The sequence below is a fragment of the Gobius niger genome (assembly GCF_951799975.1).
Source record: "Gobius niger genome assembly, chromosome: 14".
NCBI classification, from domain to species: Eukaryota; Metazoa; Chordata; class Actinopteri; order Gobiiformes; family Gobiidae; genus Gobius; species Gobius niger.
In genome coordinates, this window is record NC_136865.1 from 22,345,556 (window position 1) to 22,633,913 (window position 288,358).

The following is a 288,358-nucleotide window of genomic DNA, read 5'->3' on the forward strand; positions in this document are numbered from 1 at the left end:
GACACTACAGGCAAAACTCAATTTTTTCCAGGTTTTGGGCCAAATAGGTCTCTGAACGTACAAGCTTTCACCCGGAAACAGAAAATATGACTAATCTTCACAATAACATGTTTAAATATTGCGCTGATTCAGTGTCAAAACACATTTTTCTGTCATTGTGGCAACACTATGTTCACGTCAGTCGGACCTAAAGACTTCACATTTTCCAGCCTTGGACTGAACAATATTTGGAAGATTTTTTCAGAGGGATTTTTTATTATTTAATCCCTAGCCCCATGTATTGAGTTTTGAATGTCAAAAAATAAGGCAAAAATTACATTTTTTACAAATTTTTTCACTAAAAAACAGCTTATTTTAGAACTAAACAAGAAATCCAAAATCCCCTGTGAAAAAGTCTTGGCAACTCATTCATCAATAAAATGAAACCATAAATTTGATTTCGTCGCCGAAAAGATGGGAAATTTGGGGCATTTTTGGGCATAAGACACTTGGTTCTTATATGAAAAGATAAAATGACAGAAAACTTGCAATGTATTTTTTCCTCACATTTATGCCAGTGATCTACAGCAACAGTTTCAAATTAATATCTGTAAATATACATTTTTTCCCTATTCACCTGCAGTGTCTCGCCTTCCGTTGAAAAATAAGTCTATGATACAATGTGGCACACACTTCCTTCACTTGAATAAACTAGATAAACCGTTTAATGTAGAGTCCGGCATCAGCCCACGCCCACCCTGCGTCAGATCCCTCTCTCTGCTCCTCAGGCTTTACATTCACATGCACTGAGGCGTCTACGCTGCGATGGGACTGTGGGTCATGTGTGTAAACCCGAGCCGTGGGTGTGGGGCTCTGATGGCACCGGTCCAGGCTTGAACATGGCTGTAACGCTGCGGTCAGAGAGCCACAGCTGCAGGTGGAGCACAGGACTCGGCCTCATTAATCTTCCGTCCGAGCGCGTCTTACTTGGGGCATGTGTGGGACTTGGAGGTGCAGGGGGCAGCAGAGCAGGGAGGCGATGTGCTGAGGCGGGCAGAAAAACTGAATGTAATGCGCACTTTGGTAAACAGTGGCTTCAGAATATTTTCAGACCCCTTTTAATTATTTGTGTGACACCAATAAAACACCTACAAAAGCCTGAGTGCAGGTTTATTAAAGAATGGGTAATACTCATTATGCACTGCCTTATCACTATCTTACACAATAACCAGCTTCACTTCCTGATTTCTAAGCAATCTCACCTTAAGTGCCATCTCCTCTTGTTCGTTGTCGCCAAGCAGCTGTTGAAAAACTAATAAAGTCAGTGTTGCCGGCGTGAAGTCTTTTTTCTGTGAGATGAAAGGTTTAAGCTTAGCACGAGCTCGAGGAGTGAGGGAAACGGCTCCTGGTGCGAACGCAGAAACAGAGAAGATTCAAAGATTACTCAAAGATGTGCGAGTGCCACCAAACCAGCTCCGGGTCTGTTTTTGATGAGAAAAGAACATTGTAACATGGTACACAGAACAAAACAGTCTATTTTACATGATACCCACCACCCCTCCCTTTAAGGAATGAAATATTTACATTTTTACATTTAACCTCTTCACCCCCACTTTCTACAGTTTGGCTTTTGTGTGTGTGTGTTTTTTGGTGTTTATGATTTTTTTTTGCTGCATTTTCATCTTTGTTTATTTTTGTCGCTCTTTTGATGTCCTTTTTAAGAAGCTTTTAGATTTGGGTAATGCCTGATACCTGTATAATAACTGGAGGAAATGTGCTCAGTTAAGGTGGAACGTTAAGTAGTAAACAGATAATTAAACAAGGTAAATCCTACAGCCACATAATCAGAATTTGATGACCTGGGCTTTAAAAAAGAAAAAAAAGAAAAGGCAAATCCCTTCTTCAAAGCCAAAGTTTGTGACAGGATTCCCACCGGGTTACAGGTGCAGTGACACTCAACAGTGCACAGGTGTTTAAAATGTAAACAAAGCCCAAATTCTGATTTGACTAAACACTCAAACATCCAGCCACAATCAGTGAGGCACAATCATAGTTGGTGTTGTTTCATTAGCCTATATATAAACTGTATGAGGCTCTCGGTTGTTCAGGGATTATTCATCAGAGAACATTTTTTTAAAAATATCGTCGACTATACTGGGCTGGTTGAGTCGAAGCCAGTCTTTCATTTTGACTAAAAGGGCAAAAATAATAATAATAATGCAATGGTTTTATACAGCGCTTTTCTGGACACTCAAAGACGCTTTGCATTGCACTATTCATTCACTCCATACTTGGTGGTGGTAAGCTAGTATTGTAGCCACAGCTGCCCTGGGGTAGACTGACTCGTCCAGTCACCGACCACCACCAACCACTCACTCACACACTACATTCGCTAGGCTTCCTGGTGTTTCCCAAACGGTCTCCCATCCCAGAACCGACCAGGCCCTTCCCTGCTTAGCTTCCCAGGTCTGACGGGATCGGGCAGAGCAAAGGATTTGTGGCCACAAGAAGAAGAAGCTTCTGAAGATAGAAGAGAAACATCTCCAATTGACGATCTCCATGATGATGGGACAAGACAGGGGTAGGCAACGTCAGGCCTGAGAGCCAAATCTGGCCCTCCAGCGTGTATCCTCTGGCCCCTCTTTTTGTTTAGAGAAATATAAACCTACTAAGTTACTCCTTTTTGGGTCAGCATGGAGGAGCAAGCCTGTCTTGTGACCTGACAGAAAATAGGCCTGTAGTTCGGTTTCCTACCCCTGATCTAAGGTGCTCAATGAGAAACAAGTTAGAAGTGGTAGGATAATAATAGAAGGCAAAACACATTTTGTTCGGCTCACGTCAGACATTGAGTGAAAGTGGGATCGTCGGTTCTCCATGTTCTATCTGTGTTCTGAGTGTTGAGCGTGACCCGTGGCCGGAGCAGCAGCCTGCACTTTCAAAAGCCGGTTAATCAACAAAGCACCGTGAAGTTACACGTTGTCTGTTCATAAGTGCGGGACGTTACAAAACTCTCAAAAATGCAAACATTGCAAGTTAAAGCCTGACGATCGTACTTACACCTCCTGTTTTGTGGCTTATGACAAATGCAGAGCTGTGTGGGAGAAAGGCTACATATTTTTAACCCACCAAAGTGTATTATATGCTACTAAACCAAAAAGTTAACTCGAAACTTCTGCCATGTTTCCACGGCAACAGGCAGTGTCAGCTGGTGCCGAGGGGAACTGAAGAGAAAAAAAAGTTTTCCCTCACTGCGAAACTTTCATAAACCTACAGGGAGAGAAATCACCAAGAGATGCAATCCTCTATATGAATTATAACAATTTACAAATGACTCTTCTCCTGGTGGTAAGCACTGCTGCCTCACAGTGAGACGGGGTTGGATTTTAGGAGAATGCATCATTGTTCTTGAGTGTCTTCCCCCTCTGCGGTTTTCTAGTGTTAGCAACGTGTCAGCGCAAAATGCCAGCGGTGAATAAAACGCACTGGACCCATTTTTTCTCTGGAGGAAATGACACATCGCTTCAGATCCTGCAGAGGGGCTGACACTCCGCTGTTTGTTTTAGTGCTTCTCACAAGACACTAGTCACTCTTACAGCTTCACAAGGGAACATTTTTCTTTCGCTCCAGGGTCGGTGGTGAGAAGATGCAGCCCACTGTTTGGAGCCATTGGAGCAGAGTGACAGAAGCGCCAATTCGCTCACTGGCTACAAGATCTGAGCAAGTTCTTAACTGCCTTCTTATCCCCCCTGATCAGGAGGGATTTCTGGTATTTACACTTACTCGCGATGTGTTATATATCATTATCACCTTCATCTTCACAAAACTGCTATTGAGATCATTTTATGCCTATGTCTTACCCAAAATGTGAATATTCTAAAGTGTTAAAAACAGACTGAAAACCGTCTTAATAAGAGCTTTTTTGTTCCCTTCAAGGCTGGTTGTGGAGTGTGTCTAATTCTCGTACAACCCAGAAGTGCTTGTTCTCTTTCCATTTGTTATAATATTTTGAATAGAAAAATCAAATCTGTTTCCTTTTATTCCTATATAAAAAAAAATGTGTTGCAAAAATAATCAAAAAAATCCATGTTCGTTTTCAGGACTAAATACATACATCAAATAAATATAAGCCATTGCACATCACTTCATCAACATCTCTTTCTCTTCAGTTGTATATATATACTGTATATATACTGTATATATATGATGTGGGATGTATTTGTCTTCCCATGCTTCAAGCATTCAGAATAAAACCATCCCAGGCCCTCCAGTGCCATGGTTATGGAGTTACAGCCATTCAAAGAAAACAAAGGTGCCATTTTGCACAGAAATGGATCACATGTGCCAAATTGTCCTTTTTTGCATAAAAGGGCCCCAGAATCCAAAATATTATTCCCATAGCTATAAAAATGTACACAGTTTGTGTTGTCAATACAATTAGTAACTACACAGCGTTTCAAATGAAAACTATGAAGTATGTCTTAGGAATCTTTTTGTAAAGTAGCATCGACGTTTCGAGACAAAAAAAACCCTATTTTTTTGGCAAATATGAACAAGTGTAATATAAGTTGTGTTTCACTATCAGATTTTTTAGAAACTAGAAGATCTTAGCTTTCAAATGAGGTGTCACACTGGCATGCAGGCTCCAAGCTCTCCAGTCAATTAGCTTGGAGATTTGGGTGTGCATAATTGGAAAAATCCGCCTGGTGGAGGTGGCTGTGCAACCCTTTCTGGAACACATACTACCTCTTGATTTATATTTATATATCTGTATTATTTAGAAAGTGGTGTTCAAACTGAAGCCACATTTACAGCATTATTTATTTCACTGCAAGATACCAGTTTACATTCTCCTTTGAAACAAATATCAAAAACTATTCCATTTCACCATCATTACTAATATGGAATATCTTTGATTCAAATATTTATCTCAACGCTTCACTCAGTTGTCCGATTATTTAACACATTTCTAACTGCTTCACTTTCAGACACTTTCTCACACAGCTCCCTCTCTCAGACACATGCACTTTCAGACAACACCACGCAAACATACTTGGGCCAATACTTTTGATGGTTTTCAAATGTCTGAATGGTTTGGCTTCACCCGATCTTTCAGAGCCTCGATCGATCCGTGATCCAGGTCAAACCTATGATCCAGTGAAATGACTCTGGAGGGGCTGAAATCATGTCTGAAAACCAGAGCAGACCGGGCTTTGCCACGGCGGCGCTGAGGCTCTGGAACGGCCTTCTCTTACATGTTTAAAGGGCCCGGTCTATTCATGTTTTTCAGTGCTTGTTGAAACCCCATGTTTTTGCACTGGCCTTCAACACAAGCAGAGCAGGTCTTTCATATTATTATAATTTCATGTTGAATATTGTGTTACTGATTGTACTCAATAATTGCACTTGATAATGCTTGTTGTACAGCACTTTGGGCAGATGTAGCTGGTTTAAATGTGCTATGTAAATGAATTTGACATTGACTTTGTCACTTTCAGTATAGTAAACATTACTGCAAAAGTCCCAAATCCATGAGCTCCCAGCAGCTGTGGCAGTGGATTGATTCTTGTTTGTTTTTACACATTAATCAAAAGTAGCAATAACAATATTCAGTGCAAACATGCATGTGTGTTTACAGTATTACGTATTCAATCCATTCTGGCTCGGCTCCCAAATATCCCGAATCTAAAATTTATGCTGTAAATGATAAAATCCTTTGACATTTTGTACGATCATAAATGATTCATATCAATATGTAAGCACAGACTCATGCATCGGTTTCTTGTATGAGTATAGCGGAAAGTTTATGTGATGATAACCCTTGATTACATTGTGGTCATATCGCCTTTGTGATGCCCAATCCCGTCAGACCTTGGAAGCTAAGCAGGGAAGGGAATGGTCGGTACTTGGATGGGAGACCGTTTAGTAACACCAGGAAGTCTAGCGAATGTAGTGAGTGAGTGAGTGAGTGGGTGGTGGGGGTTGGAGGGGCCGATGGCGCAGACTGGTAGCCTCGCTTCCGTCAGTCTACCCCAGGGCAGCTGTGGCTAGAATAGTTGCTTATCACCACCGGGTATGGAGTGAATGAATAATACAATGTAAAGCGTCTTTGAGTGTCCAGAAAAGCACTATATAAAACCGATGCATTATTATTATTATTATATTACCCGAATGAGAGATAAGGGGTAGGTTTACTATAAATTCTTTGAACTTCTTCCTACTCCTTTTGAGCACAAAGGCTTGTTTTTGTGTTTTTCTTTCTGTAAAATGAAATACTTTTCTGCTCAAATGAATAAATGAATGAAAAAAGAAATGCCTGTTCCAATATGGGCCTAAAGTAAGGTATGAATTTTTAGAGGTTGAAATGTTTTTTTCTCCATCCTTCAGAGATGTTAAGTGTGAACTCTAATGCTCACAGAGAGTCACTGAGCGCTGGACTCAGAGGAGATCATCCATATAGACAGGTGTGCAAGCTGGAAAATATATTATAGCATTTTGTGGACATGTTGCACCAAATTTACCATTTGCCTCTAATCTAATCTAATCAGGGCCACTTTTCTGATATTTAAAGGAGAGAAGGCAATGTGAGTTAAAAACAGAAATGTGAAAAATGTTTCTGCTGCTGATCCACTTTTACTCGTCCTACTTGTTTTGCACATGAGCAAACACTAAACGACCCCCAGAGTTTTTCCTGCTGTGTCGAATGAGTTTGGAGGTTTGGTGCAAAAACTAAGAAGGATTCAAGCATTTTGGATGTAAACCCGAGGCCAGATCTGGTTCTGCAATTAGGAATCTGTGTGAGCTGTTTTACGAAAGCGATGTACTGGTTGAAAACAATGCAGATTTATATAAAAAGAGAGCGATAAAGAGATAGTATGAGGGTGGAGGCAGGAGAATGATGAAGATGTGCAGACTCGAGGCGCAGCATTATTAGTTGTGTGTGCAGCTCTTAAGCCCAGTTTAGAAAGATAAACACTTCTCTCTGTCTTTACGAGATCAGTGGAGACGGGGAAAGTCGTCCTCAAGTCTCGGACTCGCATTGGTGACTCGTTTTCGAAGTCATTTCCTCTCACAGTGAAGATATCTTTTATAACTCAATAAATACTTGTATGTTAAGGTGAAATACTACGCAATATGGCTTTAAATTATAGTCTATCGAATACTATGCAGCTGAAGCAGAATCCAATCATTTTATAGACTCCACAGACAAACTACTCATATAAATGATCCGTGTTTTCCTGTTTCTATTGAGTGTGTTTTGTTTATTGTCAAAGTTAAAATGATCTGGGGATTTTTAAAGCTTTACATTAATGAGCCATCACCCGACTGAGCTCCAGCACCGACTCTGCAGTTCCACCGCGGCGAGTCATTTCCAAACCAGAGCATAATCAGAGTCATTACTAGCTTATAGCGCCACAGAGATTTCGGGGACTGCACAGTTTCAGACTTATTTCGCTGAGTGAAGCACTTCAGTTTAGAATCCAGGCCAAATTTTCCCTTCTGCAAAGTAATATAAGAGGCTGACGTTAGTGAGGAGCGAGGGGGCCATAAAAGCAGGGCAATGAGCCAGATCACACCAGCGCCTTCCCCAGCTGTAAAACGAAGGCAAATACAAAAGGTTTTTAATTCAAGTAATAGTTCTAATGACTAATCCTGTGTGTGTTTTATCTGCCATAAAGAAGAGTTTGTCGCCTGCTCCATTGTTGAGCTGATTCTTGAGTTAATTTGGGAGGGAAGCTGAAAAAACGAGCCGGCTCTTGAGATCTGGTTCAAACCGTTCACTTTAAAGAGCCGTTCAACAGAGCCGGTCGAAGCAAAACGTCCTCAACTCTATTAAACCCAGTCCAGTCGACAATTTCGCCTCACTACGCTGTGATGAAACAGCACAGGTAAATTAACTGAGAATAAAAATGTAATTCTTGGGTTGTTTTTTTTGTGTGACTTTTTGCTTGAAATTTTTACTTTCAACAATATAGGCTTACGAAGAGTCAGAACTTTGTTGAAGCAAAGTAATGAATGGGCTTGATAACTTCAATAAACTAAATAAATATCAAAAGTTTGGAAACACTGGTAATAAGCATTAGGAATCATTTTAGGGTTAGGTGATGGGTTGGCTATGAATAAGCATATTATTAATGACCTACTATATGTTAACAGAAAACAGTAAAATAAGCAGTGTGTTAATACTTTACAAGCATATTATTAATGCTTATTAGTACCTAAATAAATACTTAAATACTTAACAAGCGCACCTTAAAGGGGCTAGATGCAAGTTGGCCATTTTGTACTCACTACTGCCACCTCAGGTCATACGTGTAACTGCACCTTCTATATTAAAGGTCCTATATCATGCAAAATCGACTTTTTAGAGCTTTTAGCCATGATGTTATGCTATTTCCTTATCAAAAACACCCCCAGAGTGGTTTGCGGCTTCATTCACGCAGCTCTCAGCAATCCTCCTGAATCCTGCTCTCTGAGCAGCAGCTCCTCCCTCTCCTGGTGAACGACTGACCTGTTCAGTTGTGTCGTAACAGCGGAACGGAAGTGCTCGACGTCTGTAATGCAATGTCTTACAGCCTGATTTTTTTAATTTGTAAAACAGCTTTTTCATTATTTCTGTCGTAAGAGAGATAAAAGAGGAAAAAAAAAAAAAAAAAAAAAGGATGTGCCCGAGGTGCTTCCAGGTCAGCTGTGGCCAAAACAAACACATCGCCTGAGCGTCTGAACAGATCAGTCATGTTTGCGCTGCAGCTGTGAAGATGGAGCTCGATATTACCTATTCTGGACATCTGTTCTTTATTCTTACCTAACGATAATGTCACGGAGAAAAAGAAGCGCGTTTGGCTACGAGGACGGGAGTTTATTCAACCTTTTTCAAGAAGAGGCCAATCGAAGTTGTTTTTTTCTCTTGGATTCAGCGACTATCACCAAAATATTGTTTTTCTGTGACTGTCACTGATGGATGTTTGGGGAACCTTCGCCAGAACCAAAGTGGATTAACTTTTATAACCAACGCAAGTCCCATAATGTAAACAGTGATGGACCAGAGTAGTGAGTCAGTCCAAACGCGTGCTAGCTTGTGTGTTAGCATATTAGCATGTGTGTTTGCCATTTATCAAGCTGTGTTGCAGATGTCACCTCCGTATAACTGCATCGTGAAGTAACTTCACTTATTGTTGTTTATTTATATTATGGTAAAGTTGTATGTGCGGAGAGAGGGGGCGGAGTTAACTGAATCGAAGCGTTTTGTCTTCCGGGTTTGAAAAATACCTCCAGAAAACACTTATATTTATCACAAAAATGAGTGCTCCATAGTGGTAGAGGTACAATACATCATATACATGCCTATACTTAACTTTGGAATGGCTAAAATAGCATGATATAGATCCTTTAAGCTTGTGCATGACGGCACTTCGGTCCCGAAGTAACAACTATTTCAGTGACAGTGCAGGATTTTAGAGGCAGTTGTGGTGAACAGGTCTGGGCTCATTCTACACATTAGGACATGACTGGAACATGTAAGGGGAGGAAAATACTTAATTTTAACATTTTTAAACTCTGTATAGTCCCTTTAATATAAAGTGTTGCCAAAAAGCTTTTTCATGTATTTGTTTGACTCTGATTTCAAGACCTTTTACATTGTAGATTCTGACCATAGGCATTCATTAAAACAGATGAACCAGAATACAGTAAAATGTAATACTTTTGTTGAGTTTTATTTTTTTGAGCAGTTTACTTTCTTTTTACAGCATTCACATTATTCAGTTATAGAAGCTAAAAAAAAAAGGCTGGAAAGCTTATATACGCCTCCCCCGTAATCTATGTAGTAACATTTGCATTTCCTGGTGATACCGCCCAGTCCGGTCTGTATCCAAAATAAGAATTCAGAAAATATTTGATTCCAGAGGCGGGTAGTACTCGATTACATTTACTCAAGTACATGAATGTGTGCTACCTTTAGAAGCCATTGTACCTCTCAGAGCAGTTTATCCACACAGTACTTTTTACTTTTTACAGTACTCTTACGTGATGTAGCTCATCATGTGCACCTTTTTCTTTACAATTATTAGCTTTTCTGTATTTTCTGCCATTTTTCTGTGACTTGAGTCTTGGTCCAACTCTGTTCGATTTTGAAGAAAAGCTTCCAAACAGAACACTATACTACTCATCTTCTTTGAGTCTGAAAATAGACATAAGACAAAATTTCATCCTCAGTTTCCCATTTACAAAATATTGTTGAAAGAAAATCAATGCAGGATACTTCAATAACCTCCTGTATGGGATACTTTCTCAATGCCGTGTGAACCTGGGCATTTGTCAGTATAAAACTCCAGTCTATTCACAATAAAGAGACTAAAATAATGTATCTGACAGCGTCTCTCGTGTACAGCCCAGAGCGGCCTAAATTACCTGAAAACAAACAGAAAAGCCGACGATTCCTGCCATGTGCGCACTAAACATTGATTTACTCTCCTATCGCTGCGCTCAGTTTCAGAAACCACCGGGAAATGGCAACATAGCTCAAAGCAATTGATTTGTTTTATGGTCCACACGCAACATATACCGTGATATAGGAGAACATTGTGCAAAATGTCACCAAGATAGTGCCCTTGTGATTTGCGAACGCCGTATATTTCCTCATGTTTATGGTTTAGTGAAGTCGGCTTGGAGGTGTTTTTGATACACCAGCGTCTCGTTGTTGGTAATGGGGCGCTAAATTGTCCCCTGAAGTTAAAATCCCCAAATCTATGGCCAGGATGACGCTGAAGCCATGACCACAGTGAAATACCTGGCAAACTTCTTTACAGTAAAATGTAATACTTGTTCATTGCATTTTGAGCTCATTTTGAGGACTTTGAATCCAATTTACTTCAAGAAATACTTAAAAAACCTATTGCCTGTATTCTACACTTCCTGGTTTTATTGACCTTTTTTTTTCCCTCTTACAAGTTTTCACATTAAAGGAATAGGCCACCGTTTTTACATACTAAGATATTTTCTTACCTCACTTTAGACGAGTTAATATATCCCCGTCTGGTCTTTGTCCGTGCGCTCTGTCACGCAAACGGAGCACATACGCAGCCTCTCCCACATGTCACATAGCTCCGAAAAAGCTCACGATAGAAGCTACCAAGCTCTTCCACGTGTTCCCTATTTAAATAAAGTTACGTGAAGTGTTTTCATGCGAAGTATATTTACACAGAAATGTAACATGTCGATTGTATAAGCAAATAAAAAGGGGGACTATATTGTGAGGCGTAATGATACGAGGAGCACAGCGTCCGCGTAGTAACTCCTAAAGACTTCCCCCGCTCACTTCCGTCAATAACCTTTAGGAGTTACTGCGCGGACGTTTTACACAATAACGAGTGCATTTTCCCCAGTTCGGCTTTTTATTATTATTTTTTTGATTGGTGTCATCAGCAAAAAGAACGGGAAAGGTGGTCGTAGAAACAGAAGTAAAATCATTCATATAAATAATAAATAATATTGGTGCCAAAATTGAACCTTGTGGTACACCATACTCCACGGAATTCCTTTTAGATTCATGTTTTTTTTATACTGGGCTTTACCCAAATCTAAAAGCTTCTCGACTGGAGATCAACAATGTAACGCCTCATTTGAAAGCTAAGACCTACAAAAGTGACGGAAACTTTTTGTCACGTCGCCACATTTTTGTCATATTTTTGTTGTTTTTTTAATTATTTTTTTCCATCATTTTTTGGTGTGTTTTTTTTGTCCGTGTTTTTCTCACGTTTTTGTTTTGTTTTCATCCTCATTTTCTCGCTATTTTGATGCTTTTCTTTTTAGCTTTTAGATTTGGGTAAAGCTTGGTTGAGGCGGGACCGGTGGCCCCAGAGCCAGTGGCCCTTCTGTGCTCTTCCAGAATGAACATATGGCCAGTCCGCCCCTGCAGACAGGCACGCATCAACTCGTCTAAGCTCTGGTAAGAACATATCTCAGTATGAAAAAAAACGGTGGCCTGTTCCTCTAAAACACCAACAACAAAAACAACAAAAACGCCATCAATAACAACGGGGTACAAGCAGCCCCCCTCATTGTGACAACCTTTTCCTGTCTTCGTTGGTTAATAACTATTTCACATAGACTGTATTTCATAACGACTGAAAAAGGAAAAGGTGCGACTTCAAGCCAAGAGTCGACGCCTTTATTTAATGTACGTGGTTCTTCTGGGATGTTGTGTTGATGAGCGGTGGACTCTACAATAAAAAGTGAAAGAATCAGCCCCGGTCTCCCCTACACTATTACAAATGGGATTCACAGCCGCTCCATGTTGTGGCCACAGTAAATCTTTAGCCTCACAAGCGAGCCATTAAAACTCCCGCATTTCAAGACATTATATACTTGGTGAAATGTTAATTTAATATTCTGGTTTGGGTTAATATAGCTACTGCAGCGGCTCGTGCTTCCTCAGTTTTGCACTAAACAGGAATAGAAAAGTGGTAAAAACACGCCATGAACTGAATAAGCTCTTCAAAACGAAACTGCTCTAATTACTGACAGTGTCTCTGGGGCGTTTTTACACAAATTCACTTTTTAATTGGACGCCGCTGTTCCGGTCTCAGCCGCAGCGCCATGTTATGACAACCCCCGTGTGTTATTCAGCCCATCACAGAGCCTACAGGGAAATAACCATCACTATTAGGAAGACAAACTCATTAAAAGGAGATTTGAAATAGATGATATTGGCGTTGCTGCAGGAGGCGTAATGGCAGGGTTTGTCCAGTAGATGGCAATAAAGTGCTTTGATCGGTTTTAAAAGGTTCTGCAGCTGAGAATGACTTCCCTTTTTGTATCATGTTTGACCAGAGGTGGGCAGATTGGCTGAAATATTTACTCAAGTAAGAGTAACTTTACTTTGAAATCATTTTACTCAAAAAGAAGTCAAAAGTCAAAATGAATTACTAAAGTAAGAGTAAAAAAGTTCAAAGTTCAAATTTCTTCTTCTGAAACACTGAAGAGGCACCAAGAGCCCCCACACCTGCAGCTCAGTGGAGGCGTCACAAGAGGAGCTACAGGTAACAAGGAAGGCACAAACAAGGAGGTATCCGGGCAAGACTCACAGCTAAGCCACACATGCCTTCTGTTGTTCTGGCTAATGGACGTTCACTGGAGAATTAAACAGATTAACTGCTAAGCTGCGCAGGAGGAAGAGGAAGGAGGAGGTGGGACTGACCAGTGCAGGACACTACGCTCTGAAATAGGGACAAACCCAGGTCCGTTTCAGAGGATCAGAGGAGACTGAAGGCAGCTAGTCAGGTTTCCTCCTGGTGCTACGGTTTCCCCGACCTCCAGAAACATGCTGGTCAGGTTGACCCTCAGTGACAGCACGGCTCAGTCGCAGCGGCTCAGGACTAACACCTGAACACTATTTCGTTGTGCGATTGTACAATGACAAATAAAGCACTTTCTTACTTACTAGAGCAGTGTTTCTCAACCTTTTGGAGCCGCGACCCCCATTATGACAGTTTAAGGGGAACATTAGCCTATATAATTCTTAAAAAACAAAGAAAAAAAACAAATGGCTAAAATAAAATTAATCAAAATACGAACATATAATGGTAAAATAGCACACACTTGCGACAATAAAATATTATAATAAACGCTAATAAAAATATGTATATTTTCTCTACATGATCTGGTTGATCTGCTTGAGCGTAAAAGTCTTATTTCCGACTCAGGAGAGACATAAGTTATGAGAAACAAAACATGAAATGATGTAAAAATTCTCATATTTCCAAAGGAAATGCCAGAAGAAGATGGAGGGCATCTGACTCTATCTCCAAAAAGAAAGATGACAAATGTTGTACCATATTTGGTAGTAACTGGATTCACAAACCCGCCATGTTTTTATGGCAGAAAGTCCAGATGATTTATCACAGTTTTTGGACAAAAAGTACATGAGTTGAACTTTATGATTGTGTGTTTATTCATGATTCTAGGTCAAGATCAAGGTCAGCTTTATTTCTATAGCACATTGAAAGGTGCCCAAAGTGCTTCACATAGAATAGAAAACAATAAAATCTAGAATACAATCCCTCTTGGTCGTCCTTCAGTGTTATTTTCCCCACAAATCACAACTTTTACAACATAGTCTTATGGGGCAAAAAGGTTTAGGGCCTTTAATGTGCCTTGGCTCCAAAGCGATGAAATAATACCGTTGTTACTGTAGATAAAATAATAGATTTCTAGAGTAAACTATAGGAAGGGTATGCAAGAAGCAAAAGGGCTCATTTGTTTTTAAGAGCGTCAACATGAAGTCATGTTTGTAGTTTTGGGTGATGTGCACTCAGAATGGCTCACACTGATCATTGTTGCGTAAGGATCCCTGTCCACCTGTTACTGACGCCTGACGGACGGACGGACGGACGCAGAAAACACAAAGACTGAAATAGTGTGGCTTTGGCTCGCAGTGAGAGCCTCGCGATGTGCACAGTTGGTGTGGAGGAGCCTTCCCACCTCCACACTGAAACAAACTGGTTTTCTCACGCTTTTCAAACTGGACTGGGGACTGGCTTCATACCCGACATTATGTAAGAATATGCAAAAAGAATGTGTTGGTCTCATGTACGCTGACAAAACCTGAGTGCATCATCGTAGGTATGACAAATTTCTTTTCTTTTTCTTTTACCACAACAGTGCCCTCAAGAAATATTGGCTCCTCTGGTAGATATACAAAACAGATTTTATTCAGATTTTATTTAAACAGATTTTATTGCCATTTGCACAAGTACAAAACAAGCACATTGGAATTCTTGTGTGTTTATCTGGAGTAAAAAATAACAAGACATTAAACAGTATAATAAATGACATATCTAAAGGCGCAGTAGGTGCAGCATAAAGTGTCGCCTGCTGAATAATTGAATGGTTCATTATCTATCATTTTTAGTGAGCCATAACGTATTTCCCTCTTTAATTAATCCTGTGCCACCACTTGGACTGGCCCCCGCGAGCTGCAGTTAGTAGAGTCCACAGAGGGTTGCCATAGAGAGGCTTGAGATAGTGACCCTCTCGGCTGCCTTGATGATTAGCTGAAGTGCATCTCTATCAACCAGCGCGGTGCTGCTGTACCACAGAGAGATGGCACTGCTGAGAACACTTCACACCAGTGCCCTACAGGCCTGGAACAAACGGCACCAACACAGTGGAGATCCGAGCCCACACTCCAGTTCAAATGACTCAAAGTGAGCATAATATTTCAAATTAAGTTAAGATTTAGTCAGGCTATTGACCTAGACTTCTTGTTCTGAGGTGTTTTTGACTCGATTCAGTTGTACTTTCTTATTTCAAGCGAGATTACCCTAAAACCAGTCTGAAATGATCTCAAACAACCAAAGTGTTTTTGATCCGGGGGGGGGGGGGGGGGGGGGGGGGTTGATTAAGGAAGAAAGAAAGGGCAGTTTTGTGGGGCATGAGTCATGATTGGGGCTCAGACCCTGGCAGAAGATTGAATTAACAATATGAAATATATGGTAATGATGATTGCTTGACAAAGTCTTCCTCCCAGAGTTTAGACACTGGTGGTGGGGGGGCGGAGGAGTCACAGCACAGCTGGGAAACGGCCGAGCGATGGACGAGGATGCTTAAGAAGGGGATCCTGGGCGATGAATGGCTGAAGCAGGAATGTGCAGCTGCGGAGACTTGCTGTCGCAAAGGTGCGGCTCGAGATGGGGCTATGATTGGATGATTGGTTGATTGGTGAAGAGCTGCCGGCGATGAGGCAATGAATTCCAGGCTACATTTGTGCAGAAGAAATCTAAACCCATTCTTGAAATCCATTTTTTGTTGTGCAGCTGAGGTCCTGGGAGATGTATAGACCCAAGAGCCCTCTGTTCTCTCCCGGCAGAGCCTTTGAAGATGAGTGGCTTCAGAGAAGGAGCCCGTCTACCAAAGTCAATTAGAAAAATGTCTTCACTCTTTCAACTCAACAACTCAAAACAAGAAATATAACCACAAAGAATTGAGAAATAGATTTTTATTTTTGGAAATAATGTTACAATGCCACAATTATTGGCACCCAGTGAAAATAAACTGCATGAAATGTTTTCTCTCATATTCCTCTGGGTGCAAGGCTAGAACAAGATAAATGATCACTCCTGAAACACTTCTTGTTACCTGCTGCAGATGAGATCACACACTGGCTATATTCTCTATGAAATGTCACCCTCAAGCCGCAGCATAGTCAGGAAAGTTAGAAATGAGTTAGGCCCTCCATCTTTAACAGTTCGTAAAATTAGAAATTAGGTTTATCTTTAGAGCTGACCCACCTTATTATCACCCATGTTTGACGCTATTATTACAGGTGTGGACAATTTACCCATAAAATAGACAGTTATCTGCTTAGATGGCTCTTCTTTTCTTTTTTTTTAAGTAATGAAAGTATTTTATTTGCATTCTTCTCTTTTCATGTAATTTAGAAGTTATTATATGTTTAATGGGTTGATTTAGTCTGCTTTCTTGCCACTCTGTTGGAAAGGTTTGGGATTCTGGCCCAGTCGCTACAATCACTCACTCTGAGGTCCAACATTACGATGCTGTTGCTTCAGAAATGTTTCCTTTTTAGTTTAATTCATTGCAGACAATTATCCTTCCAGCAGTAGCTTTCATCACTTTCTTTTGAAGTCAAATCATCAAGAGCCGAGAACATTTTGATTCTCTTTATTTCACGTTTTCACTCGATCTGCCACAACTTCACATCAGCGTCTTTGATACATCCGCCTTGACAGTAAACAGATAACTGCCCATTGATGATTGTACAGTATATTCTCTAGCTTTGCTGTAAATTAGCACAGGTTTAGCTCATGAAACCCTCATACTGAAAGGCGGCAGCTGCGTCTGTGCCTCTGTGTTCACGTCAATGGTGTTAATGATGTGCCCGTGATGTTCCCAGCTCGATATCCACTGGGCCTTGTATGACAGCTCCATTCATTTGTCATTAAGGACTTTTGTGAAGGTCTCAATGCACGGAGATGTACAGACACTGCGCTCTATTATGTATGACAAAGGATTAAAGAGGAATTATTGATTTTACTCGAGGTGTGGGCTCAAAAAGTCTCTCAGATCAAAGTTCAAAGGATGACAGTTCTGTTTCTCTATGAGGGCTTAATGTAGCACTTACATGATGTGGCCTATTTACTATTATGTACTGTCCTGTCACGATAGCTGTGGCATAATCAATTTTATTTTAATGAATGTAATGGAAAGCCGAAAAATGTTTAAAAACCCACTAGTGCATTTTTTTTAGTGTAAAACAAATACTTAAAGGGGCTAGATGCAAGTTGGCCATTTTATACTCACTGCTGCCACCTCAGGTCATGCGTGTAACTGCACCTTCTATATTAAGCTCGCACATGAGGCAATTGGAAACTTTTTAAGTGACAGTGCAGGATTTTAGAGGCAGTTGTGGTGAACAGATCTGGGCTCATTCTACACATTAGGACATGGCTGGAACATAGGGGGAGGAAAATACATGATTTTAACATGTTTAAGCTCCATGTAGTCCCTTTAAAACAAACTTTTTATATATTAACTTGGTTTAAAAAACAAACAAACTCTGCCCTAAATTAGAAGATGCAACAACTTTATACTTTTGTTTATTAAAGTTTGATATATTAAGGCAGGAAAATATCGCTATAAATGATTGATTCTAAAGATATGATATTTTTTAAGATACTTGACAAAGAGGTTTCGTAAAGATGTTTGTTGGTTTAAACATTTTTTCAGTGTGTGTGTGTCATATGATCATTTCGATGTGGAAGAAAGTCCAACTTATTACCATTGTCGGATTTAGATTTAGTCATACAAAAAACAGGAAATAAACTACATTCAAATGCGTCACGGGCTGCTATACGCATCACCAGCGTCTCCAAGGGCACGGTATAATCGTAAACCCTTTGTGCAGGGATCAAGCCACAAAAGAAGAACGCCTCTCGAGACATAGTTATAAAAACACCGGCTGAGAAGGAAGCTTCGTGGTAGCAGTTCATATTTGGTGATTGACGGGTCTTATGAGTGGACTGACGGGGGGTCTGTGGGTCGGAAATGTCAGGATGGGCTTTATCCGTCCGCATGCGTAATGAGCGCTCTGTGCCAAAAGCGGGGCTCAAAACCGACGCGCCATCTGTCCATCGGCCACTCTGACCGCGCTCCGCTCTTTACGCGCATCACCACGGCCAAAGCAACAGGCGCATCACCGGGACACGGACACTTTTCTTCAATGGGGACAGTGTGATTGTTAAGCTAGATTTGAGATCGTAGAGAAGTCCCCCCGCGCGCGCGTAAAGATGGAAAACTCATCCACAGAAGTGAACCAGACTTTGGGCAAATGGACCGACTACAGCATTCAGTACAAAGTGGTCAGCACTTTTCTCCTCTTCCTCATCTGCGCTCTGGGGATGGTCGGGAACGTGATGGTGATCCTGGTTGTGTTGACCACGAAGCACATGCGGACCCCCACGAACTGTTACCTGGTCAGTTTGGCCGTGGCCGATCTCATGGTGCTCATAGCGGCCGGTCTGCCCACCATCGCCGACAGCATCTTCACCTCGTGGGTCTTCGGACACTACGGCTGCCTGTGCATCACTTACTTCCAGTACCTTGGCATCAACGCGTCCTCGTGCTCCATCACCGCGTTCACGATAGAGAGATACATCGCCATCTGTCACCCGATCAAAGCCCAGTTTTTGTGCACGCTCTCCCGGGCTAAAAAGATTATTGTGTCCGTGTGGGTTTTCACGTCCCTCTACTGCGTAATGTGGTTCTACCTGTCAGACGTGCAGGAGCTGGTCTACGACAACACCATCATTAAAATGTGCGGCTACCGAGTGCACAGGAAGTTTTATTTGCCGATTTACTTCTTCGACTTCGGCGTCTTCTTCGTGCTGCCTTTGATGCTCTCCGCGGTGCTGTACGGCCTCATCGCCAGGATCCTGTTCCTGAACCCCCTGCCGTCGGACCCCAAAGACAAGAAGAAGAAGAAAAAGAAGAACGACCACAGCAGCAGCAGCAGCAACAACAACCACGCGGCCAAAAACAACACGAGCTGCAAGAACTCGCGCCACTCCAGCTCCACCGCAACCTCCCGCAGACAGGTGGGTGGCACCGGGCCAGAGCTGCGCGGCGCACTGCGGTCTGTGCCAAACGGACCACTGCGGTAAAGCGCTTCTCTGGGCACAAAGGGTAGCATTGTGACCCTTTGCTGCTGTAGTTTCATTCAATAGGAACGGCTCGGTTTGATGAGAAAACAAACAAAGGCTAAAAGTAGGTGGTTTACAGTTTGAGGAGTAGATTTTTCCATTTGCATCAACTTGTTGCTTTACACATGCTCGGACTTCAGCTAAGTTATGAAAGATTGAAGTCTATCATTTGTTTTTTGACACAGTTCGGAACTTAAGGGTTTTGTTTAGAATGAAAATGATGTAAATGCCTCTTTAAGACGGATCGTAGAAGATGCGTAACAGCTACAAAAACTGTCTTTCATTCACACTTAAATGAAGTACAATCAAAGCCATAGAGGCATTATCAAAGGAACTCAGCCCATAAGTTTGGCTAAAGCTAAATGTTTTGCAGTGGTGGAAAAGTATCGATTATTCGTTTCATGTATTCATTGATTTGAATTTGAATGCATGTTAATGAACAGACAATACTGCTGTAAATATGCCGGATTTAGAGCTAATTACTGCTCCACATAAGATCACAAGATAGATGATATGACTCACAGAAAGTGAACACTTGATTGTGTATATGAACAGCCATCACACAATGAAGAGCATATTTATGCAGGCCTATAGTGGAAATCTTCCTATAGACTCATCTCGTCGTAACCATTGGAAACAAAACTTATCTCCACAGAGACCAGATTTGACAGTGACAATATGGCCGCCTTTGATTTATGTAACTTCCACCCTCTGTTGTTCGGTTGCAGCTGTTTCCAAGAGCAGCCTCATCTCATTCTTTATTTATTTATTTCATTTTTTGGTCGCCACAAGATACTTCAGATGGTTCCCGGACAAGAGACATCATTGTTCTCTCAGATAAGCCTCGTCTGAACGCTGTGCCTGGCTGGACTGATAGCTCTTTGCACGCCATTAAAACCCATCATTAAATGTTGATATCGGGAGTTGAAAGGGTGCAGTTTGTGAAAAAAAAAAACTCTGGCATTAACAGATCAAGGTGGTCTTATGCTTTTTTTATTAGCTCGCTTATTACCAGCAATTCATTCAGCGTCTGGAATAGGGGTCAAAACCTCAATATATTACACACGAGGAATTAACATTAAAAAGTAATTGGGTCAGAGAGGGTAACGAGATGGTAGACTTCGTGCCGATCCCAAAGAAGAGAGTTGTGTCTTTGGGGGTGTGCATGACGGCAAAGCAGTATCACTGAAGAGAGGAAAAAACAACCCCATTCGGGCAGGGTTCAAATGTGAAATACTGTGTAAATCAGTGGTTTACAGTCTTTTTCATGTTGCGTAACCCAAACTCTGAAATGAATAACTTATCTGCAAAGTATCTACCTCCCTGCTGAGTGTAAGTGTACCCCCAGAGGTCCCCATACCCCTGGTTGGGAAACACAGGTGTAACCGATCGAGTCACTACCATGATGTTAGAATAGAGGTGGACCATGGCTTTCACTTCACTATTTGCAACACCATGGTTCACCCTGTGGCACCTATTCACCTTATTCTGCCCCGCCCACTTTTGCCTCTTTTTGCACTTCCATTGTATTGACACTTCCGGTAGAACACGAAGTCCATTCATTAAGTTAAGTGGATTTATTTGTGTAAAATGTCCAATGTTCATTTGCACCAACAAGTCAACGCTGCACTGTTTCTCTGCGCAGCCTAAAAACAGCTTTGTGTTCATGTAGTAACTGATTTTCTCTTGACGTCTCCGGCCCTATGTAAACTAATATGAGTGAAGGAGTGGGCACAATAGACTCTGCGCATCACTTCAAATAATAACAACGCCGCCCAAGAAGTGACTTCCTGTTTCGGTCCAGCACGCCAAAATAAAAGCACCATCTTATTCTTTAGTTCAGCAGTTCATCAGTTCAACTTTCTTTCTCCCTAACTATTAACAAAACAATTAAATGTGTGTATTTAATTATATTCTCGTAATGTTACAAGTACCTGCTGAACTAATCAATGAGACGAGCTGTGTGCTTTTATTTTGGCGAGCTGGATCGAAACAGGAAGTCACTTTTTGGGTGGCGTTGTTATGATTTGAAGTTATGCACAAAGTCCGCCCCAGGGTAGCAAAACAATAGTAGCTCACTACAACGGAGTGTAGAGTGAATGAGTAAGGACTTGGCAAGTGTGTTTGTACAGCATTATGTCCAAAACAACTCAAGCGACACTCAGAAAATACAATAAAGACACCAGAGATACAATAAAAAGCAGTAAAATCAAATCAATGGATACAAACAATTTCATAAAACAGTGGTTCTACAAGAAATTAGTCGATACAGGCTTGCAAAGCACAATAAGCCATTAATGGATCAGGCTACTCTTGCTTTAGACACAAAAATGAAGTTTGTGCTCTACAAACTTGAAAACAGCTCGTCTAGAATCAGAATCAGATTATTGTTTTTGTTGCCGTTGTTGGTGAACAACGATGGAACATGAAACATAAAACATATCACTTAGATAAACAATAAACTATAAAAACTTTAAAAGGTTACAGATGTAGGAGGAGGAGACTATCCATCCACTCAATATGGCCTCATTCATATATGAACTTTATACACATTTGAGAATCAAATTACCCCATTAAGGCGAGACACTGCAGGTGAATATTGCATTTTTTTTAATTTACAGACATCAATTTCAAACTTTTTCTGTAAATTACTGGCATAAATGTGAGGAAAAAAATATTATATTATATTTTCATATAAAAACAAGGTGTTTTATATCTGAAGATGCCCAAAATGTACCATCTTTTCGGCGACCAAATCTGAATAACGGATTGAGCTACATTCAAATTTATGGTTTAATTTTAATGATAAATGAGTTGCCAAGACTTTTTCAGAGGGGATTTCGGATATCTTGTTTTTTAGTGGAAAACTCTGTAAAATTTTAATTTCACTTCATTTTTTGACAATAAATCAGGCTAGGAACTAGATATTACAAAATCCCTCTGAAAAAATCTTCAAAATATAATATAATATATAAAATGTGTAACACTTTAGGACTATACTGACGTGGAGAGAGTGTCGCCACAATGAGAGAAAAATGCATTTTGAGGAAAAGGCTCTTGAAATGACGTTTTCTTATATAAATCTATGGTTAAACATTGAATAAGTGCAATATTTAAACATGTTATTGTGATGATGAAGTATTTTTTGTTTCCAGGTCAAAGCTTTTAGGGTCAGAGACCAATTTGGCCCAAAACCTGAATGCTGAAAAAAATTAGTAGAGTGTCCCTTTTAATTTGGCTCCTTTGCTGTATTCAGTGTTTGTGCTACATTTTATGGGATGAAAGAGGCGCATCTGTAGCATATTATGAGCGCTCGTAAACCCGGAATCAGCACCAAAAGCAAATAGCAAGGTGCAGGTTTATATAGAAACATTATCAGACCTTTTTGCCCACTGAAAGCTGTGAAACGTGCTCATGAATCATCACAACACGCTTCATTTTTGGTTGGGTTTGGAAGTGGGAAAAATGTAACCACAATCTTCTCTGACCCCCCTTCTGTAGGTGACCAAGATGCTGGCGGTGGTGGTCATCTTATTCGCGTTGCTCTGGATGCCCTACCGCACCCTGGTGGTGGTCAACTCCTTCCTGGACCAGGCCTATCTGGACAACTGGTTCCTGCTCTTCTGCCGCATCTGCATCTACCTCAACAGCGCCATCAACCCGGTCATCTACAACGCCATGTCGCAGAAGTTTCGCGCCGCTTTCCGGAAGATCTGCGGCTGCGGGCAGAAGGGCTCGGACAAACCGGCCGCCTACAGCGTCGCCCTCACCTACAGCGCCGTCAAGGACACGTCGATGGTGGAGAGCACGGATCCCTACACGACGGAACTGGAGGAGATCACGGTGACCGACGAACTGCTCGCCGATCAGAAAATCATGTTCCCAGACACTTGTATTTACGGTAGGGACGACTTCGATAACGCCTAGGAGTCGATTGAGGCCTTGAGAGAGGTTTTAAACAGAAATACGCCCGCACTGATTGCCGATTGACATTTTGCCCGGACAACCACAAGTAAACAGTTATTGTCATCGATGTGGAAAGGCAAACATGGAGCTCAACCCTAAAGATCTCAGCCAATATTGGTCAAGCAATCAGAGGGAATGTGACTGGCTGGATTTGATGGCTTAACCTTTATAAATAGAGGGGAAATGGACAGCTTTAAGTGGCTGGAGCAAACAGCCAGGCCATAAGCTGCTTTGTGGGGTCAACTTGACAAACGCGCCTGAACCTTTGCATTACATTGTGTGAAGAGTCATTGTATTTGAAGCACAGACCTTTCGACGGTAAACATAGAGCGACCAGAGCTGAACTCATCCTCCTGTTCAGGGGAAAATGCTCTACATGTAGAGTCCAATTAATCAAACCAACTGGATTGTCTTGAGTTGACATGCAAGACAGATCGACCTTTTTGAGCTCTTACCCCTGTTGAAACATTGTTCTCTCATAAAAAGCTTACCTGGAGTAGTGTTGCACTTCATGCTGCTTGATCCTGTTGAGTCATAGAAAGAATCCAAGTGTTTTCCACCTTTTCATAGTGGACACATCCTGCATATGGGGCTTCAAATAGACTTAAGTACATTATTACAGGTGCCTCAGCATTGGTATGTTATGTAAGAACGCTGTAAGAATGAAGTAATAACAATGAAATACATGCAGTAAAGCTGGTGAAGACTTTGACTGGGGCTTCTCCTACTGGCAGCTGTTGGAATAATTTCAAATTAACCTTTTTTTTGGATTTATGGTGTGGTTTACAGCTTCAGCAAACCACACAATGAATCTCTTTGAGCAGAACTTCCGAGAACTGATATAATGTTGGATTATGGGCTTTAAAAATGTGAAGTACAGAACTAAGTGCCGACACCGTAGAAGAAGAAACAGCTAAATGAAACAGGATTAACCCGAGGATTACTCAAAACTGCGTGAATGTTGTGAAATACTACTCCAGGTGTGAGGGAACAATGTTAGAACATGGTTTAAAGCTTTTTAAAAAAAAAGAGGCGATTTTGCATGATGTCTCTTTTAAAACCCATTAGTAAATGAATGCTAATGGAGTAATGGGCACCATGTTTTGTTTGCACACAACAGAGTGAAAATGAAACCTCACACACTGTTTTTAGCATGTTTAGTTCCCCCTTGCTGCCAGCAGAGGGGCTCCAACCAAACTCTGAGACCAACACAGCCTTGGATCATAAAGTTTAGCTTATAGGATCTAAAATATCACTCCTGAAGTGCCCAAAAGCAGGTAGTTCACTTTAATGCAGTTTGTCCATCTGAGTTTGGAACTGGCAACACAAACACACATTAGTAGCCGCTGATCCCCTGCAGCTAGAGGAGGCGTGTTCTGCCATTTCACTATTTATGCAGTGGCTCAAAATACAGTCAAGGATCTGGGATTGAAAGCCTAATTCAGATGCATTTCAGAACAAGTCTTACAGCAGGAATTATAATATCACATGGACTGTTTTGTTGATTCCAAAGCGATTACTATTGCGTCCCATTGTAAAAAAAGAAAAAAGAAAAGATGAACAGACTTGCACCAGAAATACGACTTCTTGAAATATACTTTATCACAGGTTTATGACTTCAGATGACAAAGTGGTGCTCACAGCTTTGCCCGTATAGCGCGGGCTATTACATATACTGACGTCTTGAATGTACATAGTTAAATCTAAGGGTGCAATCTTTAAGCTTTTGGAGCCTGCATGTATAAATGAACTGCAGTCTGTGGCTTTGAGTGTCTTAAAGTGACTCACCGTTTGAACCTTCAGTGATAAATGAAAGAGAAAAAAAAACTATATTTTTACTGAACGACTACACCTCCAGCGAGAGCGAGATGGACTCGGCCAGAGCAAGAAAATTAATTAGAAACACATCTTGGCAACAGCGAAAGCACCTGTAAAAGAAAGCCGGTCGTTTGGGTGACCTGCAGACGGCGCCATTTGGGAAAAGAGGTTGATTTACTGAGGCACTCTTTGAATTGATGTTGTAGCCAATGCTTTATGCCATCTAGTTAACAAAATTGACATGCAACAAGTGTCACAGAGTCAAAACAGATAAAAGCACACAATGCAGGTCAGTGAATTATGGAAGTAAATCAACATCAACCACCAAATGAGGGAATATGACTAATGGTGAAACATACGATGAATAGAGCATTAGTTACTCTCGTCTGTACAGTATCTTTGATCTCGTTGTACATAGGGCCACAGGGTCGGTGTTTCCAACTCTCTCTCCGTGCTGTGCTGAGTAAATGTAACCTGCCGTGGCTTTACCTTCTTTAGTGGAAAAGTTTGTTTACAACGTTGTTTACACTGGAGACCGTATGATTAGCCCGTCACATCCGTTAATTTTTACGAAGGATAGATACAGTCGGCGTCTCTGGAATCGCCCATATATGGTCATGTTTGAAAACAGTTAAGGGGGAAAACAAATCGGAGAAAAACTAAACTTTCTCTAATTATTCAAAAAACATGTTAACAAATGCTGAATTATGAATATAGTTTTCTACTACATAAAGATACAAAGACATGGGGAGGAGCAAAGTGGTTCAACAGCCCATAAATACATGAATAACGGAGAATGCTAACACGATGCTTCATGTTAGCATCGTGCTAATGCTAATGGTTAGCTAGCGCTTGCTACGACTGCCTTTTTTTCACTTCTACTGACAATCTGCTGTGAAAAAATATCCATCCGATTTACACTTTACCAATGATTCTGTTTTCCCCCTTGACGAAGCCCCGCCCCCTTCTATGACAAGATGCCGTCTGTATCTATACATTATGAAGCCTAAATGGATTATTTAATGCTATGTTTAAAGTTGTACAAATTGCTCGTCTTGTAAGTGTTGTAAAAGCTCATATTTATTGCCTTCGTTCGGGAATCATTTTTAAACAGATCTTGACTGTGCATTAGCTTGTTTTGCATTGGTTCTATTTTTAATTGTGTGTTGTCTGTGCAAATCTGGTTTAAATAAAGTTATTTCTTCAGACGTTTGTTTGTTTTATTGTGCCAATTAAAAGCAAGAGTCATTGAGATTAAAGCCACATGTCAGAGTTTGAGCCTCACTTTATTCTCCAAGATGCACTTTTAAAGCATTTCCCCCAAAAATATATCTGTAAATTTCAAGTAAAGCAATGTTAAGGTTTGTTTAATAAAAGCAGACTGTAACTTCAAGGTGAGTGAAGTGTCTGGCTGTTCAAGCTGTTTTCTGAGCTGTGTTTTCACCCTCCTGATCCTGTGAGGCGGGACAACTGTTACCAACTAAAATAAACTAAAAATGTAAGCCATCGCTGACCTGATAAGTGAAGCTCACCCACTCCTGTTGTTTGCTGCGACCTCAGTGACCAACAAACCCTCAGCAAACTCTGATAATTGCTGCTCATTAAACCCTGACGAACAATAGAAGTGATAGAACAGAATGAAAAGGCACAAACTCACTTTCGCACACTTCACTTCTACTTGTTTTGCAAAACTAATTTATTATTATTGTCTTTTTTTTGTTTGTTATCTATTTATTTTACATACTGGGTGCAAAATAATGTTTGGTTAAAGAGACGACACATTTTTACCGTCATGGCCGTTCTTCAGAGTCCAAAGGATTATTTTATCTTATCTTATCTTATGTGATGAAAAATGTAAACTTTTGTCACATGTTGACTACCTGGGTTGATCACACAACATCCACACACAATGAAAACATCACGACTTTTTACAAGTTACTACTTTTACAATATACTTTCATGGGGTATAAAGAATGTTGTCCTACAAAAATGAAAATAAAATGTCAAGTATAGATCCTTTAAGTAGAGTAGTAGTAGTAGTAGTAGTAGTAGTAGTAGTAGCAGTAGCAGTAGTAGTAGTAGTAGTAGTAGTAGTAGTAGTAGTAGTAGCAGTAGTAGTAGTAGTAGTGAGCCAATTAATTGCTCAAGACAGATACAAAAGTACTTGTAATAAATTCTGCTAGAGTATGTGTGAGCACTGAGTAACTGTTCAAATGTAAAAGTCTGATTTGTGGTTCAATAGTGACATGAATTATAAGAAACTGAAATTGAAATTATGTGAAAATCCAAAGAAAATGCCATAAAATATACATGTACAGTACATTTCTAAAAAAAATCCAAGACTATTCACATCATATTCTCACTGAAGGAATTAATTTATGAATTAATACATTGAACACACGTGAAAACATTGTTTAAACAAAAAGGGATAGATAGAAAAACCCGTTAAAAAAACGGGGCTAGATGCAAGTTAGCCATTTTCTTTACTCACTACTGCCACCTCAGGTCATGCATATAACTGCAGCTTCTCTATTAAGCTTGTGCATGACAGCAATTCGGACCCGAATTAACACCTTTTTGAGTGACTCTGTGTATAGTCCCTTTAAAGAAACAGGCCACCATTTTTACCTATGGAGATATGTTCTTGCCTGTGCCTAGACGAGTTGATGTGTACCTGTCTGGTCTTTGTGCGTGCCCTCAGTCACGCAAAACGACCAAAGATGTTGATAGCATTTGGCCTCTTCCAGTATATTCCTATAGCTCCAAACGGGGTGAAGCTAGAAGCGACCACGCTCTTCCACGGGCACAAAGACCAGACAGGTACGTATCAACTCAAGCTCAGGTAAGAACATATCTCAGAATGTAAAAACGGTGGCCTGTTCCTTTAAGACGTAAAAATCTCGTAGAAAAAGGTGCTTTACGTGGGTTACAATGACAGACAGACAGAAAAAAAGTAACACATGGTTGTTGTGTCCATTACACTTCACTGACCTCACCTGTCTGTGTATGAGGGTGTGGTGGTCATCACTAACTTACCACCACCAAGTATGGAGTGAATGAATAAGGATTACAGTGTAGAGCAGGGGTCCTCAGACTTTTTTCTCTGGGAGCCACATTATTGTTCCTGACTTTGATGGGGGGCCGGACCGGGTTGGCTATAACATAGGATTGCATGACTCAGATCAAAATGCCTCTTTGTGAAGTAGAGATGACTCGCCTGCACAGTCGTCCCCACGACTAAATCCACAAGATCAACACTTGATTCAGGCACATATTTGCTTCACTGTAGTGGTTTGCAAAAATAGTAATCAAGTCTTCACACTTTGTTTTAATTTCCATTTATTTGTATTTTCAAATAAAACATCATTATGTAATGTGACAAAAGTAATAACTTCTTACACTTGTGCTTTACAAGCCTGTGTCACAAGTTTCTCAAAGTACTGTCGTCGTTATTCATTCTCTCCACACTCTGTGGTGGTAAGCTTCATTTACCACATGGCTATAATGTGTTTATATTCTGATCTCTTATGTCAGTGCCCTCTGCTGGACACCTGTGGAATTATTTTTTATCTATTCAAATTGCCCCCTAGTGGCTGGAATGAGTAAACTGGTTATTTAGTTAAAATATCCTAACTCCGCACAGGAATGGGCTAGAGACTTACTTTTTTTTTTTTGCATACTCAGGGATTTGTGCTCTACAAGTCGGGATTAAATCACCTCGCGGGCCGGATCTGGCCCGCGGGCCGTAGTTTGAGGACCCCTAGTGTAGAGCTTTGAGAGTCAACAAAGGCTTGGAAACAGTGCTTAATTTGTAAATTAGTAGTTTCAGGAACACTTTTGTTCTGATGTGATGGATTCGAGGACCAGGCCAAAACAGTTGCCGGAACACTCTTATTAAACGCCAATATATCAGATCAAATACTTGCCGCATCCTCCTAAATAGTTCCCGCGATCCTTAACCCTGAAAAACTGAAAGGTGGGGGAACAAATTAATCACTGCTTGTAAACTTCCGTTACACCGGTAATTACTTTAAAAAGTTACTCAAGAGTGAATGTTTGCAAGTCATAGGAGAATTTTAACATCAAAGTTGTATCAATCATAACATTTTATTTTCTCTTTGGTTTCGTCTGGACACAAATCTCTCTGAACATTAAAGCTGACACATATTGATTACTAGACTTTCTTTTTGTATTGGTTGTTCAAGTTCAAACATGCTCCAGTTGTTGCAGAACATTTGAACTCACTCAGGCAGAAAAATATTGACTGGCTCACACACAGCGTCGTAAAATAGTGCCATTACGAACATGAAGCCCAGGGACGGTACATTTAAAATCATTAAACGCACATTTCCACATCTGCTCCGGCTCCGCAGCCCGGACACGGAACACGATCAATAGTTTCGTATTTACGTTTCAAGACACAGTTTCCTTAATATAGCCCTGCGGTGTTCAGTCATTCGTGGATATGGTCATTGTGCTATAGTAGCCCCGAGATCATAACAGTCAGTTAAATCCAGGCGGCGACTTGTTTCAGCTCAGGCACGAATGAACAGGTGCCGCATATTATTACATCCATCTTCAAAATCTATTACTGCTCCAAGGCTGATGAGGGAATGTTATAGCCAAAGCCTCAAGTGCTTGTTATTTCAATGGAGGCTTTGAGAGCGGCCTCTGTTCAGAAGAGTGTAATCACACGTGCTCGAGATCAGGGTCAACGTGAAGGATTTGGTCGTGACGAGAAAAAAATGTTCTAAAGTTTTCTGAAGGATTCTCTTTATGGACAATCGATTGGTTGTTTTCAGGTTCTACAGTGGGAGGAAACAGTATGAACCCTTTGGAATTTCTCACATTTCTGCATAAATTGGTCCCAAAATGTGGTCTGATCTTTATTTAAATGTGTCTGCTTAAACTACTTCCACCCAAATAATTACATGTTCTCTTATTTTTATTGGCCATAACATGTAAACATTCACAGGACAGCGTGGAATAAGTAAGTACACCTTCTGGCTGAGGATAGTCCAAGAACTAATAAGACAAATTTATGCTGACACTTAGAGTCAGGTGTGAGCCAACCTGAAGTACAGTCACTGAGGTGTAGCTAAAAGCTGCCCTTGCCTACAAAAAAAACACACCAGTTAAGAATTGTCTGTTGTTGAGAAGCATTGTCTCTAAAGAGCTCTCTGAAGACCCACGATCAAGAATTATTGATTTGTATAAAGCTGGAAAAGGTTATATTCATCAATCCATCCACGGTTAGAAAAACTGTTGTTGGAGGGTTTAAAAAAAAGAGAGATTAAACAAGACTGTGCTTCTTGTAATATAATTGAAGTGTAAGTTGACACTGTTGTAGTGTTTGCATATATGTTTACTGAGTACATCTCGCGGTGTCGTCAAGCATATAAAGGAGCATGTACCTCATTGTAATTTCTACAATAGGTCTCAATAAAAATATTTAAAAAAAAAAAGAAAAGAAGAACTGTCAATAAATGGAGACAGCCTTCACGGTTGCTTCCAAGGAGTGGCCGTCCTGTAAAGATAATCGACGGCACATTAAGTTAAGAAAGAACCCTAGAGTGTCAGCTATGAGAAAATGTGAGAAATTCCAAAGGGTTCACATACTTTTTTCCTCAATCAATGAAAGTTTATTTATATAGCACTTTACAACAACACCGGGAAGACCAAAGAGTAAATTGTTACATCCTAAACACAAATCATTGCGTTGAAGAGATGAATCTGGATTTAAAAAGGGGCAGGTCTGACTGAGGGGCAGCTATTCCACAGTTTAGGCACTGAAACCCTAAAGAAACAATCACAACACAGTTTGTACCGGGACCTGGGCACATCCAGAACCATTTGATTGGAGGACCGGGGAGCTCGGCTGGGGCGATGTACGGTCAAAATCTCAGTGGAGCGAGACCATGAAGTGCTTCAAAAACATCCAAATCAATCTGGAAACGAGTGCAGGGAGGAGAGGACGGGACTGATGTGTCTGGATGAACAGGTGAAAAGACATCTTGAACTAACTGTAACCGGTGGAGTGAAGGCTGTGGGAGGCCAGAGAAGAGAGCGTTGTAGTAGCCCAACCGAAAACTAAACACATGAGTCGCCTTCTCCAGGTCTTGGCGCGAGAGAAAGGCCTTCACCTTGGTCAAAAGGCACAGCTGGAAAAAGCTGGCTTTGACAACAGCATTTATTTGTTGTTTGGTCAAAGACAACTCCTGGGTTCCTGAATGCATCAAGGACCGGGCCCTTGACCCTGGACTGAATCTGAGGGACATCCCTGGAGTCAAAAATAACAAACTCAGATTTTGATGTATTTTAATGTCCAAAAGGCAGCTCTGGAGGGAGTCAAGAGTAGAGGCTAGGGAAAACCGGTAAATAGACATTATTTTGAGATGTGGTACAGGTTTGGACACAGAGGAAAGCATATTAAGACTATTTAACACAATAACACCATATTTGTTGATTAGTAGCCATCATCCACTTTCAGTTTCAAAAAGATAGAGATGATCCAAACATATCATCCTCAAAACATCGGAGAGCTGATCGGTTATTAGCTGCTTTGGATTATTATAATCATTTCTCCCACTTTGGTCATTAAACATCTCGTATACGGAGCGACCTGTAACAAGGCTGTCCGTTAGCGTATGACCAAGCACTATATAAATAAAGCCCTTTCCATTATGTTGACAAAAGAGACTGAAGAGACACCAAGACATGAGCCCTTATTACAAAAGCACAGTTTGGCACAGTTTAGTTTGTAACTGTCTAAACCAGGGTTGCCGAAAGCCACCCTCAGATCAATTTTTGGTGGCCCTCAGGCTTCTTGCTGAATATACACATCGCCAGAGATGGTACATTTTACAAGAAATTTCATAATTCTACACAATTATAAACTAAAAAAAACATAGATTTTATTGGGAAAGAGCTGGTTTTAAGGTTCCAAGCATAAATAAGGTTGACATCTGTGGCCCTCCACACCATATACACAATGTGGCCCTCAGTGAAAATGTTTGGACACAGGTCTAGACCAGGGCGAGGGCTTTTCGTGTTACTGCTCCTGAGATTGTAGCAGAGAAGTAAATATCTTTGACTTAGTTGAAGATATTTCGCTTCAGAAGCTTCTTCTCGCTCTTGCTGACATTTGACAATTAAATCTCTACTTTGACAGATATTCCCGGAAGACCGAGAGCCTACACAAACAAAGATGAGATTGCGGTTTCGATTTAATTTTGATCCATTTTACCGTCCGAACCAGCGGGTCAACGGGAGAGGATTATCTCCCTGTCTGCTTCATAAATATCATCTTATTCTTGTAGAGCCCTTTGAGAAAATAATCTCACAGAAAATGTCACATATAGTTTACAGGCTGAGGGATAATGAGCAGATGAGCTGTGTTTGTTGGAGGTTTATGAAGAAAACAGAGTGAATCATCGCCGGTTCAAACAGAGGAGCCTTCTGCTGTTTATCTGAACAACTGCCCAACAAACGGGTCCAGTCTAAATAACATCACTGTGCTCAGCCTGTCCAGTCCCAGATCCCACACTCTGCAGCTCTCAAGACAAACACCTGAGCCTTGGAATTTTATAAATGAACTAACCTTGTGGGGAAAAGTTAAACAAATACTTAAACAGAAGGTGTTTTTCAGATTCAGCACTAAAAATCTTGTAAGGAGCTAAAATGACTTGAGTAGGAATTTTTACTTTTGCTTTTTGCATGTATTTGGTAATAATCTCAAACACATCTTTATCACTGTCTCACTCATTGTTGGTTTAGAAAATTGATTCTCGTGCGATTTCCCCTGAACAAATAAATAATAGGCCGTGCGGCTCGTGTGGCTGTAGTGAAGCCTTGGCGAGTGTTTTACTCTGCGTTGAGAGGATTAAGCTGAGCAAGAGATCGAGAGGTAAGAAAAGAATTTCCTGGACCTGATGAGAAGCTTTTTAGGAGCTGTTGCCGCGCAGCCAAGAACAGACACTAGTGAAGGTTCAAAGATTACTCAAAGATGTGTGAGTGGGTCGAAACACAGCTCCAGTTATGTTTTAATGAAAGAACAACATTGTACCAGGATAAAAAGCCCTAAGAAGTCGATTTTGTCCCCCTTTTTTTACCCCCTTTTAACAAGGCGAGGATGATAATAACGGCCTACACTTGTATTGTGCTTTACAACCTTGAGTTGACAAGTTTCTCACAGTGCTACTCATTATTTAATGATGCTGTGAAATAATTTGACTTAAGTAAAAAGTAGTGAGCCAAATACTCAAGTAAAAGTTGAAAAATAATAATAATGATGCTTCAGTTCTGTGAGTACTCAGTAAACAGTTTGAGCGTAAAAGTCAGATTTATGTTTCAGCTGTGACAAAATTAATGAGAAGCAAAACTTGAAATTATATATTTTTATGATGATAAAAATATGTTAAAGGGACTATACTGTTCACCACAACTGCCTTTACAATCCTGCACTGTCACTCAAAAAGGTGTTAATTGATATAGAGACTGCATATATAAGACCAGAGGTGGCAGTAGTGAGCATAAAATGACTTGAATCTAGCCCCTTTAAATATATATTTCTGAAGAAAATGAAGAACTTTATTTGTATAGCGCCTTTCACAAACATAGTCACAAAACGCTTTACATGAGACAATTATACACGAAACACAAACTTAATATATTCAAGGTCGACATGAAGATTTTGTAACTTTAAAATGTACTCACAGTGGCACAAGTAACATTTAAACTGCAAAACATTGTCAAAATCTGCTTTAAAATCATTGTAGTTTAACACAAAGACCTACAGTCTCTATGGAGGAGCAGACACTAAAGAAGATAAATGTATCTTGGGTCCGCCTCTCCATGCTCTGTCCTCAGAGTTTTCGCTTACGTCTTCGGGGGTTGTTTTTATGGACTTTTTCAGAAAAGTAGTCGTTTCTACAACTCTTTTGTCCCATCTGCCACTGAACTGTTAAATTCTGAAGGGAGCGAGTTTATTAAGTAACATAGACCTTTTTGAAACGTGTCCTATTTCTATTGTTATGGACGATTGCTCACATGAACTGTCTGAACTGTAGGAAGTGACTGTTTGTGATGTGTTGTAAAGTAAGAGTAAAGATACTTCATTACATAAAGTAGAAGCAAAAAGTACTACTCTAATAAGTACAGTTTCTTCACATGAGCAGCAAAATTACCCGCCTCCGTTATTCACTCCAAACTCGTAGCAATCCAGCCACAAGTGCCTACTCTCACACTCACATGAGCCATTAACGAAAACTACCTAAACTTTTTGAGACCCAATTTCTGTGCACAATGAAACACTTGGCAGGCCCAGAGTGAAGTGAAGCCGTTCAACATTAAAGCTAAAAGAAGCATCTGCCGATGTTTCCGTTTATAATGTAGCCTGTGCTTATAAAAAAAAGTGAAGGCGGTATTTAAAACAATATGGCCACTCAACATACATGTTTAAAGTGTCAAATCAAACAGATAAATATAACTTCACTTTCCAAACTCTCCCATGGGCAACAAAGCCTCGTCAGCCAAAGTTGGGTGACTGACAGCTGATGAGAGCGACGGGCAGTTTCCATGGAGATAAATCTTTAATGACTGATTGAAAACACAAAACGCCTCTGTGAGCGTGTCTATGCGCTGATGCGACAGGCTGTAATTAAGAGCGGCCCAGTGGGAGGTCGAGACGAGGGAAGTGATTGACATTTTTTAACTTTAGTGAGTGTTTATTATTTATTATGGCTTAGGAACTGTCAGTGTCGTCCTCCTTTAAAGCAGGGGAGCAGGAGGTGCAGCTAATATCAGTCAGTGTCAGTTACTACAGACAATCCTGTGGCTGCAACAAACTACTCTATTTGTTTATCTAACTTTTATTTAGATATGACATTTCAGAATCTCTTTCTCAGGGGAGTCCAGGCCCCAGGGAGAAGCCCATTGTGCATGTTTTAGTGTCTTTAGTGGAGCATCTTGGAGGAAACATTTGCAGAAACAGAACTTGCAAACACCTTATTGCTTTAAGGCGAGAGCACCAAACTCTAAACACAAACATGCCCCTCAAAAGGGAATGGATAGTTTTATTTGAGCTCGATCAATAGACGGATGGGTTCTCTCAGAGCTCGTGGTGGCAGGACATTTGAATGGCAGAGAATTGTTTTTATACACACATGCCTGAGCAAAAAAAAAAGTGTTCACATTGATTTACAGAAACTTACATGATCTGGGCCCCTCCTGGAGCCGCCACCTTAACGTGGTGGAGGGGTTTGAGCGCCCGAATGATCCTGGATGGATGGATAGGTCGGTAGGTTGATGGATGGATGGATGGATGGATGGATGGATGGACATGATCTGGGGCTGCTGCAGAAGGTCAGGTCTAGGTTCAGCAACACTATGACCCCCACCTTAACTGAGCACATTTTTCCTGTTCGGCATTACCCAAATCAAAAAAGCATCTTGAGAGAAAGAGTCAAGATAGCGGCGAAAATGAGACGTAAACAAGGATGAAAAGGCATCACAAAAAAGACAAAAAAGCAACAAAAAGAGTGATGAAAAATCAACAAAAACGTGACATAAAAGCAACAAAAAAGCTTCAAAGCAGTGATGAAAAACCTACAGAATCAGCAACAAAAAAGTTACCAAAATGTGACAAAAAAGCAACGAAAAAGCGTCAAAGAAGTCGAAATCTTTGCTCAGTTTTGTAGGTCTTGTTGTGTTACACTGGCTTGTAGATTTGGGAAAAGCTGAACTGGAGAAAATGTGTTTGGTTAAAGTGGGAGTTAACAAGTTCAAGAACGAGATCATCTGAACCTGGACATCCTGAATGACCAGGTTATTCCATATGTGGATTTCTTCTTCCCTGATGGCACGGGCATATTCCAAGATGACAAAGCTTTGATTCATCGGGCTCACATTGTGAAAGAGTGGTTCAGGGAGACTTTATTTTCACACATGGATCAGCCATAGACTCCAGATCTTAACCCCAGTGAGAATCTTTAGGATGTGCTGGAGAAGGCTTTGCGCAGTGGTCAATCTCTCCCATCATCAATACAAGATCTTTTAACATTACAGAAGCTTCTTGTGTGCTGTGCTCAAAGCTAAAGGTCCAACCAAATATAACAGCGTGTGAGACCTTTTTTCTTTTTGGTCACCAGTGTATTTGAAAGTTGCTGCTCACACTCGTCACACACAGACTTTCAGAAAGGTAGAGAGACTGGATCCCCGAGAGGACGTTTGTTTACCCGCTCATTTCTCTTAAATAACAGAATGAAGCGTGCCTTCTGGGTATTTTAATCTAGCCTATAAAAAAACAAGAAGCAGAAAAGTTTTCAGCATTAAGTGTTTTGAATAATTAACAGTAAACAAATAATACTTTTGAACAATTGGCCTTGAAGTAAATGAAAACTTTCTTGTTTACTTCCACACAGTGAAATAAGTTTTGTCATGTTTTTCTCCCTGAAACAGCTCAAGGTCTCGATACAGCAGTGTTTAACCTTTTCTTCTCTCCACGCAACAATATCTAATTACTCTTCCGTGGTTCGGTCGCTCGGCAGCGGAGCCAAGTTCATTACCAAATAATGTGCAATCAAAGCCGCATCAATTTACCATGACCAGGAGAAAATGTACCTTAGTTTTCTATAATTGTTTAATCATGTAAAAGGCTTCGGTGTCACCTGCTGAGGAGAGCGCTCTCCACGGGAGTCAGAGTGATTATACACATATTGTTTTAGCAAAGAGGTTTGTTGTGGACGTTAGCGTCACACAAAGAAGTGTCTGAGAACTAATACAATGCAAAGAATTTGTTTTTGGCCCCACTAACCTGTCGCTTCCATAGGTGTGCAGATGTTTTTTTTCAGTCGGATGAAAAGGAAGAAAAATCTTTTGACAAATATAATATTGAAGGTTTGGAGCAAGAAAAAGAATCGAAACAATGATCAAAGTTTGAGATAAAACTGCATTTCTTTTTCTCTCTCAAAACATTTTTTTTAAAATTGATTTCTGTAAAAGGTAAAATGTTTTCTCTTACTTGCCGGCATTGGGTTGTGAAAAATAGGGAGATTATTTTTCATCGGTGTATCGGCCCAAGGAACAGCGCTTCTTTGCCTGCCGTGCATGTAAGTGTTGAAGTAATTTCATGTATTTACCTGATGAAGGAAACTTGTTCTGAAAATATTGCGTCTTTGATATTTCATAAATTATTCTGTTCACCACTGAGGACAATGGAAGAGCACCAGAAGTAGGGAGACCAGTTCTGTAAGACTGAAGAGAGCTCAAAAGTGAGGACAAAGGTTAAAAAAAACCCTATGGAAAATAGGTTTTATTTAAAAGAGATTAAATTAAAACATACAAAGCATAATTTTTCATAATAGGAACAGAAACATTATAAGAATTTACATGTTATCATCTAATGAGTGTAAGGCATAGATAAAGACGGCATCTCTGGAATTGCCCATATATGGTCATGTTTGAAAACAGTTAAGGGGGAAAACAATTTGGAGAAATATCTAAACTTTATCTAATTTGTTAATTTCACAAATGCTGAATTATGAATATAGTTTTCTACTAAATAAAGATACAAAGACATGGAGAGGAGCAAAGTGGTTCAACAGCCCAAATATACATAAAAAAGGAGAATGCTAACATGATGCTACATGTTAGCATTGTGCTAATGCTAGCGCTAGCTAGCACTTGCTACGACTGCCGTTTTTTCACTTCTACAGAACAATCTGTTGTGAGAAAATATCCATATGGACCCAATTTACACTTGACTTTATTTATGTGATAAATAAGTTCATATTCCACAAGAAAATGGCTAAAAAGAGTGTGTTTCCCAAAATATTCTATTTTCCCCCTCAGCAAAGCCACGCCCCCTTCTATGACAAGATGCCGTCTGTATCTATAGACGGGGAGGAAGGGGAAACCTGTCTGGCTGCCTTCAGTGCTCCTCCTGGGTTTGTCCCTATTTCAGAGCGTGGTGTCCTGCACTGGCCATCTCCTCCACCTCCTCCTTCCTCTTCGTCCCTTTTTTCCCCTGTTGCTCCTCTTGTGAGGCCTCCATTGTACTGCAGGTGTGGGGGACTCTTGGTGCCTCTTCAGTGTGTCAGAAGAAGAAATATGTAGGTCTCAAAAGTGCTCAAAGACACCCAACAACAGCAACACAAACAAACAATTACAACAACTGCACAAATGCACCTTCTATCCATCTTTCTGCCCTGAGAAAAGCACGCACACAAGTATCCTCCCTATAGCTACACTGGAATGTAAACTCATAACCTACAGACACTACGCCAGGCCTATATTAAGAAATAACTCTTTGCTTCAGATAAAACTGCTATAGCACAGTGTGATAAGTGCAAGTGTTAAGTCCTCACATGCCATAGTTGCGGCTGCAGCTCTGCATCACGAAGACCTTCAGTCTCACAGACATGAGTCACTCTCCAAATGGACCGACACTTTTAAACTGGATTTTTGCAGAGCTCGATACGAAAGGCCTTATAATGTTCGCAACAATTTATTTATAGATTTGTTTTTATTCTTAGAGACAAAAGAAAGATGGAAAGCACATGGAGCTCATACGGCCTTAACCCACTTTAAAGTAAACCATTTATGTCACAGCCACCATTTTTAGTGCAGAAATAAACATTTTAGCTCATTCAATCTAGAAATCCATGAAGGTATAAGACGTTGGCACAAAAGGTCAACTCAAACGTGTCACTATTTTTATTATTTCTATTCATTTTTCAAGCCTGTGCTGAAGTTTTCCATTTCAGTCTGACTTTTGTTCGTTCCCCCTCACCGGCATCAGAGCCCATTTATATCACAGAGCCGTGCACAAATAAATCCGCCTTGAGCAGAAAAAATATCATTAATCTAACCTAATTTAATCACGGTAATTAGAATTATAGCTGCATGACTCTGAATATGAGAGGACTGTGCAACATGAGGAATTATCGCGGCTTCAGGAATGATAAACTGAGATAATGTTACCCTTTGTGCGGAAGATGGAATTTAAATGACGTAATAAGCATTTTAACGACAGACCTGAGGCTACATTTGGATATAAATGTTAACTACTTTGTCAGTCAGTGGTTTTCACACGCCGACACGCTCAACGTGAATTGTATTTGAAGTGTCTTGTCCAAGGACACGTATGCAGTATGGGCTGAAATTGAACCGTAACCTTCAGGTTAGTGGAATCACCAGAAGGAAAGGCTGAGCACCATCAGAGAGTAGGACAGCTGCACTGCACCTCCATGTTGTTTATCATACCAGAACTGAACTTTTGTCTTGCATTAATCATTCTCAAAACAGAGAAAACAGAAAGATGAAAAACCTGATCTTTACATACACTATAGTCAAAAGATTGGAAACGCTTTTTTATGCATTGCTTTATCTTTTACACATAAACACTCGTCTCATTACTCTATGAAACAAACTTGACTTCTGAGGTAATTATTTTGTGTAGTATTTTGTGTAATATAGGCCTTCAGATGTAAACTGGTTCAAACATGTTCTGTGTTGTACACTATTCTTTTTACTTTTGAGTCTGGGGGTAACTATTAGGGCTTGGACGATCCACTTTTGTCATGATCCGATACATATCACGATACCCAGGGGCTGATACGTATTGCAATACAGTACGTAATTATAAGAAGTGATATGTTTACCTTTAAATGTGTAAAAAGTCATTTGTCCAAAGTCTTTAAACCAAATGCCGGCTGACTTTTACTGAAGTGTTTAGATTGAAAAGTGCATTAACACAAAATGCAGCAAAGTGCTGTAACTGTTGCTGGAAAAAGAAAGAGTGCATGATAAAAAAGTCAGATCCGATATTTTGTCCCAGCCCTGGTAACTATGGTGCCTTAGACGAACCATTATGAACGTAATCTGGTAAAAATAGTTTTACATGAACTCTGCCACAGGGATGTGAGGATTGTGCTTTTTGATGCAGATGTTTCATTGTTTCAGGGTTTTTGTTTTACTTATGGAGAAATTTGGCAGGTTCGTTGCGCATTCGTTCCTTTGTTCCGAACTAACTAACTAAAGACAATTTATATTGTAAATTCTCACTTAAGGCATTCATTTCTGATGAATCGGGGCGACGGTGGTGCAGTTGGTAGAGCGGGTCGTCTTGTGATCGGAAGGTCGTGGGTTTGAATCCCAGCTCCCGCAAATGCACACTGTCCTTGGGCAAGAGTGTCTGCGTACATTGGAGTATGAATGAGAGAGGGAATGGGTGACTGGTTCCTTTCTGTAAAGTGCGTTGGGCCTGATAAAGGTAGAAAAGCGCTGTATAAGTTGAGTCCATTTACCATTTATGAATGAGCACATATGGAATTCTTCAAAAAAGCCGCCTTTTGCTTTGATTACAGCTTTGCACTTTTGACATTTTCTCAATGAGCTTCACAATGTCGTCACCAGGTTTCGACTTCACGGACAGTTGAAAGCCATTTAAGGTGACTTTCCTTATGAAGCTCATTAAATGGGTGACAATTTTGAAGAATTTTAAATATAAAACATGCTTTGAGTGATTTGAGTTTCCTACATAAATTACACAATGTAAACAGTGAACAAACTAAAAAGCGTTTCCAAACGTTTGACCGGTGCTGTATGTGTTTTTGTGTGTCCTCAGTAACTGTATGGAGAGAATTTCACCTTCCTCTTGCTTCATTGTTCACATTAATAGAGCATTTAATCCGGGGCGCCTGAACTTTCCCTGTGTAGGTGTAAGGTGCAAGTCTTAACCACTTTGCCGCCGTGCTGCCTGTCAAAGCGAGTGCATTTCAACACAAAGCCATCTTTAATCATGTCTGCTCCTCTGGTGCGGCAGATTGTGCCCACGTTTCTCAGTGTTTGTCACAGTGAACAGATCGGGTCCTGGGAGACATTACCTCCTCTCTCTCTCATTTAACCCGAACCTCTGCTGCGTTTAACAACAAACACCGCGCTCCCATTCAATTTAACACACCCCAAAATCCAATCACAGAGAAACGATTGTCCCGAGCCAGACGGACCATTACCCACGAGCACTAGGGGCGTCTCAGCAGTGGAGACATAGACACTAGTGTTATAAAACAGATGGGTAACGATACAGATTTCATTATACATTCAACAGCAGTAAAGTCAATATGCCAAAGAAATATTCACTGCAGAGTTATTGGAATAAAAGTCTTTTTATGAAGCTGCGTCCTGTGGGTTTCAGGCAGAGATTTCCTTTATCTGTATATTATTGTTGGATAGGAATTTATATTAAACGCAGTCACAGGTGAAAGAATAGAATACGGCTTTAAAAGGAAATGTGTGAGAAAAAAGTTGATCCATCGCAAGACTGAACTTAGTGTTTATATTCTCCAGCAAATGCATTGCTTCATAATGAGGTGTTTAATTAGTGCAATAATTCCATGTTTCCCCACAGATTTATATATGAAATTGTAACTTCAAGGGTAATTTTCCCACATACCAACTTTTTCCTGAAGTCTGGAAGCTTGCAAAGTGAGGAGAGAGAGAGAACAAACTTTGGTAACGCTTCATATTAAGGTGGGTTTGTTAAGTGTTAATATGGTATTAATGAGCATTAACAACATGCTTGTAAAATAGTAATAAGCTGCTTTTTATTTCTTCCATCTGTTAAAGGGGCTAGATGCAAGTTGGCCATTTTATGCTCACTACTGCCATCTCAGGTCATATGTGTAACTGCACCTTCTATATTAAGCTCGTGCATGACAGCACTTCGGACCTGAAGTAAAACTTTTTCAGTGAAAGTGCAGGCTTTTGAGGCAGTTGTGGTGAACAGGTCTGGGCTCATTCTACACATAAGGACATGGCTGGAACATATAGGGGGAGGAAAATACTGAATTGTAACATTTTTAAACTCCGTATAGTCCCTACAACATACAGGTAGGCCATTAATTGCAGTGATATGCATTAGAGTGCTGCAACCCGTCCGACGTCCAACGGGCTCAGTCGGACTCTCAGAGGTCTGTTCAGAGACTATTGGGGAGCAGAAGCATCATGAAGTATAAAGCTGGGTTCGGTTATAAAAAGATTTCCAAAGCTTTGAACATCTCCAAGTCCAGTTAAATACACCATCCAGGAATGGGAAGAGCATGACATCACGGCAAACCTACCGAGACCCAGCCGTCCCCGTCCTCCTTAATCTAAAGTGAAACCCACACTTGGAAACGCACACGATCAAGCTCCTCCCCTTCTCTCCTGGCTCACAGGAGAGGAGTCTGAGAGTCTGCATCGACTTGCAGACCCAGTCGGTCAATCATATGCAATCCGTTAAATTTGTCAAACATTTAAACTTACAGACTATCACTTTAAACCCTCCAAATAAGCCAAAATGTGGAAATAGTAGAAATTAGTAGATTTGTATCAGTTCAATTTATTGTATTTTATTAAAAGACTAAACAAGATGTCCAAAATCCTCTCCAATTTTAATAACGTCAACAAAAATAAGCTTTAAACCTCCTTTTATCCAATATACAAATGTTGACGCCACAAATATTGGTAATTTTAGCCTTTTTATTCATGAAGCACCTATTTTTCATATGAAAACAATAAAAGACTTGTAGGACAATTTTTCTTAAATTTATTCATAGATAATAAACAGCCTTACATACACTTGAGCATTCATTCATCATGTGTAACTGAGCGGCTGGTACTTTCGCCTCTTAGCTGAAAGGTCCTGAGTTCAATTCCCAGAGTGTCTGGTCATTCTGTGAGGAGGCCTGGGAGGGTTTTCCTCTGGGTTCAATCTAAAACATGCTCAAGAGCGTCCAATGTCCCGACACACTCTGGCTCAAACTCTAAAGATGGTCAGTTTGTGAGGTTTCTTTTTCAGTCAAAGCCCGAAAATTACCAATTCAGCTCAGATTTTTTCCATTTTTGTTTATTTCTCTCCTGCAGCAGAGGAGCGGAAATGACAGAACGCGGTGTGAAGCGCCAAACACGTTTCATGGAGATTTATGGAAAACAATACGTTCTTTATTAAAGTGTTACCCTCCTCCTGACACCTCTGAGGCTCAAGACTCCAGGAGAATTAAGCTGTGGAAATTCTCGATGGCTCATTGTGAAAACCACTGCTACAAGCGGAGACCAAAGCAATATAGTATAACAAATACTGGTGCTGTCCCACAATGGTGACGATAGGAAACAAAACTAGAAGTTCAAAGCTCCATCCCTGCAACCCTGGACCATAAAACGTGTGAGCATGTGTGTGCTTCTTACATTTAAGTCGTTTTGAATATGATTTACTAGGTTTCCAGATTATTCTCTGTACAATTAACAAGATATCACAGAATTTAGAGTCTCCAACCTGTTAGGAAGGGCATCCATCTTACAATCAAGATTTTGACTGGTGACATTTTCTTATGGCTTAAGTTTCTTTCCAGTATTTTTGCATCCCAGGCCGACAAAAGCTCATTTCAGGTCCTTTTAATGATCAGCATGACAGTTTTTTAGGTTAATAAAATATTCATACAGTCGCAATAAGACACAACATGTTGACATTTTTAAACACAGCAACTAAAGCCACAGCTCACGGTCGGATTGGGAAAGAAGAAAGAAATTCATTGTCCATTGGTCCGTTCATTGATGAATGGGAGCAACACTGAGGTTACCGCCCCCTTCAGGTGAAAAAGAAGCTCTCATCCAGTGAAATGAATGGGCAGAGATTGGTTAACCTCTTAGTCCCCCAAGCTCATTATCTTCTGTTCAGCTTTACCCAAATCTAAAAGCTTCTCAACTGGAGAGTAACAGTGTAATTCCTGCAAGCTTAGACCTACAAAAGTGATCCGAACTTTTTCATCACATTGTCACGGCGATCTTGAAGTGTTTTTGTCGTGTTTTCGTTTTCATCGTCGTTTTCGTGGCTATTTTGGTGCTTTTTTCCCCCCAGCTTGGTTCAGGTGGGGGTTAAGAAGTTCAGAACTTCTCATTTGTTTTATTTATTGGTCAAACAATTCATAAAGACTACTGTTAGTGCTTTTAAACTGAGCAGCTGAACCCCACTGTGATCATTACACGCCAGAAAAATCACATTTCTGCAGCCAACAATGTAGTTTTCCAGACTGTGAGAGCAAAATATAAATGGTTCATTCGGCGGCTAATCTACTGCTGCTATTGCCAACGTTAATGTCTGTTTTAAGACCCAGAGTATCATTAATTAGGCCTAATTCTGAGCACCTTTAATAGGCCTGAAAATTTGCTGATTAAAGAAGTCACAAAGGCTATGACTCACAGAGCTGTTTGTACAAAAATTAATACAATCATATATTTTCCATTCAAAACAAAATGGCTCCCAATCGTCTTCTGACAGTGAACTGATGAGATCCAATATTTTGTACCGGCTGTCATACAAAATCTCCCTCTGTTTTCACCCGGATGGGGCTTGGACTCAAAAAGATACTGCTCCCATCTGTAAGTGATCATTCAAACATCAGCTTTCACCACTAGTTGTTGACCTTCAGCATGTGCAGGTGGCTGGAGGTGAGGATGTAGAGCCTCTCGTTGGTGGCTCTGAATCCCAGGATGGGCCGGTCCGAGTCCAGACTGGAGACCTGCTGTTTGGCCACCTGCCCCACCTGCCGCCCCTGCCGCCTGTTGAAGAGCACGGTCTCCACGGGGGCGGGCTGTCTGTAGATGAACGCCCGGCGGAGGCACTCGCACAGAGAGGCGTAGGAGAAGTTGGGAGGACACGTGGCGAACTTCTTATCCCTTTTGGACGCTTGGACGTAGCCTGGAGGAGAGACATGAAGGCGGGGATTTCAGATTTGACTGGGAACTAATGTTTTGATGAAGTAAACTTTGCCAAAAGAACACGCTGTACAGACGAGGCGCATTTGAGACGTTTTTAATGAAAGTATTTCAGTGATAAAAATACGCAGGGATCACATTCAAAAACTATCTCTAATGTCTGAGCAATATCCATGCAAAAATCCTCATTTAGGATTACACTATAAAAATAAGCATGGATTTAAATTAGAGATGCACCAATCCAGCTTTTTTGCTAGTGATACTGATACTGAGGGTTTGAGTATCTGCCAATATCCGATATGAATCGATACCATACGTCTTTCTTGGTATCGTAAAACAAGAATGGTCCTCTTTTCTCCCTTGTGAGATCAATAAAGTACTACTTGAAGAGTTTAGTGGTGCTAGGCTAGTGCTAGGCTAGTGCTAGGCTAGTGCATGTCTATGGCAACTAGTAGCCTGCATAAAAAAACACTTCAAAATCATCAGGTAGCCCTCCAAACGTAGCCATATCTGATTTGTAGAAAGCTTCTTGCGGCTCCAGCAGTGGCCGATTTTATGTTATTAGGCTACTTTAGGTATTTAGATCATCGTTTTTGACCCAGCCTTGATTCGTTGCCGCAAGCATTAGCATGTTGCTAACCGCAGCATTTTGGGCTGTGATCAAAATACGTTTGTGGAGGTTAAAACCAACTCATTTAGTTGGTGAAAGTTTTGTTTTCAAAGTGGTGAGAGCCAAAACAGGTATCAGTTCAGTTTTCTACAGTATTGGCTCCGATATCGGATACCAATATCGGATCGGTGCATCCCTAGTCTAAATTGAGAATATTAATCTTGTTTTGAGCGGTTTTCACTCATTTACACTTTTTTACTGATCAGATCATTCACTTTGCTCAGTTCACTGGTTCTAAGGTAATCTCGCTTGAAATAATAAAGTAAAACTGCCAATGGGCCAAGTGCAATTTTCGCAGCCCATTAGCAAATAGCCTGAAACAAAGACAAGATGTATTGAAACGATAACATCTCAGAACAAGTGAAATAATTTAACCTTGTCAGGCCAATGCCAAATACAGATTCACAGGTCGAAGAAAATGAGTGCTAAAAAGAGCTTGAATAAATGTCTTTGTTGAGCCGGAGCCAGAGCTGAGGTAATTCGCCGCTCTCCAAATTGGATGACTGTCTGAGGAGCCGGAGCAGATTGGCCGAAAGCATTGTGTTAAAACAGATAAATGAAGACGTCAGAGCTGTCACAAACAGGAGACTGGAACCTAGTTACTTTTAATAGAACTGACGCTGCACTCTGTAGCCTATTAGAGCTGAGATATTCAATCACATTAAGGTGTCACTGAAATCCACATTGTGTGAGGTACAGCTGTATCAGAGCCATTTATAATGAACACTCATCTGCTCAGCACTAATGCCTGGGCAGATTAGTGTCTGTCAGGAGATACGTTAGCCTTCGTAATGTAAAAATACCCTGTAGAAACAAAAGAACTGGAATGGCAGGAGGAACATCTGGTAAAAAACAAAACAAAGTGTGAGCATCCTGAACACAAGCAGCTCTTTATAAACATACAAAACTGTACCACAGGTCACGGGATGATAGAGTTTCAAGGTTTTCCACAGTATCGATACGTTAGTAAGGCCTGTCTGACAGTAGCCTGGTCTCTGCATCTATCACCCTTCACTACAGTGTTCATTCTTGTTCTAGTTTACTCCATGTTCGTTCGCCACTTATTTCTTCCCTATCCAAAGAAAAAGCAGCCCTCTTCCACACAGCCACTTCACACTGAGCCACACTGAGCCACACTTCATTTCAGTTCATTTCAGTTCAGCTGAAAGGAGCGCGGCTGATGTGAGGCCAGAGTCACCGCTCTCACAAACGACACAAGTCACCCAAAGCACTTCACATGAGACACTTTTTACTGACTCCATATTTCTCCTATTTGACATTTATCTAACCAGGTTTAAAAACTTGTTGAGATTTATAAGAGCGACCCGGCCAAAAGGCAGCAGCACATAAGCAATTCACAATAACATAACAGCAGCACACATCTGAGATGAAGCCGCCACAGTCAATCAATGTAGATTTAAATGAGTCTGGAGAGGCCAGCTCCTGAACACTCAGCTCATTTTGTAGATGATTCCAGTCAAAGGAAACCCGGAGCTGAAAGGCCTTTTCCCTTCTCAGTCCCCGCTCTGAGAACTGACAGAACAATGTATGTAGCCACAAATGCTCTGGGACAGACCGACAGAAGTGTGGCTGCACACAACTGCATCAACAGACCAGCACCAACTCACACAGGTCGTATTCCCACACGGTCGCCCATCCAGATTTTAGTGGTATGGCTAAATAAATAAACAATTTTGATCAACAACGACAGCAGATAAAATATCAGAAAGAAGAATACTTTTCTTATGTCAGTCTTCCTGCTGGGGATGCTTGTGATTTTACGATTATTTGCGATTACTGAAATTGAAAATGCCAGAAATTTCTCAAATCCTTTATAGTACGGTCTAAGTGTTCACAGAAAAGATGGATACATGTTCATTTTCTATATTTATCGAAGGGTTGTTTCAATTGAAATCTTATTGAACATTAAGGCTGTGTCATCTTTTATCTTTGGGCTTTATTCACTATAATAAGAATAAGAAGAATAACAATAAAGAGAAGAAGAATTCAATGGGTATGAATGGGTACTTTCGGTCTTCTCTTTTTATATGATGTTATCAAATATGTCACTGGTAAAAAGGCACAGTCACAATCTCATGAAATGTGCTTCTCTCTAGCCTCATTGTGTTGTGAAGAATGCAAATGTTTGTATCTTTTTTGATTTGAGCTTTGAGTGTAGGAGTTAGTGTTGTGTTACCGAGAGCGTTGAAGGTGGCCACGTGCTCCCACATGTGGTCTGGCTGCTCGGGCCGAGGCTGCCACACCAGAGCGTCCACGTCGTGGCGGAGGCAGAGGCAGGGCATCAGGGCCGGGTCGGACTGCACCGTGAACAGGTACTGATGACCGCCCAAGTTCACCTGGATCAAACACACAGGACAGGAATTCTCTTTTTAATCACTTCAATTCGAAAACTGGCCTCTCTAGCACAAATGAGTTCATGCTAAAAGAGGGCAACTGTTTGTAGCTTTACCTGAACAGCTTCTCTTCCCTCCCTTTAGCAAATGACATTTAAAGATACACCTTTTCAGCCCCAATAATGAGATGGTGTTTTAGTTTAGTTTTAATTAGCTAATTGATCAACAAACAATTAAAGTTGGTAACTTAAAGGCAGAGAGGAAAGTGGGCTGAAACTAGACCTACATATAATGAAGGAGAATGAGAGAAGATTTTAGTGGTGGGAAGCATAAGATGAAGGAAAATATTACTTTGAAAACAACTCTCCCAATAGCACGTGATTAATGGGATTTTGTGCATTGTAACTCTTTGTGCAGCTACCTTACCGCACACCAAAAAGAAAACATTTTTAGCAAATTTCGCCCTCTTCACATCGATCACCCTCCAGTTCTAACAACACCTCGAAACACTCTGCAGTTTGAGCCAATTCTAGACGAGCCATTTTCTCTTCAAACAAAACACCTCTGTTATTCTGCTGCAAAATATTACGGCCTCTTTTAAGTTTGAGTCAGGTAAAGCTTTGAAGTGTGGACAGGAGGGATATTTCTCCAATCAGCAACAAAAAAACAAGACTGTTTTTGAGGGAAAATACAGACGAGATCCAGTCGATGCAGCTCAATAATTATCTCATTGCAATGTGAACACTGCCCCGCCTTCACAGCTGTGTTGTTCTTAACATCCTTATGTTGTTTAGCTTCTCAGGAGAAAGAACCATTTAGAGAGACAGCACTATGTGAAAACATTTACATTCAAATATTAATGTTTGAATGCTAGACGTACAGGATGAAGTAAGTGCTTTACTTGTCATTGAACAACAGTTCAATGAAATTGTGTTCAGGTGTTAGTCCTGAGCCGCGGGGACTGAGCCATGATATGATATGTCATAGACAAAGGGCGCTGCACGGCGGCGACTTGGGCGCGAGAAGCTGTTTTAATGAGATTTTATGAGATTTTAGGCCAACCTCTCCCCAACTCTCCCCAAGATCTTGGCAGTTGATTCTTCTTTTTCTCCAGTGAAAAAGGTTTGAGTCGTACTTTTGCGAGCGCAGTCATGGGTCAGCAGAGTGAACAGGAGGGGGCTCAGCACACAGCCTTGGGGAGCTCCCGTGTTCAGTGTGATGGTTCTGGAGGACTTGCCACCAACACGTACAGCCTGAGACATTTATGAGACATTTATACCACAGATGGATTGGCTGCAACAGATCTCAACCCCATTAATAAACCTTGATCAATACAAGATTGTGGTGAAAATTTAATTTAATTTCAGACGCTTTTTGAAACAATTGTGTCCTTTTTTATTTTTTTGGAAAGGTAGTGTAAAAATGGACTCATATGGAGAAAAACAGCATCAGGAAGCAAAGCGAATGAAGAGTCTTGGCCAAGGACACCACAGCAGTGTGGATAGGGACTGTACCACTAACCTTCTCCTAGTAGGCATCAAACACTGATAAACCAAATCCCATTTTCACCCAATTTTCGTTTACAGCTTCAGAGCACGTACGGTTGCCCTTCAAGGACATACAACACGCACCCTCAGGTTAAAAACCCTCAAATATTGTCCTTGAAAGCCTTATACCTTCAAGACAGACAACATCCTCGGGCCTCTGCCTCCCCTCCACTCCTCTGTACGGTTCTGGTTGGACGCCATTATACGGCCAAGCATTTCTCCATTTTCTCACCAACCTCAGCAGCCTCTTCGTGCTGTCGAAAACCTGCCGTTTAAAACTCTCGCCTTGATTTCTGATGGTTTCGTGATGACAGCCTTTTAGCAACTCATCGCTCCCCCTCTACTCCAAATCCCATTTACTGAACACTCGAGCTGGGACTTCATTCAGACGCGCCTCGAAAACAACTGCCGCGAGAAGGCAGAGCGCGAGACGAACAGGTAATGGGTCCATGATTTAAAAGAGGCAAAGCACAACCTACGGAGTGGCATCAGAAATAACTAGCTTTCAGGTTACAACTTTGTAGAACAGCTTCCGAGTGTCGGCCGATATCCGATGCCAGTATCTTTCCGTAAAAATGGTCAATAATTTGTTGTCATTGTAAGTAAAACTGCAGAAAGTCTTTCCCAGCTGATCCTTTCGGCTTTGTCTGTTAATCAAAGTCAAACCCTTAGCCGAAATACCCGTGATAAAACTCTTCACACTATCATGAGATCACATTCTGACTATTGTAACACCCTGTACATCAGATTAAAGTAGACATTTCCTAAAGGTTTAGTAAAACATTACGCCATATTGTCATTGCAATATCGCAAGGAATCACTGTATCGAAGTGTTGGACAGTTAATACAATTTTAATCTAACAGCAATTTTAATAAAGGTCGATCTCGATAATGGCGTGGAGTGTTTTAATCGACAAAGTTTATTGGCCAATCCTGTCACAGAAAAGACACTAGGGCATTAACAGAAAAGTCTCTGGCACTAGTCGACATCACTTTAGATGAGTCTTAATTATTGGATTATCGACTAGTCTCTCTCTCTCTCTATACTGATGTGCTGATAATTGTAGCTTGCCATTTTTTTATTCTGCGCTTCACTATACATTGTTCATGTTACAGCAAACTTTAAAACAAGCTTACAGAACATTGTTAAACGGCCATGTATCTGTGTTATTTCTATCTCTAGTCGACTCTACTTGAACTTTGTTTGTTTGCTTGTTGCTTTATTTGTCATTGTACATGAACTGTACAACAAAATTTGTCCTCTGCATTTAATCCATCCCTCGATGCCACTGGACGACCCGTAGGGACCGGGGACCCATCCTCCATGATGTGGAGTCAGGCTCTACACAAGGACTTTACATTGAAATGAGAAAACGTTATTTTTTGTTTCTTCAGAAAGCAAAAGAATGAAGACGTCTTTTTTGTTATTAATTTACTCATCCTTTTGTCCAAATGATATATTCATAAATGTAAATATTCTAAGCAGAAACCCAACTTTACACATTTTCATAGTGATACTCTCTCATATGTAAAGATTTTGGAAGGTTCTGATAACAAAAAGGCTCAGTATTTGCTCAAAATACAATATATTTGTAACTGAATAATTGTATTGTACGATTCTGTTACCCCCTGGCATACTTTGTACTCTGTATATGTTTGTATATTCATATACTTTTCATTGCAATAAAAACAAAAAAAAAGATGTGAAGTCAGGCTAGTGGTCAGAAACACCTGGTTGGAGGATTCACCTTTTGCACGGGGGACAAACTCTATACAGAAAGGCTCTGTCCAGGGGTGGGAATCGAACCTGGGACCTTCTTGCTGTGAAGCACGAACGCTAACCGCACCCACAACTTATCCGTCTTTATTGACAGATACGCTGATCTGAAAAAATCTGAAGTCGTTAATGCCCGACAACAAACTTATTTATCATCTCAAGAGCCATAACTCCTCTGAACACAAAGAAAGCCATCTGTGGATAGAGAAGCAGCGCTAGAACTATAGTGCAAAGGTTAAACATCAAACCATGACCTGGTCTTTTGCTGCTATTATGCCGTATGGGAAGAGGAATTCAAGTCCAATTGAACCGGAAGGACCGATGGCTTTATGGCTCATACTAACTCCGCTGCCTGCTTCTGACATTCTTCAACCTTTGCAGATGTTCACGTGGTGCAGGGACAGGTGAGAGAGAGATGGGGATGTTTTGTACTGTGAGACTTGCAGGAGTTGTGTAGTCTGGCCACACTATCTTTTTACTTACTGGTAAAAGCACATTTATTGATTTTTTGTCACTTAAAACAAAAAATCCAGATTCGGCAATATGAAGAAAGTGATTGCAATTATTTTTCTACAAAATTGTCCAGCCCTAAACCATATCACCATTTTTTTTCTTATATCATTCAGGTTTATACATTTATTAATATATATATCCAACCAACAAAACATGTTCCATGATCTGTGTTGATCCTGTTCATAATGTTTTGGCTAATCTTTGCAAATGACTCCAGAGTCTCGAGAGACACGGGAAGTATTTCATTACAGCTAAAAGCCAGCATCCATTGATCTAGTTTATTAGTTTCCCTGCACCAAGGAAACAAGAATGAATCAAAGTTATGACGCAAAATATGAGGCAAAGCTCTGACGATTTACTGATGCCACGCGGTACAATCCTTTAATTCAAGATCTTAAAAAAAAAAAAAAAAAAAAAAAACGTTCAAGAGATTTTTTGTGCTTAATAGCTTTTCACTGTTTGTCACGCAATTTCCATAAAAGCCCCGGTGTCCTTGAGAACGAGAAGCGCTTTGAAAATACAACTTCAAAAACCTGCTTTTATCATAAGAAAAAAACACGAAACACCAGAGTGGAGTCTGAGGCACTGATTTACAGTTGTTTTGTCAAATAAAATTCAACTGTTTGTTAAAACTGGGCTGTACTTTCGATATACAAAACAGATCAACAGCACAACATGTTCTGGAAGTCTGCAAAGAAGGAAATATAGTAATTAAAGTGATTTTTGACATAGGGCGTCATTTCCTAGTTATCCAGTGTGTTGCTGATTTCTGGAGATATCTTTTTTTGTAATTCATGCAGTTCTTATATTTGAAGAGCTTAGTGGCGCTAAGCTAGTGCAAGGCTAGTGCATTTCTATGGTATCAGCTAGCCTGCATTAAAACAGTCTGACCCGCTCCACAGTGCACCTGAGGCAAATCACTTATAACGCCAGACTAACAATATAAATGTCTGTGTCGATAGAATCATTTTTGGAATATAACTGACCTTGCATCACATGAATGATCGCATATTGAGGGACTATTTTCTAGCAGATCACTCCGCCGCTGCGTAGCTTATGCAACCACGAAGCTGATGCTGCTCAAATATAAGTTATTTTAAATGCAAAATGGTTAAAATTACTCTATCTATCTATATTTATATGGTTAGTCTGGTGTTGTAAGTGATTTGCCTCAGGTGCTCTGTGGAGCGGGTCAGACTGTTGTTAACGCAGGCTAGCTGATACCATAGAAATGCACTAGCCTTGCACTAGCCTAGCGCCAGGTAACTCTTCAAATATAAGAACTGCTTGAATTACAAAAAAAATATCTCCAGAAATCAGCAACACTCTGGATAACTAGAAATGAGGCCCTATGTCAAAAATCCTGAAATATCCCTTTAAGGTGTTACAAACGAGAATTTGTAATTCTCATGCCAGGGTTAATACCATGGACAAATGAGATTACTGGCTGTGATTTTGCCCAGTTTCTTTAACAAATTGTTGGATAGGTGATGTTTATAGCCCTAAAAAGAAAAGTCCTGCGTATAAGAGTGAACAAAATGGAAGGTTTTTCTGTTCTGATCAAAGCTTTTGTAATCTGTACAAAAGCTCCTTATTTACACAAAGACTGTCTAATCTCACTGGGCACAAACACATGAAAAAAGATTAAAAACAAAAAACAACAAATTAGGATTTATAATCTGGAGAGAGCGCAGGTTAAAAGCTAAAAGTGTGAAGCTACACAAACTCTTTCCAGGCTGAGGAGGGTCTTGATCTCAGTCTGTTTGAAAGCTTGTTAATTTCCTGATCAAGCCAAATGTCAACATCCTGTGATACGTGTCCTGTGCATGTCGTATTTTCTCCTCATTATTGTCAAACACTGGAATAACACGACTATTTTGACAGTGACACCTGGATCATCAAAGTCTCAGTACAAACATACCGTTGCCAAGAGTGTTAGACTAAACATAATAAACATAATAAAACAAAGGCATGAAATATACTGTAGTGTTGTGTAAAATAAATATAGAAATGGTACACTGAGAAAAGGCCATCTTATCTTAAACAAAACTGACTTAAAAGTGCTTGATTTATCAGAATTTGTGCTGATATTCAGTACATTTGGGGCCCGACCTTGTGTTTATAAACGCAGACTGTACCTGTACATTTTGCACTAAGTAAGAGCGCACTTTGAGATCTCACAGGTCCTACACTTTATTTAAGTGGGAAGTACTTGGGGTGTTTCTTTGTTTCTTTGTTTATTTGGGCATCAAAGACTCTGCTCAAAAGGCCGAAGCAAGAGCTTCTAAACGCCCACCCCCAAAAATCAATACAATTAAAATTATAATTTCACAAGAACATAGTGGAACAACAAAGGAACAAACAACAAGAGCAAATAGACCATACACAACCGCAGCATGGAGAAATTGTGTATTTATTTATTTATTTGATAGGGACAAAGCATATTAATGAACAGTTGCACATGAGCACTGTAAATATGCCAGATTATAGCAGGGATGCTAGTTTCCATCTGTAGTCCCTAGGCAGGCAACACATACACAATTTTCAATTTACAAAATGTGACAAATCACTACAAATGCAGTAACAACTAAAAGTGTTCACAGGCCTGGTTTTCCTTTAGCCACTGTTTAAAACGTGCTTTAAAAGTGGCCATAGTTGGAGTCTCTCTTACTGATAAAGGAAGACTATTCCAGTACTTGGTGCCTTTTATAGAGAGCACAGTCAGTCCAAAGGAGGTTTGCCTGTATGGAACCTCACAGTCTCCTCGAGCCATTTACAAGATGGTATTTACATCATGGCTTTACATGACTGAAACTAATGCACTGTATATATTCCCCTAAAGGGAGCAATACTGATTACAAAACAACTATGATAAAGCTACATACTAACAAACTATTTACAAATTTACAAAGTACTGCAACAGAGTCGTTTCATGCACGTGGATGGTGGAGAAACACTCATGGCCAATGTTCTGAGCAACAGCCTTTTTCCTCCAACCAGACTCCGCGGCCAGGAAGGAGAGGGGTGTGGGGGGTGAAAGTGTTCTTTTGTTTTGATCATGTTACTACGGCCGAGTGAGTGCCGTCCCGCACCACAGCGGGACCAGCTGTTGGCTACATCTCTTTCTCTCAAAGCATTGTTTATCTCCCAATGGGATAAATAAACATTTTTGTTGAGAGCCTTAAAAAAGAACACAAGGCAGCGTGATGTAAGCGAGGAAATCAATGAGAGGCTGCCATCAGAGACCGCTCTCAGTGCTGCTTGTAATAAACACGCCTCAGTCGACCACTTCTCTTTTTATAAGTGATGCTCTCTCGTCGGTGGCGCAGGCACATAGCTCCATCTTCCATTAGCGCAGCAGCTACACTAATGGAAGATGGAGCTATGTGTGAGACCCGTGTGAGTGAAACACAACGTACATCACATTTGTCATTCCTAACCCTAATCATAATCCAAGCCTCTTAACCGTCCAAACATACTTAAAACCAGCATAATGTCTAATGTCAGACACTTTTCAGACCGTTTATATAAGATGGCTCTTACCCCCAGAGGTTTTATGGTCTCAGTGACAAAGGACTGAATTTGTAATGTTTTTATAACTTTACACCTACAACCAAAACCAAAAATATTGCATAATTTGCCCAAGAGCGAAAGTGTTTAAAAAGTCCAGATCGACCAGAGCCAGTGTGTAAGAGCCTTAGAAAAATAGTGAAAGCTTGGTCTCTATGCCCCTCTAATTACCCATGAATACTCTCCTATGGTCATTCAAGATTTAAAACATGATTTATATCACATGTCCAGGTGCTTCTACTACATCCAATTTTACCTGTTTATTTTGTGAAGCTCCCCGCGCTCACAGGATAAGGCCACCTTTCATAAAAGTGTTGACAATGGCAGGTTTATTAATACTTTTCTTTTGAGCCATTAGCAATACTTTTCACCGGTCTCCCTTTCTCACACCGGAGATGGACTCACTCATCCCTTTAGACGCCGCACCGCCGGATGTTCGCCACACAAAAGCAGATGTAACAGATGTCTGCGCTGAAATTTCCAGCTCGCCCTTGTCTGTTTGCGTCACCCACAGCTTCCTCCAGCTCCCGAGTCTCATTCACAAAGAGGAAACACAACGCTCTTCCGCCACAATTCAGACGCTCCATACAAAGCCCCAATGACAGTTTCAGAATGAGAGGGTTATGAAACTCATGAAGAACCCAACACAACAAGTTGCAAGTATCCTATTTTAAAAAGTACAATCACCAGTGTTGGAATATAACTGACCTTGCTGATGCTGCTCAAATATAGGGTATTTTAAATGCAAAAGAGTTAAAAATTAATCGACAGACATTTATATGGTTAGTCTGGCTTTATAAGTGATTTGCCTCAGGTGCACTGTGGAGCGGGTCAGACTGTTTTTAATGCAGGCTAGCTGATACCATAGAAATGCGCTAGCCTAGCACTAGCCTAGCGCCACGTAACTCTTCAAACATAAGAACTGCATGGATTACAAAAAAATATCTCCAGAAATCAGCAACACTCTGGATAACTAGGAAATGAGGCCCTATGTCAAAAATCCTGAAATATCCCTTTAAGCTCGTGCATGACGGCACTTCAGACCCGAATTAACAACTTTTTGAGCGACAGAGCAGGATTTTAGAGGCAGTTGTGGTAAACAGGTCTGGCCTCATTTTACACATTAGGACATTGTTGGAGCAAGTAGGGGGTATAAAATACATAATTTTAACATTTTTAAACTTCGTCTAGTCCCTTTAACTTGAAGAATAAAGAAAACCCCCTGCACGCTGTCTCACTTTTCTTTGGCTTTCATTGCAACCTTCATCAGGCTTGAAGACAGACCCTTCCTATTGGCATAAATGCCTAATCAGTGTCCCCCCCCCCAAAAAAAAATCCCAATACCACCTTCACAGCACATATAATTATGCAACACATCTCCAGATGTGAGCTTATAAAAGACCAAGAGGACGGGGGTGTCTTGAAGCCTGATGAAGGTCAGTGTCACCCAAATGTTGCAATAAAAGCCAAAAAGAGTAAGTGTATGAGAGTTTTTCTTCATTTTTCAAGGAAAAAGAAAACCTGAATACAAATGTGCTAAGGTTTGCAATTTCAAAACGAAGCTTCAGTTCTGAGTGTGCATTACAAAAGACTTTAGAAATATTAACACCTGAGAGAAAATGTAAATATAAACTGCTGACCAATACATACGCAGATCTCAGAACATTGCTGACATCTAACCTACAGCTTTTATAAATCCAAATGAAGACAGATTTTGCCTAATACTTAGAGTCATTGCAATTTGCTTAATGCGACTTTAAACATTTTGATTGCAAGTAATAACGCAGCCCGAACATGCCAAATGTTTCTTACTCGAGGATATTGATACTGTGACCTGTAAGAGCAACTACTGTATATGAACAAAAAAGTCACACACCCTTGAAAATTGCAGGCTAAACAACAAGCTTCACAGAATGAGCCAAACATCAATCGAACACTTCCCTCTGGGGGAAAATCTAATTTTTAAGAGAATATAGGGTTTGTATTGACCTCACACACTTGGCAAAGCAGCAGCTCTCATTGGTGTCTTTTGTGTTTGAATAATTGACCTTGATGATGCATAATTAAAGGTATTCAATCCAATTAGTCACAGTGTTTCATTTTAATTTTCCTTCAGGGGTCAACTCAGCAAATAATCTGCCGTCAGCTTCTTCTATTCACCACCTTCATAAACACCCACTATAGCCTCAACATCTTTCTACTCCTCCGTCTGTCCAAACCCTCTCAGTCCAAACTCTCTGGGTTCAGCTCTAAAATCCCTCGGCTGGACTCGTTCATATAACCCAGTCCATCAAAGAACAGAAACATCTTCAACTTAAAAACAACAATATAGTGCTTTGTTTCTCGCTACAAACCACTTACAGAGGAGCTCCAACACTACATGAAGAAATCGAAATAGTCCTCATTAGAAGTGAATGGTTGGTTAGAAAGAGATTCAGCTCCTTCAGCAAACACAAAGCTTGCACTGAAATGAACTATCGTGTCTTTGTTCTACTGCGACAGATCGTTTTCACTCTCAGATATTTTCACATTGCCCTGATATTGAGCTGCAGTAACGGCAGATACAGCAGATCCACAGAGAACATTGTGAAACAGAACACACAGTTCCTGGGTCTGAGTCACAAACTCTTGTCCGACTCTTCAGCAGAGACCAACGGTGACGAGCAGCGCAGACTCTCAGTGAACATCACTGTTATGAAAGAGACGCAGACGAGAGCGGCATAATTAAATAACAACAGATTAAGTTAAATAAAGAGCAATTTAACAGGATAATGTTGGAGCAGAGAGACCTCACAGCTTTTTCAGTCCTGCGTAAGGAGAACACTGCGGAGTCTCGATCAGTGACAGGTGCAACTGACTGACGGACAGCTTCATCAACCAGGCTGGCAAGAAGCTGAACTCTCCCCTTCCCTCCCTCTGCTGCTCCTCTGCTGTGTGCATATGAATTTCATAATGCTTTGTTAACTATTGTCTGTTGTCATCAATTGCTGAGAGAAACAAACATTTAGATTCTCTGCATTTACATGTTGTTAAAGCTGATTGAATTGAATTAGCAGAATTACAATTAGGTTGTAATTATTAAGGCATTACCAGCTGGTCGGCAAGAAGAGAATTATCTTTGTGAGACAATTTGTTGGTGAGTAAAACCTGCAAAAAAAATATACAAAAAGAGGAATCTTCTACACAACAACATGTCCACCACAAACAAACAGTAAAAAAAAGCAGGTCTGGCCAAAGGTCACGCTTTGAACCTCCGTCCCGTCACGTTAAGTTTCATTGTAAGAGCCCAAACCACAGAATTGTTAAAGTTTATTACTTGTGGTACAAATGCTGGGCATCAGTATCTCTGACCAGCTCAAACTCTCCTCTCTCTCCATGCCAGTATTTCTTGTTTCATCCAGAGCATAAATGTCCTGCAGTTGAGAGGAAAGCCTTGGGCTTTGCTGGCAGTGGAAATTATATTTCTGAGTCAGTTCTTTGCTCTGCGGGTGCAGTGGAACCCCCAGTGCCAACAGATAATACAAAAGGTCAGAACACTCTCCTCAAAAGCACAGCACAAAGTTTACAACATTGTTTTGTTCACCTGAAAGGACAGCCTTGTTAGTTTCTGTCGACTCCGTTATGTCGTCTTTTTGTACCACTTTGAACTCGGGCCACACACATGCACAAACACACGCACACGCACATACACACACACACACACACACACACACGCACACACACACACACACACACACACACACACACACACACACACACGCACATACACACACACACACACACACACACACACACACACACACACGCACACACACACACACGCACATACACACACACACGCACATACACATGCACACGTACGCGCACGCACGCGCCATTTCCTCTGGAAACAAGAACAACAACACATCTCTATCGTTTATGTATAAAACCTGCACAGACCTCGGTCAGATTCTTGAATGAATTCACCAGTTCATAGAGTTTAGTTCATATTTAACAGGGACCATGTGCAGCAACATAAATAAAAGATGCTTTACAACAGATTTAGCCGTTTCCAGCTGGGTTACTACAACACGAGTTTTCCAACACCATCCAAACACAATCCAGTACTTCAGTCTTCTCTCAAATATAAATGTTTATTTGAAAACAGGGAAATCTAAATCGCAATCACAACACTTAAATATAAGGATACAATTAGGGTTTACACATGTAAAAGCAAGTGAAAATAATGCTTTTTAATGCCAATTTACCCAAATACTATATTTTATTGCCACAAAAACAGAAAAAAGTTGCATATTTTATTTCTTGCTGGATTTTTCCTGTTCAAAAAATGTAATGTTTAGTTTTGGCCCAAACTCATTTCTAGCTGTAAAAATCCCTCCTGCACACCTGAATTGTTCAAGCAAATTAAAGAGAAGCTTCCATTGCTCAATAATCCTTTGGGTGGAGACAAAGCCACAATATCAGTTTTTGTTGTGTTTACAACACACTCTGTGACAGGTACCCCAGCTTAAAGATTTGCAAACAACAGAGGAAACAGAGGAAAGAATTGGACAAAACGGGCAATTTTGAGCAAAAGCAATGTGGTCAATTTCAGCTAAAACTGCAACTGCATGTCTTATAGACCAGTGTTTCCCAACCGGGGGTACAGGGACCCTGGGGCACTTGAGGACCTTGAGCTATTTCAGATAGGAAAAGCTATATTTTGCAGTAAAATGTGTAGTTGTGGGAGAATTTTAGATTTATTTTGAAAGCAACATTGTCATTTTACTTACAGATAGCACTTTTAAGGGATTGCTTTCAAAATAAACTACAACACCCTTAAGGTCGGGAGGACATGGACGACACTGAAAGACCCGCAAGACAAAAAAGGTTAGGAACAACTGTTATAAAACTACAACTTTGGTATTTGGGATGAACTTAAACAGTAAAAAATGTTGAGCAATGTCAGAATTTCCCCCCAAAAAATACATTTAATGCCAGTTTGAATCCAATGTAATTATTTTTTTAATTATTGATTTTGGCACAATGAATCTAATGGCTTTTAATGCTTTCTTAAAGGAGCTATACCTGATTGCACAAGAAACAGGGTCACTCAAAATTCAAATTGCTATTTTCTGGTCCAAACTCATCTCAAACTTACCTAATTTACAACATCAAAATCCGTCACAGGGACTGAGTTTAAACCAGGTTTCACAACTTTCAGGAAGGAAAACTGTCACTTCACTGTAAAAAAAAAAAAGCCTACTAGCCTGACATTTTATGACTGTTTAAAAGGTTTTAAAGCCAGTGTTTTTTGGATAAACATCTGCTTTTACCATATACTAAAGGACAAAACGAATCATATTCCAATAACAGAAAATTAAAAAATCAAGGATGGCTCCTTTAATGCCCGCGGAAACCCTAAAAATATGCACAGTAACCTGAACTGCACCCTTTTTCCCAAATCATATCAGGTAGGGCATCTGGTGATAAATATGCGATTAGGTGCACACCAGCAGATGGGAAGCAAAATACAAAGGAGCAAAGATTACCATATAAATGTTAATGGGAGTCGAGTTGTATATGAGCAAATAGCAAGAACAGAAAACCGTACACATAACCTTCTCCGTGTGAAACACAATATAGACGTATATCACATGGACGAACACGCGGAGAGCAGCGAGTCCAGCAGCGACTTGCATTATCCACGGACAAACATTAAAGCCCCTTTCACCGCGATTCAGTGGAAAAAAATATGGTTTCCTACACAGAACAGTCATTATAGCCTTTCATTAAAATCAAAGGGCGACTGCGTATTGACGAGGACTAATTCCGGGGCGTAGAAACAGATTGTTTAGTGTCGGACATGAAACGGACACAGGCGGAAAGCAGCGGTAATGGATCTGAACTGTGTGTCGCCAAATGAATGGGCTCCTGCACTCTCTCATAGCGCATTAACAATTAGGCCGGCCATTTCTAAAGGCAGATGTTTGAAAATCCGTAAATATGGACTAAAAGGTTTACTGCTAACAGAAATTGGGTGATCAGAGATTTCATTTTACGGGGCAAAGCATATGCCAAAATGAGTTTAAGTGCAACTTAAGCAACTTTGGAATTGCCCATATACTAAAAACAACTTTCTCCCTTTTCTCCACCATTACTTTAAAGCAAAACTAAGTAACTTCTAAGTAACTTGTTTACCTTAATAAATTATTTTCGTAGTCCCTCTGGGGGTAATACAAGTGTTAATGGGATGATTCGAGGGTCTTTCATCTCCCCCTGGTGTCTCTGGCCAGAAAACCACAATTGCAACTTGACTGCCACCGGACCGGAGCCACCAATACACACTAATAGCATCACAAAGAAGAAGCTAACAGGCTAACGGGCAAAGCTAACTGCGGGCTAGTGCCACATAAACAGTATTTACAGCCAAGTTTTGATTGGATGTACAATATCTCTCTCTCCCTTTGTCTTTTCTATCAGTGTAGTATTTACTCTCACGGACAATTAATACGTTGAAAATAATTGCAACTTGCTACAACACCTGCAGTTGTGCTTATGGGCAAGAGTTACTTAGTACTCTAAACCCCCGCCTGAACCGAGCGCATTTTCTCCAGTACGGCTTTACCCAAATCAAAAAGGTCACAGACTATAGGCCAGTCTAAAGGCCTATTCATAATCCACAAGACGCGAGATCTTTGTTCTCGCACCCAGAGCTGCGAGAACAAAATGACGTCATTTTGTTCTCGCAGCTCCTGTTCGGCAGCTCTTGCTGACACCTCGGCCCAGCAGAGCTTTGTTCGGCAGGGCTGCGAGAACTCTCGCTGTGATTGGCTATATGTTTAGTGGGGTCATTTGGCGGAAGCAGGAAGCGAGAATCCAATGTTTGGATGGATAGTTTTGAGGCACCACTCGCGGCAGTAAAATACTTCGCGGAAGGATTACAAGGACACACAAATGTCGTTCTTTTTGCTTCAAGAACAAGAACGTGGTTCTCGCCTCTTGTGGAGTATGAACAGGCCTAACGCCTCACTTGAAAGACCAAGTGAAGTGATAGTAACTTTTTTGTCACGTTGTCGCGTATATTTACTTATTGTTTATTTGTATCAGGACAATGCATTAACCCCAATGCAAACCAGAGGGAAATGTGGTTTTCCTTTTGGAAAAAGCGTCAAAACAGGGACAAAAACGAGAAAACGAGGCTGAAAACACAACATAAAAGCGTAAGAAAAGTGGCAAAAATGTGAGAAAAACATAATAATAAAGCCACAAAAAAGCAATAAAAAAGAGAAACAGGAATGTAACAAAAATGCAATGAAAATTAATGTCAAAAAAGTCTTTTTGTCACTTTATCGATCTTTTGTTGCTTTTTCATCACTTCTTTTGTTGCTTTTTTGTCGTGTTCTCGTCACATTTTAGCTACCTTTTCATTCTTGTTATTTTGACACCTTTTTCAAGAAGCTTTTAGATTTGAGTAAAGCCAAACTGGAGAAAATGTCCTCGGTTCAAGTGGAGGTTAAGAGGTTAAAGAGCCTATAATCCACTACAACCCAAATCTTTTTCTTCGCACAGGATTTGACATAAGAATAGTCAATAAATGTCAAACTAATTGCTGAGGTGACCCCGGAAAGCCAAGAGAAGCACTTTGAACTTAAAATGAACAGCATTTAAGAACCACGTAAAACAAAGGCTTTAATATTTGTCGACCGGGGGCTTTGAAGAAAAAGGCGGTGACTCATTTTCTCATATTAAACGCAATCCTTTTGTTAAACACGGATTAGAGACTGAAATTAGCTCATCTAATTACGCAGAAAGGTCAGGCCTCCTCAGCTGCCCTTTAACAAATGTTTTAACAACGCTTGTCCAATAACGTTTGAAATTTTATTCACGCACCGGATGCATATCTTGAATGGCGTTGTTTGTAAATCCGCGTTGACCTATTTCCTGAGACGGTAAAGTTAATTCCAGCCGCAACCGGGAGTTAACACGTCGAACAAGGTCATTTCGATTTGCAACCCCAGATATTCATGATAAGAACCGCTCTCACGTAGTGCCATTCACAAGCAGGATATTTCACAGGAATCTATACATGCTTGTTTTGTAATCGGAAATGGTTGAATACCAAGATTTATGCTCTGAAATAGAAATACCACTTAAATATTCATTGCAATCCCCACTTTTTCATCCCATACTTTTAACGCAAACAAACACTTACAGTATGAACAGCAAGATTGCACCTCTCACTGCTGCTTATTGTGGTTTCAATTTAAAATCTTGGTGGTAGCTTTTTCAGCCCTAAATGGACAGCACCTAGTACAACGCTGACTTACCCCCCCCCATGTGGCAGCAAGTCAAATTTAAAGGGACAATACAGAGTTTAAAAATGTTAAAACTATGTATTTTCCTCCCCCTACATCTTCCAGCAATGTCTTAATGTGTAGAATGAGCCCAGATATATTCACCACAACTGCCTCTAAAATCCTACACTGTCACTCAAAAAGTTGTTAATTTGGGGCCAAAATACCGTCATGCACGAGTTTAATATAGAGACTTCAGTGACACGTTAGACCTGAGGTGGCAGTAGTGAGTGTAATATTAACAACTTGCATCTACTCCCTTTAATTTTGGCATAATACATTAAATTACTTTTTAAATACTTTTTAATGTCCCGCGGAAACCCTGTTAAAGCTCTACAGCTCGGCTCGGGGTCCGAGGTCATCTGAACTGAACCTGTTTTGAAACCGTTTTGAACCATTTTGCAAAGCTGTCGTGCCCCAACTTTGGATCAAGCTTCCTTTCGACTATGCTCTCTCCGGTCCACACTGACCCAACGCTGCTTCTGATTTTGCACTTCTTACTTAAAGAATTAGTATTGGTTTTGATATAGACATAGTTTTGCTTTTAGATGATTGGCTCCGGTTAGATTGATTTAGTTTCCAGTCTTAGTCCTAATGTATGATGGGGTAACTTAAACATGACATCATAATGAAGAGGGACTAAAGCTAATGTTTAGGCGACGTACAAGTCAAAATACAAATGTTGACCCTTAAAAAGATCTTTGTCCACCGAGTCAACCTCCACCTGGAATTCAGAAATCGTGATCAAACTGTTGAAAGTCATGAACTCCGCCTCCTTTGTATTTTAATGTGGATTAGTTCTTCAGAAAACCTTTGTTGCATCTGAAAGCTGTTCAGAATGCACAGTCAGAGGCACAAACTTCTCTGCAGAGCCATGTAACAACACAGCATTCATGTTCTTTAGAACATTTCGAAGGGAGTGTGGGCTGAATTTTTCTGAATGAAAAAATATTGAATTGAAACCCTGAGACCTCCAACGTGCGGCTCCCAGAACCTGGATGTGCTGTTTCTCCGTCAATGCACGACGAGGACAAGAGTGCACTTTCATAAAACGCTTACAAGGACACACAGCGTGTTCGGACGGCTCCAAAACCACTATTGAAATTGAAGCAGAAAACTGTTCATTCCCTCCACAAAACATTATTGATTCTGACAGAAAACAAAGAAAAGAAACACAATGTTTTCAATCATTGTTGAATGGGTCTTTTATGAAAGCGGCCTAATTCTCAGCCTTAAAGGAACAGGCCACCGATTTACCATACTGAGATATGTTCTTTCCTGAGCTAAGACGAGTTGATACGTACCTGTCTGGTCTTTGTGCCCGTGGAAGAGCTTGGTCGCTTCTAACTTCACTCCCGTTTGGAGCTATACATGCGTTTCCAGTGACGTCACGCATTGCTGTAGCCGCCATTTTGAATACCGAAGTCCCGAACACCGCTGTTAGCCATCCACCTGTTGCGCTGTGGGATGTACAATACCCTGTCTCAAAAAAGGGACTCGCTTTCTACAAGTTTCCTAAAGACCCAGTTCGTCGACAAAAATGGATAATTGCCATCAGGAGAGACCACTGGACTCACACAGTCGACTCCAGTGCAGTTTGGTTCAGGTAAGTGAAGCAACACGGAAACATTGTACCGCACACGAGGCTAGGCTACAAACAAACGCTAGGTCATCTGTTTACCTACGTGAGTATACTCTGGCCTAGGCTGTAAGCTCCAGTCGAAAAGCTTTGGGTAATGCCAAACTGGAGGAAATGTGCTGGGTTAAGGCGGGGGTAAGAGGTTGAAATGTAGCCGACTGACCCGTGTGAGCTGCCCGTTGGGGAGAGCAACGTAAACACACTTCTCTTGTTAACGTTGCCCTTATACACAGCTGATAAAACCATAAACTATTGGTTAACCATAACCCTAAAATAACAACCCTCATAGCTTTACTGAGAGAGATGAGTGCCGACACATGCTAACGTTCGCAAAAGGCAACCAGACACGTTTATTTGTTTATTACTTACCCTTCCTGTCACCGAGAATATTTTGCACTTCTTCACCTGATGTATTTTGGCATCCATAACCCATTCTGAGATAAAGCAGTGATAATCTGGCTTCACCAGTGTATGGAGAGGGATTATGGACCACATAAATGCAGACAGAACTGTCATTGGTTTCAAGTGGCGTTAAAAAAATCTCCAGACTGTTGATTAGGATAAAGTCGCAAGGTTTCGATCTTCATTGTGTATCTGTTCAGCTCATCTGCTGTCAAGTGTGCAATTGTTTGAAGTAGCATCTTGAATTCAACTAGACACAGATAGATACTGTTGCATTAGCCAGCGGTGTTCAAAAGGCTAGAACTACAGAAGTCACATAACTGAAATGCGTGTATAAGAATACATTGGGAGAGGCTAAATGTCAAAAGCATCTCTAGTCGTTAGTAAAATATATGATTACATTAACAGAATGTTCAGATAAGAAGCTTGGTCTGTCAAGCCACACAAACCTTTTGGATAAAAACCGTCACAGAGCACTTCATTACACCTAATTGTAATAGAGCATCAACAAATCAATATTTCTGCTTGAATATCTAGAGAAATCCAACTATATGACTGAGGGCACGCACAAAGACCAGACAGTTATGCATCAACTCCTCTAAACTCTGGTAAGGAGATATCTCAGTATAGAAAAATGGCCTGTTCCTTTAATAAGGTGATTTATTTCATTTTCAGCATGAGCATGGCCATTTCTCAAGTATTGTTCGAAAGCCACAGATTCTCGCTTGCTAAATAAGGTGATTGTTTATTTTGCATATTTTATTTTGAAACATTTGCATAGAGGTAAATTGAACCAGCAAATACAGTTACAGTATTCCTCCACAACGTAGTCGTGCAGGTGAAGTGTGAGTACATCACACTTGAGCAATTCTCCATGAATAAAGTGCCACCATTAAACACCAGATCCCACAGGTGAAGAAGAGAGGTCTTACTCACCACCCGAGTGGGCTTCAGCGTCTCCCCGTCGAATCGAACCAGACTGAAGCTGTCATCGGGGAAACCGTCGCAGTCCTCCAGCTCCTGGGAGTTACACGCCGGCTTGTCGAGGTCCGGGGTCGCGTTCTGCCAAAGTGACGACAACAAAACACCACATGCGATTTGATTTGCATAGATTATCATGCGAGAGAGGTTTGTTTGTCTAAAGTGGGAGCGGATGATTTTAATTGGCGAGGTAGAGGCTAAAAATACAAACGGGCGGTTTAAGGAGCCGAGAACCCATTGTGGCCCAGAGGAAGAGCGACGTGACGAAATAGAGAGATTTTAAAGGAGGCCTAAGGGAGAACTTATGAGTAAACAATGAGCTGAAGCATAGTCTGACAGTGCACACATAATACGGAATTATTTAGTTTAGCAGGTTAATGAAACACTGAGCACTTCTAAAGCTAAAAGAAAAAGACGTCAGATCAATATTTACTCTCAATGTGTTTCAACATGAATAAAAAGCTCTGGCCATAAAAAAGACTTTTTTCTGTTCGTCAGAAGTCAATATTGTACATTTATGAACAGGATCAAAAATACATCTAAAGAAGAGCTTTGACTGTGAGATTAATCTGGCATCAATACATTTCAACAATGATAGCTGTAGGTCAAAAAGGCTTGATATTTTCACTATAGGATTAAAAAACTCGCTCGCAATAGCATTAAAGGCATTCCTGTCCCACAGTAATAAGGTCACAGGTTTAATTCCAGTTCGTTTGACAGTAGCTACCATTATCTGTCGCTTGTGTCTAAAATAGGGGTGGGAACGTCTGGGTACCTTGTGATTCGATACAGTACATCACAAGCTCACAATAATAACTTCACAATACGCCGGTAACACGATAAATCGCACAAAAATAACCTCAGGTTAATCACTATTTATTTAAAGAAACAAATGCACTTTTAACCTTTTTTTGAACATGCTATATAATTGTCATGATTGCTTTTCATTAGTAGTAATACATTTGTGTGACAGTCTTTGGTCCAAGTGCTGCCCTCTAGTGTTCGGACTAAATGTTTGATTATTGTCCTCACTGCTGCCTCATTAATATGCATGGCGTTCATTAATATACATAACAACTTTCATTAATATGCATGACGATCATTAATACCGTCTCAGAAAATATCGCGATTCATTGCAAAGTCGATATATTGCCACACCTCTCGTCTGAAATGTCTTTTTCTATTGTACAACGTCATCAGATGTTTTTGGAGTAAGTAACTTTAAGTATGGCGTTCAAAGTAATTTATAGAGTCTAAAGTTTTCCTGTCAGCTTACCTTAACCGTTCAGTCCACAATCTAGTAGTGAGCAGCTATTATTCACCTTGATACTGGCTCTAAAGCAGGGATCTCCAACCAGTAGCGCGGGAGCTACCAGTGGCTCGCCAGGCTTTTCTAGGTAGCTCGCCAAAGACTTTCTACAAACGCATGAAAATTCAACTTTAAGATGCATTTTCTGTTTGTTCTGAACATGCTGAACAGTTGGGTCAATATTGTAAAGTACAAGCACTAAACTCAAGTCATTTTCTTAGAAATACTATCCTGGCTACTAATTCTCCAGGGTGAAGTCCACCTAAGTCGCATTTTACAGTGTGTAAGTGTTTTTGAAGCATAAGTAGCTCTCCGACATTCTGATTGTGTAAAAGTAGCCCGCCGGGTAAAAAAGGTTGGAGACCCCTGCTCTAAAGTATGTTTGGTACTGTACTTTGAAACAGTGTCTCACCATGTCCTCTGATGTGAGGTGGGTGAGTCTCTCGTGAATCTGTGCCATCTGTTCGTCACTCATCACCAACTCTCCTCTTCGATCGCCCATCACCAGCTCCGGCCACAGCGCCCCCTCGCTGCGCTTCTGCAACGTCACCTCCAGACTGCAACCACAAAGCAAAAGACGGCTTTGACTTAGGGGAAAACCAGGGGACACATGGGGCCCGATCTTTTGTCTCAGAATGCAGACGATAGCGTGACATTTTGCGCTCAGTAGGAGCGCACTTTGTGATCTTGCCACTCCAGACTTAGTGCATTCAAGTGGGTAGAGACACACATTTTCCTCCAACCGGATCGACTCCACGGCCAGGAGAGGGGTCATGGGGGAGTGAGGGGTGAACAAGTGCATTTGTTTTGTTCCGCATTCACGCCAAGCGCGGACCGATCTGCGCAACAGCGGAGGATGTAGCTCTTTTTCTCTCTCTGAACATTGTTTAGCTCACGATGGGGTAAATGAAGATTTTAGTTTGACCTGTGAGACCCTAAGGCTTAAGAAAGAACGCAAGGCAGTGCAATGTAAATGAATGTCAGCGGTGTTCCCATCAGTGCAGTCACCTCCTCTTGTGATGCAGAGGTGAATGGTGCATAGCTCCGCCACTTGGAAAATATTTCGCCAAGAGCCTGCGTCCCTTGTGCACCACCACAAGATCTGGCCCATGGTCTTAAACCGGACAAATTCTGCATAATTGGGCTCACACACGTGCTTTTGGGTACCTCATTATTGACATTTTAATCTTTGTAAATTTAAATAATGTATGGAAAAGGCAGTGTATGTGTCAGGATGCGTGTGGTTCTCAAATTGGCTGTCAGTGCCCTTTGCAGGCAGCAGTGGGAATGAGAAACAAAAACAGAAAATACTGTGTCCGTATATCAACACTATTCCCTATATCATGGTCATGCATGTTGTTATAAAGTTCATTGATCCTTGGCGCATTGACTGGTTGATCCACAGCACACATTAATATTAAGGGGATAAAGCATCTTAGCAGAGGCTTCCTCTGAATTTGTGACCTTCTGATTGTCCCGGCAGTATTGAACCAAGGTAAAACAACAATGGGGGCGATGAGGTCTTTAAAATAACCACTGTCTATCAAATAAACCAGCAATGGGGAGACAGCTCTATTCAATCAGGAATGCATGAATTTACTGAATTACAGCCACTGAAATATCCATATTTTCATCTTTAACCTCCAAGTTCTTTGATGCAAAATGGAAAGAGCTTTGACGCCCACTTCAGAAGTGGTTAGACAATCAGCAAACACATCCAATTGGCAGCAGAGGATGTGAAATGGATGGAAAAATGATGATCCATATCCTTTCACTCAGATGCAACTTGTTGGAGGCACAAAAAAGGTAGGAATACATTAGAGACAATACTACGAGAAGCAACCGCTAAATGTTTCTCTTGTGTCAAGTGCAGATTTGTCTGTAGTGTCACGACTCCCACGCATTTGTAAGTAGTCGTCTTGATTTTGTATTCTCGCCCAAAAGTAAGGAAATCTGAGGCTTAAAATGCTACCAATCAAACACCAGTTGAACTCGCGAGTGAGGGCAACCTCTTTTCTTCACGCTGAAAACTTTAAAAAAGGATAAGAAAAATAGAAAAAGATGCTTGTTTTGTGGGTTAAAATGAAACAACACTTTAAAAGGGATTAATATTCACACACAAGTGGAAATCAGAATATAACACTCTCAAGGTGTTCAAAAGCAGAATGAAGAAGTACAACTAAACATGGTCCTTTCTTCTAATCCAGAAATCGTTTATTAGCACTAAGTAGGACTTTGTAATGATGAAAACAATTAAAAACATCCTCAATGGATTCAATAGATTTTACTATTTTAGAGCCCACAGAAATGGAATATGGAAATATCTATCATCGTCCATGTTAGGAACTTTCTTTTCCTTCTTTTTGCTTGAATTTGTGATTTAAATATCTGTACAATATGCTCCACCTCTGTATCAGCCCATAGTCATATATGAATGCATTTTTCCCTTTCTGTTCTCAATACTACATGAGGTCTAACCAATACACGGCTTCATCTACTTCCTCGCTGCTTCCACAAATTATCCTGATGAACGAAATACCCAGGCATTTGAGGAACATGCACAGATAGTGCTCATGCATACATTAGTACAATATCTCCGAGGCATTTCAAATGTACGACGAAACATGTACATTGTCTCAAGCGAACAACTGGCCTGAGGCGAGACATTCAATCTTACAGGCAATATCAATTACTGCCACGCGAAACTCCATTTTCATTTGCGGCATAAACATGATAACGCATATGTATTAGAGATTTATAATACAAAAAAGGAGGCAAATAAAAGAGGAATTTAAAGTACATGAGAGATATCCAAGTTGTAGACGAGGAACGATTTAAAGGCATATTTCAGGATTTTTGACACAGGGCCTCATTTCCTAGTTATCCAGAGTTGCTGATTTCTGGAGACATCTTTTTTTTTTTTAATTCATGCAGTTCTTATATTTGAAGAGTTTCGTGGCGCTAGGCTAGTGCAAGGCTAGCACATTTCTATGGTATCAGCTAACCTGCATTAAAAACAGTCTGACCCGCTCCACAGTGCACCTGAGGCAAATCACTTATAACGCCAGACTAACCATATAAATGTCTGTGTCAATAGAATATCTTTTGGAATATAACTGACCTTGCATCACATGAATGATCACATTTTGAGGGACTATTTTCTAGCAGATCACTCCGCTGCTGCGTAGCTTATACAACCACAAAGCTGATGCTGCTCAATTATAAGTGGTTTTAAATGCAAAATGGTTAAAATTATTCGACACAGATATATATTGTTAGTCTGGCTTTATAAGTGATTTGCCTCAGGTGCACTGTGGAGCGGGTCAGACTGTTTTTAATGCAGGCTAGCTGATGCCATAGAAATGCGCTAGCCTTGCACTAGCCTAGCACCACGAAACTCTTCAAATATAAGAACTACATGAATTACAAAAAAAATATCTCCAGAAATCAGCAACACTCTGGATAACTAGGAAATCAGGCCCTATGTCAAAAATACTGAAATATCCCTTTAAGTCACCCTCTTGTCCGAGTCAAGTCCAAGTCAAATGTTTGAATGTGCAAGTCGAGTCAGCATCACCTAAAACCTTGTCCAAATCTAAGCCACAAGGTCCAGTCCAATAGATAAAAGTCACCTTCCTATCATTTCCACTCAATGGTTCCTCCTATGATTTCTGATTATGATTTCCACCTTTGAACTTAAAGGAACAGGCCACCATTTTTACATACTGAGATATGTTCCTGAGCTTAGACGAGTTGATGTGTACCTGTCTGGTCTTTGTGCGTGCGCTCAGTCAGGCAAAAAGACCAAAGATGTTGTTAGCATTTAGCCTCTCCTCTATGGGGCCAAACAGGGGTGAAGGTGTTATTACAATGTAACCGTATTAAAATAAGGAAAACGTGGAAGAGCTTGGTCACTTCTAACTTCCTAGAGGAGAGGAGGAGACAGGTACAAATCAGCTAGTCTAAGCTCCGTTAAGAAAATATCTCAGTATGGAAAAACAGTGCCATGTTCCTTTAAAAAAAATCATTTAATCGCTTAAGAAATTGTACATGTAGAGTTTGGTCGTGCCAAGGAGCATAATCAGTCAAGTCCAAATCTAAGTCCGAGTCGTCTCTCGTCTAAACCTCAAGTTGAGTCACTGACAAGTCCAGACCCAAGTCCTCAGAGTCAAGTCATGAATCCTGGAATGACTCACAAGTTTGAGTCCATTGTTCAACAAATTGTTAAAAAAATGATATAGAAGATAATGCAGCTACTTAAAAAAAAAACAAAAAAAAACCTGTTTTGGTGGGTTGATGTTTTTTTTTGTTTTTTTGATTCCCCGGGCTAGAATGCGACATAAGAAAAGGTAAACATTCTGTGACTGAACATCTAACCTCTTATATGTCACTTTCTAGGTTTAATAAACACTGTTGGCTAGGGCTGAGTGATATAGGCAAAAATGAATATCTCAATATTTTTGGGGGACTTTCACACTAACGATGATGAAGCGATATTCATGCAAACCATCAGAGATATGTAAAAATGTACATGCAAACATCTTCATTTCTATTGCTTTGTCTCTAAAAAAGTGCAATATCCCCCCAATTTTTGCCCCTTTTCTTCCACATTTGTTCCGCATCTCTAGACATTGGAGATGTACTCGATATTGGACATTTGCATATCTTCCAAAAAGCAATTTTAATATTATGTTGTTGACGATATAAAGCACTGCACTTTACATTATCGCTAGATGCCAAGGATCACAATGGGCTTGAAGGAAAGGGTCGATATCTTTCTGAAGTAATTGTTCCCATTGTGCATTCTGTCTCTTGATTTCTGATCCGTTTCAAGGACATGCGGGTTCTGCAGTTCCGGTTTGACTAATCCAGTGTGTCATGGCCATTTCGAATGTTGCACGTAACACGGGCAGAGCTGATTTCTTATGGGATACAACGCACTGGCACACACACAGAACATGCATAATATTGATCTATGGATAGAATCCTGTTCTTTTTGTGATGCTGGTCAATGCTTTGGGATAAACACTATAACATTCTCACAATGGCCAAGGTCTGAACATAGAGCGATGGAAGGAAGATATAGGTATTGTATGCTGGTCACACTTTGAGTGGGTTTGGGCTTAACCTCATTATGCCTTTAATAACTTATAGATACAACTTCATGGTAAGAATCTACAACTTTAGGTCAATTGAGCTCGTGTTTGTGTTGGGGAAGAAACTGTTTGTACACATTTTACAAGACACATCTTTTTATTCAAAAACATAAGAAAATATTGAGATCAATGATGATTGAGATACATTTTTGCCAAAGTTTGGCAAGTTTTGCCTGGTGACTTGCAATCTACAACACCTGTTGTGCTGTTGTATGCCATCACCCAATCTAACATCCGATGGGACTTTTAAACACCGGGCAGCACGGTGGCGCAATGGTTGGAGCTCTTGCTTCGCAGCTAGAAGGTCCCAGGCTCGATTGCCTTTCTGTGTGGAGTTTGTATGTTCTCCCTGTGTCTGCATAGGTTCTTCTGGGTGCTCCGGTTTCCCCTACCACTGAAAGCATGTACAATAGTACATGAAAGATGAATAAGAGTGTGTTTGAGAGTGCGCATGGGGGATGATGAATGGAAAATTAGCCCAGGGCTATAATCCGGTGTGGCGTGTTTACATGCATGAGACCCATGTATGTTCATTAACATGCACTGTCCCGACCAAATAAACCAATAAAATAAATAGAGAAATGGATGATTCTCCAAACGTCGGCAACTATGTATAAAAATGTCCAGTTGAATTTAGCCTTCTGTGTTTTATCTACCTGGATGATTGAGATAAATTTTGTTGTAACATGTAATTGGGAAAATAAGTCTTTGAAAACATAATGGCCACAGTTAATCATATAGGGCTGGGTGCTTAAACGATACCGGCATGGCATTGAATAAAGGTTTAGGTACTACTGACATCAGAAAAATAGAAGTATAGAAAGCAGGTACTGGAAAAATGTTAGACTAAGTTTTGATGTTGTTGGTCCAGGGACAGCATTAAACAAAGTTACTTGGTTATTTCATCTCAAATAAATGATACAAAAAAAAAAGTATTTTATGGAAATAATTAACATTATTGTCCTGTTTTCCTCGTTCTAGGCGACAAATACTGTGGTATAGATATTGAAACAAGTATCATTTAGGTATCTGTATCTAAAACCAAGTAACCAGCCCTATTCATAAACCTCAAACTCATTTTATATGATTTAAAAATGTTCCCAATTCTGTTGCATACAGCACTGAAGGTGTATCATCACTTCCAGTAAAGGCCAGAGCGACGCTTATTACATTGACCTCCGGGATGTTACAACACTGCTACGTTTGGAGAGAGCTGAAAAGCTCACAAAAAGAGGGGCTTAATTCATTGAAGGCGAAGGACGGAGAGATGGTGCTCAGCTGTCCATCTGTGAGCGCAATGAGATGGAAAAATATGCCCATTGCAAACTATAAAGAGCCAAATGCAAGATTCTACAAAGACACGCCCAGAGAATGAGTGAAGGTTTATGGCTTTGGACAAAACATGAGCGATGAAGATACTTGTGTTTCAATGTACTATTACTATGTTGAAATGGGTTTATAATAATATGCATAATCAAGCTTTTAGAGTTTTTCTGTTGCGGCGCAGTAAAAAAAGTACTAAAACAAACACACCCACAGAGTCATGTTTTGTTTCCTTCATGTCTGGCTGAGAGAACTATACTCCTTCAGCAGCAACTATAGATACAGACGGTATCTCGTCAGAGAAGGGCCGTGGCCTCAGCGAGGGGGAAAATAGAATCTATTGGGAAACACCATTTTCCACTCTTTTTTGCCATTTTCTGGTGGAATATGAACTTATTCATCACACATAAATATAGTCAAGTGCATTGGGGCCCATATGGATATTTTCTCACAGCAGATTGTTTAGTAGAGGTGGAAAAAAAAACGGCAGTTGTAGCTAGCGCTAGCTAACCATTAGCATTAGCACGATGCTAACATGAAGCATCATGTTAGCATTCTCCGTTATTTATACTGCTGAACCTCTTTGCTCCTCCCCATGTCTTTGTATCTTTATTTAGTAGAAAACTATATTCATAATTCAGCATTTGTTAAAGTAGTTTTTGAATAATTAGAGAAAGTTCAGATTTTTCTCCAAATTGTTTTCCTCCTTAACTTCTTTCAAACATGACCATATATGGATACAGACGGCATCTCTGGAATCGCCCATATATGGTCATGTCTGAAAACAGTTAAGGGGGAAAACAATTTTGAAATAATCTAAACTTTCTCTAATTATTCAAAAACTACTTTAACAAATGCTGAATTATGAACATAGTTTCTACTAAATAAAGATACAAAGACATGGAGAGGAGCAAAGTGGTTCAACAGCCCATAAATACATAAATAACGGAGAATCCTAACATGATGCTACATGTTAGCATCGGGCTAATGCTAACAGTTAGCTAGCGCGAGCTACAAGTGCCGTTTTTTCGCTTCTACTGAACAATCTGCTGTGAGAAAATATCCATATGGGCCTGATTTACACTTGACTTTATTTGTATGTGATACATAAGTTCATATTCCACCAGAAAATGTCTAAAAAGAGTGGAAACTGTGTTTCCCAAAAGATTCTATTTTCCCCCTTGGCGAGGCCACGCCCCCTTCTATGACGAGATGCCGTCTGTATCTATGGCCGATTACAGAGATGACGTCCGTTTCTATTCCTCAAAATGAAATTAAAGCCTTGTATTTTCAAGTCATTTCAGATAGTATCATTTCATAATTAGAGAAATCGATCTCAAAATTTGGAGGTCAGTTTTAAAAGAGTCAAATTTGGTTTTGAGGTGAACCGGCTCTGATGACCTACTGTGCATAATAGTCACTGGTAATGGCTTGACTTTTTACAGCCTCTTGCATCTTCGTAGCTTATTTACTTATTTATTTACTTCTTAAATGTACTTTTTTTCTTTTTTTTTTAATAAAGAAGCTGCTCAAGGTTTCAATGAATGGAGCAAAGCCTTTACAAAAATGTGCCACAGTTACTGTAGCCGGGGGCTTTTGAGAACTATCTTGGTTACTATTAGCAACCGTGCTAAAGCTATAAGGCGAAACAAAGACAACTCACTAAAGTCTCTTTGTCCTTGAGATATTCCTGTTATCCTAATGAGCTGGTCAGTTTTTATGAGACTAATGGTTTTACTCAGTTTCAACACAATGAGAGGCCTCTTGGAATGACATACATTTTCAGAGCCTTTTAATGGTTTGAAGGTTTAACACGTAATGAAACCCCATGGACAAAAAAAAAGTGTTACCTTGTCTATTTATAACCCGAAAGTCAACATATTTCTCAGTACTGCTGATAGTAATATTGCATTAGTCATGATCCTAGATTCGCCAGTCTGATTCTATGGCCTCATCACACAGTCACAAACCCATATATGTTCAGTATTTTGTCCAATGCGGAATCAGATATTAATGTTACCATAATACTACAAAAACAACAAATCACACAAAAGTAAACCAAAACTGTTCCTACACTTCAAAAGAAAAAAGTAAATATAGTAAATGCATTTTAAGGCAAAACGTCCACATGTAATAGAGCGACAGATTAGGGAAGAAACAATTCTCTACATTATATGGAATCATTCAATGCGCCCTTTTCAATTTAATACTCAAATACAGTATGTTTGATATGTAAGGGACAAAACTACAATTGTAACTTGACTGCCACCGGACCGGAGCCACCAAAACACACTAATAGAATCAAGAAGAAGAAGAAGCTAACAGGCTAACAGGCTAACAGGCAAAGCTAACTGCGGGCTAGCGCCACTTAAACAGTATTTACAGCCAAGTTTGAGTGAAAAAAACTATTTCCATTATGTAATTTCATGTACAATATCCATCTCTCCTTTTGCCGTTTCTGTCAGCGTAGTATTTACTCTCACGGACAATTAATAAGTTTAATAATCACAACATGCTACGCTACCTGCAGTTGTGCTTATGGCCTCTAGGGGCATGAGTTACTTATAACTGCTTTAATGTATTGAACCGACTCAACATCATGACCTTTATATCGAAATACGCATCGAAACGAGACTAAAGTGAAGCCTGACATCCTTAGCTCAGGCGGTAGAGCGGGTCGTCCTGTAACCCAGAGGTTGGAGGTTCGAAACCTCATAGGTGCACGCTGCCATTGTGTCCATGGGCAAGACACTTCTGCGTACACTGGTGTGTGAATGAGTGTGTGAATGGGTAAAAGGTTCCTTGATGCACAGTACGAGAGCCTAATGTAGGTGAAAAAGCACAGTATAAATAGAGAGATCCATGAAATGAACGAAAAAGGCCCTCAGCCCGCCACCTATAGAAACCTTTTACCATTCATTAGGCAATCAACCTTTAAGAATGAGCCCTGCACCTACCCAAGCAAGGAAGTCGAAGTGTCTACCCAGTAAGCTCTATTCTCGACCAAATGCTCAGTTATTTATGACTTTTATTCATGTCATTAACTCTGTTTGTATATAATGCTTTAGTTGTTAAATCTTGTGAAATCGCTACGGTTCAGTCAAGCATCAGAAAATATATTTGTCTTAACAACGGGCCTGTGCAGGGAATACAGCGTGAATATAAATTGTTGCATTAAAAATGTGGAAAATGCTAATTCAATAGAGCGTTTGGAGATGAATAGAGATTGTGGGAGTTACTGCAGCTTTTGTTGTGGCTACAGGCATTAGACAATCAATCAACCTGCCCTTTTCCAATGGCATTTATGTTTAAGAGGATCACAATGTCAACTTTCTTCCAAGTTTTCGTTATATAATTACTGTAAAACCACCCAAATATTTACAAGCATTATCCTACCAAACTCAATGAAGCAAAGAAGTCAAAGTTTTTAAAGTTGGAAACGATTGTGGGAAATTTCAAATACAGACCAGCCAGAAATGTCTTACAAACTAGTCAGGACATAGTTTCCTTGTTCAAATTCCAGTTTATAATGTTCTATATTTTCTGGCTCGAGTCTGACGGCAGAATTTGGTTTTGGGCGATACATTTTGTTCGAAAAGTTTCTTGTTTTGATTTTAGAGGGATTGTGGTGACCCTGGACACAGCTGAGAGCCCTCCTCTTTTACAAATCTCTGAAATGGGTTCACACGAATACTTTCCTGAGGTGACACGCAGGAAATTAATGTTGTACTTTTTCTTATGAGAGAAAACATTCTGGCTTGAAGCAGAAATTAATCCTTTCAAATACCATATATCAACCAGCATTTTTCAGACAGCTCAAAAAACTAATTTCCACACTTTTTTGAAGGCTTTGGCATGTGCATTGAAGCTGTTTTCTTCTTGTCAGAACTGCTTTAGACAGACTACTCTTTAAAGCCTTATTTTGACAACTCAAAAACTAATTTTCAAAACAAATATTGCTTTTGAAACTTGAGGCAGTGTGACGTTGCCATTCCCTGTTTCCATGGCACTTAAAGCTTTAATAACTAGTGTCATTTTGTTGCTTGCTGATTGTACAGTTTCTCCAGGCAGTATAGTTATAAATGTTTCTCCAGGCAGTATAGTTATAAATGTTTCTCCAGGCAGTATAGCTATAAATGTAAGCTAAAACTTTAAACATGTACCACCAGAACGCTGCTGTGATCGAGATGAATATGTTTATTGATGCAAAAACAATCAATCAATGTAGGGCACCCGGCACGAAAGCAGTGTTTCCCCTCGGGGTACACAGCCACTGAGCAGGAGGTACATAGAAAGATTTCAGATTTAAAAAGAAGGTGAAAGGTGTTAGCTCAAAATGTGATACGGATATAGCGTGGCCTAATATGGCGATGATGTTAATTTGGCGATATGTGATGCATCCCTAGTTTTATGATTATAAGATGTCCTCACAACCCAAAATCCTGCACTGTTATTCTCATATTGGCCCTCATTTATCAACATTGCGCAGAAAGCTTGTGTATATCCATCCATCCATCCATCCATCCATCCATCCATCCTCTTCCACTTGTCCGTTGCCGGGTCGTGGGTTCAGCTGTTGGAGCTGCCCAAATCACATTGCACCAGCCCCTAATGGCTCCTCCTGCAGGTGGTGGGTCCACAGAAGGACGGCCTCATGGTTCTAACCGGGCCTGTTGGTCTCTCATAAGGAGCTTCTGAAGCGCTCTTTGTCCGACCAGGGGAACGAAGCCCTCGACAATAGAGGTCCAGGATCATTCAGGTGCTCAAACCCCTTCACCACGTTAATGTGGCGGTTCCAGGAGGGGAGAAAATGTATAAATAAATAAAAATACCTGATAAAAAGCAGTAAATATATAGGCTATATGTAGAAATATATACAAATAGACAACATGAAGAAAATTGCTGGGTAAAAAGACAAAAGTGTGGATATAATGCTGCAAGTCTGGACCCTGATCTGAACCAGCGAAAAGCAGCTGTGGTCAGCTCCGCAGACTCAGTGCAGGGCAAGACTACGCGTCTTTCGGCCTGAGCAGAGCTTTCCTCCAGAAGGGAACAGGTGCACGCAGAGCTGGCAGCCGACCAGAACCAAACGAACCCATCCGGACCGAAGACAGCCCTGCCCCGGGACGAGCTTCTGACGAGAGGAGAGTGTGCGGTCAGCAGACCCTGTGCACACAACTCAAAGCGGAGTAACAAACCCCTCCGGACAGAAGAAAGCGGTGGTGCTGTCAAAGGATTTGTTTGATGCTCGGACCACAAGCGAGAGCAGAATACGGTCTACACACTCAGCGCTCAAAACAGCCTGAACACAGACCAGAGCCTCGCTCAGACCCAGTGCCGATACACGGCAGCGGGGCTCGTGTGAGGCGGGGAAGCCATCCACATGTTTGCACTACGGCTACAGTGGCCTCAGAGCCTCACCAGCCCAGTCTCGGGTACGGGCTGGTACAGCCTCTGCGCTCGGGCCCGTGGCATGGAGCATGTTGATGCAGCGCATAATGAAAGTCTGTCCATAAATATTAACGCTGCATCCTTGTTTCATGCTTAAATCAACAATGAGGATTATATGCAAAGTGGCAATGCAATTCATGCTGTTAAAATAGTTAAAATTTACATATTGTGCACACCACCTCACGACCCAGCGTAGGATTTGAGCACACTGGGCATTCACGTCCAGACTGATAACAACAGGTGGTGATTTTTCATGCATCTCACATACGCTCTGATTTTACTGTATGCAATTTTGATAAATGAGGGCCATTATGCTCCCCAAAATTGTGTGATTGTTTAGTGGATGGCTTGTTCTTGGCTGAATGTGGCTCGCACTCCCTCGAAAATGAGACTTGTAATCTCAATGGGACATTCCCTGTTAAAATAACAATAGGACTTCTTGGCTTCTAGGCTCGTGGAGCAGTGAGTGATTTGGATGAACACAGTCTAGTCTCTGCAGTTGTTTGGAGACCTCATTTTGAACCAGTGCATGAGAAAACTGCTTCAAACAAAAGGGACTTCAAAGTGTCTGAGAGCCACAGTAGTGGGTCCAAACCTCTTGTTGTCTTTGATGATCCAGGCGCTGGCCTCGGTGTCCACAGCAGCGTACAGTGTGCCCTGCAGCAGAGGAGAGAAGCCCCGCACGCCGATGCTGATGCTGTCTGCTTTGAGCCCAAACTGCACCTCGTCTTTGGTCACGCCCTGGGGCAGCCGCACGCACACTGTCAGGTCCTCCGCTGACTGCTGCCACACGTAAATGGGATCTGAATTCAAATGAAATGCAAAGTTTGTGAGAAGACGCCGACGCCAGATGGGAGAAGTCATACATAAAACATCTGTATATAGGGTCTGTCTGAGTGAAAGCATTACTGTTGAATATTCACAGACAATGAAGATGTGAAGAGAGAGGCAGAAGAGAGTGGATACTAATCAAATGGTAATGACAGCAGCAATAAAGTTACTTATAGAGGTTTTTAATCAGAAACCTTGGTTTCAAAGGTTTTCAAAAAAGAAATCTGTTCCAGAGCTCCAGAGACAGTATTTTGGGTTGGTTACGTGGAGCAGGACATACTTTAAGTGCATCACTTTAGAAATTCTTCAAAAGTCATCCTAAAAACAGGGTTCAATACCAATATGCTGTTTACTCACTAATTAATCTTCTATAACATTCACATAATAATAACATAAATCATTTGACAATTGACCTGTATCATTTTTAGGCAACTACTCTACATTATATACAACATTTGTACTTTAAAGAAAAGTATCTGACACAGATCACCTAAAAACATTTGAGTCTTTTTTTTTTTTACTTTTTTTAGGTACACAGGGAAGTTGACACACTGATTTCTGACTAGAGCTGTTCATAACATTCAAATACTTTTTAAAATTATTATAATTAAAGCACTGCAGGTGTTGTAACATGTTGCGTTTTTTTTTAACTTATTAATTGTCCGAGAGAGTAAATACTAGGCTGAGCAAGAGAGGGATTTTGTACAGTCAATTACCCAATGGAGGTTATTTTTTTTCACTCAAACTAGGCTGTAAATACTGTTTAAGTTGCGCTAGCCCGCGGTTAGCTTTGCCCATTAGCCTGTTAGCTTCTTTTTTGTGATTCCATTAGTGTGTATTGCGCCGCCGACCCAGTGGCAGCAAAGTCGAAATTGTGGTTTTCTGGCCAGAGACACCAGGAGATGAAAGACCCCCCAATCATCCCATTGACACTTGTATTACCCCCAGAGGGACTACGAAAAGGATTTATTAAGGTAAACAAGTTAGTACTGCTTTAACATGTCTGGACATAGTATATATAATCATACAAATGTCGATCAAACAAACAATAATAGAAGCTTATTTGTGTAGCTCTTTTCAGACCGCTGCGCCACCGTTCCACCCAATAACAACGGAAAAGTCGTATAATCCATTAATTAATTGTCGATGCAGTGGAAGTTTAGTAATGATTATTTTATTGGGTAGACTGATGGAAGTGTAGCGGTCAATTAGCAACCCACAGCTTTCAGAAAACCCCTGAACATCCACGCCAAATTCACAGACAAAGTGGTGAAGTGTCCTGCTCAAGAACACAATGCAGAGCTGGGATGAACCACTGAGTCACTGTAGAGAGCAGTATTTTTGTTTCTTCTTAGCAGCAGGAGCCCTTGCAGTGGCAGTAGTGCTGTAAATGGAGGGTCAGGTTATCCTTCATTTCACTCACAGCAGGATGAAGCGTTCAATAGAAAAAAATACAACATTCCTGAGCCTTTGAAGTAGAAGTGGTTGTATCTACATCACATCAATGCCACAAAAGTTCGCAATTTAAGAGCTAAGAAATGGTGAAATAACTCTCCTCCTTTGAGACTTTCTTACACTTTATTTATCATCCATGTTAACCCGTCTATCAATGCACATTCACACTATTCAACACACGTCAATGCCCTGCGTGTTCACCTCCGCCTCTGGAACAGACAGAAAGCATCAGGGATGGAATTTAAACTGAGTCGCAAATTGATTTTCCTGCGCGGTGTGAGTAAACGAGCGTCATCGCCGTATATCCCCACCGGTCATTAGTTTGGACAAGATTGTGCAGTCGATTTCCCGTGGCTGTTGGTCCCTTTACATAGACAGTGTTCGAGATGAGGTGGACCCCAAATTCAACAAAGGCAAACAAAATACTGTAATCTGTAAAATATATGCTAAATTTTATAAAAGAGTGTAAAACAGATGACACAATCCCAAATATTTAAGAGCAACAATTGATTTCAACAATGAGGCCATGTAGGAAACTATAGTCCCATAAGCTAAGTGGTCCTCATACATTTACAGAGGATAATTAGCTGTAGAGATCAAATAGTTTAGTCGATCCTTAGCACCTTAATATACTTGATTGATTGAAGCTAAATACAATAAATTCATAATTGTGCCATTTCAGTATTTTTGATTCTTTACAGTTACCATCGTCAATAAAAGAATACTAACCAATTTATCAGTGGTCTTTCTCCAGCTTTATAAAAAGTGAAATAGGATTCATTTATTTATTTTATTGTATTACTCAGGTGAATAAAATCTGACAATTTTGAAAAAGCCCATTAGCTGACTAAAAAATTAAATATGCGTCCCATATTCGAAGAAGGTTTCCAGTGAAAGTGGTACACCATTACTAGACCAGGTGTCTGTGACAAAGATATTTTTGTTTCCCTTGCTAGCTATTCATTAGAGTTGGTCCAAGGACTCAAAAAACTCTCTTTTCAGATCAGCTTCATTCTAAAGTCTATGACACACACGTTTGTGATTCTATCTTAGTGAGGACACTCATAGACATAATGTATTACCCAGACCCTAACCCTGAACCCTAACCTTAATCCTAACCCTAAAACCACATTTTGACCCTCAAACGGTCCTTCAAATAAGCTAGGACCACCCAAAATGTCCTCACTTTTCAAAATTGTCCACACAATGTCGGAATTACAAGAACACACACGCACACACTCACTTGTTGACAGGGCTGATGAGGATATTACAAATTATGGATTTTCTGAATGGTAAGTCCCAAAGAACTCAGGACAAATTTGGAGCATGGATCACAATGAGAATAACATTTTGCCTGATCTGCCTTACAGCTGAACTGAATGAGGACAGCTGAATTTCTGGTCGCTTTCTTTTTCTGGACAGAAATCTGTTCACACTCTCCCACATTGTTCACAGTCTCCTCATGCTCCAACTCAGCAGCTCGAGCACCGAGTTCTGCCGACAAACCACTTAACACCATTACTAACTACGGTCATTAGCATTGTGTCTATTAGGCATTTTTACAGAAAATGCATAATTATAAAATAAATAAAAACTTGGGTCTTGAAAAAAAAAATAGTTAAAACAATGTCACATGTATCCTGTTATTGGATGCAGATCATTGGACATGATCCAATCTGCTTTGGTTGGCACACTTTACCTCTTACCCCCCACTTTAATTTTTCTCCAGCTCACCTTCACCTAAATCTAAAAGCTTCTCGATTGGAGAGTTTACAGCTTATAGCCCAGAGAAACAGCTCATTTGAAAGCTTATGTCATTTTTTTTTAAGCGTTTGTCGTCTTTTCCTCTTTTTTGTCACGTTTCTTTTTAAGGTTTAAGGTAATTTTTCTTCTCGACTTTTCGTCTCTTTTTTATGCTTTTTTGTTGTGTGTCGATTTTTTAATTGTATTATTCTTGCTTTTCCGGCACATTTTGTCGCTCTTTTGTTGCATTTTTGTCACTATTTTGTCCGTCTATTGTGACTTTTTCGTCACATTTTCCTCGTGTTTTTGTCTGTTAGATTTGGGTAATGCCATTAAATTGGACAAAACATGCTTGGTTCAAGTTGGGTTTAAGAGATTAAAATCACCATTTGTCATACATCACATCTTAAATAACAGCTTTCAATAGAACAGCTTCAGATTGTGACAAAAAGGTGAATGAAGTGAATCATTGGGTTTTAAGGTCTAGTCGGGACACAGAGGCTTCATAACTTAGTTATCTTGAAAAAATAATAGAGGATGAGGTCATTGAGGGATGATTATTTATCCACTTTAATCCACACTTTTGTATTGGTAAGCCTCTTTAGCCCCAGATGCCCTTTTCCATTATTGACACCATTCAACCACCAGGGATATTTCAGGTTTCAGATTTCTAGAGATGTATTTTCTTTTAATTCATGCGTCCTTATTCAGTATTTGAAGAGTTTAGTGGCGCTAGGCTAGTGCTAGGCTAGCACATATCTACAGTGCACCTGAGGCAAATCACTTATAATGCCAGATTACCAATATAAATGCCTGATAGAATCATTGTTTAAATATAACTGACCTTGCACGTTTTGCCCTATTTTCTATCAGATCACTCTGCCGCTGCGTAACTTACAACCTCGAAGCCGATGCTGCTCAAATATAAGTTATTTTAAGTGCAAAATGGTTACAATTATTCTATCAACACAGACATTTAAATGGGTAGTCTGGGGTTATAAATGATTTGCCTCAGGTACACTGTGCTTGGATCAGACTGTTTTTAATGCAGGCTACTAGTTACCATAGACATGCATTAGCCTAGCGTTAGCCTAGCGCTAGCCTAGCACCACTAAAGTCTTCAAATATAAGGACTACATGAATGAAAAAAAATATCTCCAGAAATCAACAACACTCTGGATAACTAGGAAATGAGTCCCTATGTCAAAAATCCTGAAAAAAATGCTGGTAGGATTTAAAAAATAAAAAGTGGACATCTCAAATCCGGCTGTCACAATAATTTAAACTTCAACTTATTGTTTTCATGTCATACAAATTGTTCATTCACAAATGGTACTTTCTTTGGGAGGTGCCAACTTTACATCTGAACTTTATAGCAACTCGTTTGCGTTCATGACTTTAGATTTAAGCTTAGATATAATAGAAAAATCATCTGTCTTTTGTAAAAGTCGTCTTTAATACTGAAGATTATTGCCATTTTTTCAGCAACAAGGTGAAATCTTTCTCTCTCAAAAAATTGCCAGGCCAACACGCATCCCAAATGAAAGATCTTCAAACTTTGTTTTAAATTTGACTTGGTTGACGCTCTTCTCCATCCAGTGATGTGACATTATGTGATATTTTCCAGCTAAGTTTCTTGTACTTTTCCCTGCATCATTCACGGTGCTCTTTGAAGCCTCACCTCATCTCCGGCCCGTCTCTAAAAAAGACTCGGAGCTTAAAAGGTTTGAGCAATAACACGACATTACTTCCCGCATCGCACACGCACACCTTTGCCCCAGCGAGGGTCGGGGCAGGCTGATAAAATCTCTTTTCAAAACGAGTTTCCACTTCCCCGCTCGCTTTTGAAAAGAGAATAAAAAACAGGTCGGATTCGGTTCACGTCTAATGGTGTTGCAGTGGTGAGAAAACGTATGTAGTGTGAGTAATGTGGATAACGTTGATCAAACCTGACAATTCCAAATGACACACGAGAAGCACACAAGACAATAATGAAGGAAGAAATAACTCGGAGCAGGCCTTCAATTAGAGCATAATGAGGTTCCTCAGCACGATGCACAATGTGGTTTAAAACAGGGCTGCAAGATAAAATGCAATTGAAATCTCAATATGGAAAAAGTATGGAATCGCAAAGGCTTCCATATAGTTTACATCCAATAATGCACTCTGCAGACACCAAAACATCTTATTATGCATCAGTATTGCCACTTTAGCCTAGACCTCAGTGTTCCTCTGAAATGTGTCCTGTGTTCTCTTGGTTAAAATATAAGCTCCTGACAACTCATGATCTTAATTAACACTAAGATAGAAAAGAACACTAAGGAGCACTTCGATGTCTGCGAATTGACATCGGACGCTTAGAAATGTTTAATTTTATGTAACTATACTTGGATCTTGTAACAACTCATGTAGCCGTATTTAAATAGGGAAAACATGGAAGAGCTTGGTCCTTCTAACTTCACCCCCGTATTTATATCTTGAGTAAAACTGTTGATATGTTGTAAGTGATTATCCACCACCTGCACATTTTCTGTCTCATTATTTAAATATTCATTTCACCGAGAAATAAAATACCTCCCAAAGTTCAGCCATGCCCCTGTGATTTCTCACTGGACGATACTCGAAATCTATTAAGATCATGGTGCAACTGGATTGGAAAAAAGAAAGATGCAAATAAGACAGACCGGACACAGCATCATGTTGCTGTGCTACGTTCTGTGAGCCATGCGTAAAGTATTTTCATGACATGTGGACCTATCACTAACTGTGGAGTAGTGGTAGAGTAATGGTTAGGCCAAATGATAATAATGTTTTTTAACAAACTACCAAAAACTGAGAATCCAGCAAACATTAAAACTGTAAAAAAAAAAAAAGAATCCATTGAATAAACTGTCACATCACTATAAAATAAAAGAACGTTTGCTCAAATGTGAGAAAGCAGTTTTTCACACTTTGATGCAGTCATTAAAAGTGAAACGAGGAAAACCTTTGGGTTCAGAAAGTCGCATTAGCGACACTGGTAATTTACACTTGAATGGTTTTCTATTAATCTATTCAAGCCTGTAATTCCAGTGATTACGAAGGTGTGCGCTAATTACTGGCAGCGAGAAGAAAAGTTTTATCTTTTCATTTAGAGCCGGAGACGAACAGGAAGGAGTGTTGTGATGAGTCTCCGCGATAACAGCCCACTCGTGTGTTTCTATGGCGACCACATACAGTTTCAGCCTCGGTCTTTAACAAGCAGCAGAGGACGAACCATGAAATGATATGGGTTTAATGGAAATATAGAATAACAAGCAAAACGCTTATCAGAGGGATGCGAATTGTGTCAGTTACTTACAATTGTAACACAATCAGTCGAATCGGAACTTTGAGGGTTCTGGATCAAAACGATGCAAATACTGCATTGAACTTCAGATTTTTTTAACTTCATGGCCAACATAAACCTGCATAATAAAAAATAGGACACTCCCCTCAAAGTTGTCACAGGAGAAAGCACAATTTTTGGGGAAAAATAGAAGTCGTAGCAGTGAAGTGAAGATTACTGCGCAGTAAAGTGAAGATTACTGCGCGGATTTCGAACTACTCCTGGTATTATTACCCCTTACAATATAGTTCCCCCTTTTATCCGCTTAGAAAATCCACATTGTTTAATTTTGTGTAATTATACTTTGTAGTGCAACACTTCACGTAACCATATTTAAATAGGGAAAACGTGGAAGAGCTTGGTAGCTTCTATCTTGACCTGTTTTGGAGCTATAGTGGAGAGGGGGAGAGGCTAAATGCTAACGCCGTCTGCGCTGTGTTTACGTGATTGAAGGCACGGGTGAAGATCAGACAGGTCCTAAAGAACTCGTCAAAGCTAAGGTAAGAACATATCTCAGTATGTAAAAACGGTGGCCTATTCCTTTAAGTACGAGATTTCTAAGATTCTTCTTACGAAAACCAGCCTGGTTTCATAAATTGTGATTAACCCAGCGTTATCTCAGGAGCAATATCTAGCCTAGTCTAGTGTTGAAAAAATTGAAACCAGGCGTTCAAGTTGTTTTTAAGGTGTCTAAACTCCAATGCTTTTCAATGGGGGCCTAGTGGCGATAAGGAGGTACTACAGCAATGGCAGAGCAATGGCGGCCCCCAGTGTCGTGGTCATAAAGCAGAGCAGCCAGCGCCCATTGGGTAGGTGTCATATCTTTAACCACACTGTTTTTTGTTTGTAAATATATTATAAATAATAATACATATAATAATAATTATCATTATTAATAAACTTTATTCAATTTAATAACACATCATGTGAGTTATGTTGTAGGAATGCATTTAAGTGGTTTCCTGGTTTCCGCATGATTTACACACAACTTTAGGTCTTTTCTTGACCATTTTTTTCCTGATTTGTTTTTGATATTGGCCACGTGGTACCTTGAGTGAAAAGTTTGAGAACCACTGCTTTAGTAAAGTACCACAATATTGTTGTTGCAATCAAATAGCACAATGTTCTCGTTTTATCACACATCTCTAAGGCAAAGGCGAAATATCTTAAAGGAAACTGCTGTAAATCAGTGTTTGTCCCTCATGTATTTCAATTTATCACAGGCCACAAACACACTGAACACATTCTCACAGCTGGTTACTCTGCCCCCTTCATTGTGCTGTCTCCATCCATGTTCTCACAGACTAGATTACCCATGAGGCTTTGCAGTGACCCACCTGTCTTCTCTTCCTCCATGGGCTCGGGCTCTGGTTGTACCACAGGCTGTCCATCTATGTGTGTGCAGGTGAAGGGTTTCTCTGAGGCCAGCATCAGCCCGGTCCCGTGGGGCTCCAGTGCAGCGTAGTTGGGCACAGTCCTCCCCCGCAGCTGCTTCCTCCTCTTCAGCTCGTACGACTTCTCCTGACCTGAAGATACAGATACACCAATGCACCGGGGAGTGAGAGGGGAAAGTCATTTTCCACTGAAGAAACTCAGAGGAATAAAACCTACATCCACGAGGGAACAAACACTGTGGCACAAAATGTTTTTCACCATTTTTCCTCATTCTCCTTTATACGACACTGTACCTTTATTCGGATATGGGCTGGGATGGTAAAGCCATTAGATTATTTTGATATCTTGTTATTTAACAAATTAAGTCAAATACAGAAATTACGCTATTTCTATTAGGCAAGGGCTGAACAATTTTCCTCATATTGATCAATCTCATTCCTCGCTCTCTTTTCTTTTCTTTTTTTTCATATTAAAAGCAAATGCATTTAGCTCAGTTCATGAACATAGGCGAGATACAGTATACCTCTTATAAAGAAAAATGCTAAAAAATAAATACTTTTCACTCCAGAATCATTAAAGGGACTATACACAGTTTAAAAATGTTAAAATTAAGTATTTCCTCCCCCTACATGTTCCAACAATGTCCTAAGGTGTAGAGTGAGCCCAGACCTGTTCACCACAACTGCCTCTAAAATCCTGCACTGTCACTCAAAAAGGTATTAATTCGGGTCTGAAGTGCCGTCATGCACGAGTTTTAATATAGAAGATGCAGTAACACGTATGGCCTGAGGTGGCAGTAGTGAGTATAAAATGGCTAACTGGCATCTAGCCCCTTTAAACAAACAAAAATCTTCTATCGTCTTGTCCAAACTCCAAAACTAGGAGCCAAAGAACTGGCTGTAAACCTGACGACTCTAGTTCCATGACGATTATCGAGATTGATCTTTTTATCTGCGTATTTCAAACAAGTTTTGGGGTAAACAGACTAAATCTTTATGCATGAAGCGGCTCTGAACTAATACAGTTGTTGTTGTTGTTGTTTTGTTGCTTACATTGACTATTTCATGTTAAAACGCACTAGAAGTCATTACAATAATTACAATAAATCATGGTGGAATGGCTTATTTTGAAAGCATTGCAATGATAGCAGTTGTCCAGATGGTTTTATGGAACAAAGCTAAAAGACATAAAATCAAACATAGGTTCAAAGCAACTGGATGGTACAAATATATCAAAAGGCCACTATGTTTAAATGTATGTTTGCATCACTATTGTCCGGACATGATAGAAGAAAGCAATTTTTGATCATCTACTCCTATCTATGATAAAAGCCACAGTCATTAGTCGCATTGGTTTTAAATTGCACTCTTTGAAGGCACGCATTAAGTATAAATATTTATATATAAATCCTATGTTGGAAAACGGAACCAAGTAGAAAATGTGGCTAATTAGCTTTAACAGCATGTCCGTTTCTCAAAGAAATCAGAACAAAACCGTGAACGTCTAGTAATTTGTGTCCCTTCTGTGCATCATTAGTTCCTTTTCTTTGGACTGAGAGCCAGATGAATGAAGTCCTCCAGAGTCCGCGGCGGCGTTAATCTCATTAGTGACACAATAATGAAACTCATTTAGTGGCGAAGCGTGACAATTCTTTATCTCCCCGTGTGGTTAATCGAAAAACAGAAATCCAAACATGCTTGAAGGAATTTCAAGGTAGTAAATTGTTCATCTTATTGCACAGGGCTGTAGATGCGTTGATGATTATTCGCAAAACTAGAGGCAAGTTAAATGTCTTGCCCAAGGACACAATGTCAGCATGCATGGCTGACCTCCCCTTATTACCTTTGTCTGCCTTGTTGGAGACAGTGAGCCACTCCAAAGCCACGCAGAAGCCGCTGCCCTTGGTCTCCTCTGGGTCTCTCTGGACCCTCAGCACCAGGATGTCCAGGCTGTGGACTCCAGCCTCCACATGAGACACACTGTGGAGGATCACAAAGGGCTCGCCGATCGATTCACTGAACATGGGCTGTGGAAAGGAGGGGAAATCTATGTTAAGTTTGAGGAAAAGAGGGGAAAAACCGCAATAACAAGGCTGAACATTGAGAAAATGAAACTCAATTAAATTTTTATACTCACTACTGCCACCTCAGGCCTAATGCGTAACTGCAATTTCTACATTAAGCTCGTGCATGATGGCACTTTGGACTGAATTAACAACTTTTTTTAAACTCTGTCTAGTCCCTTTAAGTAAAAAGACTGAGTTAGTCACGGGGAAGCCTATAAGGTGTATGAGGGCATTATACTGAATAAGAAAGTAGACCCCTGAGACTTTTCCAACTTCATTTTCAAGAGTAATTGCATCAACATCGGCTTGTTTCACCGTGAGCTTTTTTCCATGCTTTGACTTTAAATTACGGCAGGGAAGTTCCAGGTCTTGGGGGTGTTCAGGCCTCATTGCAGCTTTCTGAACTGAACTCTGCAGGTAAAGTGCAGTGAGTGAGTCAGCCACAGTCAGCCACAGGGTGAGGTCTTATTTGCAGAGCTTCCATCTGCAGCAGATTGTGTTAACAGCTTCAAGAGTCCAGAGACCAATCTTTTTGAAGGGTTCAGTCTGAGCTACTGCAGGCTAATCTCCTCGGCCTTAAAACACAGCTTTTTTCAGTGTGGATTTGCATAAGAGCTAATGAAACACAGAATTTGCTAATCACCGTTTACGTACTTGCCAACAGAACTTGGAGCACAATTGCAAGGTTGAAATCTGGGGTCTGTTCTAAAATCTGCAATCAACACATCTCAATAAGAGAAAATGACACAAAAATAGGTCCCAGAATCATTTCACAGAGGATCACAGGAAAACTCGTCTCATTGGTTAAAGTGATGGCACTGGGGATTCTGACTAGTTGCTATAATCAGCAAAGTGAAGGACTTTAGAAAAAATATATTACATTACATCAAATGTCAGGCCATGGAGGTCAATTACTCGGAGTCTGTGGGAGGGGATAAAGACCCTCACAGCCTATAGGCCTCCTCCACAAACCTTAACTATAAACAAATTATTTTCTTGCTTCGAGGCACTTAACAGAACCCAAAAGTCAACACCCAAAAATCACCCCCTTCAGAAGACCGGGTGCTGAAGCTCCACTCCAGGGCTGGGCTGGCCATCGGAAGTCCGGGAGTTTTCCCGGTGGGCCGACGTACTTTTGGGCCGGTCAGGCCAGTCAGATCGAGAAATAAGCCTTGTAATACAGGCCCACAATTAGCAGCAAGAGCCATTGGAATCTCTATCATTACATAGATACAATTACACAATTCCTCCACTAGAGGGATGTGAGTGACGCCTTTTATACCCTTCTGGTTGCGCTTTCTTGAGTTAACTTATGGTTCCCAGATAATCTCGTAAAATGAGCAATGGGCCTCTCGGACATAACACTCATGCCCCTCACATCATATTTTCCAATATAAGGAAATAGATCTCCATTTTTTATATGAATCATTTTGTAATTAGGCCAATTGGCCTGGGTGGCCAAATATTTGAGCATGGAGAAACTCTAAACAGGTCCTTTGTTCTTCATCGGTGTGAAGTGGATGATGCCTTGGTCTAAGAACCACACGCAAAGTTTCTCTGATGGGTTGACTCCATGGGAATTCCTGGTTTGGTGCGTGGTGCGTCTCTGCACCTCCGCTTTGTTTCCCTACGTTGACCTGATCGTTACATCGATCTGTCACACTGGTGTTGACCCAAAAGTCCGATTTTTTCTGCCACAGGCTGTATGTGTTGGCAGAAAGTCCTCCAGAACCAAAACACTGAACACGGGTGCTCCCCAGGGCTGTGTGCTGAGCCCCCTCCTGTTCACTCTGCTGACCCATGATGACTGCACTCCAAAGTACGACTCAAACCTCTTCATCAAGTTTACAGACACACACATTCACAATAAAATCTTTTAATCTTTGAATTGAATCTTATACGCCTTTAACGAAAGGTTCTTCCCTTTGCAATAGAACTACTGACAACAACATCAATATGTCGCATAGCCCACGCCTGGATGAGCCAGAACCTTATCTCTTTATGGCCTTTAACGTCTTAACTACAGTAACAGAGTTCACTGAGGCATCGTCAGTGGCATTTACTGACTCAGACAGAGATTATGTGACCAGATACAGAGCTGTTTATTCTTCTGGTTCAAAAAAGAAAAAAGACATTACACACATTCAAAATTGGTGTCATTTTATCATTGAGCGCTAAATGTCACATGTTCACGTCATCTTCATCTGGGACAAAATAATTGCGTGTAAAGGAAACAGAACCATTTTGATTTATTTGAGGTGAAAATGATAAAAGCATATTAAAAAGATGAACTAATTTCAGATTGGTAAGGCATAGTAGTGTGCATTGGTAAGTCTAGGGCAGTGGTTCATCATCAGGATCATCAGAATTTTTAATCCCTGTAGAGAAATTCGTTGACCCATCCTCAGTGCCTCAATATGTTGATGCAGTTGCAGGAAACTACCAACAGAGGTCAAAAGAGGTCACACATTGGCTTCTACCCTTACAATTCTCTAGAGCTGCAACATTCATACCAATCAAACAAAAAACAATATTTTAATGAACGGATTATTTCAATTCCTATGCAAACAACCAAATACCCTGTGTATATGGTCGGAGTAGTAGTGCATGTTAATGAGCACACATGAGACTCATGCATGTAAACACGCCACATCATGATCAAATAATAATAATAATCCATCGGTTTTATATAGCGCTTTTCTGGACACAAGACGCTTTACATTGCATTATTTATTCACACCGTACTTGGTGGTGGTAAGCTACTATTGTAGCCACAGCTGCCAATCTGCGCCATCGGCCCCTTCGACCACCACCACTCACCCAGGCTGGTGGACCCAAACGTTCTCCCACCCAAGCACCAGCCAAACCCTTCCCTGCTTAGCTTCCGAGAACTGACGGGATCAGGCAGAGCAAAGGCGGCAGGGCCTAATTTCCATCCGCCCACTTGCACTCTCAAACACACTTGCATTCATCCTGGCCTATTGTGCATGTTTTTAGTGGTGGGGAAACCAGAGTACTCGTAGGAAACCTACACGGGGAGAATGTAGAAAACCACACAGAAACGCCCTATCCAGGTGGGAATTGAACCCGGGACCTTCTTGCTGGGATGCACAAGCACTAACCGTTGCATCACTACAGTTTTTTTTTTTTTTTCATATTTCTTCTTTGTGACACATTATGTTTCAACGCGTTTTTTGTATTTCATATTTATTGCAACCTGTGATGTTTAAAGATATTATTTCTTATTAAGGATTACAGTCATTTTGATGCTTTAGAGCAGGCATGTCCAAAGTGCGGTCCAGGGGCCAATTGCGGCCCTCAGACCAATTTTTGGTGGCCCTGAGTCTTCTTGTTTTATTGGCACACATTACCAGAAATGGTTCTTTATAATAGCGTGTACGCCCATGTTTGAATGCACTGATCTCTGATCTGTGGCCCTCCATTCTGTATACAGTACATGTCAATATCGAGCCCTCAAAAAATGTTTTGACACCTCTGCTTTAGTTAGTTTCTGTGGCATTTTATTGTTTATTGCTAAATTTTTCTGCCTTAATATATCGAATTTTGAAAGTTTTTATCTTGACAGGCCTATTCCACACCCACCTCCCACTTGTGTGAGCCGTCGCCCCTCTTGCCGGTGCGGAGCAGGTGCAGGCGGCCCGTCCCGTCCGACAGAGCGGCCCACGTCGAGGAGGTGAGGCTCAGAGAGGAGCAGAGCCGGTCCTCACAGGGGTTGGAATCCGGGTCCAAACGAAACACCTCCCGAGGCTTCCCCAATGCTGTGTCCTGAAAATATTTACACACATTCTATAACAAGGTATCACAATGATATGTTCCTATTTGAGAAAGGGAGTGGGTTGTGGGTGTGGCACAATGTATTTTCCACAAATGTCCACTTTAACATTATACAGAAGAACAAAACTAATTCTATTCCACTGCTAGAAAAATATCAGTATGCTTTTCTTTGAACCTATGAGGGTTTTCCAACTCTACTACATCTGCATACTAAACTGGTAATTTAAGCTGAAGTACATGGCTGTTTAAATCTTCATCAGTCTCAAAAGCACGGCCATAATAGCATTACCCTTTGAACTACAGAAAAGCCGGTGGTCATGTTGTGTTGTAGCTCACTGACTATAAAGTACTGGGGACTGCAGCTGAATAAAAATAAGATGTTCCTTTGAAGGACGGACAAAGTGAACAGCTGAACACAGCTGAACACAGCTGAACACAGCTGAACATCCATGTGACAGCCTTCAAAACACGTGCAGCACTGGATCACACACTTTATTCACTTAATAATAACCAAACATTATAAAACACAACAGTAAGTAGGTTTTTGTTGTTGTTGTTTCTTTGAATTTAAACAGGGACGATACAATCAACATACTGTAGTTACACAACACAAGTTTGCAGTTAGACAAAAAGCTTATAGCTAGCACTCATTATCAACGTGTGTCCCTAGTTGGGCCTTTCTACACAATTTAAATAGTAAAATACAGTAATAGAAAATCCCTATAAAATAAGTAAGTAGTTGTTATTTTTTCCACTTGAATAAAACATAAAACTAAACATGATGCTTGAAAGGTATCTTAAAAATGAATTATATCATACATTATATTCCTAACCTTGGGGTCTTTTTTCCCAGAGCCTCTCAAAAAGAAGTCCTAACTAACTAGACAGACATACAATGAATGGGTGGCATTCTTATGTACGTCATAATTCATGAATGGCTTTCATTTTACTTCAGAGACAGAGCCATGTACAGTATTTGTTCAGACCATGTGAATATAAAAAAGTTGCCCCTTCAAAAGGACAAACTGGCTCATTGGCCGCCCCCATTATGGCTTTTTCATGCCACTCAGACACCTCAACGCATTGCTCACAGAAAGATACGCAACACACGCCACAACATGAGCATCTATTACTATTGGACAGTGTTTTAAAGTATTTTATCTGCACTCTCGCCTTTTACTGTAATTGATTAATTTTATGTTGATGTTTTTATTGATTCTATTTGTTTTCAACTGTGAAGCACTTTGAATTGCCTTGTGTATGAATTGTGCTCTACAAATAAACTTGCCTTGCCTTGCCTTGCCTTTTTGAAAAGCCAGATTCAGCAGTGGCCTGAAGCCGCCACGGCGCATGACACCACAAATCATATCTGTGGTTAATGTACTCATGACACAGGGGCACCTTTTCAGATTGCCTGCTTTACTTTCACATTGCTAATGCCCCAAACAGTGTGAAGTGCTAAGGTACTATGCGCAGCCAGCAAATGTATACAAAAGCTTCATCAGAGGAGGGTAATTATCTTGTGATGATTGTAATTAGGATCTGACCGACACATCTCCACTCACATCTGAGAGACTGAAAGTGTATTTTTCAAAAGATGAGACAGTGTGAGATTCATCCTCCTGGGCACAAACTCTCCTGCAGCAGTAATTATGTGCAATCATCGTCACGGACATAAAAGAAGTCAGGAAAGGTCGCCCAGCTCATGTAACTCATCGTACTTGCACATGTTTTTGGTGCAATAAGCGGCAGATGGAGCCCAACGTGGTAAGAACTCAGATTCCACTTTGTTTTTGAAGTTCTGCTGCGTCACATAAGACAATGCGCAAAATTACTTTGAATTTGAATGAAGGGAATTATAATAAAAAGAACAACTTCATGAGTCATGTTCAATGAACAGATTGTTAAATATTGTAGGGGGCGAGGCTTTTTCCTGGAGAAGACTCTGCTGTGTGGTCTCAAGTGCTGGAGAAGTGTTTGGTCACCACCTACTGGCTAGTCAGAGAAATTAAAGAGACAGTTTGCGATAACCACAAAGTAAAAATAAATTAGACAAAATTAATGACCTCCACGATGGAGATGGAGCCAGGTCATATCGGAGGTATATTTTTTTTTTATGTGGTTTGAAGGAAAAATGTGACGAGTGGGGGACACAAATGCCAGCGGTTATTATACTTTTTGTTTGCTTGCTTTTTACTTTATTTAACCTCTTCACCCCCTCCTGAACCGAGCATATTTTCTCCAGTTCGGCTTTACCCAAATCTGAAAAAAATCCTAAGCCTACAAAAAAAAAACGAGGATGAAAACACAACAAAAATGTGACAAAATAAGCGACAAAAACACGACAAAAAAGTGACAAAACCAGGACGAAAAAAGCCACAAAAAGCCACAAAACAATGTTAAAAACGAGATGGAAGCCAGCCTAAAAAGCAATGAAAAACAAACAAAAAAGCCACTAAAACAAGACAAAAACACGACAATAACTTGACAAAAACGTTACGATCACTTTTGTATGAGGCGTTACACTGTTGCCCTCCAGTCAAGAAGAGTTTCGATTTGGATAAAGTCGAACTGAAGGGGAAACTGGGTGGCACGGTAGCACAGTGGTTAGTGCTTGTGCTTCACAGCTAGAAGGTCCGGGTTCAATTCCCACCAAGGACGGGGCCTTTCTGTGTGGAGTTTGCATGTTCTCCCCGTGTCTGCGTAGGGTACTCTGGTTTTCCTACCACTAAAAACATGTACAATAGGCCAGTATGAATGAGAGTGGGGGACGACGGATGGAAACTAAGACTACAATCCGGTGTGACTTGTTCAATAACTTGCACTGTCCCGACCATATAACATATAAACTGAAGTACACAGAGCAAACCTACGCAGGCACTTAGAGAACATGCAAACTCCACACAGAAAGCCCCCATCCAGTCTGGGAGGCACAAGCGCTACACAAATATCTCTGTATATGGGCAGTCATAAACATTTGAGACATTTTGCAGTGGTCATAACTAATAACTGTCAATTGGTATGAATAAGTAAGTGGACCAGTGATTAATAAAAATATTCAAAAACTGAGCAAACACAATTCAGGGCAAGATTTCACATTTGGTTAAGCGTTGGTTGGGCGTCATGATGAACAAGAATAATAGAAAGAGGTCAAAGAGGGCTTACCAAAGTTACAGTGAGACTAAGCACTCGTCCTTTAGAGTCCACGAACAGAACACTGTCTTCGTACCAGGGATCTAAATGCAGGTAGTTGAACATCCCAAACGCCTGCATGTGTTCCAGAGTGTACTGAGTGTCTTTCAACTTCAGCTCCTCCACAGCTGCAACATAGACACACACAAACAACATGAAAATAAAATAAAATCTAAAAAACCTAGTCTATTTTACTAATAACAACATTGTGGCACATGACAATCAATAATGCATGCAAACATACGATCACTCTTGGCATAATAAACAAATCTGAGTCTGTATCACACTATTCTGCAGCTGCAACTTGCAACCATACAGTGAGTGAAGGACCAGTTTGTAAACATTATCATTGCCAAATCATATCAGTGATGATCTAAAATGACTGCTCTTTAACATAGCACAGATATCAGGCTTCTGATCTTAAGTTGTAGTCAAACTTCAGCTATGTGCTAACTGCTGTGCTCCTCACCGGCATCCAGCTCCACGGTGTACGTGGGGATAGCGTCCAAAGACAGTCTGTAACTTTCAAAGTTCGGGTCCAGGAGCTCTCTGTTCACCTTCAGGGAATAGTTAGACGCTGCCATGGCTTGGTTTGAGAAAACAAGACAGTAGTCAGAAGAAAAAGAAGATGCTTCAAGTCAAATGACACACGTTTCCCTGTTTGAGTCCCACACGGAAGGTTTTGATGGCGGACCACACAGCCGCGGGTGTTCATGGGAAAGGTAGTTTTTGTTTTTCTTTTGTAGCATCAGGATTATATCAGATTCTCATCCAATGTCTATTTCACTCTGTATACATATTTTTTGCAATATGTTTGTTTATTATAGTAACAAATTAGGTTTATAGTTACATATTAATCCGTATACGGCTATCACCCGGAACGTTTGCGTGTTTCATTTGGGCACACGGAAACATTTACGAAACGGACCGAGTGCTCCCCAGCTGATCCGCTTCGACAAAGGTAATGGTTTAAGCTTGTGTGTGTGATTGAATTTTCGCATCTGATCTATTCTTAGGTCCGCCTGTCTTCGTTCTCAGGCAGACCATGAGCAAAGACTCCCAGATGAGGGCTGCCATCAACCAGAAGTTAATAGAAATGGGCGAGCGTGAGAGGTGAGTGCTATTTCTTCATTTTTTTTTATTATTTTTTTTTGCGGCAAAGCGATTATAGCTTTTCATCAAGGCATACATTTAATAGGGAAATACTCTTAAGATAACAAGCTGTGAATTTCGACTGTGGTTGCGATTGCAGGTTGAAAGAGCTGCTGCGGGCGAAGCTGGTGGAGTGTGGGTGGAAGGATCAGCTAAAGGCACATTGCAAAGGTTGGTCACTGACTGTATGTTATTATTTGCAAGGGCATCACGTGCTGCATTTTAACACATTTTGTTTCTCAGATGTGATAAGAGAAAAGGGTCTAGAGCACGTTACAGTTGAAGATTTGGTTACAGAAGTCACACCAAAAGGAAGAGGTAATATTCAGTGACTGATTTGTATGACTTAAACAGACAGCAGACCAACAATAAATAAGCAGTAAGGTAAAGTATTATATAACATTGTCCATGTCCAAATGTTGTCAGCATTATGCCTAAAACTATATAATTAATAATAACTTTATGCCCAAAAAGCAGAAAACATGAGAGGCTTTTCACTAACCCTAATCTTCCAGTACTATGAGAAACACCTTTTTTGCTTCAGTTTGATAACAGTTTTTTATTATTCTATGACAATATTGCACTTTCCTTGTCTTTTTCTCTTCCAGCACTGGTTCCCGATAGTGTGAAGAAAGAGCTCCTTCAGAGGATCAGGGCGTTTTTAGCTCAACACGCCACCTTGTGAAGAGGCGGACTCTGTGTAGACATTTTTGTATTCACTGTAAAATCAAGATTTTACAACCCAAGCCTATTGTTTATCTCCACTGTGAGCCACGTCAAAGTGTTTTTTTGTTGTTTTTTTGTACGGAGTGTTTTCATAATTACTTGAGTTTATTATGTTGCATTTTTGGAATAAGTATTGAATAAAATCATGACTTTTTTTGGTGACCTGTGCTTTTGTATATGAAGATGAAACAAGTGCTGTACTTGCAAAGGCGCTCGACCAACTACCTAATATTTGTTTGAATGAAAATCTTTTCATTCTTATACCAACCACTGCCCCATAGTCATAATTCTGTTAACTCAGGTTTTCAGTGGGGCATTAAAAAGGTAATTACATGAATTTTGCCAAAATCAAGGTCATTCAATTGCCTTAAATTAGATTGGAAAGGTATGACATTGCTCAAAAAGCTTTACTGTATAAGTTAATGGAAAACACCAAATTATTTTCTATAATATTCAGTTTCCTTTTTGGCTGAAATTGAACGCATTGTTTTGCTCAAAAGTTGCCCATTTTGTCTAATTCTCTTTCCTCTGTTTAATCTGCAAATCTAAAGAAATTAAATATGTGCAGATTTCTTTCGGAGTTTGTGGCATTAAAATATAGTATTTGGGAAAAACCCTGTATAATGACACTGGCTCTATTAAATGTTTACGCAACTGTCCAATGGAAATTCATTGTCAGCATTAATTTGAAAATATCAATTGAAATCTTAAATTGGGCAATGTAAAAATGCATTACTCGTAAGATGCAAAAGATTTTGATGGTTGCGTTTCCCAAAAATGATGAAAGTCTTGTGATTGTTTTTCACCCATTGTTAACCTCTCAAGTGTGTCAAAGGATTGTCACGAAATGAACCTGTTTGTCCCTTTGAAATTAGAAGTTCATTCTTTAAGCAACATGAGAACGAAATGTTTTTTGGCTGTCACGCAAGCAGTCCAGATTGGTGTGTGTGATTGTGATTTGTTCGTCAATATGACAACTTTATCTATTATAATTGTAGGGTAGCACTGAGCTGTGTGTTATTCCTTAAATGTAGCATAATTATGTGGGATGAGCGCTGTCAGATGTGTTAAAATATTGAACTTGTCTTGCTCATAATAATCTTGTCACAACACAGACATTTTCTCATGTACTCCACTGACTCAAAGAATACCTAAAGAGTTATTAAAAGTACTATTGTCGTTTTGACATTCACAGACATAGGAACAATGGCATTCCTTTTTTCTGTCCCTGGAGTAGGCCTATTTGAACTAAAAATATAGCCTTCATTGTTAAAATATGAAACATGAAAATACTGTGAACACGAAAAACCTGATGCTCACATGCAACTAGTATGTAAGAACCATATTTTAGTTTCCACCCAGAGGCACTAAACAAACACTGACGTAGTTTCCATCTTAAACTTATCTCCACACACCCCCAACTCATATGTAACATGCTATAAAGACTGACCTTAAAAGTACACACGAGAGAGCAGCTGTTTACAAACCACAAAGCTGAAACTAGCTTTGCAAAAATACATTGACATTCTTATACATTCATACATTCTTTTGCAAAAAATACATAAATAAATCGATGATGTGTTTATTATTACATTTACTAATCAACTGACTCTAAAACAGGAGGACCCGAGCTGAAAAGGCGAATTCTATAAAGGTCCACGCTGTGTGGGAATCAAACCCAGGACCCCTCCTGGTTGTGTGAGCACTGACCTCTCAGTCACCATGTTGACCTTGATCAGAGAAACCCTTCCACATGTGCAATTGAGCTAATAAAAAAACTATGTGCTCAAGTTAATTTTCGAATAGGTCGATCAATAAACAGTAGACTTTTTGTTTTGGACATTTCAAAACAAGTGCTGTCAACTGAATGAAAGACACTGTGTGCTTAAGCATTTGGGCTTTTTTTTTTTTTTTTTTTTTTTTTTACCTAATTGAAAATCCAACTGGTTTAAATGTTTGTGTTTCATCCAAATCTGTGTGTAAATCTTCAGGGAAATGAATAAAGAATAAGTTTAGGGGTGGGGACAGTTGGCCCTTTATGGCTGCTTGCGTGCACAATTTGGCACAGTTAGATTCCGCCTGGACTTTTTTTTTTTATAAAGCATGTATAACTTTAGTGTTTTGACCTACTGGTATTTTGTTGACTACAAGGAGCACACATTATATTGATTTTTTCCATTTCTGTTCTTATTTGCTACAGCACAGACAGAGAAGAAAGGGTTAGTTAGTAAGTTGAATGCCTCTATCTTCTTTATGTTTGCTGATGGATAAACAGGTTAACGAACAAAAACGACATTAGGCTAACGTTAGCAACGCATGCTAAACAATTTGGGGCTATGAAGTTTAGCTTTTACATGTTTATCTCATAAGCTCTTCGTTCCTGTCCAGACTGGGATCAGGCGCCATCCGAGTGTGGGCGTGTCCGGTCCCTCCTCCCTCAGCCTCAGGTGCGCGTGGACGGCCGTATATAAAGCCAGAGCACCTGCTGCACTGAGGCAGTGTGGGCAGTGACTTCAGTGACTGCAGTAACAAGGCGGTCAGTCTTTACAGGTAAAACACTTCTCATCATCCTCTTTGTGGGTAGCCAGGGTTTGAGTTTTATATAGTTTTAATTCAGATGAACAATGATGGTTCTTTATTTTTAAACTTGCAGAGAGACATTTAAGACATGTAGAAGAGGCACTTTTATCACCCCATTTAGCTTGCAAGAGAGTATTATTTTGCAGTAGCATGACAACACTAAAATAAAGAAGCTTTATGTTGTTGATCTATATTCTTAGATAGCAAATCATTTAGTCTGGTTATGTTTTGAATACTCTTGAAAGTTATTGGCCTTATGAACTTGTTTTTGTAAACTTATTCTAATCTTTGATTATGAAACAATGAATCTACTTCTGAAAGACTTCAGTGATAGTGCTAAGGAGTTTGCTGTATTGTTGGATATTTATGTAAAATTTGTAGTGTCCTGGGTTTGATCCCGCCAGCTCTGATCATTTGTTGCTCTTCACCTCCTTTTCAGCCGTCCTGTCCAGTAAGGCCTGTGGGACAAAAACCTTGAGAGAAAAATTCGCAAATAACCCCACAGATTTTAATTGTTGTCGACATTGAATTCTGAATTATCTCCAAAATAGGTTAAATTTGAATTCAACATTATAGCTATTTGCCCAAACTTTATGAGTACTGTGCATATACCAAGTCTTTTTTACTGAACACAAACTTATGCTCCAGTTACCAGTATCTAAGGCGGACGGCGGGGGCTCCCGTGACGCCTGCAGGATGCTGTCTCCTCTTTCGCTTGTGGCCCTGCTCTCTGCACTTTTGAGCTCCTGCTGTAAGTCAATAAGAAAACAACTGAAACAATAGCGATTTTGGCACAGTGCATTTTCAAACACCTTGTATTTCTTTATAGATTCACAGAAAATCACAGGAATTAGTCCAGGCAGAGGAAGCTTAGGTGGCGCCACACGGCTGACCATTTCAGGCTCAGGTATAAAAGCATTATTTCTTTTTTAAGCAAACCCTCGACAAGCGTCTGAAACAAAAAAAATCTGTAGATTTTGCTCAGGGTTCCCAGTTTCAGCTCAACCCAGATGATGAGAACTTTGGGAACCGCGTGTGGCTGGTGTCAAGCGACTTCACAAAGTCGTTCCCGTGTCCCGTGGAGAGAGACTCCACACATGGAGACCAGATCATGTGCTACACCCAGTAAGATCACGCACATTCAAATACTCCATGAACAAATAAACAAATACTGGTCAATGTGCCCACACAGACGGGCATTTACGTTTCTATGTTTCTATAATGGCTTTTTTCTTTTTCACTCAGACCCATGCCTTATGGAGGGTATTACCTCAGAGTCACCGTTGATGGCAAACTTATTCCCAATGAAAACATCTGTAACGGCAGATATTGGACTGACCCCTGTCTTTACATTGTAAGTTTGTGTTTACGTTCTACTCTTCATTTACTTTTTTATTCCCTAAACTAAAAGAACTGTATGTAGGTTCTCTTACTCTGCCTGGGTTATATGCAAATGCAAGGAAACATTTAGCTTGGAAACTCCAGGAATCAGGGACTTGGCCACACTAACTCTAAATGGGACTTGATTGGGGACTGGCCTTGGGAATTTGGTGGCGAGTGTTTTAGATTTGTGAGCCTTTGACCAAAGACTGTAGCCATAGGATCGAAGACACATTGCAGGGCTCATTCTGTCGGACAATAGACTAAATATAAGGAAAATATAAACATACTCTGAGCAAATTACATATTAAGTGTTATCCTTTTTATTGTTGTAACCAGTACAACAACAATTACCTTCATTGATGCTTGTCTTTAGGTGTGGTGGAGACGCAGTCCCGACATAAGATCTATCGATGTCATCAGTGGTTTGCCAGGTAAGTACAATACAGCGGTTAAAATAGATGGACGCATGCTTTCCATTTAACTTAAAGGTAAATATAATAATTCAACAATCGTTCCTTCTTCTCCAGGGACTGTGGTGACCCTGAGAGGACTGCTGTTCACTGATGCTTTCGGGAACAGTGATGTGAGGAGCACGAACGAAATCGATGTCAAAGTTGTGAGGTATGATCACAGAGAATATGGCAATGTTTGATACTAGATAGAATATATTATTTTACTTCAGCTAATCATCCCTACGCCTAAAACAATACACTGTCACCCTTGAATACTTTTGCAGAGCCTATGCGGGAGGAATGCCTTTTGAGCTGCTTAAACCTGATTCAGATGAACCGTAAGTCATTTAAGATGTGGAAGAGAAACATTTTAAGGGAGTTATCACAATGTTATGGTAATCATTCTTAAGGTACCTCTTGAAACTGGATAATGAAAACTCCTGGTGGGGTTACATGGCCGGCAGAATCACAGGAACCTACATCGGTAACTATAGTTTATGTCACATTTTGGAATATCAACTTAATAATAAGCATAAGTCAATAATAAATAATGTTTTTTTTTGTCCATTGAATAGGACATCTTAACATAAGTTACATTGTGGACGGTAGCTATGGAAGGTAAAGTCTATTCTTCATGTGATTTGAAAATGGAAATGAGTGCCCAGCTTATGAATTTTCCGTTTTAGGAGCACACCAAAGAAAGATTTGTACATCACATCTGCGTCAGACGGGACAAAGCTGAGCATGTTCCAGACGTTTGCTGGTATGTCGCTGCCCATGGTATTTCTTTGCTCAATAAGGGACTCAAGCGTCACTTTGGGAGGACAGAGAGTAGAGCGGGTCGCCTTGTGATCGGAGGGTCGGCGGTTCGAATCCCGCAGGTGCACACTGTTGTTGTGTGTATAGCGATGTAATGTGACCATTTTCTTGATTCAGAGGTGACCGGAGTTTCGCCGTCCCAGGGCAGCATCAAAGGGGGCACCACTCTGACCGTTCATGGACGACATTTGGGCGACCAGACTGACCACCCTGCGCAGATCTTTGTCGGAGGTAGAATTTAGCTTATTCAATTTTGTTTTATTTGTATCTCTTGTCTCTTAACTTCTCTGGATTTCTGGATGCAGCGTCTCCCACAAATGTATACTGAGATTATGTGGGCATTGGCTGATTTACTATTTCTTTTTTGCAATTCTTTTTAAAGGAACAGGCCACCGTTTTTACATACTGGGATGTGTTCTTACCTGAGCTTAGACGAGTTTATAAGCACCTGTCTGGCCCGTGGAAGAGCGTGGTAGCTTCTAACTTCTTTAGGAATATGCTGGGAGAAGCCAAATGCTAGCAACATCTTTTGTCATTTTGCGTGACTGAGGGCACACAGTTCTTCCACACTGTGATATGTTCTTACCTGAGCTTACATGAGTTTACCTGTCTGGTCTTTGTGCCCGTGGAAGAGAGTGACAGCTTCCAACTTCACCCCCGTTTGGAGCTATAGGAATACATTGGGATAGGCCAAAAGTTAACAACATCTTTGGTTGCTTTGCGTGACTGAGGGCTCGCAAAAAGACCAGACAGGTACGTACTCGTCCAAGCTCAGGCAAGAACATATCTCAGTATGTAAAAAATGGTGGCCTGTCCCTTTAAGTAAAATGTCAATTCTCGCCTCACTTCATTGTTTTATGTGTAAAAAGTCTCATTTGTCATATAGATTTATTTTCAAACTCTTCATTTTAGGGGAGAAAGTTTGACGGTGGGCGGCCTTTACAGAGTTTGGGATGCCGTGTTATTTTGAACATAAGAGCTTGCAAACATTGTCCATAGTCTAATATTAGCTGATCACAATGTAAAAAGAAGGGAAAAGAGATGCAACCAACTCTACTGTGTGGTAGATTTACACACTCGACTATACAAAGTCCCAATGTGATCTATAAAGAGGGAGCACATCTACCATTTTATACGGCAACATTGAAAAAGTGAGGTGTCTTTTTGGTTTCACGCTACGTGTTTTCCAACATGTTATCTTCATGCACACCGTCATTGTGCACAGTGCATTGTTCTGCTGTCCCAAGTGAAGTCACGGAACAGCGATTATCCTTGTCAGTCAGGCAGAATACGTGCTCTCCACTTCTAAACAAAGGACATCCACTCGTGTTGTTTTACCTCGCACACATGAGAATGAGCAGAGACAGTGAACACAAAGGCGATGACAATGACACAATTACACCGGTCTGTTGAACCTGAAGTCACAGTACATTTGATATCTGTGAATGATCTAATCTACACAATGTTGCTTATTGTGGTTCGGTCAGTTTAGGCATCTTATCATTTGCACGTAATTACAGTGATTATGCACATTCAAGCATCTTTAACAAACAGGCATTTTAAAGACCTGTACTTACATGTTGATTAAATAGTGTTCACTGTGGTTAACAACACAACATCAATAAAGGGAATTATGCTCAACTAAACTATTTTTAAAGCGAAATATCTTGCCTTTGCATTTCTTTTCATTAAAGGAGCAAGGTGCAAGTTCGTCATTTTATACTCACTACTGCCACCTCAGGTCTTATGCGTAACTGCAGCTTCTATATTAAAGGGATATTTCAGTATTTTTGACATAGGGCCTCATTTCCTAGTTATCCAGAGTTCGGCTGGTGTTGTAAATGATTTGCCTCAGGTGCTCTGTGGAGTGTGTCAGACTCCAGGCTAGCTGATACCATAGAAATGTGCAAGCCTTGCATTAGCCTAGCACCATGAAACTCTTCAAACATAAGAACTGCATGAATTACAAAGAAAATGTCTCCAGAAATCAGCAACACTCTGGATATTATAACTAGGAAATGAGGCCCTGTGTCAAAAATCCTGAAATATCCCTTTAAGCTCATGCACAACAGCACTTTCGGACCCGAATTAACACCGTTTTGAGTGACAGTGCAGGATTTTAGAGGCAGTTGTGGTGAACAGGTCTGAGCTCATTCTACACATTAGGACATGGCTAGAACATGTAAGGAGAGGAAAATACTTAATTTTTAACATTTTTAAACTCTGTATTGTCCCTTCAACAACTAAAACAGCTGTGGTGGTGTTTTCTAGGTTTGCCTTGTGAGATCCTTCATGTTGCAGATGACAAAATCAAAATCAAAACACCAGAGTGGCAGCCAAACGAACACGCGGAGAGTGGAGTCGGTGAGAAAAATCTTCTTTTGCTTTTGATCGCTGGGTTTTAGACACAGTGACCACATTGTACAGAAATCGATCTGCTTTTAAATGGAGCAAATGTAGTGAGTTAAGGAGCTTTTGTTTTTTTCTTTGTATATTCCTTGTGAAAATACATACCATATATGATCAGGATTAGAGTTTGCAAACATATTAGGCAATAACGTTCTTTGCCCAAACCTATTGTGAAGAATATTCAAGTAGTCTGGATTTTTCAAAATGTCCATTATTTTGTCACATTTCCGTCCACACTGAAAACCGGCTCCTCTTTGTCACATGTCAATGAACACAATGTCAGTGTTTCTCAACACATTTCTTAGTCATTATCCCGCTACGTGATCAACAGTGAGGAATTTTAAACACTCTTGTTGTTGTGTTGTCATAAAAGCATTGATCTGGTGCGATCACGCTGTCACTGAGCATGAAGGCTCTGGGCTTTGATGTGCAGTGTACTGTGACAGGATAATACTGAGTTGTCTTTGAATGTAACACTGCAGGAGTTCAGAGGGAGGATCACGCACCGGACAGGTATGACGTCCATCACACGGATGCTTTGATACAGGCGGCCGAAAGTCTGATAAGATTAGACATTAATTAAATCAAACAGAAGATCGTGCCAGCATGACTACGACTTTAATAATGAAGTATTCTTTGGAGATACAGGTCTGGTCAAGTCCAAGACAATTAACCTCTTACCTCACACCTTAACCAAGTGCATTTTCTACAGTTCAGCTTTACCTGAATCTAAAAGCTTCTTGTAACACCTCATTTAAAGGCTAAGATCTACAAAACTAATCTTTTTCATTGCATTGTTGTCACTTTTCTGTTTTCATCCTTGTTTTCTTCTTGCCTTTGTTGCTATTTTGACACGCTTTTGTCAAGAAGCTTTTAGATGTGGGTAATGTCAAAACTGGGGAAAATGTGCTTGGATTACAGGTTAAATCTGGAATAAACACAGCTATAGTACCTATTTATTTCAGATGTAGATTTGAGTTGTAGTTGGTGCTGTTTGTGGGTTTTCCCATCGTAGATAAAAGTTGTTATCTATTTTTTGTTGTTTCACTTAAAGACTATTCCAATCCAGTAGAAGGAGTAATGAAACCACCCACTTCAACTTGTTCTAAAACTGTCTATTGTTTTGTGGGTGCCAGATTGTATCATTAGTTGCTGCTTCATGAATGCGAGGCAAAAACGTCTACAACAAGATTACTGCCAAGTAACAAGATTTTGAAATTCTCTGATGACACTATCATTATAAGCCTACTGAAGGCTGGAGACTGTCCATAAGAGCACTTTAAAGAGGTTGACATTTTCAAGTCTTGGTCTGAGGACCATCATCTTTCTCTAAATGTGGTCAAAACCAAAGAAATGTTGTTTGGTCATGAACTCATGAACCAGTGCAGATAAATGGCAGGGCGATCGAACAGGTGGAGACTTGTTGACAGTTGTATGAAATGGAACACTCATCTGGACTACTTGTGCTCCAAGCTCTCTCAGAGACTACACTTTTTAAGATGGCTCAGACTGTTCGGAGTGAGCACTAAAATCATGTTATGTTTTTACAATTCTGTGCTGGAGAGTGTCATCAGGTATGGGATGGCAGTCTGGTTTGGGTCTCTCACTGTTCAAAGCAAAGCTAAACTTGAAAGACTTATGAAAAATGCAATGAAAGTGATTGGAAAAACCGAAAACCCATCTTTAAAGAACATTTGCGACAGATTAGCCCTAAACCCAGGCCACGTACTGAATGGGGAATGTGAGGTTCTCCCCTCTGGCAGGCGGTTCAGGGCGTTTATATATAAGAACAACCGCTTTAAGCTTTCTTTTTCCCTACATCGGTGAGTCTTTTGAACAAGTCGGACATTACTGACTGTCATTAATGTCTTTTATACTAAATTGTTTTTAAGCTGTCTCCACACGTGTATTGTGGTTTTGGCTGTACTTTCTCCAGTGTAATGCCAGCCACACTACTTTGAAGTCTGTTAGATGCATAGGGCTGCATGTGCTGTAGTGTACTGTATGTATCCATGTTTGTATGTAATGTTGTCCAATTCAGCAAGCAGCGGTGAGCCCAAGACAAATTTCCCGCAAGGGACAACAAAGTTTAATCTAATCTAATCTAAACTTTAACTCACAAAGTGCCCTGGCGTTATGATGTCGTTGTTCCCTCATGTCTCTTATTTTAACGCCACTCAGGGAGCAGAGGTCTGATTATGGAGCTGTGGAACAAATCCAGACCTGACTCCCTCGAGGACATCTGGACGTACAACGAGAACACCACGGGATACTGGAGGCAGTGGGTGGACTCCATGCCTTTCAGAGTCCCCAATGAATACGACCTGTTCACCACCAGGACCCGGGGCTTCCTGGTGCCTCCGGACACCGGGACCTACATCCTGCACCTGCACTGTGACGACCGCTGTAACCTGTACATGAGCAACTCCAGCCGGCCCGAACATAAGGTACAAACGCCACACCGTGTTTAGAATTATGTACGAACAATGAACATGTATGGTTTTATAATTTAATCAGGCTTTTGGACAGTGCTCTTAGTATTGGGATTTCCTTTTTAGAATTTAGAATAAAGTTAAAGTAATTCAGTTCCAACTTTTGAGCATTCAGAACACATGGGCAACTCCAAATCCACAATAGGTTGAACTCTCACCTCCCGCCTTAACTGAGAGCTTTGTCTCCTGTTCGGCTTTACCCAAATCTAAAAGCTCCTAGACTGGAGAGCAACAGTGTAACGCCGCACGGTAGCGCAGCGGTTAGTGCTCCCGCTTCACAGCTAGAAGCTCCGGGTTCGATTCCCACCTGGACGGGGCCTTTCTGTGTGGAGTTTGCATGTTCTCCCCGTGTCTGCGTAGGTTTCCTCCGGGTACTCCGGTTTCCCCTACCACTAAAAACATGCACAATAGGCCAGGATGAATGATGTGTGTGAGTGTGTGGCGTGTGCAGTCGCGAAAGCGCTTCTGACAGTCTCCCCCAGGGGAAACTGAAGCTACAAACGTAGTTTACCACCACCGAGTATGGAGTGAATGTACAATTGTCTCATGTAAAGCGCTTTGTGACTATATGTCTGTGAAAGGCGCTATATAAATAAATATCTTCTTCTTCTGCCTCATTTGAAAGAAAACTGATTGTAACTCAGTTGTTATGTTGTTGGCGCGGTTTCGTCACTTTTTTGAAGCGTTTTTCCCTTTTGTTGTTATGTTATTGTTGCTTTTTTTTTTTTTTTTTTTTGGCTTTTTTATAGTGTTTTTGTCTCGTTTTCGTCACTCTTTACTCTTGCGTTTTTGTCAATCCAGTGAATGTTGGTGTTGTTTCTGGAGTTATATAAGGCCTTTACCTGGTCTGATTCAGTTTATTATTTTCTATTTTGTTGTGTTGAAATGTTTTTTGTATGTCTAACTTCTGTCTGTTCTTTGCAGAAGAAAATTGCTTTCCAGGAGAGATATATTAAACCTTTTACAGAGGATTCTCAACAGTCTGAAAGTCTGTTTCTGGAGAAAGGAAAACCGTAAGTTCAGCTGACTGTGTGGCAACAAAAAAAAAAACACAAACATTGGTATAATTTTAACAACATTTTATCATTTTTAGCTACTACATTGAAATTCTCCAGCAAGAATATTACGGTGTAGCTTCTTTTAACTTGGCCATGCTCATGGAGAACAGCTTCTTTAACGAGGCTCAGACGTCCAACGCAGTCAATGAAGTTCAGACGCTCGTTGCTGAATACGACGTTGAAGACGAACAAGTGGTCAGTGGCATTTTCACACAAGCTTAGTTTTACTTAAAGGAACAGGCCACCGTTTTTCCATACTGAGATAATGTTCTTACCTGAGCTTAGACGAGTTGAAGTGTACCTGTCTGGTCTTTGTGCGTGCGCTCAGTCCCGCAAAAAGACCAAAGATGTTGTTAGCATTTAGCCTCTCGTAGCATATTCCTATGGACTCAAACGGGGGTGAAGTTAGAAGTGACCAAGCTCTTCCACGTTTCCCTTATTTAAATACGGTTACATGAGTAGTTACACAATCCAAGTCTAGTTACACAAAATTAATCTTTACTGCGTGGACGTTGACGAGCTCCTAATGTGCTATTACGCCTTACAATATAGTTCCCCTTTTAGCTCCCAGCTGAATGAATGAAGGTACAGGTGGGTTTTCCTTTACACGTTTCCTTTTCTTTCCATAATCACCACCGTAAGAGCAATATAAAAATATCAGTGAATTAATCATATACCGTATCACAAAGAATCAACCGTACAATAAAAACATGCCTTATTTCCCCAGTCAGTTAGGGCCAAGACCATTGTGAGGACGTCTGGCGAACCCACCCACCCTATTCTATTTGAACATTTCCTACTTCCTCCAAAACAGGAAGCGCTCCATACCGGAAAACAAAACTTCGGCTGCGTCTCAAACCATCAAATTATAGCCTCTAAGCAGGTCAACTGTTAGACCTCTATGCAGTTAGTGAACTAGAGCTTCAGCAGCATTTTGAACAATCCATCTGTACTTAAACAGGGGAAAGGGAAGTGACATCACCAACAGCTGTTTTTCTTCTTCTTTAAAGTTATTGGTGGAGTGCAGGTCAAACAAAAGTGCATGTCGCCCCCTACTGTACAACGTCCAACAACAACGTAGTGTCCAAACAAAGACATTTAAGACGAAAAAAAAATCCAAATGATCCATACATTTCCCTTTAGTGTTATTTTATTTCAACAGCTGTTTCATAAAGCTACAGTAGCAAATTAACCATGCAGTTTAAGTTTCTACTAAATGAAAACAAAAGCATTTAATCCGTTTGCTGAGTTTACTCTTTAACACTGACATGTGACTGAGCTGTGGTGACGACAACATGGATTTTGTCACTTTTATAAAGTTTGGCTTGTGCAGAATCATATTTTTTTTAATTATTATTATTTTTATTATTAAACGTGCACCTGTCAATCAACAGTGGTTGTGCATGAATCACTTGAGGGTGGGGCCGAGGGGGGTGGGGGGATTGGCTCAGTGGCTTATGGGATGGCACATAGCTCCTAATCACTGGTTAGTTAGCATCAGAGGTCCCTATGCTAAAGTGGCTATGATAGTTAGCATCAAGGCTCCTTTTCCTAACTCCTTCCTACCTGACAGACCAATTCGGAAGCATCTTGCCATGGCGCACGCTGACGCACATCGGGTTTGGCGTTAGAGCTCTTACCAATCTGCTCGTTTCGGACGCAGCCTTCAAAATAATCTGTCCAATGCACCCCATTTTATCCGCTTAAAAAATCAACATGTTTAATTTTGTGTTACTCACCTTTACTCACCTACTCACCATTCATCTCCAACTATGAGGCTGGATGAAATAAATATGACTTCAAATCGTCCAAACAGATGTAGCATCGTGAGTTGCTAATCGTAGCATTTAGCTGTTTGGCTAGTGCTAATGTCGAGCCACAGCACTTATAAACTTTGATAAGAAAAATAATTTGTATTGTTCATTTGATGTAAATGAAGTCTTCTTACCTTCATCATTGTGAGATGTGAGATGACTCGTCCAACCCAGTGTAAAGCGAGCACGGAGTCCAGTGAGGGAGAAAGTCTGACAGTTTTTAACCAAACTATCCTAAAACTTCAGCAAATACAGCGCACAGTGAGCTCCGAAAAGGTGTCCTACTTCCAACGAAAACTGACTTTGACATTAATTACCAGAAACCGAAGCTGCATCGACAGAAAACAACGCAGATGCTAAAGTTTTTGCTCTGCGTGCAATACGATCATATGGTGCCCTCACTTATTACTGACGTCCGTCCATAGATGGCGCTGTGAAACCACGTGGCCCACACAATGGGTCAATACTTGGATCGTGTACGCCGTATTTAAATAGGGAAAACGTGGAAGAGCTTGGACGCTTCTAACTTCACCCCCGTTTGGGTCCATGAGGAGAGGAGGAGATGCTAAATGCTAACAACATCTATGGTCTTTTTGCGTGACTGAGCACACACGCAAAGACCAGACAGGTACGCATCAACTCGTCTAAACTCTGGTAGGAACATATCTCAGGATGGAAAAACGATGGCCTGTTCCTTTAATCTTTAGATAGACATGAGATGACTTTTTATACCAAAGGAAAGTTAGGGTTTTCTTTAATCTTCTCTCTTTGCATGTATAGACTGTAGCTTTTGAACAGTGGGCCCCTAAGGCTGCGGTTAAAGAGGTCCAAAAGATCACCATTGTCAGCAGCAATCCCAACTTCTACTTCACCCTGGGATATTTGGCTGCGCGGACCGGTACGAACCCTTTAAAAACAATGAAATATCAGATTCAAGTCATTGTTCAAATCCTCTAAGCGCTGTATTTGTCCAATGTTTAGGACCGATTTCCGCCAGTGCTTCTGCAGCTGTGGTGCAGACAGCTTTGAACGAGCTTTGGTCAATTAAACCCGATTCAGTCAAAGTGTCCAAGAGTGAAGACAGCGACGGCACCCACTTTACTGTCACCTTCAGCTCCGCCAGAGGTAACTGGACAAGGCTGCATTCAGTTTCAGCAGGTTTTGGATCATTTTTAGCTACTGCAAAAAATAATACGTGGTCTATTTTATTTTCACAGGCGATTTTGCTCCTCTTTCTTTTAATAATTTTGGTTCTGACATCAACATTACGGTGGCGGAGGTGACTAAAGGGCAGAGCAACATGGAGACTTTTACACTGCTGTGGGAGGGGATCCCCACCAAACCCATCGACTACAACGCAACAGCGGAGGAGGTCAGTGGAAACACCTGCAGTATCGATTATTACATATGTGAAATTCAAATTCGTGCAATAGATTGTTTTGTCCATGTGAGTGTAAGCAAACATGTGACACACGCACAATAACACTCAAGACTGTCACAAATTTGAGATGATGTTGACCTTGACCTCATAGTTAACTTCGCTGGCTAAAATATGCTTTCAAAGTTATATTTTTTATGACTACAACGCTGAGATTTGTTTGTCAATGAGAAGAATGACAATAGAAAGGAATGGACTAAAATCATCTGAATTCTCTGTAACAGTTTGAAAGTTAACATATCATATAAATTATCTCTTAAAGGGACTATACGGAATTTAAAAATGTTAAAATTCTGTATTTTCCTTCCCCTACATGTTCCAGCAATGTCCTAATGTGTAGAATGAGCCCAGACCTGTTCACCACAACTGCCTCTAAAATCCTGCACTGTCACTCAATAACGTGCTAGGGTAATATACAGTATATAAGCGTAATATAGAAGGTGCAGTTACGCATATGACCTGAGGTGGCAATAGTGAGTCTAAAATGGCCCCTTTAAAGTAACAGGTCTGTGCTTTTTTCATATTGCCCCATGAAACAGTGAACATTGAATAAATATGTTGATATTAAATAACATGAATGTTGTAAGTCTACATTTCGACTAAAGCTAAATTAAAAGACCGAATGTTGTCAAAATTAACACTGCTGCGCTCACAAACACACTCATCTGCAAGGCTGGGTACGGCTAAACGATACCAGTCTGGTATCGGAAAAATGTAAGTATCGAAAGCAGGAACAGAAAAGAAAAGAAAAAAAATTGATCAAAGTTTTGGTGTTGTTGATCCAGGGACAGCATAAAGGAAGTGCCTTGATTGTTTCAGCTTAAATAAATATTTTTCTTTTTTCCCCTCAATGTTTGCCCCATGATAATCCCAATTTTACCAATATTTCCCCTATATATATATATTATTTTTTTTACAATCCCCCCCCCCCCAATTTATTTCGAATTTTCCCCTGATTTTGCCCCATTACCCCCCCTCCTCAAAAATATGACCTTATTTTTTGCCACAATTTCTCCCACTTTTCCCCCTTTTTATTCCACATTTTTCACACCCATTGGAGATGAACCCCATATTGTACATTTGCAGATCTTCCACACATTATTGTTCTGTTTTCTGGTCCAAGACGACAAATATCTCAGTATAGGTATCGGAAAAGGTATCGTTAAAGTGCTGGTGTCCGTTCCCAGCCCTGCTCATCAGCCAGTGTAAGACAGTGTTGGCTGGAGCTGGGGTCAAACCACCAAGTGTTGAGCCACTGCTGCATATTTGCGTTGTATTTCAGACACGCCTTATGTTGCTAAGACGTTAATGCTTAAATTGTCTGTGAACAGGTGCAGGCAGCTCTGGAGGAGTTGGTAACAGCCAAATGTCCCGGAGAGATCGTGACTTTCGAGGGCACCGAGGTGATGTTCTTCACAGACTTTGAACATGACGACTCTCAGGTCAGTGCAGGCAGACGTGGATCATGTTGCTGTAGTAACAATAAACACTTTAACGGTTGAAATACTTTTTTTTTTTTTTTTTTTACATTAGTTCGATGGCACTGCTGTCAAAAATGTGACCTTTTGTGGGTCATGGTCAATGATGAACTTTAAGGTAATATTCGATGACGAGTACATTAAAGAATCTGGAGGAAAATACGGACCCATTCTACTCGACACATTTCCTTCGGTAAAATATCAAATTATGTGGTTTAATTGCTATTTTGATGCTTTTTCCCCATAAATTTGACATTTATTTCAATGTATTTTGTCTAGCTGTGCCTCGCCTACAAGGGGATTTTGAGTGACAAAGTCGAGCTTGAGTTTACTTACCGTAACTCAGCGGGCAGAGCTGTTTCGGAGACCGCCACCATTACCGTCTCTTTTAATCAAGGCCCCAAGTCAGTAGCAATTTGATATTATTGAAAATCCAGTGACTGCACCATGTTGTCCAAAGCAGTGTTCATTTGGTCGACAAACGTAGTTTTCATCGGCCTAATATTTTGCTTGGAATTAAAGGGGCTAGATGCAAGTTAGCCATGTTATACTCACTAATGCCACCTCAGGTCATACGTGTAACTGCACCTTCTGTATTAAGCTCGGGCATGACGGCAACACCTTTTTGAGTGATTCTGTATAGTCTTCCTTATCAATCAAAAAGCCTTAAACAAAGCAAATTTGACATCTTAGGGAAGAGTCTGATCCTTAGTGAATTTGCCAAAAGGTTATAGGAAAGGAAACTCATTTTCTAATCTTCTAAATTGCAATTTGTCTTTGAATCTATCTTTAGTATCACACGGTTAAATCCGCCTGTCACTGGAGCCGACTAATGAGAAAAGCAATTGTGGAAAATTGTCTGCATTAACCAGTTTCGCTCAGCCCTACTCAATGTATTACAGTTTAAGTAAACCATAACTACATTTGGATGATGTTTTATGACAGCAACGTTTTTTTCGCCCCGAAATAACAAAATAACCAAAATAAAAGTCCTCAGAATTGTCACTGGTCTAACGCTGTTTGCTTCTTTGCAGCTGGAGCTACAAATGCGTTGACCTTCTCAGCTCGTTGAAGAGTCAGTTCTCTGGAAGTCAATTCAAAATGGAGAAACTTACTTTGGCCTCTGATGGGGAGTTCTATGTTGACGTCGTTCACATTGGAAGGTCGCCCACTACAGATGATGAAAATGGTATATTGGGGGGGACAAAAACATTGATTTTGATAATGGAAGTTATAAAATGTATAATTTAAATGTGTTCTCCAAAGCTGTCCCATTCAGGAGGAGACCCGCACCTTTTGAGATTTCCCGTCGCCTCTTTGATGCAATTTCTGTGAGCAAAGGTTCCTCAGGAGTGTCCTACGATGCGAGTTTTACACCAACAGACTGCGCTTTTGGATTCCCCATGATTGAAATGGGGTTCATGGAGGTAAGATCAAACTCGTCTTTATTTTCTGCTTTGTTATTTACCGTTACAGCTTAACAAACTCGTATTATAGTATTTTAACTTGTCAAAAACATTCACTGTGCTGTATTAAAGGCCCTGTACCGGATTTGTGTGAATGACGGATGGTGTATGAGAAAAACATCAACAATCTTATTTCAATTTAATTAATATTTTTTATTTTATTTTTATTTATCCCCCGGCGCGGCACTGCCGTCACCCACTACTCCTTGCGAGTTGCCCCAGCAGCATCGAAGCGGCACCTTAAAGAGGCTAGATGCAAGTTAGCCATTTTATACTCACTACTGCCACCTCAGGTTATATGTGTAACTGCACCTTCTATATTAAGTTCGTGCATGACGGCAATTCGGACCCGAAGTAACACCTTTTTGAGTGACAGTGCAGGATTTTAGAGGCAGTTGTGGTGAACAGGTCTGGGCTCATTCTACACATTAGGACATTGTTGAAACATGTAGGGGGAGGAAAATACATAATTTTTTACATGTTTAAACTCTGTATAGTCCCTTTAACCATAATAATTATAACAATATTATCATAACTTACCAAAACCACGATATCTTTTATTACATAGAACTCATTCCTAAATCTGTCTCTCAGACATTGTGGCAGGTGCAGGAGTCAGGCTTTGTATATTTGCTTTGTTAAAAAGTATTTGGTCTGTTCCCCATAGACTTCCTATTTCAGCCAATACTTTTTTGCCCCACTGTATCTGCTGCTGTAAAAAATATGCAAAAATATATATATGAATATTTACAAGTCGAGGAAAATGATCAAGATTCCCCAAGCGATTGACCCAAAATGATTTTCTGGGTTAATTCTGGTTTAGTCCTAGACCTGGTTCCGATAATATGGTTGCTCGTGTGAAGCACACTCCTGTCTGCTGAAACTTTCAGAATGATGCTTTAATGGATGTTTTGTATTGGAGTTTATACAAACATCGCACATTTCATCTTTGAAAATCTCTTCTCCTTTGTGCTTTCAAAGGCGACACGGAGCAGCGAAGACGTGGGAGAATATAACGAAGGAGCAGCTTCTGTCACCGTCACCCGCACACACAGAGCCACCGCACCCCTGGACGGCACCTTTGACATAGAGATATATGGAGAACTGGTGGAAGGTACAGCAAGATAAATGAAACGTGACAATGAGATGACAAGATTGACTACATTGTAATTTTGTGACAGAGGGAAAGCACACAGAGTGCATACTGCACATATATTAAAGCAGATGATTAAGTGTACAAGATATGCAACTAGAATGACTAGTTTTATGGCGCTGAAAAGTAGAAACACTTTTAAAACAAACAGAATGTACAAACCAGCTATATTATCTCATTCTCAGGAAAATAAAGATGCATTTTAGCCTAAGAATGAAGAAGTGAACGATCATGTTCTTTCTGTCAGGTATAGATAATGTCAGAGATCTCCATCATTTTCCCATGTGCACTGCTATTATACTGTAGATAAACAACAGAAAGAAACAATGGCTTTGAGGTCACTGGTTCAAAGCGATTAGGTAGGACTTCAATCACTATGTATTATTTGATATTTTAGTATGTTTTTGTAATACAGCTGATCAAGATCTTATTTTTTTATATTAAAAGGAAAGTTGCTCACTTTGCCGTCATAGCCCTTGTCATGTCCCTTTGATCAACATTGTTTTAGTGCTTGTGCTCAAAGAAGGATTTGTGTTTTATTTTAGGTCTTCCCATTGACATCAGCCCGGAGGACCTGAAGTTCTACCTGGAGGGCATCTCTGAGATGGGTGAAGTGGAAGTCAGTTCTGAGGGAACGTGCCGCAAGCCCAAATGGAGGGTCGAGTTTATCTCAAATCCAGGAAGTCAGCCAGTGATACAAGTAAGTTACATGTGTTTTTAGATTATCACAATCAAATCACAATTTAAACAGCTACAGTTAACAAATTGCCAAGATTGCAAGTATTTAGATAGTAATATATACCTGTATTTGTAAACAACATATTCTCCTGACGCCACTGGGTCGTGTTTAAGACCTGCTCATTCTAGACTGCTGCAAACATGTTGTGAAATGCATTAGGTATTTGTATTAGTTTAACAGATCTGTCTTTTCTCATGAGTAAAAAAACACAAACTGCAAAATAAGCTACAAATGTACTTGCTGTTTTAAATTTGCCATCTTTCCAAAATGTGCGACTCTACATGTTTTAAGCGCATTAAAATACATTTGCTTCCTTTATCTTTCTCTCAAACAATAATGCATTTTTTCTCTTTAGTTTCCTCCCAGGAATGAGTAATGTTTCAATGTACTTGCTTTACAGGTTGACAGCTCGAACGTTACTGGCCCAAATGTCAATTTCTTTTCGAAGATAAATAAAAAAGGAGGAATGTTGCATCCCAGACTGAATGGGGATTTTTTCCGTGTGATTGAGGAAAATCCGCAGGTAAAGCTCAGACACACCTGCTCATCTTTCTGTTGTTCCATTGTATTCCAGTGTATTTTATTTATGCTTTTGTATTTGTCTAATTCACTGCCTCCACTACTCATTTGCTGCTAATTGATAACGTGGTGAGACAAACACAGCCCTCTGCTGCTCTGTTGACAGACACAGGATTAACTTGACGAGATAATTAATGTTCCACAACAGTGAGTCATTTTTAGAGACTGTGAACAAAGGTTTTCTGATGCTCTCTGCAGGTCATGGGTTACGTCAACAACATCCCCACGCGGTGCTCCGGTGACTGCAGCTTCCAGTGGACCGTGGAGAAAACCCCCGTCACAACTGGGATCAGCCCGACTCAAGGTCTGCGTCAAACTAATATTAAACTGTATTCATGTATTTGTTAACACCGTAGATTTGCGTTGAACCAAAGTATTTATGTTGTGTTGCCTATCAATCAAACTTAAAAATAAAAACTACTAATATACTTTATCCGCAGTGTATTTTTGTATCCAAACAAACAATTTGGGGCGATCATATAAACACAATGCAACTTGGGACACCAACTAGGTTCAATACAGGCTTCCCAACTTCCGCTGAGACAATCTGTTCATTTATGGTTTAAAGTGAGCTTTCTTCAAGAGCTGTCGTTCTCAGAGCAACATAACTGCAAAAGGCAAATAAACATGATAGTCTATAGAGCCAAGAGACAAGTGTTTAGCTTTTGAGAAGAATCAAATTAATTTGTTCTGTTAAAGGGACTCTACGGAGTTTAAAAATGTAAAAAAAAATATGTATTTTCCTCCCCCGACATGTTCCAGCCATGTCCTAATGTGTAGAATGAGCTCAGACCTGTTCACCACAACTGCCTCTAAAATCCTGCACTGTCACTCAGAAAGGTGTTGATTCGGGTCCGAAGTGCCGTCATGCACGAGCTTAATATAGAAGGTGCAGGTACACATATAACCTGAGGTGGCAGTAGTGAGTATAAAATAGCGAACTTGCATCTAGCCCCTTTAAAGAGACTAGATGCAAGTTTGTCATTTTATGCTCACTACTGCCACCTCAGGTCTTACGTGTAACTGCAGTCTCTCCACCTACATTTTTAAACTCCGTAGAGTCCCTTTGAAGGTGACAGAAGGTAGTTTTTATTTGGTGACATCCAAACTTTTCAACATAAAAAGCACATAAACACAAAAGAGTATGAGTATTTCTAAAAAGTATGATTTGTAAAGACGTGTTAAATCTTCACATTCATTATTATTCAAATGTTACAAGACGCTTTATTTAAAGAATGTAGTTTCAGTACAAAGTAAGGGCACCTTAACTAAGAACAAACAACTGAAGAGATTGTTTTATTTCCAGGGTCTGACGGTCTCGGGACTCTCTTGACGGTCACTGGAACAGGATTTGCGAATGAGCACGCCACGATCATGGTTGGGAAATCCAGGTGCAATGTTACAACAACCACAGGTACTGTCTGTTATAACTCGGCACAGGGTAAATACATACTGCTGTGGTTCTCAAACTTTTCACACCAAGTATCACCTCATCAAATATTTAAGATATAAGATCAAACTGGGCCTTAATAGAGTTAAAAAAAAAAAAAGTCTGGAATGAATGTAAACCACTAAAGCACTGTACTTAAATGTGGTACTAAATAATTTGTGAATTAAATGATCTCTATTTAATATTAATGAATAAAGTCTGAAATTGCAGATGAGCCTGAGAACCATTTAAAAAAGCCCAACGCCCACTAGTGTTGCTTGTGCCACAGTTTGAGAACCACTAACATAGTCCATTATACGTAACACATACAATTTATTATTATTGTCAGTAAAAGCAGCTCACTGGTCTGGCAACATGTCATCATAAATACCAAGTCAGTCACTCAACAGCAACACTCTAAAGAATAGTTGAGCTCAACAAATGGTTTTTAAAAAAAGTAGCCATTTAGACAAAGTTATCTTTGAGCTGAAGTCACGACACCTCACATGCTGGAGGCTTTGTCGAGTCTGTATGTGCGGGTGCATTCTTTGGTAACGGGTGAGAACAGAGATGGAGTGATGGATTAGCAGCAATAGTAAAGTTTAGTAGTAGCATTGGTTACCTTAAAAAAGTAAAACTATTCAATATTAAATCAGTACGAAGTAACTCATGCCCCTAGAGGTCATAAGCGTCATAGCATGTTGCGTTTTTTATACTCATTAATTGAATAATAATAGTAAATACTACGCTGACAGAAAAGACAAAGGGAGAGAGGGATATTGTACGTCCAGTTACACAATGGAGATCATTTTTTTCACTCAAACTTGGCTGTAAATACTGTGTAAGAGGCGCTAACCCACAGTTAGCTTTGCCCGTTAGCTTGTTAGCTTCTTCTTCGTGATTCTATTAGTGTGTATTGGGGCCTCCGACCCAGAGGCAGGTAAAGTTGCAAGGGTGGTTTTCTGGCCAGAGACACCAGGGGGAGATGAAAGACCCTCCAATCATCCCATTAACACTTGTATTACCCCCAGAGGAACTACGAAAATGATTTATTAAGGTACACAAATGACTTAGTACTGCTTTAAGTGTTTATTATTCCTTGCAGCCACCACTCAGGTGTGCAGCCTGAGCCGGTCCGTCGCTGGCACTTTTCCTGTGACTGTGACCTTCCCGTCCCTCGGAAACTGCCAATATGCTGGAGACAATGTCCTTTACTTCACCTACCAGCTCATCATCTCATCCTTCTCTCCTCTGTCTGGAAGTCTGGCTGGTAAATCACAACCACGTTTTTACTTTCTGGGCTGCACGATGGGAAAGAAACTGATCTTATCTGAGCGATAGCAAAGCAGCGCTCACAATATGTATATTTTTGCCCATTCAGGAGCCACGCTGTTGACAATTCAAGGCTTTGGTTTTGGCCCGAACACGACTGTGACGGTTGGAAACAAGACTTGTGTGATAGTAGCGGCCACTGAAACTGAACTGAAATGCAGGACGCCTCCAGTAAGTCGGCATCAATGTGACTTTAAGTGAACGTGAACTGTCGATATATTCAAGTGTTTTCTTTTATCGCAGGGAGTTGCTGGGTCTGCTGCCGTCGCTGTGACTGAAGGATCCATGACTGAGACGGCGGCTCAGTCGTTCTCATACGACAACAACCTCACGCCTCAAATCTCCTCCACCAGTCCAAAAACCACCAGTGTGAGCGGTGAGGGCAGCCATTTCACTTTTTTACTCGGCATTGTTTCACCTTCAAAACAACATACACTATAACTCCTTAACCTCTTCACCCCAACCTTAACCGAGTGCATTTTCTCCAGTTCAGCTTTATCCACTTTTAGCACTTCTCGACTGGAGCTTACAGCCTCTAGGCCAGTGTGACGTCTCATTTGAAAGCTAAGACCTACGAAACCGATAACTGTACCTTATTTTGTTGTCACCGCTTATATGCGCATTTTTTAAGTGTTTTTGTCGTGTTTCTTGTAGTTTTTTTTGCCACTTTTCTGTCGCTCTTTCGTGGTTTTCTTGTTGATTTTTCATCTAATTTTTGTCACTTTTTTGTTGCACTTTCCTCACGTTTTTGACATTTTTCAAGTCACTTTTTGTTGCTTTTTTATTGTGTTATTGTTGCTTTTTCTGCACGTTTTTGTCACTCTTTTGCCACATTTTTGCTTTGAGATTTGGGTAATGCTAAACAGGAGAAATGTGCTCAGTTCAGGAGGTTATTTTCCATCCACGCATACAAAGACCCGTTAGGTGGGTCACACATACTTTACTCATTCAAAATTCTTCCTGCATGTTTTTTTTCACACCTTTGCTATTGTTATATGTAATAATAGCTGTGCTTTGAGTGTTTCCTTCGGCTTCTTTTTTTAGCCTGTGTGTGACATGACAGTAACAGATCATCTATTCATGTAATTAAGTGTGTCTGTCAACGAGGACTTCCATATTGTTGCAAAAAGGTGGTAATTGGGATGTTCTCGACTTATGCGGTCTTGCAATGTTGCTCTACAGCTTTTCTATGGGCAGCTTGGTTACAGGGGAAGAAAACACACACACAAAGAATCGCTGTCATGCAACAAAACACTGAGACAATAAGCGGCTCTTCTGCTATGATTAGCCCGGAGACTCCAACGAACCCAAGCGTTAATTATTTTTGACACTTGACTGACAGCTTTTTCTCTAACACACGTCTGGGTGTTTTGTTTTGTTTTGTTTTGTTTGCTACAGGTCGCAGAGTTCTCGCCATTGTGGGGTCAAACTTTGGAGCGCGCGACAGCAGCAGTGGCGTGGAGATCGGCGGAGAAGAGTGTGTGCTGCTGGAGTGGACAGACACAAACGTCACCTGCCTCCTCCCGGTGCTGCCCCCGGGCCTGTACGCCGTGGACGTGCGGGTCCAGGACAACGGGAATGCCCTGATAAGGTACAGGAGCACAACCGTTACAGTGTTACTATGACAACAGCCACCTCAAACAGACAAATCTTATTCCTGCATACTTTATCCAATTCAAGCAACAAAAATACCAAATAAATGATCCACATCTTTATGTTTGCACAACCACATTTTCAGTCTGCCCTCCCTCATTACGAGTCAGTTTTACATTTTATTTTCAACTGAGCATCACCAAATGTATTACAAAATGTGAAAAAGTGCATAGGTTTCCCCTGGATGTTGTTTTGGCAATCTGGTGCCGGTGTAACGTCGAGCTGCACTACTTTGTCAAGCTGCACTGACAGTATCAATGCGCATGAATGAGTGAATGAATGAATAGTTTATTATTATTGTGTCTTGCATATGCCCAACCCTAATAGGCTTAAAGGACACCAATAACAACAGCAAAAGGACCAGATGCCAGACAGTAGGCACAACATACGATACATAAACTTTTTGAATAAACAAGTCTGCCGACTCATCCAGGCTTTACCAACAAAAGAAGCCAAAATAAACACATTAGAATTAAATCACCATTTCATCTTGTCGTCATCACTGATCCAGAACATTTCAGGCTTATGAACAGTTCACCAAACAATACATTTCTAACATCATCGTACCGTGGACAATACTGTAGAGCACAAAATGAGTTTCACTTTCAACCTGAGCAAATGTCTTTGTTTCTCGTAAAAACGAGCTATTAACAGCTGGTAAACTTTGTCTTGCATAATATTACATAATTAAAGAGCAGAAGAGTCTTTCATTAACAGCTTTTACTACAATTAAACGACTTCTGCTTATGATTATTGACAAAACTTGTACTTTTTTTTGGTTTTTAAAGCCTATATTTTCAACCTACAAATATTTAGAGGTAAATTGTTTTAGCAGCTGCTACGTCATTTATTAATCATATCCAGGATAGACAGCCTAATTCGACAGTTAAATGTATGAAACTCGATGGCTGAATGTAAAACGACTCGATAGTTCTGCACATGCACAATAACAAGAAGTAGTGCCAATCGACAAGTGTTTTGATGGTACACAAGGACTCCCCTGAACAAGAGTCTTTCTTGGTTGAACAGTGCCAATGCTCATGCCATGTAAATAATCATACAGAAGACTTCTTTATTAACTCCTTAAAGGGACTATACAGAGTTTAAAAATGTTAAAATTATTATTTTCCTCCCCCTACATGTTCCAGCCATGTCCTAATGTGTAGAATGAGCCCAGACCTGTTCACCACAGCTGCCTCTAAAATCATGAACTGTCACTCAAAAAGGTGTTACTTCGGGTCTGAAGTGCCGTCATGCACAAACTTAATATAGAAGCTGCAGTTACACGTATGACCTGAGGTGGCAGTAGTGAGTATAAAATGGCAAACTTGCATCTAGCCCCTTTAATGTTTAATGGTGCGCTGCTGTTTGACATTGTTTGGCATTTCATTTTACTGTGTCTTAACTGGGTTTCTTATACACTGCTTCACTGCACTGACATTGTTTTTATTATTATTCTGACAGCAATGGTGTGAACGCCAGTATCGAGTACATCCTAGAGATTCACAGTATTTCTCCTCTGGTCGGCTCCTTGATGGGAGGAACAAAACTCACTATTACTGGCACTGGATTTGGACAAAACATCTATGACATTAAGGTTTCTATTGGTAAGTCTGTCCGTTTGTAGCTATAGGAATATACAGGGAGAGGCCAAATGCTAACAACATCTTTGGTTGTTTTGCGTGACCGAGGGCATGCACAAATACCAGACTCAACTTGTCTAAGTATGTAAAAACAGTGGCCTGTTCCTTTAACCCCCACCTGAACCGAGCACATTTTCTCGAGTTTGGCATTGCCCAAATCTAAAAGAATCTTGAATATACTATAGCAGCAAAAGCGAGAAGACAATGAGGGTGAAAACGCAACAAAAAAAAGCTTTAAAAAATGACCAAAAAAGCAACAAAAAAAACGATGAAAGTGACATAAGACGCTTAGGGTTAAGGTTGGGGTTAGGGTCTTATTTCAATATGACTCTCATTATTCTATTGTGTATGTAACCCAAAAGTTATTACACACTATTAGTAATAGTATCACATCTCTCTATTGATTATTATTATTATGTGTTTTTATGTCGAAGTCTGGATGTTCAAATTATATTTTATTATAAAATAAAAAACTACACTTCAACTTAACCTCTTACCCACAGCCTGAACCGAGCGCATTTTCTCCAGTTCAGCTTTATCCAAATGTAAAAGCTTCTCGACTGGAGAGCAACAGTGTAATGACTCATTCGAAAGCAAAGACCTACAAAAGTGATAACTTGTAACTTGTTTTTTTTGTTGTTGCTTTTTCATTGTTTTTTTGTCGTGCTATCGCCAGGTTTTTGGCACTTTTTGCATTTTTGTTGCTTTTCTGGCACTTTTTTGTCACATTTCTTTCGCTATTTTGATGCTTCTTTATAAGCTCTCAGACTTGGGTAAAGCCAAACTGGAAAAAATGTGCTCGATTCAGGTGGAGATTAAGAGGTTGAAGAGGTTGTATCTTTCTTTTTCATGGCAATGAATGGAAACATCCATAGAACTTACTTTTTTTATATAAATGTCTAAAAACAGCACGACTGTGACTGAGATGGAATGACTCTGCAGTGTTGATATCGGGTTAAATACCTAAGACACTATGATTTTCCTTTGTATTACGGTATTTCAAGAAAACATAACAGCTGCTGCATAACAAAATAGAAATAATTGAAAGAGTTTTGAAACCTTGTGCAGCTCTGTTCCCACAGGTCACAGGTGTACAGGCCGTTTCCCCTGTGGTGTTGAAGCCCAGGTTGCATGACCTCACCGTGTGTTTTTGTAACAGGGGGAGCAGAGTGTGAGCTGACGACCGCCTCAGAGGACGAACTGGAGTGTGTTTTACAATCGAGGCAGAAAACCATCTCTGTCACCAACCAAGGGATTCACCCGAGTGAGTTTAACGTTTCCTTCTGTCTTTTGTTCAAATGTCAAGTTAAATCCCCAAGAGTTTAAACTGTACACAGGAGACATCGGATTAACTTGCAAACAAACGCCGCGAGCGTTGGAGCTGTCGCCTTCAGCTCAAATCTGACACCACCTGAAACAGACACAATGAAAGAGACAAAACCGGATCAACACCGGGGTTTCTAAAATTAGTGATATGTAAAGAACGTGGTTTGTGTCATGCAAGAAAATATATACATTTGTATAATTATAATGTTTTCATTCTCCATCTGAGTTTACCTGATAAGAGTCGTAAATGAAAACAGGAAATCTTTTTAGGAACACTTTAACCTCTTAACCCCCGCCTTAACCCAAGTGCATTTTCTCCTGTTCAACTTTACCCAAATCTAAAAGGTCACAGCTTATAGGCCAGTGTAACACCTCATTTGAAAGCTAAGACCTACAAACTCATTTAAACAGATCTTTGCCCTTGCATTTTTGTTGTGTTATTGTCACTTTTTTGACCTGTCTTTTCATTGCTTTTTCGTCATTTTTTGTTACTTTTTTGTCACATTTTAGTCAATTTTTTGTCACATTTTTGACACTTTTATGTCACTTTTTCGTCACATTTTTGTCACTTTTTCGTCACATTTTTTGTCTCATTTTTGTCACATTTTTGTCACTTTTTCGTCACTTTTTCGTCACTTTTTTGTCTCATTTTTGTCACATTTTTGTCACTTTTTCGTCACTTTTTCGTCACTTTTTTGTCACTTTTTTGTCACTTTTTCGTCACATTTTTGTCACTTTTTTGTCACTTTTTTTATCACTATTTTTGTCACATTTTTGTCACTATTTTTGTCACGTTTTTGTCACTTCACTGTTCATTCTCGTGTTTTTTTTTTTTTTTTAAGAAGCTTTTAGATTTGGGTAAAGCCAAACTGGAGAAAATGTGCTAAGTTCAGGTGGGGGTTAATCGGTTAAATGTTTTATGAATGTTTTGTTTTGTTTTGGGCCATTTAAAAGTAAATCTCGGTCCACTAGACCTGTGTGATTTTGCGATATATTGTTTCTTCTTGCAAAAACAATAAATTGCCGACATGTCATGCATCACATTGACTAACGTGATGTCCTCTTTCTGGCAGAGTTTGGACAGGGCTTTGCCTGGGAGCCCCCCTCGTTCAGGGCCCATGTTGGAGACAAAGTGATTTGGCGGTGGACCTCGCCCCGTCTCGTGGACCTCAAGTATTCAGTCTTCAGCGTCTCCAAACCAAGTGGTCGAAAGTATGAAGGAGGGCCTTTCAACAGCGGGCCGGCCACTCCCAATGGTAAAGTTATAAGTTTAACACTGGCGTCTAGACATAGAATAGTCTTTGTTCCCGTCACAAACCTGGATGAACAGAGGAGGGCCTAATCAACACTTAGTTGAGGTCCCCAATATGACGGCCTCTCGTGTTTAGCGACCTCCAGCACAAGTTTTGAAATGATCTCTCATTGCTTTGCTCGTTTCTTCTTCTTCTGCTGCTGCTGCTGCTGCTGCTGCTGCTGCTGCTGCTGCTGCGCTGACCTGTATCTCCCAGAATATCTTGCATGAGTAAATTGCCATTACCATCACTACATCTTGATCAGTTCTGCATTCAAACTATTAATTACTGTATTTGTAGAACTATCGATTGTTTAGCATGCTGTTAAAAATGGAGGCACTTTTTTTGTTTTTAGCCATGTTTAGTCGCCAGCAGAGGGCGCACTAACCAAACTTTGAACCCAAGGATTTTTTTAGACTTTGTGCTTAGAAATTAGACAAGAAATTACGATAATAGTCTCTTTATGTGGCTTTTTGTTATGACAGTCAGCAGCACAACAACAACACCTGTCTCAAGCTCAAGCACTCATTGGGCCAGATCTTGTGACTGGCGCAGTCCGTGCGCAACTGTAAACGCAACGTGGCACACGCGCGATCTTGCATGTGGCGCAGGTTTTGCGCTCAAGGCTGCGCCATTAGGGAGAGGCCGTTGTTAAAGAAAAAGAAGCCGACTGAGGCGTGGTTTATTACAAGCAGCACTCGGAGCCCCTCTTCTGTGGCAACCTTCACATTATGTTCCTCTTTACATCACGCTGACTTGTCTTCTTCCTTGGAATCTTTTGGTACAGTATATCAACACGCACACCCCTAACACCAAAACAGCGTTTACCTCCTGATGAATGAAGCGCATCAGTGGAGGTCGTTGTAATAAGCCTCATGTTTCCTTTTTACATTGTTGCGCCTTTTGTAGCCACAGCTCAGTCCAAAAGAAAGCAGTGCATTTCACAAACGGGGGGCATAGAAAACTTTTTTTTTTTTCCAATTGAGCCGCTCCAAGAATCCTGCAGCTCGTCTGCTCTACAGCCTGCGCTATGAACCACAAGATCTGGCCCTTTGTCTCCCCCTTCACCCGCACTCTCTCTCCCTCCCTCTCTCCACAGGCCAGTTCGCCTACGTCCTCACTAAGCCGGGTTTGCAATACGTCAGCAGTGGTTATGTGGATCGCGGGAATTCCAAGTTCCTGCAGGGCAAGATTCAGGTCCTGGCGCAACCAGACATGAGCAGCAAAGTGGTCCTAACTGTGGCTGGAGTGGAGGCCAAGCACGGTCCAGCAGGTAATCTGAACACAGTGTCATTCACAACTTACATATGCGTCTTTATGCATTTGGAAAAAAGAGGAAAAGATTGTGTAAATAAAGGATAGCGAATTTTAATATCTGTATCGTCAGCAGATTTGTCTTTATGTGCATAGTAATACACCGTCCTAACTCAAGTCACTTTTTAACATCCCAATTTTTCACAATACAAAATCATTCGGGCTAGCATTACATAAAGTCAAATTCCACTTTACTCTTCAGGTTCTCATCGCGCTCGCCGTTCGGCCCAGGCCTGTGTCGTCTCCCCTGTGTGCGCTCAGACAAACCAGTCGTCGGGCGTGTCCTTCACTTCGTCAGCCTGCTCCACCCCCTCAGTGACCTCCATCTCCCCAAACCAGGGCACCTACCACCAGACCATCCACATCCAGGGCACCGCCTTTGGCAATGAGTCCTGCGCCATCGAGGTACAGTTTCATTCATCTAAATGACAGCTCCAGATCTGATGCTTTTTGCTGACCAAGGCAAAACTAAGTTTTCTTCTTTTTTATTTAGTGTGAAGTGTCAAATTACCTTCTACGATCGGATTTTATTAATATGTTTGTGCACAATGTGGAGATTTGATCATCTTTGTAATTGGATTAGATAGGCATTAAAGGTACATATAGCAGATTTATTTACAATCAAAGAAAGGGAGCACATACAGTATATGGGAACATATATGGGCAGCCCGGTAGCACAGCAGTTAGTACTCATGCTTGACCGTAGGAACTTTTCTGTGTAGAGTTTGCATGTTCCCGTGTCTAGACCAGGATGAATGAGAGTATGTTTTAGAGTGTGAGTGTGCGACAGGCAACAATTGAGCGTGGTGTGTTTACATGTATGAGTCCCATGTATGTTCATTGTTGCATCTGAAAGAGCTAAGTCAAGGCTTTAAAACATGTTCTCCCACAACTTCCTAGGCCTCAGGGGAGCTGAGAAACTTCACAATGAGAACTGGTTAGCTGCAAGTTTGTTTAATACAAGTTTCCCTAAACTGAATATAAACATGCTGCATGTCATATTGAAGCACAGAACCTGCAACCTCGGCTATTGTATTTTTGATCGCTACGCAAAATGCCACGGCTAGCAACATCATCAACATCAAATCTGGGACAGAAATTATGATTGAATCACCTAAAGTAATACAATAAAATCAGCGTTTTTTACGGGATTATAGAGTATCGGCCAAGCATATCAGCATCGGCCAATAAAAATCGTCATCGACCTTAGAAAATCCCATATCGGTCGACTTCTGTTAAGTAAGGATTAAACAACGAGGAGCCGTGCATTCGACGGTTATAATGCACGACGCGGAGTGCGAAGTGCATTATAACCGTCGAATGCACGGCTCCTCGTTGTTTAATCCGCTTATACCATGGTCCCACAAACGTAACATTTATAATAAGTATTTGCTTCATTTACTAAAGTCACTAAATATGCCAGACCACCGGGACTATTTTATGTGGGTTATTAGCCGGTCACTGAAGGCTCGTCTCAGAGCGAGTCATTCTCCGCAGCTATTACGAGGATCTCAGTCAGGCGCAACCAAACAACATAAGCACACGCTGCATCGCCAGAATCACAACACAACAGGACTAACCCGGCACTTTTCCGTGGAAGTAAACACCGATATGCGGCACTCGTGGGCAGGAGTTATTTCACTTTTACGCTGTTTAACCTGAAGCTAGCTAGCTAGCTCAACGAGCTCAACTGTTTATGGAAACAGCTGCGGTGGAGTCTCTTACACTTGGGCCCCACGAACTGAAACTTTTATGATTGACTTTACTAATCCAGACAAATATGTTTAAATGCAGGATCATTTTATGTACGCCTGAAAATCATGAATAGTGCCTTAACCTTTTTCAATAGAAATGTAAAGCTCATATTTTATTAACAGTAGGCTAACCTAGCTGCTCACTCTCCTCTACTTCCCATTTATCAAACATTTTGTTTTGGCCAAAAACGTTGAAATTAATCAAAATCCATCTCATACGTTCCTGTCAGTCACTAATTACGCCTTTATCTGATTCAGCTGTGTCATGCGTTGCTATGGCGATGCCCACAGCGGAGTGATATCCCAGTGATTTAACTACCGGACTACGTGTGCGGTTATACGAAAATAATGCACGCTTGTTAGCACCCACCAGCCAATCAGAATCGAGTATTCACCCAGACCATGGTATAAATTGTTTTGTGGCACAGTGGCGCAGCTTTTAGTGCTCTTGCCTCACAGGAAGAAATGTATTTCTGTGAGTGAGTGGTTAGTGGTGGTCAGAGGGGCCTTGCTTCCATCTCTCTACCCCAGGGCAGCTGTGGCTCCTATTGTCACTGTAGGCTGAATTAATAACAGCTTTGTAAGACATGTCACCGTGTAAAGTGCAATACAAGTGTTAGCCATTATTATGATACCATTGGAAGCTTGCAAAATCCCTGAAATAAAACATGAATATGACTTGGTTCTTCAGGTGACGGTGGGAGGTGAGACTTGCCACGTGATCAACAGCTCGAACACAGACATCTACTGCCAACTGAGCGCGGACAGCCAGCTCTCCGTGGGTGTGGCCCACCCGGTCGAACTGCGGGTCAACAATTTGGGCAGAGGTTTAATCCAAATACAGGGAGACATGGAGTGGCGCTTTGTCTTGCTCCCCGTCATCGATTGGGTCTGGCCTCTCATCGGCAGCACCAACGGCTACACCAGGCTGGACGTCCGCGGCTCGGGCTTCTCAGACGGCGCTGTGACCACGGCCGGAGTAAAGTGCCCCGTCGTATTTGCCAATTACACCCACATCACCTGTGACACCTCCAGATCTTCCGTAACCTCAGGAGATGTCGTCTACCAAATCGGCGCCATTCCCAGCACGTGCCTTTCAGATTGCAGCTATGAATACTCCAGCGATATCACCCCGTTTGTCAACAGACTTTCGACTTATAGCATAACCGGTCCGAGCACCGTTGAGATAATCGGGGTCGGATTTGGAAACGACAGTGATGTGTATGTCACCGTTGGCGCTGAAGAAGCAGACGTTATCGCTGTAGCCGACGACAACATTACCGTGTCAGTGGGCGCTCTCCCGGCCGGGGGACACCGAGCCAAAGTTATAGTGAGAAGCAAAGGTCTCGCGCACAGGCAGTTCACGATAACCAGTGTAGCTGAAGCCGTCCTGTCTCCGGAGGTGGGCAGTGTAGAGGGAGGGACCCCGCTGGTCTTCACAGGAAACGGCTTCGCTCCGGGGAACACCAACGTCACGATAGGCGGGAACCCGTGTGTCATTCAGAACGTGACGGCCAGCGAGCTGCGGTGCCTGACGCCTCCGAACAGCGAGGGGTCGGAGGAGGTGGAAATCCTGGTGTTTTCTCAAACGTATCCGACTCTGACGTTCAACTACTCCCTCCAGCACACACCGGTCATCAGCTCCGTCAGTCCCACCACCGGTAAGTATGTGTACACAGATAAAGAACCTTTCTGAATCTATATGAGGTAAAGATATGCATGTATATTACAGTATTACAGGAAAAAAAAAAAGCACAAAAATGTCTAAGTTCAAAGTAAAATCTGCAGCTCAATAGAATTACAACCATACACTGTGAAAATATGGACATCGCTTTTATTTGCTGAAGCCTAATAGGAAATGGGGGCAGGCTCCGGAGGTTTCTACCTTTTTGCTCCTCTTTATGTCATTATTGAGTGCAGGCTTGTCATTCTCAGCTGCACATGTTTGTCTTAGTCCATCACTATTCGACTGTCTATGGCTACAATTTAGGACAAAAATACACTTTCATTTATTTCACCTGAAAAGCAGTGGGAGGAAGTAAACACTTAACACATTTAATCCCACACCTAATCTCTACATTTCTATCACATAACCTGGTCAAACCAAATGACATATCAAATACTTGCAGAGCAGATATTCCATTGCAGCTGTTGAAATTGAGACTACGTGAGGCATATTTTTGTGCATAAAACATAAATGTTTAATTCTGATATAATAGAAGCACATGTTTTTTGTTTGTTACTGATTAACAATTAACCCTTTATCACATCCAAGCACATGTTTGTGTCTCAATGTAACTTTTTTTTAAAGGAATAGGCCACCGTTTTTACATACTGAGATATGTTCTTACCTTAGCTTAGACGAGTTCTTTTGTACCTGTCTGGTCTTCACACGTACCTTCTATCACGTAAACACAGCGCAGACGGCGTTAGCATTTAGCCTCTCCTCCTTTCCACTATAGCTCCAAACGAGGTGAAGATAGAAGCTACCAAGCTCTTCCAGGTTTTCCTTATTTAAATATGGTTACGTGAAGTGTTACTTGATCAAAGTATAGTTACACAAAATTAAACAATGTGGATTTTCTAAGCGGATAAAAAGGGGAACTATATTGTAAGCCGTAATAATACCAGGAGTAGTTCGAAATCCGTGCATTAATATCTTCACTTCACTGTGCAAATATCGAACTACTCCTGGTATTATTACGATATAGTTCCTCCTTTAATCTTCTTAGAAAATCCCCATTGTTTAATTTTGTGTAATTATACTTTGTAGTGTAACACTTCACGTAACCATATTTAAATAGGGAAAACGTGGAAGGGCTTGGTAGCTTCTATCTTCACCTCGCTATAGTGGAGAGAGGGAGAGGCTTAATGCTAACGCCGTCTGTCCTGTGTTTACGTGATAGAAGGCACGTGTGACGACCAGTCAGGTACACATGAACTCGTCTAAGCTCAGGTAAGAACATATCTCAGTATGTAAAAACAGTGGCCTATTCCTTTAAGGTGTGATGAAGGGCTAAGGAACATTAATGCGAACATATAATTATCTCTGTTTCTTCCTGTTTGCATGCACAGGCCCCAGTGGGACCCTCATCACTTTGACCGGTTCAGGGTTTGGCACAGACCAGCAGCTCATCTCCGTCACTCTGCACGGTGCGCCCTGTGCCGTGTCCTCGGTCACCGACACTCAGGTCCAGTGCACAGTGGGCAACAACCCTGGAGGACCATATCCCATCATGCTTCAGCACCAGGTCAAAGGTTACGCCCAGTCACAGGTCACCTTCAACTACGAACTGACTCTGAGCGGCGTCCTGCCAAATGAAGGTCAGCAAAAACGAGACGTTTTACTCTGCACTGCATTTAGTTTATTTCGCAATCCAGTCTGTCCGTGTACAATGTTATGGTATTTCTGATTTGTGTTGTTAGGGAGTTTTGGAGGCGGAGCCCTGCTCTCGGTCCAGGGCTCAGGATTCGACCCAAATACCGCTGTGGTCCAGATCTGTGGCCAAGAGTGTCGAGTGGACAGAGCATCATCAACGTCATCCCAACTGTCCTGCTACTCTCCCTTTAATAATGGTATAACTCAAAACTATACCCTGTATTACATCCTATTTAGAAAGCAAGAGGGTTCACAGTCTTTCCACATAATCCTGCTCAAGGTTGGGTGGGAAAGATTGTCATTGCGTAATAATAAACCAGTCTTTTAATGCTCTAATGGAAAAATGTTGTCTGTGGGGAATGACATTGTGCTTTGAGCTGTAGGAAAGAGGCAAGTGTTTAAGAAGTTGACTGACCTCTATGGCCTGTGATTGTATATTTTTTAAACATGACTCCAGGGCTTTCTACATTAAGTCACTGTGAGTACATGACTCTTAGGACAAGAAGACATGATGTTATTCTGTTGTACTTTATTACTAATTCAAGTTCAAGTTTATTTGCCATATGCATCAAGTGCAGGGTACCAAAAGCAATGAAAAGAGTTTTGCCCTGGCCCTCTCTCTGCGGAACAGGAAACAAATCTACATATATAAAACACAACAAACTATATTTAGCCATTGGCTTTAGTGGCCTTCTCATACAGTAATTGGGGTGTATCCAATTCAAAGTTATTATCATGCTAATCAGCATGTGTCTGGTTTACTATGAGGATGATTAAAATCCCTGATGACTTGACTTTTACAGCTTTTAACCATGTTACAATATTGTTCATCTTTGAGTAATCTTTGAGTCTTAGCAGCGCAGTGGCAGCTCCCAAACAACTCCTCCTGAGGCCATACGTATCCAGGAAATGCTTTTCTCACCTCTCGATATCATGCTAAACTTAGTCCATGTACAAACAAGTGCCTTAGTTTCACTGCTGCTTTTTACTGAAACAGCTGCATCAGAAGTTAAACGACTGGATATTTTTGTTTTAGCTGTTTTAGATCAATATTGCATTTTCTAACCAACAAAGGGTAAGATAATGATAAAGATGTGATTGAGATTATTATAAAATACCCTGCAGGACTTTTGTTTTACAAGAATAGATGGGATTTTTTGTTTTCTCTCCTCTTCAGAATAATCTTGTTTTATGTTCATCTCGTAGACTCTCAGTCTGAGCTCAGCTGTGCAGTGAGCGTCTCTAATCCGACACAAACCATCAACATGTCGAGCGGCTTCACGTACAAGTCCCAGCTCACTCCCGTGATCTCGGCGGTCTCGCCCAGACGTGGGGGCACTGCTGGAGGCGTCCTGCTCACCATCACTGGAACCGGTTTCAGGTGCAGAGACACAATGAGACAGACACGCCCTGTTTACGCGCCACTGGACACACATTAAATGCTTGACTTACACCACACAATTGCATTTGTCTGGAATCATCTATCACCCGGGGCACTCTGTGATTTATACAGTCGATCAGGCACTTGAAGCATTTGTGCATGAAAAGTATGGAGGATGTTCAAAGTTGGTTTAGTGTGACAGAAGAACATGAAGTATCACCTCTGGTGTGACAGTGTGGCTCAGTGATTAAAGCATTCACCCTCAAAGCTGGAGGTCGGTGGTTCAGAGCTTGGGCAGTGAATATAGAGAGTGACCATTGAAGAAGGTTGGAAGCCACTCCTCCATCAGTCTACCCCAAGACAGCTATGACCACAGAAATTGCTTACCACCACTTAACATATTCTGTGAATGAGTAATGCCTGTAACTGTAAGGCAACTTTGAGCCCTTTGTGAAACTAACACATTAAATAAAAGCAGGGCTGTGTGATGTGAGAAAGAAATGTCATATTTCATCAAATATGCCAATAAACCATTTAATGCACTACCTTCCATTAAGTAAAAAAAAATAAACAAAAACATCAGATTCTGTCCAGAAAGATTTATTAAAATACAAATCAAGACTTAATGGGCTGTAAAATGACTTAAGTTTTAGTCAGATGGAAGTGATTTCATTGTGGCTTCTTTCTTCAATGGGCCCTACTATTGCGATGGTGGTAGTTTGGCAATATAAGCCCTAGTGTATTGATAATTACGGTAATTCAGATGGGAATAGGACACACACACGCTCATTCTACAGGTATTGACCCTAACCCTGTGTGAAAACTACTGTAATAGTTTGGGTTTGGAAACACACAGACTACAAAACTCATCATTATCCTTAATTATTTCCATTCTATTTCCATGTTATTACTGTGCTTGCCATTCGCTGAGAACTCTCTTTATATTCTCTTTTAACAGCACAACTATGAGTGAAGTCAACGTAACCATCGCTGGAGTGGTGTGTGACGTACAGTCGGCCAACACCACACACATCCTCTGTGTGACCAACGCCCAGCCCCAGTCCCAGAAAACCAAAGTCCACGTCAGCATCGGAGACTACGGCATCGCCCGACTGGTGAGGTCTCCTAACACTGCTCGACATGTCACAGCATCGTGATAGAGCTTCTGTGTTACTATGAGCTTCAACAAACTTACTTGATGCTAAACAAAAGGGGTCACAAGATGATTTTGAAACAATATTTTTTTTACATTTCTGACATTGAATTTGATGTATTTTTTAACCAAAAACAGCATATTTTAGTGAAATGTCAGAATACAGTATCCAAGCCAACATCATGAAACCAGATTTTAAATGTTTTGCACCGTAAATAATTATAAATGCTTTGTAATTTTGGGGGTCGCGGCCTGAAAACTTTGGGAACCCCTGGTTTAGCTGTAGTGAGGTGGTAGAAACTAAAAGCAACTAACCACATATATCCCATCATCATTTGTCCTGCTCTGTTTCAGTGCACGAAGAATGTTCTAAATAAAATACTTACTTTGTTTTCATAATCTTAATCTGAAATATCATTAATAAATATGGGAATGACTGCGCTAATGGCTTATCTTTTTGAGTATGACACAGTCACAATTTTGCACTTCACATTATACCTTTAGGTCAATCATGGGAAAACAAAAGAAACAAAAATATAAAATCTGTATAATTGTTTCTTTTTAGGACAATGCAGACTTCTTCTACATTGACGTGTGGTCGTCTCGGTTCACGTGGGGCGGACTGTCCCCGCCAGAGAAGGGCACGTTCGCCGTTATCACCAAGAACCAGACCATCCTCCTGGACACGAGTACTCCTGTGCTGAAGATGCTGCTCATTCAAGGTGCACCAAGTTACGACTTTCATTCACGTTGCATCACGCATGAGTTAATCAAATAAAGATCTCACTAGATAATTTTAATCTTGGACAAACACTTGTACTTAATGACCGCATGGTTAATTGAAAAATAATGTAATAATTTCACCTGCAGTTCCATATAGTCAACACTGCAGAGTTTATGATCGCTAAAAATAGATCATAATGCTGCGCTTATGGCTTTTTTTTGCCACAATTTTCTATGAGCACAATATACTGCAACAAGACACAAAGGATTTCACTCTATTATAACAGCTTTTGTTCAGGGCCTTTAATTTGTGTGTTTTTGTGTCCTTAGGAGGCACCCTGATATTTGATGAAGCGGACATTGAGCTCCAGGCCGAGAACATCCTCATCACTGATGGAGGGGCGCTGCAGATCGGGACAGAGGAGCAGCCTTTCCAGCACAAGGCCATTATCACCCTCCATGGAAACCTGCGCTCCCCCGAGCTCCCAGTGTACGGGGCCAAAGGGCTGGGCGTCCGAGAAGGAACACTGGACATGCATGGTATGAACACACACAGGCGGATGGTCTGGGTTTGAATAATGTAAAATGATGGTATATGATGGTATAAAAGTGCCATTATATAAAGCCTCATGAGGAGCAGGTGGGGGTGTGTAGCTTCTACTGACTCATTGGTTTTAGTCCCCACCATGTTGCCGTACAGAGGATGAATTCTGTGACCCCTAACACCTGGAGGAATTCAGTCTGACCCAGATCTATTTCAGCCTGACAGTTTGTGATTGGCGGGCGCTGTAACAGGAGTGTTGTCCTTTGGGCTGGGAGTGAAGTCTAATCACTGACACTACAGCTGCCTCCTCCTCAGGCCTCTGTTTGTGCAGGTATCCCTGTTCCTGTCACATGGACGCATCTGGCTGAGACGGCACAAAACGGCTCCAACACTCTGAAACTGAAGGTTCCAGTGACCTGGAAACAAGACGACGAGATAGTGATCGCCTCCACTGGACATCGGTACAGCTCACTCGTCACTTTATGTCTGTGGCACAGTTTCTGACCAAAACAATCTCAAGTGCTGGTTGATATTTTACAATACTATAATGGCACAATGAGAGATAAGAGATAGATCAGATCAGTCTTTATTGATCTCACAATGGAGAAATTTATTTGTTACATTACAGATATAAAATTAGTTTATGATATTTTCTCGGTGCTAGCGTGTTTTTTTTTTTTAACCAACTAGCACAATGGCAGCCTCTATTTCCTTCTTCAACTTAAAAAAAAAAAACTCTATCTAAAGAAAGTATGATTAATATGATTATTGTACTCCACATTTGTTATTATAATAATGACTTTACTGTCCATAAATAAATGGACCATACTATAATCTGTATGAAAATGGCACCACTGCTTGTTACTTAATTTGTTGGGAGTCACTGGCAAAGACAAATGTAGTAACACTGACTTTCTGAGCTAAAAGTTTCATAACGGCTGAAACCGCCCTGAGGAGGAAGTCAGGATTATACCTGACCCGACTTAATCCTGTAAAGAAACTGAATCCCTGAAAAAAATATCTGCTGTGATTTGAGAATGTACAAAACAGCATCAGTGTCTGGCCTTAGGGGGCGGGGAAACACATCCAATCAATACATGTCAATAATTGTAGTATTATTATTGCAATTAGGAGATAATCCGAATGGAATGAAATGTATTGATGAGAGAAATAGATATAATGCTGAGGGATCAGTCACTGCACATGTGCAAAGCTCTATACTGACTTTCTTGTGAAATTGATGAATCAGTCAGTTTGCTAAACATCTCAACTCACATTTCATTCCATGAATTGTCCAAATAAAATGAAAACATTTGGTAGGAACAGTGCATGTTAATGAACAAGCCACACCGGATTATAGCCTTAGGCTATTTTCCATTCCTCTCTCAGACACGCTCTCATTCATCCTGGCCTATTGTACATGTTTTAGTGGTAGGGGAAACCGGAGTACCCGAAGGAAACCTACGCAGACACAGGGGGCGCATGCAAACTCTACACAGAAATTTCCCGTCCAGGTGGGAATTGAACCCGGACCTTCTAGCTGTGCAGCACGAGCACTAAGAGCTGTACCTCCATGCCGTAGTACAGCGTAGTACTATTTTCCCCCATGAGCTACTTTTACAAAATCCTGGCAAAGAGCTACTTACGATACATAAGTAACTCTGGGACTTTAGAAGTATGCCCTGGACAGTACACAAAGCATGTTTGTAGATGATACTCAACATGTTCCTCGCTCAGAGAAAATAAATGCACCCTTGTCTTCTTTCTGTCATGTTTTAGTCACAGTCAGCGAGAGAATGAGGTGCGTAAGATCGCCTCAGTGTCCCAGGACGGTCTGACACTGACCCTGACGGAGCCGCTGGAGTACCAGCACCTCGGCGTGGAGGTCACTCTCCCCGACGGGAAGCAGTATGAGTTCCGTGCTGAGGTGGGGCTGCTGACCCGCAACATCGTGTTCAGAGGCTCCGAGGACATGGACTGGTCAGAGAAAATCGAGGCCTGTCCTGCCGGTTTTGACACAGGTGAGCATTGCAGTATTTTTATTTTTTTGTGTCTGTTTATTTTTTTATTTACTTTTCTGTGATAATAATAATAATAATAATAATAATAATAATAGTCTGCACCATTGGCACATCCACATAACACCAATTACTCACTCACTACATTCACACAAGCAATGTAGGTGAAGTGTGGACAAGATAACAGCCGACACCCGCTCTACCATCTGAGCCACTTTATGTGCCCCCGGGACGACGCCAATAGATAATATATGAAGGAGTTGGATGATGTACAGACTTATTTTCTGTATAGCCTTAGAAGTAATCAGGATTGAAACAATAAGACCTCCAATTTGTTCATATCATTTGCTCTTTCGCAGGTGAATTTGCCACTCAGACCTGTTTCCAAGGCCGTTTTGGAGAAGAGACTGGAAGCAACGAGTTTGGAGCCCACATTATGTTTCATTCCCCTGAACCAGGCAAAAACCTGGCAAGAGGCAGACTGTCGTACATCGAGGTGAAATATACCTGCATTGTTTAAAATTAATTTCAGATTGTTTTTCAATTCTTTCACATCAAAAAAAAAAGTCCTGATTTCTCTTCATTCAACTTTGTTCATAGTGCACCTTTTATGCACAAGTGCTTCAAATATACAATTATTAAGATTACCACATAGAAACAGAAAAAGTAACCATTTCATATAACAAGTATACAGTATACAAGAGTTGAAGAGTAGTTACAAGCTATGCTCATGAAATAAAAAAAGAATGTTTATATTTTTTATTATACTAAATAAGACTCAAGGAAAAGATTTTCAGGTATCGGGTTTCATAATTGGGAAGCATTGAAGGAAAATGCATTGTTATTCCGTATGTTGGGAAGCACCAGCAGACCAGGACCAGCAGTTTTGTTTTTATTAGCAAATTTCATGTTTAATAACCCAATCCATGTCCTCAAAAGGACCCAAAAAAGGGACGCGGACCCTTTTCTGTGGGTCGCAAGCCTTTCCCAGAAAAAAAATGTTTTTCGACATTTACCTTCTAAGTATAAAAACACAACCTGAAACTGTTAAAATATCTGATATCAAGATTTCAGCTTTTTAGGCTTTATAAATGCATTATTGTAAGGAAAATACAATATTGGACATTATGTATGAGAAATTAAATTCGCCACTCGCTCTTCTAAGGTAATTGTAGGTCCTGACGCCAATATCAGATCTAAATGACTGCATAATTCAATAACGCAGTTTACTGGAGGTTTATTTGATTTGATTGATGATATGTCTTTATCCCCCCCAAGGTGACCAACGCGGGACAGGCCTTCAGACTGGGCCGGTACCCCATCCACTGGCACTTGATGGGAAACATCGACTACAAGTCTTACGTGAGGGGCTGCGCCATCCACCGCACGTTCAACCGCGCCGTGACCATCCACAACACGCACCGTCTGCTGGTGGAGCACACGGTCATCTACAACATCATGGGGGGCGCCTTCTTCATTGAAGACGGCATCGAGACCGAGAACATTTTGCAGTATAACTTAGCGGTGTTCGTCAGGCAGAGCACCAGCCTTTTGAACGATGACGTCACCCCTGCCGCCTACTGGGTCACCAATCCCAACAACATTGTACGGCACAACGCGGCGGCCGGGGGGACCCACTTTGGCTTCTGGTACCGCATGCACGAGCACCCGGACGGCCCGTCTTTTGACCCGGATATCTGCCAGCAGAAGGTCCCCCTGGGGCAATTCGAAAACAACACGGTCCACTCTCAAGGCTGGTTCGGCCTGTGGATCTTCAAGGAGTACTACCCCATGAAGAACGGTGGTTGCAAGTCAAAAACACCTCAGCCGGCCATTTTCAAGACGCTCACCTCTTGGAACTGCGAAAAAGGAGCTGAATGGGTCGACGTCGGGGCTGTGCAATTCGACGGCTTCGTCATGGTGAACAATGAGAAAGCGGGAATAGAGGCCAAGCGCATCCTGCACTTCGCAACCAGCACTTTCGGACCTGAGGGGGGCGCTGTGATGTCCAACAGCACCATTGTGGGACATGTGGATGAGCTCGGTCTGGGAGACGACTATTGCACCACGAGGGGCATCATCGCGCCGCTGGACGACGGACTGAGTGTCATCAACACCAAATTCATCAACTTTGACCGCAGCTCTTGTGCCGCCTTCGGAGTGGCCAGAATCGATGGAACATGTTTGGACAACTGCGGAGGGTGGGCCGTGAGGTGTTGGGACACAAAGTACTACAGCTCCCCGAATAAGGCGGGATTCAGGTGGGAGCACGAGGTACAGCTGGTGGACATGGACGGAAGTCTCACAGGTAAACTGCAACGTCTTTCCTGTGTCATTAATTACATTTTTCACAAGTTTTGTCAAAAAAGTATAGACAAATTTAAAGCAGTACTAAGTAACTTGTTTACCTCAATACATCCTTTCCGTAGTCTCTCTGGGGGTAAGACAAGTGTTGATGGGATGGTTGGGGGTCTTTCATCTCCCTCTGGTGTCTCTGGCCAGAAAACCACACATGCAACTTTTCTGCCTACGGGTCGGAGGCCCCAATACACACTAATGGAATCACGAAGAAGAAGCTAACAGGCTAACTGGCAAAGCTAACTGTGGGCTAGCACCACTTAAACAGTATTTACAGCCAAGTTTGACTGAAAAAAAAAAAGATCTCCATTGTGTAATTGGATGTACAATATCCCTCTCTCCCTTTGTCTTTTCTGTCAGCGTAGTATTTACTCTCACGGACAATTAATAAGTGAAAAACTGCAGCATGCTACGACCTGCAGTGGCGCTAATGACCTCTAGGGGCATGGGTTACTTAGTACTGCTTTCATTGTAGCCAGGGTCCTGTGAAAAGAGTTACATTTAAACCTTTGTAGATTTTACATAAAAAACAAATGATCAAGTTTTAATCTTAATCCGTGTTTCAGGAAAAGCGAATCAAAAGGCGGTTCCGACCAGCGGCCTCCTGGACCCGGCCCACTGCACTCAGAGCGTGGAGTGGAGCACGGGCTTCAATGGATCTGTCTGTGACGACACCGTGAACTTCCATCGTTTGGCCTTTAAGAACCCCTCGCCTTCTTCTCTGGAGGGACACGATGTGCTTTTCACCAACCAACACGGCATGTACTCACTTCAATGAACAAATGTGTAGTAGTTTACAAAAGACTAGACGTTACGCCACAACATTATTAGAGTGAATTTGCCCACAAAACAATGAGGCTCAACAGTTTTGGATATTCCCTTATCGTATCTCCTCTATAGAGTTTTGTTGTTTACTTGTTTAATTGTTTCGAATCACCCACAGGCAGCAGCGTGTCCCATTTCATGAAGAAGAGGATGACCCACAAACCTGGATGGATGGCTCTGCTGCCTTCGGGAAAAACTTATCAGTGGATCTGGATCAATGGAGAGCAATTTACAAACATCTCCTACAGGTCCACCTACTACGGGTTTAAGGTACCTCTAAAAACAACATCCTGGTCCCCAACCTTTTTTGAACTTGTGTTGTTCATCATGTCCCAATGTTTTGCTAATGTAAATGTGGATTGAGTCTTATAATTTTGTGATTTGCAGACGGACGAGTTTTTGATCATGGGGCACAACTTAACGCAGAGCCCCGACGGATTTGACATCGTGGACGAAAGAAACGGATCCTCGTCGCCTTTGAGCTTCAGCCAAAATGAAAACGGAGACTGGTACTTTGACGAAAGCGACAACACTGTCTACTACATGGGTTTGTGCAGATATTAAATGACTCCTCTATTGTGTTTAGTGCTTTTACCCTCACGTCTGCAAAGGTTTCCTCCGGGTGCTCCGGTTTCCCCTAACACTAAAACATACGACTTCTCTGGAGCCGGGTCTCACCTGAAAAAGAAACGCTTGCGTCTTTGCAGATGAAAATGGTCCAAATGCTAAAAAGTGCATTAACTTTAGTCAATCTTAAAGGTGTGTTAATTCACAACAGTGTAAGCTTACATCGTACCCGTCTTTACGTTGAAATAAAGTTACTCTTAAGTATTTCGGCAATTAACTTCTTACCCCCCACCTGAATTGAGCACTTTTTCTCCAGTTTGATCAAAGCATCTAAATAGCAACGAAAAAAAGGATGAAAACGAGGGAAAAAAGCGACAAAAGAACCAACAACAAAAAAGTGCGGAAAAGCAGCAAAAGATGCAACAAGAACGCAACAAAAAAGTGACAAAAACACGACAAAAAAGCAACAGAAAAGTTTTGAAAAAGCAACAAAAAAACAACAAAAACATGTCAGAAAAGCAACAAAAATGACATGAAAACGTAACTTTCGAATGAGGGATTACACAGTTGCTCTCCAGTCAAGAAGCTTTTAGATTTGGGTAAAGCTGAACTGGACAAAAAATGCACTCGGTTAACAGTATTTTAAAAAATTGATTAAATGTCTAATTGTAGCTTCATTTGTTTAATCTACAACCTACAAAAAGAGAGTGGACAAAAGTACAGAATTACGACTTTGTATGTATTTTAGAAACATTACAATGCAGCATCTGTTTTTTCTCTTTATCTTTTTGTTTGTTTATCTTTTTATTCTTCCAGTGTCTGGTAAATCGAGTGACTCCCGGAGCATCGGAAGCGCAGACCGGTCCCTCAGCGATGTGGACGTCACTCTGAGGGTTTACAGATGCTTCTACCCGGACTGCATCGAGCCCACCCCCGCTCCCCCCGCCACTCTGGCCCCCCTGCCCGACAGGAGGCCGTCCGACTTCATGTGAGCCCTTAGAGCAGCCAATTTCATATGAATGCTATTGTGTTTGAGACCTAAACAAACGTCCCATTAGACTAATTTCAGAAAAATATATGTCAATTATCAGGCCTTTGTATGGGGGAATGAATCTAGTTCAATTTGCATACTGTTTTTCTATTGTTAAAAAAGCCTTTTTAGATTTTTAACATCACATGGTTTTGGTAATGAACACAAAGAATATTTCTGCTACTAACTTACTGTTCACATGAGAGTCTGAATTGTATGTTATTTAACAGAAATGTTTAGTAACTGTTTGCCTTTTTCTTGTTTTCTCCAGTCGTTGGTCTGATGCCTCTTTTTGGAACAAGTCGGCTGAGAATAACAACACAGTGCCAGGAGAGGGCGCTGATGTGGTCATCCCAGCAGGTAACCTATGGAGATCGCACATCATTTAGTTTATAACAGGACTAGAGCATTATCTTATTATTGAGATGAAGATTAAACTTTATTAATCTCACTATCACGTGTTAAGGCTGCTCAGGACGTAGTAAGTGTTTTTGATTATGAATAAAACTTCCCCAACAGGAGAGTGGATGGTCTTGGACACCAGCACGCCTCCTCTGAGCAAACTCATCATCAAAGGAGTGCTGGAAATTCCTGACGACTTGAACACAACGAGCAGCAGCCGAAGGAGACGGTCGACGGTCAGCCCAGTCGTCCTCAACGCGATTCACGTCTATGTGCAGGTCGGTCCAATCAAAATTAGCTTTGACCAATTCTACCTCGTCTTTGCCGTTTTGTTTCAGACTTTCAAATCTGAACTAATGATGTAACTCTTAATATTAAATCTATAATAAGTGTTTGATGTTGTGAAATTCCCAGGGAGGGCGGCTGTTGGCTGGTTCTCCTGATTCTCCGTTTGAAGGAGAGCTGCACATCATACTGAGAGGAAACCACCGCACTCCTGACCTGCCTCTGCCCAATGGACCCAACCTGGGCTCCAAAGCCCTTGGTAAAAACACATGATTGCTCTGTTTAATTAAGCAAAAACTGCATCATTAACCCGAGGAGTGTCGTTTTATACAGTATGGCTGAAACTGAATGAAGCTGTAAGCAATGTATGTATAAGTTTTGAAATATTTGGCATTGTTCATGATAGAAGGTATAGGAGAAAAGTGAAGCAATATAAATGTGTTATTTGTAGAGCACAAATCATTCACAAGGCAAGATAAAATAAATAATAATAAAATAATAATAAATAATAATAAAACATCACTATATTAATGTAATGAATTAATTACATTAAGATCGAAGAGTGTAGATATACTTTTCAGTGTCATGCACAGCTAAAAAATAGCCTTGATTTGAACATTGACAGAGTTGAGGCCTGTCTCACTGGAAGTTTGTCTTAAATTTTAGCTGCGAAAAACTGAAACACAGCTACACCGTGTTTAGTCCTGTCTCTGGTCAGGAGACCTCTCTTTGACGTTCTCAGAGCCCAAGATGGTTCTTATGGCTTTAACATGTCAGAGATGGGCTTTAATACGAGACTGTGAAGAGGCGTGTTCACAGGCAGAGCTGTTTTAAAGTCTACTCTCTGAGCAAAAGGAAGACAAGCAAAAAACGTTCCGAAAATGCTCCAAAATCGTGACCTCTTCTGTGTTACCTCTACAGGTGTGTTCGGGACGCTGGAGCTCTATGGAAAGCCGCCCAATGTTTACCACACCAAACTGTCTGCCCCCTCGGCAGCTGGATCCAACACACTGACACTGGCCCAGGCCGTGGACTGGCAGGTCAGAACTACACACCTATCTATTTTTGCAGGTCCAGAAACAGATCGTGAAGGTGCAGGAAGAAGAGAGAAGATCTTTAGGCTACAGAAACAATGATGCTAGAATGTTAAAGCATTCATAGAACTATGTAAATGTAAAATTCGGTCCAGGCCACTGTTAAAATAATGAAATGCTTTATACCCCATTACAAGTAACAAGTTATAGCAAGTTGGATACATTTTCTTTTGGAATGGCAAATCATTTCTAAGATTGTGATTTGTGCAAGACCTTTAAGAAACATCCCTTTGTTTTAGGTCGGCGATGAAGTGGCCATTTCCACCTCCAGCTACAACCCCTGGGAGACAGAGAAACGTCACATCTCTGCAGTTTCCTCGGACGGCCTTGTCCTGACGCTGGACAAACCTCTGACCCACACTCACATCGGTCAGTGTCATATCGAGGCAAATCTACACAGAAATAAAACAGCATTTATTTCATTTTCTCACCAATTATCTTAAAACAAGAAATTGGATTGTCATGAAACAAAGTAATACTAGTAAACTGTTTAAAGATGAAATAATAAAGTGAGTGACTGGCCTACCCCTGCAGGTGAGACCCACTCAGTCCCTGGAACTGGATACAGCTACACTTTGGCCGCTGATGTTGCTCTGCTGACCAGAAACATTAAAATCATGGGTGAAGAGTATCCAGACATGATGGAGGAGTCGTTTGGAGGCAGGGTCCTGGTGGGCAGCTTCTCTTCGCCTCTCGACGGAATAGACTACAAAGGTACATGTTACAAGTGCTTTTCAAGTGCAGTTTGTGGAAAATGCTTTTTTTTTGCTCAAATCGAAATGTTTTATTTCCTAAAGGCAAAGCTCAGATCAGGAATGTGGAGTTTGATCACACTGGTCAGGAGGGCTGGACCGACGACTATGACCCGCGATACTCTGTGGCTTTCCTCAATATGGGCCAGGTACATGATTTGTCTTTATAATCAATTTCTTTAATATGACCTGATTATAAATGTAGGATTGTTTTATTGAAGAACGTCCAAGCTGAACTCTCTCCCTTCCTCTCTCTCCCATCTGCTTCCACCTGCTTTCACAAACTCTATGTATATGTTTTATTTGAATGTTTAAGAGTAGGGCTGGGCACCATTAAAAATACCAGTCTGGTATCAAAAAAATAAAAGTATCGAAAGCAGTTACTGAAAAGAAACATTGAATCTTTATATTCAAGTTTTGATGCTGTCGGTCACCAAATTTAAGAGTGAAACACAAGTTAAAAAAAAAAATGAAAAGAAGGGGAAAACATTGGGGAGTAATTAGGGAGGAAAATAAAATAAAAAAAATGGGAAAATCAATTTTGAAAAAAAAAAATGTGATTGGATTTTAGGGGGGAAAATGGAGGGGAAAAAAGTAAAACATTTGGGCCAAAATCCCCAAAAATTGAACAACAAATTAAAAAAATTAGGGGGAAAAAAGTAGAAAATTCAGTAAAAGTGGAAACATTTGTTAAAATGGGCAGGGGGATAAGAAAAGTGTTTTTTTCTGCCCTTTTGTAGTTAAAGGAAATGTCTTGGTTGTTTCACCTCAAAGAAATGATACAAATGCAAAAGAAATTAAATGGAAGGAAAAGGAATAAATTAACATTATTCATCTGTTTTCTGGTTCTGTCTGACAAATAATTTAGCATAGGTATCAAAAAAAGTATTGTTCAGAAATCGGTGTCAAAAACCAAGTATCGTTAAAGTGATGGTATTGGAAAAAAATGTAACAATACCAAGCCCTATTTGAGAGTGACGTAATTGTCCCCTCTGATGTTCGCAGGTTGAGGACACGTATCTTCAGGGCTGCTCTTTCCATGACGGCTTTTCTCCGGCCATCGGCGTGTTCAGCACCGAGGGACTTTCCATCGACGATAATGTGATCTACCACACTGTTGGAGAAGGTCTGCACCGCTACTTCTGAGGAGTCATATTAGGGTCGCACAATACGAGCCGTTACAAGACAGTGCTTTAACCTCTTAACCCTCACCTGAACTGAGCACATTTTCTCCAGTTTGGCTTTACCCAAATCTTCCTGGTAATAAATGTCAATATAACACCAAAAATTTGATGAAAACGAGGAGGAAAATGTCAGGCCAAAAAAGAGCAACAGAAAAGTGGTGAAAAAGTGACAAAAAAAGTGACAAAAAGCGATAAAAACTCATTCCTAACTTTCCCAATGCAATCCTAAAAGGAAGAAGTCACAGTAATGCTAACAAAAACTAGCCTGCAAGCTCACTATCGATGTAAATGCTTTTTGTCTTTTTTTCACAAACCAAAACAATGAAGTAAGTAAAAGAAAAGAAAGAAAAGAAGAAAAAAAGAAGACATTGTTTTGTCATCATTAATACTAAATCAGGATCAACATTGAGCTAAAATGGATCAATCATGACTAAAACTAAGCATTCACACATTATTTAAACTTTTGTTTTATAAAAAAGTCAGTAAATCTCAGGTGTACTGTGGCTATATGTGATATATTGCGTCACCTAATATTGGAAAAATGATTTGGCCATACAAAAATAATTTGGCCATATATTGTGCTTGCCTGGAAAAATCCAAACTCAACCGAGGGTTATCGTTCTGGGTCATATTGTGCAGCCCTACGTCGTAGCAAGTTAAATATGTTCTACTTGTTGTGATTTTGCCCGTTCAGGCATCAGGATTTGGGGCCACAACATCACAGTGAGAAGAAACCTGGTGATGATGACGCTTTGGACTGGATCGTACCAGGACCGAGAGGAGGAATTCAACTGGGACTGGACCGCTTCCATTGAGGTCCGTCACTGTAACGACACATTTATTACCATTTCATCTTCTTTTTATGTAAATTGTAAGTGTCAAATAAAGGTTGTTGAATTAGAAGTGCAAAATATGAAAATATAATAAGTTAAGCCAGTTTTGCGTTAGGAAATTCAGTGAAAAGCATGTGAGCTGTCTTTTAAAAACCATCACACCCTGAAAGAAGTGCTTATGGTGATTTCAGGTGAACAGGGGCACAGCTGTGGTCCTGCAGAACAACATCGTGGCAGGGTTTGAGAGAGCTGCGTACCGTATCAATGGTGAACCATGTGAAGGTAGTATCATAGTTTTTACATCAAAGTTATGAAATCCTGTTGATTAAAGAAAGTAACATTTTTCCCTTTTCTTTGGTAGAAAATCCCAATGAGATGTGGCTCCACAACGAGGCTCACGGCGGTTTGCACGGAGTCTACATGAACAAAGATGGCTTCCCTGGCTGTTCGCTCATCAGAGAGTTTTTCATCTGGAAATGCTTCGACTTTGGCATCTACTTCCAGGTATCGTCTTATTAAATTTACTATATTCCAATTTGTCCACATCTGAATATGCCATTAGAATAGGAAAACTGAATTATGTATTATTATGTTTTACTTACAGACAGAAGCCTTACTGCTAACTTAAGTGTGAATACTAAAACCCAATTTGGCTAGTAACATCTGACATTGTTAAAGCACATACACTAACCTGATCAGATAAGTGACCAGCGGGCAAAACTGAAACCTTGAATGTCACGTGTTTATCTATAGGTGGTCCCGAGCATTACAATTGCTAACGTCACACTGGTGGACAACGGTCTGGGCGTGATGCCTCTAATCTATGGCCCGCCCTCTCTCTCGCACCAATTTGAGGAGAAAAGAGTCAGCATTCAGGTACCAAGACAAGATTTTCTTTTTCATATATAATCTTAGCCTTCATTAAACAGTATTAACATTACAAAACACACACATGCCATGTTTCCACAGTCTTCCCTGATTGTTGGCAGCAGCCCCAACTTGAACTGTTCAGAGACGGCGCCCAGCAGTGACTTCAATATCAGGAACTCCGAGATGCATCGCGCTGATAGACCTCCCACAGGTACAAGGCTTTTGTGAGACTATTAAAAAGCATTAACTTGGCATACATTTAAATCAATTCAAAACAATCTGGAAAATAATAGCTCACAAGTTGCCAGTTGTAGCCAGTGGATTTTTTCCAGCCCCTTCTCATCCATGGCCAGCAGGTGGAGCAGGTGGACTGTTTTAAATATTTGGGGACAGAAATAGACAGAAAACTTTTAAAAAGGCGCTAGTGTTGAGATCTTTTAATATCTTTTAATATTTGAGACATGTTACCTTTGGTGTACATTTCACTCATTGAATCCATCCTCACATACAATATCTCTTCCTGGTTCAACTTTCTCACCGTCAAATACAAAACAAAACTCAATAGAATAGTAAACCAAGCCAGTCAGATCACCCAAACCCCTCAGACCCCACTCTGCGAACTGTAAAGGCGATCAGTGTGGAGGAAAGCTACTCTCATTACTGAAGACGCCACCCTCTGCATCACTCCTCCCCCCTGCTGCCATCAGGCAGGAGATACAGAACCCCACTGGCCCATAGAAACATCTACAACAAATCATTCATTCTGCAGTCGCTGCATTAAAAAACACCCGGTAGCACTGTACCTATGTTGATCTTTGTTATTTATTTATTTATTTGTTTATTTGTTTATTTAGTTGTTTATTTAGTTGTTTATTTATTTTTGTGTTATGTTTTGTAATGATGTTGTGTGTGTTTTTACTGATTGATTTCATGAGCCGTGCTTAAAGACAAATTTCTGCTCTCTGGAACAGACAATACTATTTTGCTTTTGAATATCGAAATGCACCCAAAATGGAAACAGTGAGGCTGTCAGGTTGTTATAATAGTTGAATGAGATAAGTTATATACAGAAACGTTCCTAAATACACATTTCTTTGTTTCTTTAAGGTGGCAGATGTGGACTTGGCTGGCCCAGTTTTAACTCTGGACACAACACAGCCCCAAAGAAGCCCTTTCCACTTAACATGAACTACAACGCCATTAAGGGGTTAATGACAGTCACCGGTGAGCATTACATCAACAAACCATTCCCCTATTCCCTCTCATTTACTCATACATCAGTGTCCTGCTCAGTATATTTAATGTCCAGATTTTTAAGGGGCTGACTCTGGGAATATAATCCAGTTCTTTGCTTCTTCCAGACACGACTTTTGTGGGTTTCAATTCAGTTTGCTCCGGAGAGGAGAATTACATGTTCATCACCAACTCCAAAAACGAGGATCTGCAGCACCCCATCGAAGTGTCCGGGATCAGGGTCGTGAACCCTTCGGAGAACAACACGGTTTTCATCCACAGAGCCAATGTGGGGTAAGGATCTTTAACGTGTGTGTGTGGGGGGGGGTCGGGGGGACAGCCAGTATGACTAATTTCATCGTCCACTCTCTCAGTAAAGTGAACCCGGCCGACTGCGTGGACATGGAGTGCGACGCCAAGAAGAAAACCATGTTGAAGGACTTGGACGGGTCCTTATTGGGCGCAGTGGGGGCCGTGGTGCCTCAGTCTGAGTTTGAGTGGAACGGAGATCCCAGGAGGGGCTTGGGCGACTACAGGATCCCCAAAGTCATGCTCACCTATCTCAACGGCAGCCGCATTCCCGTGGAACAGGTCGCACCTCATAAAGGTCAGGGACTTCTATGGCATTTAGTACAACTTTAAGATGCAAGTTAGCCATTTTATACTCACTACTGCCACCTCAGGTCATACATGTAACTGCACCTTCTGTATAAAGCTTGTACATGACGGCGGTTCTGAGCTCATTCTACACATTAGGACATTGTTGGAACATGTAGGGGGAGGAAAATACATAATTTTAACATTTTTAAACTCTGTGTAGTCCCTTTAACTTTAAGCTTTGATGTTAAGATTGTTAATTGTTTGGTTTGGTGTTTTTTGCATTGATTTTGCACTACTTCTAAAACATACATTAGTGTCAATATTTCCTTTTTTTTATTATTGCCCAAAACAGGTGTAAAGTTGAGAATATAATGTAAAGCAGTAAAGTTCACTGTGTTTCCTGCTGGTGTTCATTCCCAGGTGTGATCAGGAAGAGCTGCACGTACATGGGGTCATGGCAGAGCTACAAGTGCTTTGATCTGAACTACGAAATGTTGGTTATTGAGAGTTTGGACGCGGACACAGAGACCAGGCGCCTGTCCCCCGTCGCGGTGCTCGGAGGCGGGTTCGTGGACCTTATCAACGGTAGGACTGTTTTCTTCTGTACCAATCGTAAAGGTTTTCAATTCTGCCTTTTGAGTGTGACTAACAAGAACCCCCTCGCGTTTTGCTGTAGGCCCTCAGGATCACGGCTGGTGCTCGGGATACACCTGTCAGAAGAGGGTGTCTCTGTTCCACAGCATCATCGCCACGGGACACCCCTTCGACGTCTTCTTTACCGGAACCACACCACAGACTCTGCGACTCATGATGCTCAACGTCGGCCCCAGTGAGGTCTGTAAAAGAAAAAGAAATATTTGACGATTGTGATTTGAGTGTTGTCTTTTCAGAACACTGGCAACTTAAAATAATAAACATAAAAGCATAATGAAAAGTTACGAGCTGTAATAAAGTCTATACTGTAGACTGTTGTGATGGTCTAATATCAGAATGGAGAGGCTCTACTTTAACTATCAAATGAAATGAAGACTGTACAAACTAAGAGTGACTAAGAGTGTTTTGTTTTGTTTTGTTCTGCAGAGTGTGCTGGTGTCCATCTTCTACTCCAACCCTCAGCTGCTGCGCGTTTATGTCAACAATCAACTCGTCGCTCCGACAAACGCACAGTGGAACGAAGCCAACACAGACTACACTCTGAAGAAGCCTGTGACTCCAGGTACAACATTGTGGCTTCCAGCTTCACTCTCCACATTATTCACATGCTGCCTTCCTGTACCTCAAATACACACACAATGGCAAACTCTCATTGCATGGGGTGTGTTGTTGTATTTAGTTTCACTGACATTGTCTAATATATTCTAAGTGACATTACTAATTATTATACTTTGCTGCGTGATGTAAAACGTTATTTTCATGTTTATTTTGAGTGAAGATTCCACGACCTCCAAAAACATGCCGGTCATGTTTTTGGAGGTCGTGGCTCAGTGGCAAGGGCTCAGGACTAACACCTGAACGCAATTTCGTTGTACGCTTGTACAATGACAAATAAAGCATATCTCTAAACCCCACCTTAGTGTCAGTCCGACATTGCCCAAATCTTAAAGCTTTGAGACTGGAGAGCTTAATCAGGCCAGTGTAACACCTCATTTAAAAGCTAAGACTTTCAAAAACTAATCTCAACTTTTTTGTCGCATTGTCAATGGGGGTTTTGGGGGGGACTAAATAAAAATGAAAAGAAGAGACTAAAACTGCCACTGACCGTCTTAAAGAGCCTCATGTTGTTGTGTCGTTGTGTCCTTGGGCAAGACACCCTATGCCTATGTGTGAGTGGTTGGTGGTGGCTTGAGGGACTGTTGGCGCAGATGTGAGCAGCCTCGCTTCTGTCAGTCTGCCCCAGGGGAAACTGTGGCTACAAATGTAGCTTAACACCATCAGCATGGAGTGAATGAACCCCCCTCCCTTTCATGTGTGAAGCGCTTTGGGTGTGACTTGTGTCATATGAAAAGTTCTATACAAATAAGATTCCCTTCCCTTCGTATTTAAAATCTCTGCCAAAGGAACAGCTCAGAGCTTTGTTCTCGTGGGAGAAGCTCCATGAAGCAGAGGACCTTCATTGAGTATGATTATAATAATTATTATAAATACAAAGTCGACTAAATTGGTCTTCAATTTTGTCAACTAAATTTACATGCGATTTTAGTCAACTAAAACTACACTAAAATTGAAGAGAGTTTTTGGTAGTGCTTTATATTAAGGTGTGTTAAGTATTAATAAGGTATTAATAAGCATTAATAATATGCTTGTAAAGTAAAAACACACTGCTTATTATACTTTTATCTGTGAACATACTAATAGGCCAGTAATAATACACTTATTCATAGCCAACCCTAAACCTTACCCTGACCTTAACCCTTACCCTAGCCCTAAAATGATGACTTATGCTTATTAATACTTAATGAGCACACCTTGATCTAAAGCGATACTGATTTTTTTTAACTAAATCTCGACTAAAATTAAATGATATAATCATCAAAAGACTAAAATGAAATTAAATGTATTGTCAAAATTAACACTGGCGTGAATAACTGGATGGCAGGTAACTGGTTAAAATCAGATATTGTTTAATTCTTCCACTTGTGAATCTGTGCCTAATTTACTGAAAACTGGATCACTTTGCAGGTCAATACGTCCCGATGATGAACGCCACCGCTGGATCCAACTATTTCGATGAAGATTACAAGATGATGAAAGTGATTGTGAGAGGCTCCCAACCCGTGGAGATCAGGACTTCCCCTTTGCTGAAGCTGTCGTTTGACCTCCCCGCCATGACAGAGGCGGAGTTTTTCGGAGACAACCTGGTCAGTAACCTCGCCACGTTCCTGAAAGTGCCTCTGAACATGATCCGCATCACCAAAATCATCCGAGCCGACGGTGGGGCCAGGAGGAGGAAGAGGTCGACCGGGATCTCTGTGGAGGTGGAGATCAAGAGCCCGCCAGTGCAGCAGACGAGCAACGCGACAAACGGTCAGTGACAAAAGAAATGGTGATAGAAATAAATGTAGTTTTTAGTCTTTCCACTTCACACAGATTTCTTCCAGATTGTTCTCCTTTGGCTACAGACCTGACGTTTAAAAAAGCCCCTAAAGCATAAGTGATCAAACCCCCTCTTGTCTCCACTGTGTTTTCAGACGAGGAGGACTTTGCGTTGCTGAAGAACATTGCTGATGACCTGGGCCAAGCCGCGGTCTCTGGAAACCTGAGTCAGTCCATTGGGTTCAACGTGTCATCGCTGGGTGTGGTTCCCCCTCCGCCCTCCTCCTCTGACCCGGCCTGGAACGAAGTAAACAAAACACAAATTCACAGAAAATAATAATGATCATACGATAAACCCATATTAAATCCTCACAGTAAGAGCTTTTAATCAAACCCCATTCATTAGATAGATAGATACAGTAGATAGATAGACATTTTTCTTTGATTGACTAAACGAACACTTTTGGTTTGTTTTTCCTGTAGGTGGCGACAAAGGAGGTGACGAGGGAGGAGCCCGAACCGAGCTACGTGTCCGGAGTTGACCAGCTGCTGTTGATGGAAGAGCCCATCGCAGGGGAGTATGTGGGCCCTCTGTACCAGCAGCCCAGTCTCAAGGCTGTGGACGAGAATGTAAGGACTCCAACACAGTTTACTTTGATCTATTAAAAGTGCAGCACCTTTTTTCTTTAATAGTGTGAAATCGAACTTTAAACCCCCTTGCAGTATATTGTATTTGCAGTCATTTGTTATTGCATTGCTCCCCAAAAGTTGTGAATTCCTGCTTATAAAGTTTGAGCTCATCAATGTGAAGAATTGCTATACAGTAATATATATATTACTGCATTGTAATATATGTATATCTTACTATACTTAATATGTACTTTATAGGGCAGGGTCTTAAATACCTAACTCCATAAAGTTAGGTATTTGTTTGAACCGCGACTAACAATTAAAACTTAACTATACTTACTGTAGCTTCTTCTGTCATGTTTTTGAAAAATGAGTACAAGGCCTTAATGTTTTTATTTATTTTATCCATCACCACAAACAGTTTGTTTTGTTCATGTTTATGTGTCAGTTTCCTGGTCATTTTATTTGGTTGGTAAAGTTGGTAACTAGTGAAGTCAAATACCAAAATGCCAAATGATTTCGTGCCATTTTAAATTTTCAATAGCAAGTGAAAATAATACAGGTGAGAGAGGGCATCCTTGTCGAGTCGCTCTGCAAAGTTTAAATGGACTGTCCTGGTGGATGAACTGAACATGATCGATTACTTCCCGGTATATTTGTAACCTTGTGTATCTGTGTGAACCTCAGGGCGACTGTGTGGCGGTGGGTGTGACGACGCTCGCCGTAACAGCCAGTTTGAAAGACTCGTCTGGAAACGCAGTGACTGGACTTGAAGGAAACACCACCATCACGTTCAAGACCTGCTGGGCCAACTTCACCGACCTCAGCCTCTCCAACAGCGGTACAGACTCATCTTAGATTGTTTTAACTTCGGATTCTGAACCTGGGTTTGTGAGCTCTCAAGGCTTAATTTTGTCATCTAAAATATTGTGTCAATTTTAGTAAAGTTTTATTTTTGTTGAATAAAATCAGACAAAAACTAATAATTAAAATATTCAGATATTTTTGTCGACTATTAAAAACTAAATAAAAATAAAAAGAAGGGACTGAAAACACATGAACGCTTCTGTTCCTTTGACATTTAAATCAAATGCCAAAGGAGCAGAAGCGCCATGAAACAGCGCAATATGATTATGTTTGAACACAGTAATATGAATGTGAAGGTGATGAATTCACATAGAGGTTTTTTTTAATCTCAGTGGGACTTTAGCTGGATAAATAAAGGTCATATAAAAAATTATGTTGAAACCTTTACTGCGCTCTTTTTCTGAAATATGCACTGATGTCTCAAATGGGCAAAGAGCCAGTATCCCTCTATCATAGTGTGATAAGATTAAAAAGGACATATAGTAGTTTGTTTGTTTGTTTGTTTGTTTGTATACTTTATTGTCCCCGTAGGGAAATTTGTCCTCTGCATTTAACCCATCCTTCGATGCCGCTGGGGCAACCCATAAGGAGCAGTGGTCGACGCCCGTGCCGCGCCCGGGGACCCATCTCCATGATGTGGAGCCAGGCTGATGGTCAGAATCACCTGGCTGGAGGATTCACCTATTGCACATGTTTTTAGTGGTAGGGGAAACCGGAGTACCCGGAGGAAACCTACGCAGACACGGGGAGAACATGCAAACTCCACACAGAAAGGCCCCATCCTGGTGGGAATCGAACCCGGGACCTTCTAGCTGTGAAGCGGAGGCGCTAACCGCTGCGCTACCGTGCCGGTTTTTGACAATGTCTCTAGTGATTATTATTTTAGTTTTAGCTACGAGTCCAACAATATGCATGAATCCAACGTTGTTCTTTCCTATCATTGAAGGTAATCTCTGTTATGTCTCTGTTTCAGGTGAGAACTTGACCATGGTGTTTGAGTTGAAGGACTGGGGCGCTCGGTCTCGCTCTTTCACCGTCAAATCTGTGCCCACGACCAACCCCCCCACCACCACCGGCAACAGCACCACCACCCCCGCCCCCACCACCGGCAACAGCACCGCCACCCCCACCACCGGTACTTTAAATATAATAATATGAAGTGGTCTGAAGAAGATCTGTTCGTGAAACTAAATCCTCACACTGTGACCCCTTTTTAGGCACCACAGACTCTGTATCTACCATGACCACAGGGACCACAGAACAGACCACCGAAGACGGGAGCGTTTTCGGTTCTGCGTCGACCCTGGGGCCCTCCAGCCTGTGTGCGCTCAGTGTCATCTACGCCGCGGCCTACTGCTCTGAAATACTCACCGTCTACTGAGTCTGAGACCACAAAGAGCTTTTCCACAACCACAGATGCCAAGTACCGGTTCAATGAAGGAACCTCTCAGGTTAATCATGAAGAAGCATATACACTGTACTGTTGAATTATGGGTAATGAGTAAGTCTTTGTACTTACTATGAAGTTTACTGAAATTACTTTAATACTTTTATGAATTTCTAACAAACTTATAGGGTGAAGTGAAGGGTGTTTTTTTTCTTCATATTTTTAATATATTTTTAGTGCAAATGGCCAAAGATGATGCATTTTAAATTAACTGTAACTCGGAGAGTGCAATATGCAACAATTACTTTGAAAGATGTTATTAGGTTTACAGGTAAAGTTCGATTTATTAGTATATTATGGTAATGTGCCACCGATTTTGCTTTTACTTAAACATTGTTGTTGTGGGGGGTTTTTCGCATGTTTTAACTGCACAGGTTTACTCTTGGTCTAATGAAGTTGTATTTTTTATCAGGTGCAATACTTTGACATGAAAGAAGGTTCTCTGTATAATCTCTCTTGAATAAAGTATATTTTATGACATTCAAAAATCAATTGCTCCATTTTACCGGGATAAATAAAATTGCTAGTTAACTTTGCGTGGTGTATGGTGGGAGTGACTGTAAATATTCCTGGGTGAAAGTGAGCCCTGACTCTGACTGAGGAAGGTGTGAATTCATGTTTTAGAATTAAATGGTGTCATGATCTCAGATGGAGGTCAGGACCAACACAACGCAATGGCAAAGAAACAGCTCTTGAAAGAAATCTCCAAATGTTGAGATGGATCATATTTGGAATTGACTGGATTCAAAATATATTATATATATTGCCGGTAATCTTATGTCTGAAAGTCATTTAATCTGATCAATATCACGCACATTCTTTAAAATATTAGAAAGTCGCCACTTTTGGACGCCTTTATGAGAAAATAACTCTGAGGACACACTGAACATTGTGACCGTTTCTGTCACATGTGGAAGATTTTGCTCAAAAGCTCTGACAACAACAAAATCAGCATTCTGACGGTTACCATAGTTACCACCATGGAATTCTTACCTACGAGTTTGAGCCGGATTGAACTAATCTAAGATCAGGTAAAAATGCTAATGCCACTGGAACTATTATAAATTCCACTTGAATTCAGACAAATTTATCCCCACATTTTCTCCAGTTCAGCCTCACCCAAATCTAAAAGCTTCGACACTGGAGAGCTTAATCATTTGAAAGCTAAGACCTGCAAAAATGATCTAAATTGATCCTTTTCCTTGCATTGTTGCTGTGTTGTCGACACCTTTTGACTTTTTTGTTCAGTTTTTGCGTTTTTTTGTTGAAATTTTTGTTACTTTCTTGCTGCACTTACATGACTTTTTCCATCACTTTCCTGTTGCACTTTTAGCACTTTTTGATACTATTTTGTTGCGTTTTCATACTTGTTTTTGTCTCATTTTTGTCGCTATTTTGACACTTTTCTCAAGAAGTTTTTAGATTTAGGTAAAGCCCAACTGGAGAAAATAGACTCGGTTCAGGTGAGGGTTAAGAAGTTCTACCTTTAAAAATAATTTGCTTTCACTTGAAATGATACAAAATAATCACAATTAAGAAAAGATTATGTGTGTGTTCCATCGGCAATAAGAGGTTTTATCTCATCTTAGACCGAACGTCCTCAAACTTTAGATTTCATTATTATACCAGCAACTTACCACAACCTTTATTTTTCAGATCTGAGCCTTTATTTTGAAATCCATAGAAAAATATAACAATTTATGGACATTACTTGTCAATAGCTTTACACTAAATTTACACCAGTTACCAATTATTACACTAGGAACTTTCTACAACCTTGACTTTTAAGGTCTGGACCTTTATTTTGAAATGCATGCAGAAATGTGACCATTCATGGATAATCTTCAATACCTTCTACAGCTTTTACTGCAGTGGCACCAAATTGGCACCAGTTATCAGTTATTAGATTAACTGATAACCTTTATTTTTTGGATCTGGACATTTATTTTTTATTTTTTTATACTTTATTTTTATTCAGGTTATAAATATTTTGCGAAATTAAAACACTAAAACACACATATTGAACAAACTGGGGGTTTAAAAGAGGTATAAAATCCACACAAAAATAAATATAGAGCAAAAGCACTATTTTGTGTAAAAGTTCAAATATCGCCTCTTCTCATTAAGTATGCGTCCCATTTTTCCCAAAAGGCATCACCCTTTTCTTTTTGTAGTCTCAGATTGAAAGTCAGGCGTTCCATGCAATAAATGTTATTAACTATGGCCATCCATTGGCTAATTGTAGGTGGGTCTGTACTCTGTACTTAGCCAGCGCTTAGTGATCGCTTTTTTACTTGCTGTCATGAAGATTTTTAGAAGATATTTATCGGCTGTGGACAACCTCTGATCTATATTCCCTAGATAGAAAGACACACATGTAAATATTATGTCAAAACCAAGAGCATTTTTTACCGTTTGTTGCACGTCTTGCCAAAAGGATCTGGACATTTATTTTGAAAATTTTGTCAAAATGTATCAATTTATGGATAATACTCTTTATTAGCTTCTACAATTATGACTGTATTCGCACTAAATTGGCACCAGTTATTAATCTCTTCATTAAATTTGTCATTTCCATCTTAAAATGATTATTTATTTACCCGTGTATGTCTGCGTTGTGTGTGCAGGTTTAGACAAAGCTCACATTTTGCAAAAGGGGGGAAAAAATGAAAGTTTTAGGAGCGAGGTGTTTGTGATTTGGCCCAAGCAAAGGAACCATGTTCTATTAATCCTTTCCAGAGTCTCTGTCCGTGGTGCTGAATGAAAACCCTCTCCAAAAGCGTAAGGCCTGCTGTTGTCCAAGAGAGGGCGCCAAACCACATCGTATCCAGGCCTTCTCTATCCCCCACCGCGAGGGAAAGTTGAGTTTAGTTTGCATCAAAAGTAGACGGCCCGCGCTCCAGCCGCACTTTAGATTGTCTGTGAGATTAGGTTTTATGTCCTTTTTAGCGCAGTTGTGTTTGCGCAAAATCCCCACCACCAACACCGCATCTTTTCACCGCGCATCTGTCTTGTGGCGCTGACGGCTGACAGGGGAACAATTACATTTACAGCCTTAATTTGTGAAGGCCATTAAACCGCCGCGTTGAGGGGCACAATGTGGTGGGCGTGCACGGCGCTGCTGCTGCTCGGCGCGGGGGCTTCTTAACTTTGCGCCTCCTGTGCGCTGCTCTTCGCGGAGTTTCCTGCCACTTGCTGCCGGCGGGGATGCTGAGCTCACCCGCTCGGAGGATGGATCTCCACCACCTGGCTCTTCTCTGCGGGGCCCTGGTGCTTCTCTTGCGGCACGGCGCGGGCGTCCAGGCGCTGTCGATCTTCCCTCCTCCGCCCGCGCCGAAGTCGAGCAAAGTGGCCGGCATTTTCGACGGCCACGACGCGTCCAAGTATTTCAAGGAGTTTTACGCGCCTCAGGGTAACGCGCACAGCAAGGCGACAGATCTGGTGGAGCCGCACGACTTCATGCTGTCCATCTACAAGACCTTCTCCACCGCGGAGAAGCTGGGGCTGAACGCCAGCTTCTTCCGCGCGTCCAAAGCGGCCAACACCATCGCGAGCTTCGTGGACATGGGGCAAGGTATGGCCATTATTACGCACAATGTACACCACTGTAGCTGCTAAAGAGGTCAAATACATTCACTTAAATTCTGTCTGATGAACAATTAATTTATATAAGGCTATTTGCAGCATCATTTCAGAATTGTATAGTCATTTTTGTAAATAGGCCTTCTTTAAAATACATGTCTATATCAAAATACATTGTAAATACATATGAATATCCCGTATGTAAAATTAACGTAGATAAAAATGGTGTTTGTTAAAGTTTATTTTTGGCAAATCCAAAAAAAATAAAAGTTGAACAGGCTTCATTTTAAGAGAGCCATAAAGAACGTGGCCTGATATTCTCCTTTCACCGCCAGTGGACAAAGGATAATTGACATGTAAATGATGCGATTTTATGGCTCTAGAATAAACAATATGCTTTATAATAGCTTTATGTTAAAAAAAAAAAAATGTTGTATTAGTGACAATGATGCACAGGCCGTTTTAAAAAAAAATAATAATCTTTTTTTCATTTAGCCGATGTTGTTGTTGGATCTTATTGGAAAACATTCAGTGGATGACGTGAATCTGTAGTAAAGATTCTGGACTTTTGTGTGAGGCCACTGAGTAAGTTCACCTCTTACCCCCCGCCTGAACTGAGCACATCTTCCCCTGTTTGACTTTACCCAAATCTAAACATTGAGTGAAAACAGCGTCAAAATAGGGACAAAAATCATAAGAAAACTCAACAAAAAGGCAGAAAAAAGTGCAGAAAAAGAGGTGAAAGTGAAAAACTCAATAAAAAGGTGACAAAAAATAATTAAAAAAAACAGTGCCAAAAACTCAATTAATAAAGTGACAAAAAATTAATAAAAAAGTGACAAAACTCAATAAAAAAGTGACAAAAACTCATTAAAGGGTTGGGTGACAAAAAGAGGTCAAAGTGAAGCAAAAAAGTGACAAAAACTCAACAAAAAAGTGACAAAAAATAGAAAAGTGACAAAAAGAGGTGAAAGTGAAGCAAAAAAGTGACAAAAAACAGACAACAAAGAGACAACAACTCAATAAAAAGTGACAAAAAACTCAACCAAAAGTGACAAAACCTCAGCAAAAAGTGACAAAAACTCAATAAATGGTTAGGTGACAAAAAGAGCTGAAAGTGAAGCAAAAAAGTGACAAAAACTCAACAAAAAAGTGACAAAAACTCAATAAATGGTTAGGTGACAAAAAGAGGTGAAAGTGAAGCAAAAAAAAGTGACAAAAACTCAAGAAAAAAGTGACAAAAACTCAATGAAGGGTTAGGTGACAAAAAGAGGTGAAAGTGAAGCAAAAAAGTGACAAAAAGAGGTGGAAGTGAAGCAAAAAAATGACAAAAAAATGACAAAAAAATGACAAAAAAATGACAAAAAAGAGACAAAAACTCAATAAAAAGTGACAAAAAAACTCAACCAAAAGTGACAAAACCTCAATAAAGGGTTAGGTGACAAAAAGAGCTGAAAGTGAAGCAAAAAAGTGACAAAAACTCAATGAAAAAATGATAAAAAAATCAACAAAAATGTGGCAAAAATGAAAAAGAACGTGAAAAAAGATCCGTTTAGATCAGTTCTGTGGGTCTCACTCTCAAATGAGGCGTTTCTCTGGCCTATCGGCTGCGAGCTCCAGTCCAGAAGCTTTTTAGATTTGTCAAATGTACTTAAAAATGGAATTATCTGTGCATTTCTTTATTTCTTGTTTAGGTGCAGCATCTTCAATGAAAGGCAGAATTTTATTTATACAAAGAAACATAAGCCCCATTTATTGCTGAATTTCTGCTCAATTATGGTGTTTTATGCTGCAATCATACCAAACATAAAACGGTAATGTAAGGTACTAGAAAGTGTGAAAGAAATCAAAGTTTATTTGTCCTTCGTTAATGAAACAGGTTGTAATTTACGTCTCCCAAATTGCCCGAATGTTTTCTCGCTCAGAACAAATGTGTTTTTCTGATGGCGGTAACCGTTCACACATGAGCGATGACACGGACTTTCCCTTTGTTAATGTGATTTAGCGCAGACTCCGCGGCAAACATTCATCCCACTTTTTAGTTCCACTTTATCCGTAATTGATTCGGACACAGTTATTTTTCACTGAAGCCCCAGACAATAAAACGGCGTCTCATCTTTGGATCGGCTACATTTCGCTCCCGGGAGTTTTTTTTTTTTTTTTTTTCCTTTTTACCTCCCCCTCCTCGTTTCTAAACTTTTGATTTTGGATGTTTTTCCCGCAGACGACCTCCCGCTCTTGTCGCCCCTGAGGAGACAGCGGTATGTGTTCGACGTGTCCACTGTCCCGGATAAGGCCGAGGTGCTGGGGGCCGAGCTCCGGGTCTTCACCAAAACCAGCGGGAATTCCTGGATCTCGGAATCGGACCCGGTGGAAGTCCAGCTGTACTCCTGCCACGACCAGCTGCTGCTTTTCTCCAAGACTCTCGACCTTCAGGATTCGGGACACCGGCCCAAATGGGAGGTCCTGGACGTGTGGAAGGTGTTTCGGGAATGGCGAAGTTCAAGTCCAGGGAAGGTTTTCTGCCTGGAGCTGAAGGCCATTTTGGATAACTCGGAAAAGGAAGTGGATTTGAACAACTTGGGATTGCACCGTCTCGGGAAACCTCAACAGAAAAAGGCGATTTTGGTCGTTTTTACCAGATCGAGAAGGCGTCAGACGTTATTTAGCGAGAGGAAGGAGGGGCGAGCGCTCATGGGGATGATCCGGAAAGCCAAGGACAGGAACGCGAAGCTGAGCCGGAAAAGGCGGACGGCGAATTCGAAAACCCGGCACGGGAAGCGGCACGGGAAGAAATCGAAATCGCGGTGCAGCAAGAAACCGCTGCACGTGAACTTCCGCGACCTGGGCTGGGACGACTGGATCATCGCGCCCCTGGACTACGAGGCCTACCACTGCGAGGGGGTGTGCGACTTCCCGCTGAGGTCCCACCTGGAACCGACCAACCACGCCATCATCCAGACGCTCATGAACTCCATGAACCCCAACAACATGCCCCCCAGCTGCTGCGCCCCCTACAGGCTGAGCCCCATCAGCATCCTGTACATCGACTCCGGGAACAACGTGGTTTACAAGCAGTACGAGGACATGGTGGTGGAGTCGTGCGGGTGCAGGTAGAGGGACCGTCCCAAAGAGCGTGAGGTGGAACAGGGGGCAGGACTACAAGGTTCACCTCACTTCAGGCAGCAATGAAGGACAGATAAAGTTTATTTTATTAATTCAACCGAAGAACAAGAACGAGAAGGAAAGTCTCCTGTGTCTGGGAAGCTTTTCAACCTCTTAAAGGGATATTTCAGGATTTTTGACATTTCCTAGTTATCCAGAGTGTTATGTGTCTTATGTTTGAAGAGTTTCGTGGCGCTAGGGTAGTGCAAGGCTAGCGCATTTCTATGGTATCAGCTAGCCTGCATTAAAAACAGTCTGACCCGCTCCACAAAGCACCTGAGACAAATCACTTATAACACCAGACTAACCATATAAATGTCTGTGTCGATAGAAGAATTTTAACCATTTTGCATTTAAACTTATATTTGAGCAGCATCAGCTTTGTGGTTGTATAAGCTACGCAGCGGCGGAGTGATCTGCTAGGAAATAGTCCCTCAAAATGCGATCATTCATGCAAGGTCAGTTATTTTCCAAAAAATATTTTTAATATAAATATAAATATAATATAAATATTTTTTTAATTACTCTGTTTTTAATGCAGGCTAGCTGATACCATAGAAATGCACTAGCCTAGCACTAGCATAGCACCACGAAACTCTTCAAATATAAGAACTGCATGAATTACAAAGAAAATATTTCCAGAAATCGGCAACACTCTGGACAACTAGGAAATGAGGCCCTATGTCAAAAATCCAGAAATATCCCTTTAGCCCCCGCCTTAACCAAGCACATTTTCTCCCCTTCGGCTTTACCCAAATCTAAATGCTTCCTGCCTTTAGCGTTTACAGCCTATAGGCCAGTGTGACGGCTCAGTTGAAAGCTAGTGTGTTTTGGTCACTTTTTCAACGCATTTTTGTCACCTTTTCGTCGCTCTTACATGGCTTTCTTGTTGATTTTTCATCACTCTTTAGTCATGTGTTTTTGTTGCTTTTTTGTTGAGTTTTTGTCACATTTTGTCGTGTTTTTGTCGTGTTTTTGTCGTGTTTTCATCTTTTTCGTTTGGGTTTTTTGTTGCTTTTCACCGCTTTTTTCAGTTATTTTTCATCTAATTTTTGTCACTTTTTTATCAGTCTTTAGTCGTGTGTTTTTGTCGCTTTTTCATTGTGTTTTTGTTGCTTTTCCGGCACGTTGTTGTCGCTCTTTTGCCACTTTTTTTTGCTTTTACATGGAGAAAATGCACTCGGTTAAGGCCGTGGGTTAAGACAGATCTTGTTTAAAGGATTTGTTGCTTCGAGACACCTGTCCACACTACACACACATCAGTCACACTTTACTGCACAGTAATAACATGGTAATGGACAAGGGTAGAATGAGTACTTTAAAGGCACACTGGGTAACATTTTGGATTAAACTGTTGCCAATACAAAACATGCTCCTATTGACAATAAACAATGAATGGATTTGGATAAAGAACTTTTTAAATCTCATATTTGTCGGCCATTAGTCAACATCTCCATGGAGACGAGCTGGAGACGTCCTGTATTTCAAACTCTATCAATATCTGTATTTAATTTATTGGATGGTATATTACGCAGTGTGCCTTTAAAATAATTTCACTCAAGTAGAAGCAAAAAGTAGTGAAAAATAATCTTAAAACCTAAAGTGAAAATACCACCATTTGAGTAAAAAAGTGTGATTTATATTTTAGTACTAAAGTGATTCAACAGACAAAAACAAAATAACATGAGATCAATAAACAATGACTCTGTCTGATGATGGGAGAGTGTGACCACTGCGCAAAGCCTTCTCCAGCACATCCCAAAGATTCTCAATGGGGTTAAGATCTGGACTCTATGGCCAGTTGTGAAAGTTGTCTCGTGCTCCCTGATCCACTCTTTCACAATGTGAGCCTGATGAATCCTAACATTGTCATCTTGGAATATGCCTGTGTCATCAGGGAAGAATAAATCCATGATGGAACAACCTGGTCACTCAGGATGTTCAGCTGATCTCATTCTCTGGGCTCATAGTGTTGATGAACCTAAATCTGAAAAGCAACACCAGATCAGAACTGTTAGATAAATCCAGGTGTCTATAGTCTTGGATCTTCTCAAGTTCTATGAATCAGAGAAAGGCCTGGACCATCTGTATCAACAACAAACATGGCGGCTTATGCAGTAAAACAAAAAAATAGATATGTAAAGATCCCACACATAATTGAGGAACATTGAGGAACATCGCAGTTAAAGGAGTATTATTCAACTTTTTATTTATCAGTGTATTTGACCTTTCAGTGACCCAGCGGATGTATGGCTGGTTAATGTGGTGCCTTTACTTTCCCTCCCGGTGGCCCCTAAGACACTCCAGAACCCAGATTATATTTATATATATATATATATATATATTTTTTTAGGGTTTTCGGTGGGGTTTCAGGCTGGAATGTACACTTAAAGACACAGATCCATCAGCAGTGAATCCCAATTTTTTCCTTATTTTTGCCATTTTCCACCCAACTTTTATATATTTTTTCCCTACAATTTATTCCCCATTTTTTCCTTTTTTTGGCCATTTTTTCCTCAAAATTTTATATATTTCCCCCCCGAATGTATTCCCAATTTTTTCCTTATTTTTGCCACAATTTCTCCCAATTTCCCTCAATTTTTATTCCAAATGAATCCCCATTTTTCACACATTTCCTGAAATTCGAGATGAAACGGATGTAAATTTGCATCGACAGCAAATCGTTCAGGTATCGGTATTGAAAACCAAGTATCGTTCAAGTATCGGTATCGAAAAGGCGCCATTTCAACCAGCCATACAGCCGTGGGTCACTAAAAGGTCAAATATGCACTAATGGTTGTGGCTAGTCTTATAATATGAAGTGTCCATAAGAACCACATTATTACACGTGTAGGCACCACAGTTTTACCATCCTATTACCATGTTACTACCATACTTCTGTGCAGTAAAGTAAAAGTAAAACACTTTCACCGAGATCTGGAGTCTGGATCTTTTTCCTGCTTTAAACTTGTCCGCACCAAACCAGGGCTGAAGAGACACGTGACGTCTTTCGCTCAGAAAACTCAGGGACTCGTCTTCCTCCGTAAGAAACAGAATGCACTGAGATACTGTGTACATATTTGAAGATTATAATTTATGACGTGTTGTAAGTTATTGCGTTTTATTGTCCTGGCGGAGTCGGCGCGGCCTTCACATCTGGGGGAGGACTGGACTGTGAAACGTCTCGCTTCGGTTGTACATATGAGATAAGGAAATGATGTGGAGTGGATCAGTGTTTTTTAGTTTATAGGCCTTTTATTAAGTTGTATGTCTGAGAAATTTAAGATAATATATTATTCTGACTGTGTGCGACCATTTTACAGTGAAATAATCTTAACCAAATGAATATTCTTATAAATGTTTGTAAAGTATGTTAGAGTTAACAAATAAAATGTCCACTTTCATATCAAGACTTTTTCAGTACGTTTGCTTTCAGGGTGATCTTTTATTCAAGAAACTGTGCCACATTTTAGCACTTGAAGGTTTCTTTTCCTATACTAATCATATTCATTATTAATTTACACAAGTCAGAGACAGGCTGTGGTGAAGGTGACGATGATGTGATGACGCTTTAGCTTCATTTATACTTATAATGTAGGTGGGAAAGATGACGGACTTTATTTCACATCACATGTTTTGTAAAGAAAACAGCAGAGGTGAGTTTATTCAGTTGTGGATTCATTTCTTACAGTCAAATGATCAAGCATCACTTTTGACAAATATTAGTTTTGTTCTTCAACTGCAAACGTGTATCTAGAGTTCATTCCCAATTTTTTTTTTTTATTGTTGACAATGTTTCAGTATTTATGGAGTATCGGAATAATATGGATATTTTATTAGGACCCTTAGCGAGGACAATAGTACGATAATACAGCCGGGCTGATGTTGTTTACCACAGGCAGATGCTTTATTACAATAAAATCCCATAACTAACTGACTCTGTGCATAACTTCAAATCATAACAACTTCCTGTTTCGAACCAGAACGCTAAAATAAAAGCACACAGCTCGTCTCATTGATTAGTTCAACAGGTACTTGCAACACTACAAGAAATAAACACACACATTTTAAGTATTTTGTCTGTTAATAGTTAGGCAGAAAGAAAGTTGAACTAATGAACAGCTGAACTAATGATAAGATTGTGCTTTTATTTTGGCGTGCTGGATCGAAACAGGAAGTCACTTCTTGGGCGGCGTTGCTGGGATTTGAAGTTATTCACAGAGTCAATTGGTTGATTAATAAATCTTAAAACAGGTGACACTTTATTCTACACCACCGTTGATACATTGTACCTGCCAAATTTAGAGCAATGTAATGTAACTGTGTAATAACTTGTACCTTTGGGTTACATACATGATGGAATAATATGTATTTGTAGTTTGGTGAAACATCATGTAATAAAACCCAAACGCATGTACTTCCAAAGAACTAATACACATTATTCCATAGCGGATGTACTACATAGGTACTAGTTATGACAGAGAAAGCAGATTACAATGTACAACATTTTGCTAGGTACAATGTCTCAGGGTTTAGTGTAAAGTGTAACCCAACAACAAAAACTCGTTGTCTACTTTAAAGGAACAGGCCACCGTTTTTCCATACTGTGATATGTTCTTACCTGAGCTTAGATGAGTTGATATGTACCTGCCTGGTCTTTGTGTGTGCCCTCAGTCACACACAAAGACCAAAGATGTTGTTAGCATTTGGCCTCTCCCAGTATATTCTTATAGCTCCAAACGTGGTGAAGTTAGAAGCGACCAAGCTCTTCCACGGGTACAAAGACCAGACAGGTACGTATCAACTCGTCTAAGCTCAGGTAAGAACATATCTCAGTATGGAAGAACGGTGGCCTGTTCCTTTAAACAAAAAAGTATTTTGCACAGACCTACATAAAAGAACAAGAACTAATGATATAAATGATGCCTCATAATGGTGGCAATATGAGTCCAGTGATGAAAACATGTGGACCACACAGTCTGCCTGCATTACAAATATATGAGTGTTTCATACTGTATGTGGAGATGAACACCTCTAGTTTCAGCGATGCTGCTAAATCTGCAGCTGGAAACATCTGTTGCTAATATGAGCTCAACATGAAGCTTTCACAGAACTGCGGCCGTTACATAAAAGGTTAGTTACACTTTTTGACACGTTTCACCTTTGAAACAGAAAGTATCCTGTAGCCTTCTACCATCACAAGAACATCTGTTACAGTGGCCTTCATTAATAGTTTTAAGATCAAATTTGTGGCGATGTAAGTTCCCTTTTTGGTGTTTTGGAGACTTCAAGAGATGGAGGGCGAGACTCCGCAAAGTGGCCAAAATATCAAGGACAAATGACCTGTATATTAGTATTGCACATTATATCGACCTAAAAGAGGGACCTGGAAGACCTCCTCCCTCAGTGCTTTTTAGAAGAATGGACAATAAGTTTATATGGAGGAGGCGACTTCTACAGGTGTTTAGAATTACTGCTGGGTCAACTTATATTTCTCTAAATTATACAGGGAGCCCTGTTGTATGACAATGATCTAGGGTTGGGTAAGTAATTTTCATTTGAACAAAGTCACACTCTCTACTTTGGTCCGTCAGTGGGACTTTATAATCATCAGATTTACAGCCGTTTCTTTGGCAGAAAGTCACAAGTTTGAGTTTTACGAGACAGTGGGAGATTTTTCTGTGTTAAATGAAACCGGAGGAAAAACATTTGCTTTTGTCTGAGCTGCGGTTTGTATAAAAGGTTTGTCTATGTTCATGAATCAGCTACATGTACTTATGTTTATCAAAATCCAATCAAAAATCGAGATTGATATGGGAAAAAATACTTAATACTTAAAACCTTAAATAAATGAAAAAGTATGGGTCAAAAGCAAAAGTCCCTGCATTAATTTTATCCATTGACCATATACATTTGGGGCAAAATAGCCCCAAACAGTTGAAGTCCTATAATGTCCTTGTTAAACCCCCTCTTCATTGGGATGTCCTGTGCAGTGGACAGGGCGCCCCTCTCCCCGCGGGCCTGTCCCATGTGGAGATACACAGGATGGCGTGTTAATTGGTGACTCATAACGTGGATGGTCCTAGACGCCTGGCGGGTCTCTGTGATAAGGACTGAGGGTCAGACGGGTGTTAGACAAACACATTCCGGTGATGCAGAGGTGAGCTCCTGCTCCCGGACACCTGTCTGTGACAAAATCAACACGGACGTCCCGGAAACTCCACTAACGACAGGTTTATTCAGACTAGAAAACAACAAGACGTTTCTATCACTTTTATGAATGCCACACTTAAGAAATACATGAAGCTTTTATTGAAGAGGTCGGCAAAACAAATGCACTTTTTAATGAATGTTTATGAAGGAAAATAATGTAGCATCTTGTCGCACCTACTTTCTATAGCAGTGAAAAGTCATGTTTAGCTTTGGAAATATAACAATCAAGTATGCAAGTATACACTGAAAGATAAGGACAGTGCAGCCAAATCATTGCTAATTTGTGCTTCTAGTTTCACAACTCGGACATGAACTTGTTTGCATTTTTTAAAACATTTATATACTGTATGCTAATTTACAATGCAACAGTTTGAATCATTTAAAGATACTTTTGAAACACATTAGCATTGCATTTCTTGTTTTGAAAAATGAAAAAAAAAGAAAAGAAAAAAAGAATACAAAACTCGTGCACTTAAAGGAATAGTCTTCAGGCGTGCCCTCGGTCATGCATTTAGCCTCTCCTCCTCTCCTCTATAGCTCCAAACGAGGTCAAGATAGAAGCTACCAAGCTCTTCCACGTTTTCCCTATTTAAATATGGTTACGTGATGTGTTGCACGATAAAGTACAGTTACACAAAATTAAACAATGTGGATTTTCTAAGCGGATAAAAATAGATCTTCACTTTACTGCGCAGATGTCGAACTACTCCTGGTGTTATTACGCCTTACAATATAGTTCCCTTTTTTATCCGCTTAGAAAATCCACAGTGTTTAATTTTGTGTGATTATACTTTGTAGTGTAACACTTCACGTAACCATATTTAAATAGGGAAAACGTGGAAGAGCTTGGTAGCTTCTATCTTGACCTCGTTTGGAGCTATAGTGGAGAGAGGGAGAGGCTAAATGCTAGCGCCGTCTGCGCTGTGTTTACGTGATTGAGGGCACGGGTGAAGATCAGACAGGTACAAACTAACCCGTCTAAGCTAAGGTAAGAACATATCTCAGTATGTAAAAACGGTGGCCTGTTCCTTTAAAGGCCCCACACCTGATTTTTTTAATAACAAAAACAAAGAATGCCACGAGATTAAAATGTTAGTTGTGTCCAAACTCATTCCTAACTTTCATATTTGTAGCATCCCGATTCTTCACTGGGGGGATATTTCACAACTTGCTGGGTCCCTTTTCAGGGTCACTGTCACAGAAACACACCACCAGTGTTGTCTGAGTTACAATACACCAATGGAGGACAATCTTGTATAGTGCCTTTAGCCTCGGTTGAGAGAGTTGAAATAATTCTGAAATAAAATGCTGGCCAGACGAGTCGTAGTGGAAGCCACATGAGGGCTGAAATGATGAGGGAAAAACAAAAAATGGATCTTATACAGTAATAAATTGTGAACTAATGTTCCCCACGCACTTTCTAATGAGGCCCTAAACGCACCTCTACGAGTAAAGTTATAAACTCTGTCCCGTTGTTGACTTGGGGTGAACGCGGGGTCAGCAGACAAGAGCCGCAGAGGTCGGCCATCTTACTCTGGGTGGGCCGCGGGGGCAGTGGGCGGAGCCAGTAACACCGGGTCTGGGCAACAATGGGTTTGGAGGGTCCCAACATGAGATTAAGCCTGGCCTTTTCCTCCGCCGGGTCAAAAGTCAAGTGCCCCATTGTCTTCTGTAACTGCAGACATTAAACTACGTCCCGCAATCTCTGCCCCCCCCAAGAGGAATGCCGAGGAGGGGGGGGGCGGCCAACAACGGCGAGAAGGCGAGATATAAAACTAGGCGGGGTTTTAACACAGATGCCCCGGTGAGGAGTGAATAGGCAGGAATGCAGGGAGAGTATAAGGGGGACAGGGGGCGTTCCCAAACGGGACAGTCCCGTGGCAGATTTAAAGGGAGACGAGGGAAATATTTACAGGCGGCAACAAAGACCGAGTGTAAATCCACAGAGGGAGCAGTCAAACGAAAATCACAGCTTTCCGGCGGCAAATTCCTGCCACTGCTTCTGGTGCAAACACTAATGTAAAGCTGTGGGTTGGGTTTGGTGGAATTTATACAATTTGTGTTGCTATTACTTAAAATTCTTTGTCTCGACTGGGCCCACAGACTTTAAATGTGTAGGTACTTTCTGCAACAACTACTGTATTATGTGCCTGTTTATTATATTCTCTAATTTATTATTTGTTTACAAAAAAAGGTGGGACAGTTCCTGGATCTAAGGGATGTTTGCACCCTCGATTTTAAAAGCATCATAATTATACAGAAAAAATATAATAATTGTATCTTTTATACATTTTGTAGATACACAGGTCCATTGTCAAAAACCCAGCTTGGTGATACGACAAGAGAGAGACAACAACCAACAACCATTTCTCCCTTTTTCCCTCCTCTTTTTCTAATCTCTGTCTGAAGTCCCCGGGCAGATGCACCATATTAAAACACACAAAACAAATGACAGTATCTCTAACACATGCATTATTCAGCTGTATCAGATTTAGACCGAGATTATTTCACTTGTTCTGAGATGTTTCTGACTCAATGCATTTTGTCTTTACTTCAGGTTAATTTATTTGCCAATGAAAACCACTCAAAAGAAGATTCATATTCTCAGTTCAAGTCATTTAAACTCCATGCTCGATCTTTTGTTTTTGGAGTGCACCCAGCTAACCTCTTAACACCCCACCTGAACCGAGCACATTTTCTCCGTTACCCTGACAAGGATGAAAACACAACAAAAAAAGTTACAAAAAAGCAGCGTAAGAGTGACGTGACGAAAAAGCAAAACGTAAAAAAAAAAAAAGAGATGAAAACACTTGCGACAATGCAATAAAAAATGTGCGATCAGTTTTGCTGGTCTTAGCTTTCAAATGAGGCATTACACTGGCCAGACTCCCCAGTCTAGGGGTAGGTGACCCAGGCGGTCGACTAGGGTGCCATCTGCGGGAGGGGCGGCCATTTTTTTTAATCCAATACTACCATCATTGAAACTGTCGGCAATTGTCTTTTGTGTTGGAAACTAGAGATTTCAAGCTTTCCAATGAACCCTCTCTGGTCCCTCTAGGCCTCCAGGGAGCCATGTAACATTGCGATGAAGATTTGTAAATTTACTTGAGAAGGAGAGGCTCCTCCTGCAATATATGCACATGCTCTGATTTTCCTTTCTTTTTTTTAATGAATAGATAATCATGAGAATAAAAAAATAGCCTTTTCCATATCCAAAAAGTGTCCTACAATTTGGGTGCACGCTGAAATGAATAGAAAATAAAAAGTTAAAACTTGCCTATGGCGCCAAATTGGCTAGGGCCTGCCCTGTCTCCGGTCAAGAAGCTTTTAGACTTGGGTAAAACCAAACTGGAGAAAATGCGCTCGGTTAAAGGGACTATATAGAGTTTCAAAATATTAAAACTAAGTATTTTCATCCCCCTACATGTTCCAGCCATGTCCTAGTGTGTAGAATGAGCCCAGACCTGTTCATCACAACTGCCTCTAAAATCCTGCACTGTTAATATAGAACCCGCAGTTATGCATAAGACCTGCGGTGGCAGTAGTGAGCATAAAATGGCCAACTTGCATCTAGTCCCTTTAAAGGAATAGGCCACCGTTTTTACATACTAAGATATGTTCTCACCTCACTTTAGACGTGTTAATATATCCCCGTCTGGTCTTTGTCCGTGCGCTCTGCCAGGCAAACGGAGCACATACGCAGCCTCTCCCACATGTCATATAGCTCCAAAAAAGCTCACGATAGAAGCTACCAAGCTCTTCCACGTGTTCCCTATTTAAATAAAGTTACGTGAAGTGTTTTCATGCGAAGTATATTTACCCAGAAATGTAGCATGTCGATTTTATAAGCAAATAAAAAGGGGGACTATATTGTGAGGCGTAATGATACGAGGAGCAAAACGTCCGCGTAGTAACTCCTAAAGACTTCCCCCGCTCACTTCCGTCAATAACCTTTAGGAGTTACTGCGCGGACGTTTTACTCCTCGTATCATTACGCCTCACAATATAGTCCCCCTTTTTATTTGCTTATAAAATCGACATGCTACATTTCTGGGTAAATATACTTCGCATGAAAACACTTCACGTAACTTTATTTAAATAGGGAACACGTGGAAGAGCTTGGTAGCTTCTATCGTGAGCTTTTTCGGAGCTATGTGACATGTGGGAGAGGCTGCGTATGTGCTCCGTTTGCGTGACAGAGCGCGCGGACAAAGACCAGACGGGGATATATTAACTCGACTAAAGTGAGCTAAGAACATATCTTAGTATGTAAAAACGGTGGCCTATTCCTTTAAGGTGGGGGGGGTAAGAGGTTAAAACCTTAAAGACATGGGCCAGTCCCCCGTTGGCAATCTCCCATTGTTTGTGTGGCCTCACAATCTGAGTTTGGCTGAACTAAAAGCCTAATCACAATAATAATGAAGCAGAAATAAACTCGGTTTAAGGCACTGGCAAAAGTGTGCAGGCAACAACAACAAAAAAGACTCTAAACTGAACAAGCCTATATCACCAAAATATGGACCAAATGAAAGTGAAATGACCACAGTTTGAAAACCTCTGCACAATGAACAACACGCTACCCCATGTATTTATTGCATCTGATCTCGCTCACATCTTTATTGTCTCCTAAATCTCCTCGGACCATTTAGCCGCGTTACTGTGATCCTGAAGTGAAGTCTATTGGAGCTTCCACAGTCCCTCTGCTGTCGTTCCAAGTCGGGGCTTAAAAAACTCTGGCTCAGTTTTAGGTAAATATTTGAGCAGTGATTAGAGAGCCTTGTGGTCGTCATTGTGTGAACATGTGTGAAGCATTTAACATCAAGGAGAAAACATGAACCCGGGCCTTTATCCTGTCGCCTGCTACAACATAGCGGAGTCAGGCAAATACTCGGCCTGTCAGCGCCAGTGTTGGACATGATTACAAACGCTTTAATAGCCTGAGTGTTTTTGGCAAGAAGCCAAACGCTTTTAAAGGAAGTAATACATTTGTTTATCCGTTAATAACTTTCTTGTGGATGTGAGTCTAATTGGAAGCTGTATAAGTCCACCATTACTGAGCTGCAAACATGGTAAAGCTTTACTTTCTGTAAGCTCACTCAGAACGATTAACATATGTGAGAATAAGTGATGAATACACATTCAGGACATTTCTGTAGAGTTAGAGGCTTCAGTTTTTGCTTTAATTATAGCATCCTTTGCCATTTGGAAAACTACCATTCCACCTATGTTTTCCAGTGTTTCTCCTTTTTTCTTCACAGGGGAACAGCTGGATGTGGTCAGTGACTAAGTACATTCGGTTAAGGGCAGTACTTAAAGGAGCTAGATGCAAGTTGGCCATTTTATACTCACTACTGCCATCTCAGATCATATGTGTAACTGCACCTTCTATGTTAAGCTTGTACATGATGGTACTTCTGACCCGAAGTAACAACTTTTTGAGTGACAGTGCAGGATTTCAGATGCAGTTGTGGTGAAGAGGTCTGGGTTTCATGCTACATTCAATCTTTATTAAGGACACAAGTGAGAACACATGATCCAGATTTATGTTTAAAAGAAAAATATTAAAATACTGCACATAATTACAGCAACAAAAACAAGGTACCAGCAATTCTCTAGCTGCCACTCACACAAAGACACGAGCGCCAATGATTCCACATTTTTGACGCGAATCTCATTGAGCTGATTACAGGACACACCAGAGTCCGTATTATACCATTCTGAGAGTTGCTACACCTTGGGACATTGCTGGACCAGTAAAAACATCAGGTACATGGCCTTTAAGAGTTGGCAAACATTCTTGCTGTGAGGCTAATTACAATGACAACAAACTAGCCCTGAGCTAACAAACAAACATCCATCTGCAGAGTCAAATAGAGCGACGTACCTGCTGCAAATATTTGTCTGTCCCACCATTGTCTGTGCCACATGACGGGTACAAAAGCCACATGGAAAGGACCTTCAAACTGGTCCATGAGGCAAAGAGGAGTTTGAGCGAAAAGTGTAGCTTTAGAAACATGTTTGGAAACTGCTGAAATTATGCTTTTTGTAGCATTTGTATATTCATTTTTGTTGTGTCATTGCTTTTCCTTTTGGCAGAGAAATGCCTGAGTGATCTTAACTGCCACAGCAAGAGGATCCTGCTTTAGGTTTCCAGTACAGATGCACCAATCCAGCTTTTTTTTTTTCCAATACCACTACTGGGGTTTGAGTATCTGCCGATGTCCATATTCACCGATACCAAGAAACTTTCTTGAAAGTTGCTTTTTCTGAGTGAAACATTTAATCGACTCTTCTCCATTGTAAGATCAATAAAGTCATATTATATAGTCATGTTACAGATCAATTATCAATTACATCTATTGATAAACTTTTGGAGAAACATTTAGCATGACTTTTCTACACTAAATATCCTTGGGTATCTGACAGGCTTTAGGTTATTAATAGCCTATAAACTCACATGAAGTGATCTGATCATTACAAATATGTTAGATCTGTTATTTCTTAAACCAAAATACAAACTATTTAATTGTATAGAGTTCGGGAATGTGACGTCATATCGCTAAGCATTATGGGATTAGCAGCAATTGTAAGTTATTGTTACTTGTTGACATTAAAACACTTGGACACCACAGTGAGCTAGATGGATTTACTCAGCAGCTAACGGAGTTGTTCCACGGCTATTTTCTCCACTTTTTATACTGTTTTTATCCAATGTTAGTCAATGGAAACGTTGGCGGACCTCCATGGTAACTGTGGAATATCCCGAAGTCTATCAGGCTTCTTTAGATATTTATTTCTATCATAGTTTCTGAACCAACCTTGATTAGTTTTCGCTAGCATTAGCATTAGCTCCCACTAGCTTCAACATGCTATTGCTAACCACAGAATTTTATGATATGCAGGATGCCCATATTCACTCTAGGTGGTAAAAGTTGTGTTTTTAAGGCGCTGAGAGCCAAAACTAGCATCGGTTTAGTATTGGATGTTTGTAGCCGCTACCCGATATCGTATTTTTCCAGTATCGGCTGAGATATCCGATACCAGAATTGGATCGGTGCACCCATAACATTTTCTCCTCAAGTCAAGTTTCCCCAGATTCCCCCCAAAATCCACAAAATCGCACGGTTTATTCCAGCAATGCACCTGTTCAGGACTCAAGCTCACTTCTCCTGACAGCCTGCTCCAGAGATTGAAGGATGGTTCATTTCACCACAAAACTATATCTTAATTCTCAATCCTAAATCTATATTAGATCGAATACTGGGCCTGTGGTGCAGAATCCAAGGCATATCGAGACATGAGGTTTTAATAAGTAAAAAGAAGAGAGAAAAAAAAAAGACTTTGAACTCATCTCTTTTCGCTTCAGGCAAATGTGTCATAAAAGGACAGATGCCTGGATTCACGTTTCATCTCCATATAGTCACAATAGCTCATAACGGAGGACTTTTATGGCCTGTAAAAGACATGGATGGTATGGCGTTCCTTACATGTTTGAGGGCTGGAGTAACAAACCCGATTGTGGCAGCGCCCAAACTCTACACTTTGTGATGCAGATTTTCTTATTGATCTCCGTAGGATTAGTGTAATTCCTGGCCACTTTACATGTTAAAGAGATTGCGCAGTACAGAGACGTGGGGTCATGGTTCGAGTACAATGAGCTCTTCTGAGAAAAGTAAATCTGCAACAGGCCGATACCAAGTATGTCCTCGACGGGGATGGAGATGCTCAGTGTTAACGTCCATGTTTTTGTGCATTTTCTCAAATTCGGGATGTCAATGTAACTTTGACATTCATTTTAAAAGGTTTTTGATTTGGTTTAAAGGTTTACGAATGGACAGCAGCACTTTACTTTACAGACAAAACATAAAACAACACAATATAGGGGAGCGCCTTTAGCTTTGATTCCAGCGCACATTCGCTGTTGCATGACCTCAATAAGCTTCTGCAATGTCCAAAGATCCAATGTTAGATTCATTTTTCACCAAGATCTTGTATTGATGATAGGAGAGCGTGACCAAAATGTTCAGCCCAAAGATTCTCAGTGGGGTTTAGACTCTGAGGCCAAACCATGAGTGAAAATGATGTCTCATGCTCCTGGAACCAACCATCGTCGTTCAGGATGTTCAGCTGATCTCATTCTTTGGGTTCATCGTGTTGCTAAATCTAGACCTGTCTAGACCTCCAGATGAGAACAGCTATTTAGGCATTTGCCTCTTCACATAACGTTATCATCCGTCCAGAGAGGAGGAGACAGTTGGAGAAAGGATTTCATCAGAAGGGAGAGTGTTGACCCCTCCTGGAACCACCACCTTAACGTGGTGGAGGGGTTTGAGAGCCTGAATGATCCTGGGAGCTCTGTTATCGGGGGCTTCGTTCGTGTCCCTGGTAGGGTCTCCCAGGGCAAACAGGTCCTAGGTGACGGGTCAGACAAAGAGTGGTTCAGAAGCCCCTTATGAGAGACCAACAGGCCCGGTTAGAACCAAGAGGCCATCCTTCTGTGGACCCACCACCTGCAGGAGGAGCCATTAAGGGGCTGGTGCAATGTGATTTGGGCAGCTCCAACGGCCCCCATGACCCGGAAGTGGAAAAGTGGAAGAAAATGGATGGATGGATGGAGGAAAGTGTTGGATAAAACACTAATTATCTCCGAATGTAGAAAAAAAACTGATTTTGATCTAAACTAGCTTCTGTTTAGCTTTGGATTTCTCAGGAATTGAGGCACATCTCACCTTTCAAACTATGTGTCCATAGCTATAATATGCTGTGGTGAGACAAATATCATGAAAAATGGTCTGGATTGTTGGCACTCTACAGCTAAATCACCAAAGCAGCCCGGCCTCAATGTGTTAATGAACATTTCGGTAAATGTGTCAGGATTAGCTGCAAAGCTAGTTTTCAACTGTTGTCCCTAGGCAAGGTGTAGAATGCCAACAACAATTATAAACCATAAAACAATTTAAAAGCTGAGGCTATATACTTACATAACAGATGTCGATACAATTCATACATTAATAGCAGCTGAATGTTCGTTCTGTGACTTGCACAGAAGTGATTCTGAAAGAAGGTGAAGGGGCTTAACAGCAGTAGACTTTTTCTAATCTGACCCCGTTATGAACATCAAATACAAAACACTCTTTTACTATAAATAATGCGTATTGTTCTAATGTAACGTTTTCGACATGCGATTGGAGCAGTGTTTTGGCCCCACAGCGAGACACAGAGAAACTAGACCATCCCCAGACCCGGTCCTGCCTCTGAGGCCAATCCATCAGGGCCCTGGCAGCGCAACAAACCCCAAAACTAAGTCCGAGTTACTTTTGAGCCGGTTTTCCCCCGTTTTAAACTGCCTTTTACTGTCACGGGGGGATCTGAGTGATGAGGACACGCACGGCCCACAGATGGTCTTAATATCTCCCAGAGTCCGCGCCGCACCTGGACCTGGTTTGGTCCCAGATACGGATTGTAGCGTGTGCACTTGACATGTCGTTTTTATGTCCAAAGATACTTAAGAGGGAGGGAGGGAGGAGGAGGTGGGACGTCTGCAAACCAGAAACAGAACATGTACGAGTTCAGCAAATGTAGAATCATCATGTTAATACAGAATTTACCAGTGCAGTGTTTTTCAAAGCTGTTTCTTTTTTATTGTTTAAAGAAAAGTTTAATCTGAACGAATTAAACTGAACTCTATACCTACCTTGTAGTACTCAGTTACATTTGCTCAAGTACATATGCTGAATGATAAGATAAGTAACTTGTTTACCTTAATAAATCCTTTCCGTTGTCCCTCTGGTGATACAAGTGTTGATGGGATGATTGGGGGTCTTTCATCTCCCTCTGGTGTCTCTGTCCAGAAAACCACACTTGCAATTTTCCCTGCATCGTCCCAGAGGCGCAATACACACTAAAAGAATTACGAAGAAGAAGCTAACAGGCTAACGGGCAAAGCTAGCTGGAGGCTAGCGCCACTTAAACAGCATTTACAGCCAAGTTTGAGTGAAAAATCTCCATTGTGTAATTGGATGTACAATATCCCTCTCTCTACCTTTGTCTTTTCTGTCAGCGTAGTATTTACTCTCACGGACAATTAATGAGGAAAAAAAAGGCAACATGCTGCGACATCAGTGGTTTTTAAATAAATTTAAATACATTTTATAGTAGTTTTATCATACAGTTCTTTATACTTCTACTTTAAGTAAAATGATAACAAAGTCTGTTTCTTACTTAAGTAAAACATTATTGTTACTTTTTCCACTGTGAGTAAATATTTAAGTGGCAAATGCTTCATTAAAATCTCGTGCACCATATTCTTTAGAATGTCGGTATTTTCTGCCATTTTCTTTGGAAATGTCACAAACTCCACATGAGTTTATGTTTTGTTTAGCACAATTTATGGCACCATTGAAAATATTCCAGACTTTTTTGCTCAAACAGTTACTCAGTTACTCACAGTACTAAAATGTTTTCCAAGTACTTTTTTACTTTTATTTTGAGTAATAGTTGGGATCACTACTTTCTTAAAGGGGCCAGATGCAAGTTGGCCATTTTACACTCACTACTGCCACCTCAGGCCATACATGTAACTGCAGTCTCTATATTAAGCTCATGCATGACAACACTGTTTTGACTGTGCAGGATTTTAGAGGCAGTTGTGGTCCCTTTAAGGACAGATAAAGTTATTTATTTACTTAGTCACATATATTTCTGCAGTGCTGCCCTTTGAAATTTGTGTCATGCAAATAAAACAACGTCTTTGCCAAATATTGTTTAGGGCAATAAAACCTTTCATTTGCAATTTGTGCTTTGTCGATTTGCTGTTGTTTATTTACATCTGTGGAAACTGGATGAAAATCAGATAAAAATAACTTCCAGATCTTTTCACAAATAAGATCCAGTTTGTACCGTTCACATTAACAGACCTGGTTTGGATCTGGCGGTTCTCATGGGGGGCAAACGTTTTGTGCGATTCTAAATATAACACTTTCCAGTCAAGAGCTTTCCTCCATCTCCATGTTCAGATTTTGGGCATAAGGTTTGAATAAGTACAAAGAAACTGAAACCAACCCTGCGCAAAGATACTAAAAGGGAAGGAGGCGAGTTCGCAAACTAAAAACAGCAAAAATGTCGCTCACAAAATGATAATGACTGCTCTCTTTGGTATTATGTGACAGGGCTGCTGGGGTTGGCTTACAGTCCGTCTGCGCCCCGAAATAAGAACCATACGGGGCCGAACTCTCCCCCACCTTCTGGGTAATTAAAAATGCCTGGTCCCAAGGTTTTTTACAACTCGCAGATCATTGCGGGACATTCACATCAAAAGGGGGAGTGACACGGGACGTACGGCAGGCCATTAGCGTTCGCATTTCGGCCCGGAGATCACAGAGGAGCTATAGGGGGCCAGATTGCCTACAGATTGTCTTTATCGGGACAATCGAAATGGGACAGGGGCAACAATGTAACCCCAATGCGTCACCGGAACCTAAAATAGACAGACAGACAAACTGGTGCAAGTTGGATTTGACATCGAGTAAAGGGCGTAAGAGGGAACATCCGCCTCAGGGCTGTTTGGGAGAGTGGAGTCCAACACGAGGGCCGCGAGCAAAACACGGGACACTGGAAGAGGCGCATTTTGTAATGAGAGGTCGACCAATATGGGTTTTTTCAAGGCTGTTGCCGATCTTTGAAGATTTTTAATGGCCGATGCCGATATGCTCGGACGATGTTTTTGATCGATATTTTTGGCCGATTTTTCCAAATGTCTGCTCTATAATAAATACTTGGCCTCTCAAGCAGTGGCCGATTTTAATGTATTACTTTATGTCAGTGGTTCCCAAAGAGGGGTCCGGGGCCCCCTGTTGGGCCCCAAAGCTTGTCTGCAAAACAAGTACAATGAAAAAAGTTCATTTTGAAAGGAAAAAATGATTTTATCTGGACAAATTCACCAGTTTAAACCAGTATTTAGCCTACTGTCATAGCTAGATGCTACTTTTAATGTCATTTTAGCTGTAAAATTGGAACAAATTCCTTTGAATGGAGTAAATTTTGGGGGTCCCTGACAGATTTTCTGATCAGTAAGGGGGCCGCGATGTCCCAGACTTTAGGAATGGCTGCTTTAGGTGATTCAGTCATAGTTTCTGTCCCATCTTTAATCAGTTGTTGTTAGCATTAGCATTAGCATACTGTTGCTAGCTGCAGCATTTTGTGCGGCGATCAAACATACAATTGCAGAGGATTAAACTAACTCAGCGATTAAATTCTCCAGGTTGTGCTTCAAAGTGACATGCAGCTTGTCCATATTGACTGCGGTTTAGTGAAACTTGTATTTAACAAACTTGTAGCTATCACATTTTCATTGCGATGTTTCTCATTTCCCCTGAGGCCGAGGGAGTTGTAGGACTCGTTTCAAAGCCCTGACTTCGCTCTTTCCAATGCACAAAACGAAAACTCTATCACTTTTGGTCCCAGAAATATCGGGGATATTTTTTTGGCGCTAGATCTTAATATTGTACAAAATGTGGTAAAATGTCCTCTTTTTTGTGTCAGTAAATACTTTTTTACATTTCTAAGACTTACAAATCTTAGTAGTATTTGTAAATTTAGTAGTAATTACTTTAATGTTCAGACCATTAATATGTTTAGAAGCTATAAAACATGGCCCAAACCACTTGTGCCTAATCTTAACCAGACACAGGGATGGTGCACAATGCTGGTGTTTATTAACGGTGAACAATGGAAGAAAAGATGTGTAAATGTTTCATAAATGATGAAGGGAGTCTTTGCCGAGGCATAATGACCTTAACCAGGTGCATTTACTCCAGTTCAGCTTTACCCAAATCTACAAAACTCATCGCATTGTTGTCACATTTGCAGAGCTTTTTTGTTGTGTTTTTGTAACACACTTTTGTCACTTTTTCATACATTTTTTTGTCACTTTTCGTCAACAATATTAGAAAATCTTAACAACCACCAGGTTCAAGTAATTAGACCTGTTATTAAGCCCGATGCCCTCCCATGTGTTGATAACAATGTGTTTTCTACCTTCATCGGAACCTCAAAGCACTTCACATCAGTGTTAATTTTGACAACATATATTATTTTAGTTTTAGTCTTAGTCTTTTGACTAAAATGTAGTTTAATTTTAGTCGAGATCTAGTCTAAAAAAACGTTTCAATTTTAGTCTAGTTTTAGTCGACTAAAATTGCATGTCAATTTGGTCGAAATTTAAGACTAATTTAGTCGACTTTGCATTGATAATATTCATTATAATCATATTTAATCTCGTTCCTCGACTTCATGGAGCTGCTCCACATGAACAGAGCTCAGAGCTGATCCTTTAGCAGTGAATTTACATGATATGAGGCTCTTTCAGACGGTCAATAGAAGTTTGGATGATTTTAGTCTCTCCTTTTCATTTTTATTTAGTCTTATTTTAGTCGACTAAAATATCTGGACATTTTAGTCATAGTTTTAGTCTCATGAAAAACTTTTAATTTAGTTTTAGTCCAATTTTAGTCGTCAAAAATATCACTTTGACTAAAATTAAGACTAAATATTTTAGTCGACGAAATTAACACTGCTTCACATCAAGGAACCGCTCACCCATTCACACTCTCATTCACACACCAGGGTCAACACTGGAGGGAAGGCGGGTGAAGTGTCTTCTTGCCCAAGGACACAATGACATTGTGTACCTGCAAGAGTCGAACCGCACACCCTGCAGTAACAAGACGACTCGCTCGACTATCTGCTTTGAAACAAGAGGCTGAACAAACTGACTGACTGAGTGACCGAGATACAAAGATACATCTATTGACCTGTTAACCCTTGCCTTAACCAAGCCCAGTTCAGCTTTACCCAAATCTAAAAGCCCCTTGACTGGAGAGTTTACAGCCTATAGGCCAGTGTAACGCCTGACTTGAAAGCTAAGACCTACAAAAAAATTTTTTGGATGGATGGACCTACAAAAAAGTCACGTTTTTCGTGACTTTTTTGTTTTCTTTTACGTTGATTTGTCATTAATTTGTCAAATTTTTAAAAATGTATTATGTTTTTGTTGCTTTTTTGTTTGTTTTTTGGTCTAATTTTTGCTACCTTTTTGTTATGTTTTTGTCGCGTTTTCATCCTTGTCTGCGTCTCGTTTTTGTCGCTATTTTATTTTTCTCAACAACTCGGCTTTATTTCAGTAAAATTAATTAATTAAATTTTAAAAAAAATTCTCAAAATCATCTTGCGACCTCCCCTTCAGTGTCTTGTGACCCCCGAACCCCTGTACTAGGGAAGCCTAGGCATTAATTCAACCTGGGAGACTGATTTCAGCATCACCTGCCTCCAGCAAATGATCGCTTCCGAGAGGGCCACACCTCAGCCTCAGCGCAAGAGCTGCACCTCCATAGCAGCCAATCATCGCCCTCGGCCCGCTTTTAAGTCCCAGCAATCATGGTTCTCCTCACGGGTCTCCTATACCACCACCAGTGTCCAGACTCCGGTGGAAGACATCCCTAACTCCAAGCTGTTCATCCATACTGACCATATGTCATGTCTTTTTTGCTCTATTTTAGTCTGTGTTTGCTAGAAAACGATTAATCGATTACTGAAATAGTTGACTTTTTTAGTAATCGATTAGTTGTTTCAGCCCTAGTTTGAAGACAGTACAAGCTCATTTTGCGAAAGGTACAAATGACATCGAGTAAAATATCTTTAAAAGTGTGTTTATTTTCCAACCAACCAAAACCAACTCGAAGAATTTTAAGCAAAAATCATGTGTATGTTTGTTTTCTAGAGCTGAGTTGTGTATCAAAGTATTACAATACATGGTTTTCTGATACAGCACATGTCATAACAAAGAAGTATTGTGATATTTTGTCTCCTGGCTTTCATTCAGTGTGTCAGATTTGGCTAAAAATAAGTGATGATTCTGCTCGGGGCATGTAAATTTAATAACCCCCCTCTGGGCCCCATGTTGAAGACCCCTGGAACATGGCAGGTCTCAAACATCATGTCGAGGACTTAAAATGGGTCATGGAGCTGGTTAAGTAAAGGTCCAGAATTCCACATATTTAAAAACTTTGAAAAATCTTGAAGAATTTACATCATCTTAAGCAGACGAGGCACAAAACGCAGCTGTGCTTGTTGAGCCATAAGCGATAATGGCTTTCAACACTGTCTCGTGTGAAGCGAGGTCTGCGCTGTTGAACGCTGACGGAGCGGCCCCTTGGATCAGAGCGGGGCCTAAACCGAAGCGTCGTAATGAGGCTTTCACTGTATTTATTAACCCTCGATCACTGTCACAAACCCCGGCTAAAGTGGAAACAGTTACACAAACACAAACGCCTGAAATAAAAGTGTTAGCGCTACAACGAGCTCGAGTATCAAAGGGGAGCAGAGAGGAGATGTGTTCTGGCAGCTTTAAAACTCACAGCTTTTTACAACAGTTGGATTGAGCATCGTGAGCCCCCGGAGATAAAAAGACAAATGATTCAATAGGGTGCATTGAGATTTAGTTTAAAGTTGGTGGTGGTGGAGGGGAGACGAAATAAAAAGAATTTGCCTTTAAACTGTCAAGTTTCAGAAGTTTTGACTTGGTTTATGTAACTACAATGATAATTGAAGAGGAAACTCAGAGCTGCAGAAGCTTTTTGGAAGAGAAGTGAAACTATTAACAACTTTTAAAAAAGTTAACATTATTTTACTTGGAGGAGTTCATACTCCCAACAGCCTGGTGGATGGAGCTGTTCTTCAGTCAGCTAGACCTGGGCCGGAGACTACGCAGTGTCCTTCCTGATTGCAGCACACTAAAGACTGTGTGATGGGTTTGTGGGACAGGTGTCAGTGACCAAACTCACCCAATATTGGAAAAAACTGGCCAAACCAAGTTTAATGGCGGGACCCCCGAGAAGGGCACTAGCGCGCACACCGGTGAACATTCAGGGGAGGACATCGAGGACAGTTTCAAGTACCTGGGTGTTCACCTCAACAATAAACGGGACTGGTCCCACAACACCAACCAGAGGGGCCAAAGTCGCCTCCATCTTCTGGGGAGACTGAGGTCCTTCTGAGTGAGCAGGCCTCTCAGGACTTTTTATGGCTCTGTGAGAGCTTCTGCCATCCACCACACTGTCGTCTGCTGGGCCCCGGGCAGCACAGAGTGGGACAAGAAGAGACAGCACAAGCTGGTCAGGAGGGCCAGCTCTGTCCCGGGCTGCCCCCTGGACTCTGTGGAGCAGGTAAATAAAATGGTATATAGCTCCTTTCCACCTGCTTTAGGCACTCAAACATCAAAGAACCAGTCACCCACTCAGTGTACACAGACACTGGAGGCAAGGTGGGTGAAGTGTCTTGCCCAAGGACACAATGACAGTGTGCACCTGTGGGATTCGAGCCACCTATTAGGCATTAGCCTTCTCTACAGTCCCACATGGGACTGTAGAGAAGCTGAGCAGCTCCTTCAGTGGCTGACTGAGACACCCTCAGTCCTGTGGTAGCAAGAAGGACCTACCACAGGTCCTTCATCCCCTTTGCTGTCAGACTTACAACACTACTGTAAAGTAACTCATGTGCAAAAACGTCTATGCAAAACCACATCACTTCATCAACCACCTGCACTAGAGTGTAAACTTTGCACTGACAACGTTGACATCTTGATATTCTATATTCTGTTATTTTTATTTTTGTTACATCTTTATTTTCTATGACTTGTTTGCACATTTTCCCTTGACTATTTGCACTTGTACCCCTGAGTGTTCTTATAAATGTTTCCAGCAAGCTTTAACTTATCTTTTCGTACACAGAAAAAGCAACAGCGATGGTCTTGATTTTATTCATTTTTTAACCCATAGAAACATAACCCAAACACGGACCTGGCAACCTTGACGTGGGATGACCATGATGCTGTAGACTTTGGGGGTGACACGGGTGGAGTTACTGTCCTGAAGGACGTGGCGAGGGGAACCAATGATTTTCTCATCTGCTCTCACAGGTTTGAAGCAGGTTGAATCACACAGAACTTTACTTTCACAAATGATGACAGAATTTACTTTGCAAACTGACCTCTCTTTATTTGTGAAGAGGTGAGGTGTGTTTCCCAACGCATGTGCAGGATTATATTATACAAACTAAATGTACGCTCTTATATAGAGGAAGAGAGAGAGAGAAGGGTGAGGCGGGAGGAGGGGGAGAGGGGGGAGGAGGCAGAGGTTTTGGAGCCGATCAAACTCAGAGCTGCAGTGATTGACTTTGAAGCCCTTTACCGTTCGGGGGAAACCTGAGCCCGGGCTGAATGCGGAGCGTGAGCCCAGAGAGGAAATGCGTTCTGACACTAACAGGGCCGCGGAGGAAGTGTTGATGGACTGAATTAAACAAAGGGGAAAAGAGGCCTGTGGAGGGGGGAGGAGGGGGGTTGCGGTGGTCCCGGGACGAGGGGGGGGCACGACTCTAATGTTTTCCACTGAAGAGGAGGAAAAGTCCCGCCGCTGCTATGCCACACACACTCGCGGGACGGGCATAAATCAGGTTTAGTGGCCCTCGCTCCGCAGAAATACACAAACATTTGGAGCGACGTGAGGCTGATGGAGACGGACAAACTCCAAATCACTGTTTTCTTAAGACTCACCTGCACTAGAGCTGAGGGATTACTCTAGTGCTGGTTAGAAAGAAATCAGGCTGATCATAAAGGATTTCATGCAGTGTTTTATACATTTGAAGAATATATAATAAACCCTGACACAGATAAAAAGCCTGATAATGTAGAGGAGACAAAACTGCCACTCGCCGCCATATTGGAAAACTTTTCTGATGCAAATAATGTCAAACTGAAGCAGCATTTCATCCATCCCGCTTTTCTCACACTCTCTCCAGTTTGGCATTGTCCAAATCTAAAAACTTCTTGAAAAAAAAAGCGACAAAACTGTTTGAAAATGAGGATGAAAACCCGACTAAAAAAGTAACGGCAAAAGACCGACAAAAACATCGAAAAGCAACAGTAACACAACCTCCACCAGAGCACATTTTCTCCAGTTTCCCAAATCTATAAAGCTTCTTGTTTCTAAACAGCTACGAAAACGAGGATGAAAATACAAACAAAAGACCCCGAAAAGGCATCAAAAGAACGTGCCACAAAAGCAAGCCGAAAACACAATATAAAAGTCATGAGAAATCAAAAGAAAGCCATAAAAGACTGACAAAAAAGAGACAAAAACATGACAATAATAGAAATAAAGAGCGGCAAAAGCATGCCTTAAAAAGTGACAAAAACACAGTATAATAGCGTGAAAAAGCAAGGAAAAGATGTGATGAAGAACGCCAAAAACATGACAAAAATGAGGTGGAGGTGAAGTTAGAAGCGACCAAGCTCTTCCATGATTTCCCTCTTTAAATACATGAGCCTTTATATGATCCAAGTATAGTCACACAAAATTAAAACATGTTGATTTTCTAAGCGGATAAATAGGGTGCTATATTGTAAGGCATAAAAGGATAAAAAGCTCTGGCCCTCAAGATTTTTTGAATGATTTTGAAGATGATATTATTACACAAATCAGAGGTTAAAGGCCTGTTTGAATATTCTAAAAATGTGCAAAATACAGTCAAATCTTTCAAATTGTCTAAACAAAACACCAGATCAGGTCATGTATAGGGACGGATACCGTTTAATATCTGGATGATGCTTTATCCGATGTCTATACTAAAATATGTGTCGTCTAGAACAAGAAAACAGAACAATAATGTGTAAAAGATCTGCACAATTACAGTATCGGGTTCATCTCCAATAACAGGAAATGTGTGAAAACTGAGGAATAATTTTGAGGGAAATGTGGCAAAAATGTGGGGGGAAAAAAGGGGCAAAAATAGGTAATCAATTAAGAAACATTTGTAAGAAGGAAAAACAATTGGGAAAAATAAGAAAGAGAAAAAGATTGTGTGAAATGGGGCAAACATTGGGCAAGAAATTGAAAAAATGAAAACAAAAATGGGAAAAACACCTGCTTTATCAGTAGAACCTAAACTTTTTGTCCCAATACCAGACTGGGATCGTTTAACGGCATTTGTAGATAATGGTGCTTTACTTTGGGCTAAAATTGGCACGTCTGGGCCTTGGTCTTCTTACAATGAAGAAACTCCTCCACCAAGCAAACTTGCCTACCCCTGTTGTAAGGCGGAGTAATATCTTAGGAGGACTTTACTGCGCAGACGCTGAAGTGACTAACGGCGTCTGTTTACGTGACTGAGCACACGCGTAAAGACCAGACAGCTACATATCAACTCATCTAAGCTCAGGTAAGATCATATCTCAGTATGCAAAAACAATGGCCTGTTCCTTTAAGGTTTGGGTATAGTGTAACTGGAGAAAATGTGCTCTGTTAAGGCAAATGGGTAAGAGGTGGGGACTTGGATTATTCACATTATTTGGGAACATCGCCTGAAAAGCTTGTGACTCTTGATCTAACAAACCTTCAAAACAGCAGTGCAGGGATCAACTCCATTTCACCACAAACATCGAAAGAACAGCTGTTAAAATAACATTTGACAATTTGGATCAAAAGTTAGAAAACGTATCATATTTTAAAGTAATCCGCCTTGAATATTTCCGACTGCCGTCTGAAACAGCGTCTGTTCTTGATTACGAGCCAACAGTTGTAACTTCAGGAGGAAATGTGCTCGTGTCCTGGATGTAACGGAGCAGCTTGTCTGAAAACACAGCAGGGAGAGCACAGAGGTTGTTAGCACTGCGGCCTCATAACAAGACGGTCCGAGAAGTACAAAGGGCCGAGCATCTACTGTGAAAGAAAATCAGTGAGGACTTTCTGAAGGCAAAACAGCAATTTAACAATGTCAACCATTTCAACACAGTACATTCCGTAATTTATCAGAGTTTCTAAAGGTGGCGGTAAGACAACTTTTATGTAATTTTAAAGCCTGAGAACTATATTTTTAATGCCACAATTTAAAAAAATATCGGCATATATCATTTTGTAAGATTTGTAAACATTAAGTCAAACAGAGAAATGGACATTTTGGTGTTTGAAAACAAATTAGACAACATTTTTAGCAAAAGATTGTGTCATATTTCAGGCAGAACTGCAGCTGAATTAGTTTTAGATCATAGTTTTGTGTTTTTGACAAATGTATATGCAGTAAAAATATTAAGTAAAAAAAAATCATGACTAAGAAAGCATTAAAAGTCATTGAATCAATTGTGCCAAAATCAATCATTAAAAAACATTAAATTGGATTCAAAATGGCATTACATGTATTTTTTGGGGGAAGATTACAATATTGCTCAACAAGTTTTGCAGTTTAATGCACTGAAAATAACTAAATTGTGGTCGATAACAGTTGCTCCCAAAGGTTTTTGTCTTGCGGACCAAACAGTGGTCATCCATGTCCTCCCTACCTCAGAGTGTTGTGGTTTACTTAGAAAGCAATCACTTAAAGGGACTATACAGAGTTTAAAAATGTCAAAATTATGTATTTTCCTCCTATACATGCTTCAATAATGTCCTAATGTGTAGAATGAGCCCAGACCTGTTCACCACAACTGCCCGGGTCCGAAGTGCCGTCATGCACGAGCTTAATTTAGAAGCTGCACTTACATGTATGACCTGAGGTGGCAGTAGTGAGTATAAAATGGCAAACTTGCATCTAGTCCTTCTAAGTAAAATATTTGTAAGTAAAATGACAATAAACCTGATCCAAAATTACGTTCAGTTTCTCCTTTTTTTCATACTGGAATAGCGCTCTCCCTGCTCGGGCCTTCAGTTCACATTCAGTTGCCGTTTTAGCTGAATTTGACATTTCTTTTGTTCAAAAGTGTTTTCCAGTTTTCTTTCCTCTGTTGTTTGCAACTCTTAAGAAATGAAATATGTGGCTTTTCTTTTTTCCTGCTTTTGTGGCAATAAAATTTAGTATTTGAACATTATAGTGGCATTCAACTTTTTAAGTTACTGCGCTGCAAAAATTAACCAACAAAACATTTTCTTGAAACAAGTACATTTATCTTTGATTTGATTTATTATGTCTAATTGTGAGTTCAAAGACATTTTCTGCCCCATGGACAGATTTCTTGAAATAGTTGCTAAGAAAACAGAGACAGATGAAATACTCGGGGCAGGTGCGTCGCATAGGAGGGAGCGAGACAAAGTTTATTGACTTTCAGAATATATTTTTATTTATAAGGACATTATGCCATCGTTTCGGTGCTACAGCCTTTATCAGGCAAATGAGCAAAGAACTCCAGGTGGCATCATTGTGCATGTAATGTAATGTGTGTAATAAAAAAAGAGTGAAAATGTGTGGTTTTGGTAACTGTTGGTAAGGGTTTTGATAAAAGAGGCAGGTTTTTGGTGCAGTCAATGGTTTCCCGTCTTGTTGAGGAAAGACTAAGATCCGTTTAATTTCTCAATAACATGTATAAGGTCAGACATCTCTTTGAACCCCCACTGCTCTCTGTTTATGACCTTTCTGGAGTTGTTTTTGCAGATTTGCTCGGCTCACCGGATCAGAACAAAGTCCCGTCCACATCAGAGGGCGGTGCCGCCGCTGACCCCCGGTCCCTCCTTCACCTTCAGGTGTTGATTGCTCCTGGAGCCTAAGTCCGAACCGGGGCTGTTCCCATGAGGATTAGGCCCCGTTTAGAGCGTTTCAACAGGTCGCCGCGGGGTCAGGGGTCAATTACAGAGTAGTGCCTAATGGTAGCAAATAACGTCAGTCATTTTCAACGGGCGAGCGGCGGGACTTGTGCCCGACTCTGGGAGGAATGTGGGGAATCTGAGGTTAAGCTGCAGCCACTGGTCCCACTACTGCGACAGTGAAGATATCAGAGACGGTTAACGACACGGGGCCACAGTCAGACTCAGAGGAACACCGGACTCAGAGGGGGCCAAAAGAGCTAAGTGGTCTGGGGAAATATACATATAGCTGCAATGACTAGATTTACGATTTATGTTTTAAAATGGGACGTATATGGGACGAATATAAAAACAGGATAATGTCTTTAACCTCTTTACCCCCACCTGAACAGAGCATTTTCTTCATTTTCCCAAATCTATAAAGCTTCTTGAACAAAGTGTCTAAAAAGCGACGAAAACCAGGATGGAAATACGATAAAGAAGTGTGAAAAGGCAAGGAAAAGAAACGATGAAGCTTTTAGATTTGGGTTAAGGAGGTTAAGGTTATGTTTTAAATGGGGCGTTTTATCACATGCAGGCCTATTGAGAAAACCCTTAGAAAACATGTCAAAAATAAAAAACTAGATTAGCCTAAATGTGTTGATTTGAGCATAATGATTCAAATTTGAGTTGTTTTGATTAGCCAAGAAATAGTTGGGCATTTACCCTAGATTGTTTTACATGTTCTAAGCTTGTCATGAAATCTGCAAAGTAATCTTGGTCAGATAAGGAAAAATGTCAAATTTTTGAAAAACGGTGAGAACAAGATAAATCTTCTCATTTCAAGTGATTTTTTAAACGGATGCTTGATATTTAGTCTTTGTAATGTAAATACAAGAATCGTGAGCATTTCAGAACCTGTTTGTGCAGGTCTGAACCAGTGTTTCTCAACTAGGGGTACAACAATTTAGCAGTGAATTTGGGATTATTTCAGATTAAATAAGAAGGTTAAACTAGATTATTTAGTTAGTTAGTTTGGCAGATAGATAGATAGATAGATAGATAGATAGATAGATAGATAGATAGATAGATAGATAGATAGATAGATAGATAGATAGATAGATAGATAGATAGATAGATAGATAGATAGATAGATAGATAGATAGATAGATAGATAGATAGATAGATAGATAGATAGATAGATAGATAGATAGATAGAGAATGAGAATCTCTTTTTCAGGTTAGTCCTGGCCCCCTCTCTAAACTACAGGGTGAGCAGGTTTTATAAGAAGGTCCCAAATATTTCTAACACCTGTTGAAATTCTGCATGATTATTGCTGCCTCTACTGTGGCTTTTCGTTTTTACTGCGACACAAGCTTCACAGAGTCACTGTAATCTTACATGTTATTCATTCACTAAGTTACGCTCAATCATGGTCTTAGCAACTTCTGTGTCCACAGCAGGCGCCTCAGGGCGGATTGACAGAAGAGGTACTGCCATTGTGCACCAAGAGCCCCCCCCCAAACCCTATTTATGCTCAAAAGATGGTGAACCGTCTTGCCCAGGGACACGACTACAGTTCGCAGAGAGGATTACAGCGACAAGATTAGGCGAGGTGATGTATTATTCGGACACAAAGTAGTTCAAAGCGCTTTAAAGAATAAGAAGAATGTGTTACAAAAAAACAACATAGTTAAAGCTATTGGGTTTACAAACAATAAAAGAATGAATTTCATGAATTTCAAATAATTAGTTGTGTTCAAACTCATTCCTGACTTTTAAGAAGTTTTAAAATCCCCATAAACAAGCAGCAGCCTCCCTCTCTCTTGGTACAGCTGCGTTTTTTGTCTTTTTCCTTACTTTTACTGAATACGTTTGTACGTCTTTGCTGTGTTTTGTGAGGTTCAGCGGATTTTCTTACTGCAAAGAGCCCATAATGGTCCTGAAGAAGCAGTTCTTTTAAAAGTAAACAGCAACTTATGAGCTAAAGAAATTTGAGACCTACACATTTCTTCTTCTGAAACACCGAAGATGCACCAAGAGCCCTCCCACACCTGCACAGTGGAGGTATCACAAGAGGACCTACAGGAAACAAGGACGGGACTAACGAGGAGGTATCCAGGCAAGACTCACAGCTAAGCCACACATGCTCATCCCTACTAGTGCAAGGATAGAAGGCTTACACTGCAGAATAAAACAGATTAAGTGCTAAGCTCTTCCCAGAAGATGCTGTTGTGGAGCGGAGGGAGCTGCACAGGAGGAAGAGGAAGGAGGAGGTGGAGCTGACCAGTGCAGGACACCATGCTCTGAAACAGGGACAAACCCAGGAGGCACCGTTTCAGAGGATCAGAGGGGACTGAAGGCAGTCAGGTTTCCTCTTCAGGTTGGCCCACAGTGACGGCACAGCTCAGTTGCAGCGGCTCAGGACTAACACCTGAACACTATTTCATTGTATGCTTGTACAATGACAAATGAAGCACTTACTTACTTACTTAATTATATGCACAACGGCCTTTCCTTACATTTTAAGAGAAGAGCACAGAAAATACTGTCATGTGGACTGAATAAATCGCAGTCTGATTGAAAAACGTAATTTGGAATGGTCGCAGTTCGGTTCGGCTGTAATTATAAAGTTACTAGAATATTCTATAAAAAAGTACAAAATATCTTGTCTTCATGGTGCTGGTCTTATCCAAAAACTGCAAATCTTGTAGTTCCGAGCTCTACAAATGCATGGGATTCTAGCATTACTTTAGCAGTTCCATTTCTCAGTCTTTTCTCAAATGTTAATTGAACATGTTTAAAAGTTTCTCCGTGAACTGCATCTTAAAATATAATCACAAAAAGATCGAAAAAGCCGTTCTTGTCGGGCATTTAGATTTACTTTTTCCTCCAGCCGCCCACACCTAAACCTTCGCCTCTCACCTGCACAAACACATCAGCGAATCTGGATTTATTTTTATTCCTCCCCAAACTGCACAGCTTTACCTTTATGCCTATTTGAATCCATCTCCTCTCCCCCTAATGCGGCCGAGCATGTCTACATACAGTTACAGAAACCCTAACGAGCTTTTAAATCACATAAACCCATAAGTTAAATAAAGAAAATAAACGTTCGCGCGGAGGAATCGTTGGGAAAGCCCCCGTGCAGCAGCTGCTGATTTCACCCAAAAACAAATGACAAACCAACACTGTTTATGGACCATGGATTTCAGTCTTTTCACTGCGGGGTCGAAAACACTAAAGGGGGAAAAAAAGTCCAGACCTCCGCCAAGGCAATCAGTCTGTCTTGCAATGATATGGTGTCTGGAGTCGCGATTACACGTCCATTTTTATTCACAAAACATGAGGAACAAAGAAACTGGATATACAGTAAATGATTGGGAATGTGCAAACTTAACAATGACTGTTTAACCACCAGGCACCTGTAAGATGTGCTTTGCTCACGCAGATCTTGCACATGTTCAGAAACTAGAAGGACTTAGCTTTCAAATGAGGCACTGGCTGTAAAAAAAACGTGACAAAAAATGTGACAAAAGAGGAAGGAAAAAGCAACAAAAACACATCAAAAAAGCATTGGAAAAACGACAACAAAGCAATGACACAAACATGCAAAAAACGGAAAAACAGCGATAAGTACACAACAAAAAAGCGGCAAAAACATGTTGGAAAAGCAACAATAACGCAATAAAAAAGCAACAAAAAAGCATGAAAGGAAACCACTATAAAGCAAAAAAAAACACGACAAAAAGCAAAAAACCCCAGAAAAAAGCAGGGAAAAATGAACACACATCAAAAAAGCATGAAAAACGTTCTGAAAAAGCACATAAACAGGCTTTCAAATGAGGCGTGGCACTTGGCTATAGGCTGTAAACTAACAGCTCTGCTAGTTTTGGGTAACACTGAACTGGTGAAAATGCGCTTGGCTCGGTTAAGTTGGGTGAAGAACTTAACTGAAACTTGTTTCTGCTGGGAGAGTTGCAAATATTTCATGCCGTTTTGAGAAATTCAGCCACTGTATATGATTATTATGGACTTGACTAACATGAAAATCAGTAATCAATCAATAATCTCAAACACCTATTCATCACGATTTTACGCTTTGTTGGTGAGAAAATGTCATCCATCCATTTTCTTCCGCTTTATCCGGGCCGGGTCGCGGGGGCAGCAGTCTCAGCAGAGATGCCCAGACTTCCCGATCCACACACACCTCCTCCAGCTGTTTTTGGGGGACCCCGAGGTGACACCAGGCCAGCTCGGAGACATAGTCCCACCAGCGTGTCCTGGGTCTTCCACGAGGCCTCTTCCCTCTAGGACATGCCTGGAACACCTCCCGAGGGATGTGACCAGGAGGCATCTGGAACAGTTGTCCTAGCCACCTCAGCTGCTCCTTTCGACGTGAAGGAGCAGCGACTTCGAGCTCCTCACCCGATCTCGGAGGGTGCGCCCAGCCACCCTGCGAAGGAAACTCATTTCGGCCGTTTGTGTCCGCGATCTCGTCCTTTCAGTCATTACCCAAATCTCATGACCATAGGTGAGGGTGGGAACGTAGATCGACTCAGCTCCCTCTTCACCACAACAGTCCGATACAGCAACAGCATCACTGCTGACGCCGCACCGACCCGTCTATCGATCCGTCTCTGCTATACTGATCTAAAACAGCTGGAACAAAATCGCATACTTCCCGCGATCTCACCGTAAGCCCCACCCACCCCTCCTCCTCGTGCTCCCCTTCGCTGCGCAGCTGTTTCAATAAAGATAAAACAAAGAAAAAATGTATTGCTTTTTTGTTGCGTTTTCATCTCATTTTGTCACACATTTCTTTCCTCACTTTTTATGCCACTTTTCTGTTACTCTTTTGTGGCGTTTCTGACGCACATTTTGGCCACTTTTCTGTTACATCATTGTTATTATTATTGTTGCATTTTCATCCTTGTTTTCATCCCACATTTATTGCTATTTTGACTGGCTCTCAGATTTGGGTAAAGTCAAACTGGATAAAATGAGGCGGGGGTAAAGAGGTTAAAGTGCACCATATCAGAAAGTGCTGTATCGCCGCATGAACTCTCCGTAAACTCTTTTCAGGACGACTTTTGCTTTTGTCTCAAAGTCGCCACAGTTCTTTACTTGGAAACATCGCGCCCTGCAATACGGCCCTGTTTTATGACGCCCCAATCCCTCGCTCAAACAGACTGGAACTGATGATGGGGTCTAAAATGTCTGAAAAACAGACGTCGCTCCAAGCCTGTATGGTCAAAGCCAACAAGGAGAAGGGTCAGCAAATATGAATTGTCTGAAGAAAAGTGTAACAATGGCGTCAGTAAAATAGCTTGAATTCTTGTAAAAATCGATCACAGCTTTCACTAAATCGATATAATAAGACTTACATTGTTATTTTACTTAATCATAATCTTAAATATGGAGAAAGTGTAAATAAATGTATAAAATGTATAAATGTATAAAGAAATTAACAAAAAAGACTTTGAACAGGGCCATTTTTTCTACAAAAGTGTCAGCAACTTTTTTATCTCCAGAAATGTCCGAACAAAAATGGCGTCAGTGAAACAGGTCGAAGCATTGTGAGCTGCTGCCCTTCTGACCCCGGACCAGACGACTTACATTAACTACCAGACGATGTTTTCATCGTAAACTTAGTGTTAACTGGACCACAAGATTCCTTTCACACTCGGGAGGGGGGATTTTAGGGCCGGCGAGCTTCACTGAACACGTCTTCAGCAGGTTGTTGAGGAGGAGACTAACGTAGGAAGTCCTCAGTTCATCGCACGGACTAAACTTTTACACAAAAATGATAAGATGATATGATTTGTGACGTGACTTAAAGGCTCTACACCTGATTTGTTTTCTTTGAAACAAGGACCATCAACACAAGGTTAAACTGTTAGTTGTGGCCAAAACTCATTCCTCTTTCCAGAGCCGCGGGAACATATCTTGGTTAGCAGTGCTGAGGGAAAAGATTTCCCCCAAAAAATACTTTACTATTTCCCATTTATTAATGTTGCCTGCAATGCGCAAACCATCCACCAGGGTGTGCTGCAGTACCCTCAGCACCCTGGGTTCCCAAGCCTTGCCTCTTTCCTGAGTCCCAGTTCCTCACCGTTCCTCAACTTTCAAGGAACAAATTGGAGTTTTACTGTTTCAACGAGCCTGTTGGTTCACGATCGATAATAATGCTTCATAATCAAATGCTGAGTCAGTGTATAAAGGTCTTTGTTTTGCTTTTACTCTGAAGTTCAAAACAAATTTAAAGGGCTTGGACAAAATATTGGTTGGCAATATATCGCAATACTTCTTTGTTGCGATATGTGTATCGTATTGGAATCTATGTATTGCAGCACATTTGATTCTCACCTCAGTTATAGAAAAACAAATGTTTTTGGCTTAATGATAGTTTTGTGAAATCCAGATTGGGTGCTGATTGATTTAAACAAAAGAGCCTAGACTTTTAAAAAGCCATTTGTGCTTTTCAAAATGTTTTAATAAATGTCAGACATTTGTCGGTTTATATTTAATTTAAACATTTTTGAAACTCAACTTCCGCTTTCCCATTGATTTCATTATTGCAGTTTGTTATAATGGAAAATATGAGATTTAATAATTCATGTTGAAATATATTATATCGTAATCCGCATCGTATCGGGCACTCAGTATCGTGATCGTGTATCATCCCAGTCCTGATATTTGATACGTAAGTGTCTGTATGGCTCCACCCAACACCTTTCAGAGCTTCTGTCGATCCGTGATCCAGGACACACCTTGAGGCTCTGGAACAGCCTTCCCCAACTCTCAATGTTTTTAAGATCCATCTTTTTGCACAGGGATTCAACATGAGCTTCAGGTCTAAATACAGTCGATCAGGAAGGTTTAGTGTCGGGTCAACAGATGCAAGGGCTCGGTTTCTCCTAATACTAGTATTTGTACAACATGTAGGCCTAAAAGTTGGGTCTGCGTATGCTCCACGCGGGGATTTGTAAAAGAATTGACATTATTTCAGGTTTTTTGAGTTCTTTTACAGGTGTTTAGTTCACTTTCAGGCGTAATTATATTTCTAAAACCATCTTAGGGCCAGAGGAAATCTACTCAACTGGCACTGTCGCCCCTGCAATAGATATTATTTTATGTTTAAAAAAAAGTTAATAATCTTTTTACCTCTAATTTAAAAAATATAATATGCTCATCAATTTAGGCAACAAGTTCATTCTGGATGTGAACAATGATCGACATAAATATAAGAAAGGTTTTTAATCAGAACAGATCCTAAAACATAGGACTGGGCCATGTAAACCTATTTAAACAGGGTATGACCAACACACAGATATGATATTATCAGCATGGTTTCTAAGTTGATATATCATTCTTATCCAATTATAATGAAAATGACCTACATTTCCAGCCTTTCAGCGCTGCTTCAGCCGACACCTCACTAACCCGTTTACACTGGACAGGCTCCAAAACTGGATTTGCATTTTTAAGGTTTTACAGCAGTTCAAGACTGGTTTAAATCCACTAATACCACTAATAATCTCAGACGTTTGCCAACATTTGAAATACTTGCAAACTGTCTAACCCCTGTACATTGTAATCTACTTTAAACATAATAAAATAAAGAATTTTCTGTTGTAGGTTTTAATAAATACATTGGGGTAAAATGAACATTTCATCTTCTGAGCTGTCTCTTGTAAAGTGTATCATTACTGTAGGAAGTTGCTGGAATCAGCAAACTTGATCCTGAACCCGGGACGGTCCTGAACTGTGGAGGTGCAAAACCTCCTGAAGGGGCTCAAAGCAGCACTGCCCCGGCCACAACAACCTACTTTATTTAGATATTTATTCAAACGATTCATTCTCATTTAAATATTCCCTTTCAAATGGTGTGTTTTGTTGTCCTGCGTTACCAAATAGCTGATCAACCGTCATCGTTTTTACTTTCAGCACTGGGTTTGGAGGCAGATGAGCTCCATTATCAACACTGTGTGTAGACAAATAATGTTCATGCTCTTTGGTGAAGAGATTGTCAGTGAACACAAATGCATAAAGAACCGAGGCACTCCCTCAAAAATGGATGAAAATGCCTTTATTAATTATGGCATTTCTAAAATAGACTTAAATCCCATCGCGTTTCAGCCTTTATTAAACTAAGGCTTATTAAAGGACAATGGCAATAAAATCACTAGATAAATGACTACAGGCCACATTGTATCAATCTCTTAAACCCCGTCTTAGTTAAAAGTGCATTTTCTCCAGTTCAGCTTTTCCCAAATCTAAAAGCTCCTCGACTGGAGAGCAACAGTGTAATGCCTCATTTAGTTTAGTTTAGTTGGTTTATTTGGGACAGTGCATTTTAATGAACAAGCCACACCGGATTGGGCTAATTTCCATCCGTCGTCCCCCATGTGCACTTTCAAACCCGCTCTCATTCGTCCTGGCCTATTGTACATGTTTTTAGTGGTAGGAGAACCCGGAGGAAACCTATGCAGACACGGGAAGAACATAAGACCTACAAAAGTGATTGTAACTTTGTTGTCACATTTTTGCCGCGTTTTTGTTTCTTTTTCATTGCCTTTTTGGTTTGATTTTCGTAAAGCTTTTTTTAAGCTTTTAGAAACTGGAGAAAATGTTCTCGGTTCAGGTGAGGATTAAGACGTGGTAAATGGTAAATGGACTCAACTTATATAGCGCTTTTCTATCTTTATCAGGCCCAAAGCGCTTTACAGTACGGAACCAGTCACCCATTCACTCTCTCATTCAAACACCGATGTACACTGGACACTGGAGGCAACTAGGGTGAAGTGTGTTGTCCTTGTGCATTTGTGGGAGCTGGCATTCAAACCACGACCTTCCAATCACGAGACGACCAGCTCTACCACCTGGGCCACCATCGCACCTTAAAGGAACAGGCCACCGTTTTTCCATTCTGACATATTTTCTTACCTGAGCTTAGACGAGTTGATTCGTACCTGTCTGGTCTTTGTGCCCTTGGAAGAGCTTGGTCACTTCCAATTCCACCCCCGTTTGGAGCTATAGGAATATACTGGGAGAGGCCAAATGCTAACAACATCAACTCGTCTAAGCTCAGGTAAGAACATATCTCAGTATGGAAAAACGGTGGCCTGTTCCTTTAAGTATAATTTATGTATAACTCACTGAATTAACAATATCCACATAACAAAGTAAGAGACGTGCGCAGGTCGTACCAAAGGGCAGGTCCTGCTCTCTGCCAGTACCTCTCAGTCAGAAAAAGTCTCAAAAGTTCAAAAGTTTAAACCCGGGCCGGGCGCTGCTGTTGGCGGGACACTTTAAGCGACTTATGGACTTAGGCCGCGGTAATCTTTTGTGTGTAACCGATTTAATGAACAAAGTAAAAACACACTCTTGATCTTCTAATCCCTCAAACACTGTGGGCCACTTGGAGAACGCCTGGCTGTGCATTCCCTCCGCACTCAAGTTAATCGCGCAACATAAATCTGATCCTCCCCCCCCCCAAAGATTGTGACTTATTTAAAAGGAGCTGATAGAGAGTGTGAGGGGGAGGATCACGCCGCATAGTTGTTAAAGGGGGGAATCTATAAAGTGGGTCCGTGAGAGCGCGGCATGTGAGAGAGATTGGGTTTCATAAGGAGATCGGCTGTTAATTCGCGGGTTGATCTCGACGCGGCGCTCTGGACTGAGTTTGAAAGAAGTGTAGGATTCGTTGTGACATTTTTTTTCTTCTTTATCCTCCTCTGTCTTTTTATCCTCCCCCATTCGAGGTCCTGCAGCTTATCCGTGCAGTGCATCATCCCTAACACCTAACAAGAAAATGGAAAAAGGTCCTGTTCAAGTCCCTGTCAATAAATGAGAACAACTAAATGGGAGACATAATAATATTTCATAATTCAATACCAGATCATTGTTTGCAAACTCCATATAAACGCATTTAATAAAAAATAAGGCCCAGATAAACCGGCTGCTTCTTGCAAAGTTAAGGGAATGCAGCAGAAATGTTTTTAAAGGCGTGATTTCTGAGTGGCTGCATAATACAGAGGGTTTTCCCCTTTGGTTGAGACAGAGGTGACCTGTAGAACTACATGCTCAGCTTACAAGCTCGGAGCGCCCCCTTGTGGCTGTAAGGAATAGTTTCATTTGCGACTTTTAATATTTTTTGCCAGAAGAGAGATTGGGCTTGAGTCGTCATTGACTGCAAAAAATTCCCAGATGAGTAATAATGACCCAACTCAGATTCAAAATGTAAATTAAACTAAACTAGAGCTCACTATTGAGGTACAACCAGTGTTAATTTCAAAGATATTTTGCCATAATTTTAGTCAAGATATTCTGATTCTGATTACTGCTGATGTAAATGTGGGGGGGGTTTAACTTCGGGTTCGGGCAATCTATCTATCTATCTATCTATCTATCTATCTATCTATCTATCTATCTATCTATCTATCTATCTATCTATCGTCTCTATCTATCGTCTCTATCTATCGTCTCTATCTATCGTCTCTATCTATCGTCTCTATCTATCTATCTATCTATCTATCTATCTATCTATCTATCTATCTATCTATCTATCTATCTATCTATCTATCTATCTATCTATCTATCTATCTATCTATCCATCCATCCATCCATCCATCCATCCATCCATCCATCCATCCATCCATCCATCCATCCACATCCATCCATCCATCTATCTATCTATCTATCGTCTCTATCTATCGTCTCTATCTATCGTCTCTATCTATCTATCTATCTATCTATCTATCTATCTATCTATCTATCTATCTATCTATCTATCTATCTATCTTTTGCTGAATATAATTAGACAAAAATTAAATCAAAAGTTGTTTATGAGTCTAGTGACATAATGTGATGAAAAGGTGAAAAAAGTGTGACGAAAACCCAACAAAAAAAAGCGCTGGAAAAAAAGGGATGGCAACGCCGGAACAACGCGAGGAAAAAGATCCATTTAGGACTAAAATCAACAACACTTCCACTGACAAAGAAAGAGCCTGATTTAAATCCACTGCCAAAGGAGCAGCTCTGAGCTTTGTCCATGTGGGAGAACAAACTTCACCTTCATTAAATATGATTATAATAAATATGATAAATTTACATGATAGTCAATTAAAACTACACTAAAATGAGAGAGAAATGAGAGAAGAATTATTTGACAAACTCTTGACTAAGACAAAAGATTAATCACTCATTGTAACATTAGTAAACCAATCTCAGGTAACTCTGTTTTCGAATTGTGAGCCAAGGAGATACTTGAGTTTAATGTGTTAGATGCTGCTCCAACTCGTCCCTATAAGTCTTAATTTCAAACTGACACTGGGGTTAATGCCAGCAAAAGAAATGAACTAATTTAGGGAGTCATTTACTGAGTGTTTGTTCCTCTGCAAAACAAGAACAATAGTTTGATTTCTAACTCACGCATCATACTCTCGGTTACATATCAGATTACACATGCCCACAAAAATAGCATCCTTTATTTTTCAGCTTTTTCAGCGTTTTGATAAATGTCCTTCTAAGACTTTTACTTACATTAAGATGCAGAGATTTCTGAACAAAAAAGGTAAAACTGAATAAACGCCCAGGTTTATTCATTTTTACATTTTGTTCAGAAATCGCAGCTTTTTCAATATAATATATAGTGAAATAGAGACAAGAAATAACACAGGAACCCTAGATTTCTACATGAACTACTTACAACAAAAATGTCAGGTATTTGAAGGCGATTTATTACGTTCAGTCCTGATTTTTATCCAAATGAAAGTGTATGTATTTATTTCCTTCAGTGTGTCTCTTGTTCCTGCTGAATGTCCATCACGTTTCATCCGTCTGTACCTGTGGATCTCAGCAGCCCACGTCGTCATAGTCCTCCCCAGAAGAGGTGTCTGTCTCTGGGCTCACGGGGCTGTAGATCGGCCCCTCGTCCTCCTCAGCTTCATCTGCAAACAGTTTAAGGATGTTACACTTGTTTCTTCAAAGTTTAAGGTTTAAAGCCAATTTATTTTAGATGTCCATCCTGTCTGTGTTGATGTTCCTGTTTTTTTTGTGTTTTCTGGTACTAGATGACAAGTATTTTAGCATAGGTATTGAAAATAGTATCGTTCAGGCATCAGTATGTATCAGTATGTAAACCAAGTATCATTAAAGTATCAGTATCTACGTATACCTAATAAGAAGTGGCCTGTGACTAAGTTTACTACATAAAATACTCGAAAATGTATAAACATTTTGTTCTCTTTTATTATCTTTGCCCCCACTTGAACCAAGCACATATTCTCCAGTTTGTCTTTACCCAAATCTAAAAGAAAACATAAAAATAGCAACAAAAAAGCAACCAACAAGCAACAAAAACGTGATGAAAAAGCAACAAAGAGGCGACAAAAGAGTGACAAAAACAAGCCCAAAAAGCAATAAAAACACAACAAAAAAGCGGAAAAAACACGACAAAAAAGCGATGAAAAAGCAAAAAACAACAACAAGAACGCTTCAAAGCTGTGACATAAAAGCTGTGACATAAAAGCTGTGACAACGCGACACAAAAGTTATGATCAGTTTAGCATTTCTTAGCTTTCAAATGAAGCGTTAAACTGGCCTGTAGGCTGTAAGGTTCAGTCGAGAAGCTTTTAGATTTGGGCAAAGTTGAACTGGAGAAAATTTGCTTGGTTAAGGAGGGAATTAAGGGACATATAATTATCCTTTGCTGAAACAAAAAACAAACCTGAAGTTATAGAACACACTGTCAAACCACAGGACATTTTACAAGTTAATCTACAAGTCATTTTTAAAATAACTCACTCAAAAACTTTCATCAGTTAAACAGGTTATACGTAGACAATTTAGATTTGGGTGTGAAAAAAGTCTCTTAAATTACAGTCATTACGTCAAGTACCTTCTATATTTTTAATCCAATTGTCACATGGGTGTTGTTTATCCTCCACCCCTTTTTGCAAGTCCAGTCACATGTTGAAAATCCCTGCCTGATACCGACTCTGTTATATAATATTAATGTTCACTGACTGGTTTGCGCTGCGCTGTGGGGGCCCGTGTTCCTGTAGGTTTCTTCTTCAGACGAGGTGCTGGAGGAGTCAAAGGAGTTGATTCGGGATGTGTGGTTGTAGTCGGCCCCGTTGCAGCTCGAAAAAACCCCGACCGCCTCGGGTACAGATTCAGGGGCTGCGAAAACATACCGGAAACACATCGATATCAGGCCTGGATAAAAATGCTAGAGTCGAGTACAAATATCTCCACTTTCATCTTAATATACAATGGGAGGAAAAAGCATGTGGTCTTCATCAAAATCATAAGAATGAATGAACAGTGTCTGCTTAAACTAGTACCACCCAAACATTTACATTTGATCATATTTTCACTGGCCATAACATGTAAAAAAAATTCACAGGACAGGGAGGAAAAAGTAAGTGAACCCAGGAATCTTGTTGAACTGCAGCAGTTTTGTAAAGAGGAAATGTCCAAGATTCATCCTGATCATTGTGAGCGTCAAATCTGCAACTACAAAAGAGGGATCAGCCAGATATTTAATAAAGAGGTTCACTTACTTATTCCACGTTGTTGTGAATGTCTCTGGTCTTTCTGCAAAATATCTTGATAAACCTTTGAATTGATTTTTCCATTGATGATGCACGTTGTCCAGGCCCTGAGGCAGTAGAGCAGCCCCACACCATGATTCTCCTGCTCCATACTTCACAGTGGGGACAGGGTTTTGATGTTGATGTGCTGTTTACCTCCACACATTCCACAAACAAACAATTCAACTTCGCAAACCAAAGTTGATCCTTCTTTTTCAGCAATAACTGCTTTTCTGTCGTTGCAGATTAGATGCTCACAACGATCAGGATGAATCTTGGGCATTTCCTCTTTACAGTTCAGTGAGATTCCTGGGTTCACTTAATTTATCCACCCTGTGTACATGTTATGGCGCTTAAAAATATGATAAAATGTCATTGTTTGGGTGGTACTAGTTTAATCAGACACTGTTTATTCATTCTTATGATTTTGATGATCAGTCTTGCTTTGTGGAAGTTTGTGGTGTTTTGTGTATTGTCCCTTGCTGATCTTTTAGCCGAACTAGTTTAAAGTTTAAAGTTTAATGGTTTTGTATAGCCCAATATCACAACAGAAGTCGCCTCACAGGGCTGCACCAAACATCAAGGCAATAAAACAGAGCAATAAATATGACATTTAAAAGTTCAGGTGAATCCAGGCAAATATAATGTCCAATAGGAGGTAGCGACGAGCGGCATGGGTGTCCCCTGTCCTTAGACTCTCCAGCACGGCAAGGAAAAACTCAAAAACCCGGCAGGAGAAAAGGGAAACCTTGGGGAAAACCACAGAAGGAGAGATCCACTCCCATGGACGGACAGGACAGGCTATAGAGACCCAGAGCCGAAGGATCCCTCAGCAGACGGGCCAAGATTGCAAACTGGAACTAATTCACCTATTTTTACATTTTAATCATATGCTGTTGTAATTCGTCATTCACTGTCTTGTTATGTCTTTGTGATGGTATTTCTGTCTGTGTTTGTGCCTGTTGTATGTCCTATTCTATCTGTCTTGACATCAACCTGCCCTGGGACGATGGATGAAACTCTGGCACATTTACATGTAGAAAAAACACATGTTGATTAATGTGCACTGTCCCATTTAAAATCAATCAATCAATCAATTATGACCAATTTAGGCATAAATGTGAGAAATTCCAAAGTGTTCACAGACATTTTCCTCCCACTGTAACTGTAGGCTGCCCTGTGTTGTGTAAATGTGTCATGAATGAGATCAACCTTCAGTTTTGAGCGACATTACATGAGAAAAGTCAAAAGTACTGTATATTAGAAATAGAAAGATTCATGTTTTCAGGTTTGCAAAGGGAAGAAGCTCGTAATGTTGTTTTGTTTATAAGAGCAGATTTATAATTGATAATTTTGGGTTAAGCACTTGAGTCCTGTGAGCTTTTAAACAGTGACTCACCTTCTTCTCGGAGACTGTCCAAACCCAGGGGTCTCATCAAAGGATTCCTGTCAACTCTGTGTCTCTGAGAATCTGCAGATGAATTGAAAATGCATCTATCAAACACACCCTGCAACGCTGCAAAACCAGGAGCAGAGAACTGCACAGAACTGCAAACTGCAGACGACGACCACAAAACACCAAAACGAGAAACGTTTTGAGAAGGGGACGAGTTCAGTAACAAATGAAATGTGTGGGAAAACTGAAAACTGTATTTGCAGTTTGTTTTTGTCTTCATAAAGATTCAATTACAGATGTTTTCAGCATCCCATGTAAAAATAAATGACAGGACTATGTAAATGTGTAAATATAGTTATATATCTAGAAAGACATTAAACATTTGCTCATGTTATGGGGCTCAACTTAAAGGCCCTATACCTGTTTTTTTTATTACAAACAATGGAAGAGGAAGTCACTAAATTTAAATGATCGTTGTGGTCCAGACACATGTGTTACTTTCTTATCATATCTGTAGCATAAAAAACAAAACATCAGGTATAGGGCCTTTAATGTGCTGTTTACTAAATGTTACACTAATTTGAAAAGAAGAAAACGTGTTATTCATCCAGGTTTTTTTTACTTGATTTTGATCATTAACAACTTTGTAATGAATAATCTAAATTTAGAAAAGCTAGAAAATAACAAAAAAAGATGACAGCCTAGCCATGTATTGCAGTATTAGTTTAGAATCATTTATACACCAGTTATGATAATATCATAATCTAATAAAGCTTCTTCAAGGTTAATTAAAAAACAAATAAAAGGTGATGAGGTATTTATTAGGAGTTAAGCATTAATTACTTTAGAAGTTAACCTGTTAAATCCCACTTTAACCGAGCACATTTTTTCCAGTTCGACTTGACCTAAATCTAAAAGCCTCTTGAAAAAAAGCAACAAAAACGAGATGTAAATTAGGATGAAAACGCAGCAAAACAGGCGACCAAAAAGGTGAAGATAAAGCAACAAAATAGTTACAAAAATGTGGCAAAAATGAGACGTGAGGCTGAAAACGCAGCAAAAACGTGAACTCCCCATAAATATGACGAAAAAGTTAAAACATTTTGAAAGTCTTAGCGTTCAAATAAGGTGTTGTTACACTTGCCTACCAGCTGTAAGCTCCAGTCGAGAAGCTTTTAGATTTGGGTAAAACTGAACTGGAGAAAATGTGCTCGGTTCAGGTGGGAGTTAAGTGGTTAAGTAACATGAGTCACTCTTAATGAATAAATTGTTCATGATTAATTAAGAGCTAATTCATAATTTATTATCATTTATTGAGGCTAAATAAGGTGTAGTCATGAAGTGTTGATTTATTTATCTATTGTCTGTCTGTTGAAGGCCATGTGTCACAAGTTCAATAACTGAGCACATCAGTGGTTCTCAACTGGTGGGTCGGGACCCAAAAGTGGATCACGGAACCATTTTCAGAGATTTCTTTCAATATTTATCTTCTATTAAAATGCAAAAACAGCTGAATCTGCACAAATGACTGTTGTCCTGGTCAACATTAATATGTGGAGAAAATATAGTATTCCACATTATATATAAGAAGTTAAATTCTTATTTGGGTGGCGGCTTGAGTCCTGAAAGAATTCCAGTTGAGAAACACTGCATTAAATGACACAGTAAATGGATACATAGCAGTTATATTGTTATGCTGTTTAACACAGATAGTGGGAGAAAATAAATGGCTCACTGCGAAATGTGGATAAAGACGATTCAAAAGGGTCATAGTCTGTATCTACTGACGAGCTGTCAACACTAAGCTGCATCCAGAAGGGCTTCGAGGCGAACGGGACTTCAGACAAACAGAAAAGGCTTCGTCAGATTCACTACAGCTACACACGGTTCATAGGTAAACGAGAACAGCGACTAACATGAACTGGCTTGTGTAAACTGGGGTTACAAAAAGAGAAAGAGTTACCAGTGTCTGGATTAGAGGTAACTTTGGTGAGATCCACAGAGGCTTCGCAGCTGTTGCGTCGAGGTTTAGACTTACTCGACTGACTCATCTGGGACTGCTGAACCAGGAACGCTGCCAAGATGACATTAATAACACATTTATTAAATCACTATTGAGCAAAGCTTTATGTCAATGTGATTCTTTTGTTTTTTGTTTGGGATATTTCAGGATTTTTGACATAGGGCCTAATTTCCTAGTTATCCAGAGTGTTGTTGATCTCTGGAGATTTATTTATTTTTTAAAATTCATATAGTATAGTGCTAGGCTAGCGCATGTCTATGGTAACTAAAGCTCCTTTGTGAATGCTAGCCGCAGGTAAACAAACTACTGTTGATCCAGTAACCTCGCAGATCACTCCACCGCTGTGTAGCTTAAGACCAGGAAGCTGATGCTGCTCAAAGATAAGTTCTTTAAAATGGAAAATGGTTATATTTCAAAAATTATTCAGTCAACAAAGACTGGTTTCCCTCAGGTGCACTATGCTTGGATCAGACTGTTTAATGCAGGCTACTAGTTACCATAGACATGCGCTAGCCTAGCACTAGCCAAGCACTACTAAACTCTTCAAATATGCATTTGACTGCATGCATTAAAAAAAAAAATCTCCAGAAATCAACAACACTCTAGGAAATGAGGCTCTATGTCAAAAATCCTGAAATATTCCTTTTGGGCGAGACGTTGCAGGTGAACAGGAAAACATTTTAAATTTAGAGATATCCAATTGAAACTTGTGCTGTAGATCAGTGCATAATTTCTCTCATTTTATGTTTTTGTATAAAAATAACGCCTTTTATGCCTAAAATGCCTTAAATGTCCAATATTTTCGACGACAAAATCTGAATAATAGATTGAGCCAGGGTTAAATTTATGGTTTTGATTTGTTGACATATTAGTTACGAAGACTTTTTAAGAGGGGATTTGGGATATCCTGCTTCCTTTAAAATAAGCTGTTTATTAGTGTTGAAAAATCTGTAAAAAATTGTATTTTGCCTTGTTTTTGAAATATTGTTCAATCCAAGACTGGTGAAGTTTGAAGTCTGTAGGTCAGGGGTCGGCAAGTTTGTGTCGTGGAGGGAAGATTCTTGCCAAAACGGTCAAAACTCACAACTGTAGCACAAAGTAAAGCACCTTTTTTCTACAACTATTATTTTTGTACATCATATATGACCATGAAATGTGAAACTATCAGTGCAATAACTAAACATCATATTGTGAAAATAATTTTATGTTAAGAGACTAATTTGGTCCAAAACCTGAAAAATGAACAATCAGCAGGGTAAATGCTTGTAGGGGCTGAATAGAAGCTATGAAGAAGGAGGCCTAGGGATGTGCATACAAGTGTAAAGAGCTGATATATCTCACACACCGTGCCTGTTCCGGTAGTGGCAGCAGAGCACTGTGTTCACAATCAGCAACACAAAGAGCAGCAGAGCCACAGCCGCGGCAGAGAGGAGCAGCAGAGAGGGCAAAGGAAACTGCTCTTCCAGACTCAGCGTGGTAACATCTGAGGAAAACACAAATTGCTTAGATTAAGTCAAACCACTGTATGTGAATGGATTTTAATGACGCTATGAAGTCTTAATAAGGGTGTACTTCACCTGTGACCGTCGCAGTTGTCAGTGTAATGGATTTATATGCGGTCGTGGCTTCCGGAAACCCAAGGGAACCTGCAGCATAAAGCGGGGTTATACATCGCTCTAAATGAGCGTAAGTGTACTTGTTACTATTTGTGCCAGACCGAAACTCAGGGTCAAGGGAATCTAGGTTTTTTAAAGGCCATACACCTGATTTATTTTCCGAATTCATTGTTAACTTTTCTAACATACATTTGTAATATCTCGATTCTTCACAGGGATGAGTTCATAGGCACATTTTACAACTTGCAGGGTTATTGTCACCGAAATGCTGGAAAACTCACCTGCAAGTTCATCAAATTGAAACTAATGCTTTGTAATTATTAGACGGACAGTGTTTTTCCCTCAAATGTCTGAGTTAACAATATACTAAAGGAAGACAAAACTAAATTCATGCTTTTTTGTGTTGAGGCGGCTCTCCCTTACCGTTGCAGATAACACCAGACGCCTTCGTATCTTTGCAGGCGTACGGGTGGTTGATGATCTCTCTACAGTCCCACAGAGAAGAGTTGGGGCCCGTGGGGCAGCGGTAGTAATAGTACAGCGGCCCAGGGTTGTGGCTCAGAGGGGGGTTGAACTGGGTGTAGCTCTGGGGCTCGGAGCCGCAGCGGAGCATGGAGCAGACCGTGGAGGCGAGGTCCCGGTTCCAGCAGGTGTCGCACACTGTGCCCCACGTCCCGTTACGATGGATCTCCACCTTCCCCGAACAGCGGTCTGCTCCTCCGGACAGACGCACCTCCCTCATCTCTGTGAATCAGTGACCGCAATGTGTTGGTAAATACAGTGCTTTCAATGCTTTGTGTTATATTTCGCATTTTGATGAATGTATCTCTTTATCTATATTGTATGAGCTAAACTATAACTGCACAGATCTTCAGTATTTAAACTATGAATAAAACTATTACCAAAGAGGTGTTGCATTTTCCTTTTGTTCTGTATGTGTTGAAAAGACGTTTAGGTTCATATAGGGAAGTATAAAGACAATACTCGAGGCACTTTCTTCATTGTGTTTAAAAATTATTAAAGCAATCAACTGCAGGGAGACTCCACCAAAGTTCATGAATATGGATTGTCCAATTCAAATAAATTAATAAATGAAATGACAAAAAAAGGTCACATGCTGTAATATTTTGTTTTACTGCCTTTAGCTTTGATTGCGACTTTCATTTGATGTGGCATAAGCTTCTGCAATGTCAAGAGATCTAGTGTTGCATTATTTTCACCAATATCTTGTATTGATGATGGAGAGCGTAACCACTGCGCAAAGCCTTCTCCAGCACATCCCAGAGATTGTCAATGGGGTTCAGATCTGGACTCTGTGGCCGATCCATGTGTGATAATGATGCCTCATGCGCCTGATCCACTCTTTCACAATGTGAGCCCGAGGAATCCTGGCTTTGTCATCTTGGAATACCCACATGCCATCAGAGAAGAAGAAATCCATTGATGGAATAACCTGGTCATTCAGGATGTTCAGCTGATCTCATTCTTTGGGCTCATAGTGTTGCTGAACCTAGACCAGACCAACTGCAGCAACTCCAGATCATAACAGTTAAGTCAAGGTGGACACTTTTTATTGTTCAGGCAGTGTATTGTTGAAAGTAGCTCAATTGCCCCTGATGTAAAGCATATTGACTCATAATTGAATAGTAAAGATTTGGAAATGGCCAGGAAAATGACTACAGCTGCTAATCATACTTTCTCATTTATTAAAACTAATTTAATAGTGCTTTTTCCTCTTGTTTTACCTGAGCACACCACCCCCGCGTCCTCCTTGTGTCCACAGTCCGTCCCCTCTGCGGCGGGACAGTCCCACAGATGTGCCTCTGTCCCGGTGCAGTTGAGGTCGTCCAGGAGCACCGGCCCCGTGCCCAAGGGGAACTGCCCGCCCTGCCCACTCACGCTCAGGGCGAATCCACAGCCCGTCTGCCGGCACACCACCTCCGCCTCTCGCAGGTCCCACTGGTCGTCACACACGGACCCCCACTCACCCCCCCTCCACAGCTCCACCCGCCCCTCACAGCGGTCCCTGCCCCCTGATAAACGCACCATGTGGGCACCTGCGGGAGACAGGACAAACAGCGATGATAAAGGCGAACAAAAGCATCACAGTGGCTGCCTGGGATTCACATGACAATATATCGCCAAACTATCATCCAAATGACAAGACTTGGATTCAAATGGCAATATCAAATTCTGAAATAAAGGACCTATTGGTGTCATATTCTGACCAAAAGTATTTTTTAGACACTAATACACAACATGAAAACTATGTATAAAAGCCTGTGTATATTTTCACCTCAACATAACCCAGTGTAAATATTTAATGATAATTGCTCATACCACACACAGCCTCAGAGATCACCACGCAGCCCTCAGCCTCTTTCATAGAACAGTTTCGGAGCTGCCCCTCTTCATAAAAACATCCAGAGAAGCAGCTGGTATTGGAGGGATATTTCTCGACATTGTAGACTCCGCCACAGCCGAGCTCCCGGCAGATCTGCGGGACGAGCCAGTTTTCTAACGTGGCATCAAGTGCCACTTCCCCAACTCGCATCTTCAGAGTCCAGTGGCATTTTCCAGAAAGAGCTTCAATGTAGGGATTATCTATGAGACACGCAACGTGAAATCGCTTACTTTCGAATCTACACAAATAGAACATAGAAATAGAAAACAATAATCCTACAAAGTAAACAACAAATAACTACTTTCCATGGAATCAAGAATGTGTGGGGTTTTGTTTGTGCAGAGCTGATTCATTCTAAAACCTTGAAAAATGAGAATAGATGCCATCCACAAATGACTGAGCATATTGGCATTTTATCCGATGAATAAAGGGGATTTCTCATTGACAGTACGTCAATGAGAAATCCCAAGATACTTTGGGATATTGACGATAGGGATTTCTTGTGCTTGCTATTTTAAAAAGAGCTGCACATATTTTTATGTATAGTTATAGTAGTGTAAAATACATTTTGCCCCATGCGGTGTGCTGTGTTCAGACTAATGTGTGGCACATTTTAAAGCATAAACCCGGATGGAGCACCAATGGCAAATCGTATGAATAAGGCTAATATTGTAAACATTACTGGGTCACTCTTCTCACTTAAAGCAGTGAGAACATGCCTATAAAATAATACATCTATGTTGTAAACCCACCATGGCAACGGACTGTGAGGAATGTGTTGCCAAAACTTGCTACTTGAGAAGCAAAACAATTCAAGATGAACTTGAATTTGAAGGAGTTTTATGGAACATAATGTCAAACACGTATCCAATGTTAAGACGATTTTCTCTCAATTCATATTTATGAGCAACTGGCTTCAAATAATGTTTCACTGATGCCAAGTTTAAGCCTGGAATAAGAAGTAAGTTCATTTGGGGTCATCAAACAGTAGGTCGCTCTGAGTGGGGAAATTTGCAGCAGATGTGCGTGGGACAATGGTTTTCAAGGTCTGGTTGCACCTGCACAGTTTCCTCAGCGGGCTGTTCCACTTCCTGCGATGAAACCTCATCTACATCTTCATGTCTTCATCTCCTGTATTTTTGTTTAAGTGCAATCACCAAAACCTGAATGTCAACTTACAATCAACGTTTTCCTCCAACTGCGTCAAGTTTCCATCTGTGGTCCGTGATGAATTTGTTGGAGAAACTTGTGTTGTTGAAAAAAGCTGAGCTGAAAAAAACAACAACCCAGAAACAATATTTTTTTTGTTGCAATTTTGACAAAAATGTGTTTCATTTTAGTTGAAATTACAACCACTTTTTTTATTGAAATTGTGTTTAATGTGAATAAAATCTATGGCGTAATAGATGTTGACATTAGTATTTCTAAAATACTGTAAACCACAAACTAGCACTTGAAGTTAAGAAATGAGTGATGTGGTTTAGGCCGCATTTAGAACTAAGAACATACTTGACCACTCTGCCACATGTAAAACCAAGACTTAGATCGGTAGTGAGTTGTGCTACTTTGCAGTTTGCGAAAGAGAATTTCTTTTTCTTTTTTTATATGCACCAGCGTTGTGGCAATAAAAACACAAAATATTGTAAAATATGTTTTTATATAATAAGAGTGAAAAACAAAGTGTTATCTAGGGCTTTGCAGTTGCTCATTCTGAACAGTAAATATCGCACATTTTTTTGCACATTTTGTCATGTTTACAACCCTAAACATCATGAGGGCCAAGGAGCACCAGAGAGGTCAGGGATAAAGCTGTGGAGAAGTTTAGAGCAGTGTTAAGTTATACAAAGATTTACCAAGATTTGAACATCTCCCGGAGCACTGTTCAATCCATTGTTCGGAAATGGAAAGAGTATAGCACCACTGCCAACTTACCAAGGCGTGGTCGTTCACCTAAACTAAAAGACCGAACAAGGAGGACACTGGTAAGAAATATAACCAAGTGCCCCAAGATAGCTCTGGAGGAGCTGTGAAGTCCTGCCGCTGAGCTGGAGGAATCTGTACATGGGACAACTATAAGTCGTATCTACACAAATCTGGTCTTCATGAACGAGTGGAAGAAGAAAGCCTTTATTGAAAGGAGGCCATAAGAAATCCCGTTTGAAGTTTGCTAGAAGTCATATAGAGGACACAGCTCCATGTGGAAGAAGGAGCTTTGGTCAGATGAGACAAAAATTTAACTTTTTGGCCCAAATGCAAAACGTTATGTATGGAGCAAACCTAACACTGCTCATCGTCCTGAGTGCACCATCAATATACAGGGGGGAGCATCATGCTGTGGGGCTGCTTTTCCTCAGCGGGGACTGGGGAGATTGTAAGAATAGTTGGGAACATGAATGGAGCCAAATACAGAGACATTTTGGAGGAAAACCTGATGGAGTCAGCAAGAGAACTGAGGCTGGGGCGGAGATTCACCTTCAGCAGGACAATGACCCTAAACACAAAGCTAAATCTACAATGGTTCAATAAAAACATATTAATGTGTTAGAATGGCCCAGTCAAAGTCCTGACCTAAATCCTATTGAAAATCTGTGGAAAGGTCTGAAAACTGCTGTTCACAAACGTTCTCCTTCTAATGTGACAGCGCTTGAGTTGTTTTGTAAAGAGGAATGGGCTAAAATGTCAGTCTCTACATGTGCAAATCTTGTAGAGTCAAACCCCAAAAGACTTTCTGCTGTTATTGCAGTAAAAGGGGGTTCCACAAAGTATTCATTCATGCTGTATGAATACTTATGCACGCCCCACTTTCCGGTTTTCTATTTTTTGAAAAATAACAGAATCATGTATCATTTAGCTTTCACTTCACAGTTATCTGTTACTTGTGTGTGAACGTTCAGTAAAAAAATCAAAATAAAATCTTTATGTTTAGGATAGTAAACATGACAAAATGTGCAAAAGTTCAAGGTGTATGAATACTCACGAGAGGCACTGTATAAGTTTTATAACAATTGTACAAAAAATGTACAACAACTCATTTTATTGTAAGGGGTTAAAAGACAAGTAACAAAAAATAAATAAATGAATAAAAAGAGTAGCCACAGTTTGTCCCCAGAGAGCAAATATCAAGCCTTGTAAGTGACGATGTAAAATCAAACAAATAGCTTATGCAAATGACCTGCTGCAAAATGAAATATGCAAATATATTTAGACATATAATCTAAATTAAAGATGTTGCTTTACCTCGGCAGAAATAGCTGAGCTGAAGAAGTAAAAACCCTTTAACAAAAATCATGATGGCAAATGTGTGTGCGACTCCAGAGTGCGCTGACTGAATGAGCCTCTAGTTTCTAATGGTTTTGAGACAACTCTCAAGAGGAAGTGAAATTCAAGGCTTTGACTCTGATAAAGCAGCGTGTCGCTCAGTGCTGATAGGATGCAGTCAGGAGGATCCCTGATATCCTGAAAATGGTGTAGACTCTAAGAACAATGAAGGTCTCAAAACAACAAATACTTTAAAGGTCCGTTTTAAGTCTACTAAAAGCACTGATGTAGCTGTTGATGTAGCCCATTCTCAGCAAAATCTTAATAGGTATTTTATTTTTACTGTCAAGGCCGTCCTTCAGAGTCAAATGTGAAACCCCTTTTTGTCACATACTGACTATTTGGGTTGACCAAACACAACAGCAAATCATTATACAAATGATTTTCTGATCAGGCTTACATTTTCCACATATACAACATATTTAATGAGTGATCATTTGCAGGGGCGGATCTAGAAAAAAAATCACGGGGTGGCAAGCAGGGCCAGGGATAATTTCAGGGATGGCAACACATTTTACAATGTTGAATGTAATGTTCATAGCGGGGAACGCAAGTTTTGCTTCCTCACAAGGAAATCTTTCCTTTAAATGCAGGCTGAGCCCCTCAAAATCATACAGAAATAGTAGCATTGTCCATAATATAAGTAGGGGGTTCCTCAGGTCACATTTTAACTTTTGTAAAATAGAAGAGAAACTTCGCACATAAATTACTAGAGGCAGGTGCGTAAGAGATGAGGGAAAATCCCAGCGTACATGATCAAAAATAATAATACTTCCCGCACATCAAAACCTATTAATAAATTTATGTAGAGCAGTTGTGAGACTTCACATCACATCAGTGGGGTGGCAGCTGGGGTGGCAAGACCTTTACCAGGAGTGGCAGCTGCCTCCCTGTGCCACCCATCTAGATCCGCCCCGATCATTTGCACTCATGATTAGTAACAGCATCATGAGGGACCGGCCGCTCACCTGGAAAAATGAAACTTCCATCCATCCATCCATTTTCTTCCGCTTTATCCGGGGGGCCGGGTCACGGGGCAGCAGCCTCAACAGAGATGCCCAGACTTTCCGATCCACGCACACCTCCTCCAGCTGTTCTGGGGGGAAGTTTCAAACTTATTTAAATTAAATGTATGTTAATGATGATTTTAAAATGTATACATCCATAGTCGCATATTCATCTACATTTAAAATCAGTATTTTGTACTGTAACATCAACCTAGCCCAGGGATTACAAGTAGAAATTCGCATTTTTGCTATAACCTGGTACAATGCACCTTTCCTTTAAATTGTGCACTATCCCTGTCTAAATAAAAAACATACCATACCATTAAGCAAATATAATAAAATAAAAACAGTCAGGTATAGGCAAGTTAAAATGTACACAGAAGCTTTGTGGTTTTTATGCAGCCTTTTGGTTATCTAAAACTTTTCAGGCCTCACTTTTTCCTCAAGTCTATTTGAATAGCGTGCAACTTTTCACATCTTTGGGCGACATCTGGCGGGGTTTCAATATTACATATCATATGCTAATACACTGCATGCATGTTTGAAGTCCATAACATGCAAATTCAAGTTCGACTGTTATTTTATCTAAAAGAAACATGATACCTTTAGATAAGGCCAACTTCCCGCATACGTTGTGCTCATGTTGCCGTTTACAATCGCAAAACCATAAACTTTTGTGACTCCTGTCTTCTTTGTTTACATCCGGCTTGGGCACCACGCGCTCAACTCTATACTCTCTTCTGATTGGCTCTGCCTCCCCTTAGCGCCGCCCAACACCAGATTAGAGCGAAAAGTTTTTTTTTCCTCTTCTTTTTTTTTTTTATTAAAGTAAATTTGAAATATAAAACAGAAAATAGAGAGCTCATATCAAAACAACACACAAATAAATACAATAAAATAAAAAATAAATTTAGCTAATTTAGTTCGCTTCAGGGGATTTCATTGAAGAAGTCTTCGGAGAACTTCAAATGTTCAAAAGTAAATTAAAGTGCGGTTTGGGTAAATTATGTTATAATAAGTGTAACCGTGAAAAATCTAGCATATACGCAAAAGTACGAAAATATTGACAAACATTTCTGTTTTTTTGTTGCCTGTTGTAGTTTTTTGGGGCAGGGCGAGCGCATGCGCAGTAACTATCTGGAGTCTTTATTGGCGCCAGCGGCATCTCTCCAAAGTTTGGAGTTGGACCCAAAGAGGTGAGCAAACTACAGCTCTTTGGCCTTATTCTGACATTTACACTCAATGTAATCAGCCATTTTAGTCATCTGTAAGATTATATCAGCAAATAAGCCAAAGAAAACTTGGCAAAAATGATATTGTGTGTCTCTAGGTCCAGTTTGGCTGACATGGTTGAGTTTCTGCTACTAGCATTGCCAAAACCTGTTTAAATTGATTTACTTTCACCGTGGTGTAGCCTAACATAGAACTGAAACTTTGGACTATGGCTGGTTTATAATGTAGTTCACTCCCACTCTAAACTTTAAATTACTTTCATTTTGTTTAAGGTTCTTAAACACCTTCTAATCCACATTATTTTAGCTGTGATCTGTTTTCAAAACAGCACAGTGTTTTTACTGACTAAGCTGATATATTGTTTAGTCATAACTTATGATACTGACTGACTAAGCATTCACTTCCTTCCTGCTGCTGCTGCTGCTCAATGTTTATAAATAACCTCAACTTTGTTTATATGCTTGCAGATCACAACAGCCCAAACTATGACAAAACGCAGGTAATTATGGGGAAGTCCAATTACCTTGACTTTATTCTGAAAAGAGAAGTTATTTGTAAGTTTGGTGTAAACTTGACCAGGTTTTTGTTTTCTTTTTGCAGTGGTCGTTTTCAAAAAGGGTCTCAACATGTATCAAGACAAAAAAACAAAGCCATAAGGGTAAGAAATGAAATGCAGCATCAGTCAAATTTGTATGTTTAATATTAAATTAAAAAGTATTCTTCTTATTACGCATGGTATAGAAAGAGAAGGATTTAATGATTTGAATTCTATTAACTTGTACGTCTTATTTATTTCTCCAGAGCAACAAGAAAAAGTCCCAGCCTCCTTTAAAGCCAAAATGTGAAAAGGTAAACAAGGCTCATATTGTGCGTTATGTGGCCTAATCCTAAATCTTATGTCGTTTTTCCAATTTTCAGAACGAGGTGATTCTTGAAGGCGTCGCTGCTCCTTGTGTCCTTGTTTCGTCTCCTCCAAAAGTACAGAATTCTGCTGCCGAGCCAAACTACATGAAGATTTCCTCTGGCAATTCATTCACATTACTGCATCCGTCTAATCGAGTGTAAGTATTTATGCAAGATCTGCGTATTCAACTGGGTTAGCTTTATTGTCAGAGAATCAAAATGGTGTAACTCTCAGACTCTTGGATAATAGCTGACACTTTCAAGATTCAAGATTTTTTAATTGTCAAACCATGTGAATGATTATATTTCTCTTATCCTTGATTGTTGAGCGGCGGGTGTGGGAGGGAGGACGAGGAGTTCAGCTTCCCGATGGCCTTGTGTATGAAACTGTTCGTCAGTCGACTGGAACTGACCCGTAGATTCCGCAGTCCTGAAGGCATTACCTTGAAGAGACTGTGATGGTTGTGAAGGGTCCCCGGTGTTTCTGATGGCTTTGTGGGTGAGACGAGGGGAGAGGGGCTCCGCAGATCTTCTCTGCTGTTCTCACGATGCGCTGGAGGATCCTTCGGCAGGAGGCAGTGCAGGCGCCATGATGGAGCTGGTCAGGATGCTCTCTATAGTCCCTGTGCAGCAGTTGGACATAACGGAGGCTGGAACTCTAACTCTTCTCAACTTATGGAGAAAGTAGAGACGCTGATTACTTTTCTTGACCAGTGATGTAGTGTGAATGGTCCAGGAGAGCTTCTCTGTGAACTTAGTGCTGGTCACACTCTCCACTGCAGCACCGTTGATTGTTAGAGGAGCTGGACCCGCGCTCTTCGAAAGTCAACAACAATCTCTGTTCTGTGTGCACCAGTGTTAATTTCGTCGACTAAAATATTTAGTCTTGATTTTAGTCAAAGTGTTATTTTTGCCGACTAAAACTAAATTAAAAGTTTCTCATGAGACTAAAACTATGACTAAAATGTCCCAATATTTTAGTCGACTAAAATAAGACTAAATAAAAATGAAAAGGAGAGACTAAAATCATCCAAACTTCTATTGACCATCTGAAAGATCAGATCATGTAAATTCTCTGGCAAAGGATCAGCTATTTCATGTGGAGCAGAAACATGAAGCAGATGATGATTATGATTATAATGAATATTATAAATGCAAAGTCGACTAAATTGACAAGCAATTTTAGTCGACTAAAACTAGACTAAAATTGAAACGTTTTTTTTGACTAAATCTCGACTAAAATTAAATTACATTTTAGTCATAAGACTAAAACTAAAATAAAATATGTTGTCAAAATTAACACTGGTGTGCACCACATGGCCAGACTGCTCACCTCACTCCTGTAGTTTGACTCATCAATTTATTCAGTATATGCTGGGTTTAACTTGGATTTTGCTCATTGGGCATCAGACTATTTAACGATATCAATTCATGTCAAGCATAAAAGTCAATTCACAAACTTCACTTAAGTCACATAGCAGTTAGGAAACCATATATATATTGCGATTTGGTGCTTTTCTGTGTTAAGGCAGCTCTGTGCTCAAACTCACCTCCTGTTTTATGTAAATTGTCTTTTCTTGCCGTTGCTCAGTTTGGATTCCGGCCATGCCCACAAAAAGAGCTTCCGTTTCATGCTCAACCATCCCAAAATCCTTCCCGATATGAGGTCCATCCTGATCGACTGGTTAATAGAGGCAAGTGTTCATATAAAACCTTCACGAAAACAAACTGTTTCTTTATCTTACTTTATTTTTTTTCCCAGGTGAGCGAGGCCTACACCCTCCACCGCCAGACGCTGTATTTGGCGCAGGATTATTTCGACCGCTTCATGTTGACGCGGAACAACATTGACAAAAGCCTCCTGCAGCTCATCGGCATCACCAGCCTCTTTATCGCCTCGAAGATGGAGGTGAGCGAGTGGGGAGACCTGGATTTACAGTGGACATCTGCAGCTGTGGATGTAGTTTATCAACCGCTTCACCACTACCTGAACCGAGCAGTTTGGCTTCACGCAAATCTAAAAGCTTCTTGAAAAAAGTGCCAAAATAGCAACAAAAACATTTCGAAAACAAGGATGAAAATGCGACAAAAATGTGACGAGGAAGTCAAGAAAAAGTGACAAAAAAGAACAACAGAAAAATGACCAAAAAATGTTTTAAATATGATGAAAATTTGGCAAAAATGTGATGACAAACCCAACAAAAAAAAAAAGCCAAATCAGAGAAAAGTGACAAAAATATGATGAAAATGTGGCCAAAATATGAGGGAAACCCAACAAAAAAAGCAATGGAAAAAAATGTCAAAATGGTGACAATGCGGCAACAACGTCGGGGAAAAAGCTCTATTTAGATTCATTTTGTAGGTCTTAGTTTTCAAATGAGGCGTGAAACTGGCCTACAGGCTGTGACCCTATGGATTTGGGTAAAGCTGCATGGCGGGGGTTAAGAGGTTAATGAACGCTCATTTAGACGTATGGTTATAAATGCATCTATTGTCTTTTCTTATGTTCTAGGAAGCCTGTCCTCCCAAACTGTCCCAAATGGCTTATGTTACTGCCGGGACGTATTACGAGCACGAGATCCTTGAAATGGAGCTCCTCATTTTAAAGGTAAATTACGGAAAAGTTTTGACTTCAGATGATGAGTAAGAAAACAAACTTTTTTTTCCCCCCCTCCTCAGGTTTTACGGTGGAATCTTTGTCCCGAGACCGCCCTGTCGTGGCTTCAGCTTTTTTACCAAATGGTTTCGATGAGCAGAGGCTCTGATCTGCTGGAGCCGCAGTTCCCTCAGGACACGTTCCTACAAACGACCATGGTGAGGCTGCACATTATGTTGTGTGGAAACGATGGAAACGGCTCGTACTGATTGTCATATTGTGCGTTCAGCTTTTAGATTTGTGCATCATTGACACGAACTCGATGGACTTTGAGAGCAGAGTTTTAGCTGCTGCGGTTTTAAGTCATTTTGTTGAACAGTCAAGAGTGGAAGACGTGTCAGGTAAAGATTTCTATGTTTTATTTAAATACAATGTTGTGTTGTCGTTGTGTCCTTGGGCAAGACACTTCACCCTACTTGCCTCCAGTGTCTGCGTACATTGGTGTATGAATAGGAGTTTGAATGAGTGACTGGTTCTTTACTGTAAAGTGATTTGGGTTTGATAAAGGTAGAAAAGCGCTATATAAGTTGAGTCCATTTCTAATTTAACCCTAAATGGTAAATGGACTCAAGTTTTAGACATAATTTGGTTTATTTATCGGCCTTTGGCGCTGTTTGCTCACCTAAAATTTCATAACTTTTGCCCCTTGTATCATCAAGTGTCCTTTGAGTATTAACACTATTATTTCGCCCATTAAAATCAAGGATTGTGTGCATTTTCGCCCAGGTTTGTCCAAGGAAATGCTCCAGCCCTGTATAAAATGGATGGGCCCTTTAGTAGCGGCGGTCCAACAGTTCGGGAAAGTACCACTGAAAAATTTCAAAAACATCAAGCCAGAAGATCAACACAACATCCAGACGCACACGGACTACCTGACCATGCTGGTGAGCGGGACAGCCTTTTTAGTTTGTTGGATTACATTATGAAAAAGGCTTGAAACAAAGACGTTAACGGGCTTCGATTCTGGTTTAGAGCTGAGGGGCGTTGGGAAGTAGTTTCAATGTACTCTACCAAACCTGCAGTAGAACAGGTTTTATTTATGTGAATTTCCAATAGTCCTGAATTTCGTGAGCCAGTTTTACAGAGGCAGGAACAAGCCTAACCCATCTAATGTGCAGTTTTTATTTCAACTTCCTTTTATTCCAGGACAATGCGGGTAAAAAGCGGAACAACCAATTTCTAACTCCTCCAAACAGCACGGAGAAGATGCACTGAAGGTGAACAATGGACCAAAAACGGTTTCCTTCAGGATGAGCTGGAGTCGAGGTCTCAAAACTGAAATGTTTTTTTTTTTTTTATTGTGACCAAAGATGTTTTTTGCTGCTTAGTGTTTTTTAAGCTAAAATTGTACAATTGTTTATCATCAAATGTCCTCAGGGCGTTTCAGGGTACTTTGAATTGTTACTTGCTTTTTAAACCACTGTCAGTGTATAAAGATAGGTGCTTTTTTTATTGTGAGAGGTGCTTTTTTTATTCTGTAACTCGGGGCATTCATAGTTGTTGTTGTTGTTTTTTTATTGAAACAAGTGTACAAATGGACTGCTGTATTTATGAAACCCCCCCAAAAAATAAAATGTACATTTCCACCTTGATGGGATATTTTTTTTCATTATGGTTTTTTTTTTAGAAATACAGTTTGGCCATGGCCTGTAAAAATCTCTTTTTCCTCTTTTGAGCGGCGAGTTGCAGCACCTCCTCAGAGTTACTGGTGTTCAGCTCACTCTGTCCAATCGCTTTGACCTGGAAAGAAGTAAAAAAAAAAACTGAACTACTGAACTTCAATACCATGTTTAAGGAGGTTGAATAAAAGAATGTGACAAACAGGAAAAATTAAATCTAAAAGTGGACATGACCTGTTAAAGCTTTCTAACCTCTTAACCCCCACCTGAACCGAGCATGTTTTCTCCAGTTTGGCTTTACCCAAATCTAAAAGCTTCTTGAAAAACGGCGTAAAAATAGTGATGAAAAAAACTGTCAAAAGAGCAACAGAAAATGCGACAATACCTCAATAAAAAAGTGCCGGAAAAGCAATAACTCAATAAAATAAACTGACCAAAAACACAAAGAAATCAAAACAAATGTGACAAACAGGCCGATAAAGCAACAAAAAAAGTCAGTTTTGTAGCTCTCAAAGCTTTCAAATGAGGAGTTTCTCTGGGCTATAGGCTGTAAACTCAGGTCAAGAAGCTTTTAGATTTGGGTAAAGCTGAACTGGAGAAAACACGCTTGGTTAAGGTGAGGGGTAAGAGGTTCAAATCAAACTTTATTTATAAAGCGATTTGCACATTACAACATTTAAAACACGCCTGGCACAACCTCCCATCCCACGAATATATACAAACGTTGTACACACACACACTCAAACTTTCACCCCAATGTCTACGCACTAACTCACACACAGAATAAAATAAATGGATATATAAGGCTGGGTACGGATGGACAGGTGTGGAAAACCCATTTGAGGAGCCGTCTGCACCGGGAGCAGCAGTCCACAATTACTAAATCAAGGATTTTGCACACAAAAAACACCTACTATTACCACATGGCATTTGGGTTAATTTCACTTCCTTATTGCACATGGGCACAGTGGCACAAAAAGAAGTAGATTTATTTTAGCTCACAAAACTGCCACTTCCTCGGTGTAAACTGATTATTACAGTTACCACAGGCATTATCTAATCAAACCAAGAAATAATATGGAAAAACAACTATGCTTCTATCAAAATATAAACAACTTACTGCAATTTGTCTCTTCTCGGCCTCCCCTCGTTTGTGGTGGATGTCTAAGTACAAGTCAAGGATAACATTTAAAAAACAAGTGATTTGTGAATGACTTAAAGAGGTTGAGGTTTAAGGATACGGGTGAGGTACTCCAGGATGGTGACGTCCCAGATGTAATCATAATACGAGTCCATGGCATCGTGACTGGAGAGATTTTAAAGTTAATTGTGTAAACGGAAAATTAAACTTATTGACTTGAGTGAGTTTCACCTGTTTTGTTCCTGAAGTGCTTTAAACGCGGTCATGTAGTCCACTTCTCTCAAAAACTGGCAGAGGACCGCCACCTGTGAAAAAGTAAGTAAAAGATAGTCGGGATAAAATATTTGAATAAAATCACAGCCATATCATTACACGATACTGACCTGTGTGTGGCAGTTCATCATCGAACAGCACTTGATCATCCTCTTCAGCACCTACAGACAGAATGTATGTCATTTTATCACTGCCAAACTTTACAAATGCATTACAGTCTATCACAACAAAGCAAGGACAGATGCACGATTTAGGAAAGAGACCATTCATAATGAAGTTTTCAAATGTTTAAAATCTCACCTGATCCGTGTAGACGTCCGGTGGAACAGCTTTAGTGAAATAATCTGAGGACACCGCCCCCGCCTGAAGATAGAAGTTCAGAGCAGCAGAGTACTGGTTCGTCACTGGAGAAACCACAGGGAAAATGTCAGACATTTGGTTTAAATGCAGTAAACAAAGGGGAAATAGCCTGATGATCCGTTTTTATTCAGCCTTTATTCAACCAGGAAAGTCTCACTGAGGATCGGAATCTGTTTCATGGGAGTCCTAGCCTCAGAGGGCACCCAATTGGACATGTTTTTAGTGGTGGGGAAACCTACGCTACATCTTTTCTTAAACTTTTAACATGACGAATGTTTGTGGTGAACTCCATTGGCCCATCAAACTCAACCCAGTCCCGCTGATGATTTGAAAACTCCTACGATGATAGAAAAACTCATGGGGCAACTGCGAGCTTCCACAAACTCTCACCAAAGTAAATGTCGGCCTGAGTGATGAGCCAGGACTGATTATTGGGATTGAGAGTGAGAGCGTAGGACACCAGCTCCTTCACCGTCACAGCCACCGCCTCCACGTCCACAGCCTGAATACTGAGAAAACACAACACGCAGTTCACAAAAATGAAAAACATTTATCTTATTCCAAGTTGTTTCTTCTTACTTTGCAAGAGTTTGTGGCCAAATAGAGAGATGTTCTGCTGTGACTTCATTCACGATATCGTCCTGTGGAAAAAAGCATCATGTGATTGGGTCTATGTATTCTGAGCAGCGAAATATGACACTTTAGGTTCTTACCCGGACAATACTATGGAGTCGCACGAATAGTGAGATGAGAGTCGTCAAAACTAGTGGCTCCTGCAAGAAACATATCATTATTTAGTTTTTTCCCCCCAGGTATTTAGTCATTCTGTTTTAACTTACTCTGAGTTTCTTTATGAATGTGATGAATTTGCTCCTAAAATAAAGAACAAAAGAGGGAGTTATTGCCTAGTATAGGGAGATACAAATCCCCTAATCTTCCCAATAAGCCGTTTGATTATTGCACTAAGTTATTGATTATTGCAATAAGTTGTTTAACCTCTTTTTTTCACTTGAAGGATTGATTGAGATCTAATTCCTAGCTTGCTTTAGGCTTCAAAATCTCTTTTTCTTTGTTTTCCTACTACAATTGGCTTTATATCCTTCAGGTTCTTGAGGGACAGTAACAGTGACTGACCTCTGCAGGATCCCCATGGAGGACTCCCTGTGTCTGATGAGCCCCCGTCCGTCGCTGGTTCGCTTGTGTTGAACCGAGACGCTGCAGATCTGAACGACCACCTCCCACAGCTCCTTGGCCGTGCGCCGACTCTCCTTCGGCACCGGCAGCTCCTTACACGTGGACGCCAACAACTGACCCACCTGGAACAAAACACCCACAAGCACGTTTAACACCAGCAGCAGGGCTAATTCTGTTCACACTGTTATATTCAGTTTCATCATTTATGCCGATAATGCAAATAATCTGTTATATTTATTGTTTGAAAATTCGACACTGTGGCTCTACCTTGATGTACGGGTTGTTCATGACCAAAGAGGACGGCACTTGTTTCGTCAAGTAGTCGTTCTCTCTCCAGTTCAACATGAAGGCGACGCATTCCTCTCCAACAACCTGACGCAACGGCAGATCTGGAAAACAAGATTGGACAAAAACATTTCTGGTTGTTGGCCAATTGCGGTAAGAACATACAATATTTTCAGCTATTTTGTGTTGAGTCTTGAATCCAATCGATCTGCATAAACCTTGCCCTTGTGCATATTTTATATAAATGCTAATGTGAGCACTGCCTTCAAGGGGACGCAGAGCCAGCAAGTCATCAGAGTTCAAATCTGACAGTCCATTGCAAACAATATTAATAATACTACAAAAATCATCAAATACCGTGAATCCTCATCTCCAGGTACCCTCTGACCCGGCTGACCAGGTCCGAGGGCGGTCGCTCTCTGCTGCCCTCTGTTGCTTGGCTCTCGTGAGCGCGGACGTCCAGCAGCAGCATCTCATTCAGCATCACCTGCCTCAGTTTAGGAGAGAACTCTGTGACCAGCTCCAGGCTTGCCGAGAACAGCTGACGCGCGTGAGCAAAGTCCTGAGGGTGTATGTAAAAATTTGTACAATATGTAAATAGAGCAGTTTAAATGGCGACTCTACAATTCTGGTAAACTAAACACATTTTTTTGTTCAAAAAGAGGTAGATTTGGGTAAAAAAAAAATAATATGAGAAAATAAAATGCATTCAATATCCTCTTGTCACCTACAGTGTAAATCTTTGGAGCAATTATGAAACAATATTGATTCAAATTATACTTAATGAATGGGTATTATTTCCAGGTATGATGTTGCTATATCAATTATGGCTCTAAATATAATGTTATGAAATTATTCTGTCCTTGCACCTTGATGGAGATGCAGTGCAGTCCTTTGGCCATGAGGATGTAGACCAGGTCTTTGGTCAGGTTGTCTTTGATGCCAAGGATCACATTGATGTAATCAGAAGGAACCTCCCACTGAGAAAACACACACAAAATATCCAATTATCAAATTTACTGAAAGCAAGTAATCGACTCCAAGTTTATACACTGCTTATTTGCTGCTTTTTAGCTGCAGACCTTGCTGTTGACCTTCCAGAAGGGGCGCTCTGCCAGCCCGTGGAGCTCGATTAGCTTGGTTCTGATTCTGCGTGGCTCCAGAGACAGAATGAGCTCCTGCTCGAGCTGCCCAACGTTCACCGAGGCCGAGGCTGACGAGAGACAACTTAATATTACACAGGAATAAACTACTTGTAAACAAAGACGTATAATTCTTTGTATATTGTTGCTTGAAGCATAGTGTTAATGCTGCAGATGTAGTACCTGGGATGTCGTAGAAGGAGGGCAGTTGTTTGGCGCTGAGGTTAACTGTAGCCGACTTCCTCCTCATCAGCTCCAGCAGGACTTTCTTTTGCTCCTCACTGAGCAGCTCCACGAACAGTTTATGAGACGACACCAAGAAGACTAGGGCCTGGTCCTCCAGACGTTCACACAGAGTCCTGATCAAAAACCAAACCCAGTTCCATAAATCATGTCGACTTTACAATCAGTAATGGCAGTTATGCAAATGTCAGTGGAAGATTGTCATGGAGGTTTTTTTCCTTGAGTGTCTTTAAAACAAAGTATTTTACCTGAAGAAATTCCCCATGTTCACTCTGGATGTTTCAGAGGCCTCCTTTTCAAATGACCTTGTGCAAACCTATAAAAGATATGTGATTAGATTTGCACCATGAGTTACTAAAGGTATTACTTTAGATATTAGGAAGCTACTGTACACATTTTAAACCCGAGCGAAACAGTACCATGGTGTAAAGACTGGGTTACCTCTAAAATGAACTCCACCATGTGTTTGCTTGGCCTTAGAAGCAGCTGATGGAAGCGAACGCTGAGCACCTCTCCCTCTAAAGTGTCTCTGACCGCGTTACAGATACACAGCTTCTCACAGACTTCATCCAGACCAGACTCCCTTCATGAAGAAATTGACAATGCTTTTAATAATTAATATAAACATTTTGTATATTATATTTTATTTCCTTATTTCTTTTTGCCAAGCTTTGCTTTATTTAGAGCCAAGATGTGTGAATGACTGTGTTGTTTAAGCAAATATGTCCTGTACACATCCCCCAGTTAAAGAAAACTATTGTCAACCTGTATGAATTTTGCAGCTTGATTTAAAAAGTCTGCCTTTTCTCCACAACAGTCTTTTGAATAACTATTCCGAGATTGATTGAATTCTGCTATAACTCTCCCAGCCCTCAAGAGCATCACTTGTATTCATAATCACTGTTTACTTCATAGCCCTTACCCTTGTTGAACTTTGTACATGAACTCTCTGAGGACAGATCTTCTGAAATGAGTGGGAAGGCTGTGGGTGACATTGTCTTTGATGAAAGCCTCAATCACAGCCTGGGGAAAAACAACGGAAATATTAAACCTGGAGCATATTCACCAACAGTCTCTCTCAGCGTTACAATGAAAAACTATTTGATAACATTGACTGTAATTCATCTCTTTCCCTTGACCTGGTAGTTGCGGGCTCTGATGAAGCTGTTGATCTGGTTGTACGGAGTGGTCTGAGAGTCCGAGGGGTCGCTGTCTCCGGTCAGTGCCCTGCAGGCGTTCCAGTATCCCACCAATCGTTTCTCATCCAGATGGACATGCACCGGAGAATCCAACTGAGAGACATCATATACAGCATAATATAGATAAACATTTGAAAATTAAATGCTCTAGTGTAGGTATTTCTTTATTTTCAGTCAATGCATGAATTTGAGGATAGAGGATTTACTTTCTTGAGCAGTTCTTTGGTTTGTCTGAAGTGATCTCTGGCTTTCACGTAGGCAGGTTGGTCTGTGCTGCCTTGTTGGAAGAAAATGCCACCTAAATCATAATGGACCTAAAACATACAGAATAATTTGAATCGATTATTGCATGTTTTACCCATTATAAGCAATCCACATTACATTATATATAGACACCACTGCATAGCTATTAGAGTTTAATAAGGGGACACACGTAGTACTGTGGTCAGGTCTTGCCTATCTTTTTGAATCCAATGTAGTTAACTTTAGTAGACATATGTAGTTCTTTTATCCAGCCATCAAAAGTTACATTAATTATTCAACTTCTGATCAACGGATATAAAGAAATGTCCAGCTGTCTCGATTAATTGGACTATTTAATTATCTACCTGAATCAGTATGTCTGCTTCTTTTCTCATAACAAAAATTGGGACACTGTTTCGATACTTCTGGACATGATGTAACTGTATCATGTCTGACCTGGCAGTGCAGTTCGTCAGCACTGATGCAGAGACCGGCAGTGGAAGATTCCGTTTCACCGTTCGCAGCAGCATCTGAGGCCAGCAGCTCCAGTGTCCTCATGGTGTGAACATAAAAGTCCTTCTTCAAACACAGAGCGCGCTCAAGGACACTGATCGAGTCTGCAGACTGCTCCTTTAGCTACATGAAAGAGAACATAAATAAATCATAAACTGCCTATTATATAAAAAAAACAGATGGTATTACATTGACAATGCACTCACCACAGTCAGAATGTTGTCTGTCATCTCCTTCTCTTGTTGCACAATGTTCAGCCTACAAAAACACAATCATTTAAATACATGGGCTATTGTGCAATTTAGCAATTCCTATTAAAAAAATAGCTATTAAAATGAATACGAACTCATTAAATGTACCAAGCATTGTACTGAAATGGACCACAGTATGTCTTTTTTTTTTTCTTTTTTCTTTTTAAATAAACCCATTTCTGTCAACAATGGTTAATATCTAGTGTCTACTTTTAGACATTACTTACATGTTCATCTGGTGAGGTCCTGGTTTGGTCTGCTTCTCTGGAAAACTGCTGAGGACAATGGTTCTGATCGCCCTATAAAACGGTCATGAATGCAATTTACCATCAAAAAGACTAACTCATTAGAAAATAAAACGCAAGGATCGTTTCTCACCAGCGGTTGTAAATTATCACAGCCATTGCGGTGGTGGGAGGGAGAGTGGACAGGTCCAGGTCGACATGCTTGACTCCTGGAGGCACTTTACTCACACATAGCAGCTCATTCAGCAACATGTTCAACACAGGGATAGTCAATCTGAAAGAACACAAGATTTCAAGATTATAATACAATTGGTAGAGTTATTATAAAAGTGTGCGTCTACTGAAAAGGGTGCATATTCAGAGGAAAGAAACATGTATTTATCTCCTTTGATGACAAAGTAGGTTTTATACTTAAAACCAAACAATCAGGGAAGGAAGGAACCATGGATAAGGCAAGTATCAAAAATGAGTGCTCATGTTCATTACCCTTTTTCAAGAGCATCCAGGTCCCACTTCATGTGAGCGGCCACTTTCAGAGCGAGCAGTTTGAGGGTGCGGTTTCTCCTGTTGTCAACCGGAGGCTGGACCTGGTTCTGTTCATTCACTGAAGGCTTTGATGCCTGCTCCAAAAACTGCACAATCAGTTGCACTGAAGGAGGATCTATAAAGAAAGAAAATTCAATGTTAAACTGTGCAAACAGTGAATTACTCCAACATAACATTTGATGGGATTGGTGACCTGGGTTTTGTTTCTGCAGATGCTTCTCCAGCAAAGTCCCATCCAGCAGAAACTCAAACCATGATGTTTGAAGAGGAGAACTGGGCCGGCTGTTCACTGCAGCCACTCGATCAGCTGCCTCGGAACTCATCTTCCTCTGGACAAAAGTAAACCACACAGTCAAAATGAAAGTATTGGTTGTCATCATCATTTTGGGTTTAAATCAGTTCAATATTGCAATAACAGACAGCTTAATATAATATGACATTTACTACATTTAATTAAGGACAGGACAGTGTGCATTTTAGATCTCTGTCAATGATCTCTGCATAATAATGTCAATTAAATGTTATTTTATGTGACTAAAATATCATAGAATTGGTATAGGTTGCAAGCATGGACAAAAAACTTCGTGTATGAGTTTTTAGTCTCTAAAAGAAGCTGCTATCAAGGGATTGTAGATATTTGGGATCACCAGAAGGGTGATGTTTGGATCTTTTTACACATATGTACATGATAAAAGTCTATACTATATTGAAATGAAACACTCCATTCATTCGCTCTGTTGTGTCTGATGCTAACAACAAGGCTAATAGTACATGCTATCAACATAACGTTGTAGCGCTAGACTCCAGTCCACATAAAAAATCGAACTCTTACCTTTAGTTAAACGTAAAAACAGCTAAATAAAAACGCGTTAAAACAAATAAATCTAAAAAAGTCTCGAAGCTATAGAAACACTCTTTTGCTCACATATTTCTTTATGCTGCTCATTCTCAATCTGCTGTAGTGCTTCCGTTTCCGCTGCGTTGTCAAGGAAACGTCTGAAGCGCAAGGGTTTCGTGTTATATTTTATTATATTTAAATATTATATTTACGATTTACTTTTGATTATGACTAGAATGGAAACCTAATAATAAATGCAAAGAATAAAATATATACAAATCGTTCGAAATAAAATACACTTTTCTTTCCTTTTGTGTAAGCCTTATACAATTCACGGCCTGAAGTTACTACAAATTCAGTGTCAAGTGTGTTCATTAGTGGTTCATAGATGCTCAACTGGTGCAGCTCTGTAATTTTCATGTCCTTGTGTATTTGAAAATGACCTACATGTGTGTGACATTGACCCAGGTGGCAGTAACAGACACATAAAGTGAGTGTACTTCTATTTATTGGTTTGCATATACTTGTCTCCCACCAGTCGGTAATGTCACTCACTACATGGTCAATTGCACAGGACGGTTGGACCAGTAGCACCGAATACTTCAGGTAACAGCAAAAGATGGAAAAATACATAACAGAAGGCAGAGACTTAAAGACAAAGTAAATAAAAGAGTATCTTCAAAACCAGCATAAAGTACTCTGAAAGTTCATAGACGTGATTTTGGTCATTTCCTCAATAATTTCCTAAGTTACAATGAAGAATGACATGGCGCAGCATCAAAGACAACACAAGGAACATAAAGACAGTGTGCATACAAGAGGCAAAATATTAGCTTCAGTTCAGTCAAAAAATTATGTTGACCAAACTTATGAAATAGAGCAAATCATTATTTATTACAGATTATTTTTTTAAGATTAATTAAAAGTTAAAAGGTACTTTTTGAAATATTGGAAGAACTGCATCACGAATAGCAAAATCCATCCCAATGACTGCAAAAGGTCTAAAAAGCTTTCTACTGCATAAGGCAACTCTAAAAGGCATTGTTTTTTTTAGATTTTACGACATTTTATAATATTACTTCCCTTTCATAATCAGCTCTCCTGGATACCATTTTACTGTCCCGGAACATCTCATTTTAAGCAAAACATAAAAGTCACATTTTAAGGCAACCATAAACATGATAAAAGAAAAAGAAAACAAACAAATATAGATACTTTGCATAAAGTTTCACATAGTGACTCTTTTAAAAGTAACTTGTAGCAACAGTACAATGACATTTTATGGCATAGCTCATGTTTGTTTTAAATAAGATGCAGTGTATATGACATGAACACCTTTTTCACAAGCCTCTGCAGTTTTTAAGGAGTGTGACATACATGTTGTGCCTGTATTATGAGGCACAAGGCCGGGGTCAGTACTGAAACGAGATGACGGAGTTGACTTTATAAACGTGGTACGACCGGTTCCAGAAAACTCGAGTGAAGTAGTTTGTGTACGGGGAGTAGTTCATTTTGACTTCGCTGCAGAATCTCCTGTGTTTGGAGAATGAGTACATCTCTCCTTTGTCATACACCACCTGTAGAAGACAAAGCATCACAATCACAATACAGTTTGGGATTACACGTTATTCTATTTTTTTACAAAGAAACAGAGGATACATAGTAATCCATTTGTGGAATATGCCCATGTGCACAAACAAAATATTTTAAATAAACAGCTGCAGATATTGTCAAATAAGACAAATATTTACATGTCCATTGGAGATGTCCAGCAGGTCTTTGATCCGACATCCTCGATAAAGGCTGAGCTCGTTACAAATAGCCTCCTCTATGATCACATAGTTTGTCTTTTGACTTGTCAAAATCTTGTAGACCTCTTCAGGGGACCGCATTGCATAGACCTGGAAGGGCTACAAAAGGAAACTCACTAGTATAAGAAAAGTTTTTTCTACCAATATATACAATTAATCTCACATCTTCAGTTCTCCGAAGCAGGCTGATGTCTGAGTAAAGCGGCAAACTGGTCACAATAGACCCTGAACATAACTTGACTGTTCCCAAGAGCTGAGGGCTGCCTGCAAACACTGCTGCTATAGGAGCCTGTGTCCTAAAAGAAGAAAGCAGCTCAATTTACTACATTTTCAATAATAGAAAAGAAGAGAAAGAGAAATACCAAACTGACTTGATCCAGTTGATGAGTTCCACTGTATCGGGGTCATAAAACTCTTGTAGATCGACCAACTCTGACATGACACGAGGGCAATACTGCAATGCAAAAAATATGACAGTCTTTAACTGACATACAATGGGCCTTAATAGTATAAAGGTTTAAAAGCTTCGTACTTCTCTCCACAAGCTAAAGCAGATGATTGTAGGAACCGCTGTGCTCAGGGTCAAAGACTGTAAAATACAGCACATATAGAGCAATAAGAAGTACGTTCTTCTATTATCTTTACAGATTAAACTTTACAAGTTTTAAAGAAAGACCGCTTACCAAAACTATAGGGTCGAGAGATTTCAGATTTAGCCACTTAAACAGAGTCATCCACAGCTTTGGTGAGCAGACGCCAAACGCAGTAAACATACAGACGTATGGCGTCCACAAATACTTGGTACTATTGTGGAAACAGATAGAACATACTGTAATATCACTATTCCAATGGACAGGAGCATCATATTGTTTAACCCCCCCCCCTCAGTTTAACAGTTTATTTGTCCTGTGTGGGTCATAACGAGGCCTAAGGAATGTTCTGGTGTGAACGATAGACTTATAGACTTACCCATCAAAGAGCAGCGCCAAGCCTCCAAATAGCAGTGTGTGAAAAACATGGTAGGTGACCTCTGGGTGCTCTCCTATTCGGCCATCTTCGAATTTGAGTTGGTCTTTCATAGGTTGCCCCCTGGGGACGAGAGTATGTTCAACCCTCTTGAAATCATAACATGAATGGATTTGTAGAAAGTGAATGCCTTGGTAACTGACCGGAGTCTCTTATAGATGATTTCCAGTGTGGACAGAAGGCAGACAGCGAGAACCAGGAAGTAAAAGGGTAAAACGGAGGCTTGGGTCAGTCTGAGAAACAGGTCCTGTCCTGGTCTCTGGAAACCATCTTGACACAGAAGGAAGTTTGTCACAAAATCACTGGAAAAGAATAAAATTTGTGGTTAACAAAATTTTTGCATCATCATGAGTGAAAATAACAGGCATCACATAAATCTGACTATCCGTGCTGCACAAAAGCTTAATGAATGCTCGGTATTGACTAAGAGCTCAGATAATAAGCTGGGGACAAAGTATTCCTCAAAAAACAAAACACATACATTTCTGATGTGTTTTTAAGTTGTAATGAAACTTACGTGGTTGAGTTAAGCCCAAATTTTGCTTCAAGGAACTTCAATATGAAGTCACTCTCAGTCACAGGCAACAGTTTCTATAATAAATAAAAAACTGATGTCATTAAAAACATAAAGTGACCAATAGAAGCACAGTACAATATGATAAACAGGTACCTTAATCAAATAATTGAAAGTGATACTTGTTGTGAAAACTAGATAAAAGTGGAGAAAGAGTTTAATTATTCTGGCCATGACGGGACCCCTTTTCATGTTTTGCTGAAAGAGAGAAAACATTTCAGTTGCAAATAGTCTGTAATTGATTGATTTTAGAGTAAATAACTGAAGTAAAATTAGGGAAATCTTTACTTGAAAGTATCTGGCGAGCACTGAGCCGAACAGCAGACTGAGCAGAGGGGAGCTGAGCAGCGCTGGGTTTTGAAACTGACACCAATACGCCGAGAGCAGAGCGATGAGGTACAGCTTGTGCATGTCAGCGACCTGCAAGATGAAACAATCATCAACAACGTCAATTTTAGCCTCATCAATCTGCAGTTGTTTCACAAATGTATCAGGCTTGTCTAATATGATCAAAATACAACTTTTTCACCAGAATCAGCAAAGGTGTGTTTGGAGCAGAAAGGGCACAGAATTTTATGGAAACCTCTGTCCAACATTTAAAGGATGGATCGATCATGCTTTGAGTTGTGTGGCAGCCAATGGAACACGGAACATTTCACGAGTCAAGGGAACAATACTCTACATACAATTAAACTCCAACAAATTCAAAAAGCAAATTGGAAAGCCATCTGGGAAAAGGTTAAAGGCCCTATACCTGATTTTTTCATTTCAAACAATGGAAGAGTAAACCATTAAATTCAAATGCTGGTTTAGGTACAAACTCATCAAACATATTTCTAGAATACCAATGCTTCACAGGGACATGTTTATAGGCACATTTCACAATTTGCAGAGTCACTTTTCAGGGTCACTTTCACAAAAATGTTAGAAAACTATCCTGCAAGCTAATGAAATTGATACAAATGCTTTATAATTAGATCTACAGTGTTATCCCCACAAATGTCTAAGTTTACAAAATACTGAAGGAAGACAAAACAAATTTCATTCCATATACAAAAAAAAAATCAGGTATAGCTCCTTTAAGTTAAAAAGAGGATGAGAGCATGATGATTCTAAATACACCACAAAGTATTTGATGTGCAATACCTTTCTAGGAGGGACCAGGTCAAAGGAGTCAAGGAGAAACAGACACAGGGCTTGGATGAAAATCACGTAGTGGCTGTGCTCCCAAACCAACAGGAAGATGAAGGTGACAGCACTCATCATGAGATAACAGAGCGTCTGCAAAGAATTACATTACAAATGGATTAAGATTGGATCTCTGACATAGCAGTAACAACAACTTCTCAAGTTACTAGAGCTCTCTTTTGCTTCATCACCATCAGTGCATGTAAATATTAAGCAAAGTAACTATGTACACAGACAGATCTTACATCTTACAAGGTTTGCCGTGTGCAATACAACAACAAATGAAGGGAAAGTAAAACATATTCAAAATAATTGGCACATTTTCTTTATTGATTTGTAGCTTGGGACAAGGGATTTTAAAATACTAGAGAACATTGAAAGAAAAGCCTAAATATGAGTAAAACGCAGTACCTCGGTAGCAGAGCTGATGTTGTTGCAAAGATAACCGGTCAAAGCTGCCACTTGACACGAGAAATACGGCAGCGCCCAGTTTTCTCGAAGAGGCACAGCATCATCCACTCTGGTCGTGTCTGGTCTGTGGAGATCGTGAAGATTAGCCTTTTCAATGCATCAATATAAGCCACTTCAGAAACAATGAGCTGAGAAACCTACCTGTTTATGACATACCAGGCCACAGCCAACATACCAGCCACCCAGGTCCGACTCAGCACCCAGCTGCTGACAAACAGAGCGGTGACGTAGACCGCCTGCAGCCCAAACACCGTCCCAATGTAGAAATAGATAGGCTCCACCATGTCCTAGAAAGAAAGTTGGAACTAGTTGGCACGGATATACAAAAAACAGCATTATTAAATACTAAAAATGAACAGCTCGAATACCGAAGGTTTAGAGTTTGAGGTGATGTGAGTCCAACAACAAAAACATTTTATTTTATTTATCTAGTCAATGGGAAAAAAATAGTCAATGAAAACATTTGTCCTGTCCTCTCAATCTATTCAAGCTTGGAACAAACACAAAAAGGTGCTCGTGACACCTTGTTGATGGATATAAGAGGGAAAAAAAGGTAAATAGCAAAAGAAAACGACCTTACCTCACATTCTAAGAGTTTGTAGGTGAAGCTGGTGAGGAGCTCTGGATACAAAGACAGTCGCTCCACTGCGTTAATGGTTTGACCAGACACTGTCCTGTTATCCACAGTCAGCTCATAAAACCCTAAACAAAAGAAATATATATTCATTTATTGATAAACATGATATGAGGTCAAACAGGTAATCATTCCTGTGTGATTAAGAACAAAGTACCTCTTTGAAAGGAGGGAGCAGCTAACATTTTCTTGTAATAGTAATAATACATCCCGCTGCCAGCCTGGAAAGTGATTTCTCGCTCCAGTTCCTGTGGCACAAAAGATATTGAATCAAGACCCAAATGCATAACATAAGAGGAAAGAGAAGTAAAGTATTAAACATTAACTTCCACCTGTCTTGCTGAAAACCAGAACTTCCTGTCGTGATAAGCCGATAGATAAGCTGCATAGAGCACCCCACAAGCCACAGCTGCTACACACCCGAAGACACCTCTCACCAACCGCTGCACAAAAGTTGCTGCGAAAAATACATAGATATCGGTTAGCATTAAGTACACGTTGGTACTATGTCAAAATAATGATAATATGTCAAATTTATATGTGAAATAATGATTCTAATAGAATTTCTTTTAAACTTTTCGCCATTGTAAGACGACAGATAATGCAAAAGTACACTATAAAGAAAAATGATCACGTGATAGTTACATTTTCTCCTGCATTTCCTTTCTGGCTGTTCTGATGCATCTGATTCTTGATTCGAAATCTCCTCATCGTTGGATAGCTGTTCGTCGGTCTCATCCTCACTGTCCTTTTCCGCATCTGGTACAATGACAGGATACTAGCAGGTATAACTTGAACATACACTTAAACACTAGATCTAAAAAAAAAAAAACAGGAAGCAGGATACATAACTTGTAAGGCTAGCTAGGTTACTCTCTTACCATTTGTTTTCGTCTCTTCACGTTGATCTTGCACGTCATCAACTTCTTTTGATCCATTCAAAGTCTCAGTCTTCCTGCCTCTCAACTCCGTCATGACTGAATTGGTCTAATGTACAATGTTATGAGACCAGCATGCTAGCTTATCCACCAGTGCCAGCAAACCCAAGCTTTTAGGAGAATTCACCTGCCGCTGTACGAGTGTATGAATGACAAGCCGATTTATTCCGCTTTCTTTTCCTGTAAATTATTTCCTGAAGCAGCATGCTCAGAAATAGTTGCAAAGATGCATTTGTGGGTGTGATGTTTTCTTTGCAGAGGCAGCAACACAGCGCCAGGAGGACTGAGGGCAGGGCGGAAGTGGTGACTCTGAAAAGCAGCGAACAAGAGAAAACTTCCTCCACCACGACGTTACTATGGTAACTGAGAGCAGAGGTGGCGGAAAAGCCAGAATAATACTTTGAAATAATTTAACTCAAATAAAAGTAAAACGACACAAACAATTAATGAAGTAAAAAAAATAAAGCTACTTCAGTGCGGGTAACTGTTTGAGCTAAAAAAAAAAAAAAAAACGAAATAATTCTAAAGAACAAGGTACATTGATCTACATAAAAAATAAACGATCTATTTCATTGATCAAAATTAAGCATTTTCCGCTGAAATATTTACTCAGTGGAAAAAGCAACAATTATTTTCACTCAAAAGTACAGATACTTCAACATAGTTTTTACTCAAGTAGAAGTAAAAAGTACTGTATGATAAAACTACTCTCAAAAGTACTTCTTTTTTTTTTTAATGTAAAAACTGCATGTACTTGAGTGTACTACCCGCCTCTGCAACTGAGAGTATTTTGGTTTAAAGAAAGTTTACAACAATCCTGCAAAATCCGGATGTAATTATAAAGCACACAAAAAGAGTTAAACTCACAAGAATTCATTGTAAAAATACACCTAAATGCCACTCGTTTAACCTTTCTGTAGTTGCTATGGAAACAGAGATAAGATAAGATAAGATGAGATAAGATAAACCTTTATTGATCTCACAAAGGAGAAATTCACTTGTTACAGTCGGCGTTACTTCAGTCTTATTGTACAGTCTGACAGCAGTGGGGATGAAGGCTTTGCGGTAGCGCTCCGTCCTGCACTGAGGGTGTCTCAGTCTGCCACTGAGAGAGCTGCACAGCTCCTCTACAGTCCCGTGCAGTGGGTGGGAGGTGTTGTCCATGATGGAGGTGAGCTTGGCTAACACCCTTCTGTCCCTCACCTCCTCCACAGAGTCCAGGGGGCAGCCCAGGACGGAGCTGGCCCTCCTGACCAGCTTGTTCAGTCTGTTCTTGTCCCGCTCTGTGCTGCCCGGGGCCCAGCACACGGCAGCGTAGTGGAGAGCAGAGGCCACCACAGAGTCATAAAAAGTCCTGAGCAGAGGCCTGCTCACTCCGAAGGACCTCAGTCTCCTCAGAAGGTGGAGGCGACTTTGGCCCTTCTTGTACAGGGAGTTGGTGTTGTGGGACCAGTCCAGTTTATTGTTGAGGTGAACACCCAGGTACTTGAAACTGTCCACAATCATTATTTTATGGATGAGTGTTATTTATGATTGCAAGAAAATGTCCCCAAAATGTTTCCGCTGCTAATGAAATGATTGGAACTAATTATAATACTATAAATTAAATTAAATTAAACTAAACGCAGTAATCAGTGAACAAAACCTTTTATTTTAGCACTTTTTTCACAGCTCCAATGTATTTTGAATGAACAATGCATTTCAAGTTAAACAAAGTGCGGCTAAGAAAAAATGCCATTAAACTATTTTGTATAAAAATGACAATAAAAGATAGCATAAAGAACGATGCATAACCCAATGCATAATGTATTCATGAAAAAAATAACATTCTCACAATAATGTGGTTGAACGTTTAAATATAAAATACCAAGCAATAAATGAAAGAATGCATGAAGTGACGTAATCCATTCTCTTGAAATTTTCTCCATCGGATGAATTGGCCGAGACTTGCAGCTCTTCTCCAGTTGTTTCTTCAGGGACTTATGTTTCTGTTAAATTTAAGAAAAGTACAATGTCTCTGTTATACTTCTTCCTATTATATGCGTAGAGCATATTCACAATATAATGGGTAATAATTACAAATACCTTTCATGTGACATTTCTCCAAAATGACTTTTATCATTTTCTTCAATTCAATGTGATCTGCAACTCTTATCAAGGAGGCATCATCTGGGGAAGATACGGTTTATAGTTGGAGACGGAGTGGATAAACAAAAACGCATGTTATGGGGCTGTTGCACCTTGACGATTCAGCCAGTGTATGGCGACGACATCCTAGAATTTCCTAAAACACTGGCATACGCAGAACTTTCTATGTATCTTTTCAGTTTTGGGCGTATACATAGAGTATCCATAACGAGTCCACAACTTACGCCCAACGACAGCCTAACTTATGCATAACAGCAGCGCAATGTGACAAGCCAGTGTCCTGAGCGGCGCAGCAAGGCCATGGGGAAGGTAGACATTAGTGATGCGCGGGTTGCGGGTTCGCAACCCGTGGTTCGGGTCGGGTCATGAAATTCTTCTTTGATCGCGGGGCGGGTGAGAAATATGCCGGTCGCAGCCACGCTTTGTCGCCGTATACGCATCCATTGAATTCAGCCACAACTTATTCCGTCATCTTTAGAGCAGGTTTTTGACGTAAATAAATGTCGGATTTTCATAAAACAAGCAGCGTTTTGCAGCTTGTGATCCAGAGAACACGTTTATGGAGCTCGATGGCGCCTATTTTCCACCCTCTGTGCGTCTGTGAGTGTGAGTTACCTCTGCTGCCTGTCCCTCTCCTAATCCCAGCACACAGGAGGGAGAGAGAGCGATGACACGCCAATACTGTTCATTTCAAGCACATCTTTGGACGGAATGAAAGCCGTGGTCAATTCAGACAGATCACATTTGTATCGCGTAATTTTTAATGGCTGCGGGGCGGGGCAGGTTATTAAAATGGAAACAATGTTGCGAGTCGGGCAGAACCTGCTCCAAATGCGGCCCCGCAGGCGGAAAAAAACAACAACTGAGTACTATTAGACATCAAGACTTATGAGTAACTTACAATTAACGTGTGCCAACGATCACATAACTTACCTGTCCCCTTATGACCCACGTATTCTTGACTTACGCCAGCTTATTTGTGAAATTTATCATACGTCGGCTAAATCGTCAAGGTGTGACTGCCCTATTAATATAAATGATCTGTTTATAACACTTTAAACACTTTTTGTAGATGGAAGCAAGCCAAAAATAGTCCAAAATAACACAGAGAGCATGCACACTCCCCAAAATTAGGCAGGTTAAAAAACAGGAATAAACAGTGGCTCGACTTGCCTGCCACAATGGTCTTCCTTGGCTCTTTGAAACTGATGCTCTTCTTCTTGGGTGAGGTCTTTGTTTTTGTGCCACTCTTTTTCGCGAGGTTTATCAGCGGCTCATCATCAGAGCTTTCACTTGACAGCACTAGGCGATGGTAAATATGGGGAAATGTGAGATAAAGAAGTATAACGGGCCTAGAACTAGCAGAACTTACTCTCTTTTGTTTTTGCCGATGTCCGTTTGGCTGGAGTTGACTTCCGCTTGGCAGGGGATTTTACTGGAGGTTCGTCCTCATCTGAGTCATCACTGGAGTCGACGTATTTACCTGATTAAACACAAGAGTTTAGCAATTTCTACATACATTTAACATAAGACTCAAAACATACAACAGTATAACAAGCAAGATTAGAAGGTACAGTTCACTCAAAATAGCACAGAAATGTTGAGTTTACTCACTTTGTTTTGTTTGTCTCCGTTTGGCTGGAGTTGATCTTTCCCTGGCAGAAGACCTTTTAAGATGACCCAAAGGTAAATATTCGTCTGAGTTGTCACTGGACTCCACATAATAACCTGAAAGATTTAAATCAGTTTTGCATTTGTAATCCTGTTACAGCAAACTCTACAGCCACCAGTCATTAGTATACGGAATATCAAAATGGTTCTAATAATTCATTGTGAACAATAATTTTGTATCACTTACTATTCATGATATATTTTTGTATATTTCTAACTAGGGCTGGGCGATAAATCAAATTAATTCAATTAATTCATGCTTTTAAAAACAGACAATTTGGAAAATGGCTAAATGGTAAATTCGAGTCCGCCGCTCCATGTCCCCGCAACATGCGGCCAATTTAGCAGCGTTTTAGACGCTCTGCAGCGAAATGACACCAGTGGAGAAGCAGCGACTTTCTCATGATCTCTGCTGCTTCACAAAGGCCGCGTGTTGTGTTTTAAGAGGACGTGGTGGAGTTTTCTTTCCCACGTTCCTCCGATCTGCTCCTGTGCCTTTCTCTCACTCTGCTCTGAGCGGACCATTTAACTCCGCCCTTTTCCCTTGAGTCTCCATGGAGACGGTTGTCAATCAAAGCAGAAGATGATAAAACTAAAACACTTTTGAAAACTCCATGGCTTATGAAGAGGTTTAACTTTTGAGAGCAGACAAGGAAAATCTTAAACAGAAAAAACAATTTTTAAATAAAGGGTTATGTTATGTTAATGGGCTTAATTGTAGCTACATTATGAAATATTAATGAGCAGGATTTTCGTGATATGAAAGATCAGGAGACTTTTTAAAGTTTATTTCAAATAAAATCGATTAAAATTGTAATAGTCCAACCTGAGTAAAGAAAAAAAGAAAAAAAAATCTAAATTTTATTTTTTAGCCATATCACGCAGCCCTATTTCTAACACAGAAATATTAAATCCACTCACTTTGTTTTGTTTTTCTAAGTGTCCGTTTTTCTGGAGATGTCCTTTTTTGTGCAGGAGATTTTGATTTTTTTTTATTTGCTAAAGGCTTATCATCGTCGGAGCTGCCACCAGACTCTACATCTTCACCTGGACAACAAAGATACATAAGTTTATATGAATAAAAACAAAAATATAGCAAATGCCGCTGTATGGAGTTGGTCTGATGAAGAGACTAAAAATGCTTCTCTCCAAAACAATACTTTCTACTACACAACATGACTGATCATTTTAACCATATCATTTAAAGGTCCTATATCATGCAAAATCGACTTTTTAGAGCTTTTAGCCATGTTGTTATGCTATTTCCTTATCACAAACACCCCCAGAGTGGTTTGTGGCTTCATTCACGCAGCTCTCAGTAATCCTCCTGAATCCTGCTCTCTGAGCAGCTGCGTCGCCCTCTCCTGGTGAACGACTGACGTGCTCCGTTGGGACGTCACAGCGGAACGGAAGTGCTCGACGTCTGTAAAGCAATGTCTTACAGCCTGATTTTAATTTGTAAAATAGCTTTTTCATTATTTCTGTCGTAAGAGAGAAGCAAAGAGAGAAAAAAAAAGGAAAAAGGAAAAAAAAAAGGATGTGCCCGAGGTGCTTCCAGGTCAGCTGAGGCCAAAACAAACCCTGAGCGTCTGAACAGATCAGTCATGTTTGCGCTGCAGCTGTGAAGATGGAGCTTGTTATAACCTACTCTGGACACACCTGTTCTTTATTCTTACCTAACGATAATGTCACGGACGGAGAAAAAGAAGAGCGTTTGGCTACGAGGACGGGAGTTTATACAACCACTCGAAGTTGTTTTTTTCTCCGGGATTCAGCAACTATCAGCCAAAATATTGTTTTTCTGTGACTGTCTCTTGATGGATGTTTGGTGAACCTTTGCCAGAATCATAGTGGATTCACTTTTATAACCAACGCAAGTTGCGGTGAGAGCGGTGAGTCAATCCAAACACGGGTTAGCTTGTGTGTTAGCATATTAGCATGTGTGTTAGCCATTTATGAAGCTGTGTTGCAGATGTCAACTCCGTATAACTGCATCGTGAAGCAATTTCACTTATTGCTGTTTATTTATATTACAGTAAAGTTGTATGAGCGGAGAGAGGGGGCGGAGTTAACTGAATCGAAGCATTGTGTCTTCCGCGTTTTTAAAAATACCTCCAGAAAACACTTATATTTATCACAAAAATGAGTGCTCCATAGTGGTAGAGGTACAATATATCATATACATGCCTATACTTAACTTTGGAATGGCTAAAATAGCATGATATAGATCCTTTAAAATATGCTCACTTTGTTTGGACTTTGTGGGTGTACGTTTTGCTGGAGGGGTTCTTCTCTTTGGAGGAGATTTTGCTCTTTTTGCTTTATTTACTAAAGGCTTGTCGTCATCAGAGCTGCCACTGGACTCCACGTGTGCCCCTTGACCAAAAAACAAACAAACATTTAATAGACATAGATTTTGGTTAAAAACAGTCAAACCCAATCAGTTACACAAACAGGATGTCACCAGGGCATTTCTAACAACGCTTTGTAGTATAAAAGCTCACTTTGTTTGGACTTTGCAGGAGTACGTTTTGCTGGAGGGGACTTCCTCTTAGCAGGAGATCTGGGCGGTTCGCTCTCTGATCCCTCACCAGACGACTGCACGTATTTGACTACAGGAGATGACATTTATGCATTAAAGCAAATTGAATAAAGAAAAATAACAACAAAGAAAAGAGAATCTGAATACCTCTTTTTTGAGCGGCACCTCTTTTAGAAACACGAGCCTCTTCTGGAGAGGTTTTCCGTTTATTTCGTTTTTTCACGACCTCACTCGGCGGCTCATCATCAGAGCTGCCACTCGTCATCTCTGAACACACAAAAAAGACATGTGTAAAAATAAAAGTATGACAGTATTGTACAAGCGTAAATAGTTATTGGTATTAAAGCTACCCAAGAGAAGTGAAAGTCAACCTAATGTAAAGTAGAAAACTATGCCATGCTTTGTAACAACCCGACTCAAGCCAAGTAAATAACAGATACAGCAAAACACTAAAGATTGCAACATATATTTTCAATCAATTTAAACTGAAAGGAGAGGAGACCAATAATCAACAACGACCAGATACACACTCACTCACTGTAAATGAATAGACTGTTCGGGAGAAATTATTTTCAACTGTTGTCCAACCCGTCATGACAAGCCTTATTTAACACTTTTCTGGGGCTGGCAGCTTCCGATACCGATATCCAATATTAAACCGTTACCAAGATATATCTCTGAGTAAAAAGTGACGGGTCCATTTTAAGATCAATAAAGTCTCATCTTTTCTTGTCAAGATGTTACTTGGCCAATAGAGCAGTGGCCGATTTAATTTTATTAGGCGACTTTAGGTATTTCTATCATAGTTTCTGACTCAGCCTTGATTAGTTTCCGCTAGCAATAACACGCTCCCGCTAGCTTTAGCTTGCTGTTACTGGCCACGACATTGAATTCTTCAGGTTCTGTGCTTCAAAATGAGCTGGTGATAGTTGTGTTTTTCAAAGCAGTGAGAGCCAGAACTGGTATCGGTTCAGTATCTGGTATTTGTAGCCGATACATGATATCGTATGTTTTCCAGTATCGGATCAGTGCATCCCTACTTGTGATCCAACAATAATTGTTCTGGAACCCACTTTTGGGTCCTGACCAATGGCCGCTGGCTGCTCTGCTTTTTGGCCACAACACTAGGGGCCCCCATTGCGCCGCCATTGCTGTAGTACCTCCATATTGCCCCCATTGAAAAGCTTTGGACTCTAGACATGTTAAAAACAACTTTAAAGCCCGGTCTTAATTTTTTTGGAACTATCCAACGCTGGGTTAGTTACAATTAAGGGGACCAGGCAGGTTTTCGTAAGAAGAATTTTAGAAATCTCATACTTAATGAGGGTCGGACTGTTAGCATTTGGAGCTGCACGAGCTACACGTCACGCAAGGGCCGAGTCGACAGTGAAGATCCCGCCCTTATGTCCTTTTTAGGAACATGCTTAGTCAGAGCTGGGGAGGGGGAGTCGGCAAATCAGCCATGATTTCCCCCTCGAGTGTGGTCATTATGGTGAACGGGGAGGAGTGAGCGGAAGCTGTGCATTTATATATATACAGTCTCTGGTCCTGACCCACCAGCTGAGAACCGCAGGACCCTCAGGTTTAACTCCGCCCATCAGAAGAGAATCTAAAACTGTTCTCCCTCCACTGTGACTGGATAAAGCCCCTTCTACACCTACAGTCTTACTTCAAATGACTTCTTTGTAACTTGCCTGGCTTGCACAGACAAAGGTGGGAGAGATCTTAATTTCTGTATAATCATGTTGTACACAAAGATGAAATAATAATGACCTTTTTCTTTCTTAGTTCTTGCAGCCGACTTTGCCTTTGTGACACTGGTTCTTTTCCTTCCTGGAGAAAATAACAGGAGCAAAATGATAAATGTACTTAACTATTTTTCACATTCAACCATGTAAAATAAAAATGTAAAACATCAATCAACCTCTCACCTGTTTTCTTATTTTTAGATTTTGCAGGTGCTTTTTTCTTTTGTCTGGATTTGGCAGCTGTTGCTTTCTTCTTTTTTTTAGGCTCGTAGTCAGAGAAATTAGACTCTGTGACATTAGCAACAATAAGCCAATAATCAATCACCATAATTAGCTTCACTTCATGTCACAACATCTAAATCTCACAGTAATTATATGCATTTTCACAAAGTATTCTTATTTATATTTAATTCTTATCAAATAATCCTTTTATTTTGTCTTACCACTTCCGTCTTCTTCTTCATCTTCTTCTTCTTCTTCATCTTCTTTTTCTTCTTCTGATGAATCGTTCTCGGGTCTCGGTGATTCACTTTTTCTTTTGCCGCGTGTTTTAGTCGTCATCTTTGACAAAGGAATGTCATCCTCAGAGTCATCGCTCTCTATAAAGTACAAAATATAAAATGAAACAGAAATATGTCCGTGTTATTTGTTCAAACTTGCTTGCTTTAGACATCTTCAACTTATAAAAATGACACAAAAAATGTTATAAAACTAGACTTTCCAATCTTTTATTCCTAGAAATATCTCACCTTTTGAGTCATTTTTTGTACTTTTCTTCTGAGGCGACTTCCCATTTTGCTTCTTTTTCCCCAGTGAAGACAAAGGGACGTCGTCTCCGGAGCTGGAGTCTTCTTTTTCTAAACAAACAAAAGGTCAAAGCTCTTTAAATCAAGGCCGGTTCCTAAACTGTGTGACTTGACGGTCCGTACCGTTTGGCTCTTCCTTAGAAGTCGTCTTTTGTGTATTTTTATTGCTGCGCTTCTTTGTCGTCTTGCTCAGAGGGACATCGTCGTCAGAGCTGCCTGTTAGTAGTAGTGTATTAGCTACCAGTGTTAAACTTTTTATAAATACTGTAAGATGTCTGTGTAAGCTCTCAGTCGTACAGGAGTTGTCCATCTTCAATGAAGGTATTCGAGTCGTCTTCTGTACTCAGTGGTTGGAGTCTCGAACGTTTCGCCTCTCATCCAAAAGGCTTCGTCAGCGAACTAATGTTCAGCTCGAAGCCTAGATAAAGACCAATGGGGAGGAGTTGGGGTAGGCCCGGCTCCTCCCCAGAAACTACCGGCACCCTCCCTGTGAGTAAACACCTTTGAAGTAGAGCGTATCTAACAACCTGCTCACTCCAGAGTATCGATGTGTCCTGAACTCTTCAAAGCTGATCACAGCCTATTCATGGCAGATCACTGTTGATTACCTGCCTATTCATGGCTGTTCGCTACTATTTACCTGCCTATTGTTCTGTTGCTGGCTGATGTGCCGTCTCATTGGACTGGCCGCAACCGGCTGCCGGCGAAGGAGGTTAGAGTGGAGTAAGATGGAGTCTGAGTCCCCCGTTCCGGTTCATGGAGGGATTTCTTTCTTGACAAAAATGGCTTCTTTTACTCCACGTTCAAACCAACGTTCTTCTGTTGCTAAGATTTTGTCCACTCCATCCTCAAAGGAGTGGTTGGAGGCTTTGAGGTGGAGATGCACAGCCGACTGGGGGCCACAAGTGCTTTCTCTTCGGCGTTGATAAAGTCTCTTCTGTAATACTTGTTTCGTTTTTCCAATATAATGTTCTTTGCACTCTACTTATTTGCATCTATTAGAATAAACGAAATTGCTTTGTTTGTGGCTCGGTGTTTTGTCTTTGGGATGAACTAGTTTTTGTCTCAGTGTATTCACAGGTTTGTGGTACACTGGAATCCTGTGCTGCCTAAAGATTCTCTGAAGCTTCTCTGAGAACCCAGCTACATACGGCACTCTTACTCCTTTTCTTCTGGGCTCTGTGGTCTGTTCTGTGGGTCTTCTTGCCCTTTGTGCTTTAGTGACAGACCAGTTAGGATATCCACAGCCTGAGAGAGCTCTCTGGACGTGTTACTCCTCTTTGGTCTTGCCCTCTGCACTGGTGGGCGCCTCTTTAGCCCTATGTCTGAGCGTCCTTATGACCCCTAGTTTGTGCTGGAGTGGATGGTTTGAGTCAAACATCAAATACTGGTCAGTATGAGTTGCCTTCCTGTAAACCTCTGTATGAAGTTGTCTGTTTTCCCCTATGATGACTTTGCAGTCTAAAAAGGCAAGTTGGTTCTCCTTAGCGTCCTCCCGAGTAAATTTGATGCTGGGGAGGACGCTAAGGAGAAAACGTTCGAGATTCCAACCACTGAGTACAGAAGACGACTCGAATACCTTCATTGAAGACTGTATGTAGATGGTTACAGTGTTCATTAATTCCTGTTTGGTTCATTATTGTGCAAATTGAAATGGACCTCACCATCATCATTTTTGATCTTAGGGTTTTCCTCATCCAAACTGGAGTTGTCAACTTCAAAAAGGAAAAAAAGAAGAAAAAGATCACACAAGGCAAGAAGATTAAGTCACAACTTTTAGAATAACAATCATTTTCTTGGTCACAAATAACACATTTGATGTTTAGACACTTGCTGCTTGTACCATTTGAATCCGAATTTGAAGTCTTCTTTTGTTTTTCCTTGGACTCTTTGTTTTGCCTCTTAGTAGCAACCTTAGACAGAGGAACTTCATCATCTGAACAAGAATCCTCTTCATCTAAGCGGAGGGAATCATGATAAAAATCCAAAATCAACAAGACAAGATATCCGCTACAATGATCAAATATCTCTCCAAATAGCCTGCTGTGTAATATGTATGTCACTTGTTGAGATTCTCGTCTTTACCATTTGCATCAGTTGAAGGCGTGTCTCGTTTGTTACCGCTCCGTTTCAGTGGCACATCTTCCCCTGAGTCAGTGCTGGCTTCACCTAAATACACACAGAGTCGCAGTAATGAACAAACACACTTCCACAGCCAGTATTTCACTCAAAAAATATTAATACCTTTTTTCTTGATTGGTTTCTTTGTCAGCAACTTAGTAACAGGCACGTCATCTTCATCTGAGCTATTGTCTCCTAAATTATGTATAATCGTTTTTATTGATGTATTTTGTTTCACAGAAACCAAACAATGCAAAAACCAAACAAAAATACTTTTACCTTTGACGCATTTCTGATCCGGTGACTTCTTTTTATTCCCCTGCTTATCATTCTCCGCCTCTGCCTGAGAGCCACCAGCATCATCCTCCAAGTTAGAGCCATCTTCCCCAAAACAGAAACGTATCACACATGAACTTGTTGTTGCCTAATGCAAGTCAAGGCAAGGCAAGTTTATTTGTATGGCAAATTTCACGTACGTACATGTACAAAAAAATGCAATAAAAAGCTGTTGAAATGCATTAAAATACAATCAATCTCCATAGGCAGCAGTAAAAAGGTGTCCTTTCAGCCTGGACTTAAACATTGACAGGCCTGTCTCACATCCTCACGGAGGATGTTCCAGACTTTTGCTGCGTGAAACTGAAACGCATCCTCACCGTGTTTTGTGTTGACTCTGAGAACCACCAGGAGGCCCCTCCCTGAAGTTTTAAAGTCTATTCTCTGAGTGACAGGAAGCCAGTGTAGAGACCGGAGCACTGGACTAATATGGTCGTATTTCTTGGTTCTGGTCAGGACTCGAGCCGCCGCCTTTTGGATAAACTGCAGTTGTCTAACAGCTCGTTTAGAAAGGCCAGTGAAGAGGCCGGTACAATAGTCTAACCGGCTGGAGACAAATGCATGATTTAATCTTTCCAAGTCTGGTTTAGACACTATGTTTTTTATTTTGGCAATGTTCTTTAGGTGGTAATAGGCCGCTGATGTGATGGACTTAATATGACTGGTATTACATACAAAGCTGGACTTACCACTTTGGTCCGTTTGTGAAACAGCTTTGATTTCCTCCTGTGATGTTTGTTCACTCGGTTTTTTGGTTGCCAGTTTTGTGACAGGCACATCATCATCATCATCATCATTTGAACTTGCGCCGTTCTGACCTGAACAGAAAAATTCACAATAATGAAGTCTCCGTTCAACAGTACAGTGTTAACGCGTGATATTTATGTGCTTGGTCTTACCATCTGTGTCATTATCTGATCGTGCCTGACTTTTCTTCTCACTTTGTTTTTCAGATATTAACTTTGTCAGGGGCACATCATTGTCCGAGTCATTGGAGCTCGAGTCTCCTGCAAAACATAAAATGATGAAAAATAAATATATAAATTCTTTCATGCATTTTATTCAACATTTACCAACAGTAGAGGCAAGCGAGATCAGGTTTTAAGGCTGTCATGTCACAAACAAACAATTGAAATAACAAACAAAAAACATATGATTTATTTGGATGGATAACATCATTTGCATAATTATCATTTTATTTCAGTGAAGCAGCAATTTTAATGAAGAAATGCAAAAAAGTTATTTTTCTTAGACTGTTTAGGCTGCTGACAGGAAGGGACATTGTTAAAGATAAAGTTCATAGCAGTTTGACTCATTTCTCATTGACACATGGTTGGCATGGCAACAATTCTAAATGGTTTGCCTTCACCTATGTCACTTCCTGTCAGTGTCCAATAGGTAGCGTTCACGTGACATCACAACATTCTAAAGAGCCCATAGTATAAAATTGAGGTGGAGCAACTGTGGGTAACTGTGGTAACTGACAAAATGCATATTTTTATGTCTTTGTTTTTTGGCTCATATCTCAGTCATTACTGGAGGAATCTAACCTGGCTAACGCCAGGCTGCTGTGTGCGCTCGAATTATTTCGAACTGCACAACAGCCTGGGGACCATGGCCCAAATTTTCTGGTGGATTTGGGAACTAATCACAGAACAAGGAGGGACGGCAAGACGATGACGCGCTATTCGATATACGGAAGCTTGTAGTTTATTTACGGATTAAAAAAAAAAGTTTATTTACGGATCCAACGTGACAGCAGCAGACACGATGGTATTTTTCGATCAAGCTTTAGACCTTGTTCTAAATAATTTAGCTCAAAAGTTTACAGCGGGTACGTCATACGTCATCTCATACGATGATACGATTGGCTGGGGCTACGTGCAGACGCATGATAGACTTTTTTTTTTTTTTTTCGTATCGCCCAATAAACGACTATGGACGATCGTAAACCACACCTCTCCTACGAGAAAATGAATTGGTGGTCCCCAGACTAAATATCACTTGTGATTTTAGTCTGGTGTTAGCCAGGCTAGGAGGAATCCACATGAAACATAAACTGTCACAGAGTTCATTATCTCCTCTGTCAGCACGTAGGAACAAATGTCCAATTATTTACTCCGAAATACGTCAAAAAGTGGTGACAATACGCGAAAACATGACCATGATGTTGTCCAATAGAAAGGACTTTCAGACATAAAAATAATATCACAGCTTTGTGAATGCAATCACAATCAAATACTGATGAGGAAAAACATTTGTCAATTATTGTTTTGGAGATTTCTTCCAAAAACTGTATTTCTCCCATAGAGTTGTATTGGCCCCGCCCTCCATCTGACATTATGACATCATCACATTTTAAATCTTGACCACAACCTATTCACCTTATTCCATTATTCCGCCATGAATTGTGCCCGCAAGTGCCCGGCAAACATTTTCTCTCGTTCCCCACTTAAAGAACCGGCTTCACGCTCAACCGGAAGTGTCAGGACAACGGAAGTGCCGAGACAAAGCAAGAAGAGGCAAAAGTGGGCGGGGCGGAATAAGGTGAATAAGGAAGTCAAACTATAAATATCACAAAAACGGCCAAACTAAAGAAAGCTGTGCAAAATCTTTAGCAAAATCGAAATATAATTGTGCTAACTGTGTTTTAGCAAAAAATGCGACACATGTGTCACGTGCACTTTAAGCAGCTATCTTTATCAAAGGGGCGCATCAAATAGCCTACCCTGAACATGTAGCCTACGTGTTTGTTTGTGGTGCCATGATGCCGGTTGACTCCAATTAAAATGTTTTACGACTAAAATGTGATAAAGTCGTTGTTACCTGAATGTGTATCTTCTGCAGGGTTAGAGACTTCGTTACGTCGAGAAGCCATCTCCTCCTCTTAACCCGAACCGAACCGCGCGAAACTTATTAGCTGCTTCGAGTAGGCGCCGCCGAAGTCAGAGAATATTCCACTAAATCAAATAATAAATACAAAGGAGAATCCTGAGTAGTCGATTTAAGTGCAAATATATCACGTTAAAAAGCCGCGATAACAGCTAGTAGTGCAAATACAACATGACTTCGGAGGGAAGCGGGGATGTTTAGTTGAAACCAAATGCGGCGCGTGCTGATGACGTCACAAACCGACGAGAGGTTTGGATCCGAGACATTTGACACAATTTTTGCTAAACCACAGTTAACACAATTATATTCAAGATTTTGCTCAATTGCTAAGTTGTACCCAGCTTTCTTTAGTTGGTGACTATTTCTTTTTTTTTTCTTTTTTTTTTTAATACAAGAATACAAACTCTCGCTGAGACTTGAACAAAGGCTAGGGGGCGAACAAGGCTCTCAAAACACAAAGAGAGCATTCAGCAAAGCAAGAGCGCGGAGCAAATTCTTTTAAAATAAAAGCAGTTTTGAAAATTGGTGGCTGATTGTCCGTGCAGTTTTCCAGTCTTTTAGTGTTTTTAGGGAGATGTAAAACATTTTAAATTCATTGATAAAGCAGGGAAAGGATGGCTTATTTCCCCTCCATGTGCAGCAATGAATATGATATTTAGCTAAAAACTAAATAATATTAATGACATTTGATAATGACGGGTCCAAATTGTCCATATAGAGCAAAACGTGTGACATGTTGAAAGGGGGGATGCTAAGCTTTAAATTAATCCAACTCCGGACATCATTCCAGAAAACATTTGAATAGTGACATTCAAAAAATAACGGACATATGTGTCCGTTATTTCAATATCTTGGTTGCAGAAAGTACATGGGTCAACATCAAATTTAAATCTTCTTTCAAGAAATTGGTTCACAGGGTATACCCCTGAAAAAAGAGATTCTTAATCTCAGTGGGACTATCCTGGTTAAATAAAGGTCAATAAATACATTATTTATTTATTTAAAATGAGTCTCCTTCACTGTAAGGGAAACTGGCCATTTAATAAAGGCAGAGTGTGCCTTTTTTGAGTTTTGCTTCATGATCGACTGAACAGTCCAATTTCCTGAAAGAAGTTCCATTATAGTCGTGATAAATTATTTGCCTCAGACGCTTGTTGATGAACTTATTATTACATTTGAAATCAATAAAATTATAGTCATTTATCTTCAATTTTGGCAGTGCAATTGTTACCTGAGAATACAAAAGTGTGTTTTGAATTAACTGAATCAAAGACTGTGGAATTGATTTTTGAAATTTAGAAAATTATCATTTTTATCCACTAAGTCTCTTATGAAAAATAATATTTTTCGCAAACCAGTTTTGAAAACTGAGAAGTTTGTGGATTTTTTACTCTTAAATTTGCAGTATTCATCAGTGAGATCAGAAGATCATCATATTTTCGATATCAGATCACGCAGCGTCTCGCGTTTGTTAGAGTTTGTGAATAAAACCATTAAAAAGGTTTGTGAACGCATTTCTGCTTCTCCCACACACCAGACAGACCTCACCACCAGAACAAAGAGTTTAATCCTAACCTCTTACAGTTTAGGATTAGAATAATAAACCTGTGGAGCGTCAGGGCAACAAATTCAGATCCAATCCTCTGTCAGTCCGCTGTCAGTGCACGTGTTGACCGCACTTAATTTCCACATCATCCCCTTAGCCCTTGTAGTTCAGGCGGCCGAGCAAGGCAGTGAAAAGCAACTTTGCCCACCGAGCCAGGAGCTCGAACCAGGAGCATCAGAACTATTGCACAGAAGAACTATTGCACAGAACTATTGCACAGATTGCACAGATAAGTCATGCACCGCCTGCAGCCACTTGCAGCCCGACTGGCTCATCTTAAACACACCTAATTTTAAACTGGTGCCATGCCAACATGTTATGTCAGTGGGAAATGAGTGAGTCAAATGTTTATGGAACTTTACCTTTATGTCACTTCCTGTTAGTAGCTTAAAAATTAAAAAAACTTTTCTGCCCAACATTTGTACCTACATTTTCTGCTTCATTGCAATAAAATGCAATGTTATTAATCTAAATAAGCAATATTTAAAAAAAAAAAAAAAACAGAGATATACCAGAGATTTTTATTGATCCGTTAGAAGTTAGTAGCAGTCATTCAAGGTTGGCAGTCAATAGCTGAGTTGTTTCCCCACCTCCAAGTTATACACTTATTCATATCAAGTAATTAGGACATGATCAAACAGGTTACGACAAAAACCTCATGAAAAACTTGAGAAGACAACAAATCTAATGTATTAGCAGTTTTTTACAAATTCATTAATCAATCTCAACCTATGACATCAAGTTTTGTATTTAGTGTTGTTTTTTTGCCCTGATCATATCCCTGAGATTTCTAGTTTGACAGTATAAACAGACTACTCATTTGTTTCAACCAGTTTAGGTCAAAAATCTTTCCAACTAGTGCTATAAATACCCTCTACAACAGCTCATTGAAGCCCCTTCTTAGAGGCAGGCTGGGCCTCACAGTCCAAAGCCCATTTATTTAAGACAAATTTACAGCAACTGGAGTGTTTTCCCTCCTATCTCTCTCTTTCAGTCATTTGTGTGAGAGATCTTTACTAATCAACTTACACAGATACTAACATAATTGATAAACTTTACCTCACAGAGCTGTAATGCAGTGCAGTGGGTTCAGGAACTATTCAGACCCCTGTATTGCTATTTTTCTTTTAGGTTGGAGTCTGTTGTTCACACACTCTGGCTTAAAGAGGCTGTATCTTACTGCTTCATGGGCAAATAATGAATTATACTTTTATTAATGTTCATAAACATCCACTATGATTGATCAAAAGTCTGAAAACTTTCTGAACCCACTGTACAGTTGAGCCATTTCATCACCACTTAGAGTAGACATAGACAACCACTACAAAGTCACACAATACTTGAGTGTTTTGAAACATAATCTCTATAACGGAAACCATCTTCCAAAAGAAATTCATTTGTTCTCATGCAATTCATAACAGAAGTGCCAACTTAAATTAAAGTAACATTGCCCTCCTCGTCTGCAGAGTGAACGTAGTCAGAGAAACCACTCATAAGGTCCATAAAGAAGTTATTTTTTTTTTTCAAAATAAATTAGTGAAACTCACAGTGAAACTAATGAGTTTTCAAGTGGAGCGTTGAATAACAGTCTTAGTTGCATTTGGTGGTCCATTGGACAGTGCTGCTGGTGTTGTTTTAGAGTTGAAGTATGAATTCACATTGCTGCCATCTTGCTCGCCTCCCTCACTCCGCTCAGATAGGCCCCGGTTACTGTCTGTGGGAAGTGTCTGTTGGTGGCCTGCAAAAAAAAAAACAGAAAATGTGCATATAAAGGGGGGAAAACTTAGCTTTAGCTAGCTTTTATTCTCTCTCAAAGTGGTTCTTCGCCTCATTGAGTTTTTATGAGTCAACTGCTTTTAAATTACTGAATTGAAATTACTGCCCAATTTCTGTTAGTTGCTCGGGATCGAACAGTGCCTCAAAATGTTACTTCATTTGTTCCAAGGGAAATCATTTAGGTGATTTGTGATTAATCTATTGGTCCGTTTTACCTCTCCAGCGAAGAAGACTTTCCCCTGTATGTCTTCAGCGAGGATGTCGTAGGCCTCGCCGCTGCCCCCTGTCTTCACATAGCTGTATGACATCTGGGACCACACGTCTCTGCTCCAGTGGGTTACAAAAAAATTCTGTGGCTCCGGGACGTCCTGGTAAAGAGAAGACCGATCACAGCATTACTGTAGAGCTTTAGATTTACTTCTGAGTTTTTTGTGGCATTTTCATCAACAATCACACAAGTATAACAGCATCACAGGAGCTTTTATACAACAGATTGACATAAGAATTGATCCTGTGCATTATAAACTGTAGGGCTACACGGTCTCACTAGACTTGCTGTTTGCATGTTCATACCTTAGCTTAGACGAGTTGATGCGTAACTGTCTAGTCTTTAGGGTGAAAAGTATATAAAAACGGTTGCCTATTCCTTTAACTTGCCTTGAGTTACCTTGAATGAATTTGCTAATGGTGCTGATTCAAGTTTGCAAAAGAGTCTGACGCATTTAAAAAACTGAATAAAGCAATTGCTTTTTGTTGTACCTGTTCTTTGAAGAGTTCACGCAGGATTTTCATACAGATGTTGATTACTGTCTTGTCCTCCATCTCTCTAACGGCAGCCACAGCGTCACCAGAAATAATGGACATGAGGACGGCACGCTTTCCCTAAAAACACACCAAAAAACATTATTATCTATGAATAACAAAACGCATATTAAGCTGATATGCCAACAATCCTTTCATTTGTAGGAATCGGTGGCAATTTAACATGGCATATGAGTATATTAGAGATTGTTATTTTGAGAAAAAGCTAGAAGAAGCTTCTTAAAAGCTGAGGGAGAGATAAAACATACTCAACTCCATTAACTAAGTCCAGGCAATAATATGTTGTAAATACAATGCCTGACCCAAAGTCGCCTCCTGGATTTAACTAACTGTTCTGATCTGGGATCGCTGCAGTTGGTTCAGCAACACAAAGTACCCAAAGAATGAGATCATCTGACGACCTGAACATTCTGAATGACCAGGTTATTCCATCAATGGATTTCTTCTTCCCGGATGGCACGGGCATATTCCAAGATGACAATGCCAGGATTTATCGGGCTCTTATTGTGAAAGAGTGGTTCAGGGAGACATAATTTTCACAAATGGATTGGCCCCAGAGTCCAGATCTTAACCCCATTAAGAATATTTGGGAAGTGCTGGAGAAGGCTTTGCGCAGTGGTCACACTCTCCCATCATTAACACAAGATCTTGGTGAAAATTAATGCAACACTGGATCTTTTGACGTTGCAGAAGCTTATTGAACATTTACCTCTTAAAGAAATGATAAAGCCCGTCAGCATACATAAAATTGTTTCAGCTTTCGTAAACAATGTCAAGAATAGAGAAATAAGTGCAGTAGATCCGAACTGCAAATACTGATATGAACAAAAATGTAGCGTTTGTGAAAACCCACCTGTGGATCCATGTCATAAAAGACGCCGAACATGCCTCTGTGGTCTGGACTCGGAGGAATGTGACCAAAATAATCAGCGCCTTGGATTTTGCCATCCCAGAATCTGAAGGGGAACTGAAGGGCGACCTGGGGGTAGATAAATAATAAATGCGAGAAATCACCGATTATGATTAAAGTATACATACAATATTAGACATTGCCTTACCTTCTCAATGATGCCAGCACCCAGACTGTGGATCGCTTTCATTTTTCTTTCGGAGAGAGGAGGATTGAACTGAATGAAGTTCTTCTGCAGCAACGTCAATGGGACCGACACCAAAACCTGCAACATGGAACATAATCACATTTGTGGGAAGAATAGCACCAGCCAAACTATTTACCATTTCCCATTTTTACTTTGTTGTACTTTTGTGTCCTTTTGTTCGAATGACTATTACTAACAAAGTATCTCTATTGTAATTTTTACCGTCATTTCCGGACTATAAGCCACTACTTTTTTCCCACGCTTAGAACCTTATACAAAGCTGCGCCTAATTCCGTATTTTTCTTGCAACCTGCACTTTATTATGTATTCAGAGCTGCAAATGAAAATGTCTTTGCACAGCGAGGTCGCAAATATTCAGTCTTATTAAAATGGTATCAGTTCTCCAGTATTTCTTCAGAATATTCGTGATTGTTACCTTCTGTGCTGTCCATTGAGACCCATTGGTTGAGGTTACTTTGACGTGGTCTCCTGAGTAATCAATAGACTGAACCTAAAAGTAAATCAAACAAATCATTAACTCTTTGCACAAACACATTTTAAAAATATAGTTTTAATAAATTACCCACGGGACATTTGGTTCTGATGTCCAGGCCCTCCGCAAGTTTGTACAATAAAAGAGAGTATCCTTTAGTGAGAAGAGTGTGGTCTCCAGAAAACTGTGCAAAAAACTCATTGTGATCCCAAGAACGAGCCGAAACCTGCAAACAAAAACAAACATTAACAAAGAAAGCAGCCTGAACCTTTAGATTAATATAGTATACTATTAATGAGTTTGTAAAATGTAAATGTGCCACTGCAGCTTTCCCCGACCTGCCCTAAGGGACTGCCACAGGCGAACTCCAAGTTACTGAGGTGAAACTGAAGCACTTTCTCCTCCAAATCACTGAACTGCATCCCAGACTCCTGCAGAAAGTTTTTCTTCACTTCCTGGACTTTTTCTGAAAATAAAAAAGATGTGAATTACTGTTAAGAGCAGTTTCTTCAGGTCAAACAGGTAATATTAAAGGGACTACACAGAGTTTAAAAATTTTAAAACCCTACATGTTCCAGCCATGTCCTAATGTATAGAATGAGCTCAGACTTATTCACCACAACTGCCTCTAAAATCCTGCACTGTCACTCAAAAAGTTGTTAATTCGGGCCCGAATTGCCGTCATACACAAGCTTAATATAGAAGCTGCAGTTACGCTTAAGACCTGAGGTGGAAGTAGTAAGTATAAAATGACCAACTTGCATCTTTAATGTTTTGTGGAGGTCAACTCTACGAACCCTAACTCAAAAATACTACATTATACGATGTACAGTAGCTTAGACCCATATGCAGTGACTAGAATATCACTAATTTGAGCAAGTGTAGTCATTTCCTAAACTCATATACAGGTAGACTCAAAAAGAAAACAACACGGCACCTCCTAGTGGTGTGTCCTGGCTCTGCGACTTGTCCTTCCTCCACTCTGAGACCACGTCTAAAATAGCGTTGAAATGAAAGTCCATTCGTTTGTCGATGGATGGATCCGTGACCTGTCCCCCCTCCTGAAACAAGTCACAGCGCTCGCCCAGTTTATGCATCTTTATCCCCATCTGAAAACAAATGTTCAACAAAGTTAACAGGCTGGAGCTTTAAAGATAATAAGAAAATATGTACTCTTTGAGATGTCCAAGGTTGGCCAACCTTATTTATTATTAATTCAAACTTTTAATTATTTTGCTGTGTGACATATGGTGAAAATTAATGATTTTTAAATCACAAATACTATATTTTCAGAGGAATGAGGGAAATATTGTTATCCAGAAGCAAATTGGACACAACAGGTAAAATAGTGCAATCTAATATAATATCATTTCTGCCAAAACGCTAGCTGAATGTGTTTTAGACCAGAATTTTAGCATTTTTTACAAACGTATGCAGGAAACATAATGCATTAAAGTCATTATTTTCCAAGAAGTTTAGATTTAATGCCTGTTTGAATCCAATTTAATGCTTTTTAATGACATTTAAGGCCCTAGTTTTGGCACAATTCATTTAATGACATTTAATGCTTTTTATTGCCCCATGGAAACCCTGATACTCGGTGGCACAACTCTTTTTCTTGTGCCAAAAAGACTTAATTCTTCATATATATACTACTATAATATTTCATACTATAATACTTCATACTCCAAATATTGCAGTCATTTGTACCTGTTCACACATGAGGGCGATTGGGTTGTTCACGCAGCCATTAACGATCTGAGCTCCATGACCCACGGTGACCCCCATCGAAGTGTTGTCCCAAACCCGACCGCCGATCCTGTCTCTGGCCTCCAGCACCACCACCTGGATTATCAACAATGATGTCACGGCGTGAAAGTGCATAAAGAGTGGATTATTGTAGTACGTGTTGACTACCTGAGTGCCAAAGTTGTGCAGTTGTCGAGCAGCAGCCAGTCCTGAGGCTCCTGCTCCAATGATGATGACATTTTTCTGAAAGTCACAGGATCTTTTAGGTACACTTCACAACAAGGGCATTACACAATATACAGTACATGTAGCACTAGTGTTATTATATATATTTAAGATATTTGGTAGGGCAGGAATGCTATCAATCAGTAAAGCACTTTGTGATGCATCTATGTATGCAAAGCGCTTTGCAAATCAAAGGGACAAGATGCAAGTTGGTCATTTTATACTCACTACTGCCACCTCAGGTCTTACGCATAACTGCAGCTTCTATATTAAGCTTGTGCAAGACGGCCCTTCGGACCCGAATTAACAACTTTCTGAGTGACAGTGCAGGATTTTAGAGGCAGGTAAATTGGTCTGGGCTCATTCTACACCATAGGACATTGCTGGATCATGTAGGGGGAGGAAAACACTGGTGGTTTTAACATTTTTAAACACCGGAAAGTCCTTTTAACTGGATTGATTTTGTAGCCATAATCTTCCTACGTTCATTCATCGTAGCCTTGTGTTGGTTGTTTGTATTTTAACGCAAAAAAACAAATTGCATAAAATTGTTGTTTATTGGAACATACAATAATGTTGTTCATTGCAATGTTATCAAATATTGTAACTTTTTTGTCATGTATTTTTAGATTAGTTCTGCTACCAGACCTCAAAGCTTTACCTACAGAAGTCAAAAATCAAACTGTCTTTATCCATGACGTTAACAACAGCAATCTGAACTGAGATGTTGAGACACCTCCACCTATTCCTTTGGGAAATAGAGGTAAATTATGAAGCTCTCAGAAAAAAACAGGTGAGAATGTTCCGAGCTAACGGCTCAGAAATCACCTCCCAGTGGGACTATATCCCTGTTGATTCTGATTTTAATTCACCAAGTCGTGTCTTGTGCAGCTTGGAGAAAATAATCACTTAAATTTGATATATTTAGTTTAGTTTAGTTTAGTTTAGTTTAGTTTAGTTTAGTTTAGTTATTTAGAAAAAACAGGGACAGTGTACAATAAACATTAACCTCAAGTGGAGAGATGCATTATACCAGGTATAGCTCAAGTGCTAATTTCCACCTGTAGTCCCTGGGCAGGCTGATGTTATAGTAAAATACATAAAAACATTTTTATTTGTGAAACAGCGGGCTAATTGTGTGAAATGTGCTCAGACACTCATATCTGTGAATAATTTATATCTGTTAAAAACTTTATTTAACAGTTTAAACTTCACCATTTTCTGCTTTTATTGTTTCATTGTTTGTTTACTTTAGTTTTAAGTTGTATATGACGCCTTTATGAGCGTTCGTTACTGGTTACACTTAATATCAAATATCACATTGCAAGAGCGATAAACAGAGACTTACACAGCGTTGTCTCTCTGGCAACAAGGGCCGGGACACGGACAGCACTCCAGTGTTGATGAGACCTTTCCTTGTCATGAAGTGAAGCACGCGATCCATCTCCTGAACACAGCGGATCCGCACCAAACCCCGGACGATGACGTGGACGGCACACTTCTCAGCCGTCAGCACCTCCTATGAAATGAGCCAGCACAGATTTGATCATTGATGCAGAATGAAAAGCGATCAGAAACAAACAGTTGCAAACTATCAGTAAGAATTAAGTTTATTACATCTCAAAACTGAATGTGAAAACTGTTTGTATATTATTTTGGTGTTATATCGCATTAATCTCTTGAACATTAAGCACCAACCACCCTGACTACCAACTGCTTAGCAACCACCTTCCATTACTTTTTCTTGTCAAAGCACTCATCATGATAGCAATAGTAATTAATTACCTTACAGTTTTTGTGCCAGGAAGCTAAAATGAGGTTTCTCAACGCCAGATACATGGTTGGGTCTCGGGAAAATTCAGGAAATTCATAAAGTTCATCCAGCTCCATCATGTCTGGCCGCACACACAGTGCTTTTCCGCATTCATTTGGCTGATAGAAGGGCTGGAAGTACGGGCAGAGACCAGGGACTGAAAAAAGAGAGGGGAAAATAGTTGAGTGCAATATCTCTATGGATTCCTACACCTTTCCTTTCAAGAATCACTTTTGAAAGACTATAGCACAAATTAAGTGAGTGTAAATAATTGGAAAGAGGCAAATACAAGCAAATGTTTAGATACTTTTAAACTGGTGACAAATACAATAATAATAATTACAACATTAGTCAGAAGTGGTTCAGCATAATCTACCAAAGCACTTACTTTGAGGCTGAACAGCTCTACAGTGGTCCCCCCTTAGTTCATTTGGAGACCCAGAGGAGCCAGAGGGACTCATGCCCACACAGTCAGGGTAATACGCCACAAGGAAGGGACTCGCTGGACTGTCTTTGAACAGAGGAGGCAGAATGAGCATCGACTGCCACCAGCTTTCAGTCACCTCTGCCACTCTCTGAAGAAGACACAGACATAGATTATTACTATTATATATTGTGGATTTAATTGTGCGCTTTAAAACAAGATTAAGCTTTTACCAAATCCTCAGGTTGAGAACAATGATCTGCACCTTCAGTCTGAAAAATAAAAACATGTTATTACATTGAAGGATTTTTTTTATCATCATTAAAAACATTGACATGCTTCTTTGAAATCTCAACCTTTACATTGTTGAACTTCATGCCACAGCGGTACGATGCTGCGAGAGAAGCCGTGAGTTGGATTTCTTTGGTCAGTTGCCTCCACTTCCTGCAGTCTGTGTTTGTGCACTGGATCTAATAAAAAGAGTATGGATTACATTGCTGTTGTTGAAATGTTCTTAATATGTAATACAATATGAATGACTGTATTCACCCAATATGGAAGTTGCTGATCAGCCATAAAAGCTTTAAGACTGGGTTCACTTTTGCCGTTACTGGTCCAGACTTTTTTCCAAGCGGAAAACGTTTCAAAACCGTCTTTGTGGCTGGAAGAAAACACAAAAGTGTATAATAACCAACTATAACATGCTGCTAGGAGAACTGGAGGCAACATAGATTATTTTGAACAAACAAGAACCAATTCAGTCTGTTTCTAAATTGTATCATTAGACAATAACCTTCTGTAGTAGTGATCGAAACACTCATTGCAAAAATGTTCACCACAGGACAGATGATACCAGCGAGATGTGTATCCATTTTTAGCACACCTGGAAAAAAAATAATACACATTAATGAATGAAGATATTTACTTTAATTTACTTTACTTTAAAACAATTTAAAGGAACAGGCCACCGTTTTTCCATACTGAGATATGTTCTTAACTGATGCGTAACTGTCTGGTTTTTGTGCGTGCGCTCAGTCACGCAAAAAGACCAAAGATGTTGTTAGCATTTAGCCTCTCTCAGCATATTCCTATAGCTCCAAACTGGGGTGGAGTTGGAAGTTACTACACTCTTCCACGGGCACGCACAAAGATCAGACAGGTACGTATCAACTCGCCTAAGCTCAGGTAAGAACATATCTAAGTATGGAAAAATTGTGGCCTGTTCCTCTAAAGCAATAAACAAACAAACAAACAAACAAACAAACAAACAATCACCTTTCAGATGTACTGGCGAAACAGACTGGATACGTGGCAGAACACCCCGCCTTCTCACATCTCCGGTACTTCTTCTCTGTCTGCTCATCTTCCTCTTCTGTGTCTGTTGCTTTTCTTTTGCTCTGAGTACAAATAAAATTGACAAACATCATTAAATATCCACATACGTGACATTTCCGTTGCTTTTTAATGCTTCATTGTTATTGTCAAGACTTAATTACATACATATTACTAAACATAACCTGAGATTTGGTCGTACCTGTCCTGAAGGTGGAGGGTTGTTGGTGCGTTTGACCCGGATGTTTGTCTGTCGCCCTGCAGAGCGGGTCGCCTCACCAGGAGACTCCCCCGAGCTCCTCTTTCTGACCCGCCGGGAACCAGAGGCATTCCCCGAGTAATCTGTAAACGAAACAGTATTGAGCTCTGGCTGCTTTAGATACACCATGTTGCAGGGAGAGTGCAATGAGGCTCCGACTATAATTAGAGAGTTGTGGGGTTTTAATGATTGGTTTGACAAGGGCAAAATGTGCAGGATTTTGTCAGAGAACTTTAATGGCTGGGGATTGCCTTATATTTTCGGTGACGTTTACTCAGTCTTTAAAACAGCAGGCTGAGTATTTCTTTTGTTAAAGCCTCAATCTTGTGTTAAATGAAGGAATACATTTTAGGCAAAGAAGAGATAAGACAGTGAAGTTTCTTGAGAAGTTCCTAGAGGAGCAATATAATGAGAGTTTGGGCAGTGTGTAAATAAACAGGCCTTTAAAATGCTGCATAGTAGGAGCAAAGTGACTGTTATTCTGACATCTGTTTGTATCTGCTGCAACTTTGCATTTCCACACTATCCAAAACAGTTCTCACATAATGTCTAAACTCTGAATACAGCCCTCTTTTTGCACTAGAACACGCACACACAATGTATGAATGAACATATCTTCTTATATAGGCCATGCTATTGTCTTATAATACTGGGACTATTGTTATGAGTACAAAAACATTGCAACAAAATTGAGCTTTCTCGTCAATATAGCAAAACACGATCCGCACGTAAATAACAGAACAACATACTGTGTGAGAGTAAATCGAAGTGGAACAGCGTGCAAAGAGCCAAGGCAAAGACCACAACAAGCCCTTTAACACCAGCTAACCCACTGACTGTCAGAACTAGCATGTACTAGCAAACAAGGCTATCGCTTCATGAACACTGACCTGCGTCCGACAGCATGACTGACGCTGGAATCCCAACGCGGGCGGGATTTGTTACGATTTAGGCAATGCAATGTAGGAAAATGTGAACTATCTGGGTATCTTTTATTGTTGTGGGTGAAATCAATGCGACGATGTGAACATAAATCCACTTCCTGTTATAGAGAGGAAATGGGCGTTTTGCGTTTGCAGCTTATTGGCTCTCGACGCTCTCGGTAGTACTACAGCCGTCACCATAGCAACACGTGAACGCCTCTGGACTTTGTCAACAACTGCGGCAAATGCGGCGATTCGAGGAGATAAAGCATGATTTTGGGGGGAGTTTAATCGACTTTGCGCCATTTTTGAAACCTGACAATACCTTTTCTTTATGTCGACATACTTTACAACGCATTTAAAACGACGCTGGCGGATGAAACTTGTTTTTAGTGGTAGCAACATTTACATAAAAGAGATGTAGCAGTAGAACGTCTTCTCTGGAGGTGAGATTTTTTTTTCTTTTTTGAGCTTATGCATGTGATGTGAAAATTTAGTCCCTCATTTTGACATTTCATCTTATTTTATTGTTGTCCATTCATTTGAGGTTCCAATTCTATTTAGATTGAATTAGAAATAGAATCTACGAAACCTTTAAACTCCACAAATGGATTCAGGGAAACACATGCAAAGAAGAAAACCAGAAATTCCCACTATTAAATCAGCAACGACTAACAGAAAAGAGGTAAGACACCACTTTATTCCAAAATTTGTAAAGAGGCTGTCTCGAAAAAGCTATGATAATTCCAGTTCATTTTATTTCTTTAGGTCAGTGCTAAAAATATTGAACTTAGCAAGGTGGTTCATCTCCTTGAAGATCCTTTGACGGTAAGTTAAAAGCACGTACACTCTGATGTATGAGGAATTATTTGAATTGTATCTTTTTGGTTTATAGGCTAATTTGAAGGAGCGGCATCAGTTTGTGTTGAAGAAAATATTGAAGAGAAGTCCAAATGGCTTTGTATCTTTTGTTATTCTTGGGCAGTGATTAGTATAATGTGCATGTTTATATGTCTATGTAAATCCCAGTCATACGGGAGTTTTCTATAATAGAGAAGATTTTTAAGTTGTGGTCTAGATTGTACAATAAAAACAGTAGTCAGTTGAAGTTAGAAAAAACTTAAAACATTGGCATGACATAATTGATTGCTGTAGTTAGATAACCTTTCTCTTGATTGTCACCTAATTTTCCCTTGGCTGCTCCCTGGTGCAGTCATGGAAATACACTGTATTGCTTTGATGCATCGTGAGCACAAAGGCAACTACCAAACCCCTTGGCACCAATTTACACTGCCCTGACGTTGCTCTCAGCAATTTCTCTTTTCAGAAATAACACGGCTGTGATGACAACACCTCACCTCCCCCTCTGGGATTCATATATCACATATATTTATAACCCAAGACCTAAGAAAACCTCCTGAACTATTTTAAGCTTGTGAAGGATCTGAAAGATCTGGCAAAAGTATTTGATGCCTGTGCCAAGAAATCAGAGGAGGATCCTATATATTTGTCTTTCTTATGTGAGGCCATCAGGTTATGCAGGTAATTTAACACACAATGAATGTCTGTAGAAAATGTGATATCTGGGATTTAATCTTTTCCTCCTTTCACAGGCTTCCCTTTCTGAAGGAACGGGCCTCAGACGAACTCAGCTATGCCCAGGATGTCTCCCACTTCTTGTCACAAATTGGTACGGTGTGTTTTTCCTAAACCCCACCCACGCTCATGTTTCACAGCTCGAAGGTCCCGGGTTCGATTCCCACCTGGACACCTTTCTGTGTGGAGTTTGCATGTTCTCCCCACGTCTGCGTAGGTTTCCTCCGGGTACTCCGGTTTCCCCTACCATTATAAACATGTACAATAGGCCAAGATGCATGAGAGTGTGCATGGGAACGACGGATGGAAATTAGCCCGTGGCTACAATCCGGTTTGGCGTATTTACATGCATGACACCCATGTACTGTATGTTCATTAACATGCACTGTCCCGACCAAATAAGTGTCTATGCAAGAAAAGTCAGAGCTTTATTGCAGCTCAAAAATACATCTAAACATTAAAACACTAACTTTAACTGACCCCTGCCTCACCATCACCTTACTGAATATATGACCAACCCTGCAGCGCTCATTCTGCCTGTCCATGTTCCCAGGTTACCTGATGCGTGTGTCCTGTCCGGAGGTGAAGCTAAACATCATTGATTGTGTGAAGTCCTTCTATCAGTGTGTGACCCCCCAGCAGCTGTCCGATGGTACGCAGCAGAGGCGACACAGGAGCGCTGCAGCACGGCCTTTCTGCTTTGAGCACCGATTTTCTAAACTGTTACTAAGTGAGACCGACTCGAGTCCTGTGGTGCTGCTGTCGTGGTAGTGGCCGTGTTGTTCGTGATGGTCTTGGTCATGTGTTTGTTTCGTGTTTAGTTTTGTGTGACAAAAAGTGACAGATGTTGTCAGTACATGAATTTTACATTTATTTTTATTAGTCCTATGATAATTAATGAGCAATGACATATTTTTCAATGCCAGTGAGACGCCTGATTGTGCGAAAATGTCTTATGGGGAATGCACTTACGCTTGTGTTGTGGTTCGCTTTCGGAACTGATAACAGGGCATAAATGAGAAAAAACACACTTTAAATGTGACTTAAAATGAACACACCTATTTTCTATTGGTAAAATGTTGTGTATTTGTATAATTCCATTATGTTCTTATGAATTGCTGTTTTGTATTGGATTTGTCAGGACCCCAGCCCACCTCGCCGGGCTACAGGCTTCAGCTGCTGGAGCACAGTGACCTGTCCCAGACGCTTGTTCTGTCTCTGGCAACTGTGCACCATCGTCCCGACATCAAACTGCAGCTGCTCCAGACTCTCAGACTGCTGTCCGTCTCCGGTCAGTGTTTAATGCACAGAGATCCAACAAACAAAATACTGTAGAAATCACTATGAATGTGCCATTTGTTCACATGACCCCTGATAATTCTTTCCAGAAGGCATTAAATGTAAATATTGATATTGCTTGATCTTTGAGGCCATAAATTCATCAATAATGCAAAAACTACGGTCCAAATAGACTTAAGAATATCCAATTTCACTTAAATCCTCTGCTTAATCTAATATTTCCATACCTTTAGAAATAATGGATGCATAGAATAGTTGTGTGGATTAAAAATAGACATTTAAATTGCATCAAAAAGCCTTAAATTTGACTTGCGTAAACACTGATCCACTATGCTGGGTGTCCTAACATTACGGATTATAATAGAGTAAGAGTATTTTGTGACTTATTGCTTTCCCTGTTTGTGCTTTCTGATCTGAGTTTTCATTTGTTAAGTCGGTCCCCCCATGTCCCACTGTGTCACACAACTTGTTCCACTTTTTCTACCATTTGAGGAGGCCAATCCTAGAACTGAATCATGACTAATTGAGCACTAAAGTCAATGTACGGTCCTGCATTATGTTGATTGGTTAAAGCACTGTGTCTGAAGGACATAATGCGTTTCAATCATTAAGGCAAAACAGTGATTTAAGTGTCATTGAGTCAAAGTCAATGGGTGTGTCCTTAATCAGGTGTGTGTTTAACAGACCTAAACTGTGCTCTGATGCTGAGAGCCCGGGGAGCGGCGACCGTCTGTCTGCACATGAACGAGTCCGAGTCCTTTGGCCCCGTCCTGTTTCACTCCACCGAGATCCTCTGGAACCTCCTCGAGCGCGGCAACAAACACCACGTCATGGCTCAGCTCAGCACCATGGAGTGTCTCGTGTACGTATGAGCAGCCAGAGCCGAGCGAGAGGTGTTGTTTGACAAAAGTTCAGTGGGAAAACTGTCTGTCCATTCAAAGCGTTGCATTAATGTGTTTAAAGGGGCTAGATGCAAGTTGGTCATTTTATACTCACTACTACCACCTCAGGTCTTATGCAGCTTCTATACTAAGCTCGTGCATGACGGCATTTCGGACCCGAATTAACACCTTTTTGAGTGACAGTGCAGGATTTTAGAGGCTATTGTGGTGAACAGGTCTGAGCTAATTCTACACTTTAGGGCATGGCCACCCCAACTGAGACTGATCATGTGCTGGGGATCAGTTACCGCTTTACATCAATGTTGCTAACTAAAAAAAACACTCACATTTATTCATGCAACAAGCGTACCTGAGTAGGTAACCTGACCTCATTCCACACTTTTTAGAAATTCTGGGAAGAAGTGGCTTTTGGACAATCAGACATGTGAACACACCATGGTCTAAAGTCACCAACCACTGATACATGTCTTGCTGTGTGGAAGATTGTGGTGTTTTCTGTATTGTCCCTTTCTGATATTTTATCTGTGGTAATTTACCTTTTTTTTTTTACATATTTAATGTTGTCATTCATCATTCACTGTCTTTTTATGTCTCTGTGATGGTGTTTTTGCTGTATGTTTGTGCCTGTTGTTTGTCCTATCTGTCATGACATCCACCTGCCATGGGACTACGGATGTAAATTAGCCTATACGGCTAACTCCGGCACATTTACATGTTGAAACACATGTTGATTAATGTGCACTGTCCCAATTCAAATAAATTAAAACATTTTTAAAAAAAGTACGACCCCTGTGAAAAAGTCTCGTCACCCCATTCTACTAGTTCTTAGGCTCATATGAAAGTGCTAGAAAATAAATAAAAAATAGTGGCAAAGAAAGCCTTCTCAAACAATTGAAGATATTTATTTTTACATTCAGTAAACATTTCCATCAACGTTATCGTGAAGCTATAGGAAGCTATTGGGCTATAGTTTGTTGTTGATTATTTGTTCCAGTAATTTGTCTGTAACTTAATTTGTATTATTGCGTTCCAGCTCACTGAAGGAAGCTTTTCTCCACCAGCTGATGACGGCTGTCCATCATCCGGAGCTCAAACTCAGAAATGACCTGCTCGTCATCACTACTTTAATCTCTGAAAACGGCAACACGTTACTTATTGTAAGTCCACAGTAGTTTCATTGTCGCTGAAGGATTTTTTTTTTAAACAAATACCTAATCTCTTTTTATTTCAGGAGAGTTTATTCGCCATTCTACTCACATGTTTGTCCACTTATCCAGAAAGTAAGAAAATTTCAGTGTCAGTACTCGCATGGTTAATATGTTCCCATGTCCTAACAACATGATTTATATTTCAGTAAAACCCCCCAATCCTTTAATCACCAGTGTCAAGCTAAATTACACTCACGAAGATTTGAAAATGAAAAAGATGCTTCTAAATCTTCTGTGCTTGATGGCTAATGATGTGTCTGTTTTGCAGGTAAGTAGCGCTGGAAGTGTATTTTATATTTTCCCAAACAAACCGGTGATTGATCTAATTTTTACAGCTGTATAGGGAAGAGAACGTCATCCTGGCTGTCCTGCTCCTCACCAAGGAGAGACAGGAGAGGTGGTCTTTGGCCCAAACCAAGGAGCTCCAGCTGCAGGCGCTGCAGACTCTGTGCTCGCTCGCTCCTCTGCTGCTGGACGAGTACATGTCCTACCACGGGAACGCCTTTGTGCTGGGCCTGCTGGGCCTACGCACTCAGGAAGGTCCGTCTCAATGTGACATTCTTCTTTTTGTCAAGATTTAGTCAAATAATTCCGGTTTTGTTGTAGTTTACAAAAAGCAAAAATAACTAAAAGAGTTGACTACATTTATAATACATTTAGTTTAATCCAAAGTGTTACTTATTGTATTATTTTGTATTTTGAGCACTCAATGACCACATGTGCAGAGGACCAGACTTGTTTCAATCATCACTTTTGTTTACTTTAGTCATCAACAACAATGAAATCAATCCTTGCTAGTGAAGTTTTAACAAAAGCCAGTTTGTATTTATAGAACATTTAGTTGGTGCTGCAGCCTCTTTTAAAGGTGCACATCACTGGATGGAATTGTAAAAATCCAAATAATAATCAGCTGTAGAACAGCTCTGCACAAGTGAAAAGAAGAGCGACACAAGAGAACACAGTTACATTTTTATTTTTTGTCTGTTGAGGTAAAAAGGGCATTCTGTGTAAAAACGTATCTTTTTGGCCTCGCCTCGAGTCGTGTAGTTGTAGTTGCGATGTCTTAAACAGCCGTACCACATACACACTAATGAAAGCAATACTATTCTGTGCTTTTAGATGAAGCCGCTGATCAGGCACCTGGACACACTGACCATAAGAAAACCCTGAGGCGTCTCTCGCTCCAGCTGCTCACAGCGCTCACTTCACTGGGAGAAGAAACTGTAAACCAGGACCTCTGTGACCAGGGCGCCATCAGCGACCTGCTGGGTAAAACCTGCATACTCTCCTAGTATTACCACCATAGCCACTTGCACCACTGTCACAAAGCATCTTTCTACCAAAGTATAATTTCAACTGATTAGATTTATAGTTTTGGTTTGTGTATTCAGGAAATTGTATGTTTGTAAATGAAACTTGTGTTTACTTTCTCCCAGGTTTGCTGACGCAGGTGGAGGGGAGCTCAAACGAAGAGGATGCTGTTGCCTTAGAGATGAAGTCGGACATCCAGCTCATCCTCTCTGCGCTCTGTGACACGGACATGCACAGGAAGGTACAACAACATTTCACAGACATAGTAGTCCTACAGCGTGCAGGATGTATAAACAAAAATATTGCTTAGCCTTATGAAGACAAATACTCTTACATTGGAGACAGCCTTCTGAACACCCGCTGTGTGGCTACAGGAGCTGTTTGGGTCTGAGGGAGTTGAAATGGTCATGCACTTCCTGAAGAAAGGAGGCGATCGGTTTTACAGCGGTTTGGGACACAACAAACTCATCCTCTCCACCGTCGACTGTGTGAGGTCAGATCATTTTACTCACTGAACAGCCCCTCAAAATACACTTACCTCAGTACTAGCTTGCTGTCTTTTCATTTAGTTAAAATAATTGAATGAAATGTTTACACTTTGGCTCATATTATCAACTCAGTAAAGGCGAGATGCTGCAGGCGAATAGGGAAACTTTTTAAATTTAGAGATATCAATTTGAAGCTTGTGCTGCTATTGTAAGTTTTCTGTCATTTTCTGTCTTATATTAAAAAAAATATGGCTAAGGAATTTCTCATAGCTTAGGTGAAAAAAATCTGAATAATGATCTCGAGCCGGGTTACAAGTTATTCGTTAGACTTTTTTTTCCAGATCATTTTGAATATTTTGTTGATAATGGAAAGATTTGCCTTAATTTTTGAAATCCAAAACCTAATAAATCAGGCTACAGATTAGATATTAAAAAATCCCTCTAGATAAAACCTTCAAAATATTGTTCATTCAAGGTAGTTAAATTTGACGTCTATCGGAGCGACTTATGTGGAGGTTCTGTCGCCACAATGTGAGAAAAATGCATTTTGAGAAAATAGCCCTTGAAATGACAATTTCCTGGACCTGGAATCCACTGATCAATATCTTTCGTATTTTGTGTTGGGTCAGGTCATGCATTGTCGGTTGCTACACAACAGAAGATTTCTTTCTGGCCAAGAAAGGAGTCTGTCTCCTGCTGGATCTGCTTTGTGTAAGTTATTCTCTTGTGAACACTCTCTTTCATTTCATTTGTATATCCTGTTGATGTAAGTTTCATTTTCTGCCCCCCTTTTTGTTTTAAGTCGAGTCCCAAAAGCGTCCACGGCACAGTTCTAGCCACACTTTTGGAGCTGTGTGACAACCCCAACACGGTGTCCCATCTGAGGACATGGAGAGACAGAGACGGACAAACTGCCCCCAGAGTTTTGTTGCAGGCCTGGAGGGAGGAGGAGGCGGAGCTGGAGGTGCAACGAAGCCAAGACGGGTGTATCACAGGCAAGCAACCATTAAGATATTTGAGACATTGTGTGCCTAAAAAGTACTTTTGCTGGTGTGCTGTTGTGATTCCAAGTCTCCCTTTATAGTTCATTTGTGCAGACAGAGAAGACAGTTTTTGTTTCACTCGGATAGGCCCAGTTATTACAGACATATTGACCATAAACCTGTTGAAAATATCGGTATTTGCACAGTTAAAAAGATCATTCTAATCTGAAAGTCTGGCATGATCCTCCTCCTAAATATTAATGTAGATGTTACATACACAATACAATAATATAGTTTCAAACTCGTTTTCAACACTAAGAATAAAAGAAAAACTATCGATTCCAATACTGACATAACTCTGTCCCCTTTACCTTTTCCATATAATGATAGTTGTATTGATTAGGTTATATAATTCCATTCATAACAGACTCTTCTTATTTTATTTAGTCATGGAAAAAAAATCAAAGATAATTCTGAAATAATTTATTAAAATGCCTGATTTAGAAAAGTTAGTTCCCTTTGAAAATGCATTTCTAGTTCAAAACCTCTTTAGGAATAAATTCATATCTCGGCATCAATCAGAACTAAAGACTCTCATTTAAAATATTGAACTTTTGCAGATCCCAAAAAGCCCATCTGTCACAAACTGCAGGAGGATTTGCGAAGTCTGTGTCTCGACAATTCGACCAGTGCAGCGATTCTGGAGTTAGAGGAAAACCTGCGGTCAAAGATTTACTCCATCTTCTGCGCGCTCGGTAACTATGAGAATTAAATCTATGTCCATTTTTATACGCCTGTTTTCATGCTTTAAATTCAGTCTTTATGTGCGGTAAGACTGTGGCACTTTTTTCTCAGGTTTTCATGACCTTCCTGGATTGTCTCCTGAGGACTATGTGACATTGAGCATCATCAGAAGATACCTGGACTTTAAGGTAAAAAAAACTTTGTACAATACTGAGTGGAAAGTCTATTAAATGTATGTATAGAGCACAATTCATACACAAAGGCTAACATGAGCAGGGAAATGGTAACGTTACCGTATGTGCCTTGTTACTGTAGGTGGGAGAGGTGTGGGATGAGGTGAATGCAGAGTTGGCCCAGGACGGCATCAGACCCGTGACTCCAGATCGACAGAGTTTGGAAACCATCTGTAGAATCTCAGAGGAAACGGCCAAACGGGTCATAGAGGAGCAGAGCAGCATCCTGCAGAGACGAGAGGAGGAGGACCTCAGCCACGAGCAGCTCATGTACTCTGAGGTGAGTGTTTAGTCGTTTTGTTGTTGCGATGTTGTCTCTGTAAATACATCACAGCTCTTGTTGATGTTTCGTTCCGCAGATGGTGTCACAGGTCAAATCTCAACAGAAGGAACTTGTTGCAAAATCTTGGAACGATTACGTGTCCAAGACGTCCAACTATGAGGTTTTAAAGGTGTGTTACACTTTCACGTCGCTTCTTGTGATGGAACTCAATCTTTTGCTGTGAATCGATTTGCGCCTGGATGACAGAGTTCATAGAAATTCAAAAAAGTATTGATGACGTTTCTTCTACAGGAGGTGAAAGCTCAGAGAGAGTCGTCTCGGGCCGGAACAAAGACTGAAGAGGACGGTGTTCGTCCAGTCAAGGTATAACCCTGAGCCTCAAGGAATATTTGATTTTATACAAACTGCTGTTAGTGCAAGCCGGTCTTTTATTGATAAACGGTGGATAATTTGGTATTGAGACACTGGAGAGAGGCATTAGGAAAGCTTTATTGCTTTATTTATGTATCTTTTAATATTAATAATGGTGACGCGTAAACAGGCTGCAACCTCCCGCTCTCTCGGTACAGCTGCATTTTTTGCCTTTTTTTGCAAACTGTATATGTGGTTTCTGTGTTTCACATTGTTTTACTGGATACTTTTGTACGTCTTTGCCGGGAGGTTTTTTGTGGATTTTTTTACTGCAAAGAGTCCATAATGGTCCTGAAGAAAGCAGCTTTTTAAAAGTAAGTAAAAGCAGCTTCAACTAAACCCATTTGAGACCTACACATTTCTTCTTCTGGGACACTGAAGAAGCACCAAGAGCCCCCCACACCTGCAGCACAGTGGAGGCGTCACAAGAGGCGCTACAGGAAACAAGGAAGGGACAAATAAGGAGGTATCCGGGCGAGACACACAGCTGAGCCACACAGTTCACTGGAGAATAAAACAGATTAACTGCAAAGCTCTTCCAGAAGATGGTGAAAGACTGGTATGGAGCGGAGGGAGCTGCGCAGGAGGAAGAGGAAGGAGGAGGTGGAGCTGACCAGTGCAGGACACCACACTCTGAAACAGGGACAAACCCAGGAGGCGCTGCACCGTTTCAGAGGATCAGAAGTGACTCAAGGCAGCCAGCCAGGTTTCCTCCTGGTGCTACGGTTTCCCCGACCTCCAGAAACATGCTGGTCAGGTTGACCCACAGTGGTGGTGCAGCTCAGTCGCAGTGGCTCAGGACTAACACCTGAACACTATTTCATTGTATGCTTGTACAATGACAAATAAAGCACTTGCTTACTTAACAATGCATTGATTTAATGTAGCGCTTTACGTTGCATTATTCATTCACTCCATACTTTTCTGGTGCATTTAGATTTAGCCAAACAAGCTTAATTTATTTTTTATTTTTAGTCTCCGAAACGTTTATGTGAATTTATCTCAAATTAATGTACTCAACTCCACACTATTGTATTCAGACATATTTAATCATATTCATTGCTTCTTGGAGCTTATACCACATGGACGCCGGAGACCGTTTGGGAACTCCAGGAAGCCCGGGTGAATGTAGTGCGAGTGAGTGACTTTGTAATAGTAATACGTTTGATGGTTTTGTCCGTAGCACTTCATCGGGCAGGTGGTGTCGGTGGAGCAGGCCGGAGCTGAGGGACCAGAGGGAGTCACGGTGTCTGTAGCCCGAGTCTCCCTGACGTCCGCGGGGCAGGACCAGGTCCAGGCCAGCCCAAACCAGGACCCTGAGTACTTCAGACCCGTCTCCGTCAAACACTGATCACAATATGCAGAGGTCCACAGTGGGACATGGCACAGACAGAGCCTTGTTGTCTGGACAAACTCGGAGACCAGTGGACAAACTGAGGAGGCTTTGTGGGACGACACGTGTGATGCAACTCAATGGGGGAAAAACATCTGCAAAACCCAATTATTGACCCAATTAACCGCCACCCCGTTTGTATGGCAAATGGTTTTCCTATTTTGGGTCGTTTCTTAAAGCAGGGGTTATCAACTGGGAAGCTGTCAGGACCCACCGTAATCCGAGGAGGGCAAGCCAAGACCCAAATAAGGATTAAATGTTCTTATATAATGCTGAATGAACATTAAATAAACATATAAAGCTGCAGTTATGATCAAAACAACTGGCATTTTACATATTCAGATGTTTCTATACTTTTATAGGAGATAAATGTTGAAAGAAATGAGCTCTGGAGAAGGTTTGTGACACTGAAAATGTTTAAAGGAAGCAGATTAAGGCAATGATCCAATGAAGAGCAAATGGGACAGAATAAAATTAAGCAGATAGAAAAAGGTTATGACGTCAACACTCATTTGGCCTCTGTGATATCATCTGCATTCCCCTGATAATGAAATCCCCGTAAATTAAACGTGGGATTAGGTCCACAAACTTTCCAAATCGGTCTTGTTTCTCCAAGTCCTCTCTGTCAACAATAAGGCCTTTGTGATGGAATCCTACCACCACTTTTTAATTTTAGTGAACAAATATTTCAGTTTATTTTTGTGCTGATGGAAAAGACATTGACCTTTGTGCCTGTTTTTGTGTCATGTGGATAGACCCAGTAATTACAAAGATATAAACCCGGAAAAACATCTGCTTTTCGACAGAATTCAGACCTGTCCACCTCAATACTAAAGGCTTTTAGAATGTTATAAAGTCACATGAACCCATTGTTTGGTTTATGAGCCTCTCAGTATGTGAAACTTTTACTCAGTTACTCACACTACTCAAGTAAAATGTTCTGTTTTTTACTCTGGCGGTATTTGAGTAATTATTTGGGACACTGCTTTTTACTTCTACTTGAGTAAAATTATTTTCAACTCACGTCAGTCTTACTTAAGTAAATATTTGATCTACTCTGCCCTCCTCCGGCAATATGTTGGTACATTACAGTGAAAAGAAATGTATTCATCGCTAAAAGAAGCCATTTTAGGTCTGATTTCTTTCCCTTAAAGGAGTGAATTTTCTCAAGTTCAAATTGTGTCGTGTTTTTATTGCTTTTTTGTCACTTTTCTGTTGTGTTATATGGAATTTTTAAGGCGTTATTGTTGCTTTTCCGGCACGTTTTCATCGCTCTTTTGTTGCTTTTCTTTTTGCATTTTTGTCACTTTATTATCGCTCTCTTGTGCCTTCTTTGTGGCTTTTTCTTCACTTTTAAGCTAGTTTTTTTGTCGCTTGTTTATTGTGCTTTTCTGGCACGTTTTTTATTGTTTTTTTTGTCGCTGTTTTCGGGCACATTTTTGTCGCTCTTTTGTTTATTTTTTGATGTTTTATTTGTCACTTTATTATCACTTTCTTGTGGCTTTTTTGTGGCTTTTCCATCACTTTTAGGTTAGTTTTTTGTCGCTTTTTTCTGGTGTTATTGTGGCTTTTTCGGCAATTTTTTTGTTTTGCTTTTCATCCTGGTTTTCGCCGCTATTTTAACACTTTTTTCAAGAAGATTTTGAATTTGGGTAAAGCGAAACCAGACAAAAACAGGTGGGGGTTAAGAGGTCAATAACCCATAAGGCCAGTGTTATTGCTCCTCTCTGCTTCCTAAACCAGTGACAGTGATACACAACAAAAGGAATCATTCATAACTGTCTGAGGGACTACTTAACAAATCCTGCCATTCAAACGTCTTCATACGTACAGCCAGAAATCACAGTGCCACCAAATCACAGTAATAATCAACCAGAATCTTTGTTTAACATCACAAATAAATCTTTCATGTTCTCTTTATGTAACTTGTGGTCTACCATGCGACAAGACAAAGGCCCAGCTGCTTATGTAACAATGAAACTACAATTTAATTCTGGAAAGTCCATTCCCATCAAAGCTTTATGAATATGAATACTCTATGTGTATTTAGTTATTTAAGAAGTTGATTTTTGTCTTATATAAGTGACTGCAGTAAATTAACACAGTTGTGAATTGAAGCGTGTGCCTTCAACAAGCTGCCACCGCCTCTCCCCCCCCCCCATGTCTCTCTCTCCTCCTCTCCCTCTTACCCCCGTCCCGTTCACTGGAGCCCGTTTTGTGTTAGGTTTTGAGCCGATCATCTGTGACAGGACCAGAGGCTTTCTCTTTGTGCACCGGGACGTTCAGCGCGGATCTACAAAAGGGACGGGGCGCACAGTAGATCCCCTTTAGCCCGACAGAAATCCATTCATCCAACACATGGTCTCTGGCCCGGGCGAGATGAGCCACTGCCAAAGGTGCGTTCAACAAGATTTTTTTTGCAACTTTTAAAGCTCATATTGTTGCTAATGTTAGTCCACACACTGTAACTTTGGGATATTGAAAGATTAAACATGAAATAAACACACATAACAAGCTAACAATAGACTTTTAATTCATGTTTTTGGTGGTTTTATCTCTACTTATGGCTCCTTTTTTAGTTAATAATAATGTTTTCTAATTCATAAATGTGTTAGTTTCTCTTTGTTATTGGATTGCACTGTTATAATAAGTGACACTTTAATGATGTCCCGCAGGTTAAAGTTGTAAACGCAGACATGATCATCAGACTGGGACGACTGACTCCAGGATACTTTCGCCTTCTTCAGGTTTGTCTTCACCCTTTTCCACTGTGTCATTTATTTATTTTCCCTAAAGTGACATCACAGGTCTCCATGTTAAGCTCTCAGAAGTGCTTTTAGACAAAAACGTGTGGATTAATATTTCATGTCTTACATAAGGAGGTCAGACTCCGCCTCTCGGCTGCTGACGCCTCACAACAACAAAGACCTGTCCTTGATAAACCTCCTCCATGACCATTTCCCTGTTGTTTGGGAGTTACGGATGCAAAAACCTTGGGCGGTCCTTGTGTTACATCACTGTCAGACCCATTTATAGGAGGCTGGTTTATCGCTAAAGATGTTCATGCCAATTACACAATCACAAACTTGCTTCGAAAACGAACACGATGTGAAATGTTGAATCCTATTTTACCGAGTGATGTTTTTTGATACATTCAGTTTAAGATATGGCCCCAAACAAAACAAAAAAACACTATGTTTTGAGGGTTGTTTTGAGTCAAGTAGCGGCTCATTCAAAGTGATTTTGAACAGAATTGTGGCTTTGGAGCAGCTTTAGAAACGATGTTGGTATCACTTTATTTTACAGTAACCTTGATGCATTTTCACACACTAAATTTAGTACAATGTAATTTTACAATTGTGTACCATATAGCTATGGGTTGGATACACAATGGAATAATATGTCACGTCAGTCTTACTTGAGTAAATATTTTGTCTACTCTGCCCTTCTCTGGCAATATGTTGGTAACATTACAGTAAAAAAGATATTTACTCATTGCTAAAAGAAAGCCTTTCAGGTCTAATTTCTTAAAGAGCAACAATGTTTGAACTCATTTTTTAAAGTAAGTTATATTCTTAATAACTGAATATGCCTTTAACCTCTTGCCCTCTTTTTTATGGTGTTATTGTGGCTTTTGCAGGCAAGTTTTTGTCGCTTTGTTATAGCAGTCAACCTCTTAACCCCCACCTGAACCGAGGACAATTTCCTCCAGTTTGGCTTTACCCACATCTTAAAGCCTCTTGAAAAAAAAACCCTCAAAACAACAAGGATGAATTAAACAAGACAGAAAAGCAAAGAGAAAAGTGATGAAAAAGCCACAAAAGAGCGACACAAATGTGACAAAAGCACAACAAACAAGTGACAAAAGCATGTGAAAAAACCCACACTAAAACATGACAAAAATGCTTAAAAAATGAGACCAAAACTCTACAAAAAGGTAGAATCAGTTTTGTAGGCCTTAGCTTTCAAATGAGACATTACACTGTTGCTCTCCAGTCCAGAAGCTGTTAGATTTGGGTAAAGCCGAACTGGAGAAAATGTGCTCGGTCAAGGCGGGGTTTGTTTTGGTTTTTGCTAAGGCTGCTCACATTGCAAATATATTCTTTATTCTCTTTATTGAGACCGTAGGGAAATGTCTCCTTGTAAATTATAAGCCGACAATAAAAATGAATCCCTTCTCTTGGTTTCCAGAGGCAGGTCTCGGGGGAGGTCCGGCTGCAGCCCCAGTGCGGACTCCTGGACCCCATCGCCATGACGATGGCTGCGGTGGGTCTGGGAGTGTCTGTGTACAGCACCAGGCAGATGGCCTTCAAACCCACACACGCCTGAGGAACCGGACAACGTTCATCTGCACCAGGATCACAGGACTCACACTATGGGACTTGTTCAAACCCACTCACTCCTGAAGTCCAGAGCCAGAGCACATCAACTCACTCAATTCTCTGTCCAAGAGGGGAGAGTTTACAAACCAGGTTCCTATGGGGTCTTTGGCTCTAATGTTTAAACACTGATTATAGTATTATATGAGATTGTTAAACTGGTTAAGATGAACGTTAGGAACAGGATGGCGTCTAAAGGGGTAAATTAGTTTTGGAGTTTAGTTTAGTGTTTGCTATAACAAAAAAATGTTCCAGAAACAAAATGAAAACATACGCATTAGTATAGACCAGGGGTAGGCAAGTTTGTTTGGTGGAGGGCCAGTTTTATTCATTGCTAAAATGCCAAGGACCGAAACTAACAAGTAAAGCAATTTTTTTCTACAAATATAGGCCTAAATATAATCATATATGACCTAATGGGGTGTTTTGCCGGGAAATGTGAAAATATTGACAGCATTTTCCACATTTTAGAGTACTTTACCACGTATTTGGTCTTTAATTTATGAATGGATGAATGGATGTTCTCTCAAAAAGGTTGTATGTTGGAGGGCCGAATTTGGCCCGCGGGCTGACGTTGCCTACCCCTGGTCATCAGTGACATCAGCTGGAGGCAGGAAGTGATCAAGAGAAATAAGCTTAAACTAAAACTAGCGATTTTTAATGGAAAACCACAACTAAAAAAGCCTTAAGAACAAGAGGAATGATATTTGAGACAAGAAAATAAGGTTTATCTGATATTTCCAACAACAGTTAGACATTTGTTTATTGTTACCATGACAACAGTTACTAGCTTCCCGCCTCCAGCTAAGCCTGGAATGTTTACTAATCATTAAAGGGTCTATTAGGAATAGATTTGAGCTAGTTTCATGTTATTTGTGCACAGCTTTATACTGTATGTAGCCAGTGATATTTGACCTGAACAAAATGCCGAACATTTAGGTAAGTCCCCATTATCATGAGTCTATAGAGTTCGGGAATGTGACGTCGCTAAGCATTTTGGGATTAGCAGCAATTGTAAACTAATGGAGATTTAAAAAGTTAAAATACTGGAGTTATAGTTCACATTAAAACACTTGGACACCAGAGAGTGTTAGATGTATTTACCAGCAGTTTTTAGCTAATGTTAGTCTATGGAAACAGCTGCAAAGATGGCGGATCTCTATGGTAACTGTGGGATTTCCTTCTGTACGAGAGAGCCTGACAGACCAAACTGAGGGAAAAGAGTCTTCATGTGACAGGCCTAAGTATGTCAGAGGAAAAGGTAATTTGTCAGTGTTTTTGTTTGTGAAGGTAAAAGTAAGTGTAAAAACTTGGAATTGTGAGGTTTTGTTAAGTTTACAGGACTGCGTTTGAGCCATTTACTTTATTTTTCTTTTCTTTTTTTTGTCCAATAAACTAGAATTGTCAATTAATCAACTTGGGATTTATTAACGCTTGACCACCACCTGAACCGACCACATTTTCTCCAATTTGGCTTTACCCAAATGTAAACGCTTCTTGAAAAAAAGCATTTGGGTAAAGCCAAACTGGAGAAAGACATTAACTGAATAGAAAAAGTAATTGTATTTGTCTCAATTTTCAATATGTTTTCCAAGGTTTGCCCTATAAATTGCAGCACGCCTATGAGCAAAGACAAAGATTCAAGTAGCAAATTATGTCACAATAAAGGACAAAACTTAACCAAATGCCAAAGATTTATTGTACAAAAGGCTCTATTTCATTTTCTTTTGTTTATTCGTAATGTTTTATATTTGAAAAACACTAAAACTTGATCTCTTCGTTGGAATTGAAGCAGCCATGAATGAAAATGTACAGCTCACTCATTATGCATCACATTGTCCCTGTCACATCAATAAAGTTTTAAAGACACAAAATACAAATTTAAGAAATAAACACATGAAAAACAGCTCCTCGATGTGGCCTGTTTTTTTTTTTTTTTTCTTGGCACTTTTTCCATAAATCGTTCACAGCCTGTCGTGTCGCGTTGTCTGAGTTACTTCCTGCCTGGTCATGTTATTCTAAATGGATAGACTGTCCGTGAATCCATCAGAATGTCTTGTTTTGTTTAAATAATCTCAAATGAAACACTATGAAACAGCCCCCGGATCTGCTCTCACTGGTGTGGAAAAGCCTCATGGGAACCAGAGCAGACACAGGGTTTAGACTCGGTTTGGACTCAGAGTTTGGTTTGTTCGAATATGCCTCTGGCTTGTGAATCCCTGATGTCTATAGACGGGATCATATGTGTGTAAAAAAAAAAGGATAAAGACCAACTTACTGTACATGCACCACTAACTGCATTCACAAAGCACACGATGAGAAAGATAATAGATTATTTTCATTAAAGCAGTACTAAGTAACTCATGCCCCCAGAGGCCATAAGCGCAACTGCAGGTGTTGTAGCAAGTTGAGATTTTTTACCTTCTCAATTGTCCGTGAGAGTAAATACTACGCTGACAGAAAAGACAAAGGGAGAGGGATATTGTACATCCAATTACACAATGGAGACAATTTTTTTCTCTCAATCTTGGCTGTAAATACTGTTTAAGTGGCGCTAGCCCACTGTTAGCTTTGCCCGTTAGCCTGTTAGCTTCTTCTTCACCATTCCATTAGTGTGTATTGGTGACTTCGACCCGGTGGCAGTCAAGTTGCGATTGTGGTTTTCTGGCCAGAGACACCAGGGGAGATGAAAGACCCCCAATCATCCCATTAACACATGTATTACCCCCAGAGGGACTACGGAAAGGACTGAGTAAAGTAAACAAGTTACTCAGTACTGCTTTAACAAGACAAAATTAACTATGGCAAAAGAATAAAGGTTGTTTTATTTATATTAAATCGGCACAAACAGCTGTTTCTTGAGTGCAGTACAGGGCTATTTGTGAGTTTGTTTTGGTTTCTTTCAAAAATTATAATTATGTTTGTGAATCTCTTTTTCTAGGAGTCCTGGTCCCAGAGGGGAACCTGTTGTACATGTTTTGTGGCAGGGAAAACCGGAGTACCCTGAGGAAATCTACGCAGACACGGGGAGAACATGCAAACTCCACACAGAAAGGCCCCATGGTGGGAATCGAACCCTGGCCCTTCCAGCTGTGAAGCACAAGCTCTAACTGCTGCGCCACCATGCTGCCTTTTAGGTTTCCAGTATTGTTGTCAATGTATCATTTTCAATTGTTAGTTGTGGTCCAAACTCATTATTAACTAGTTCACGATCAATAAATAGAATATAAAACTGAACTACAAACTTTATTCCACTACTAGAAAATCAGTCAGGTAGTTACAGGCCTTTAAGATTGATGATGTCATGTTTTAATCCTGCACAAGATTGACGAGGACAAACATTATCACTTTATAAGGGACGCTCGTTAAGTATCAATAAGGTAACGGGTTAATGCAAGGGTTAGGATCGGGTTGGTCAGCCATTCCCAAAATATGAGAAATTGTCCCTCTTGTTGATTTGAAAGACTCTTGGGGGCCCCCAATAATAATAATTCACTATATTCAAAGGTATTTTCTTATTAAAAAAAGAAAAGAAAAAAAGAAAAATCTAGCAATCACTGTTGGGTAAAACTAGTTTCAAGTAATACATTTTAGTAAATAAATGTATTACTCCTTTTAATTTCCCCCATATCCTTGTTTTGTAGACAAGCTTTGAATGCCCCCCGTAGCGCCTCTGAGGCCCCTCTTGGGAACCACTGGGGCCATTAATAAGCACATTATTCATGGTCTACTAATATGGCAGTAGATAATTGTACATTAAGAAGCTTGTTAATTTCTGAACAAGCATGTTATCCATGGCTTATTAACTACTAATGCTTATTAATACCTTACTTAAAGGCACATTGCGTAGTATTTTGTACTATACTGTTGCCATCAATACAAACATGCTCCTAATGACCAGCTCAACACAGAAAATGTTGTTTCTGCAGTGGGTAATCAAAGAATGGATTTGGATGAGAACCGAACCCCTTTAAACCCCAAATTCTACTGACTTTAGTCACATCTCAATGGAGACGAGCTGGAGACGTACCCACTCCCGGGAAGGTTTACAGTCATATCTTAGGAGGGATGAGCTTATGAGGTATTTCTCAATTATGAAAATATCTGTCATAAATCATGCTTGTATTTAAATTTTACTTATATGTAAAATTCTACGTGTTGTGGCTTTAAGAGAGGTAAGCTGTTCACAACAAAAGCACATGTTCGTTTGATCTTTTATGAGGTATTTTTCATATCTGTCATAAAGTAAATGCTTGTGCTCCTTAATATAAAGCGCCACCATAATTTTAAAATCTTGTCCTAGCTTCGAAATGTTATGACCTGTATCCTGTAGTAAAATTCTAGCCTGGTTTGATCAGACCCTTGTACTCATTGCGTTTCGTACAAGGGTCTGGACCTTCAATTCAATTTAGCATTTGTGAGTGAATTGTATTTAAATGCAATTCACATCACTCAGCATTTACTGCTCAGTGGCCATGCAAAAGATCCTTCCCTTCTATCCTCAATAAAGCACCAACATTGTACCAAGGAGGTGTTTTGGTCTTCCCTCCAGCAGGCGGCGCTTGTTTCCTCAGCCTCGGGATGTCCGTTACTCAAAATGATGTGGAGACGGCGTGAGAAGAAAACTCCCCAATGGATGGAGCCGTGCGGAGGAGGAGAGACCGCAACTAGTGGACGCCTTTAAACGCGCACAACTGGATTACGCTGCGCCAAACGTGAACTCAAGTCCCGACAGGTCGATCACAAAGCTTTAAATTGTCAAATCGAGTTGTGGCAAGTTTTCCCCGCGATTGAAAATGCCAGGGGAGTCTCCGCGTAAAAGTGCGGGTCACTCTGCGCTAACTTCCCCACAAGAGCTTCTTCTTTCCCGGATCCGGCGCAGCGCTGGACCCCGATAAACGGGCACTGCTTGGGCGTAATTTTCAGCTTTACATCAGTCTCGAAAAATGGCTGTGCTCCCTGGCTCGTCGCCGTGTCCCACCCAGAGGAAAACCCCGTCGCCTCCTCTGCGCTTCACCGCAGTGCTTTGGTGCCTCTCGGTGTTTTTGGTTTGCTTCGCAGTCGCCTCCTCGGGTCGTGATGATGTCCCGAAAAGCGGCGGGTGCGCGGGGGAAGTCGACGGACACGACTCGCATCACCACAACGCGTCCAAAAAGGCGTTCCCCGTGTTGTCCTTCAACTATACCCACGTCAGGAAGCCCTTTGAGATTTCCATGTGGATTCTCCTCGCGCTGCTCATGAAACTTGGTGAGTGGATCTTGTGTTGTCACGTGTCACGCACAAGCAGTCAACACCTTTCGTTTTGGAGGAGGAGAAGCGAATTACACCTCAATCCTATTTCATGTCAAGTTCATTACTCTGTGTCTGTCTTTGTTTTAGCACTCCCTGAAACTTTTCTTTACACGTCATACACAACTAATCTATAGCCTTGACTGTTACTACATCTGTTATGACAAAGCAAGAAACATGAAGTATTGGCTGCACTCCCTCTCCAACCAATCACTCTGTCACAAAGATAAGACACTGAGGTGTCTTGCTCATCGGCATTAACTGAAAATGCATTCATAGTAAGGCATTATAAAACTCTATAGAGATAGGATTAAAACTATATTGCCCTGTCTCAATTAGGGCTGGGACAAATGATCAGATTGGATGGCGATACTTTATCAAGTATCGCAGTACTTTCAATACTTGTGTTTTGGGGCATTTTGATCACACACTCCTTTGTTTCCCAGTATCAGCACTTTGTTGCATTTTGTGTTAATGCATCAGTCTTAAAGAGGGGGTTTTATGCTTTTTTCAGTCACATAGCACCAGTCTATATCACACTACAATGATGACGAAACCTTCTGTTGGTCTGTAAATGCAGTAAATTAGAACAACTGCCTTGTATAAAATTGCTCTCTCAAAATGGCTGTAGCGAATGTCTTGAAATAGGCCTCTGTCTCTTTAAGAACCTCTGACCCTTTTCCGACACGCCCCCTCCACACGCTGTCTGTGGCATCAGTGGGGAGGGGGCTCTGCTGAGGAGCAGTGGTTGGTTACTCGGCTGGTGACGAAAGCTCGGAGGCGTCTCCAGGAGGTGGGGGCGTTCCTAGGAGGACTCAGGCAAACCTATCCCTAAAATGGCTGCCATCAGAGTTTTTACAGATTACTCAAAAATACGTGAATGTGCCAAGGCAACACTTCAGGCATGTTTTTAATGAGGGAATGACATAATAACAACATAAAATACCCCCCCTTTAAAGCAATACTAAGTAACTTGTGTCCCTAGATGCCATAAGAGACACTGCAGGTGTCGTAGCATGTTACGTTTTTAGTAAATACTACGCTGACAGAAAAGACACAGGGAGAGAGGGATATTGAACATCCGATTACACAATGGAGATATTTTTTTCACTCAAACTTGGCTGTAAATACAGTTTAAGTTGCGCTAGCTTTGCCCGTTAGCCTGTTAGCTTCTTCTTCGTGATTCCATTAGTGTGTATTGGGGCCTCTGACCTGTAGGCAGGAAAGTTGCAATTGTGTTTTTTTTGGCCAGAGACTCCAGGGGGAAATGAAAGACCCCCCAATCATCCCATTAACACTTGTATTACCCCCAGAGG

At 40.4% G+C, this 288,358-nt stretch overlaps 13 protein-coding genes and 2 long non-coding RNA genes across 20 annotated transcripts in view; 7 read left to right on the forward strand and 8 right to left on the reverse strand.

The window, feature by feature from the left end:
- Nucleotides 1-17,828: 17,828 nt before the first annotated feature.
- On the forward strand, nt 17,829-23,497 carry trhrb (thyrotropin-releasing hormone receptor b). Its single transcript, XM_079571001.1, has 2 exons — nt 17,829-19,088; nt 22,695-23,497. Exons 1-2 carry the CDS (start codon nt 18,282-18,284, stop codon nt 23,118-23,120), a joined length of 1,233 nt encoding a protein of 410 aa, XP_079427127.1. The 5' UTR covers nt 17,829-18,281; the 3' UTR covers nt 23,121-23,497.
- A 20,813-nt stretch (nt 23,498-44,310) lies between these two features.
- Nucleotides 44,311-98,266, reverse strand: nudcd1 (NudC domain containing 1). The gene is made up of 10 exons (XM_079570950.1): nt 98,070-98,266; nt 97,574-97,728; nt 94,217-94,399; nt 90,391-90,574; nt 88,491-88,679; nt 80,353-80,560; nt 68,240-68,384; nt 66,474-66,599; nt 47,597-47,756; nt 44,311-44,712 (listed from the first exon to the last, which is right to left on the reverse strand). Exons 1-10 carry the CDS (start codon nt 98,182-98,184, stop codon nt 44,426-44,428), a joined length of 1,752 nt encoding a protein of 583 aa, XP_079427076.1. The 5' UTR covers nt 98,185-98,266; the 3' UTR covers nt 44,311-44,425.
- A 244-nt stretch (nt 98,267-98,510) lies between these two features.
- On the forward strand, nt 98,511-99,615 carry LOC306973986 (transcription and mRNA export factor ENY2-2). Of its 2 annotated transcripts, none has more exons than XM_079571096.1 (5): nt 98,511-98,561; nt 98,639-98,713; nt 98,853-98,923; nt 98,996-99,070; nt 99,361-99,614. In XM_079571096.1, the coding sequence occupies exons 2-5, from the start codon at nt 98,646-98,648 to the stop codon at nt 99,435-99,437; spliced, it is 291 nt and encodes a 96-aa protein (XP_079427222.1). In that variant the 5' UTR covers nt 98,511-98,561; nt 98,639-98,645; the 3' UTR covers nt 99,438-99,614. The 2 variants fall into 2 exon arrangements, with proteins under 2 accessions (XP_079427222.1, XP_079427223.1); XM_079571097.1 differs by having other exon boundaries at nt 98,527-98,561; nt 98,617-98,713; nt 99,361-99,615.
- Nucleotides 99,616-102,697: 3,082 nt separating this feature from the next.
- On the forward strand, nt 102,698-158,223 carry pkhd1l1.1 (PKHD1 like 1, tandem duplicate 1; the record flags this gene model as incomplete). The annotated part of the gene is made up of 73 exons (XM_079570402.1): nt 102,698-102,809; nt 102,888-102,965; nt 103,033-103,183; nt 103,304-103,412; nt 103,815-103,872; nt 103,969-104,062; nt 104,178-104,231; nt 104,580-104,656; nt 104,830-104,943; nt 106,984-107,076; nt 109,303-109,568; nt 110,538-110,626; nt 110,707-110,866; nt 113,266-113,383; nt 113,467-113,610; nt 113,703-113,857; nt 115,255-115,365; nt 115,681-115,805; nt 116,436-116,590; nt 116,668-116,828; nt 117,849-117,981; nt 118,566-118,720; nt 119,537-119,642; nt 120,645-120,752; nt 121,873-122,037; nt 122,149-122,270; nt 122,343-122,475; nt 123,498-123,690; nt 125,217-125,359; nt 126,555-126,659; nt 127,795-127,977; nt 129,113-129,286; nt 129,530-129,732; nt 131,773-132,742; nt 134,157-134,405; nt 134,508-134,657; nt 135,667-135,841; nt 136,800-136,956; nt 137,560-137,716; nt 138,048-138,257; nt 138,593-138,722; nt 140,041-140,282; nt 140,639-140,775; nt 141,558-142,587; nt 143,204-143,399; nt 143,585-143,732; nt 143,850-144,009; nt 144,846-145,017; nt 145,331-145,419; nt 145,579-145,739; nt 145,876-146,005; nt 146,668-146,786; nt 147,080-147,209; nt 147,375-147,554; nt 147,638-147,741; nt 148,598-148,718; nt 149,471-149,592; nt 149,801-149,894; nt 149,971-150,113; nt 150,363-150,485; nt 150,579-150,690; nt 151,587-151,703; nt 151,841-152,006; nt 152,087-152,319; nt 152,733-152,897; nt 152,989-153,146; nt 153,393-153,528; nt 154,992-155,336; nt 155,501-155,652; nt 155,829-155,975; nt 156,663-156,816; nt 157,816-157,977; nt 158,060-158,223. The coding sequence occupies 73 exons, from the start codon at nt 102,698-102,700 to the stop codon at nt 158,221-158,223; spliced, it is 12,357 nt and encodes a 4,118-aa protein (XP_079426528.1).
- Nucleotides 158,224-161,520: 3,297 nt separating this feature from the next.
- Nucleotides 161,521-164,988, forward strand: gdf6b (growth differentiation factor 6b; the record flags this gene model as incomplete). Its single annotated transcript, XM_079571002.1, has 2 exons — nt 161,521-161,863; nt 164,096-164,988. 2 exons carry the CDS (start codon nt 161,521-161,523, stop codon nt 164,986-164,988), a joined length of 1,236 nt encoding a protein of 411 aa, XP_079427128.1.
- Nucleotides 164,989-204,708: 39,720 nt separating this feature from the next.
- Nucleotides 204,709-217,192, reverse strand: LOC306973479 (T-cell differentiation antigen CD6-like; the record flags this gene model as incomplete). The annotated part of the gene is made up of 12 exons (XM_079570403.1): nt 217,127-217,192; nt 215,069-215,158; nt 213,826-214,089; nt 213,231-213,542; nt 211,909-212,229; nt 211,447-211,515; nt 211,215-211,352; nt 209,810-209,920; nt 209,582-209,683; nt 207,850-207,921; nt 205,882-206,037; nt 204,709-204,803 (listed from the first exon to the last, which is right to left on the reverse strand). Exons 1-12 carry the CDS (start codon nt 217,176-217,178, stop codon nt 204,709-204,711), a joined length of 1,782 nt encoding a protein of 593 aa, XP_079426529.1. The 5' UTR covers nt 217,179-217,192.
- Nucleotides 217,193-219,336: 2,144 nt separating this feature from the next.
- Nucleotides 219,337-224,243, forward strand: LOC306973480 (G1/S-specific cyclin-E2-like; the record flags this gene model as incomplete). The annotated part of the gene is made up of 11 exons (XM_079570404.1): nt 219,337-219,388; nt 219,915-219,946; nt 220,249-220,296; nt 220,366-220,508; nt 221,942-222,044; nt 222,113-222,259; nt 222,863-222,958; nt 223,030-223,164; nt 223,236-223,347; nt 223,733-223,890; nt 224,153-224,243. The coding sequence occupies 11 exons, from the start codon at nt 219,337-219,339 to the stop codon at nt 224,219-224,221; spliced, it is 1,095 nt and encodes a 364-aa protein (XP_079426530.1). The 3' UTR covers nt 224,222-224,243.
- A 280-nt stretch (nt 224,244-224,523) lies between these two features.
- On the reverse strand, nt 224,524-233,231 carry ints8 (integrator complex subunit 8). 3 transcript variants are annotated; one of them, XM_079570886.1, is made up of 28 exons: nt 233,186-233,231; nt 232,454-232,589; nt 232,201-232,375; nt 231,848-231,988; nt 231,697-231,768; nt 231,425-231,476; nt 231,162-231,341; nt 230,669-230,776; nt 230,403-230,555; nt 230,186-230,286; nt 229,705-229,846; nt 229,512-229,579; nt 229,204-229,379; nt 228,961-229,091; nt 228,748-228,858; nt 228,236-228,440; nt 227,861-227,982; nt 227,534-227,715; nt 227,239-227,272; nt 227,113-227,172; nt 226,979-227,040; nt 226,790-226,908; nt 226,340-226,443; nt 226,150-226,200; nt 225,998-226,071; nt 225,867-225,931; nt 225,746-225,789; nt 224,524-224,746 (listed from the first exon to the last, which is right to left on the reverse strand). In XM_079570886.1, the coding sequence occupies exons 1-28, from the start codon at nt 233,204-233,206 to the stop codon at nt 224,630-224,632; spliced, it is 3,006 nt and encodes a 1,001-aa protein (XP_079427012.1). In that variant the 5' UTR covers nt 233,207-233,231; the 3' UTR covers nt 224,524-224,629. The 3 variants fall into 3 exon arrangements, with proteins under 3 accessions (XP_079427012.1, XP_079427013.1, XP_079427014.1); XM_079570887.1 differs by having other exon boundaries at nt 233,093-233,230; XM_079570888.1 differs by having other exon boundaries at nt 233,048-233,207.
- Nucleotides 233,232-233,558: 327 nt separating this feature from the next.
- On the reverse strand, nt 233,559-240,041 carry LOC306973860 (putative C-mannosyltransferase DPY19L4). Its single transcript, XM_079570923.1, has 19 exons — nt 239,684-240,041; nt 239,448-239,561; nt 239,135-239,259; nt 238,960-239,050; nt 238,749-238,870; nt 238,310-238,455; nt 238,109-238,232; nt 237,656-237,790; nt 236,798-236,929; nt 236,606-236,707; nt 236,453-236,526; nt 236,079-236,237; nt 235,879-235,998; nt 235,593-235,713; nt 235,442-235,498; nt 235,281-235,363; nt 235,073-235,205; nt 234,850-235,008; nt 233,559-234,675 (listed from the first exon to the last, which is right to left on the reverse strand). Exons 1-19 carry the CDS (start codon nt 239,775-239,777, stop codon nt 234,511-234,513), a joined length of 2,256 nt encoding a protein of 751 aa, XP_079427049.1. The 5' UTR covers nt 239,778-240,041; the 3' UTR covers nt 233,559-234,510.
- Nucleotides 240,042-243,019: 2,978 nt separating this feature from the next.
- LOC306973995 lies at nt 243,020-243,627 on the reverse strand. The gene is made up of 3 exons (XR_013793589.1): nt 243,503-243,627; nt 243,261-243,371; nt 243,020-243,190 (listed from the first exon to the last, which is right to left on the reverse strand). It is a non-coding gene; the product is annotated as an uncharacterized lncRNA (long non-coding RNA).
- Nucleotides 243,628-244,466: 839 nt separating this feature from the next.
- Nucleotides 244,467-250,607, reverse strand: LOC306973481 (uncharacterized protein; the record flags this gene model as incomplete). The annotated part of the gene is made up of 11 exons (XM_079570405.1): nt 250,499-250,607; nt 250,320-250,370; nt 248,779-248,871; nt 248,599-248,706; nt 248,293-248,448; nt 248,033-248,137; nt 247,875-247,934; nt 246,249-246,368; nt 246,064-246,171; nt 245,807-245,935; nt 244,467-244,606 (listed from the first exon to the last, which is right to left on the reverse strand). Exons 5-11 carry the CDS (start codon nt 248,408-248,410, stop codon nt 244,467-244,469), a joined length of 780 nt encoding a protein of 259 aa, XP_079426531.1. The 5' UTR covers nt 248,411-248,448; nt 248,599-248,706; nt 248,779-248,871; nt 250,320-250,370; nt 250,499-250,607.
- A 68-nt stretch (nt 250,608-250,675) lies between these two features.
- LOC306973994 lies at nt 250,676-252,116 on the reverse strand. Its single transcript, XR_013793588.1, has 5 exons — nt 252,012-252,116; nt 251,802-251,930; nt 251,056-251,157; nt 250,900-250,971; nt 250,676-250,824 (listed from the first exon to the last, which is right to left on the reverse strand). It is a non-coding gene; the product is annotated as an uncharacterized lncRNA (long non-coding RNA).
- A 4,705-nt stretch (nt 252,117-256,821) lies between these two features.
- Nucleotides 256,822-266,630, reverse strand: kdm1b (lysine demethylase 1B). Of its 2 annotated transcripts, none has more exons than XM_079570910.1 (21): nt 266,491-266,630; nt 265,544-265,683; nt 265,285-265,406; nt 264,803-264,892; nt 264,559-264,670; nt 264,372-264,479; nt 264,243-264,281; nt 263,974-264,160; nt 263,558-263,742; nt 263,121-263,291; nt 261,716-261,790; nt 261,509-261,643; nt 260,736-260,907; nt 260,137-260,264; nt 259,893-260,024; nt 259,742-259,816; nt 259,267-259,383; nt 259,062-259,187; nt 258,146-258,268; nt 257,602-257,754; nt 256,822-257,348 (listed from the first exon to the last, which is right to left on the reverse strand). In XM_079570910.1, the coding sequence occupies exons 1-21, from the start codon at nt 266,504-266,506 to the stop codon at nt 257,265-257,267; spliced, it is 2,490 nt and encodes an 829-aa protein (XP_079427036.1). In that variant the 5' UTR covers nt 266,507-266,630; the 3' UTR covers nt 256,822-257,264. The 2 variants fall into 2 exon arrangements, with proteins under 2 accessions (XP_079427036.1, XP_079427035.1); XM_079570909.1 differs by having other exon boundaries at nt 264,366-264,479.
- A 231-nt stretch (nt 266,631-266,861) lies between these two features.
- cfap69 (cilia and flagella associated protein 69) lies at nt 266,862-277,752 on the forward strand. Of its 2 annotated transcripts, none has more exons than XM_079570889.1 (24): nt 266,862-266,969; nt 267,071-267,208; nt 267,292-267,351; nt 267,419-267,484; nt 267,956-268,065; nt 268,137-268,213; nt 268,673-268,849; nt 269,261-269,410; nt 270,103-270,280; nt 271,354-271,477; nt 271,552-271,600; nt 271,675-271,796; nt 271,864-272,068; nt 272,648-272,797; nt 272,965-273,080; nt 273,214-273,332; nt 273,957-274,038; nt 274,130-274,322; nt 274,931-275,065; nt 275,166-275,242; nt 275,370-275,567; nt 275,647-275,739; nt 275,862-275,933; nt 277,165-277,752. In XM_079570889.1, the coding sequence occupies exons 2-24, from the start codon at nt 267,131-267,133 to the stop codon at nt 277,330-277,332; spliced, it is 2,799 nt and encodes a 932-aa protein (XP_079427015.1). In that variant the 5' UTR covers nt 266,862-266,969; nt 267,071-267,130; the 3' UTR covers nt 277,333-277,752. The 2 variants fall into 2 exon arrangements, with proteins under 2 accessions (XP_079427015.1, XP_079427016.1); XM_079570890.1 differs by having other exon boundaries at nt 268,673-268,771.
- An 8,519-nt stretch (nt 277,753-286,271) lies between these two features.
- Nucleotides 286,272-288,358, forward strand: part of slc9a1b (solute carrier family 9 member A1b) — a 19,820-nt gene continuing 17,733 nt past the window's right edge. Inside the window, exon 1 of the mRNA XM_079570922.1 lies at nt 286,272-287,000. Within this exon, the coding sequence (XP_079427048.1) occupies nt 286,700-287,000 (301 nt within the window). The 5' untranslated portion in view covers nt 286,272-286,699. The remainder of the gene's footprint in view (nt 287,001-288,358) is intronic.

What these genes read in the sequence shown, in the direction of transcription:
- kdm1b (XM_079570909.1), bottom strand. An exon ending in ATCAGCAACTTCCATATTGG is followed by an intron (nt 264,480 to 264,558) that starts GTGAATACAGTC and finishes TCTTTTTATTAG; the next exon opens with ATCCAGTGCACAAACACAGA. An exon ending in ACATCAGAACCAAATGTCCC is followed by an intron (nt 259,817 to 259,892) that starts GTGGGTAATTTA and finishes ATTTACTTTTAG; the next exon opens with GTTCAGTCTATTGATTACTC.
- nudcd1 (XM_079570950.1), bottom strand. Translation starts at nt 98,184, where the DNA reads ATGGCAGCGTCTAACTATTCCCTGAAGGTGAACAGAGAGCTCCTGGAC. An exon ending in CACCGTGGAGCTGGATGCCG is followed by an intron (nt 97,729 to 98,069) that starts GTGAGGAGCACA and finishes TCTATGTTGCAG; the next exon opens with CTGTGGAGGAGCTGAAGTTG. An exon ending in ACCTCACATCAGAGGACATG is followed by an intron (nt 66,600 to 68,239) that starts GTGAGACACTGT and finishes TCACTTTGGCAG; the next exon opens with AACGCGACCCCGGACCTCGA.
- LOC306973986 (XM_079571096.1), top strand. Translation starts at nt 98,646, where the DNA reads ATGAGCAAAGACTCCCAGATGAGGGCTGCCATCAACCAGAAGTTAATA. An exon ending in GCTAAAGGCACATTGCAAAG is followed by an intron (nt 98,924 to 98,995) that starts GTTGGTCACTGA and finishes TTTGTTTCTCAG; the next exon opens with ATGTGATAAGAGAAAAGGGT. An exon ending in AGTCACACCAAAAGGAAGAG is followed by an intron (nt 99,071 to 99,360) that starts GTAATATTCAGT and finishes TTTCTCTTCCAG; the next exon opens with CACTGGTTCCCGATAGTGTG.
- cfap69 (XM_079570889.1), top strand. Translation starts at nt 267,131, where the DNA reads ATGGATTCAGGGAAACACATGCAAAGAAGAAAACCAGAAATTCCCACT. An exon ending in CCACTTCTTGTCACAAATTG is followed by an intron (nt 268,214 to 268,672) that starts GTACGGTGTGTT and finishes CCATGTTCCCAG; the next exon opens with GTTACCTGATGCGTGTGTCC. An exon ending in ACGGCAACACGTTACTTATT is followed by an intron (nt 271,478 to 271,551) that starts GTAAGTCCACAG and finishes TTTTTATTTCAG; the next exon opens with GAGAGTTTATTCGCCATTCT.
- LOC306973860 (XM_079570923.1), bottom strand. Translation starts at nt 239,777, where the DNA reads ATGACGGAGTTGAGAGGCAGGAAGACTGAGACTTTGAATGGATCAAAA. An exon ending in ACATCAGCTCTGCTACCGAG is followed by an intron (nt 237,791 to 238,108) that starts GTACTGCGTTTT and finishes AATTCTTTGCAG; the next exon opens with ACGCTCTGTTATCTCATGAT. An exon ending in TGCTTCGGAGAACTGAAGAT is followed by an intron (nt 235,009 to 235,072) that starts GTGAGATTAATT and finishes TTCCTTTTGTAG; the next exon opens with CCCTTCCAGGTCTATGCAAT.
- trhrb (XM_079571001.1), top strand. Translation starts at nt 18,282, where the DNA reads ATGGAAAACTCATCCACAGAAGTGAACCAGACTTTGGGCAAATGGACC. An exon ending in CCGCAACCTCCCGCAGACAG is followed by an intron (nt 19,089 to 22,694) that starts GTGGGTGGCACC and finishes CCCCTTCTGTAG; the next exon opens with GTGACCAAGATGCTGGCGGT.
- ints8 (XM_079570886.1), bottom strand. Translation starts at nt 233,206, where the DNA reads ATGAGCAGCATAAAGAAATAT. An exon ending in GACTCCATAGTATTGTCCGG is followed by an intron (nt 227,041 to 227,112) that starts GTAAGAACCTAA and finishes TTTTTTCCACAG; the next exon opens with GACGATATCGTGAATGAAGT. An exon ending in TGGCCACAAACTCTTGCAAA is followed by an intron (nt 226,909 to 226,978) that starts GTAAGAAGAAAC and finishes GTGTTTTCTCAG; the next exon opens with TATTCAGGCTGTGGACGTGG.